This window comes from Notothenia rossii (genome assembly GCF_949606895.1).
Source record: "Notothenia rossii genome assembly, chromosome: 5".
NCBI lineage: Eukaryota > Metazoa > Chordata > Actinopteri > Perciformes > Nototheniidae > Notothenia > Notothenia rossii.
Window position 1 is genome coordinate 77,034,541 of NC_136903.1, and position 288,358 is coordinate 77,322,898.

Genomic DNA, 288,358 nt, shown 5'->3' on the forward strand with positions numbered 1-288,358 from the left:
TTGTGGTTTGAATAGGCCTGTTCAAGATAAAAATAACAAGTGTACAAGAAAATGCTTGTGACAGGCACATTAGACAGCAGTTCATGTATAATGCGGAAAGAAAAAAGTATTTAGTCAGCCACCAATTGTGCAAGTTCTCCCACTTAAAAAGATGAGAGGCCTGTAATTTTCATCCTAGGTATACCTCAACTATGAGAGACAAAATGAGAAAAAAAAAATCCAGAAAATCACATTGTCTGATTTTTAAAGACTTTATTTGCAAATGATGGTGGAAAATAAGTATTTGGTCAATAACAAAAGTTCATCTCAATACTTTGTTATATACCCTTTGTTGGCAATGACAGAGGTCAAACGTTTTCTGTAAGTCTTCACAAGGTTTTCACACACTGTTGCTGGTAACGGTGTGTTTGGGATCATTGTCATGCTGAAAGACCCAGCCACGTTTCATCTTCAATGCCCTTGCTGATGGAAGGAGGTTGTCACTCAAAATCTCACGATATATGGCCCCATTCATTCTTTCCTTTACACGGATCAGTCGTCCTGGTCCCTTTGCAGAAAAACAGCCCCAAAGCATGATGCTTCCATCTCCATGTTTCACAGTAGGTATGGTGTTCTTTGGATGCAACTCAGCATTCTTTCTCCTCCAAACACGTCTAGTTGAGTTTTTACCAAAAAGTTCTATTTTGGTTTCATCTGACCATATGACATTCTCCCAATCCTCTTCTGGATCATCTAAATGCTCTCTAGCAAACTTCAGACGGGCCTGGACATGTACTGGCTTAAACAGGGGGACACGTCTGGCACTGCAGGATTTGAGTCCCTGGCGGCGTAGTGTGTTACTGATGGTAGCCTTTGTTACTTTGGTCCCAGCTCTCTGCAGGTCATTGACTAGGTCCCCCCGTGTGGTTCTGCGATTTTTGCTCACCGTTCTTGTGATCATTTTGACCCCACGGGGTGAGATCTTGCGTGGAGCTCCAGATTGAGGGAGATTATCAGTGGTCTCGTATGTCTTCCATTTTCTAATAATTGCTCCCACAGTTGATTTCTTCACACCAAGCTGCTTACCTATTGCAGATTCAGTCTTCCCAGCCTGGTGCAGGTCTACAATTTAGTTTCTGGTGTCCTTTGACAGCTCTTTGGTCTTGGCCATAGTGGAGTTTGGAGTGTGACTGTTTGAGGTTGTGGACAGGTGTCTTTTATACTGATGACGAGTTCAAACAGGTGCCATTAATACAGTTAACAAGTGGAGGACAGAGGAGGCTCTTAAAGAAGAAGTTACAGGTCTGAGAGCCAGAAATCTTGTTTTTTTGTAGGTGACCAAATACTTATTTTACACCATAATTTGCAAATAAATTCTTTAAAAATCAGACAATGTGATTTTCTGGATTTATTTTTCTCATTTTGTCTCTCATAGTTGAGGTATACCTAGGATGAAAATTACAGGCCTCTCATCTTTTTAAGTGGGAGAACTTGCACAATTGGTGGCTGACTAAATACTTTTTTGCCTCACTGTATGGTGTTAATGTTTGTTTGCCTTTCTGCCAAAGGTTTAAGAAAAGATAACATACATGTAGAGTTGTCTGCAAGCTTTTTTGTACAATAAGGTATACATAATAAGTTAGAGCATAACGGGTGGTTCCTTAATTTGACTTTAACTGAGATATGTCACAAAGCAGTTGGAAACAGTAAAAACATAATTGACTGCATAATCCCCAAATGATTGTTAAACATTGAATTACTTCTGTAAGAGTCATTTTCTACTTTACAAATGGTTTCGATTTTACGCAATTCAGTCTAAGGGTGGGGAATTTTCTACTATGCCAAAAGGGGAACTAAATACCATAAAGCAGGCCAATAAACATATCAGGAAACCCACCCTCTTTTCTTGTCTTAGACATTAATTACGTTCATTATTGATTTACTGACGTTCACTAATGATTCATGTGTGCACATTCAAATATATACAGGCCAAAGAAAAGAACACAGACAAAAGAAGTAGAAATAATTGAACAGTTTATGATTCAGGTTCGAAGTAAACAAAACAACCTAAATGTCCGTAATGCTTTTGAAAGTGCTAAGACAGAGAATGATGGAAAAAAGCTGTTACTTCTCCGAAACCAAAACAAAATATTGAAATACTTTATTGAAGTCAAATAAACAGAACATTCACAAACTGTCTGTTGTAGCATTCCATTCATTAACATCATCCATAGCTATTTAATTTGATCCAGAATCAGTTTGAATATGAATTTTTCAAAGCTGCCATCAAAACAACTATAAATACAACATTTTCTGAGCAGCCCACCCAAAAAGTAAGGAAACAAATAGATCAGTTCTCTCTTTTCAGTCCCAAGCTTTAAATCTCACACTTCGGCCTCTTTCCCTCCCTCCGGCAGACCATCCTCTGTTCCTGCTGCTGTCAATTCGGTTTGGGCTCTTTGGCGCTCGGCGTCTGTTATGGTCATCGGGTGCAGAGGGAAAAATCCTGCCAACCCTGCGGAGAGAAAAGAAGACGATAATTTTTCCAACAATCTCTTGCAGAGACATTGCCAAAATCATAATAGTACTAGACAGTAGTCATTCCTTAAGGTAGAAGATACTACACTTAACAAGAATTCATAAAAAAAAGGGTCAACACAAAGACATATATTTTTAGATGAGTACTGCCTTAAAGGTGTAGGCACTCATAAAAGTTATGTATGGACTTTTCTGATCAAACAAATTAGTATGAGCAGCACGGTTCTTCTAAGACAGACATACTATTGTGGAGTGTTGATCCACCTTTAAAGAGAATGCTTACTTAGTTAATACACACCTAGAAGTTTGGCAACTGGCTTTGTAGTGTGGGCTCCACAGCCGATCCAGTACTTGATGCGGTCGAAGTTGAGGCTGACAAGTTTCTCGTTGCAGATGTTTGGGAGAGGGTCGTAGGAACCAAGCTGCTCCAAATATTTACCATCTCTTGCCCTTTTGTTGTAAGCTGCCACAATGCGGTAAAAGGGTCTGTTAGCTTGTTTGTGGCCTGCAAGAGCAAATCGGAGGACAACGTAACCCCCATGATACTTCTTCAGCAGGATCGATGCTGCAGAAGGAAATAAGCACAGTCAAGCATTGTCAAATACCAGTATTGATGTAAATAGGGTGGACTAAATGTAAGACAAATATCTCTGGATACAGCAAGACTAATCAGAAGCACACAAAACTCTGCTTCATAAAACGACCATTGAGTTAAGGTACAGTATGTTTGATAAATCAATTAGTTTTAGTGTGGATATTCAACAGACATTCACTCCTGTTTTATTTTTCAGTTCACACACTGTCCGTAGTCAGAGGACAGTTAGCGCACATCCAAGGCCCTTGTTCGTTACCACAGTGATCATCAATAAATTACAGTTTGAATGCCACAAAACCACTGTTATTTTCAATACCTATGTGCTAACTTGTAAATATGATTAAAAATGATGCTAATTTTATTTTAAATAAATAACATCGTAAGTGGCACACATGTTTCATTACTGATAATTAATTGGTTTAACCAAAATATTTTAATGAAAGACCACTTTCAAGGTCATGCTACCTATCGAATCCAAAATCTATACTACTATACTATACTATACTATATACACAACACTGGACAAGTGAGACACACCTGTTTTAATACGATTTTAGGGCTTTTTCTATTTTGTGAATATGTTATGAACATCCAGCAGTTTCTTTATTAAGAAGGCAAATGTCCTTTAAATAGCTGCCAAATAACTACAAATCAATGCAGCATTACATTACTTCACTGGGTAAGTAGAGCACACCTCTTTTTATTGGATTTAAGCCACCCTTCTCATTTATGTAATTTGTTTTGCTTCATGTTACCTATTGACTCCAAATCTATACCATGCTATAACTACACTGGACAAATTACACAAAAACGTTTTTGATTTGATCTTTTTCTATTTTAGAAGAGTATTTCTATTAAGAAATTAAGCAATTCTACATTTTCAACTTTCCATGTCATATGACCATATTGCATTTTAGTATACCTTCAATTTTGTACTAACACATTTTTAAATCATGCCTAAAGTAAATCCCATATGACATTCTGACATTTAAGTGTGACAAATTACTTCAATTTCTAATAACACAATATTTGCAACTGGCACAACAAGTACCGTCTCGATAAATAAAGTCTTATCTTATCTCTGCTGATTCTCTTTCTATTTATGTGACTACACCTATCCCACATGTTATGATTGCTTGTGTTGCTGAAATCCAGCCCCAGGCCCTGCTGCCACAAGAAAAAAACATTAAAGACATCATGAAGAGCCTGTTCACACTGTATACTCACATAAATGAACCATGGTGCTTGCTGGAATATCCTGCAACAAACGAAAAGTTACCTTTAAACCAATGTGTATAAACTATGTTTCTAAACAATGCCAGCAATCAGTCTGATACTGTCATACATTAATTACATATCCGATTAGTCTGAAACATCATGTATTTCTACAGTAGGGCTAACGTTATGTAGGTGTTGCTAAAAGCTAACTTGTACAGCAAAGAGCATCTCCTGTTTCAACACTACGCAGTTTAAAAATAAGCAAAGAATGAACAACATACCTCAACGGATGTTGAACGAAGTAAAGCACAATGTTCCTAAATGTCGGTCCCTTTTTTTAAATCGCTAGATCAACGTTAACAACTCTATGTTTTCAGCAGCAGAAGAGCAGTGTGACATTTGTCAGGGGGCCGCCATGTTTAAACAGGAAGTGACGTAGTGGCCTCAACGTCATTGCATTGACACCAGATGGCGGTGTTGCACTTCTCTAAACTAAGGACGCTTGATGTGAACGCTTTTGCCTCAGAGTGAAATATGTCAATGAAACAATGAAAATACTTTTAAATAATTTATCTCAGCCTTGAAAATATCCCTCAAATTGGAAAAAGTATCCAATCTCACATTGACATTGGTTTCACCATATATCATCCAATCATTATATTGTTATAATGATTATAATCATTGTATAATCATTGTATAATCACCATCATGATAATGGTAATGCTGAAAACAACAAGCTTCTTTCATACAAATACTGGGCTATAATTATAGACCATCTGCTGTCATGGAAATATCATATAAGAGAAGATAAAATAAGATAGAACTTCATTGATCGCAATTTGGGAAATCTTAACATGACATTTCCATGCAATGTTTTTACTATAGTTATACTAGTGGTAAACTTGTTCTTCAATTTAAATACAACACTGCTTAACCAAAGATAATATGATAACATATTGTAGGTCGGCTCCATAGGGAACTCTATGAATCAACCCACCATCATAACATAAATCAGATCTGACAACAAAATTGTCTCCGACTAAAACCATATCCTAAACAGTGAATTCAAATTTTTACTATCAAAATGCAGGAATTCAACATTTTATACGGTTAGGTTGAAAACTTTTGTGCACCAGTCAATACTTAAATGAAATATAAAAACGTAATACCATGTGCAAAGTGCGTTACATTTCAAAAGTTAAGCCTTACACATTAACAGAATCCAAATGACTTAATTGATTCCCAGGGAAATTGGTTGATAGGTTTGACTCATATATAAAGCCAGTTATGATGTACAATTAGAAGAGACGTTCCTTTAGTTGATTAAAGACTTCTATTCAATTCAAGAAAAAAAAATTTGTCGTAAAAATATATATAGGCCTACTGTTTCCATTCATATTCCTAATTACATTAAAGTGTTGTATGCTTATATTATAATCATATGTTTGCTACTACAGGATGCTTTTGTATTATTATTATCATTATTAATATTGGCACTTTTAACTCTTTGCGGTGGAGCTACAGTAACTTAAACCTGTATTTACATGATATTACCCTACATTTAGTGTATAATGTAGTGCACAACGGGAATGCTAAAGAAAAGTTAAATCAAATAACCTAATTACAGTACATTCAATTTACCAAATGCGTTTTAAAAAGTAATGATTTATTTGCTTTTGATGATAAGCAAAACACACATTTTAAGTTCTAAAGCTTTTTAAAAGTGTATTCTATTGCATTCAATATAAGTCTCAGTGGTGGGATAAAGCTTTCCTTCATACCGCTTTCAGACAATGCAATCAGCACTGCATCTAGTAGACTGCACATACCAAGACCCACAATTCTCTTATTCATCCATGCTAAATGTTAATATTATACTAAATCTGATTTGCAATAACTGAAATCTAAGGTTCATTCGATGTAAAGGATTGTCAAATTGTATTGGATCTTATCTTATCCTGTATGTGTATAATATAACTGATATGTATCTAAATGAAATTATTCAAATACATGAATATCACAGTATCAACATTTAGTAAATGTATTTGAGCCAGTACAAATATAATATCATAATTATGATGAACATCACATTTAAAAATATGACTTTGTAAACATTATGATCTGTTGCTACGCTCTCTGGTTACAACTGTCAGACAGGCCATGATTCACCTTCTCTGGTTACATCGGCAACACATTGAGTTTTAAATTAGTTTCCACTGTCGACCACAGCAGAGATGAAACACTGATTTCCTAAGAGCATTCGTGAATTCAGGGGTCATTGCGTTGCCTGATGTCGTCCGAGTGCACAGAGATTTCTGCCCACTGAGAGCCCGACTCCCCCCCCTCCACACACACACACACACACACACACACACACACACACACACACACACACACACACACACACACACACACACACACACACACACACACACACACACACACACACACACACACACACAGTCATGGAACATGATGATTTCACACTTCTGTTGTGTAAAGCTTGTTTTTCTGTGTGTGTGTGACAAACACATGGTTTTCTGTGAGGAGAGGTCACTGAAGACACAATAGAGATGGGCCCTTGTTTGTCATTTTGAAACTATCCCACTGTCCCTGCGTGACTCCTCATATATAAAGCTAGTTATGACTTATAGATTGAATAAAATATGCATTACATAAGAATATTTATGAAATGAATACTTATTTTCAATTAACTTATCAAGCTCTCATTTGACCCAAATTATGCTTTTAGTGAAGAATTCATACAAGGTTGCCCCTTTACACATTACAATGTATTCCCTAACTAACGTATCTTGTTATCCATCTTCAATTATGACATATTTATACACAGCTCTGTAGCTGTGATGTTTCTGCACGTTATATTACAATTTTCAAGGGAAACATGACACATAACAAGACAAAATGCTTTAATTAACAACATCAGAAGCACTTCATACTACACGTTATTTAAAGCTAATCCACTTGAGTTATTTTATCACACTATCCAAACACTCACACACATACAAGCGTGTTAGTTTAGAGAGAGTTGAAAATGTTGTCAGTTTGGTCTGTCACAGAAATCATTCCAGTAAACCAAATGACCAACATTACACAACATGTTTGGTTCTCAAAAACCAGGGCTGATATTTCAAGAGGAAAGGATCATCATTGAGTTGACCACGTTTTTCGGCGGAGAAATCAGAAAATGAATGGGCGCTTTACACAGCTAGGAAGCAAACAAAATTCATCTTACATGGTGAATCGGCAATGCGTGATTATCTGAACGGTGACATTGATTCTAGTTGTGGCTCACTCTCTCGTGAGGACCCCATGCTCTTTGGGATACCAAGACGAGTTGTTCCTCCTCTAATCATCTGTGACAGCTCAGTTAGAGACGCTCAGATGACCAGATATTTTACTAGGAAAAACCAAGAGAAGTCTGCTTTAAACGTAGAAAGCTGCTCCAGACATTGTAGTCAAAGATGTCTGAGTATAATTTGATTATGTGGAAGAAAAAGAAAATGCCACTTTCATCTTATAAACATAGAGCCTGATCTAACATTGTGCACTTATAAAACAGAAGCTCTCACTACCTCTTTAGCTGAATCAAAATCAAAACCATATTCAAAATCATTGTAAAGCCATGGGTTTGTTAAATAGTCACAAAAAGATATTGTCGCGAAAGTTAGAAATAGTTTTAACAAATGACAACTGCTATCTCTAAATATGAGATATGGGATCCAATAGTTAGAAAGAAGTGTAAATGTTGATTGTTTGAGAACTTTTGGCAATATAGTACGTCAGATACTATGAGTGAATGGTGCAAATTAAAGGGGTTAAAGGATTGAAGGCCTTCAACTTTAGGTGGACAGTTGGATGAGAAGGTGTATACCCTTCTCATATCAAAAGTTCAATATTATGTTACAGCCAGCATTCATTTGTTTACTATCAATATCAAATATCATCTATACTGAAGCTATTGGAGTACCTCAAGGAAACCCCCATGAACACTGCAAACATTAAATGGCCAAGATACCAAATGATTCAGATAACAATACAGGAGGCTATAGGAAATGTCTCGGACCTGATCAAAAATTAAAAGACACAAAGTTAAATTTTCATTTCTTATCTGTGGAACATTGAAATACCACATAAAAACCAACAGGGATCAAACATTAGTCCTGTGTTAACCACTCAGTCACCCCAAACTCTTGAACGCATTAATGATTAAACTATTTCATGCTACTTACTTCTGACGGCCATCTCTACACCAAGTAATACATTGTCTAAGGTAGATTATCACTGAAATAGCCGATCAAACTGCAAATTTACACCAAATGAGGTTTTAAGTTTGTTGTTTTAAGTTTATTTCTTTAAAAGGAACAGCATATGCGTAAGATTCTCAAGCTTGATTAGTCAGAATAATAGATCTTTTCAATCACAGGCGCCGTGTGACTTCTAGTCTGTGAGCTCTTTGTGATGCCCCGTGCTTTTTTAAGCATCTGTGTCCATCTTGAGCAGAGATAGACGTTATGGTTGCAGAGAGCACCTAATGGAAAGACAGGATTCAGTCACAGATGGGGGGTCAAGTGATCTCCCTTCTCTGCAAGGACCTTTCAGATGGTTGTGGGGAAACTAATTGCAATAGCATGCTAAATGGAGGCATTACTTTTATCTTCATTAACAAAGAGACTTTTTATTTTTTCTTACATTTTTTTCCTGCAGGATTTTTCTTGCAGCCCCTGATTAAAGCAAAAATGATCTGTGTACATTGAAAGGCATGTGGTTGCTTGAATTGGTCAACAAATCAGTACATTTTGTGGGTGATACACAACCTATTTTATCAGACAGTATTGCAAAAATACTTATTTGAAATAGCTAATTCTGTTTGACCACTAATTATGTAGTAACAGTGGTAATTTACCAAAGCAAACTGTATTCAAAATGGTACTCTCGTTCCATTTCGAAACCTTTGCAGAGTATAAGGTCTATGCTGCATTTCAACCTGGACCATCACACACTCAAATGTTTTTGTTTAATCATTTTAATCTTGTACAACAAAACGTTTTAGCTGTGAAACTCAAACTCTTGCAGGGCTCAAACACATCTTATTAAAATGGGGTTGCGAACTACTATTTCTAGGGTTTAACTACTTTACATTTTCTTTAGCACTGAAAAGACAACATTTAGCAAACAAATTCCATCACCATGTTTCAACAATGCTAGAAAGGGAACTCATTTTAGACAATTACATTTCCAAGGCCCAAAACAATTACTCATTATTCAGTTTTTATAACTTGTGACCTGAACTATTACAATGCAGGATTGTTAAGGATGGGAAACGCAACTTTATGGATATTGTTTGAGAAAACACCCCCCATTGCGTTCAATCAAACCAAAAAACAACTATTCAACATCCACTGGAACTACATATGTATAAACTGAAAGAGACAAATATTGCAGTTCCTCTAATGGCCACTTTATGCTGGAGCCAATCTTCAGAGACCTTATAGAAATATCAAACTTTACAGCAGAAATAAACATATTTAACCCGGCATGGTTCATATAACGGTGTTGGTTTCTATGGCTGCATTTTCACGATGGAAATGACAATTCGAGTGTTGATTGGCTCCTGATTTTCAACTCTCGAATTGTCATTTCCATCGTCGGTACAGAGACAAGCAACCTGTGGGAATGTACCTGTCACTCAAAGTGGCCACGCCTTGAATTAAGCATAGTCTATTTTTAAATCGGTGATTTAGCTGTTTAGCTGCGATAAGCCTAATTGAAAATGCAGCCATAGAAACCAACACCGTTATATAAACCATGCCGGGTTAAATATGTTTATTTCTGCTGTAAAGTTTGACATTTCTATAGGGTCTCTGAAGATTGACTCCACCATAAAGTGGCCATTAGAGGAACTGCAATATTTGTCTCTTTCAGTTTATACATAGTTCCAGTATCCGTTCCGTATATTTGTTCAGGTGCTCCCCGGAAGGTAAACATATTTTGACGACACACATCGATCTTGCTGTAATAGCCAACCTTATTTATGAATGTAATTGTTTGTAAGTTTGAATGGAAACTGTTGGAGTTTGAATGATTTGAACGGGAAGCTTTTGTATAGGACTTTAATTCACAATCGTCAGGAAACAGTGCGCGGCCCTTCAATGGCTTAAAGCGTTGGTTTAGTCTCTGTTTTTCAAGCTGCCCCTCGTTGCAGTTTCTTATCGATGGATTATTAATGCAACAATTGTGGAGCCTGACGGGCACTGGGTGTTGGAGGGGTTTGGCAAGCTACATATAACCTGCTCACCTGCATCACAGGAGGCCGAGAGGAGCACCGCTGAGAATTACGATTGTGAAGCTGCAAGCTGCGTGTCACACGAACACGTTTACTTTAAGGAGGTATGTACTGTATAGCGCTGTTTGCGGTTTAGATGGCCGTCTATTAAGTTACATATGCACTGGCTGTGACACATGTGAGTATGTGGTTGAATGAAGTGGATGAACATTAAACTCTGTCGTAAATTATTTGTTGCAATCTGTTGAATGAGACTATTTAATATGGTGTGCGTTTCGGACAGTGGCGTGTATAGCCACTACTGTGGCCAGCTTCACTGAAATGCAAGTGACCCATGTGGAAGGCGGCAAATAGTAGATAGCTTGATAAAGTTAGTAATGTAAAACAAATCTTCCACGTTGTATTGCAATTCAGTAAACCTGGTGTAAAATGATCTTGATGGTTACATTCAAATGTGTGACGAAATAAGTAGTAGGCCTATGCCTGTTAAGCCTAATGGATATATTGCCAAATGAGTAAAGGAGAGACATGAAACGTTCTTCAAGGCAAAAATTATGTTCAATTATTAATGTATTGCCAATACAAAGCAGTGGGTGTCTCAAAAATAAAGGTATTTGTGAATTCGATATTGATGGTGGTAATTGGGATGATATGAGTTCATAAGTTACAACAGGAAAGCTGCACAGAAGGCCGCACGTGTTGCTTGTATGGCAGCTTTAAATGAGATGCATGTACTTGAGAAACAGATGCAACAAATTAGGAGGGATGAACAGATTGACTTGGAAACTGAGCTAGCTGCATATAATGCCATGTTGGCCTTTTTCTTTTAGGTTTCAGATCATAGACTTTATGGTTCAGATGTACAAGGTTTTTATCATGCACCAATACATAGCCTAGTCTCTGGTTTATTATTATATAACACCAATTACCCCATGGCAAAAGGCTATAAGCTAAATGGAGAACAACACAGGAAAATGATTGATCATTGCCACACAGCAAGCAGCCAGCAAGGGTCACAAGACCAAAGCATATGCTTTATTCCTGCGTGGACGTGGTAATGTAATGGAAGAGCTTCATTACATGCAGGAGTTGGATATGCCCAGCAATTTTGAAATGGTTGTTTCTAAATTGCCATATAAACTCAGAGAATGAAAGCCATGGAAGCCTCAAATAACCCGTCTCATTTCATTGACATTGTTGCATTCCTTGAGAAGCATGTGTCCTCAGTGACCCAATCATAGAGACATTAAAGATGTATCACAGTTTGCGCCAAAGCTTCCAAGTTCCAGATACAAGGTAACACTTATTGATTCTATTGGAAATTAAACAACAAATGGCTCAAAGCCACAGTAGAGCTTGGTCAGATTTTGACCACACACAGGTCACACACGCCGAGGCAGCATCTTGCTTCAGTTAAGTTGATGTATGTTGTTTTTTGTAAATCAGTTTGAAAAGCTGTTGAAGTTATAATTCTACCAGAAAACAAAGCCTGAGTGATGTTTTAAGTTGTTTCCAATTGGGAAAAAGCTTTTATATTGGACTTTTTATGCACAACTGCCTCATAAGATAATCAGTGCTTCAATTACCTCAACAGTACAGCGTATGTTAAGCCTCTTCTATATACTAAGAAATCTGACAGGATCCAGCCTGCAAAATCTGTTATCTTTTTTTCATCCCTTTTATCTATGTTTTGGGGAAACAGATTTTTTTTTAAAACAGTATTATTACTACTAGATCTAAACACTGAATTCCACCTTTTTGTGTAAAGCAAGTACAAAAGTAATCCATATACCCACAACTATCTGATTACAACTTAAACTGTATGACACTTCACTTGGCAAACTATTTAGTTTTTAAAGCCCTACTAGTTTTGTAAACAATCAATAGCCAGTGAAAGCCAACATGGTACAGCTAGTTAAAGGCATTCTTTTTTTTGTAATGAAATTCAGTCAACACATCACATTTTGATTTCTGATATGAGGGGTTGTGACCTGCTTCCTGTGCTGCTGCTCTTCACAGACCTCTGCTTACAGAGCTGAAGCGGCAGAGCCACACTGGTAGGTTGTGTGAGAGGACAAGTGGATTTGGCATGCACATCAGAGCGTGATACCCTAGCATTTTGGTCCTATCACATGCCACACACACTCTCACACAAGTACAACAAGCACACAGAGCATTCTTGGTCGTGTAAAATGGATTGTAACACTGGCCACTGTAATGAAATGATGCCAGCAACCCACAGAATTCCTTTACGGACAAACTCTCTAAAGGTTTCATTGAACGCTCAGTGGCCAGTGTTGTTAAAGGATTAAAAGGAGGGTTTACAACTGTATTTCTTTAAACATTGGAAAATAATCTGTGTTTCCTGTTTTTACTGTAAAAACAGGGAATGGTAAGAGAGCCATACTTCATTTTCCTAATGTTACATTTGGGGGACAAAGTATAAACGGGTTTACTTTTTACAAACTTCCAATTAGATTTATGCTTCATTTGATCAATGAAAAAAATGTTTCAATTAATAGAAACAGCCTTCTGGTTGTTTTCCATAAACCTTTGAAGGGATTTTGAGCAAAGAGACACATTTCATCGGAGACATATTCTTCCAAAAATGCTAGTTACCTGATTTAGTTTCAGTCATGTTTATGCCTGCTTCAGGGAAATCTGTTCATCTGTGATCCTTCACATTTAGGTGCAAGTGTAACCTGTTTATTGAACACCCAGTAGCAATGCATAGATTACCTCTTGTGTAACTGTAATGATGCCCCGCTCTTACGGAACTGACACTAAAACCAAAAGCCGTCTTATCTTGGGGACATTGTAGGCGGCCATGACAAGTTCTACATCATTTAAAGTGTTGCATTATCTCAATGCGTTTGTTCCGGTCGGAGGCGAAACATCAAAGACACGAGATCAGCGGTTGGCTATGACATGGTACCTTGTTTATGCACAACTCAGAGTAGCAGGCGCCGCGTTAAACTCTCACGACCAACGCCATACTCGTATAAACCAACGTTACTAAAACTGGTGTCGCAGCTAGAGTAGGATTTTGTGCAACAGTCAACCAGAGAAAGGTGCTTTTTATTGGTTTTCTGTTGTGTTAAACAGAAGAAGACAGGTGAGCTCTGCTGTGGTGTGATAAGAGCCTCAGGACAACAGGTTTCTTAACACATTGTTAAAGGTGGATAAAGGAGCGCTGTTGCACCTCCTGAGACGCTGAGGAGACAGCAGCCATCATCATCGCTTTGTCATGTTGCCTTGTCTTTTGTATTTTATTTTTCCCTGTTCCTGGCTTCAAAGTGTGAGATCGCTCTGATTTAAATACTTCAGATTGTCTGTATTTGCGCAGTGGATTGTCCATCTTCTCTATTGTTTTCTACCTGTCTCTTAATGATCAAACTATTCTTGACTATCTATCTCCATAGTTTGTTGCCTTGGTGCCAAGTGAAGGTGCTATTGAGGGTACACAGAAGTCACACTATAATGAACAGTGACAGGATGTCATCCCCTCAGCCTGGAGCTGCCACCCCTACACCCACCTGCACCCGTCCAGCTGAGCCTGCCGTGTCTGTGACGTCACAGCCAATTGATGGTGTTGCAACATGCAGGCAACATTACCCCCTTCCCAGCATTTGCATGATATGAGGGATTTGTCTTCTCTTTTCTACCATAGTTGGACCATCGTTTGGTATTTTCCACATCCAGTTTCTCATCACTCTGAAACCTCTGATCTCTTTGGAAATCCAGAGAGGGCTGCCCTCTCTAAGTGGCCTTTGGCTGTGTTTGATCACTGGTTGAGTTATAGATGTCTCCATGAGCCATAACTCAGAAGCCAGACTCAGATGTCAACATAACATATGTTGATTTTCCGCCGTCCTACCACACGTTCTGTGTGAATAGAATACACGGAGATGTAGGAAAATAGTAAGATTGTTGTGGGATGCCTGATGCTCTCTCACAGAAGTTCCCAATTGTTTTTTACTAAAGATATCCAAAACAATAACCAAAGGTCAACAAAAACAGTTTTTTCTCTCCTCTGAATTTGTTTTAAAGGATTATTTAGGTCTGAAGAGATTAAAGTTTTCAGTATTTTACAAAAACTGAAATATTTACCAAAGAATAATTTCAAATGTGTTAAAACTGAATGTTTCACTTATTTGTCCTAGACTCAGGGTTGGTTCTTCAATCTTTATGTTGGTGAGAAATGGGATTCTCTGTTCTTCTTTTTATTACATTTCCAAGCTGGCTCACCTTTACAGACTTTATTTTATTACGCCTGTACTGTAGAGCCAGCTAGGAGGAGAATGAACAGTGGGAGTTCAAGCTAGGTTCACATATAGGCTAACCTTTTCCAAATGAGTGCGAGGAATGCTCCTTATTAACCAAACATCACCTTGTCAGACCCTGTTCAGAGCGCCTCCCTGTGCCACACATGAGATGAATATCTCAAATCTGCTTTCTTTAGTTAAAGACACAAAGTAAGCTTTTTGCCAGACTCCTGCGCATCTAATATGCTCTCTTGCTATCGTGATAAAATAATTTCCATAAGGAAGTGATTACACATTTTAATAATTCTGAGCAGATGTGAAAATGTCTCAACAAGTTAACAAGGCTGTGGTGGAAGTGCAGATCTTGCCACTGTTGAGGCAGTGTGCCACGGCATCATGAAACCCACGAGCCTGGCAGGGAAGGTGAACAGACGGAGGATGATGGAAAATTGTTGACACATTTTTTGCACACAAAAAACGTCCACCTTCAAATCTCTTGGTGACGGTTTATCACAGTGACCCCTGTTATATTGCACACAGGCAGACTTCTCACGCTATACTTTATTATTCAATAGCCATCATGGGAATGTGAGTGCAGATGTTAGATTATTTTAAAAAGAAAATGAACTTGCCTTCAGCAAGAATATGCCCACAAAATGGGAAAGAGCTTCAGGAAACTATTGAAATAGATTTCCTTACATTTTTATAGATCAGGCTAGCAGAGACCATAAGATTGCGGCAGACAGACTATTTGTCTACTTGTTTAGTGTGTTTTGGTAAATTGTGTCTTACACTTGCTTTAACATTGTTTTTTTTATCTCTACTGTTGTGTATGTTTCATGGTCTATCCTCTTCACTTTGAACAGGATCAGAATTCCAGAAAATAGTGTTATTCATTTTATTATAGTATACAAACATAGCAGAACAAAGGTCTATCAGCTTGGTGAGACACCTTTCAGAAAGTGATTGTTACATCTGCTGAATAAAGGAACATAATAATCTTATATACTGCACACCATGCTCTAAAGACAAAAAGTGTTGTTTGCATTTAACTCTCCCCTTCACGTACTGGCAGATAAAAGCACAATTTTTAAATACAGTAAAAAAATCATCTTTATATAAACGTAATGCCTGTGCTTCTCGCCTTTGTTCAGCTCAGACGAAGATAAAGCCTAAATTGGCGAAGCATCTCATCAAAGGTGTTTTCTCTTTGTGCTCCTCAATGTGAATAGCTTAATGTTGTGTATAGAAAAAATACATGTAGATGGGAGAGGGGGGGAAGTGTTCACCTACAAGCAAAAAAGAAACTTTGGTAATTGCCATAACACAAATAATGAGAGGCTATGTAGGAAAGTGTTTGAAGAGCGGTCCTGATCAAGATAAGATTGGAGACAGTATCATGAGAGAGGAAGTGTTTTTCTGTCTGCTGCAGCTGAAAGGAAACTTAAGTGACAGAGTTACTTATGAGCCAGACGCTGAGCAAACCCTGCAGAAATAACCAGGCTAAATGGAGTTTAGGGTGTGACCAGAGAGTTGAATTCAGTTGCCTCTTGTGGTCATATAATTCAGAAACATAATGCATTGCACAAATATTTTGACTACAGATCTGTTTTGTTTTTTTAAATGTATTAAAGAGTAAATCAATAGTCGCCCACTAGTGGACAAGGTGCGACAACCATATTCATTAATAAATTAATACTCCAAAAATTTGTTTTGGGTTTTATAGACTAAACATGTTCTGGCTGCTTATAAAACTGTGATGTTACATAAAGAACCATTTATCAACAAAATAAAGAGAACCCTACACATAAGTGTGTTTCTCTGCAATAAAGTCTTGTTTTGTTGAGCTTTCATTTCTTTTTCGGTTACTGTTTTAATTAGAGCTCTAAAGTTGTTTGTTTTAGTCTTTATGTCGGTTGTTGAGGTGTTTGTGTTGTGCACCTCCTGCGTAACTGTGTGAAAAAGTGCAAATGTAATCCTGGAAACATTAACTTTTTCTTCTTCTTACCTTTTAGAATAAATATTGCAACAGCATACACTGTAAATCAAAAATGATTGAAATACCTAATATCCAGCAAAAGAAAAGAGTGTACAGGATGGTTTACATAATGACCTGTCTGAAAATATTACAAACTGAACATCATCACATTACATTTCCTTATGTCAATGATGCACCTTTTCTCTGCAAAGTGCAAACTCCACTTTTTGGATGTGTGTAATAATCTACAGCTGCATCAAATGAATAACGGCTTATATAGTTTGGATAACAGAGGCCAGACCTAAAGGTGGTGAACCAATGTTTTTTTTCCCAGGGTGTATAAGCTTTATTTATGTGTGCAGACAAAAAAACATAACTGTTAGCTTTAGGGGAAAAGAGGGAACATATTTGAAAAATAACTTGCTTTCCATAAGAGAAATGTGCTATTGTTTGGATCTCACATGATTGATGCTTGACTTAATCCAGTGCTCTTTGCGCCATCCCAGGAGGGTGAGCGGTCTCTTTGTGCCTCTCTGTCCCATGTGAAGCAAACCAAAGCGGGAGAGTGAGGGTCATAGCTATTCGGCAGGGTACCAGATCCTTCCCACCGGCACATCTGCATGTGAAATCGCCATTTCACCCCTCCACACTCCCTAATTGTTGCTAAAATTATTTGTGAAATTGCCTTCCACCAGGAGTGTTTTCCACGGCAATTGTCACACAATTTTATATGCACGGTGGGCCCACATAGTTGACACATGCACCTCTTCTTTTCTGCCATATGTGCTCTTTTTATTCAAGTTTAATAGCGCGTTATTATTATTTTTTCAAAACAATTACCTTTAAGCAATTACTCTTGTGCTTACGCAAGGGCAAGTCAACCTGTTGTCGTCAATAGCGGGTCGATCCTAATGTTGTCATTACCACAAAAGCTATAGGAGCGATTTAGATGTTCATGCTGCGCACATTTACTTAATTGAAAGGTTAACAAGCCAAACGCATCTTATAGCCTTCGCCGGGCAGGGCTGCTATTGCGCGCTAGTCTATTGTCAATTTAGAAATCACACCACCAACTCCTGACTCAATTATTTAGGGCCGTTTCTTTTTTTTCTTTTTTTTCACACCAAGCTTTAATTATGTTCCGGCGCATGTATAGAAGAATGCATGAAGGCGTTACACTCGAATAGTTTCATCTTAAGATGTTGGTCATTTATTTCAGTTTTTTTAATATGGTATATGGGAATTTAATTCAGTATATCCATAGTATATGAACAATAAACTATTTTTTTTTTAAAACATTTACGAATTTTTTTCAGCTTTTTATTTTTATTTCTAGAAGCAGTTTTTAGGGTATAATATATTTTTTGTTCTCAATTTCATGAGTTTCTTGTCAAAGAATGAGAAAGAAAGAAAGAAAAAAGAGAAAGAAAGAAAATGGAAATAGCATTTAAAAAGCATTAATATTCCACAGGTTTAAACAGCTGAATGTCAGGGAAGCTGGCTCATTTTGAAAAGATGGGCTTTAGAATAACATTTAGACATAATAACATTTTGAACTGCTTTTTGGTGTATGGAGTCTGATGAGGGAGGCAGCAGTGAATTAAAAGTGGAAAGTGTTGCTGTGATTGGTCGGCCGGCTCCTGGCTAAACCCACTCTCTTTCATCCATAAAAGAAAGGCCAGTGAGCCTATGGGAGCGCTCGGTTGTCTCCTCCTACGACATGCACGAAAGTTGGCCACTTAAACTACTTCCAACCAGCCAGCAGACATTATACTGAACCCAAACTACAACCAGGAAACGAATAACACAGCATTTCTGTCCAACTCAGACACACAACTCCAATTACTCTACTTTGCAGACTTCCCTTTTTGAAGGGATTTTATTTTATTTATAGCAATTGTTATCATTTGTGTTATATTTTGGCACGTCCATCGCAACAGAGGACAGCATCACTTATTTTTCCCCGGTGGAAGAAGGTCCAGTTTCTCCGCCTGGGATTGGGATTTCACAGCACACTGAGCATCATTTTGAGTATTTTGAACACATTCCGTTTTTGAGTTGGACTGGAGTCCGTTTGTTGTTCGTCCGGGTGGCAATGATGGCTACACTACCAGGAACGATGCCTCGGATGATGCGCCCTGCGCCGGGCCAGAACTACCCCCGAACCGGCTTCCCCCTGGAAGGTAAGAGACATGAAAACGTGTGTGTGATGTTTGAACTTGTGCTGTGACAAAACGCATCAGTCAGCGTGATAGTCAAACAGCCCTAGTTCGTTACCGGCGACACGCTGTGAAAATAAAAAGGTGGATGAACAGATACGACCTCCAGTCAGTGATGATTCAAGTGTACAACCTGAAACCAAAGTGAATAATAAATAGCAACTCGTTCTTTAAGAAATCAACCCACAACATCTTATTTTCGTGTGTTTTGATTAAGCCTGATTGTATTCTATTGATGTGTGTCTGCTTTTATTTATAACTCGTTTAATTTGACAGTAAGTAATTGCTTGTTGTACAGCTTCTACCTGAAATATTTGTAATATTTACTCTTATTTTTGTTTTATTTTTTGAAGCTTTCATTTTTAAATTATTCGGAAATGTTACTTATAATAAATATAGGCCTATACAATGTTGCATGTTAAAATCATTTGTTATATTCAAATTTAAAGCCACCCAGACACTTATTTATTTTATACAATAATATTTTAGATAACAGAATAAACAGATGGTCCCTTTTTTGTATTTGTTCATTTTAACACTTTAACAATTTGATTACTCTAGCTTCGATTGTTACACACACACAAAAAGCAATCTAATTGGTAATTTATTAAGTTGATGCACACACTCAAGCAGTCTGAACATATGGGCGGAAAAAAGACCACTTTGTATTTGAACGCATTTATGGAAACAGTTTTCCCATTACACCCAGTTCGTGCTCAAGTGCTCTGGTCTGAAATGTACAAAAAACACGTAGCTCGCAAGTTACTCGAGCTGCGGGATTTGTTCAAGTGTCCTGCTGCTGGAAATGGCAATAATACACACAGCTAAGATATGACTCAAAGGATCACATCAATATTTGTACAGCATGACTAGGAATAATCAAGGTGGGAAGTGTCACCCTCTTTAGTGTCTCTTGAATGTGAAATTGGATCCTGAAGTGGCCTCGGATACATGCTGTGAGCCAGACTGACGCTGGATGAATTTGGCACGACGCTCTCTTGAAAATGTATAATATGATAATGTGCGTTAACTACGTCCCATTTAAAAGTCAGCAGCACAGAAAACACGTCACTATTTGCCTCTAATATACGCTGAATTAGCTTCATCTAGCTTGCATTGAAGTGCACATTGTTAAAGAGACTTTTTATTGTTTATTGTGGTGCAGTATCCACCCCCCTGGGCCAGGGTAGGGTGAACCAGCTTGGCGGTGTGTTCATCAACGGGAGGCCCCTGCCAAATCACATCCGACACAAGATAGTGGAGATGGCCCACCACGGCATCCGACCCTGCGTGATCTCGCGACAACTGCGAGTTTCTCACGGTTGTGTCTCCAAGATCCTCTGCCGATACCAAGAGACCGGCTCCATCCGCCCGGGAGCCATAGGAGGCAGCAAGCCCAGGGTGAGTGGTCCATGGACGGGTCTGGGGGTCACTGCAGCGACACCTGAGTAAAACGGCATGATGTTATTACAGTTGTTTGATACAGTTGTATCAGTTGTTTTACTTCCTCTGTTTTATTAATATCAATAGTATTATTAATAATTATAAAATATTAATAATGTGCCTTATTTAACCAGGGACATGTGTCAAGTAAATTGCAAACTACATTTACATTAGAGCCCACCTGTAGGCTAACATCCTTTATACAGTCTTTAAAGTTCAACTGAAGCTGATATTTTCTTCTTCCAAAATTATTGAAATGTTCTTTAAACAATAAGCTTAGTCAGAAACATATATAATATAGTATAAATGTGATATGTGTTTAACAATCTGCCTTCATACATTATTTGTATTAAATGCAGTACAACAAAATGGGCACATGTGTTCCATTAAAGGGTTTTTATTATGACAAATGTTTTTTCTATAATGACAAATGTTTTTTTCTACTGGTTTAGATGTTTTAGATTAAGCCATTAAGACATATTAAAGGTTGAAATGTGTTATTGTCCCAGGCATATTATAGGCTACTCACATTTTAAAAAACAATATACATCATTGTTTCTTATTTTTGCAATTTGTGCTTCAATATTGAGGATCATCATTTTCTTCATCTTTAAAATGTCTCTAAATTTAAACGGAATTTTCTTTTTTCCTTCCCTTTATTGCCCTCCATTTAAACATTTACAACCTAAAGCAGGTGGCAACTCCTGACGTGGAGAAGCGGATCGAAGAGTACAAGAGAGAGAACCCCGGCATGTTCAGCTGGGAGATCCGGGATAAGCTGCTGAAGGACGGGGTGTGCGACAGAAGCACAGTTCCTTCAGGTGAGGCTTCATCTGGTAAGCTGCACTTTTTTTTTCTTATTACTAGCGAACACTGCAGCATCACTTCTGAACATCACTTTGAATCCATCATGTTTTTAGCCCCAGTTACTGGTAATAACACTTTTCAGTGTAGCAGGAAGCACACTTACAACTGTGTGACCCAGAAAAAAATCCCCCTGTTGGGAAAATGTGCCTTTAGTGCTCAATTGATAATTTTCATTATTGCATAACGTGTAATTTTTCCATTAGTACACACTTTTATTTATTTTTCGAACGCAGCTGCTTCATGTGAAACTTTTTTTACTGTGCTTTTTTTTATGGTATCCTAAAAAATGTATTATAGGATTACTTTGGTTCCTTTATGGGTTTTAGAGCTAATCACCCATTTACTTTTTTGTTGCCATTAGTGAGCTCCATCAGCCGCGTTTTGAGGGCCCGATTTGGCAAAAAAGATGGAGAGGAAGACTGTGATAAGAAGGATGAAGATGGAGAAAAGAAAACAAAGCATAGCATCGATGGCATCCTCGGTGATAAATGTAAGTTAACAGCAGAAAGTTTATGGCCCTTTTGCACATGTCTGAAATATCGAATTATTATTATTATGTAGGGAATATTCCAGCCTTGTAAGCAGGAAACAAATGTTTTAAATGGACTTCCTACTTTACGTCCTCTTGGGAAATTGCTAATAGCAGAGAATTTATTCCTGCTTTTAACTACGAGCCAGCAGTTGTTCATTCACTCAATTATTTATGAGAGCCTTGGCAGAAGGTATTTAACTACAGAAAATTAATTTGTGTAGCGAATTCCTCCTCATTCATTCACTCATTTAACGACCTCTAAACGACAGCTGACAGCTGACCCATTTCACAATCGATGTCAGTTCACTGACATTTCACCACTTGTCAGTTAAAGTGGAAATCAATGTTCATATTATTATTTGCTCTATTAGTAATGCTGCGTGGAGGGGACAATAAAGCTTTTACGCAGGTACTGACTGTCAGTGTTTGTCAATAGTATTTACAAGCTTATAATAACCTTAAATGTATTAATATCTCCCGTGGTGAATGAAATATTTGCAGTATATTTTACATGTAAAAAATATATAAATAAATCGCAAAAATGGGGACGTTAAAAAAAAACAGAATTTGAAGAAGTAGCGAGGGTTTTATTTAAGTTATTAAATACGAGTAGACTTTTTTGACATTTTACAAGAAAAACCTCTGCATTTATTGTCAAATGTTATGTCACATTATGTTTAGTGCTTCGTTTTTTTTTCTTGCTATGAAGTGAAAAATTCTTCCATCCAAACGATATAAAGGTTGCCTCTTTTGATGATCAAACATGAGTGAATGGGGTCTAGATAAATGTTTACAAAAGCCTCAATTTTTACCCTTAAAGACACTGCCAAACATTTTTCAAACTTGAAGATGAACTTCACGAGCAAACCTCCCCTCCATTGATGCTTTTCTAAAGTGAGGAGTCCGAGGCACAAAAAAGCAAATCCTGGAAAGCAGGGCAGCGAAAAGGAGAGTATGGACCCGTCCATTCTCATTCAAAAATCGGGTAAAAGGGAGAAGACTTTGGACAAAGGGCAAGGAGAGACATAAAAGGAGATGAATTATTCAGTACGCCCCGCTGGTAGATAGTTTTGTAATTTTGTATAATGGCCCGTTGGAGAAGAATCAGTTGATAGCGTGAAAACGGTCTCTTTTTTTGTGACACCACGCGTTAATGTTATGAGAAAAATGTCAACGTTTTGTTTCAAATACCTCAACTGTATACGTAGATGGTTTGTAACTCCTGCATGCTGGCTATAAGTGACGAACATTTTTGGGAGAGTCTGCTGTTACGCACAGCTCACACGCGTAAAACTGAGGACATGTTTTCTGAGTAACGTGATAGTTTGACTTGTAAAGTGTTAACTTAATTATTATTGACTGTTTGTTGTTAGTGCCAAATATCAACCTAATGTTCATGCTTCTATTCTGTCTTAGCTCAGCTTGTGTTTTAAATTGGGACTCAATTACGTTGCTATAAAAAGAGACGCACCCTCTGCGTAAAGCAGTTTAGACTACCGGCATCCGGATGGCATTTAATAATGTTAATACTTATTAGAGTAAGCACTGGAAACGATGGTTGCTGAATAGGTGGCTGTGTTCGTGCCGGGTGTAATAGCTCGCAGGCATGGTAAGAAATGTATTTATCCCCAATCAGCCCCTCACTCTCCGAGTTTGAAGCACAGCCCTTATGTGGAGAGGGGTTTTAAAGCAGATTAAATAGAGCCTTTTATTTCTTTTCACTTTCATCTCAGAGCGGAGCTCACAGTGGCTCGCCCAGGGCACAAAATTCATGAGATTTTTTTTGGTTTACTTATCCAGATTTTAAGACTTTATTTATTTATCTATTTGTTTATTAGCCCTGTGTATTGGATTTTCTCAGAGGTTACATCACGGATTTATCCCAGCTCTAATCTAGCTTTATTAAACATGTATTCAAACTGCTAAACACATTACAATATTGTAAATGTTGTTTTGTGGCTTAGTCAACTGTTATTTATCAGAAGGATGTAGAAGAAGCTGAACCAACCGAACAGTCACTAAAAATAGTTTTCACGCTGCTTTATTGGCCCTTTTTATTCTGAAAGTCGTTAATCTTATGTTGATCATCGAGTGAAGATCTTGGTCCACAAATGTTCTGTTGTGCAAAAATAAATTGGTGCGCACTTAAATGGTCATGTACGGCTGTTAAAAATATGTGTGTTTAATTACGCGCAAGAAAATTGAGCAAGGTTGCATTGCATGTGCAAACTTGGACATTCTTTTGTTTAATGCCACACCGCTCTGAAAGAAAAGGTGTAGCAGCTGTCCGGCGTCCATCTGCCTCTCTGACGCAACCAACCTGACCGTCAGCCGAGGTGGAGACAGGCGATGGACACTTCAGCAAATCGCAGGATTACCTGAGGTCCTCAATCTAATTAAACAGATGTCAACTGGGATTATTTCCGAGCATCAGGGAGGGAAAGTGACAGAGCAGCGGAGAGGTGTGAGGAAGTGTGACAGACCAAAGATGTTAGGACTGCTAAAAAGAGGCTTTTATATTCAGAGAAACAGTATTTGTTTTTGGAATGGGTGTTATGCGTATTTCCTCCCACAGCTTAACAAATATATATTATTGAGAATATAATTATCTAGACTTCTTTTCTTTCCGTTTGAGCATGTGCTGTCATTTATCAGTATGTTTGTACAATTACGTCAAAAAATTCCCTTAAAACGGTGTATATTTTTTTATTCCGGTTTATCCTCCACTCACAGGTCAATTTATGGTTTCTTTTAAAACAAAAAAAATGTTATACATTTCTGCTGTTATTATCAACTCGGCCTATAGTGATGTGTGAAAAGCTGCCCCTTCCCCACGTCACAAACACGCACGCACTAACACACACTTTCGCACACGCACACCCAGTCTCTAAGTGTATGGTAATATAATGTAGCTATATTTCGGGTCTAAAGCCGTGCTGAATGAGAAGGACAGGGGAATGAAGCGAGAGACCACTTCAAACAAATCCATCTGGAACAGTGTGTGAGAGAGATTCAGTGAAAGTATGGGGAAGTTATTTAGCTATTAATAACGTTTTTTCCTCAGGCATTGAGAGTGACTCCATCTGCACTTTCTCGCAGCTATTTGGCTGGGTGGAAATTGAGGGAGACCCAAATGTTGGGCAGAGATAACATACCCATCATAGCCCAGACCCTGCGCTGTGCTTCACTGCATTAAACTCGGATTAACCTCCCCTGTCCCCGCAGCCACTCAAGCCACATTTCACTGGAATTTACATCGGTCGGCCTACATTTATTCTTATAGAGGGGGCAGGAGCTGAAAGACGCAACATCATCATCATCCATAATAAAAATAATAATAACAATAATAACATTAATAATCTTAGGGCTATTTGTATTTACAGTAAATCAATACAATTAATAAGGGCAGAAAAATATAGTACCTATTATTAAATATTGAGTAAAACATTAACATTTTAGAAATGTAACGGCATTCATCTGGTTTGCTTTAACAACACTTGCGTTAGTGTATATATAATAACTAAAATGTTCACATTGCATAAAGATATTTATATAGATTTGCTCACTTTCGTTATAAAGACTGCTGCATCTTTGGTTGAACATCTCTGAATCTCAAGGATATTTTTCTGTTTTGTTTTCATCGTTCAGATCGTGTAGCATGAATTATTACTTGTCATCTATATGTGTATGATTGTAACAAACCAGCAGAAATGGCTGCTCAATATCACCCTCAATATTAGCAAAACATTACGATTATTGAGCGAATTTTAAATTGCACCAGAACGAAATTGTGTCATTTTTATTTTGCATGTCGTTTTTTTAAATGCAAAACGGTGGTGTAATTTGTCGCTAATGACATATTGCGATGTTCTTATGGTGAAGAGTTACTACTAGTGTAACAAATTAGCCTATTGGTTCCAGCAAGGTAACATGGGCAAACCGTGCAACATAATAACATGAAACCCATTGCTTATGAGTAATGAGTAATGCATCAATTTAAAGAAGTGCAGTTTAAGCTTGTAGGCCTACCATATACTGTGTAGAGACGTTTCAGTGTCTGGAGCTTGAAGTGTCGGCAGCATTAAGCAAAAGAAAAAAAATGGAGTAGGCTTAAATTCATTCTGTGCTGGCATTTGACTTTGATCACATCAGAAATATTCATGGACGCACAAACAGTGGCTCTGCCACCATTATCCCGGCTGACAGTGATACCTCTCAAGGCTGTCTATTAATTAAAGTGGCGCTTACCATGTGGGACGACTCCCTATCTGGGCACAAAAATGATTTTTCCATCTCTTGTGGGGCTCTTGAAAAGGGGCAATCTTTCCTCTCCAGATTCTTGTGGGAAATGTGAAAGTGTACAGAGGAAGACATGGGGATTTCTAGCTCATTTATAAAGACGAGTTTATAATCCTTTCCTGCTTAATAACTTAAAAGGATTCAATTTCTCCCCTCATTTATGGGGTTATGATCACACATTGTTAAGCGCAGATAGTAGCATTTCAAGGTTAACATTTCCTGCTCGAAAATATCAGAATAAGCTGTAAACCCATAGGTGCCCTTTGTTTAGCCTGCTATTTCCCCCACAAATGCTGATAGGCCTTTTTTAGATGTTGTTACTATTAATGTGATAACAAGGATGAAGCCGATGTAGACCACGTTGATAAGATGCCTCTATGCCACCGAACATTTTTAAATGATACGACATTTAATTATAGCATATAATTTCACCATCGAGCATTAAACTCATAGGCTTACGCAGACTCTGAGGATTGAATGTCTGGTTGGGGGTCTCAAACCATATGAGACACATTTAAAGAGGAAGCGTTGCCCTCCAGGTATCCTGTCGCAGCAGTAGGGTGCTTCAGCGCGTCTCTCATTTCGGTCTGTGTTTTATTTCGCCAATTCTCACTATGGTGCTCCGGGATCCTGCCTGCAGGGCGGTAGTCCAAAAGAAATAGAGAATCCTCATCTTTTCTTTTCTTTTAAGTTTCTCTCTCTCTCCTCCTCTCTCTTTTTTTCTCTCTCTCTCTCTCTCTACATTCTCGCGCAAATGCACACAGCTTTTTCACGTGCATCACACATGTCAACAGGTGTGGAAATTAATAATAACATGTTGAGTAGGCCTAGCTGAAATATTTCTCAGTGAATACATTTTTTCACCACAAAATTCTTTCTTCAAGTAATTAATTTTGAAAAGATCTTAAATTGCTTATGTTTTTTAAATGAGCTATTTGAGTTGTCAGTTTGTTGATATATTATAATGTTTCTAGAAGTAAATTAAGTTTTTTATTTTGGGAAATGTTTTTTTTCTGGTTCTGGTAAATATTGTCCTCACAATTGTATACATTATACCGTATTTGGGTTGATATGATTAACAACCCCAACTTAAAGATCTCCCATTGTAAAATATAAATGCATATATTATATGTTAAATGTTTTAAAATTTAAGTTGAATTATTATTATTATTATTATTATGATTATGATAATTATTATTTCTATTGTTATTATTATTATTATTATTATTATTATTATTATTATTATTATTATTATCATTTTAACAGCCATACTGCGATCGCCCCAAACATTTACATTTCCACTTGAGGCGTTAAATGAATTCCACAAATTGCCACCGCTTTGTTAGCACTGAAGTTTAATTGGCTGGAAGAAGATGAATGAGGCTGACAGGAATCAGCTGTCCAGAGATTCCCCTGTGAGTCTGACTCGGAAATCATAACCTGCCCAGCTTTCCTCCCCTGGAACCAGCTCGTTGAACTTGTCACATCTAATTAGGGTGTTAAAACGCACAGAGTGCATCGCTGGGAAACAGTAGGTGGTTGGTCCGGGGCAGCCAATAAGGCCTTTTTGGGTCAGATGGTGGAGGTGGAGGGGGGTTTGCAGCGTGGTTGGATGGATGTTGTTGAATTGGACCGCTGCGGGGTTTTATTTTCTAAGCAGGCCCTTTTTTCCGCTATTACTTCAATTATGGCCATCCAGCAGGCTAAACAGGCCAGCCTTCATGGACTGTAGCCTTGCTTTAATTAGGTATGAAATTAATTAGAGCAGACGTCTATTAAATACTTTTAAGTTTGGCTAATTTTGTTTCTCCACAGAGTTTAAAGGTGTAACAGTGGATTAATGGCTTACAGCCAAAATTACATTTTATTGCATCCCATCATTTCTGCCTGTCTAGCAGGTGCCAGGCAGTCTTTGAAATTAAAGATATAGAAATTAAAACTAAAATCTTAAAATGTATTTGATAAATATAATAAAACAGGAATTTTTATTTGTATTAAAATATTTTTCTCTTAATTCTGAAAATTACATTTTTTTTATAAATATATATATTTTTTGATTCTCATTTTATTTTGGCAACACGTTTTTGAATCATTGTCAAGCTGAGTAACATTTGTGCTAAAGTGAAACTACAATGGTCTTGGACCACTTTTATTGAATCTTGTATTGGTACAAAAAAGCCCTGTGATGTCTGACAGCCTACTCTCACCATTGTTAGACGAACAGCCACTAGAAAAGGAGGAGAGAAAGAAGAGGGAGGAGAAAAGACCCTTCTGTTATTTTCTGTCTTGAGACTTGCTGCATAGACTATTCAGGCAAGTTGATGAACTCCTCCAAAAAGTTTATTAAGGGGCTGAAAACAATACGAACTAAAGCCTTTGGGTGCCTGGGCAGACAGTTTATAAACTAGCTGCTATTGTGCCTCAAAGGCAGATGCATGAATACTTTTGAATAGGGGCCTTCAAACTGACACGATCAGGCTGGACAGCAGCGGTTTTAAAGGGAGAGGGTGCTTCTGCAGCAGCCCAGATCTCTGCCTTTTCCTGCATTAATGTACATCTGCAAAGGAAAGGGGGAGGAGAAGGAGCTGGGCAGTGTCTGTCATGGACACGCCAAATTACCCTTTGGTTTTGCACAAAATGTGTTCTTAAAAAAATTAAAAGAAGATATATTTGTTTTGGACTTTCCTCCGAGGAAGTTGTAGTTTATAAAAACAGAGTAGGCCTATGTCTTCATGTTTATTTATTCCTGAAGAACAGAGATAGTTTTTTAACTTTTATTTGGTGAAATGTAAGCCAAAGAACGTCTGTCCTGTGAATCATAATAAAAGCAGATGGTTTAATACTTTGCTTTCTATTTTCTCCTCCTGCTAATGTTATACTTTGGGTGTGGAAATTGCACAAGCTGTTATTTGGAAACCAAGAGCAGAGTGTGACAATTGGTCTTCCCTGTTTGTGTTGAATTTCAAACGAAAAGCTTTCTAGTATTCCTGATCATCTATGCACCCAAAAGGAGACAGAAAGAAAGGCAGAAAACTGTATGCTTTGACAACGTGGATTCACTGTTGATATTTTTCTCTCTTATTTTGAATGGGGAACACTGGTTACGCGCACTCAAGAAGATATATTATTCCCCTCCTTTTCAGTAAACAATAGACTGTCACTCTTTATCCCTCTTCCCTCCTCTATCCCTCCCTCTCCAGCTTTCTCTTTTAGTCCTCTCAGTATCTGGCTCTGTGCCTCACAACATCAGAGGGAGTCCAGTGATTTGTGACCCCAGCAACCCACACTTAATCTCGCTAAAGAGGGGGAGCATCCAGTTTGCAGCTTGGCGGGCCCCAAATAGACCAAGCCTGCTCTGGCAGGTGTCAACATTAGCAAACAATTGGTCCCCAGTCCCATGCCCCGTACCCCAGTGCGACACTGAACCTAAACTATTTGAGGCGTGCTGAAAGGAGCCACATAATAGGGAATGTGGAGGGGGAGGAGAGGAGGGGGAGGACAAGGGAGAGATTACACTCTCAGACAGCTATTAGCAGGGATGAGGCTTTTCTAAACAAACAAAAAAAGAAGACGATCAATACTGTGTTAGTTTACCAAGTGGAGCCATCATTGTGGCTTTGGAGTATTTATTTTCTGCTCCATTGTTTTTCTCGACTTCGCAAACGTCTGTGGGCCGTATTGGCAATCCAATTTAGTTTGGAGGGGGCTCCCTGGGAGGTTTGTTTTCTTCTCCCGGGCAGTTGTGTGTTAGTTGGCGAATTCACTTGCAGTGGGCAGTTCATTCATGGATTTTGTGTTGTAATGAATCCTGATTGGTTGGTATTACCTTTTGATAGTGGACAGCGACGTGGCTGTCCGCAGGGGAAACAACACTCAGCGGTGACAGAGCTCTGCTTAACCCTGTGGGATTGCAGCCCCTCTCCTTCATTAGACAGGAGTGTCTTAGCAAAGAGAGTAGAGGAAATGGGACGAGAATGAGTTGACATGTGTACTGTTGCTGCTCTCGAGTGGATATGTGTCTTGACAAGAGGGCCAATGTTTTTTTAAAGGCCATTTATTTATCTCTCACTGCTGATGCTCAGCCCTGCCAGGAGGAGAGACAAGTGTTCTCATCGCGGGAGATTAGTTTCAAAGGTTTTAATGGAAAAAACCTATAGTTATTGGAAAGAAATCTCATTTAATTGCTTTGAGATGTCCTCTTGGCATATTTGCTCCGGGCCTGCAGAAAGAAACAAATACAACCAGTTCAATTCAGGTAACATCTGCTGAAACAAACCTCCTGGTGCAGTAGTCCTGCACACATTACTAGCTGACATCGTTTTGCTGCAATAAACAAGCGTAATTAACTGACCTCATGACCCCTGCAGACAATGGTGCCTGTTGTCAGAAAGCACCAATAACAATGTCAATGAGCAATAAAATGATTCTGAGCATTCAAGGCATTAAGGACATTACACAACAGAGAGAAGAAGCCCCAAACCCAGACTTAGGTAAAACATAACGTTCAGTTTTTTTGTTTGTGTCTCGACGAGGTGAATTGCCAATGGGGACAGACAGTTCACAGAGTAATTTTCGCTTCAAGCTACATTTAATTAACCATGTAATTCCATAAATCATCGTCACTTTAACTAATAAGTTATCTACCAAACAACATAAATGTTGTTGCCGGCTGTCAACAACGACAAAGGCCTAATATTTTGTGAAAGATCCTCCAGTAATTATTCTGTTTATTTATGTAGTCTGCATCAATCTTGAGTCAAGTAATGGCGTGCAATTTCCTCTTAGATTTTAAGAGGAAATATTATCTTGCCCAGTAGAGAAATCAGTACCATCTTGTATTTATGACTCTTTTGTGTAAAATGAACTACTGTCCTTTGTAAACCATGTTAAAGCTAGTTTTTCATAACTGCAACAAATATCCTACAACATTAAGGCCCACATTTAACATTTTGTTACATTTGCTTCACTTCGGTATTCAAGAGATATTCATTGTGATGAGTGATTGTAATTAAATCAGATATTTTTTTGTATTTAGTCTTGCAATCCTGTCATCATGTTGATCTGTTTTGGTTAAACGTAGCATGTTAAACCCCACTATTTAGCTTGAGAAATATATAAAGTGTAATTGAATTTTTCTGCCTGTCTGAGGTAATCTTAGTGAACATTTTAAGATGAACAGTGGGAATAATAAGCGGGACCTTTGGCAGGAACAGATTTTTGTCTTGGTGATTAAACCATTGTTAACCTGCCAAACAATAAAGCTGAAGGCTCACACAAATGAGTATACAGTAAATCAGGACATCTAAAGCTTTATTATGTCCATGTTAAATTGTGCAATGGATGAGCAGGTCAGAGCCACATCATTTATTGAAAGAAATGTAGTTTCCCCCAATTCGCCTTGCCACCTAAGGTTGTCAAACTCTGACAGCTGGCACAGATCGGCGACAGTGTGTTGCATTATGACCATCCACTGGTTACCATGGAGCTGCATTAGAAAAGACAAAAGGCATTTCTGGCTAATTTTATTACAATACAGGAATAGCCCACATAATGTGCAACAGTAATTACGTTTAGCACAGTGCGCCCATGCTCTCCCTCAGTGATGAATGAGAAACATTGACCATGGTCTGCTAGTTTAAAAATCGCCATTAGGCCATGCTACTCAGGGCCAGAACATTTCACATTTTATGCTCTTGATGTGCTTCACCACTGAAATATTCATTTGTTTTAATTGTGCATGTTTTTTCAAATCCACAAAGACAATAAACATGTTCCCTAAGTGTTGCAAATCGGAAATGTGTTTTTTCCACCAAGTTAAAATGTGTAAGCGGTTGTCCAAACAGTGGGGTGGAGCTCCTGTCCTTGCCGACTAAATAACAACTTCAAATGTTGTCCGCTATTTTCAACTAATGGGCTTATTTCTGCATCGTCAGTCATTCTCTCCTTGGGGAACATGTAGTCTCACTATGAAAAGCTTTGCTACTGTGCCACATTACATCCCCTTAATATGGAGGGATCGCAGAAATTAATGCCAAGCATTGTAATGCTTCACTGTGCCTAGTAAAAGGCTCTTTACAGGAAATCTTCATTAAATTGTTTTATAGAAAGAGACAGATTGTTTACTTTCAAATCCACTGTCGGTTTACTAACAAAGTGGGAAATGATAGTATTTTTGAATTGTGTTTAATTGTTTCAAATTGAATGATTACGGAGACGTTCTTCTGAAGTTTTAAAACCATCAATCCTGATTTCCATTTAATCCAATTATAGAGATATCTCAATGTCAGGGTTCACAGTAATAAGATAATATTCAGACTTAAATCAGTAGCCAAAAGGCCATTTGAGCTTTAAAACATTCAGGTAAATGCAGTGGGTTTTTTAAAAAGAGAAACCTGCCAATTATTCAAATGTATGTCGTTTTTGCGGGGTCGTTATTCACACAAGTCCTGAGTTTCTATTTAAGTTTCCAATAACTCTTCTATCCTTTTGAGTGTCCTCAATATCACACAAACTTTTTCACAATATTTGCTGCCCAACCATGTCCAGAAAATTAGGAAACTTCCCTCGGGCACATAAAAATGTCCGCTGTGCATTCCTATACTGTGCCAAGTAATCTCTCTTTGGCTTTGTTGAGAAAATGATTTGTTCCTCCAGGAGACCTCGGCTCATAGCCCTGAGACGTTACTGTTTGATTTCCTGCGTAGGTTTTTAGAGCTTTTTGCTGGGGGACCGAGGCTCTGGCTCCAGTGCCATTTGGCAAAGACCCCCATGGGCTTCTTTTTACTTTCTTGTGCTCTCTGTTAATTTCATTACTTTCTCTGTGACCTCAATTAGCAAAGACTCGAGCTCAGGCGGTGACATTCTGCTCGACAGAAGAGAGAATCTGGTGCGAAGCAAAGAGAGGGGGCAACAGTCCTAACGAGGTTTACATTTTGTATCCTTGCAAGTCTTCAAGGCTCTGTTAGATCTTCTTAGTATCCTTTTCCCCAAAAACTTCCACAGTAAAAGTATTAGTTGATAATTTTGCCAGTGAATTTACACATGTGGTATTTTGCTTTGTGTAAATGACGATGTCTAACTCTAAAGAATTAAAGAAAGACTATATTAAGTATATCTAAAAACAAATATTTATAATATAATCATATTGGTTAAAATCCTAGTTTTAGAGTATTAAAGGGAAAGAATCCCACCCTTCACGCTTTCACACTCAGGCAGCGCAGAGGCATGGGGAGTCAATATGTCAGCGTTTATGGATGCCCTGCGGAGCTGCACAGGGCTGTCAGGCCCCTATTCATGCTCTAATGGCCCCCCGAGGAGCTCGCCTCTCTGGGCTGAAAAGGCCGGGAGGCCCAGTGGACGCCCTGTTGTTGAAGGTGAGCGTGCGCTCTCATGGACGCGCCGCGCCTTCATCCATATGACAAGAGCCATAAAAGAGCATCGCTCTCGCTGCTTCTCCCTCTCAGTCTCCTCTGCTTTCTCTTGCGTCTCCCCCATCCTCCCTCCTCTCTCCCACTTTCTCCCCACCTCAAACAGAGAAAAGGGGGCTAATTGTTTGTTGTGAGAGCCAAAGATTATAGAGCCTCCCATCATTCTTCGTCCCTTGCCTTTTTCGCCTCTTTTTCAAGCCCCCTACTCTTTCTCTAAAGAATGTGATTCTGTCCGAGAGACAAGAGAAGAAAAGTATTGGAATTTTCCTGGAATGTGTAAAATAGCCTCAAACTCAAACACTGTTAGTGAGAGGTGCGGTGTTTGGTCTTATTTCATCAGATAGTTGTTTATTCTGTTGGACGTTTTATTCACTTTTACGTACACAAATAAATAAGGAACTTGAAGTTGTACACAAACTGTAGAGCTTTACTTCACTTCTGCTTTCCTTTCCTGCTTGACTTTTCTAACCACTTGAAATAGGTTGTTGGCCAAGTGCGCCTGGTCCTTGGCCCTCGGCCACCAGCTATAAACTGGTAATTGACATGATAGGCATGAGATAAATCTGAATCAAGTGACATCTGTTCATAAAGGTGAGCTTAGCATGATGTAATTTCTGATAGACGTTAGAGTTTTAATATCCTTATGTAAAGTTACAAATCTCATCCAGATTCAATTTCAGCTAAATGTCATATTAAGGCCCAGAGAAGGTCACTGACAACCAGAGGAAATTGATGATGCATTTCGGCATGTTACCAAACCAAGTAAACAGTTGACTTGATTTTTCCACATATAAAGTCTTTTAACAAATTGTTAGTTTGTTTGTATCTAAATATTTCAATCTAATATATACTGTATGAGGAATATCCAATTATGCAAAAGCTATGCTCGCTTATAAAGTTTTTGTTTTTGTTTTTCACTTGCATGCAGATAACTACAGGAAGAGATTATTCATAGAGAATGTGTCTTTAAACCATTCTGGTTATCGCTGTCGTCTATCTTGTATTCACATAAGGTTCCTATCTCAGATACATCCTTCGGTAAATGCCTTGAATCACATGCCTCCTTTGACTTGGCAACCCCTTTGGGATGAACAGGCAAGTGCATTAAGCAGAGACGCGCACCATTCTCAGAGAAATGCAAATTGGGAAGTTGTTAGTTATTTGATGTTGCAGCACGATCCCCCCCGCCCCCGAAACATCCCTCCACTCCAGTGTTGGTGGTTGAATCGCATGCAGTCCTGGGGACAGGCAGGGCTGTTTATATGCAGGCCTGGAGCAGCAAAGACAGCACAGAGACAGATGCATGTCAGAGATAGCAGATCCCATCTCAGGCAGATGCCTCTTATCACAGGCCTGTTTGCATAATTAGTCCTTTTGATATTCACCCCCTCTGACTGACAAAAAGTATAATTGCAGTATCAACTACGACAAAAGGTAGGCACAAAATAAACAAGTCAACATAAACAGGGAGAAAAGACGCGATGTTATTTTTGTCTTGTGGGAAAAAAAGAGGGAGGAAAAAACAGCATTTTAAACTAAATCTGCTGTCAGTCACAGTCAACTGGTGTGACTCGGTGCTCAGAGGCTGGTCCTGTGAATGCCTTCAAAACACAGAGCGTGAGGCCTGATTGTAATTATGCTGGAACTAATATGCTTTTCAAAATGAGCCATTATGAGCTAATGCTGCACTGCCAAAGCCCTGTCTGTTTTTGTCCCTCTGTCTTGGATAGTTTGCAAAGGTATGGCTGATATTGAGGCCATGGGTTATGATGTCAGAGACAGTCTGGCTAGGATGAGCGCTGATTTACTTTAAGCTAATACTGCTCACAGGTGAGTCAGAGATGAAGGATAAAACACCTGACAACTGCACCGGGCTGTTATTTTTAAACAAGTAACTTGCAACTTCTAATTATTGTTACATTTTATTTATTTTTTTCATCTTTTAGGCTTGCAAAATAACATTTAAGTTTTGTCAGTGTCTATTTTTTTTTATTATTCTATTTTTTTCATGATAGATTTCTTCTCAGTACTGATACACCTCTTAAAAGTATGGATATCTACCCATTCAACTTTTTTCTTTGTGACATTCATATTCAATATATTCAATTTTCACTGAGAACAAGGTTCAGATGCACGTATTTAGCCACATTTTTCAACAACCTGGTAGCGATGAAGTTTATTGCCGTTGTTCTGAATCGTAAATCTGTAACCTTACAGATCACTTGGCTAATTGTCGGCATTGAGCAGACAGCTGTCTGTTTAATCAGCATTACCTCAGCGTCTCGGGGGTAAAGGTGGAGGACTGCAGGAGTCCGAGGGTTTGGAGGGAGAAGAAGGGAAGAAGAGGAGGTTGGGAGGGGGTCGATAAGAAAAGGGGAGGGGCTTTTAGGAACCGGGCTGATGATGAGGATCCCATCTGTAGTCTGAGGGGTCTGTCTGTGGGGTCAGCAGAGGAGTATCAGGGGGAGAGCAGGCTTTAAACCTCATAGTAACCTTAAGACCATTTACTAGCAACACAAGTCCTTCAAGAGTAAGGACTCAGTTTTATCTAAAAGGTCTGGTCAGAATTAAAAGACCATTACAGATGAGTAACACCAGGGTGAATACATTGTGTGGTTCTCCACATCATTAGTGATAGTTTATACTATGACATTAACGTTATCAACTGTTAATCACTGTAAATGTTATTGTTCATCAACTGTGCAACCAAAATGTGTTTTTCGGGTTTGTAACGCCCAAGTCTTTTGTCAATTATATGCAGAACCATTAACAATAAGTCAGTAATTATTCATTTCCAATAAGACCTTTTTTAAACCATCTCCTGTATTGAAAACATCTCTTTCACAAGTTATGACATTCATTTCAATTTAGTTTAAGATAGCTATTATTTAAACAATTCCCAGGTGTTATTTCTAATCTTAATCGAGAACCTAGACAAAGCAATGTGTAAACCTGATTAACTCCTATTCATAATAGGTGCGCTTTTAAATCAATATTGAGGAAAAACCTCAGAGGGCCCCTGCAGGATAGTACACGGCAGTAATCATGCCCACTGGATGGGACATAATTAGATTCTAATTGGATGATAAGTAATGAAACAAGGCATGAGTGGGTTATCAATATCCAATGAACCTGTGAATGGTATTAGCGCCGTCGTATTATAGGAAGGTGTAATCAAAATGTACCTTTTTGTGCCGAGAGACCATTAAGGAAATGACTTCGACAGCCCTGCAGGGATTTTGTGCGATAAGTCTTATTTTGTATTTGATTGTTAACATTGGCCCAAGTGTGAGGGGAAAAAGAGACTTACAATTAAGATTTTAATGTCCCTTTTGTCGGGAAAACGGACAGAAAAAAAAAACCATTTATCCAATCCAGTTTGTGAATAATCGTTCTTCAACAGACTATTGTAACACGCTGGAAGTTAAAAAGGAACCTGTGTCAGACTCATTTCTTTTTACAATAACATGGAGCTCAGCCATGTATTTTAATGTATTTTCTTTCCTCTATTCGCCAAATGTAGTCGGCATATAGATGAGGTTTACGTCCAAAACCAATTCCCAGTTGGCCCGGTGCTGCGTGTGCCATTTTCCATTTTCCCTCGCTCATTACAGGCACGGCTGTTGACCTTGTGCTTCTGGTTCTTGTACAAGAGCAGATGTGTTGTCTCTGTCGGCTTAATGGAGAGCAGCAGTACAAGCTATTGTCTGCGTAGGTTTATCAGTCATTAGCCTGATAGCATGCTAAATGTGACACTGATTGCCACAGCAGTCTACTTGCAATGTAAAGTCTGTGAAAGCACCTCAAACAAAGGAGGGGAAAATAAAATAATTTGAGGAGGAGAAGCCTTACTCAGAGCCCCTTGAGTATGTGTCTACTCCGGCCCCCTCGTCTCCCTGTAGGACACAGAGGTGACTTTGGAAAGTGATCTGCAGACTGCTGGGCTGGTCTCAAGTGTCGTCATGGCGAGTTACTGGGCAAATGGATATACGCATCCTCATGAAAACCAACAAAGGGATATGTGGTGTATGTACATATTCAACTTTGTATGTTCAAGGGTGTTCTGCAGCAGAGTGAGCCCGTGCTTCAAGAATCAATCTTTATTAAAAAGGATAAGACTGAAGAATTGATTTAATGAATGCGGCCTCATGTCCTGCGGCCACATGTAATCCGCAGAGAATCATTGAGCATGAGCTCAGGGGGACAAAAATGTTCGTAGAAGACTCATAGAGTGGCCTGTAATGATAGTCTCCATATAATCCCATAATTCCTTGTTTAATTAAACTCTGGAGCTGGCCTTGAGACTCCGCCAGCTCTGTTGCTCTTTTGTTCTCACAGTTGTTATTTGGAGGCTAGGTTTGAGTATTCTTTTGTCCACTTATGTTCAAAGGTTTGACTGAAGTGAGCTAAAAACAGAGATTGAAGCTGTTAAACAATGAATTAGACGGTAGGCACTCACCCGGGTGAGACATTCAGGTGAGCATTATAGTTTTTATTGGAGCTGAATAGCGAAGGGCCTCTGTCAGAAGCAGAAATCTCTTCTTACACCCTCTCCTTCAATATCTCCCTTTTTTTCCCCTCTCCCACACTTTCTGGACTGTGCATGATGCAATCCAACTAGGCCTAGAGCAACACTGGCACATCACACCGCCTTGTCAATGTCTCAATGAGGAAATTATGAAAATATGAATTTTATGACATGAAATGAAAAGGGCCATGTAGTTTGAATAGACATGCAGAGGAGGTGAAAATGATGCAATTTTCTAAATTCAGTTATAATGGTAATGTGCAATGGTAATGCGTATTTGCTGTCAAACATTTCCCTGTCGGCCTGGATTGTACAGCTTTGTGCAGTATCTATATTCCTCGAGCAAAAATTCAGCTTAGTTGAATGCCTAAAAAGTAATGTAAAATATGTTCTAATTCATTTAATGACAGCAGATGGAAACACATGGGACTGAATGGTTTTGGTGTGATATTGTGTTCTATTTTACACACTTTGGCTGAGCTGTGTATGAGCAGTGTGCCCTGGGCCAATGAGAGAGAAAAGCAGGGTGAGGAGCAGCAAGGTGGCCTGTGCAGATTAACCCCTCTACCCACCGACACCCCCGCACCCCTTCAGCCCTCTGCCTGCACTGCCTCTGGGGCCCCTCGCAGAGGCCGGATTGTGTATCTCTATATTAAATAAATATCCACAGATTAAGATAATATTCTCCCAGTTGTATATTCAGAGAGAGTAGCTGTCATTGCAATCCTCTGTGTTGCCGGTCCGGCTCTCTGGAGCAACAAAAGAGGCTCCAAAATGCAGATAATGCTGTTAAAGCTCCTTCTTGATCAGTTGCAGCTCACATTTGATGCTATTTTCGACAAACACCCCTCAGTTAAATTACACAAAACACTCTTTGACTTGATTTCATTCCATGATCACACAGATGCCCTCTGTCTCTTTTTCTTCACCTCAGCTAACCGCACAGACGAAGGTTCAGATGTAGATTCGGAGCCCGACCTGCCCCTAAAGAGGAAGCAGAGACGCAGTCGCACCACCTTCACCGCTGAGCAGCTGGATGAGCTGGAGAAGGCCTTCGAAAGGACACATTACCCAGACATCTACACCAGAGAGGAGCTGGCTCAGAGGACAAAACTCACAGAGGCCAGAGTACAGGTGAGACACCTAGAACAAGAGAGAATTGTGATGTAGCATGCCTGCATGTCAGTTCACCCACATTATTAAAACATATACTTATATATTATGGAATATAGCATTGCAGAAAGTTTGACTTGCATTTCCCCAAGTTTTGAAGCATCTGGGCCCTGAGATTTCTGCCTCCATCCAAACACGTATAAAGGAATTACCATGCATATAATAATAATAATAATGAATGTCCGTATAATATATATTTTCTATAAGAACTTGTTATCTGGTTTATGGTTGAATCGTTGTTTTAAACACAATTGGACTCAAGCTAACTGTAAACACTCTTGCTGAAGAAGAGGCTCACAATGTTTTACCTTGTTTAGGCTTGAACAGCAAAAAAAAAAAGTAAAACACGGCAAAAAGCACTATGTTTGATACTCTGAGAAAGTACACTTCGATTTGTGAGAAGGCTACCTCTCTTTTAACTGTATCTTTCTGTGCATATAAAGTCGTTTGCTTATCATTGGCCCTAATGTTCGAAATGTTTAGGAGAAACGCTCCCTGTCTTCACACCTCAGACTCAGTAACCTGTCTGTGGGACAGCCTGGGTGCCCTGCTGCAGTTGCATGTTAGATTGAAGGAAGATATGTACAGTAGAGTTATAGCAGCAGCTGTTCTTCCCCAGACGGGGAGAAGGAGAAAAAAAAAACGAGGAGAGAAAGGGAATGCATTCCTGATGGATTTCTCATTTCGGCCTTTGGCCAGGATCTCATCCCATCACTTTCAAGCTCGCCGCTGCTTGTAAAACCCTCCACATATCACACAGGGCTCCTCATCCTCTCCAGGGACCCTATGCCCCGACAACAACATTAATCAATCAGCTGCTAGTGAAAAAAAAAAAAAGAGAGAAAAGGTCTGGGGCACCCCTCTCCTCTTACCACAGTGGTTCACACTCCCTCTGAACCCCCCAAACTCCTCACCGCATGCTAACTGTTCATCACACTACAAACATGCAGTCGGGGTAACTAATTCCACACATGTCTTTGTCCATCTTGAAACCCCCCAACACGCAAAGGATGTCTTATATGTCTGAGTGTTTAATGCCTCACTCAAGGGAGGAGAAATTTCTCGCATGGCTGTTATAAGGCAATATATTATTTTATCTTAAGAGGTAAATTTGAGCATGACATAGAAAAACTGAAAGCATGAATCATTTCTCTTGAAAATCTTGTCTATTACATTCTGATAAGAAATATATAGAAACTAAATTTGATTTAGCATTTTGTAGATTTAGTTCCAACAATCCTAATATGATTGAATAAATACACATCATTGTAAAAACCAAATATATTGCTTAACTTGAAAAGCTTATAATTAAAGCCATGCACAAATGGATCAATCTTGTGCAATTTAAAGTAATCATGAAGGACAGTAATACATTTTTAAACAAAATCCATTCTTGTCAAAGCATCTGTATATTTTTGGAGCCTGACAAAAATATCTAAACATGAAAGCTTGTGAAAGAAAGGAGACGGAGTGACTGCTGTGTGTTTACTGTTAGATAATAGACTTAAATGATGTCATGTGAAAACCTGAGGAATTTGAGTCATGGCTATAATTTGATAATGCTGTTTGCCTCGTAATCTAATTCTTAAAGGCTTTGAAAGTCTCAAAAGGTCAACTTAGATTTAATTCTGAGAAGGTTACGAAGAAAGGGGCTCTGGTAGCCAAAATAAATAAATATGCGCCGAAGTTTGGTAAAGAGGGATGGGTGTCTTTAACTCTCACTTAAGTCTGATTGTTTGGTAGCAAAACATCTTTAGGTTATCACTGCTTTTAAGTTAAACGAGTGGAAATTTCATACAAACATAAACTTCGCACCCTTTAATGAATAGATAAATAATCAAGATAAATTCAATCTTGAAGAGATGTGTTTAATTTGAAATTGATGGTTTGCAACACATCGTTCTGGAAATGTCCACCAGCTGGGCTTTCACAAAGGTGCCCATCACCAGGCAGGAGAGAGGAGACCCTTTGGCCCGAGAGCAAAGCTTCTGCAGCACATCTGCAATGACGCATCTTCCAGATGTCGGTCGCAAACCCATTGGTGTTTGGGGCGAGAGAAAGTATAAGCAGGGGGGTGTCGATGACTCATATTTGAACTCAAATTTGTGTCTGAGGTCATGGTCCACTGCTTCCCATTTGTCATTAAACATAGTGTTAATGTGTGCAGTTTTCCAGGTTCAGAGTTAAACTGAACTTATGAGGTGCAAACACTGCTGCACCCGGCATTCAAACGCATGAGCCCGAAGCCGTGTTATAAATTAAACCGCTAGTTTCTTATGGAAGTGATGAGTGTTTGGCTTAGCGCTGACTCACAACCTAAACTCATAAACAGAGCTTACTCCCTTGTGTTTGCCCTCGCCTGCCATTTTAAGACCCTTTCACCATCCATCTTTATCAGCCCCGCTGCCCCTTTCAGCAGAGCTACCAGCGCTCCTTCACCACCATGAGCCCTGCGATGGTTTTATCACCCCAACTGACAAATTGTGGGATATGATCCGTATCTCTCTGCAATTAGTTCCAGGCCGTCTCAGTGGGAAGGGATTCCTGCCAAGTCTACCTTCAGTATGTGCTCCGCTGATGCAGTGTGTGCTGCCACTTTCCATCTGATAACCCCTCAGTTCTAACGGGAGCAGGCAGCAGAGCCATTCAGTGAGCTATTAGAGAAAGGGCATCACTTGTGTCCCTCAGCAAAGTGGACCTGGTGGGGGTAGCTGAGGGGAGGGGGTGCAGGCAATAGGCTGTGGGCCGCTGTAAATCAGCGTTCACAGATGAAGCAAATTACAATCTCCTCTATTTAGACTGAAGTTTTCTAAAAGAGTGACTCCTGAGTCGCAGCTGAGGCTCCTCATCTCAGCATGCTGCCTCCGGCTTGCTTTACTGAATCTGTCACATAGATCCTCTTTCATTGCCAATAAACATTCTGCATGTAGCTATTATACTTAGTGGAATCTAATAAGGTATAAGCATTGCTTTTTACGAAGCGTGCAAATCAATTTGGTAAAAGTTTCTCTCTTTAACTGTGGCTTGTGCTGGCCTGTTGATGCAATGGAATGAGCACTGAGAGAGGAGCTATATGGAGACTTTGTGCTGGTCTTCATAGCTTTATGTGACGGACCAGTACAGGCAAATTCATGCTGATGCTTTCAAACCAGTTTTCAACACAGCTAGTGGAAATATAATCCCATTGGGAGGTATCAGGAGGTACTACACAGTTTCCTGATTGTTATAATATCAGTCAAGTACCAGCGGCAAGAGAGAACATCACAATGGAGCTGAGTGGTGACAACCAAACCCAACAGGCAACTGTATTCCCGCCAGTATGGGTTTATGTTTCATAAAGGAATAAATAGGATTTGTGTAGATTGTAGGGTAGAAATTGTTGCAATGCATCAGTGTGAATGTTCTAACAGTTTCTTATTATTAGAATTTAAATGACTTTGGTACAGTGCTTCTGTACTCCTGATACTTATCAAGCTAATCCCACTCTCCTCTCAAATTCACACTCCTAGCTACTTTAATTAGCATAGTGCCAGTCTGGAAGGCAAGCAGGGAGGGAATCAGAGAGAGAGAGGGGGAAGAAGAGGGGAAGGAGGGAGGACGGGGGGTGTATTGCGTGGTATGAGACAGAAGAGGATTTGTATGTTGAGGCTGGTTGCATCACCCCTCGGTGTTGTTGTGGATATGAAGTCAGCAGCACATTTTGTTTTGTCATTATCTCGGCTCTTGGTATTCATCTACCGAATGTTGCAAATTGGCTCCTGAAAGGCGTCACACATTCAGTGACAAAATAATTCATGGAGGATTGTCTGAACGGGGAATTCTGAAATATGAGTGATCCTATTTAAGAGAAACAACAGAGAGAGATTTTTACTGCAGTGCAGGGTAGTGTCACACATCCACAATGTTTGCGAGTGCGTATTATCACAGATAAGCGATAAGAAAATACAAAATTCCACTTGATCGGCTAAAGATTAAATGCAATGAAGCGATGCAAGCCACCGAAATGAAGACTAAAACTGTGAATGGGTGTTATCCGATTGCAGGTTTCAGGTTTGCAAATAGACCCTCTTCCAGAACTAAAACAACCTTCACCCTCCTCCAAATACGTCTTTCTCAAAGTCTTCTTCTATTGTTTCCCAAGCAGGGCTAAGACTGACTTCTGTAAGATGGGTTACTGCTCTTCCATCCTCTCTTCCTCCCAAAACCTTCCCCAAAAGAGATGCAGTGCCGACTCATCCAAGTGCACTGCATGCAGAGAAACCTTTTAGTCCGTGAAAAGAAAACAGAAGTGAGCCACACTTGTAGGTAGATATGGGAGACATAGAGGAGCGCTGCAGCTCTCTGTACTGCAGAGAATTAAACCGGATTGGGGAGAGCAGAGGAGAATCTGTGGTCCAAGGTGACTTTGTGATCAGGTTCCAGAGCGCAGGCTCAAATCCTCAGCTTCAGGCTGTGTGTTAGTCTATGTGAGAGCCGATGTGTGTATGTTATGTATGCATGTGTGTGATAGCGTATGGGCAATTGTGTGCGTGTGCATCACCACTTGTGCACATGTTTATCCCAGTCTGTGCCGGGAGACAGCCAATTGTCCACTCAGTCAGCAGCCTATGCCCATATATTAAAGTGGAGGCACACACTCTGCTTTTGTGCTAACTAACTCAACCAAGCCGCAGACTGTTTGGTCATTTAGGTAGTTAACGTTGAACTGAGGCTCTTAAAAGACTGACTAATAATTGTTTAAAGTCTACTAATTTGCAAAGTAAATTACATTTGAAATGAAAGGATATATCTAGCATTGAGGTGATGCATCTGCAAATTAATCCACATAAGAACTGGAAACATTAGGAGTAAACTGAAATGCATCAGTGAGGAAAGGAAAGTGTTAAAAGAAGAGGACTTCAACGTTTAAGTGTTTTGTGTCATGCCATGATGGAACACCTCCTTCCTAAGCTTGGATGACAACGGGGGAAGGAAGTTAAAGTGAACATAAAAGAGGGGTGGGGTGAGTGGATGAGGTCGGAGGTGAAGTGGCACTGCGGGGTGGGGTGAAGGGGAGTGTGTGGAAGAAAGGGGTGTACCCGTGCCCCCCTCCCCCAGGCAGGCAGCTGTTTGTCTGGCGCAGTAGGAGCTTAGTTCAGACCTTGGATCACGCTCCACTACATCCCAATAGCAGAAATTTCACTGGAGCCACTCTCCACATTTGTTTTGGAATCGCTGATTGAAGGATTCAAACGGGGTCTTTAGAAGTAATCAGGCTTGCGATAAAGATTTCCTGTTGGTTTTCCAGTTGCGTTGTTTGAGGTTTGCCCCAGAGAGTCATCGCCTGTTGCATCCCATTTCTTTTCTTGGTCAAGACTAAACCAATCTTTAGCACAAAAAAAACACCTGGTCTTTGCAGAGGTTTCGACAGTGTGGGAAAAGAACCACATTCAAATTAAGATCTCCATTGGGCTGAGATCCCTTGTAGGCCTATAAGAGTTTATATGTATGTTTGTGTGTACAAAAAGAGGCAGTCCCCGAGAAGCAGTGAGTATGTCGCTGTGTAAGTCCCCTTGAAAGTGTCCCTCTTTAAGACCTGTTTAAAAGGGACGCCCCCTCTTTGTGTCCACTGTTCTCCGTGGCGTATGGAGGGGCTTTTGTCCCCCTCTTTCATGTGCTCTCACAATAGCTTGGGCCGTTTGAAACACAACAGTAGATGAACTGCGCTGACAGTGTATTAAACTCTGATGAATTGCCTGTGCGAGGCATAGATCAATGTCCTTCAACCCTTAGCACACAGTGAAGCCCGGGCCTTGTCTTGGTTAAATGGAACAGGTTGCTGGCTCTTTTCAAAAGGGCCTGATTATATTCATGTTTTGTTGAAGCAGAAGCCTTTTTAAAATGTGTAAATCTTTGTGGTTCAAAAGCGTCCTATTTTGTTCCCCTTTTCATTCAGGGGATTGACATTGTGTGTGTCTGCGCTTTGGTCCTGCTCATTTTTTGAACATTTAGCTATTTGCAGCCTTGGAACTCTCTGTCTTGACTCTAAAGTTAAATACATTTTCTTACTCTTTAAACTGACTTTAGAGCTTTAAAAACAACCACACTGAAACAGCACGGCAGCGGATGGGCTGTTTTTCTGTGTCTCTGGAGAAGTGATGACCTCTCTTCAAGCATCCAATAGCTTCACAAACATGCTTGAGGTGTGTGATATGGAGGGTAGTGGCCTACCTCTGACCTTTAAATGACTTCTCCCCTCTGAAGTGAGCTTAGGGCAGCCTGTTTACACAGATCACAGCTTCAGCCACTTAAGAACAACAGGGACGGACCACTGAGCCTCTATGGACGCTCCCACAGGGACTCGCTCCACCACCACCAGCAACGGCACTCATACTAACTGGAAGATTAATCACAGGTGTCAGGAGCTAGCAGACGCTACTGAGGGTCTACTGCAGTCAAATTCTCACAGCACAAACACAAATACAGTATAAGTGAATGAAGAATAAAACTAAAACAACTACAAACCTGCACAAGCTCAACTGTCAAAGCTAAAGTAGTTGAAAAAAAGGTTTGAAGTGTGCTTTGACTTTAAGTTGTGTGTGTGTTTCTCTTCTCAGGTTTGGTTTAGCAACAGACGAGCTCGGTGGCGCAAACAGGCCGGGGCCAACCAGCTAGCGGCTTTCAACCACCTGCTTCCTGGAGGATTCCCCCCTACAGGGATGCCAAATTTACCCACATACCAGCTACAAGAGTCCGGCTACCCCGGGACCACGCTATCACAGGGTAAGACTAACGGATAATATTTCCATCCGAAAACATACTGTACTTTTGAGTTAAATCTAATTTAAGTAAAGATTACATTAGTCCTATTTATTTGTGGTATGCCATCTTTATTTCACGTTCATGTTAATACAATTATAGATTATATATGAAACATGTGCAGCATATAAGAACCATGCAGCATGTAGTTATGTTTACAATTCCATCTTTGTCCCAGTGGAACGGAAACTAACCATCACTTATTTTACTGTCCATAAAAAGGTCAGGTCACTTCTGTCATTTGCCATATTTTTGTATGCAAAGAGACAGAAGACATGTGCCACTAACATCTTTTCTATTATTATTAATTTGCAAAAAGCAAAGTTAATGTATGACTTATGACTTTGAGGCTGCCGTTTTAGGATTCAACTCAGAATTTGAAGTGTGTGTTTCCCTCGATTCTCTCTTACATGTTTATGTTTCTCTTGGTGTCAGACGGTACTTTGCACAGACCCCAGCCCCTGCCTCCATCTTCCATGCACCAGGGAGGCCTGGGTGCCGACAGCAGCTCTGCTTATGGTCTCTCGTCCAATCGCCACAGCTTCTCCAGCTACTCCGATACTTTCATGAGCCCTTCAGCCTCCAGCAACCACATGAACTCTGTGGGCAACGGGCTCTCCCCACAGGTCAGTCCAACAAGTTTTACCTCCATATATAAGAAGTAACCTCATGTTCACCATTATCAGCCCATAACTCCCTCACTCCTCCTCTCACTCTTCAGAATATGTAATTGTATTTGACTGAAATTAAAATTCAGAAACAGCATGTTCAGGAAAATAACTGCCAGTGTGGGCTTTCATGTTCGCCTTCCAAAGCCCTGGATTTATTTCAGCTACTCTAAATTGCTACATTTGTAAAACAATTGGATTAACATCAACAAATTAAAATTCATCTTGATAGTACCGCAAGTACTCAAGCTGCTCCAAACAGCGGTTTTGACTTTCCTGGGACGTCTAAATCCTCGCGCAGCGCACTGAGAACACATGCAGATGAAATAATTAGCTAAAGCTTATAAATGTAGACCCATAATCTTCTTCACGTAATTGTCTGCAGCTGGAAGACTCTCTGCTATGTAGAGATTTTCTCCATCACTTTAATGCATGATTTCCAGGCAGCTCTATGCGCAGATTGACAGAGGCTTCCTCTACGTGTGAGGTTTCCTAGTAGGTTTATCCTGCTGGCCACTTCACGTGCTCCTGTGCACTCCTGTCATGATAAAAGAGAGCATTACCCAGGCTACTTAGGTTTCTAGGTTTCCTAATTGCAGTTTAAATCCCTCAAATATGTACACTACCCATTCTCCTCTGTGCCATCTTAATGTGTGTGCGTGCACATTTGTCTGCCGGCTCTTGTGAAAAGCGCAGGATTTCACATGTTAACCTCTTTGGACACCTCCATTAATGAGCGTTTAAATGCGACTATGGTAAGGGTTGAGCTTTAAGTAGCTCAGAATGAGAAATGATTTGTATTGATGCAAATCGTGTGTACGGAGTGAATTATACACAATTACCCATCAATACCGGCCAGTCTTGCCCACCCTCACCAACACGATGTGGTTAACAGGCAGAAAATAAGATTGAAATGGTGTGTAAAGAGTTGAAAATGAATTTCAATGCTGCATTTGTCCACAATTACCCCGTCGTTCACACATGTTTTATTGCGAGTTTTTTTTTTTTCTTCAAATATTTCTCAAAGCAGATTGGAAACATTCTTGGTATTACCCTCTTTCTTCAGAGAAGAAAGAATTAAGGATTTTGTGACAAAAAAGAGATTTTCTCTCCTGCTGGAGCGACGGAGGATAACATGGAGGCTCACAGCGTGTTTGATTGTTAATCGTGGCACAGGGGCTTTAACTGCTAATGCTCTCACTGCAAACCTGCAGAAAAACACCAGGAACATGGAGCCGATTTTTTTTTTTCATTAATGGCTCTCTCTAATACTGGCATGGGGCACACTGTCGCTTTCTCTCCCTCTCTTCACAGGCACTCAAGAATGTGTTGGGATATTAAACATTTCCTGTCCTAGTGAGGATTAGGACAGGAGCCTTTGGGCAACTGTACAGCATGGATTTTCACTTTTCAATTATTCTATCAAGAGGGTTCAATTAAAATAAAAATAAACATGAAACATTTGTTTTTTAATTAAGTAATTTTTTCAGAACAGAAATTGTGGATTTCTTCTATATTTTTTCTCAGAGGGGAATGACATGTAGTGTAGATGTTTTTGGTGTGTCACCCCATGTTCTCACTGCACAGAATTTAAATGTATTGAATGCATGCAGAATGCCGTGTGGCATTCCTATCAGTCTCTCAGCATGGAGATGAATGTTCCCACTGACAGCAGAATCAGAGTTCACTCTGTGGGGCAGCGTCCTGCTGGGCTGGGCAGCTCCCACCTCTCTCTCTCTTTCTTTCTCTCTCTCTCTCTCTGTCTCTCTCTCTCTTCACAAACATACAGATATACATAGAAAACCTGCAACACAAACTCACACAATAAATACTCACTATACCTTTTCCATGTCAGAACTTATTCAAATATTTTCCAATGAACACATTTCAATCAAATAGCAAATCTGTTTCACCATTGGAAAACCTAAAGTTTATTTTCCCATGATTTACAGCAAGTCTTTCCAGTTTTTCCCTTCCCTGTAATGGAAAAAGAGCAACACAAAGAGACTCTCTATCGAGATGGAAATGAGAATTTGATATTGTAAGTTACAGAGAGCATCTGTTTGCAGGAGATATGCTTGTGCATCGGTATGTGCAAGCTATTTCTTCAAGTGTCTGGCATCGATGGCCTAGCAGTTGCTGTAAAGATTGACAAAAATTCTCTGATTCCCAGTAAATGGGCTGCAGCGGCGAGGTGCCAAGTCTGTAATGGAATCCTGCAGCGTTCAGCAGTCCCGACAGGGGCTCGCGTCCATCCCAATCCCATAACCTATCCCGACAGCACACATTTTCCCATTACAGGCGGTGGAAAAGCCATCCGCACTCAAACTGGTTGCTGTCATTGTGGGATGTACAACGTGTTTTGCTGGTTGAAGAAGGCAGTGTATTAGGGGTGATGAGAGTGAAGCTGTGCATGGCTGGGCAAAAGGTATGAAAACACCAGAAGTGTGTTTTGTTGTTGGTCTTGTTTCATTTAACGGCACAGCAGGTGTGGAAAGAAGGAAAGGCAAGGGCACAGAGGACAGCCATTCCAGTTTTTCTTTTATCCATCTTTACCTGAAGATTCAAGCTCATGCATGCTTTTTCATTGGGATATTTTTCCTGTTAAAGCATTTGCAAAAGCCCTTTGTCTTGGCCTTATAAATGGCTCTCATGATGCTATATATTTGAATTTTGCATACACAAGTAAAGCATCCCTTCTATAACTGAAGAGGGCACGCTTTGACAGCCAACACAAAGTCGTAAGAATATTGAATATTTTTTTACAAACCCTGGTAATATCATACTCTAAAGAGCCTTTAGATACTTTTCAAATGATTATTTGAAGTAGTTTTCATGGGCATTGCATTTGTGGGGAGACATTTTGGCTGAATTCCTCATTATTGCATGACAGGGACACCTGCTGGGAGAGGAAAGAAAACAACTGCACTGACTGGAGACCCTGCAAAAGGATCTCAGTGGCAGAGCTTGGGTTTCACTCCTCGGAGAAATTTCCAGAAATCACGACATCAGCGGATAATAAAAACAAAAAGCATTTATATTGCAGAGTTGGAGATGCACTGTTGATGATGTTCACGAGTTATTCAAAATGATAGGGAGACTTGATATAGAGTGGGAAGTCAAAGGTGTGACTGATAGAGATTTTATTTCTGTTTTGATGAAGGAAGTTTGCAAAGTTTTGTGACAAACTTTTTTTCTGTTTTGCAGTTTTATGAAAGTGTTGTGTGTTTTGGAATGACAAGGATGTGTATGTGTGTATCTGAGGAGGGCCTTTGGGCTGTGTGAGTGGGCCGGGCCTTAACATACACACACACACACACACATACACACACGTACACGGGATCAGAGGCAGAGCGGCTCTCACCCCTGCCTCCCTTTGATCTGTGTCCCCAGGCCTGCCTGCCCGCGCGGCGCTGCACCGTACCACGCACGCTGACACCATGCTCACCAGCGACTCCCCACAACTGTCTGAGAGAGATAAGCCAGGGGAGACTCCAAACTGTGCTGCTGCTCTTCCATTAGCTAGCGCAGACGCTTCTTTTAAAAACGGGATGAATTATTTTTAAGAAGCAAGCTCTGTCGTTGCCAAAAAAAAAAAATGGAGAGGGGAAAATATACGGAACAATCTGGAGCTCTGGCTTCCTTCCTCCTCCCTCTCTGACTTCTAACAAGACATTCTGCACCTGAATACCAATGAGAGGGGGAGATTCATGTAGTCCCCCACATTATTAAAACTTGGGCATTAAGCCTCTCACCGGGCACTGTGTCAGCTGGCAGGCTCCTCTGACAACAAATCAAAGGGGATGAGCACATAGCCTGCATTCATAGCTCAGCCACTCGCAGAGCAAGAGGGGGAATACATACTGGTTAATTAGAACTCCCATTAAAACAAATACTGTTTCAATTTGGCAAGTATAAAAAAAGATGTAAGAGGCTTTCAGAAAAAGAGACCTGCTGTTGGCAGCTGCCAAGAAAATCCAGGGACTGTAAATCATATCCACTGGCTATACTGTTTCTGCACAGATTATTAGTGTTTGCTGTTGTTTTGCAACACTTTTGAACTCTGAGGAAATATTCAGTATCTGTGACACTAGAAATGTGCCTCTGCACAAACTGTGCTCGTCGTCATGTTGCGTTGGAACATCGTCATCTGTGTCTTAATGGGTCTTGGTTTGTTTCCGCAGCTTGCAAAGACACATATCTGCATGGACTGTAGCTTTATGAAGTATGACATAACTGCTACTATTCTTTCTCATTATAAACTCAGAGCTTTATGGCACTTTCTCTTGAAGGCATCATGGTTCTAGCTGCAGCTTTACATGTAGGCCTCGTTTGGTAGCACTCTGTATACCTGAGCCATGTGTTGCTCATTCCATCTCTCCCGAGCACCCATAAGTGAAGCCATCTTCTTTTCCATTCCAAAATATTTTTGGTTGGAGCTTTATGCATTCATAATCTATTTTCACCTACCAACCTTCCTTCCCTCCATTTGGCTTTTTGTCATCCCATGATGCCTTGCCAATAGTGCTTTTTTCTCGCTCCCTCTCTCTCCCCACCTTCCTCTCTTGCTCCAACTCTCTCCCCTCGAGAGGCAGCTCTTCTCCCTACGCCCAGATGAAAGGCTATGGCGGACAATAAAAATGCTATTTAAATGCAAGGGTGTTTGTATGCGGCTGAGAGATATTTCCTGCTGAAAGTGAGCTGCTGCATCCTGATAAATAACAAATATAAGGGAATGTGATTTACATTTATCTTGCAGAGGCAGCCAATATGAATTTCAGTAAATCCTAGAAGATGGGGATTTAAGGAGGAAAATGACTGAGACTGATTCACATGCTGTGTGTCCCACGCAGTTGAAATGCCTATAAGGTGGTGAGTGGTACTGCCTTTATTAAAGTATAGGCGCAGACATCGATCCTATCTAAAATACCTATTACGCACAGACATGCACTGTGTCACATGCTTATCGGTGAAGATGTCCAGCCTCATACATATGCAATTTGAAGGTGACATGTATCGTATTACAATAATAATGAAAAAATAATATTAATAATAAAATGCAGTCACTGGACAGGTGAAGCGTGTGTGCGGGGTGAACGCTAGGTGACCTATCTCCGGGGTCAAGGCTCAGGGTGCAGGGGGTTATGGGATGGCTGGGGAAGGAGGAGGAGGTTCGCTGTGAACCTGTCCTGCTAGCCGGAGGTCTCGGGTTGTTGTCCAGCTGCATGTGGTTCCTCTTAGTTCCAGATGCCACTCTGACAGGTGCATAGCTGTGATTAATACTCTCTCAGACTTTCTCTCTCTCACACGTTTTCTCATCTTGTCTTTCCTTCCCTCTGTCTTTCTTCTTGTCCCTCATTGGCTTCTTAGTCCCTGACTTCACTGAGGACTTTGTTGTTATTGTGACCCCTTTGCACAGTTGATCACAGTTGGCTTAGTCTTTAAAATAAAAGTAAAAGCATGCTCAAAATGTGAGTATCTATTGCCAGCATGCTTCATTGCACATGTCTTTTTATCTCCCCTCTTTTCTTTCTCCTGACAATACGCTGAGAATATGGGAGGCGTTTGGGTCCTCAGCTGGCTGTCTCATGCAGCAGCTCGCCCCTCTCAGTCTCCAGCTGAGAGCTATTTCACTATTTATTTACATGTAATTATGGCTATGAGGTGCAGATATTAACACTGTCAAGAACAATTTGACCTGACATTTTTCACTAGACCTGGCCCCTGCTGTTTTTAGCAAACAACCCCTCCCGCTTCCCTCCTTCCTCCCCCCTTTTTCTCCTACACTCCCTCGATCTGCCTCGCTTTCCTTTTGGATCTGCTCCCTCACACAAGCTTGCACACACACACAATGCACACACACACACACAGGCCCTGCCTCGCTGAAACCACTCTCCTGGAATCAGAAAATCTGCCGTTTAATTTAGAAGAAGCGATGGTGCAAGGTGCGGAGATTTGAAGTCTGTATGTGTGTGTGTGAGCGTGTGTGTGTCTGTGTGTGCATATGTGTGTGTGTGTGTGTGCGTATGTGTGTGTGTGTGCAGGCCTTGAAGGGGCCTCTCTTGTTCCCAGTGGCTGAATCCATCCCATAGTTGCTCAAGCATATCACTAGCAGAGAATAGAGGATTGCTCCCCACACGTTCTCCAATTGCAGTCCAATAGACGGCATATTAACCTCTGGTTAGCACGGGGCCAAGTTTATAGCTTATACTGTGGGATGTTTAGGAGGGAAGGGGGGGGGGGGCAAGCCTTCCTACGGCTTGAACAGCTGTGCTTTCTTGAACACTTAAACTAGCATGAACTTAAGTGGGCTGCAGAGGATTTTGCCTAATGGATATTTGCAAAGACAGAAAGAGGAGTTATGGACTCAAATAAATATTCATTTTTCCACTTGTTTTAGCTTTTTTTGTATGCATGAACAGCTTCACAGGGAGAAGAGACGCAGCCAGGCGCAGAAAGGCTAACATGTTGTGAGGATTGACAGCTTGTTCCAGTGCCCACTAATCGTCCTCATCTGTGCCTGACTTGTCAGTGCCCAGATTCTGTCAGTGCCAATCAGCCAATTAATTGAACACAATTAGCACCCCACCCCAAACCCCCCCCTCCCCCCCACATACACACCATATTCTTCAAAGGCCCATTTCTCTTCCTTCGCACCAACCCCCTCCCTATTCTACCTCTCATTCTGCTTCTGTCTCTTCATCCTATGGAGCTGGTGGAAGACACTTTTCAGTTTTTATTAATGTGCCGCAGCCAATTAACGCAGTGGCACGCAGGCCAGAGCCCGTCATCTGCTGCCTGCCACCATCCCGGCTGTCTGCTGCGGCCCACGCCACCCCTTGCGCCACCTCCACCGTGACCAAAACGCTTTAATTCAATTTATGCAATCACTGTTATTTTTAAATAGTCATTTTGTCTGCTCAGATGAGGGGCCTTACTGCCCGCTGGGCCAGCCCTCTCATGTGAGGGATGGGGGAAGGGTGGGACGTTGTGGTAGCAGGAGTCGGCTGACTTGGGGTGGAGGGCTCCCTGATATTTTTATTTGTTATTTACTCCTTCAGTTTGGGTCCGTTTAAGGTTATCAGATGTATGATTCATATTTTTTTTTAATCAGGATTTGACAGCAATTAAAATGTCATTTAGCTGTCAAAGAAAAATATCTATTGATATATGTTTATATTTCTTATAAATTATATTTATATACATTTTGTCTTTTTATTATTATTTGTATTATTACTTTTATTATTATTTTTGATTTGTATTAGTTTATACTTTATAAATATATCTTCTTTTTTTTTTGTTCCTGTATAATATTTTGGCTGTTCTCAATGTCAGAGACTGGATCAGTGTGACTCCTGGGTCACAGAATAAACATTATATTCCCTTCCTGTAATCACACCCTCAGGACTGGCCTTCAAATATTGATCTGAAATTCAGTGTCATCACTGTGGATCTTTAATCACTCTCTGCTGAAGCGAGTATCAGCCCGGCAGATCTGCTAAGGTGCAAGATGCTATTCTGCACCGCTCAGATAACTTACAGACATGTGGAGTGCTCATTTTTCCCTGTCTGCCCCGGTGACCTCTGCCTAACTTAAAGGTACATCTTGGGGGCATTTGATTTGGGCAGAACAGGGTGCTATCGGTGACAGAGGAACTAATCCAGTCTTGTGCAGATTAAGAGTATTTGTGGAGTGGGGTGTGTTGGCGCTGGCGCTGGGAATGGAACAGAGGGGCTCCTATCAGCTCTCCAGGCAGGCTAGCCCTCAGGCCAGCGCAGTCCTACAGGAGTCTTTGTACTTCCCAAAGCCTCCACTCTCCTCTCACTCACTCTGTATCACTTCTCTTCCCTCCTTGCCCCCTCGCCCTCTTTCTATAGGCTGTCATATATTCCCTGCTCCGTTTCTGCTCTTTACATTTACGAATATGTGTTGTTTTGCTCCATTGTGAGAGTCGTTTTAGCGGCGTTAATGATAAAAAATCTGTTGTAAAATCATTTTTCCTAGTCACAGAACTTGAGGCAAATTACGTTTGCTCTTCTAAATATAAAATCATAAATGCCATACTTTTAAATATTGCAACTTAATTGTCTAAAGTGAAAAAAAACAAATAACTTACATACTGTAAGAGTGTTGCTAACTTTTACCCCTTTGCTTTGTTTATATATGTTTGGTATCGCTCTTAGCTCTGTCTCTGTCACATTGTTTTATTCCGGAGAGAAATCCAACAAAGAACATCTCGTCGAACATTCACACAGACAAAAAAAATGTAATTTGGCTGTTGAAGAAATTAGGGAGGTATGAAAGGGCCTCTTTTTGTGTTTCAAGTGCACTATTTATTTATCTGAAAGGATGCACATTGTATCAATTTCCACTCCCCCATTCACTTCGCCACAGGCTGGAGGGCTCAGAAGTTGAGAGAATTAATTACTTTTTTATTATTATTTATAAAGTAATCTATCTGTTGAGAGGGAGCAGAAAAAAGGAGAAGGAGAAGGCGAGAGGAGGGGGTGAGAGAGGCAGGGAACGCCCTGGAGCATTGTCCTTTAAACTAGGTCCTGGCTCACATTATCTCCCAAACCAGCACTCACACAACGTCAAACAACAAACGAACTCTGGGCTGCTGAGGACGCTGTCTGCAAGGAAAGAGAGGGAGGTGGGGGGAGAGGAGAGGAAAGGGGAGGGAGGGAGGGAAGGAGGGATAGAGAGAATCAGGGAGTAAGTCTTCTCAGCTAAAGTGTAAAGAGTAGGAAATATAATCTGGCAGTTTTTTTTTCTCTTTAAAACTTATTTATACTCCAGTCTTGTTTAATGCACATGTGTGCGTCTGATCGGTATAATTTACACTTGAGTGACATCTTGGTGCAGCAGATCCAATTCAGTGAAACTTAAACTTCAAATATTGCATCGATAATAACGTTGTCAATCCAAAAACTACATTACATGAATGCCTATAAAGCTGTGTTCATGTTGAAATCTGAATGAAATCATTTGTATTCTTATGAGAGTAAATTCCCTGGCTAAGAGTTTGCCAGCAGCTTCACTTTTTTTCTTTTTATAGAGACTATAATATCCATAAAGTTTTGTTTTACAAAGCAACAGAAACATATGAAGGTATCCGGTGGCAGAGCTCATGTGACTAAGTATCATTCAACCCCTGAATGTAAATTGAGATAACTTTATAAGGACATCAAAGCAAAGCCACGCAATTAAACTGGACGCTGGCATAAAAGATGTGGGTGGAAAAAGACAACTATGCTAAAGGGCTGAAGTAACTCCTTTTTAATAATGCAGTGAAAACAAAACCTATACCTGATGTGACGCTATTGAGAAACTGACCTCTAATTACGAGCTTATATCCTCCCCTTTAGCAAAACACAAATCATTAAGACTGTACGGGAACGAGGTCCTAACAGATGACAACACTTAGACTTTAGATTGCCCGACCCATCCTTATTCTCTAAAATAGCAAAACTGCCACAATGTCAATGATAAGAAGTAATTTTCTTTTGAAGAACTTTTATGAGCATGAATAATATTCAAGGCATTTGTTGGCTATTCTATTTAATAAGGAAGCGATGTAATCAAGCTTTAATTAACCAATGACTAAAATGGACTCATGCCCTGCAGCTGTCTCTCAGGACACTTAATAAGCCCCCCCCCCCCCTCCCCCCCATCACAAACCATCAGGACACATACTCCTCTCATCCTCAGAGTGTGCAGCTCTGCTCCATATGGGAGGAAGCATCACATGTGTCCAGCACGAAGAGGGCCATGAATCTCCCTCTTATGGATACATGTCACATGCTTTGTCTGCAGATGTGGAGGAGATGGGGGGGTGGGGGTTTCCATACTGATAGAATTAACATGTGGAAATGACTAACCAGCCTTTATGTTTCTGATGTGCTTCGAGTGCTTCATATTTCCTGGGAGGCTTTTTCTGAAGATATGATTAATTTTCAGAATATGGTTAATTTTCCCTCTGTGGGATATTCCTGGCTTAGTGCATCATTTGTGGACTGTTTGGGTTGCACAGCCTCCATGTTTGCAGCCTATGTGTGTGCACGCATGGGTCCGATCATGTGTGCATTCATGCGAACATATGTCTGCGAGTGTATCACCCCTGTGTAACCACCTCCATGATGGGCTAATTGGTTTAGCAGCAGAGGGGCCAAAGGCCAGTGCAGCATAGCAAAACTCAACATGAACCTGATGTTGAAGGGAAGGCTTCCCTGCTATAGGAGGGAAGCATGTGTGGGACAATTCTCTTTTTACCACCCGCTCTCACACACACACTCTACTTTCCTTTTTCACTTAAAGAAACTCGCAGCATAAGAAAACAAAATTCTCCACAGTGTTCTGGGCCGCTGTGCTTCAGACTAGGGTAGCACTCGAGGTAATCTCTTCCATTTTAAAAATGTTTGAGACCTTCTTCTGACGAATGTCACATGCTATTACATTAATCTAGAATATTGAATTGGAAGCTCTTTTACACTATGAATAATACACACACTGTGATGTTCAGCAAGCCTCAACCTGCAGTTTCAACGGGCCCCTCAGTAAGGTTTGTGCAGCCTACTTTGTGTGGGGATCTGAGGGGATCATTTACCAGTTCCAACTCCATTACTATTCATGAGATGGGTAGGCTAGGGGCGAGGGATTAGGGACTCCCTTGGTGCTTGTTGTGCTGTAGGCTCGGGCTCAGGCCTCAGGCTCCAGGACAGGGGCCGTCTGGCACGGATGGTGGGTCTATTATCACCCTGGGACCCTTCTGTCCCACAGCAGAACACTAACTGGCAGCGCCAGCTAATGGGAACAGTCTCTCTTGTTCCCTTTCTCCTTTTTTAACCTCATCACCCTCCTTGTATCCTTCCCCCTGCTCTTTAAAAAAAAAAAAAAAGATGGCGAAGTTTTCCCTCTCCCTATTTCAAAGTTGAAAATGGGATATTTCTATTGCCATCTTTACCGTGAAGTACTAGGATGGCACTACATTTGCAGGAAAAAAAGTACTTTCCCTCAACTCTGTCAATGCTTTGATCCTCAATTTTCCAAATGTCTAACATCCTCCGTTTCCCCTTCCCCCCCTCCAGGTGATGAGTATCCTGAGTAACCCCAGCGCTGTATCCTCCCAGTCCCAGCACGACTTTTCCATTTCCCCCCTGCACGGCAGCCTGGAAAGCTCCAACCCCATCTCTGGCAGCTGCAGCCAGCGCTCCGACAGCATCAAGGACAGCCTGGCCTCCTCCCAGTCATACTGCCCCCCCACCTACAGCGCCACCAGCTACAGTGTGGACCCCGTCACTGCAGGCTACCAGTACAGCCAGTACGGCCAGAGTAAGTACACCCCTCTTCAACATTTATATACTCTGTGTTTGGGTTTTAGCTTTAGTGGACTGTTTGTCCAAATGAGTCATTCCTCTATATCATCCTCTATGAAGAGAAGCCCAACTCCCAGGCCAGGGAGCCTACTGACCTTTGCACCCTTGTTGGTGGAGGCAGACACGTGCTCTTGATAAAGACCACCCCCCCCCCCCAACCCCTCCTCCACCACCACCATCCTCCTAGAGAGTTGCCTTAGTCACACCCCACTCCACTTGGATGGGAAAGAGGAAAGGGCCACTTCAAAGAACGGCACACCCTCAGGGGCCACAGTGTCCTCTTGCCCACCTCTCTCCCTCTCTTCTCCATCACATACACACACACACACACCCTCAGGGCAGGAAAGAGTTTGCTTTATTAGATTAGCATAATTGACTGATGCTGTCACAGCCATTCATAAGAGCTAAAATGAAGCACACTTCCCCAACAAGCCAGCCGGCGATCCGACTTTTGTTTGTATGTATATGCAGCTTCTAGTAGTGAAGTGCTGCATTGTTCATCTTTGTTGATGTTGTTTGTGTTGCGGTGCATGAATGCATGTGAGTGTGTGCCAGTCCGTCACGTTTTGTGTGTGTGCGCCCCAGTGTTTTGTCAGCCAGCAGAAACTGATGGCAGTGCGGATGTGAGCTGATGTGAGGTTAATTAAGATGGTGATTGAGCACAGTAGATGGGTAATGAATGGAGGAGAGAGGAGAGAGCTGCTGTCTGAGGATGAAAATGAGCGGCCATGTGGAGTGTGGAGGGCATGAAATCAGAGATGCCAAGAGTAATGAAGACTGGCACACAGAACACACACGGGGACCCGTCTGAGTGACAGCATGGAGACTCTACCAGGATGCACATGCTCTGTGCCAGCAGCGTGCCAACCTCAGACAAGGGACATGGGAGGGGTTTTTATCTTTCACTCTCTCTCTGTGAATTGTTTTTCGTTTGGCTCACTCCCTTCTGCCACAACTTATTTCAGCCTTAATCAGAGGAATGAAATGAGAGTGAAAAGACTTTATGTCAGGATTCTACCACCTGTCTGACGTGTGATTTTCCTTTCTTTTTGTTTCTGTGCAGCTGCTGTGGACTACCTGGCCAAGAACGTGAGCTTGTCCACCCAGAGGAGGATGAAACTTGGAGACCACTCGGCCGTGCTCGGACTGCTGCAGGTGGAGACAGGACAGGCCTACTAAACCCTCCCTGGGAGGCAACCTGTGCCACTCTCCTCCGCCCTCTGCCACCCTTCTCCATGCTCCATCCAGTCTGGACTCCAGCTCGCCTCTTTGCTGCTCGCTCCGCAGCCTGGCCATGATATCAGAGCACAGACAAATTGACGCTTGCGGGTGTGACAATGCTCTCCGGGGAATGGAAGTAAACTTTTCACACCATTGTCAACCACCAGGCGGCTCTGAACCCTCTCTTCTACATTTTTGGGCATCTCTGCCTGCTCCTTGTACACCTCCCCCAGCCCCATACTCTGTTTTGATTTGGTCCCATACAGGACCCCTGAACACCCGAGGATGGTCGGGTTCCTGTTTGTCAGGGCTGCAGTCCAGCACACATTTAGAGCCATCAACAACATGTACTTTGCCCTTGCTGTTCATAGTAGTTAACAAAGCCAATATCATTTGAACGACTCTTATTCTTGTTCCTTTTTGATATTGTTAAGATTATTGTTGCTGTTATATGATTATGGTTAATGTGATTTATGTTGTTCTTTGATTCCATTCCTATCTCTTTTCTCTGTTAGGTGTTGGTGTGTAAAACACAGTGTGGATGACTGAGATGATTTGGGAGTAAGTGTCTGTGGCGTGTGCATGTTTTGTGTGCCGGCACAGTCACACAAAGAGAGGATGATTGTTTTCCAAGCTGCAGTTCCTCTGCCTGCTCCCTGAGCTCTAATGTTCATGAGCGATTTGACCTTCCCTCTTTCATATTCATCTTGACATTCCTAAAGAACTTGGCCACTCTGTGGGAAGTCTGGCTGGATGGATTCTGCAGGGAATTAAAGCAGCGTTTTGGCGGCCAATAGCTTTCCCCTTCTAACCTCCATCCCATCCTTAGCTGCAGTCCATGGGGAGGGGGGGCATTGTTTGCAAAAACAGGATTGGGGAAATTAATGTATTTTGTTTAGAAATATGGACCTTGCCAAGGAGGGCTAACTCAATTCCCCCCCCCCCCCCCCTTCTATCCTCCTTCCAAATCCCATCTGCCAGGGAACCCTGTGTGACTTTAACAGTGTAAAGCAGATTAAATCACACAGAAATAATGTCAAAGCTAATTCACAGTGACCCTCCAAATGACTAGCCAGTATTTCTGTGTTTACAGCGTAATTAGCTAATTTTGTAAATGCACCTTCGGCTGGTTTCCGCTCTCAAACTAAACAAGCATTCCTTCTCAACATTCCACCGGAACATTCCACGAACAAACTGCCGACATTCCAACGCTTTCTGTTGTGAGATTAAAAAGTTCACACGCTGTGCCATTCACATGCACTCTGGAAAAATCATCTAATTAAGTCAGTAACGAAAGGGCACAGGTAACCGCAATGTTCGGCCCTCCTCTCTGGTTTGGACCAGAGCCCCCCTCTAATCTTACTCATTGAAATGTAAAAAAGAAAACAATTACAGAATAGTGGATATGAGACATTTGTGTAGCACTCATAGTTGACTTTTGACACTATCCAAGACCAGCTGTTCCCTTTTGAGGTGTGTGTGGTATTTTCTCTGGCATCAGTGTGATGATGGTGTGTTGTCCACCTTATCTCAAGACAGGATTTGGTCCTCAGTCGCCTTTAAAAACTGAAAACTGTACAGTAGCTCGAGCAGATTGTGTATCGTTTGTTTATAAAGAGTATGTTTTATACTAAAACACAACTATGTTGAGTGGTAGGTAAGCAAGGGATCTGTGGAAGTAAATGTTTGATTTGAGTTTCCTTAACTGGCTTGTTTTCCGTTGTTGTTTTTTTAACTGTATTTAATCGGTTTACCAGTTTTTACCAAAAGCTTTGTTCTTGTTTTTGGGCCCAGGTACGAATGAATTTGTATAAATTAGTCAAATATCAATTCCATTCAATTGTTCCAATTAAAATTGTACAAAGAGGATCAAACTGAGCTCAATGGAAAGTGAAAGTTGACACAGGAAGATCCCTAGACCACGGAGGACTGTTGTATATTTGAAAGATGGCCGGATGAACCATCTTCATGTGTCAAAGCATTTTGAGGATCTCACAGACTGATTATTAGTGCAGATCAACCTCGACTGGACAGTGGATCCGACACTCCTGAACCCCGAGACTCGGTCCACGATGGTGATGATGAAGCTGGTGAACACAGCTTCTCTGCTCTGGGAAACTCTTTTGAGTCTCATTGGATCTGTGGACCAATAAGACTTCAGGAGAAGAAGTCAAAGACTCAGCACTGAATGGCTGCAGCCCAAACTGCTCCGCTTAGACGCCTCACTTGTGTATATTTTAAAAAGGAAGAATTTTAGAATCGTCTTTAGTGTATCAAACCCATTTCTAACACTTGCGTCAATAAACATTTGGATATTTAAAGCATACGAGTCCTTATCCCCCCTCCAGTCTGTTCGACCCCTAACCTGTTTAGTTGCTTTCTGACATCTGTGCTTTGCTTTACTCCTTTTTCTGTTCCGCATGTGTGTATATTATCATGGTATAATTTATTCTGCTGTATGAAGTATTAGAGTAGTGGGAAACTTGTACTGGTATTTACTACCTTCAGCCTGTTGGTGTGTTTACTGTAACACTGGCGTAACTGTTATCAATTAAAGATCCAAAAATGATATTGCAGTGTGTCTCTTTTGTCATTGTATGTGTCTTATTGTTTTCCATCTCAACAAAATGAAAATACTTTCTCTCTCTCTGTCTCGCTTTTTTGAAGATTTTCTGGTTGCAAAATAAAACAAACGAGCAAAAACAAGAAAGCAAAATAAAAGATGCTAGTTGGGCAGGTAAGATTCAAAACAACTTTTAAAAAGCGCATATAGTGTTCCTCAACCAATAGCTTTACTTTAATGTTCTCAAACAACCATTCATCATTTAAATTCACACTTGGCTGAGGAACAAAGGAAGTTCAGCATCGTATTTGAATGTATTGGATGAGTGGTTATCGAGAACTGCAATACCAGAGGCCAAGAAATCGGACAAACCGGCACTAGTCTTTATAACATAAAATTTGTATGAAAGATATTTTTCTATGTGGAGGGTTTAAAGCGATTTATAAACTAAGGCATAACAAAGAATTAATCTAAAAAAAGAAAAAACATTTATAATTGATAGATCTTTTAGGCCATTTTCTAAGCAAAAAAAGATGGAAATCCTCTGCTTTCAACTCATCAAATGTAAGAATGTGTTGTCGTAAATCATTGGGATTAAATATCTTTAAGTACATGCAGTGGGAAGGCATCACCTTATGCTCCTTAATTATTCTTTTCATTTATTAGAGTAAAAATGTAACTGTAATAATGCAAATAGCTGCTGGTTGCAGCCCTAGTGTCAAATAAATGAATACACCTGCTCACATATGCATATACAAATATATCTGTGTGTCTGTGTGTGTCCTCTGTGTGTGTTCAAGTACATTTGCGGAGCCGGCAGGCCACCACTGCACTGTTCCAGCGCTGGTGATGTGATTAGGGAGTGATGAGAGCTTAGACGTCCCACACTCAGAGACACAGACAGAGAGCGTGTCTAGCTGCAGCTGCAGGAAGTCATTCATTGTGCCCACTGACCAGCAGCGCTCTGCACTCTGCCGCTGACCGGGGAATGTTGTCTGCAAATTTCTGTGGTATGGTGTGAATGCAGGGGAACTAACCGGTGTGTTGTAGAGGCATCTGCTGTGTTTCTTATTACAGTGGAGCTCATTCAGTTTTTACCATCAGCACTTCTGGAGGTATGTGAAACACGCCTTAGGTATGTTCATTCAATCCTGACTGATTTCAAACACACTTCAAACATGTAAGATATGTCTGCTGTCACCGCAGCTATAATATGTCTTTGCATAATCCAGTGTGAATTATATCAGACAGCAAATAATGCCATGTTGCACTGTATTATCCACTGAGAGGTATTTACATTTGATATAGTAAATAATTATACTTAACTGTCCATTTGCAATTTAATGAAACAAATGAAATGCAGTACTAATCACAAGTCATCATTAACAACAATTTGTATTAGGAGAAACATTTGTTGCTAAATAAACTAAGGACTCATCTAACAAGATTTATTTGGCCTATATTATTATGAGGTAAATATCATTCATATTTCAAACGTTATTAAATGTCAGAACATTTTGAAAAGCTCATTGAGTATAAATAGACGCAGTTTAATTAGTTTTAGATTTACAGATTCAAACTAGCTTCAAACTGCAGCGCACCGCATTATATCATCAGGGCTCAGATCAATTTGATTCCAGAGGGAAATTCTCTTCAGTGTCTAATCACACAACACACATTTAAAACACCTGAAAAAAGACGCGGCTCTGGAGGACAATGTCAATAAGGCAGGAATATGGTGGGTAACTAACATTACATTTTTTTGTGGGATAGGATTCCAATGGATCCTCGAGACTTCTTTTTAATGCATAGCTCAATATTCTCTCTGACTGTTGTGTGCGATCCCTCATATATGCCTCTAAAAGTTTGTGTTCTGGTTGTCCAGATTAGACCTTGGCATGAGCTATGGTTGTCCCCTTTGCTCCAGCTTGTCTCCTGAGGTGCCGGCCTGAGAGTTTTGTCTCCCTCCTCGGTCTGCTGTCACTCAGACTGGACGAAGTGGCAGCTCAGGCAGTGGTGTGTGGGAGAGCTTTGTGACACTTCCCTCATCTCCTCCTTTGATCCCCTAATTGATTGACTACAGGAGCAGAGGATAAACAGAGCCCACAAGAGCCGATTCCACTCGCCCCTCTGGAGTGGTTTAGATAAAGTGCAGAGGCCCGAGCTCTCCGTTCCTCCTCTCCCCTCTCTATATGGACATACGGCCATTGAAGGTGGCTCTGCGCCACGGTAGCTTAGCCGTGGGCTGTGTCCTCAGGCCCGGGGCTTGCGTACTGCCCCTGTGCATAAATGGCTGGCAGTAATGGGTTTGTTTAGATCACAGGGATGGAAATGAAACTCCTGAGCCTCGCCGTACAGTCCAGGAGGCCCTATCGCTCAGGAGGCAGCGATAGAGAAGTCACAGCCTCAGCCTGGTCATACTCACTTTGGAATTGAGCCATGGAATAGAGGCTCTGATTCAGATCTAATTTAGAACCAGGCTCCTGAACCTGGCCATGCTGTGATAAATAAACCTGCTGCTGAAGATTCAGAAAAGCCATGAAGAAGAAGACGGTAGAACAGAAACATGAGGGACTCCAGTAAAGAAAAACAGGCCAAAAAAAGACTCAATTTTAAAGGAAAGAAATGTGTTTGAAAACATGACTTTAGAATGATTTAAAACAGATATGATAATTATATTCTAATTTTACAAATCTGTCTTCAGAAAGAGAGTTCAGAGCCGTGTGCAGGTATGCTAAGAAATGATTAAGAGATGCTCTGGGGGTCTTGGTTTTATTCTTTGAGATTATGTGTCACGGGGAGTAAAAAGCTCCCAGCTGTCGCCATGAAAGCACTTACAGTATAATAATCCCCCAAATCCTGTAATTATGCCAGCATACGCTGTGTACCTGAGCCTCAGCTTTGTGCTCGTCACCTCAAGGATCCCACTGACACAGACACAGACGCACAGCTTGGTGTGCATATATCTCCTACTCAACTGTGTGTTTTGCATAGGGGGAGAATCTTATTTTCAGAACATTTTAGTGTTTGAAATGTCATGGTTATCCATCTCAGGTATTACAGATAGACAATCTGTCATGTATAAGTAAAATGCAGGAGCTCAAATAGGGTATTGTCATAGCTTAAAGTCACCTTATTTACCAGAAACTTCAAATGAAATATTGCACCCATATGGCATTTTTTGAGTTTATATTTTAAATATGAGTTATAGCGATAGAAATATTGCAAATACAAGTATGATGCATTCCTGCACAAATACACACACACACAAACACACACACACACACACACACACACACACACACACACACACACACACACATACACACACACACACACACACACACACACACACACACACCCCTTAATGTGGTGTTTTTACACAAAAGGAGAAAAAAACAGTCCAAGTAAAGTTGTAAATCTAAGATATCTGAGCTAGATAAAAATCACTGTGAAGCCGAGCTTGATTTGCATTTAAAATCCGAGCTGTGCTCTCAAACTAATTAATATTAATAACAAAATGGAAATGAGAGCAGTGGCGGCCCTAAGTGAAGAACAAGCTGGGTGCATTCAGTCAGGAGATTCATATATAAGCCCTTTCTCAGTAGAGGTGGGCTCTAAACAGGCGTGACGGCAGGGCATAGACCGCCATACACAGTGACAATTTTTCTAGATAATAGCCTATCATGCAGGATACAATTTAAATTAAAAAATGCAATTTTCACCTTGAAATGAACAAATGATTACAGTTTCTACACAAATTAAGGCATCCAGGCTGTGCCTCAGTACTGTGCCAAGGCCATGAAACCTGACATAATTACCATGAAATACATTTTCAAATATTTGTATTTTGTCCATCGCTTTAAAACATGCCACTCTGCCTTCTGTGGGTTTGTGATCTCACCTTCTGGGGGAAATACATAAAAAAGAGAGAAAATCATCAGAGATGAAAAGCTCTTCAACAGGAGAGATAAAAATGTGGAAAAAAACAACCTCCCATACACACAGTAAATCAGTGCAGCTCCGCACAGCGGCCCCTGGAGCTATCTCTAAAAGCCAAATTACCGCTCCTTATCTAAGGAATCATATCTACTGGTTATCTGCTCCTGAGATAGGCTCCTCTCTCTCTTGTGCCTTGTGCTCATCGCTAGAAATGCTATTTATTTGTGATTACAGACACCCTTTGAATAAAAGATGTTTGTGTTTGAGATCCAAAGTTTCGGCAGATTCTGAACTCTTCAGATTCTTCAGAGAGTAGAGCATTGAAGGCAGAACACCTTATTTGGGCAGGCTTGCTAGGGGTGGTCTGCTGCAGAGAGGGATGAAAGTGTAGCCGATGGGAAATATGAGACAAGACCTCAAACTTCTCTGACGCTTCATATCATATATGCTTTTGGAGGGGATTCATACTGAGATGAGGTGTCGAATTGACTTTAAATGTAGAACCTTATATGTTTGAAACACATGGAGACAGGAAGTTTTGGCATGTATTTTGTAGATAGCTGCCAAAAGCTGCAAAGTTTGAAGTTTATGCAGTTTCTCTACTCAGAGATATTAATGCCCTTAACTTTGAGGGCAAATGTAAAAGTAAGACATAATGTCTTGAGCAAAATCAATCGGGATGTAATCATTTTTCTTCTACACACTGAGTGGGAGTTGTTTAATATAAAAACAAATATTAAATGTGGCCTTGAATGAATGGACACAATTTTTCATTTTCACATCTTTTTTTGCTTCCCCACTTTGGTCTGATCACATTGTGATGTTTCTGCAGAGGTTTCAAGATGGTCACCTACAAACATAAACTCTTAATGGCAAATACTGTAATTGTTGTTGTTCTTACAAATAAGAATTACTACAAAAAATAAAGAATGTATTTGAAAAAGCTGTGATTCAGAAACCAGGAACTACCTTTCACCCCATTGACAGATTATCAAATCTACATTATTTTGAGCAAAGTATTTTTTAAGAAAGATTGCAATGATGGACGGCTTGTTGCGATTACTTTTTTAAAGTGCCTCCCATTTCTTACCTTTCCTCTTTTTCCCTCCATCTGTTGAAGTCCCTCAGCCAGGGAGCCGCACATCAGATTTCAATAGTTGACCTCTTAATGCTGAGGTCAGCACTGCACCGGCAGCGATTTCACACTCAAGATGAAAGGGAAATGAACACTGAGGATGCTGGGGGTGACATGGAGCCCTGACCACGCTCGCCACTGCCACTCTAACCACTTCACTGCACCAGGCGGGGATCTGAGTGGAGCCGAGGAGGAGGTGCTAAGATTGTGGTTTGCCACCTGTATAACAACAGTTAAAGTCACTGACCTTCGACAGACACGCAGTGATTGGTTTTCAGCAATGTTAAAACTCTGACAAAGCCACCTAGTGCTATTGATTTCTGATCAAACTAACAGAAGCGGACACACGTCAAGCGGCTCTACTAGCACCGGCAGGTCTAGCTCTCAGTGGTTTTACAAGCTACTGAACCCTGACAGGTTTTTCCTTTTCCACCAATGAGCCAGGGCCATCTTAAAAGACTCCTGATGCTAAGCGTCAGACTCCCGGGCTTGCCTGCCCATCTACAACTGCTAGTTACTGCTGCATTTCTCCAAGGCCATTATTGAATGAACACTGAGACAAGGCCAGCAGTGAAAGGACAGTTTGGTTACACCGCCGTGAGGCTTGAGCTCCTCAGAGTAATGTACCGCTTAAGTACCTGTCAGCTTTATAAAGGAGGGAGTAGACTGTGTAAATGTGTGTGTAAATAGAGTGTCAGATCAAGACCCCAGGGAGTGGAGGTGGGAGTGTGTGTGTGTGTGTGTGTGTGTGTGTGTGTGTGTGTGTGTGTGTGTGTGTGTGTGTGTGTGTGTGTGTGTGTGTGTGTGTGTGTGTGTGTGTGTGTGTGTGTGTGTGTGTGTGTGTGTGTGTGTGTGTGTGTGTGTGTGTGCTCTTTTGTTCACTAATGCATATGTGAGCATATGTGTGTGTTTGTGTGTGCATGTGAGTGTCACAATAATGATCATTTAACCCTGCTCAGCATTCCCCTGGGCTCCATGTTCCCCTTTCGACTTCATGGTGCTCCCGGCTCTCTCTCTCTCTCCCTCTCCCCCTCTTTCCCTCGCTCTCTCTACCTCCTCTGTCTGCTCCTCACGGCTGGGCACAGTTGGGGTGCAGCTCCTTATTCATTCATGAGAGAGGCACCGTATAAATAAAAAGGTTCATTACTGTGCTAAAGTGTTACTAATGACATGTACCTGCCACTGAGCACCTCCGAAAATCTAATGTGACACACTAGAATGGAAAATCTATTCTGCCGTACCGAGGCCTCCAATGGAGCCAGCACATACTCTATGGAAATTTCTCTCCGCTTGCCCTCCAATTGTGTCTCTCTAAAACCAATATTTACAATCCCATAGCCATTATGTCCTACTACGCCCTCTGCGCCTGCTGTTGCGACCTCCATATTAGCTGAAAATTGGACTTTGCGAACTTAGCAGGGGGGAAAGAGACTCTTCTCGTAGATGAGAGGGGGAAGCACCAGGAGACTCAGCATGAGGTGGCTGTGCCTCTCAACTGCCTGCTGCTCAAACCTTTACCTGACAACACCCATCAAATGGCAAACAAAAATACAGATGAATGCACCGTGCTGCATTCCATCATTTAGTCTCTTCAATACATTCAAAGTGTAATTAAATGCGGATTGAACTTTAACTTACTGTTAGAAAGACAATTTTTGTCTGAATTGTAATCATGAAAACACTAAAAAATCTACTTTGTGTTGTTTCTCTTGAGCTCTCTTTTACCGCAAGAAAAGCGTCACTTGATCACGTACTCTCACCCACTGGCTTATAGGCTATGCAAATTAGCACTTAAGCAGCTAGAGTGCGGTTGCAATTGTCTGATTAATAAAGCCAAATTATAGGATTGATAGGAGAGAGGCTAGATGAAGAAGCTTCTAAAGCACCCACAGTGACAGCTCTTAATGTCTTTGATGGCACACTTCAATAGTACTGCTTGTTTAAAGCAATGCCAACTATGTTTCTTTCAGATGGATTTCTATTTAAATCAGGTGCGTATACCGTTTGGTTGTCAATTATAGTGAAATATAAGGGTTGTTTTCTTATTTCATCACAATTTTATTTCGTAGACTTTTGTACATGATTTGTATACATGAGAAGCTCAGATTCTGACATTATTCTTTTAAATAACATGTTAATATTATCAGCCATGTTATTTTCATTTAATGTCATTAAGAGATAGCCTGTCCTTTATATTTCCATGCATGTTTAATGCCGGTTCTTGCATGATGTAATGCAAATCAGTACAAATAATGTACTTAATTATGTGAAATGCAAAATGTACTCATCTATCATAAAGTTAAAACAGTTGACCTAGTCGGTTTTTCTCCTTGGGATCTCTAAATGGGAAACACACTATTTCCAACCATTTAATTTGCATAAAAAAATGATTTAAATACACAGATTTTTATGCAGCCTTTTTTCTACTCATCTATCCAGTGATGTTTCCGGTCTAGGTTTACAGAAGTGTGAATGTCTTGTGGTTGTTGTCCTCCCCTCCTGAAAGACTGCATCTTTGAGAGCGCAGTATCTAATTGAATCATGGGTATCATCAGTGTCTCAGCAGAGTCTTAAATGACTGTTTGCTCAACATGTCTGCCCATTTCCACTGATTAATTCATTCGAAGCCAAACAAAATGTTCTGCCTTGTTTGTCATGTTACATCCGAGCCCTGCAGTCATTTCCCAACCGGAGCAGAAACACTGAAGAATAAAGCAGACAATTCATATATAAAGCTTAATAATAATCTAGGTAGATTTTAATAGTGATACATTTTTAATTAGTACATTATTAAATATGCAAGTCTAATACCTTTATAAAACAACTTAATAGTTTCTATATCTAGACGTAAATATCAAATCCCTACAGAATGACAGATTTGCTTGCAGGTTTACACAAGAAGCAGAAACGGTCTCAAAGTGGTGTAGGTTCATATTTTCACACAAATCTCATTGTAGATTATATTCTAAATAAATGAATTTTAAAAAGTGTAATGATTCTCCTCTGGAGTATTTATTATCCTCTTGAGCCACAAGGCACAGAGGCCACTCGTTCACGCTATTAGATATGATGCAGAAAAAGGGAACAATAATCAAGAACAGGAACAATTTTCCGTTCTTCCAAAGCAGAACAGATTTAGCATCATTGCACAAATCTGCCCGTGTTGTAGTACAGTAATTAAATGAATTATTCAGATTATTTAACATTAGTGATGCATGGACATTTGGTCAAGCTAAGTGTCCAGAGTGGTCAGACATGACCTAACAGCAGATGGAAATGAAAACAGCAAATCGGTCCATTTTGATCGGATATTTTCCAAATTAAGTCTTCTATGTTTAAACCGTTTTAACATAACCAAAATGAACTCACATCGACTGGAGGTGCTCAGTCTGATCCCAGTGGGGTCTGTAATCAGACGTGAACCATGTATTATATTGGCCCTTGATTGGACTGGATTCAGTTTGTCTCTAGGAGAAAAGGCATCTACTGACATTGTTAAATGACAATTTGACAATTCGCAGAACATTATCCACAGACTACTTGAACAGTAAAGACAAATATTTGATCCCTAAAAAAAAAACACAGGTGTCTGCCAGCAAGTAGCAAATGTTTTGAGCCAAAGCCAAATGTGAAAGGCACTATTTTGTTTAAGGTATAAGGAGTGCCTTTTCCGGCCACCCCAAGACGGTTCAGACACCTTGCTTTTTATTTAAATAGTCATTTATATTTGAACAACTTATATGTAAAAAAGAACACATTTTCTTTTGAAGAGATGAAAAGTTTCCTGACTTCTTATTTGTACTATTTGTAGTATAAAGATAAAAAAAGAACAAAATTAGTACTCATATGCTGTATATTTCAAAGAAAATGTGAGGAGTAGTCAAAAAGTTTTCACTTTGAGATTTAAAGTGAAAAGGAAGTGCTGAGGAAGAGCATGGCATTAGGTATACTGTAGGCTAGGCATAGTTGCTTTCTAACTTTCTAAAAAAGGCCCTGTCCTAACTGACCCTGTTCTCCCCTTATGTAGCAAAAAAGAGTTTCAGATGCTTTCACAGCTTGCAGGTTTCATGTACAGGCAGTTACAGTTGATCATAGAGGCAATAGACTGTAGCCTTCAGGTGGTGTCCTGGAGAAAGTTCTCTCCCGTTTTAGATAATACTGATGTATGTAGTGGTTTTACAGAGGATGTAGTGTTATTGTACGTAATTCATTAGTCTGATAATAAATTACGTCGTACGGGTTGAATACACTGAGGTGTTGTTAAATCACAGCCTTTGCCACAATCACTATAATTACCCCTGACACCTTCCAATGCTTCCTAAGGGTCCTATAAAGCACATTAGCCACTCTAGCCATGCAGATCACTTAGACTTAGTGAGGCCTCCTCCTTTGAACATCACTGCACCAACCGAAGAGCTTCATCCAGGGTTTGATACATTGGGACATATTTCAAATGTGATGATTTCATTATAATGTGCCCTTCCTGCATGAAACATTAGTGTATTTGAAGAAGTGTTTCTTTAACATTTATTTTTCAATCCACTTTAAACTCAAGGGACATTTTTCATTATTTATGTCTTTATAATACAATTAAAAATATACTTTAGGGTTTGATTGAGCGAACATTTGCTGCACTGTGTCTCTTTGAAAGGCCAGCTCAGTTCCTTATTCAGCAACCTGTTCAGTCAGTGATTGACTTTTCCCTCAGAGCCCTCCAGCAGATGAAGGAACAGAGCTTAAACCTGTTACTGTCAGCTTCTCACCTGGATCATAAGAACTCCTGCTCGGAGCATGCAAACCAATATCCTCCTATTCTTCGCCCAGCCGCCCAGGATTCACAGCAATAGCTTTTCACAAAGACCAGGGCAGAGCGCGGTCCGTGTTATCTTATTGAGTTACCTGTAGCTAAGCTCTGAGCGAGCACACACAATGGCAGCCAGTTAATGACAGCGCAGGGCCTAACCCCTTGTCCCCGGCCTTTCCCTGAGCCTCATTTCCGCGCGGCGGCTGCCATTTCACAGCTGTTAGCCACAGACTCTCTTTGTCATGATTAGGGACAAATTAATAGATGCCTCCTGGTAATCAGCTTTCATTAGGGCTGTCAAACCATCAGTGGCGTTCGCTCAGTGCACTGGACACGGGATGATCACCTCCCAGTTGAGAGATACTACAGCTGGCTGTGTGCGGCTGTAGTGCTGCCTCTCAATGCTGTATTTGTGTGCTTGGTGTGGCTAACGTGTGGGTAACCAGTGCATTAGTACGCTCCTTCGTGGCACAAGTGCTTGTAGTTGGTGCATTAACAGTGCTCCGTGTGGAGCTGCAAGATGGAGGTCATCGTGGGAATGACATAAAGAGTAGTCTTTCTGCCGGGTGTAATTGGCCCCAGCATGCTGAAAATGGACTGTGAAATGTAAGGGGGGGGGGTCAAATAATTGATTTTCCCCCGAATGCAGAATCCAGGGCAGGGCTGTTTAGTGAGTAATTTACAAGAGCAGTTCAGCCCGGGCTGACTGGCATAGCTGTTGAAAGTTCCCAGGGGCACAGCAAGAGATAACACACACCTGAGACCCTGGAGCAGATGGACAGCAGTCACTGTGCTACTCAGAGGGCAGAGAGGATTCACATCAAACTTACTTCCTCACATCAATGTATGCAGACGGGATATAAGGGCACACACACATGCACATACTCAGAGGATGATGGACACAGGCTATTGTAGAAGTCTCTCCTCTCACTCTGTCCATCTCTCTTTCTCTGTCCGTCCATCTCTCTCCGTCCCTACTGCCCTTTACCGCCTGCCCCCCTCTCTCTGCAGCGTTTCTGGAATTGATGAAATAAACTCATCAGACTTCCAGCAAGTTTGGCATTGTGCAAGAGAGCTGAAGTCATTTCAGTATGTAGATTTCAGACTTAAACCCATAACCGTGTTGCGTGGTGCATGACCACCCCCACCTGCTGGAGAGAGAAGGCTGGGGTGTGCATGATGGGATAGGGATGTCTGTAAGACAGGATATAGCCTGGCCCTCTGTATGTTCAGTGATTTTGCTCCACCACAGCCTAAGGGACTTAAGACAATAGCCTTATGTCAGTTAGCATAATCTAGTGTCAAAATGGCATTTCATTTGCTGTGCCAACATTGGGCTCAGATACATGTGTAAGCTAATTGAGAGGAAGCAGCTTTTAGACATCTGCAATGGGTAAAATTGGAAAATTCTTTTTAAGTACAAAGATGAGTGACGATTGTCAAGATCCATGATCGCTGGTAATTTGAATTTATGGAAAACACAATGATTAGCTATTGTTGTATTGTACCAGAAAGTCATTGCTGTCAGAAATGTAGATGAGCCACCTAGAGCTTGTGTATTGTGCTCATCACAACAAGGTATTTGTATGCCGCACAGTCAGTGCTGTTCAATTTTCTTAAGCATCTTGGTAAATTGCACCAAACAATTTTCAAGATCAATTTCAGCGTCAAAAACAATGCACACAAATCCCAATCTTCAACCCATATTGTGTTGGAGAGGGCCCCTGTGTTTGCATGAAGGTAATTACAGTGGGATTTGATGTTGTGGTGTGCCCAGAATTCTCCAGCTTTAGATCAGGCTCAGGGTGCTCCACCCCATTAATACTCCATATGGGGAACCCAGCTGTGATCAGAATTGGAAGAGCGGGAGGGGAAATCGATTTCATTTGCAGGATTATTGATGTTACCGAGATGCCGTTTGTATGAAACATAAAGTCTCATTTCAGAGGTTATGGATGAAACTGGATTGAAGGGCTGGCTGTTTGTTTTATTCAATGAAACATTACAGAAACAGAGAAGTCAATATACACACTGCTGTACAAAGCTCACCCGCATTGCACCACATACAGCTTTGAGCGAGTTTCTCCTACTTGTCTCCCTATAATGACAGAAACTACTGCATACAAAATACAGAGCATGGGATAAAATGTGGAACATCTATGCATTAAAGGTGGTGTACAAAATAATTGTACTTTAATAGATGTGTAAATAAAGTAAAGTAAAAGACATTTACTGTGCTGCAGGAGTTTTAAAAAGGGGTTTCAATGCAACACACAATGTAGGCAATGAGTAGTGACTTGGCTTTCAGCCTTTCACACCCTGTGCCAAACTTCCCCGTCCACCTGTTCCCTACATTTTTAAGGAGGCTTAATAAGTCAGACTGATGTGCTGGCGAGGTGTTCACCCATACATTAAAAACAGTATCAGACTTTCCCAGGGTTTGGTTGGCCTAACAGCTGGATCTTTCAAGTGAATCCATTCCTCTCTTCTACTATTCCTTCTTCTTTTCTTCCTCCTCTGTGCCCACTGTGAGACACTGTAATTCCCACACGTATAACAGCAGCAGTTGGAGTGATGGCGAGCCAGATGGGAACGTTTTTTTCCGGGTTCACAGCATTCCTCTGATGACAACAGCGGGGTCAAGACAAGGTAAAGTGTTCAATAAAATATTTCATCATACCTTTGATTACACTTTATAGACAGAGGGAGAAATTCTGTGTCACAAAGTGATACATATAAAACCACTGAAACACTAGCTGTGTGTAAAATATATAAAGTTCATATGAAATTCCTCCATCAAAGAGATTTTTAACAACTGGTGATCAAATGAAGGGGTGTGGGCGTTTGTGGGCAGACTTTTCCCGACTCACTGTCCTTGTTCGGACCAGATGTTCAGAGTGTTCTGGTGTCAGTGATGTGCAGTGTAAAAGCAGGCTTACACATGTCACCATATCTTTACAACAAGAAGAGGAAGTTATGTCATCGGACCAGCTGGCTCTAATATGTGCTTCAGCATTGTGTGAAATATAGTTCAAAAACTGAAAGGTGGAGCCAAAACTCAAATAAAGCTATGGTTGTCCACAGCTTTCTTTAGCTTCTTAGCTTTGGATTTGTAGAGCCTTCACACAATAAAATCTTTAGCAGATTTTCACAAGTTCTCATGAGTTAGTCATTAATTTTACACAGTGTACACACACAAGGACACACACGGTCACCGTGTCAACCCTCCCTGAGCAGTTTTGTTTTCAGTGACAATAATTACGGGTTTAACATTCGAGAAATGGGCTTGTTGCTGATGATAAAGGAAATTGCAGAATTCCATCATAGAGCATTTGTATTTTGACAGGGAGAAAGCTGAGCCAAGTGAAAAAAGAGAACATGCCATTTTTGAGCGGCGTGTCTGTGAGTGGCTGGTGTTTTGATATGTGCCTGTGTGGAGCGAGAAGGGAAAGTGGGCCCCTGTCTGGGAGAAAGAGCTGAAGCTCTGTTATGGAGCTTAGGTCTCAATCTATCCTAATAAAAAACACTTAAGCCAAACAGCCCCCTCTTGCTCTCCCTGTGTCTGATCCTGGGAGCTACCTGCAGGCCCTCCACAGAGCACATTTAATAATGGTCTCCACCTCGAGCGATGGGCAGTCCATACGACTCTAGGCTTGAGGCGGCAGCGTAGTATTCTGGGAAGAATGAAGATTGTTGTACTGGTGTGAAGGGTGTGGTTAGAGTCCCTGCAGTGTCTGTTTCACAGGCCTAAGAGGGCGGTATTGTTTTCAATCTTATTATGTTTACCATTTTTCCAAACTACTTGAAATCAGCCACACTTAAACTGACATGTTTGTGTTTATTTTCCCCTTTTCATTCAGTGTTACCCAGGCTTTTCACGACGCCATTCTTTGATGCTGTTTTTGGAGGTGGTTTGATGTGGTTTTCCTTTGGCACCACAATCCCTGTTTCTGTTCCACACAGACCCTGAAGTGAATGAGCGGGAGCGTAATGAAAGACTTGTACATTCGAAGGTGTTAAACCAGAATAAAAAGTGGCATTTTTTATTTGTTTTGCCTCATGTTTGATTCTTGGTAATGCAGACAATCAACAGGGTAGAGGAGTTAAGTGCATTATAAATTACTGAGAGGGAGCCACCTCGCTCTTGAAGCTCATCCTGATGCTGCTGCTGCCACTTTGGGTTATGTGAGGAGTAAAGTCCTTTAGCAGAGACCGTGGAGCTGCACCACAGCACTCCTTTGCATATCAAATAAACAGCAGAGCATGATGGCGCTGCCAACTCAGACAGCTATGTTATATGTATGCGGTGGTGCACATGCATTCGTCTGTAAAGGTGCCATTGACGTCTATTGAATATCTTCTATGATACAGATCACTGTGACATACGTAGAGTCTGGGGTTGAAGTGGTTTGTGTGTGGAGTGTATAGATTGCTGAGGTTTAAGATGGCGAGCATTACCTTTAGGATGTGACACGTTTGATTTGAAGCATTGCAGGTGAATATGGTAATTAAAACAAACCCATTCACTGAGAATATAATTACAACAGAGAATCATTTCAACCCTAAGACTGCTCCCGATCATTCGTACTGCTTTCATGTTTTTGAATTTCATTGTGCTGATAAATAGATGTATTTTAATAGTCTAGGCTTTTATTTACAGTAAAGAAATATATATATAAAAGATCAGGATTTTCCTGCTGAGGTGCAATGTTTATGGTGCCCTTTTCTGTGTCCTGAATCCGTAAAGGAAAGATCCATGACTCTTATTTTCATAACAAAGCGTCCCAGAGTCCAGCAAACAAACTGTTGTATGGATGTACTATTGATTTCACATTCACACGTCCGGATTTAAAGGGACTATGGGATTGCCCATGAATCCCAAATCTGTGTGCTACTCACAGTCTGTCAAGTTGACATCCACTCTCCTCTGTAAACTGGCAAGATTATTCACTCAACAGGATCTCTCTCCCTTTCATCCTGCGAACTACAGGCCAATCCGGCCGCTGACAGCCAAGTGATAGCATACAGATGGAAATGAAGGAGAGCGGGGGAATGGTGCTGTTTGTCAAACACTGGGGGAAGCTTCTGGGTTCAGGGACTAGACTGCTGCACCAAACTGGGTCCTCACAACTCTGACTTGACTTACTGTGAGGTTTGAGCACCCGAAATCTCATACCTCACAGAGTTATAAAACATGTTGTATGCTGGCTGAACTTAAATATGTGATCTGATTACCACAAGATACATATGTTGTAGAACTATCAAAGTGACAGAAGAAATGTTACTTTTTACCACAAGCTTGTTGAAAGACAGCATGACCCCCTCACTTCCATTTCCATTAAACACACACAGATGTGTGGCACTATGAGCAATGATGAAGTATAGTGTTACAGTGCCAGTGTTTTTTGGCCTAAAGGGCTTGCTGATATGCACCAGAATTTATTTTCTCCCTCGGACGCCCTCCATTCGCTCTGTTGTGAACAACATATTATGAGCCGAAGAACAAAACAAGTACGGAAATAACTCACACTCTGCTAAAAGGAAGTCATTCATGTATGTTATTTGTGGAAGTAAATTATACAAGCCACCACATTGATAACAATCATATAACAACTGTACTGGTCTCAAAAACTGATAGGAGCAATATGTGCTGTGAAATGTATTTCCTTCTCCTTGGGCAACAGATAATATGCATGCTTCCCTCTAGTCGGACAAGCTATACAAAGAATGTATGTTTCCCCTTCAATCATAATATTGGCTTCTGCTAGGAGATTGTCATTGTGCTCAATTCACAGTCACTAGGATGAAACCAATTTGAACTCCTTTCAAGATAATGCAAATAAATATCGGCGCCGATTTACCTGTTTTCTTTTTCTCACAACCTTCCTCTCTTCCCTCCCTTATCAGCACACAGAGCATTTCTCTCTTTCTTAAGGGTCGAATGAAAGGTCTCTCTTTTCTTGAGAATCAAGGCAGAGGAGAAGCCTGGTCCAGGACTGATTCATGTCGCACACACTGGCGGGATGTTATGCATGGATAATTGATTGTCGAAGCAGCATGGCCACTGTTGGATCTTGATGGTGCTGCCGAAATGTCACCTTACTGATGTTACAGCGGCGCCGATATTAAAAAGGCTGGTCTCAAAGGCTTCCATCCAAGCACACTCCTCTCCCACTGCGCCGGGAGAGACAGCACTGTTTGTCAGGCTTCTATTTCAGAGAGACAGATCTTGCATTTGCAACCTTATCTGCACAGGACAGTGCACCCACTTCCAGAAGTGCATTGAACATTTCCAATCATAGGGATATATCACTCTGCTTTTAAAGTGGATATCAAAAGTGTGGGAATAGTGAAGGGGAAAAAACGGCATAATTGAGATTGCACTGGATTTCTTGATAGGCTGTTTGTCTCCTTCAAAACCCTGAAAAATTACACTACAAGCTGCAAATACCGCCTTCGACAACAATAAAGAAGCCATCATCTTCTTGGGAATGTTTTCATATCAATTTAAAGTAGTTTTAAAGGAAAATTGTTTGGAACTGTCTCAGACATTAAGTCAGATAATGCAGAATGCATTTATATAAAAAGTAGGAGATTAAGTGAGTAGAATCCGGTTAATTTCAGAGTTGGAATTGTGTTCGAAAAGCTGAGCAGGGACTTGTAAACTGTGTTAATCTATAAAGGCTTATGCAGGTAAAAATAGACTACACCTGCATGCCTTTTTACTTTTATAACACTTTGCAGAGGGAGACTGTTGAGCCTCCATTTCCATTACCAAGGAATGGAAAAAGGATATTTTACCATCGGTTTTTGGAGTGGCTCCGGTACGTTGTTCAAAGAATGAAACATACTGGTGCCATCAATTCAGAGGCCTGGGCAAGAAAAATCCTGAACAGAATCTGAATTTATTGCTAAATTAGTTTCACCATGAATTATGCTGAGTTGCAAACAAATAATACCCCATAGGAATAAACTACTATAATCAAAATATGATACAGTAAACAGTATTTGAGAGAAGTTTTTTTCTTAAAGATAAATGTTCTTTCCATTCTGTCATTTTTTTAAACAATGGTAATTTTTTTTTTTCTTTCAATCTTTACATTTTTTTTTTTTTTTTACAATATTTGTAATCAGTATTGTACTTTCATTGTGGGTATATCGACTATTAAAGGGACAACTATTTTTTTTATTGTGCCTCTCTGACATACTGAAACCATTCAGAACCCAGGGCTTCTCCTATATAATGAAGTGTGAATGAACATGTAAACTTAGCCAAGTATTAACAGAACTTGGCCTGTCTTCTGCACGCAGCAGTTTGCTGCTGTGTGAATCCTGGTTGGCGTGACAGAGGTAAAAGGCAAACAGCTTGAAGAGTGAAGAGGACCCAAAACAGACAGGCGAGAACAGACCATACTGTTTTGCAGAGGGTTGCAGTTTAAAAGGGAGAAATTAACATTAATAGCCACCATATGTCTGCATATTCTGGGGTCTCCAGTGTAAATTTCATTACCCAAAGCACAAAGTGGACCATCTAAAAGACGTGTGTAACGTGGCCTGAGACAGCTACCGTGTGAAAAGAAGGCCGTAATGTGTGAGAGCCATGGCCTAATCTGTCACGCTGGGGTTTTTAAGGAAAAACGGGGGTAGCAGCTGTTTGCTTCACCTGTCCTGTCCTGTACACGGTTTTCATCAAACCAGAGGCTACTGTCCTCCCAGGCCTGCACCCACAGACATGTTCCTCCACAGTAATCTCAGATGTAACACTCCTATCTAATGTGACGACATTTACAAGACCCCAGCCCCTCTGTTTATCAGACTTGTACAATTATATGGTGTTCCTTTTATACAAGCACAGTGGTTATAGTGGGAAAGATATCCATAAACTAACTATACAGCCTTTAACCTGCCTGCTTTGTATCAAACGATGTTTTCCACTGGATGGTGAGTGGGATAAATCAACACAAAGAGACGCATGTTGCTGTGTAGGCTAAACTACATCATCATAGGTTTATAAGGGTAATTTTAAAACGCCTACTGGTCAAAGAGTTGGAACTTTTTTGTCTGAGTTCACTGTGGCAAATTATTTAGCAAAAGATGTGCACAGCACGAGTATGTGATTGCATTAAATGTAACTGTTTGCACATATGTTCCCTTGTTTAAGGGGGAAAGTTACTACAGCAATGCTAAGCTGTGGATTATCTGTCTGCGTCCTCTGCCTCTTTAGCATCAACATGAATTCACCCACTCAGAGTCTATCACACATCCACAGAGCTCCCTGAGAGAGAGCAGACCTTAGGGAAGCCTGAGCAGGGGGGGACCTCGACAGAGCCGAGTGGAGCTGAGCAGGGTTGCGTTTGAGCCCATGGGCATGGCCCTCTCACTCTCTGGCAACCACTTTGTTAGGCACACAACACTAATCCTCCTTGTGTCTTTATTGCCCTCTATGTAGAGGAGCAGGCCGGGGCTGGGGCTGGGGGGGGAAGCACCGCTGCAGGGCCAGTATCATCAGCATTCCTGTTTGAAGATAGGCCACGCTGTACGGCATTAAAAGGTCTAATAGAGGCAAGCTGAGAGCAAAACAGCCTGATACTCATTGAGACAGAGAGGGAGAATAAAGAAAAAGGAGACTCACTTTTGCCCCCCGAAAAATAACATGGGTGGGGGCATAAATCGTGGATAGGCAGATTATTGCATCCAGAAATGACTGCGAGGCAATTCTCGTTTCTGATGTTAAACATTCTCAATAATCTAAACAACACATTAATGTGCTGCTTTAATTTGTAATACTGCCTCTGTAGCTGTAAACCATTTGTCATGCGTTGCATTTATATGAATCTCATCTTAATAACTCTAAAGCATTTAGCACAAATTGTTGAATAGATGTTTAGACATTCACACACATTTTTTTTATCAGTTTATCTGATAATTAAGCACATTTGAATTATTGATGATTTGACAAAGAGGCCTTTGTTTTAGCCTGACAAAGTCAACTTTTGTTTTGTATTATTTTCGTTTTACCTTTTGAGGAGATTATTGTTGAAAACATTCTTACACACTTGGCCTTGCTTTTGAACTATCTCAACTGCATGGCGCCATCTTGTGTTTGTATGCAGCTGCTGACTTCCGAGTCGACACAGGTGCACACAATTCAATGTCACCTTATTCTCCCAGATCTCTTCACTGTCCCCCAGCTGTCACCTGAGCGCTTGGCAGCATAAAGTAATGGCATCAAGATGCAATCAAGATTATATGCTTGTCACTCACTTCGTGCACTCAGTGGCTTACAATGTGTGAAACAGACACAAGATAAAGCCTGTGCACAGATGGGGAGATAAAATGCTTCTAAATATTCATCAGTTTTCAGTCTGCAGAAATGTAAGCCCTGAATGCTGCTATTAGATCACTGGGAAAGAGTTACTGGGTTGGACCAAAATGAGTTGAAATGTAACAATGCAAAGAATAACTTAAGAAAAGCATCTGTAAAATGTAATCTCACACTGTAGAAGCACATTTTCTGTAACCACTTTTGAATGTTATGGTACTCTTCCTTACTGGGGATCTGAAACAGGGTTTGCAGCTGTATATCTCAACCGAACAGGGCTTCTGCTTGTAAGCTATATCCATATTAGCAGTTTATTTCCATGTTTACACCGTTTCATATTCTTTGCAATAGTAACAGGATTACTTTGTGACAAACAGTAACTTGTGGAATTCCCTCATTTCAGTTTGAGGATTTTCTTTTTTCCCTCTGTCCCCGTCTTGTAAAACATGAAGAAATGTTTCTGTATTCTCGTCTCCTTGGAGGTTTGATTCTGGAAACCCTTCAGGTTTTAGAGCAGACCTCTGCGAAGGGCCAGATAAAGTAGAGCAAGGCCTGGTGGCACATCATGAGGGGGCACGAGAGAAATAATAATACGCAAAGGAATCCGCTGATTTGCACCCTTTTACTCAAAAGGCCAATCTCAAGTATCCCAAGAAGAACATACGAGCTATTGTATATTGTATCACATCTACAATATACACTAGATTATCTTTTTCTTCTATTTCTGCTTCTGCAGTTAACCATTTTACAAAGCAGGATGCCATTTTTCATCCTATAAACGATATGTTTGGCACTCATTCTTTTTTTGTCTATTGTAAATGACTATGAAACTAAGAAAACATACTGTAAGTGCTAGCTGGTTTCCGGATAAACTCCCCATCTTCCTCCTTATATCTAAGCCCAGTTTATCGAGTTGAAAAACCTTTTTCAACCAATATGTGTAGTTTAATTTAAAGAAAGACATTTACAAAAGTAATATCCTTTACTGTAAGGGTGTGGCACTGTGTATTTTGGTGAATGTTACATATACAGTGCATTTGTTTGGTACTATGTTCAACCGTGGATTCATATGGGCCATAATGAGTGTGTGTATGTGCTCATGTTTATTGTAAATAATAAATCGAGTGCAACAATGTGGCTCATGTGTTTTATTTGGACAACAATGGTCATCTATCACACAAAGGAATAATTTGTATCAGGCTACACAGATAACTTATTTTTCAATTATAAATGGTAATTGTTATATATTAAAGTGCCCGTCCTATTCATATTCTTCAATTTCCAGGCATAGTTTAAAAAAAAAATTGTTTATTAACATCTTGGAATTAAAGTTAGTTAAAGCCCTGTGAAATAGCTATATTTCTAATTTGTCAGATGTTTTGTTTTCAGTGTCTTAAACGTGTCATCCTTACTGCTGCAACTTTAACATATATTTCCACAGTGTGATCCTGCACTTTATGATTAAATGCTGAAAGGAATTAGTAAATGTACATAAGTGAATTAATGTATGGAAATTAGCTTGAGTGCCACCGCGGGTCTGGTTCAGTTGATCCCCAGCTGCATATGTTGGTAATCACCGCTGCCTCTTGATTCACTCACAGGCACGCAACAAACAACCTGCTGCCAGAACCCCCTACGCTTTTGTCTAATCTGCCGTTTCACTGGGCTCTAGTTTGTCGCACAAATATGAAAGTGAATCTTGCAGCAGAATGCACAGAGGCACACTAACTAGGATGGGTGCCTACACACTAAAGCCCCAGTCATTAAGGATTTACACTGGAATATGATTCCCCAACTGTCTTAAGAGTTTGGTGCAGAAGTTCTCAGACAAATCTTGAAGAACTTGGTGAACTCAATGACCTGCAGCCTGGTGTTGTTATAAAAACCAGATTATAGCTCTTTGGATTGCACTTTGCAGCTGATGATAAGCCTGTGATTAACTGGCATTAACTGGTACATGGATCTCCTAAAAAATAAGAAATACATATTTTGTGGTTTTGTCAACATGTTGTAGAAGTAACATTGTTGTTCTGGATTAAAGACAGTGGTGAATATGACTGCTCTATGTAAACCTCTTTTTCAAGTTCCTTTGACATCCCCTCTACAATAGTTGGTCAATACCTCCACCTGCTGGAAAAAACCATGTAGTGTTTGGTATTAAAGGCCATTACAAGCACCTTGCTTTGATGCTTGATTGTAGCTGAACTCTCACTGGCAAGACAACCTTTTGTGTACATTTGTTGTCAAAATAATCATATTTGTGTATCTTATTTTATCTTATCTCAGTGGAATTAATGCTAGCAACAGCTGCTCCATATCACAGTTAGTACAATCTCTCTCCTGGCACTTTATGTGTGCATGACCCTTAATAATACTGAAGGTAAATAGTTTTGTGTCTCTTGCTTACGTTTTAAGGCACATTTTTACACAAAATAAGACCATTCTTCTACTTGATTGTGTCCAAATAAGCATCCCCTGAGAGTGTCTACTCAATTAGTTTACACATTTAGTTGGTGTTGTTTATCAGTGTGAGTCCAGTATTTGAGATGCAAAGGTGAGGATGACAACTTTCATGAAAAAAAACTTTCAAAGAAGAAGTGTATGGCGTACAGGACAGGTTTATTTTAAATATCGCGTTGTACATGGAGCACCGTCTGTGAAAGAGGGATAGAGGGCGCAGTCTGGCAACCCTGCTCCTGTCAAAACCTCTGCTGAGCATGCTAGTTGCTGCTGGAAGTTTCAGCTGAACTAAGTTAGCGTCTCTGCTCCTGAAAGTAGCATTACTGCGAGCTAACCATGGCAGGAAAGAAGGCGTTAGTGATCCTGTCTAAAGGTGCAGAGGAGATGGAGACTGTCATTCCTGTGGACATCATGCGTAGAGCTGGGGTTTGTTGACTTGTTGTATGCTAGCAGTTAGCTTGCTAGCTAGGTAGCTTATAATAATAATACTAATAATGCTACAGGCAAGATACCTTGCTTGGTTAATAGTAATGCAACCCCTTCAGTCAGTGCACTACACTATCACGATTTTATTAGGCTATTTTATTTTGCAGAAGTGCCATGTTAAGTCCTACTGCTATTACTTTATCAATTATCAGAAAACACATTGTTGAGCATTTATCTAATGTGTAGGTTAAATTGTGTTGTTAACAGTTTTGACAGCCTTTACAATTAGTGCAGAGTTAGACCATGGACAGGGCCAGAGCTTTATATATACTGTCGATGGTGCAGACTGAGGGCAAGTTAAATGTCAAACTCTTTGCACTCCTCGGCCATTTGATAGCCTTCAAAATAAAGGTCTCCATCAACCATAAACAGACAGGATGCCAAGTTGGGCCTTTTAGTTTTAAATGAAGTACTCAGACCTTTAAAAGGTTGAGTTACCTCAAAATTGTACTTAAGTACACGATTTGGGTGAAAGCATTAAGTAACATCTCTCTCACACATAGTGATTTTATGCTAATTATATCGTTTTTACCAAACGTGCAGATTGCAGTGACTGTTGCGGGCCTGACGGGCAAAGAGCCAGTACAGTGCAGCAGAAACGTCGTCATCTGTCCTGATGCCAGTCTGGAGGAGGCCATCGCACAGGTTGGGCTCAGCTTCTATCTACTAACACTACATTACATGCTTCACTTTATTATATTTTGTATATTTTTATGGATATATTTTCAGTTTGATCAGCTCCATTAATCAAAACATCATCAAAATATCCTTTTGAACTAACAGTATTAAGCATTATCATAAAAAAAGATCTTCATTTTTAAATCTAATGTATGTATTTTCCTTTTCTTTTGTACTGTCAATTTGTTTAATTAATGTTTGTATGCCATGATATTTTCCATTATCTGTACTATGTCTATTGTTATGCGCCAAACAGCAAGGCAAGTCAATTGTAGGGGAAAACATACACAAATCCTTTTTTGCATTCTTAATGGTGTTTGACAATATCAAGCCATTACAGTTCATCTATATCATTGATGGTTTGTCTCTCAGGGTCCGTACGATGTGGTGCTTCTTCCAGGGGGAATGCCAGGAGCTCAGAATCTGGCTGAGGTGAGAAACACTCAGACTGCATTTTAGATCCAACAGTCTCTACATGTTTTGATCTGCTAAGGTAACAATCACATTTAGGGTTATTCCATGGCCCGGTTCAGCCCATTGGTAGCCCAATGGTTGTCCCTTTTTTGTCATAAGATAAAGTTGAGTTGAATAAAGAGTTCAAGAACAATTGCCCTGAACTTTCACATATAAACTAACATTTAAAATATTCAACACATTCACTCACCTGCCTCTATGAAGGTCTGTGTGGTTGTGCTTTGATCAGATTTGATTGACAACAACATACGGAAAACAACACCAAATATTGTCAGATTCTGATTCCGATTTAGATAAATTCCAATCGGTACATGGAAGAATGGGACAACACCATGTGGGACCCCATTCGTTAATATAATAAGATGATTAGTTGTTTTGAAGGTCTTACTAACATAAAATAACATAATTTACATTTAAGTATAGAGTTACTGCTTCATGGACTGTTTTTGATGTCAATGGTTGTACATTCAGCTTTAGAATCTTTAACATATTGATAATATACTAACTCTAATAACTTATAATAATAATAATAATTTTCAGAAACTAAAACCTATAAAAGTCTGCAATTTCATCAAATGATTTGGATAGATTTTAATGTTTAATAAATCTGTGGTTGTATTTAAAACAGATTTTTTAAACAATAAAAAAGTCTATTTTTGCACCCTATGTGTTATGTTATCATTGCCCGTTTGTTTGAATGATTGTATAATAGTCAGCAAATAAACTGCAATCATATGGCATGCAAATAACTTCATGTGCATCTGTTTTCCATGCTGTCCTGCAGTCTCCTGCTGTGAAGGAGGTGCTAAAGGAACAAGATGGCAGAAAGGGTCTGATTGCTGCCATCTGTGCAGGTACAGTTTGTGAAAACAAATCCTAATTATTACACAGCACAAAGCTCAAGTACTGATGCCTTTTATGGGTTCAAGTTTAAATTCAACATGATCCCCAATGCAAAACTCATGTTGCTGGCAAATAGAATTACTTTCTTAGACAAACATTGCTTCAGTTTTTATGTCAGATGTGCCCTTGAAATAGTTTATCACTGTATTACATGTACAGTTAACGGACGACATGTTTCATTAATTGATGGCCTTTTTGAACGGAAGGTTGAGAGTTTGATTAATAACTGTCTCTGACTGAACCCAAAAGCCCTGACATTGTATTTGACAGTCTCGGTATGCAGAGAAAGGACACTGGAAGGACATATTGAATAAGGACGGGGACCACTGCGGCAAAGTGGATTGAAGGGTGTCCTAGAAAATGAGTGAAATCCTCACAGGAATATACAGTTTAATGAACCTGCCAGCAAGAGGGACAGTTGCAAGACTTATTATTCTGAATTTATATTTGTTACATGCATGTTCACAAAACATAATCATATTATAATTTATTTTATATAGTTTCATCAGATAATAGAAATATGGCTATTATCTTAAATCTCTCTACGTCTGCCTCGCTGTCTGACTCTGGTTCTCAGAAGGTCTCTCTCTCACCCAGACTGGCGTCCTCTGGGTGGGGACTTTTTTGTAACAGGAGTAAGCTAGGCTTTACCTGGCATCCTGCTGTTCAGCCAGGGGAAAATGTAATGTTTAGACTGCATGGGAAGGCAGCCAAGGAGCACAATCAATAACTTTCTATTTATTAACAGTTTTTGGATGAGCTCACTGCAGTGGTAGGACGTTGCCAAAGTTAATGCAGCAGTAGTCAATGTCTTCAGCCTCTCCTCTTTTCTCTCATTTCAATATGCTGCAGAATCTTTGGCGAGGCTGAAACTGTAGGTTTAATTAGTTTATTCTTAGAAACAATGGCACAGTTGAGGACACTTTTTTAGGACATAATGTTCTGACTGCAAAGCCTTATGTTAAGTGCTGCATTTTCTGTATTTGGATTTTTTGTTTAGCTTGAGGGAAGTGATTCGATGATTCAGTGTATTTATTTTTAACTGCATAACATAGTAGTAAGCAAAAGAAGTGTCAACGTATCACAGGAAGCAGTTGAAATAAGCTAAAACATATTTGCCCTTTTGTAGGTCCCACTGCTCTTCTGGCACATGGCATTGGATACGGCAGCACAGTCACCACGCATCCTGCCATGAAGGAGAAGATGATGGCTGGAGGTAAAAATCAAACACTTCATGCAAACAAACATGTGTAAAAATGTGTTTAATGTACAGCTAGTGGCTCAAACATTTGCAGTTCTAACTCATTAAAGGAGGAATTGTAATTATTTGTAAAGGGCAGAAGATGGTGCTGTATCAGTTATTTTTCAACTATAGAACATCCTGTCACTATGCAGAGAAGAGCACACCACACAGGTGAAGGCAGATTCATGAATTTGACAGAACATACTAGAATTGGGTCAGTTCAAATTGTGATAGATTATCTCTATCTCTAGGTCTGCTTATACTACAGTGGGATGTCTGAAGGGTGGCTATCAGTCTGTAGATGAAAGCTCTTATGTTGTGATTATTCTTATGGTATTGCTCTTTGTCTTTTTTTAGACCACTATAAATATTCAGAGGCTCGAGTACAGAAGGATGGACATTACATCACCAGCCGTGGGCCAGGAACCAGTTTCGAGTTTGCCCTGACGATTGTAGAGGAACTTCTGGGGGCTGAGGTTGCAGCTCAAGTCAAGGCTCCTCTTGTTATGAAAGACTGACTGTAGCCATGTACACTTACATCCTGCAAGCAAGCAGCACTGCCCACTACAGAAGTCTTTCACTACTGAGACAGCTAATCCAATGTAGCTGGCACAAAGTCAAAGTCACTAGTGACAAATCATGCTCCCTTGGGGACAAAAGGATGTTTCTGTTCTGACAGGTTATCGTCTTTCTCTGTCTTTCATGGTTGGCAATGAAAGGCATCCATTTGTTATTTAACAAATAAATAGCCTACTCAGCTGGAATCGCAGCTTAAGACATATATTACATTTGCCCTCTAATTGATCATTATTTTGACTACTTGTATTCTTTCCCTTTACATTAAAAACATAAGTGTGACAAACATGGGTCTGTCTTATTTGCGGTAGGCTATATTAATACTGGAGGTCACTCCGTCCCTTGTTTTCACATGTCTGCAGTTGTTGACACCTAAATATAGGCTGCATCATAATGTATTGTGAGAGCAGCACTGCTCAAAACGCGGGAAGCAGAATCCAAATAGATTGGCAGGTGGTCTGGCCAATGACAAGCCAGGGACCTTCTGCTGTTGTATTCTAACTGAGCAATGGCCTCGCGCCCGCAGCCAACAGGGCGGGGCTACGTTGCAGCGCGTGGTAGTCAGCCAGAGCAACACAATCCACAGAGGTACTCCAGTCAAAAAGGAAGAGACTGATTTCGGCAAAGGTAAGAACATTTGCTGCTGCTGTATGGATTATGTATACTTTGACAACATTAACGTTCTTACGAAATAGGTTTACTGGCACTTAATAGCACTTATGTCTGCTAATGTATGTTTGCAAAGCGGTTTTACGCAACGTTAATCACGGTAACTAGCTACTAAGGGTGTAAAAATGAACATTGTAACGTTGTCGGCAGTTAATAACACAACAGCAACCCGGGCACACGTTACCATTAAAGGAGCAGGTGTTTGTGATTAGGAGTCATTTTGTATTATACGTGATTAGCGAGCGTACTAAGTGTTCTGAATGGTGAGCTTCAAGTTCGCTGCAATCCATGGCAAAATGTATTGACAGTGTCTCAATTCTCCCGGGTGGAATACCGTTTGCCTGAGGTAACGTTCACTAATCACACATTATTAGAATTCAAATACGTTCAGGTTAAGCACTGCTAAGGAAAGTCCGAGTAACGCGGCGTTCCGCAGATGTGACCCGACAGGGAGACGTCAGGTCCAGAAGCTCTCCATCCTCAGCTGAAGTCAGGCTGTGCTGCACACTGAAGCTAACACAGTGCGGCAGAGCCAGGTTAATTCCTCCATCAGTCCGTTGTCAAACAAAACGAACTAAATAATACAACAAGAAATTATTTGCCTGCATACATTGTGTTAAAAAGAGCCCCATTACAATCTCATAATGTTGAATTGACAAAAGCTGTCATTATTTTTGATGACCTCTCATAATAGAGAGGGACAGATCATTGGGACACCTTCATTAACAAGCGACCCGTCAAGGTTATGCGATAATGTGCAATTCAGCACTTAAAACAGGAAGTACCAGAGGTGTTACCGTCACCTCTTCCACTTTACAGAAAGGAAACGCATTACGCATAACAAGTTCATTTCTGGTTTTGACTGCGTTTTCAATTGCTGGGAAACCGCCTCTTAGTCATCCTTAGCAAAACATGCAGTACCACAGCAAGGCAGGGGTCATCTAAATAAAAAGGCCACTTAAATTGCTTTTTCACCCACCATTGTACAACCAAGTAAGCCAAAAAAGACGGCCAGGCTCTGTTTCCATTACTGTGCACCAAGAGAGCATTGTTTACTGTCCAAATCGCATTACATCAAAACCCACATTTTCTAAATCACGATTTTGTGCCTGTATATGACTGTTATCCCTGGGCACTCTTTGAAAAATATTTAGGCTAGTTGTTAGCCCTCTTGAAATGTTAGACGGGGCTATGCTTGTCATGTTGTGGCAACATCACTACATTGTTTGCCTGAGCTTATGTTTAATTTCTGTAAAACGAATTGTTTCCATTCCCTGAAAGACACACATCAATGTGTAAATAGTGTCCTGATGACATGTTTAATAGCACAGGCTCATTAATGCTATGTTTTTCAGTCAGATATTTCTGGAACGCTAACATTTTGCGCTGTTGCACATAACATGTTAGAATGATTCTGCTTGAGCAGCTGTACAGTAAAGGGCTTGAGGCTTGACTCCCTATTTCTGGATGGGGCAGAGGAGGTGGGGGGGAGGGGGAGGCTGAAGTCACTGTGACTGAGTCATTGGTTTAGCTAATGATGCAATTAGAGAGCTGCACTTTGCATCTCCTGATTACATCCCCTACTTGCATCGGCCTGCAGACAATAAAGCCTGAATTTGCTGCCCGAGTTGGTTTAGCAGATCACAGAAGGTACAGACAGTTAGTTAGCAATTGGGATTTCATCAAATATCAAAACAAATTGTGTCATCAGTAACATATGGATAGATGTGTCGATATCTGGAATCTGAATTATAGCTCTTGGTGGTGGTAACATTTAGGGTTCACTATAAGTCACTGATTCTTATACAGGAATAACATTTACATTTTGCAAAGTTGGGCTGTAAAGTTTCCCTGATTATTTTTTTAACACATTTACATCTACCAAAGTCTTCATTGGCTTAATTAAATCAAACCATCAAGTCACAATAAAACAACTACACACATTGTGAATTATTCTGTTCTATTTTTGTTTTGCTGACTATTTTATTTAAGTAGACTACTTTTAAAAATGATCAGCAAGAGTGTGTTCTGTTTTGAGCAATCCTTTTACCCCAACTACTTACTCTAAAGTCTTTGTTGCCATGAACATGGTTTGTGAAACAGCTCCTATGGCATCTATGTTAAGTGCATCTACCCTTTGTTTGTTCATTGCAATTGCATAGATGCTCTAAGACTTGTATCGAGAACATTTACAAATGCAAAGGTTAATTAGAATTACTAAGCGCTGCTGTCTGAAGTTAAGGTTATCACACTCTTTTTAGGTTGTATGCTGAGTGCAGCCCTTGTAATTAGTGTTTGTAAAAACAAAAGGAATTTCCTGGCTCCATATGGGAAGTCACTTTAAATCGTATTAAATGTATAACTATAAATGTAATTTTATATATTTGTGATACTTAACCAGATCTATATTTTAGAGTGACCAATTACATCACATTGCTAGTCACTACTTCCTGCATTTCATGTCCTCAAGTCGGGTACGATTAGCAGATGTTAGTCTGATCTGAGGTATAAAAGAGGATCCTAAGCAAAAGTAGGAAGATCATTACCTTCCTCAGCTTGTTTGTTGTACTGTTCTGTATTTTATTGTCTGCTGTATGTTAAGGTGAGCAAATACACAGAAGTGCAGATGCTGTGCAGTCCCATGATGATCTGCTTTTCTGCAGCATCAACTGTTTGCTGTAGTTCCTCCATTCCTGTAAGAACCGGTAATCATTCATACCCTTTATGTCAAGAAGAATAGATACACTTGGGATCCACACATTTCTTTTATGCCTCTATGCCTTGTGTTTTTGAGTTGTCCCTCAGTACACTACGCACCCAGCTGTCCATACATCAGGTTGTTTGTCCCTTCTTGTGAACATGATATCTTGGGAAGGCGCTTGGGGACATCAACATTAGGAAATGAGCATAAACGTCCTTCTGGACTCAAGGTTAAACAGATAAGAATTTGGTGAATAAAAGTCAAGGTCCAAGTGACCTTGCAAAACAACATTTCTGTCCCCTTCTCATATTAATGAATATGCAAATATGGTCTTTTCATAAAGAAAAGACATGGATGTAAACTTTAACTTGACTGGTTGGTTGAGGCATACAACTATGAGGTAGTAATTCTTCTTTTAAAGCTGAAAACAGTATTTGCGGCGTTCCTATTCAGAATCAGAATACCTTTATTAGTCCCACAGAGGGGACATTTGCAGCGTTACAGCAGGAAAGAGCCACAGACAGCTTAATGTTGCATATCTTACATGCGTTAAAAAAGTACTAAGTTATAATATAATAAACAATATGCTAAAAAAAAAGATAAAAAAGTTACATCATTTTCAAAAATACAGATCAAAAACAAATCAAATCTACAAATCAAATCCTGTAGCAGTTCTTAGGATTTAGCAGCCCGTTATATATTACAGTTATTAAAGATGGCATATGTATATAAAATATATATTGCACATAAAGCACATATTGCACATAGTTTGACGGTATTTAAAAGCAGCAAGTTACACAATTTACAAAATACAAGATACATACCTTGTAACAGTAACAAGGGTTTAGCAGCCAGGTATATTTTACATATTCTTCAAACATAGTACAGATTTTTGGGTAGAATGGATTACAATACAATTATTTTAACAATTTTTGAAGTGTATCTTGTTTATATTTCTATGGCGCAACCACTATCGTATATAATCTCTAGTCTTTAGAAATGGCACAAGCTCAGGCCTTTCTGTTACATGTCTTTAGATTATCTGACTGTATTGAGATAAATGTCTTAAAATAGCCGTAGCATGGCCTCATCACGTTCTTTTGTGCTCAGTCACATCTGTGAATCCTGCTTCTTGAAACTCGACTTGGTCAGACAGGAGCTGCTTCAGGATTGTGTGGATTTTTGTGTTTCACAAGACGTTACAGACTAATTCCTAAGAGCCTGTAATTTGGTTGACTTAATGCCTGTCGCTTGCTCTCATCTTTCTGGTTGTCCCGGGGAGAAGTAGTACTTAAAGCCTAAAGGCCTTTGCCTCAGCAATCCCCAAAGGACCCTGAGTCAGCTCTGTGAACAGTTAGCTAGTTCTGTTCTCTCTTTTATGCTATGTCTTTATTATTAAACAAAAAGATTATAAATAACACAATATAAGCAAGAATTGCAAAAAACAAATCAAATTAATTGTGTTATTGAAATGATACCAACTGTATCACTCAGATTTGTTTCATTACAAGTGAATGAGTGTGTGTGTTTTCATGTCTTCTAAATCAATTACAATGACAAGAACATAACTAACTTTTTGCAAATATAAGAGAAGTTATGGTTATTAAGGGGGTTGACTTCCTATTTCAAAAAAGTATTTAACCTTGAGGTAGAAGTGACACTGCACAAAGATGTTTTTGAGGATTTACCTGCTGTAGAAAAAAAAAAATGTATTATTAGAATTAAGAAATATTTGAGTAGAAGGACACTCATCTCCTGGAGTGATTTCAGACTCTTGGCAAAGTAGTGATTAACAATAAATCATGATAAAGTAGTGCTTTTAGACGCCTGCATCATTCAGCACCAACGATTACAGAAAACACGTTCCATGGTCTAAGCCCTGGACTTTAGGTCTAAACACACGGAGGTGCAATTATAGGTGCAAAATATATCTAACTGTGTTTGTTATGATATGAGTGATTGTAAAGGCTAATGTTAGGCAATTTGCATATGACAGTGTCCACAGTGAAACATCGCAATGGACAACTGCTACTTTTATAAAGGTATTGCTATCTTTACTGATCAAAATGTCATGACATGTATTACATTTAAAATTGATTTGAATTAAATTCAAATGAAATCAGAATTTTTGGCTCAATGCCCAAAACTGTCAACCATCTCAATCAATCAATCAATGTTTATTTATATAGCCCAATATGACAAATATTATATTTGTCTCAGTGGACTTCACAGTTTGTACAGAATATCAGTATGACAATACGACACCCTCTGTCCTTAGACCCTCACATCGTACAAGAAAAAACTTCCGGAGAAAACCCACAGTTTAAAGGGAAAAATGGGAGAAACCTCAGGGAGAGCAACAGAGGAGGGATCCCTCTCCCAGGACGGACAGACGTGCAATAGATGCCGTGTGTAAAGCGAAAAGATAATACATTTTACAGCATAGGTAGACCAAATGTTTGGAAATGCATGTGTCTATAATAAGAAGATGAATCCACGAGGATGTCAGTAATCTTGTGGGAGCCATCAGGGAAGTAGTATGATGAGAGTCAGGCAGGACCGCAGAGACAGGTTCAGCCACGACTCGAAGTCCAGGACTCAGATTCAGAACCCTGCAATGAAATATGTCCTCGTTCATTGGCCCAGCACTAGTACGGTTCCATCGATAACATTTCCTATAATATGCACCAGTTCCATTCAAACCAACTGAATGCTGATAGCAATGCAAAGCTGTTAAACTTGAAAGAACCGAAGATTCACATTTCTGTAAGACATTGCAAGGCAATCACAACACAACTCCTTCCTTACCTGATTTATCAGTTGAAATGGCAGACTATGCAGTATAGTGAAAACCTATACAACTAACGTAGTACTTAAACTAGTAGGCCAAATCTACTTTGATGAAATATTACTCAAAATAGAGTAGAGGGCAAGCAACAGTTAAATAATTGTTATCAAAAGCTTGGATAGCGTTAATTTCTGTGGCACTTTGATTCTTGCTGTCAGTAGATCTCTTTAATTGAAATGCAGGTATGCTACATTTAACAAAGTATCTGAAATGGCTCAGGCTTTTTATAGCTCTGATACCTTAATCTGCCCCGGGATGCTGCAGGTTGGCCAGCACCATTTCAGATAGTGTTTATTATCCTTCTGAACACACCATGACCTTGATCAGAGATTGACACACATTGTTGTGAAATTACATGTTGGTATGTTTTTGGGGCCTCATACGATATTTGTCCATAGCAACAGGAAGCTATGGGTTAACTTCAGTGGCGAGCCGTGAATTTTATACCTCTTCTGACCTTTGTACTGTCATTTAGGGCTGCACGATATTGAAAAAAACTGACATTGCGATATTTTTTTCCCCTGCGATATATATTGCGTTTTTTTTAAACTATATTTAACCGGATGAAGGATTTTAGTCACGGACATCTGGATCTTAACTGGTTGACTCATCATACCTTAAGTCATGATCTAACATGTCATGATAATGCATGTTGCTTACCCTCAAATAAGGGGGTTCATCTGTGAATGAAGAAGAGAAGAGCCTTTTTGTATCCAAAATAGTTCCAGATGGCAGATGTTGCTTTTCTTTTTGGAAGTAAATCTTCATTCTCGCCGGTATTGTCCTCCGGTTCCTCGCTCATTTTTTACCGGTGTTTTGATGGTTTGCATGAGAGCCGCGCAAGTTTTCCTTTTGTAGCAAGCAGCAAAATAATTGTAACATGACGTGTTCGAGTTAATGTACCTACTTAATATTGCACATCCAAAAAAAAAAGTTGCACGTCCCTGCGATGTGAATATCGCGCATGCACATATCGCGGTTATCGCCATGACACGATATATCGTTCAGCTCTACTGTCATTTGACATTACTCTCTCATTGAGTTACTGTAGCGGGCCCTCTGTGAATTTACAGCAGGACCACCAATCAGCTCCTATCTTCACCTCGCAGAGACAAGCTTCTTTCATTTAACCTTTCACCCAGTGTTCAACGCCAACTTTTAAAAGTGGTTGCCAGGCTGGCAACCAGGCATCAGCTTTTGGTTGCCAAAACTGAAAATACGGTTGCCATTTTTAGACATCTTATATTTTAAATAATTAAGATACTATACAGTTATACATCAACCTAATAATGAACATGTGACACAAAAGAATGTTCAAATGCTTTACAATAAGTAATTAATGCAATTATTTGAAACTTAAGTGCTACTAAACTTGTCCACCCTCAATTGCTGGTATACTAAATACCAGTGGTGCAGCTGTTTTCATGTTCTTCACAGATCCCTCACAAATGAATTGAGCAAGTCACTAGTTTCTTGGTCGTCCGTTGTCTCCCTTTCAAATGTGGGTTTTCTTGACCTTTGTGCTGATCCCCACCATAGATCCATTGGCCCTTCAGCATTGAAGTCTTGGATTGGCCAGACTAATACCTTTCTAATGTTAAATAAATGAAAACCATTCACAGTTAAGAATTAGATATTAATTGTGGATGCTGTAAATTACCTTTAATATGTGTAACTATATTTAAAATGTGTTACCTTTTTATAGACGTGATTATATTTGTATGCCAATATTTTCCTATGGTAAAGTTTCGTTTTGCACTTTTATTTTGGTAGTAATAAGATCGGGACTCTTATTTTGAATTATTATTATTATTATTATTATTATTATTATTATTATTATTATTATTTTACCGGAAGTGATTGCAAAACGGAGCAGAATCATGAGCAGAATGTACATATATGTTTCGCTTCCCAAGACTTTACACATTTCCTCTTTGCTTTTCGTTCGGGTTCACTTTGCGCTTTATCAGTTGAATCACTTTGAACATTCGTTTGAGATGTTGACGGGTTGGCCAAACTTTTTACCCCACAGCCAAACAACTTAATTTGCTTCGCTGTTTTTTTAAAACAAACACACGGCGCACCGTGCACGCGAGTAGGCCTGTCACGATAATTAATTGTGTTGGACGATAAATTTTTCTGGAAATTATTGCGATAAACGATAACCGTTTTAAGACCATTTTAGACATAATGATAATATATAATAATAATTCTAGTACATCCTTTCAAACATAACTTTTTATTGAACATTCAACATTGCAAATGAAATGTGAAATAATATTAAAATATATAAATTCATAAATAAAACAAATTAATTAAATTATAAAAAAATAATTAAATCACACACAACCAAAACAATAAATTAAATAGAGTCAGGCTGGAAAATAGAGCTCTCTCTCTCATATATATATATATATATATATATATATATATATATATATATATATATATATATATATATATATATATATATATATATATGAGAGAGAGAGCTTTATAAATAAATACAAAAATAAATAAATAAATAAATATGAGCACACATTATCTCAAGCAAAAAAAAACTCCTTAAAACAACAGTCAAGTGTACAGTCCACTGTCAAAGACCCAGATGCCTCTACACAGGCCATATCCAAATCTGTTTTTCTAAGTTTTCGAGCAAGGAACACCAACATGTTTGCATTGTCGGGCGGGGCTCTCCATCTCCAGCTGCCGTGTTTGCTCCCAGCTGGGAAAACGGAATGGGGTGGTTTGTGTTTTAGGTGGTTTAAAATGCGTGGTATTGCCTGCTTTTGTCGCTACCTTTTTTAAACCAATGCGACACACCGCCCGGCTCATTCAAGTCCGTAGGTTCGCCTCGTTGATTTGGTTTGAATCCAAAATACTGCCACACCGGAGAATCGAGATGTGTAGTAAGGTTTTGTAACCAATTCCATTTCACTTTAAATTCCCCGCGAGTAAGTCACACGTTGTCTCCCGCTTGTCGCTATATTATTAATTTGGCTGCTACGCTGCTGCACGTGCACGCGGAGTGTCCTGACCTGGCTGTGTGTCAGCCCCGCCCCTCACAGCGCGCCTGGCAGCCACAGCGCTCCAGGCTAAAATGCAGGTCACATCTTTATGTAAACGGCAATTTATCGAGCTCAGAAAAGTTATCGAGTCCATTTTTATTTATCGTACGATAAGTCAATTGATCAATTATCGCGACAGGCCTACACGCGAGTAAACGTGCATCGCTTTCTGGCTCCGTAATCACAACAATGCACGTGAAACTTAAAGGTGGGGTAGGTAAGTTTGAGAAACCGGCTCGAGATACACTTTTTGTTATATTCCATGGAATGCTCTTATCATCCAGAGCAATGAATATCTTAAGTGCTTTGACAACAAATCCATTAAAAAATGTCATCTGTGGAAGCCGTAGTACTATAAAAAGCATGACCAATCATTTTAGCCGGCCCGGCTAAAGTAACTGGATGGCCTACCTGCCTGTCAGCCTTCCATCTGTGCACAAACTTATCTCGTGCCCTCATTGGTCATGTGCGCGTTCGTGTGTGTTGGAGGAGGGGCTCTGTAAGGAAGTGGCAGATTTTTTCCGGCTGTGTATTTTCAAATTCTAGCGATCTCGAGCTGGTTTCTCCAAAATTACCTACCCCGCCTTTAAGTCTCATGTTCCGACTGGTCACAACAATAATTAAATATCACTCTTAATACAACAAATAATGAACATTTATCTATTTTGGGATGCACATTTTGCTGTTTGCTGTCCTTATTTCTTTATGTTAAAAACTGGTTGCCATTGATGGCAACCAAAGGCCAAGAAGTGGTTGACATTTTTTCTGAATGGTTGCCAATGGCAACCTGGCAACCGTTACTGTCGAGCCCTGTTCACATTCAAACAGAAACTGAACAGGCAGATTCGAAGGATTTATTTATTTGGAAATGTTATTTTAAATACAATTAAATCAAGTTATTTTGGTAAAACTAATGAAAAATATATATATTTTTAATGTTTTTAAATATTATTTTGTAGAATATCTTAGGCCCTCAGAGAGGGCCTTGAGGGTCCTGACGGCTCGCCACTGGTTAACTTAAATGGCTTGGATGTTTCTGAATTTTGCCAGATGGTGTTGAAGAGGGCAAACACTGATGCACCTGGCATGATCGCAGGAGGAACACTGTTCCCTTATGCAGCTGTCTGGCAAAGTTCCAAAGTTTCACACACAATATACAATCCTTGCATTAGGCTTACGTACCAGAGAGCTAACCCTCCCACCATCCAGCATAAACATGGAGTCATGTGTAGGGCATATTGGAAGGCTATATTTGGGAGTGGGTTTAGGGTTGTGTTTGGAATTACGGAAACAGTTGTTGGTATAGTTATGTGCATTTTTTTAATACATGTTGGACCCTTTTTACAGATGGGGAAAAATAAGTCACCTAATTAATTACAAAATAACATATTTGATAACAGATCTTTAGTTATGGATATAATGGCTAAAAGAGTCTGGTTAGTTCAGAATATTGCATAGCTTTTTGGGTTATGCAGCCTTTTAAACCAGAGAATGACACTTAATTTATATTATGATATGCAAAATGTCAGACAAAATCTAGTCGATATAATATTGCTATATTGCCCAGTCCTACAACCAGCTTAATTTGAACCATTTTATACAAGGCAATTCTTTAGATGTAGCTTTTTTTCGGGGGGAGAACTGAACAGACGTTTGCCTTCAACTTTCAGAAACTCACAGATAGCTGTAGATATTGTGGTTGTGGGAAAGAGCTCTTGCCATGGCCCCATCAGACTGACTGACAGACGCACTGCCATGTTTGGTGTCATGATTGGAGAGGAACGAGCTGTGGAGCTGTAGTCTGGCAGAAGCAGAAGTTGGAGATGCCGTGTCTGAGCTTGAGCTCACAGAGAAAGGCCAGGGACAGTGGTGCGCAACAGTGAAGCTGTAGCTGTCCCCCTGGGCTTTGGACAAAATACACACACACAAACACACGCTCAAAGGGTGAGGCAAATCCATCCATACAGATCTGAAGGAAACTGATCCAAACACCACCACACTGATAACAAACCAAAGAGAGAGAGATAAGCTCTAAGAATATAATTTATTGGAAGTAGAAATTCTTTGAAATCACTTGCCACAAACTAGGCATAGACTGCACAATGTTTCATCTTTCATTACCACATGTAATTCAATTCAAAATCAAACAACTTTGATACAAATGTTGGCAAAAAGCCCAATTTTATTTCCAGTACTGCATGATTTGTGATAAACTATCGTGTTCTTGGCTGACAGTCTAAACATGTAAGTTCAACCTGTCTGTGCTACACCTGTTTATTCTCTTGCCAAATCATTACCCTAAGCCAACTCATTGCTGATACTGCTACTGCAGAATATATATGTCCATATAGTCACAGACACAAGATGCAACTTGGGCTGTATTCCTCGAAAGCGAAGCAATACAAATACCCAATTTGAATGAATCTGAACCTTCCTGCACTTATCGTCAACCTTTTCAATAGCAGTAAGTGCAGGTGACATAAATCTATCCTAGTGGTTTCATAGCCAAATGATTTGTGGTATCAATACATTTAACTGTTATAAGCTAATTCGGGTCAGTTTTACGGACGTAGAACTTTTAAGTTGAAGATGGGAATTGATGATGGCAATACGATTACCATCTTAAATTTCCCCTTTTTAAAAATTAAACCTATGGGCTATATCAAGAAAATTAAAATAGGGCAGAATATGCGTTAATGCATCTACAGTAGTATGTATTATGTAACAAGTTATTGATTTTGGTATGGATGTAATCCTCTCGCTTGACCCCCTTCATGTGAAGGTGAGAGTGCACTGCAGTAAGCAGACCTGGTAGGGATTATATGCCATGCTCAAAGACACATGGTGAGACTAAGAACCAAATCTTGACAGATGTCTTTGGGTGCATAGAGATGACATATTGTGCAGTGTAGTTTTACCTTTTGCCATAATGGGGAATATGATTTATGAGTGTTTGCATAGAGCTTTGGGACGTGTCCACTTGCTATGCAGCCAATCAACTTTTAGCCAATTTCAATGGAAACCACAAATCCAACAGTGCAAGAAAGGAGTGTCTTGTCATTGAATTTAAAATGAACACATACATCTGGTCCACTCTACGTTTCACATAGTTAACAGCTTATTCTGATTAATTGAATACATGCTTACTCAAATGCTGACAGTGCAAAGGGGGGGGGGGGGGTGTGTGTGTTTATGTGACGGAAAGAGGGAGGGGCATTTCCTTTAATGCATCTGCTCTGCTCAGTGACTCTCCAAGCTCACACATTTATTCTGTCTCTTCTCTCCCATCTCTTTCTTTCTTTCTGCTCGTTTCCCGTCCCTGTTCTGGATGTCTCTTGTCACTTTTTCTTCTTTCTTTCTTGCATTTCTGTCTTTCTCATGTCTGACATAGATGCTCCTCTCACTCAGACGCACACTCGTAGTCACACAGGACCTAACATTCACCAGTCTTGTATCATTCTTCCTCTCTCTGCTCACTCTTGGATGACTGCTGGTCCTCCATCATAGCTACTACTGTATTCTGCATTTACTCCCCAGTTGTGCTCACTGCGTCAGGAATCAGCAGCAGACTGAGGTGGGTGTGTGTTTATCTCAGGGTCTGAAGCGCTACGTGTCTTTGGTATCTCCCTCTCTCTCACCCCTTTCTTCTCCTGCCTCTGCTTACTTCGCGGTGCTACTGCGAGTCATGGTTTCTATTCCTCCAGGGGAGCAAATGCCATACTGTATGCAGTAGAATTTAAAATTGTCACTCACTATGCTAGCGTGGTAGCATTTCTACCACTCCAGATCTCTCAGAGCTGTCAGTGCGGTTGCTGCATTGAAAACAGTCTTTGCATACCTTATTACACTGGCATGTATTTTGCTCTCTCTCTTCTGCCTCTCCTCTGTCTGAATGTCTGTCATGTTTTATGCATGCTCTATCCTTTTGAATTCTTGCCAAAGACTTGGCCAGGCTGTAGGATTTATAAAGAACCACCTTAAAATAGTCGGGGTAAAAGACTTGTGCAGAAATACACATGCGCATTCACACAGGATGTTCGATTCATTTTCACCTTACCTGCCCCACTGCTGCTGCTCCAATCGTTGCAGTTAACACAGCCACAATGTGTTACTGTGTCATTTTAAACGAGTGTTTGTGTGTGGGTGTTCATGCTGAGGCTGGTTCTTGTGGGTCAGTATCTCTGCATGTGTGTTTGTGTGTGTGTTTGTGTGTGCGCTTGCCTGCCTGCTGTGGGCTCTGGTCCAAGAGGAGAGCACAGGAGAGGCAGGCTGCAGGGGCTGAGTTTGGTGCAGTAAGCTGTTGAATGCTCTGTAACAAGCAGAAAAAAGGCAGATTCATGGGCTGGTGTGTCCTTTCACTGCGCTGGGACAGTGATATTGCAGAATGCACAGCTTTTCTGAAATGTCTGCAAGTGATCTGTCCTTGAGAAGTTGCAAAGTTAGATTGCTGCTGTTAAATCTAACACATAACTTTCAACAACTAGGCTTATGTTTGTTGGGTTTAGTGTGATAATAGTAAACCAGTATAAGGTTTTTCATTTTCTATTAGTCCACTTGTAGACACGGATGGGGCCCAACGAACAATACTTCAAACCAAATGTCTTCAAAGACATGCTATGCGACATCTAATAAAACACGAAAGGCAGATTCCTTTGGGATTCACTGAAGCGCTTTGGTTATGTGTCTTGTTCGATACCTGTTATTCTAGAAACAGAAAAGAGACTACTTTGTGATGATGTTCCTTTTATCCTGTGTGAACCACTGACACAGCTTTTGAGCGGTAATTACACTGCATGGTTTCTTTTTGATCCTGCATGGGAAATGGACATCAGTAGCACACAAACCAGTTTAAATTATAACGGACGAGGACAGCTCATCATTCTTACAGTATTTCATTCATCTTTCTAGGTGATATATTGGTGAGATTATGTGAAATTAGACATTTTGCCTTTTATTATATTGTGCTTTATGGCCCAGTTGTCTTGGGTTAGAAAACTGCTTTTTTAACATGATTTATTGTAATAATGCACAGCAGCAGAGGAAGCAGACATGTTTCAGCTCTAGGCTTTGAGAGTGTGTAACCAGTGAATTCTTGACATTTAAAATTGTTTTTTTATATAAATAAATTCCCTGTCGAATAAGTACTTGATTGGCTGTTTACTTAAACCATAAAAAGTAACTTTCGGTACCGGTCTGGTAAATTGACATGTATCTGTTTTTGCATGTGACGCTTTCCCCTCAGCCTTTTTCTTGTAGGCCCTGACCCTCTGTGGTTTATACAGTTTGGTCTGCTGATGCACCAGTGGGGTGTTTCCTAAACTAGGCTCGGTAATCATTCTGCAGTTGAGATTTAGCGGCCTGCCTAGCTTCATTAGCCCTGTTTTGGAGCTCCCAAGGGGCATCTTCACACTCACACAAAAATACACACACACACTTTGAGATCTGAGTGCATTTATCACACATTTGTTAAGCAGTAGTATGGTATACTCCTCGCTTCTTAATACAACACATTTCTTTCTGATGTATATTCAATACTGTACATTAGGGCTGTACCCGAATATCCGAATATTCGTTCGTTGGAGTACTATTCGGGTTTCAATTTCGTTATTCGGATATTCGTTTTGTTTGTTTTTTCGTTTTTTCCCCGTTTTTTTTTCAAATTGAATTTATTGAAATCTCCAATATCAGCGTAAGAGCTTGTTCGGGGGGTGCTAACACTTAACCCTAAACGTTATCGTTTACTTTCTCCATATTTATATGTAGATATTACTTTTCTCCGTTAATCTCCATCACGTTGTTTCCAAAGCAACAACAACTTCCTGTCAACAGCGCCACCTCTCCTTCAAAATAAAAGCATGTCCATAAATAGGAAGCCAAGCAAAATTACACTTAAGACATATACAACTGCAACGAAAGTAACAAACACAATGCAATATCCTTTTCAATTTCAAAGAACACAAATTGGGTTAATGACAACAGTACTGTAGAATAACCAAATTAATGCCGTGAATACACCAAAATACACGTGTTGAAGCGGTTCGCTGCTCCCCCGAATATTCGCTTCTGATTACCAACGAATATCCGGAGCAAAAATGGTATTCGGGACAGCCCTCCATTGATTAAACAATATCACAGAAGTGTTTACAAGTGCGAGTTATAATAGTTTTCCTTTTCCACCCTGATAAAGGCAAGGTCACCAGAAATGTGAATTTAGCTTAAAATAAAAGAGGTGTGTGACTTTTAGCAAATGAGATAGTAAATTGATATTCTAAAAGTTATATATATTAGATTGATGTTAAGTATGTTGAAATAACTCAAACGTATTGTAATCTTTTGAACTGTCACTGTGCTATCTAAAGTGGCTTTTTAAGGTTGCTTGATTGTTCCAAATAATTTTCTGGTTTGAGTACCAACATTGCAACAGATCACTTTTATTAACAAATCAAATGCAATATAATTGTTTTCATGCATTTGGTCTATTGTGATCAATGAAGCCATTAGATGATAGTGACAGCTCTCCTTGGATGTACACACTTTGTAAAACAGGGCCTCTGCTCTCCCTCTGAAGTTTTATTATATAAAGGTGTATTGGCCTCTTCTGATTTGCTATGAAGCAAGATAATCTTTCACATACAAGTAGACAGCATGAGCACCTGCATGTAGCCTTCTTCTCAACACTGACCACAAACATATAGGCTGAATGTTGGTCATAGCGCAGTGCACACATTTCACACAGACAGGAACTATTAGATCTTTCTGGTTAGCACTTCCGAGCTTGAGGGCAGCCCCCCCCCCCCCTGATGACCCCTTTTCTCACAGATTCAGTGCGTCCATCATTCATTTCTTCATGGTTCCTGTTAAAGTAACCTGTGTATGCCAGTAGTGATTTCTGAGTGTAAAGGCGATTCACAAAGACCAAACCACAATGATCACGATACACTGCAACACCGCACAGACATTCTGTGTGAATTACAGCAACAATATCAGAGGTGTGAATAATGATTTAGCACTGATTGTGGTTGGCGTGTGTGTCTGGGTCCGTGATGACTGAGTCATTTCTTTATTTGCTTCAAACTGGACATCGATTGGAGAGCCTTATTCTGAAATGTGTGCAGTGTGTTTTTATTTTATTTATTCTTGACTGTTACAAGTTCAAGCACTGTATTGCCTGTCAAGAATGCTTATCACTGAATTGCTCTTAAATGTGCTAACTGTTTATCAGAAACAGGTTTATTACCAGGTAGGTTGACACATACGAGGAATTTGACTTGGTGTCGTGGTGCATACATAAAAGTAAAACAAAAATTAAAAAACGCAGATAGCGAACTATTTTAAGAACACTATTATTATCTGATGTACATTTGGCCAACTCACTTTGGTTTAGTTCCATGTAAAGTGTGTTTTGTGTGTGCTCTGTGTCCCTGTCTTTGGGACATTAGGGGAAGTGTTAGGATAACACATGCCATGATGGTTTCACTGCCCACTCATTTTCCGTATTTACATCCCTCAGGTCCAGGCTGTGTCTGTTTGGCTCCAGGGTCCTCCAGTTAGCCCCAGCACATGTAGGCTGGACCAGCTCCTGACTAAAAAAAGGCTATGGCTTCTCTTATTTATGTAACCTCCAAAGAGGCAGAGTTAGTGGTTCAGGAAAATGGGTTGACAGGATTTTAAGCCTGTTTTTAAATCTCTTCACACATGACAAGGATGACATGAGTGGGCACAAATCGTAAGTATTTAGATCATCTCGAAAACAAATACATGACATCACAGCTTCCTACCGTGTGTGTATCTGTGCTGCAGTGAGAACAGAGGGATAGCTGACCTGGCACATAACTCGGACAAAGACATGGGAGACGGTGCAAATAGATTGATGGAAAGTGAAATGCAGAGCACCAGTACAGGAGCAAAACCTACCAAAGGCCATGTTGACTATTTTCTGAGTACTTTGGAAATTGTACCACTACTGCTGTGACAACATTACACTTTTTGAAGGTCACATGACTATTAGTGTGAAAAAGTAAGTTTGAGAAAGAAGTGTAAGTGAGTTTCTTGCAGAGTGATTTTGAAGCTGGCTTGTATCCATCTCAAGCTGACAATAACCACTGGCTTTATACACACAGGGGCCTGCTTGCCTTTCTGAATGACTGGTGGTGTGGACAGCTGGTTTAACTTCTGCACCCCGTCACCCCTAAGATGGCCTGGTTTTGAAACAGATGCTTGTGATCCAAAAACTGTCTCCTGTAACCCTGCCTCTGTCTACCCCCTCTGACCTTGTGCTGATTGTAGGAAACAACATAATATGGAAATAAGACTATTTGTGCATTAAAAGGCTGAGCAGGGTGTTTATTTTAGGGCTATGGGTTATCATAACGAATCAAGTGTTGTACTCAGTACGTTTAATATAAATCAATAACTTCAGTATAAAAAAATAGAATCACAGGCATGAAACTCTTTCAATAATACATACTACTTCCATTGGCTGAACTGATTTCAACTGTGGCAGACCTTTTATAGGCAGCTTGCAATCATGTAGGTCACCTTTGTGATAAATAAGCGAGGCTCAGGTGCATGGCCACTTTCAAACTGAAATATTCCCAAAACTATTATGATCAGCTCTGTGACCCAGTGATTTAAGTCTGAACATGCGCTAGTTAGTTTCACAACGACACAAAGATTTTTTAGGAAGAGGATTTCAATCAAGGTTGTACCCTTTTCCTTCTTTTCAGCCTTAACATAATTACGGTAGTTTATCTTCTTTTTGGTACACCTTGCTTGCACTACAGAAAAGATCCACTTTGGCCTCTGTATTTACTTTTTGAAACATGTATTCATTAGGACACTATTTAGTCCCTGTCTGACTTGCATAATGTCTCCGTTACAGCCTTTGTAGCTTTGACCTCTACAAAGAGTTATGATATAGGGATAATTATCGCTTTGTTTAGGAAACGTTGCCCAGTTGAAAACAGCCAAGAAAGGGAAATAATGTGTATTTAAGCTGCGGTGATCAGGCAGGGTTTAGTTGATACTATGGGGCCTAATGCTTGCCAAGAATGTATTCCCACCCCCATAACAACCTGGGCTAATGACACCAGGCAGAATGGAGACATGCGGTTGGTGCCAAATTGTGTCCCTGTCATGAATACGTCACACCACGACCTGGAAACTGTTGGGCAGGTTGAGGTTTTTCCACTCTTTGGTCTTTCAGGCTTTAGTAACAATTTGTATTTCAAACTGTCTTCTTGTAAGTAAACAAGTGGTCCTCTGCCACTGAAGCCCGCCCTCTGATATCTGTTCTATTTAGCAGGGTGGCTTGTATAGTCATGAATACATCGTGATACCCTCTTACTTAGCATCACATTTCTCATTGAGCATCCATTGTGTGGTTGTATGTCTTTCCAAGCAATGTGCAAACAGCAATGTTGTGGCGTGTCTCTCAGATGTAGGCTGTGAAATAAGTTGTTCAATATTGTCTGATTGAAAGACTGTTTGTCGTGGAGACTGACATGTTTTTATAGTTTTACAGTTACAGACAGTACTATTTCTACAAGTACTCTTTATCTTGCAAGTTGTATTGTTGACGCTTTGTTTTCATTAATTAAAATGTGGATGTGTTAAAATTAGAAATGCTACAAGAAATGTAAATATTCACTGGTGTAGGGATATACAGTTATAATGTACAGGTTTTGAGATGAATTGTACAACTATACCAAGTTATATTATTGAGTGACATGCAGAAATAGTGATCCAGCATGTACAGGGAAGGGCTGCAGTACTCAAACAGGTTGAGAGACAGATGGACAACAGGAGTAGGAGGTAGCCATACAGAAAGTGAGATGCACATAACGACAAGGATAGAAAGGGTCCACACATTAGACAGGACTCCCCCTCATCCCCTTTTTGAGGATTATTTACAAACAGAAATAAATAAATAAATCTACGGTGTGAGTCTTACTCTCAGCTATTTTACAAGCATCAGCAGTCTTTTACCAAAAAAGCCTCAAAAGAAACAAACCAGGCATGCATCAGTAATTATTTCTTTAATTCTTTATCGTCCCTTTTTAATACTTTGTAAACTAACAATTCAATTGATTAGTCTACAAATAGTCAATAATTAATTACCTAATACCTAGGGGTGTAACTAATTCAATAAACATTGATTTTGTTTTATCAATGCAAAGTGAAAACATTGATACATACCAATTTTAAAATACACCTTTACTTTGAATTGACCATGGCATGTTAGTTGAGGGATTTCATTACGTCCAACACAAATGTCAACTTGGACTCAGAGAGGAACTGATTCAAATGTGCAGGTCAAAGGTCAATGTCACTTTGACCAAAAAAAAAAGGCTTTTGACCAGGACTGATATGCCAGTTATGACAAAATCTCTCAAAGGTTCTAATACTATATAATTGTAGACATGGATTTTAAATGCAACTTGACTACTTGGGGGAGGCTAATTGAAAAATATTTCTTGATAAACTACTGTCATCCCTTAATTTTCTGGTAATTGATTAGCTACTAACTGACACATTCTATTGCAGGGTGTCCGCGGGGTCTTAAAAAGTATTAAAAGTTGATAAATAAATTTAGCGAAAATTAAGGCTATTCAAAAGTATTAAACGGCATTTTCCAAGGTATTACATTTTGTAGCTTGTTTTCAAAAAGTATATAAATGGTCCAAAGAGGTTGTATTCTACAGTCTGCCTGAATGTAATCATTGCGTAGGTGTGTAGTGTGATTCTGTGTAGTTTATTTATGGCATCCCGTTGGATTTGACGTCATCTGAACAGGACATTGCGCGCTCCGTTTACGCCGGTTGTTAAACAACATCGTTATGGGGAAATGCAAGTTTGTGTCCAAATGGTTGGAAGATAAGGAGGAAGGACAATCAATACTGTATATAGTAAATGTGAGATAAAGTGTGTCGCCAATGTAACCGGTTAAAACTCCAAGTGGCGATTAAGTCTTAAAATGTATGGAAAGGGTCTTAACAAAGGTCTTAAAAGGTATTGCATTTGACTTCAGGATTCCTGCATATACCCTGTATTACCATTAAAACAAATTCAGGCTAAGTCAGTATGTTTGGTGTAAGAACACAGCCTCTCATACACAGAGAAGATGAATATAGACTACATGGCTGAGAAGATATAGACCTAACAGTAATGGAGTAACAACAACAGCAACTGACCCTAGGCAAATGCACACGTTGAATGTTACAGCAGTGCTGCCTGCAGTATTTCACAGTTCCACATGTTGCCCGCTGTTAGCTTCACGGTTTACCAAGGTTATTTTAACGGTACAGATGGTACCTGGACACATTGCACTGACACACAGGATCCAAACAAGTGCTATCACCTTAACACACATGGAAAGCCCTCTCTTCTTATAGCGTAGCTGCTGTTGCTTCAGGGTACAGAAATCAGTTGGTTAACAAGCACTTGAACTTCTACGATGATTGTCTATGACACAGACTATGGGCCACATGAATAAACCATGAGTAAACAGCGTGGCTTTAACCCTTTATGCCTCAGGAAACCTAGCGCTATTCTCATGCTCGACCGCGGAAGCACTATGTGTTTGTGTAGGTATTCTGATATAATGTGAGTGTGTTTGTGTTGTGCAGAAAAAGATAGAGAGAGATGGACCAAAGATGTCCATCAACCCTGTATTCCTATAGAAACGTAAATAAGTACTATGTTAAAGCACGCTTAGATGGATCCATACACTAGTCACTGTGTGGGCACTTTCATGTAGCCATTAAGTTTGTCCTACTTTCTACAGAAAACTGTATTTGATATGCTTGCTGCACTGCAGCTCTCATGTTTGTACCCATATTCTGTTTGAAGGCAAATGTATTGCCTCGTTGATGTTTAAAAACAAGCCAGTACCCAGCTGCTTAGATCCAGGAGTTTTGTGTTTACAATAAATAAACTCAGTCATGCTACATGTAGAGTCACTTTTATTAAACAGTTAGGTGCAGTGCCCTTAGGAGTTCAAATGTCAGTCACCAAGATAATGATGTGAATGATGTTTCCACTCTGGAGACACTATAAGGAGCCGTGCTTTGATATAAAAGAGCAGCTGCATGAAGCAAGTGTCCTTAGGTGGTATGTGTGTTTGATAAGTAACCCTGACAAGTCATCCATGAGAGATCTGCACACATGTACAGTATGTGCACTTAATGCAAATATACTGTAGTCTGCATGTAATCTGGGGGTTACAATGATTGCTAAAGCAGGAAATAACACTGCAGACCATCACTGTCTCCCAGCTGATAACCACATTAAAGACCACAACCCCCCTAAGCTGGCATTTAAAGCCAGCGTGAATCACACATACTATGTCAGGCAGGCAGATTGTCTTTGCTCCACAAATCTTCAGGGTTTTGCTGCCATTTCAAAGGCACAGTGTGGGCGCCCAGCTGGACTTCTGGTAATAATAGGCTTGTTTTCTGTGTCTGCAAATACTTTTTTTCATGTTTATATCATTCTGTTTGATATTTTGCGACACTAACCTCATTCTTTGAAGCCCCAAAGACCCCCTCGGCGGGTTCTTTGTTTCTTTTTTTCACGACACTGTGTCTCAGCCAGGGCTTCTTAATATTTAAGAACCTATTAATGTGTTATACCAGATTAACGGGAATAATCTCAGCTAATTGACGATACAAACCATTTTTATCCAAACAAAACACAAGTCTCATAAGAAGCATCTAAATGACCCCTGAGCGAAAAATGCTAACGCACTTTGGCACAGAACAGATAAAAATGCCCTTATTACTTATCGTAGCTGCACACAAGATATCCGATTAAAGCTGAGGTTCCACAGATTATTTAGGTATATATATCATCACTGAGTGATCCGAACTCGCGACAGAGGAAGCAAACACAGACATCACAACACATGTCTTTATGGAGCTTTTAAGGGAGATCGTCTCACCGTAGCTGTCAATCTGATCAAAAGACGTGTTCAATGGCATTAAAATGAGAAAAAACGCGGCTGAATTGGTTGATCCATAGGTTAATAATGTGTCTGTTGCTTCGAAAAAAATATTTATAATCCATAATTCCATTTTTATCTAAACATCGGAGAGTAAAAGTTAGCTGCTTATGGTAGCCACCAGAGTTATCGCAGCTTCTGGTTTTGGCTATGCGTCACTCTCACTCCTTATTTGGTCATGTGTGTGTGTATGTGGGAGTTCCCCTCGATTCCATTGGCTCTGACGGTTAGAAAGAGATGTCAATCATCAAAAGCGACCAAGGGGGGCCAGAGATATGGAAAATCCACCCAAATGACCCCAGAAGTGTTTTTTGTGTGCTAAATCTCTCTAAAAAGGTCACATTTCACTTTTTTGCATCAATCTTGATACAGGGTACTTATTATATGTTGTAGTTTGGATTCCTAAAGCTTTTAGTCTACCATCCCATCATTCAAGGGTGGTTTTCACTATAAGTGATCTTTTTTTCTTTGGACAGACACAATAATTTACATCGTTTTACTTTGTTCAATCTGAATTTACTTTAAAATAAAAACATCTATATTGATTCTGACACCTCTACATCCAACTCACAGGTGTAACCTTGCTTTGAGAAGAAAGATTATTAATGTAACCCTTTTAGAAGGGAAGATATGGTCATTTGTTCTGGGAATGTCATTTTCGATCCTGAGACCTGAAAAACAGGCTCAGGGCTAAACAGGTTAAGTCCCTCTGATACAGGGACTGTGATGGTATCTCAAAGATGTTTTTATCTTTATGAGTATTTGTTTTGGGGGCATAATACAGAAGGGGTGAGGCAGCGGGCAACTTTGTCATTCTTGGTACCTTTATCAGAGAGCTCTAAAGTAAGGAAATTAAAATGTAAAACTTTTTCAAAAAGCATTCTGACGACAGCACCTAAACCTTCATATCTTCATGTAGCATGTGCTAATTTGATGATGATCTCATGATGAAACATTTTCAATCTGAAGTAATATAAAATTAGGGCTGTACGCGAATATTCTGTCGTTGGCCTACTATTCGGTTTTCAATTTCGTTATTCGGATATTCGTTTTAAAAAACAAAACGTTATAGACTTAGGTCTCATTCACACCAGCCTTGTAGAGTCCGGTTGAATCGAACCCTGGTGCGTTTAGCCGCTTGGTGCGGTTCGCTTGGGTCGGTTTGAACGCAGTCCGAGACCTCTGAAGTGAACTAAACAACCGGACTCTGGTCTGCTTAAAAGAGGTGGTCTCGGACCGCTTGCAAGTGAACTCTGGAGAAGTTCATCGCTGGTGTGAACGCAGTCCGCACCAAAACATAGGAAGCGTAGTATTTACGTGTCACTAGAACGTGGATGTCTTCAAAATCTTTAGCGAAAGAGTGAAGCAGAATTAATTGTTGAACAGTGTCGTAAAGTAAAAACGCTCCGTCAACTATACATAAAAGTCAGAGCCGCCTGTCGTCGGTGAAACCACCTCCTGACTGCAGAACGTCTCTCATTATATGTGTTATAATGTTTTTTACCTCATGTTTTCTGATTGTAGAATCATATGTGCTGTCCACTAGTCTGTTGATATGCTGTCCAGATTAACAGCAGCATGAAAATAACCAGCCGATGCTCAATGGCGGAGTCTACGGTAGAAATTGCCGGGATTTGCACCCCCCCTTAATGTCTGAACAATTGTTGAACAGCATTTCCGTGCACATGACTTGTCTTTAAAGTTTATAGTCCGTTTGAATTTTGCCTGTTTGCAAACCAAACCTTCTGAAAAATGAAACAATGTAAACATCTGTCATCTGGGCCCAGGAGTTCAAAACTTTGAATCCCTATCTGATCAGATCGGATTTGGATTTTGGGGAGTTCAAAACCAAAAAACAGGATTAGGATCACTTTGATATCCGATCAGATCAGGAAATCCAATCCAAGCTTTAATCTGGATCAAATCTTCAAAATGGGTAGTTCAAACCGACAACACAGGATTGGGATCAGTTTGATCCCAAAAAACTGGATTATCCTGATCCCACCAAAGGGGTGGATTTCCAGTGGATTACCAGAGCAAAATGTACTGTACAATTTATTTTAAAATATGTTTCAATTTAAATAAGATGGCAAAGTTTGTTAACTGAAATAATACACCATTTTTAGCCTTCATGGGAAATACATTTTATTTTTTCCATTTTTGCTCACGTTTGTGGTGGCCTATTTTGTTTTCAACCAAATGTTGATGACATAAATGTTTCACAGCAAAGATTGTCAATCACAAATGTAATTTAGATTAAAGTAAAAATATCTTCAACAAAAAAAAAGTCCATCATCTGTCATCACCTTTCAAATAAAAAAATATAATTAAACATTATAGATGTCTCTGCAATGTGGTCTCTTGTCTTCCTTGTATTATTTTTCATGTCCACTAGATGGCGATCGGTAGGATTAAAGCACTGATATTCAGGATCTAGTCATCTTGAAAAATCGTAATCTGGATCAGGCTAATCCTATCCTGAATTGCTTTGAACTCCAGGGACAAAATCTGGCCGACTTGTCTGATCCTGGATCACAAAAAATGGGATTTCAAAAACGGATTGGATCTGATTGAGATTAAAAGTTTTGAACTCCTGGGCCCTGGTGCCCACCAGAGAAGCGGAAAATGTTTTTTATGAACAAATGACAATAAAACAACAATACTGCAGAATAACGAAATGAATGCCTTGAATAAATCAAAATACACGCGTTGAAGCGCGTGAATATTCGCTGCTCCTTACTACCGAACATCCGGAGCCCGAAAAATGGTATTCGGGGACAGCCCTATATTAAATATAACCTATTATTGTAAATAAAAAGAGTGTTGCGCCTTCTTAGTTTGCTTCCTCTTAGTCTGTATGTACACAATCTTAAAAACAGGTACTATGTTGTGCTGGTATTTCATTTGCAATAAATAAATGGAATATAGAACCTGCATGACAGACATCATTCCTAGTGTTCTTCGGTGGCTCTTAATTTACCTGCACACAAATATGATTAATTTACAAGAAACCTTGTTTTTAATTATAACTTTGTCTTTGACTTTGAGTGCGTTGTTCATCCTCGTCAACATTGTCACGTTGAGTGGGCAAAGTAGCATGGACTGTGTGGGTGAGGACTGGGTGAGTGGGTGGTTATACTATGTGTAATATTACAGTTTGACACAATGCCTCAGTGATGCTGTAGTACAGTGGACAAAGGAGGTTAGAGATTTTTGGATTAGAATTTCATTTTTGAGTATCTATATTGATGCCAGATTCAAATGTTAACAACAAAATCATATTTTAGTTTAATTCCACATATTTTACTTGAGTTATTGACAAGGGATCTTGCCATTATTTGCATCAAACACATTATTGCCATGACCAATTTTTCTTAGCTTTTGTTAAATAACTTAAGGTAGGGAGAGACGGAAAGAAAGAATACATGTCGGAAGAGTTGGGGGGTTACATGCAATAAAGCTCAGGTTAAACCCCCATTTTGACAAAAAAAGAACCTAAAGCCGTATGGTGTTAATGCCCTGCACACTGTAGCTGAACAGTTGTTAAGATGAGGCGGTGGTTTCCTTCCTGTGCAATCCTCAACCATACTAACACCAAAGCACAGATGTGAGAGAGCACATGTTCAGCAGTTTGGAAAGCAAAGTAAGCATAAAGTAGTAGCCTAGCATGGAATCATCCCCTCCCTTTTACATTTTCTCTGTTCTTCAGTGACCTTGCACCGGTTAGAATGACACACAGGAAAAGGAAAAGCATGCCCTGTTCCAGAGAAGTGGCAGCAGGAGGCTGTTCTCAGACCATCCCATTACTTAAAGGTCACAGGGCTGATCTTTGCAACACTCATGTACTGGCCGAGTTACAGCAAGACAAACAAATGACACCTGTTTCTTAACTCAATGTCAGTTCCTTTCGTAACATCTGAGATCAAAGGTTAACATTATTTTAAGAAAATCTGTTGAGGAAAGCATTGTCTCTACTGGTTCTTGTAGTGTCCCATGGCAACACAAGCAACCATTAAAAAGACTTCAGAAAGAACCATATTTAATATTTAATATTTAGAGTGGTCTAACAGTTTACACACTGAACAAAACTGCAAGCTAAGCTGGTCTTTCATTAGTGCATCTAGACATAAGGTTGCATGACAATACACAGTGATAAATAATACAAAAATAGATATTGCTGAAATTGCACATTGCATACACATGTATTAACTTCTCCCAAGAATAGCTTGCTACTCTGTATGATCATTACTTTGAAATACAAAATATGTGAACAGTGCAGACAAGTACCATGCATTACCATAAGACATGAGGGGAGGGGGAAAAGGTCTGAGAGAGACCCCAGTGGGAGGAGTGATGCATACTGTAGCACTGCTGTTCTGCAGCGCGGTGCCTCCCCGGACACCAGCCTGCTCTCTAGTGCCTATTCAGCCCCCCCCCCACACGCAGGCGTCTGCTCAGTTGCAGTTTCCTCTTCATATTTTCCCCCCTTTCCTCTCCTACTCCTCACAAGGAGTGTGTTGGTTGTTACTCCCCGCAGGCTGTTTCTCCTGGGGCCACTCAGAGTCTGTCCAAAGAGCCGTCGGCCTCTTACTGCATCTGCGCCAGATTTCATTAGAAACTCTGGACCATACTCTGTTTCCCCCGTCCGTTTGAAACAGCTTCCGTTAAAGCAGGGGTGCCCACACTTTTTCAGCTTGGGAGCCACTTTTAAAATGACCAAGCCCAAAAGATCTACCTACAGGGCCGCCCCTGCCCAATCTGTGTCGCGAGTGCGAGGGGGGGTGGGGGTCCTAGTGGAGTAAACGGCGGATAAACTGTGTGTGCACTTACACTAATTGCGCCGCATAAGCGCATAATAGTGCGCCACATCTGCTCTTCAGATGAGGAGGTGGGGCCCCCTCATAACGGCATGAACCTGTATGGCACAATACAACTCAGACTGGCTTACCTGTACGTAAGTGGCAAATGCCATAGTAAGGGTGGATGATAAGCTAATTTATACATTTTTTTTTTTTTAAATGTGAAAAAATATCTTGTTTCAATGCCATGCGATCTACCCACACTACCTTTGGGATCGACCGGTCGATCGCGATCGACGTAATGGGCATCCCTGCGTTAGAGTGACGGTAGCCCTGAGGGAGAAGATTGAATCCTGGATGGCTGGAAAATAGAATACCAGAGGTATCAAGGGCTTGTATATCTGAAGACATTTGGGAGATGCATAAAACACTTTGTGAATTATTGAACAATCTATTAAAATGATCTGTGTAATTGTATAAATAGAGAGCTAGCAGCAAAAGATCAGTATTGAATGACTTATGTGCTGCAATATCTCTGCTCCAACTAGACTCCAAGGAATCCTTAGCTAGCTATGTGTAGAATAAATCTAGTAGATTAATTACCACCACTTCCTATAATGTCAGTGTTAATGATTTGTATTGCAATCCAGCAACAAGTCAACAGGCGCATTGTAGTGTTTTTTGTATTTGTTTTAAACCTGCGATGGGTGCGGTCGCACGCCATATGATAATGCAGGGCTTGGAAGCTTTTTCTTCATTAACTGTGTTACTGAAAAATGTATTGGATAGTTTTAACTACCAGATCAATGTTTGACTGATTTATTTGAATGTGGAATGTAAATAGTTCGCTATAGAGCATCGCATGCTTCTGTTATACAATGAGGTATTTTATTTTAATAATCTTTAGACGATTGTACTCATTTTTACAAAGTTCTGTTGGTTTTAGCTATTAAAGAGCTGCATAGTCCCGCATATAGAAAAACGTTTAAACCCGAAACTTGTAATGTGGTTTGATTTGCTACCTTTTTTTCTTGATCCTTCCCGATAAGTCTGGATTTAGGTGTGTTAAAACATTCAAATCCCCTGTGCAGTGCTGATAGAACTGATATGTAGTACCGTACTTGAAAAATGATTGGAAAACAGGGTTTTCTATGTTTGGTTAAAGAAATCTACAAAGCATAGAGAAGACAGTGTAGTGAAACCATCAGGCCAAAAACACATTAAAGTATTGCTCGTCCTTTATTGAAAGGTTATTCTTTGAACACACAGTTCATTTGAGCGTAGAGGTGCTTTATAGACAGTGGGGAGTCAGTGGTATGAAAGCACTACCTATCTAAATGAGGAGTTGTGAGCAAACGGAAGATGGTCAGTTTGATCAATGATCCAACCTTAAGGGGGGGAAAGACAGCAGGAGACAGAAACCCTGCCTTAAATCCCACTTTGTTTCCTGCCCTTTTTGTCTTTGGTGTGTAGAGGGAGAGCTGTGATGGATTCAGGACAAGAGAAAGATGGTTTCATATTTCTGCTGCAGTGTGCTCCTCGTTCACTGCAGCATCGTCTCTCTCTGCAGTGCTAGCAAAGGCTTCACCTCGGCCTCAAAGGCCCAAGTGTGGCTGGCTGTACAGTCGCTTGCCAAATTGGGTCTAATATTTTATTCATATTTCCAAAAGATGTCCGTGACTTGAGTTTGTAATGTTTCTTCAGGAGCTTCTGTAGAACGTTCTTTTAATGTTAGGGTTTGACTGTTAGTCAGCACAAAAGAGGAACAAAGGTCATGTTGAGCAAGGACATAATACAGTGCTGATTTATTTTCATGCTGTCAGTGATGCAGGCAACATGGGACCCTACGTATCGTACCGTATAATGGCCTGTTTTAGGAATGTCAAAGGAATTGGTTGTGTTTATGTTTTTTAAGCCAGAAAAACTGTTAGGCGTAGCTCACTCATTTGAGAATGACTCTGCTCGGATTGCACATCACGTTTCTCAAACTTTTTCATACCAAGGACCACTTAACCAATAATCAAACACTCGCGGTCCACCCAACTCCACAAATATCCAAAAACACATAGTTTTTCTAGAACACATTACAAATCGCCTGAAAATGGTACAAACAAGTGGCAACATGTGTGACGAAGGTGTTGCGCGGGGCTATATCATCATGAAACTTAAGCTCGCTCCATTGCGGAGATATTCCCGCGAGAGTGCGGAAAACTTAAATGTATTTATTTATTGATCATATTTAGTTTTTCTTTATGCTATGGTAGCCCTAAAATGAACTGCAAAGTCATGACTCCTAACCCTGGTATCATGACGTATCCTATGACCAGACGTTTCACAATACACATTCTTACACCTGAGCCCTGAGTGGTAATTGCTGAAAGTACACATATACCACAAATAACATTAGAAAAGGGTTTGATGTAATTAAAGTCTTGAGGATTACTTCAATGTCCACATAAGACCTTTGCAGCTGAACTCAAATCCACGTAGGCCCAGTCACAGTAGCATTTGATGGGCATGGCTTCAAGTTTGACCATAATATGTGATAAATCTCTGTGTGTGAAACAGCTGCAGCTGTCCTAGAATTAAATGATTCCTGACAGCAGAGCTCTCAGTTACGCTTTTAACTTCTCTTAAACTGGGGGGCGGAGGATTTGTATCAGAAGTTTGCTGTATAAATAGGCTGTTTATGCAAATTGCTGCTTGCTTTTTTCTCTGTTGGCAGCCAGTGACCTACACTGTTTCTCTAATCAAGGGCCCTCCACAGCTTAACAGAGAGGAGACCATCTATGAAACCACAAACTGTCTGATGATGAGAGCAGGGATGATGCGCCGACATGGATCCTTACATGGTTGTGACTTTCATCTTTTGATAAATGTCACTGAAGAAGAAAAAGGAGATCCCGTCTGAATCCTCTTTGTAGGCCGGCGGAGGGAGGCTGGGTTAGCTTCTCTCTGCCTGACTGTTCTCCCATGTAGGATATCCCCGGCAGTTTTTGTCTTGTGAGCCCGTCTCCCTCTTCCACAGCCATCTGCTCAGATCCGTGTGTTCTCTGCAGCTGCCAACACACTACAAAACACCGTGCTGTGCTTTCCAAGCCAGCACTGCCTGCCTGCTTTCCTTGCTCACGTAAGCCCTGTCTCAAGAGGGAATTCACTCAGGCTGGGTGTAGGTGGATTTGTGGATGGATAGCTTGAAGAGCAGCCTTTTGTGATTCAATTTTGCATTTTGTTTGGAAGAAATTGAGGTGCATTAGACAAGCTTAACAAGGGATATGAAGCTGCATGTCTTTCATGGCTTCAGCTTGTCAGGTACGATATGGCACCATCCCCAAATCCATCCAGTGCTTGTTCTTTGACTTCCACCTCAGGCTGTATGTCATAAGAATCCCTAAAACCATAATATACTATATAGTTTTAAATATATCATAAACAGGAAATGTGATATTAGCTAATATTTTCCAATAGATTTGTGATTATTTGCCAATAAACTGCAGTAAATTAACATGGCAGTAAAACCATTTGGAAATAATGCAAGTACACTTTAAAGAGCATGTAACTGTTGATGCTCGAGGTTGTGTTCAGATCAACAATAACACTGCTTTAAAAATGCAAGCGGCTGCTTTGGTGTGGGCGTGTTGCTACGTGCTACAGGGCACCTGTAAGAAGATACAATACAGGAAGTCCATTTGGATGGCTCATCAGATGCTAGGACACTAAACGATTCCTCTGTATGAGATTACCTGACAGAGAGCCTATTTGGGATTGAACATTGTACTTTTCCATCAAGAATAAATGTTGAATGGCAAACTGCAGTAACACTTAGTTAATGTTGAATAGCAGTATCACCAAACAGGAGACAAGGCAGTTGTAGTCAAATAACAATTCCTTTTTCTCTTCACTTTTCTTTCTGCTTTCTCTCTCGCTGCAGTTTTAATCTGCAAAGTGCACGTTGGACCGTTAGTGCAGTAAATCTGAACCCTCTAACTGGAGCCGGGCCGAGCCTGTAGTGTACCGCAGTGCTGCAGTCAGCAGCAGCATCCTCTCTGACTGCAGCTCACTGCAGGCGTCTCTGTGAGGGACTGCTGCATTGCTCTTCAATGTAGTGATCAGGTGTAAACACAACATGTTTTGTAGAATCCAAATCCTAAAACAGCTCATAACGTAAGTCATTAAACTGCAGAGAGGGCTAAAGTAGGCAATCGAGTTTAGAGACCCCCTGTGGTTGTTTATCCTAATTTATGCAAACATGCACTAATTGAACGGGTCAGGATTGACTCAACTGTTCACTTCAAAATAACTCAAATATAGGACTTTTGTTTTGTTAGGTAATGGGGCTTGTCATTATGTAAAAGTGTTGATGTTGACAAATGACTGTTGTTCCCCTGTTATGATGTAGTTTGGGTGATTATTTTGTATTTATAATAACTCAAAACTGCAGTACAAATTGGCTCAAATACAACTTTAGCTGCACCACAAGTATGCATTAATTGTTTGTTCTTATTTTGTCTAGCTTGTAAAAATATAGTCTTATATTCAGATCAGTTTCATATCCCTGTTGTGTAAACCTTGATTGCATCAAGGGTTTTTTCTGTAATTTCCCTGCATGGTTTGCTTTTGATATCGTAAATGTAGCTGGTGTGTGTACTTTCTTGCGTGCGTGCAATTAACTTAATAGTGCTCTTCCTTTCTCTATTACTCATCTAGAGTTATTCTGGAAATCAGTGCACAGTTAATTAAGAATGACCTTCAGTCAAGGACAAACCAGATATCTTTGCATTTGACTATTTCCTTCTTGTTTAACTGTAGCTAATGCAATATTATGTAGCTTGGCTTAGAACGGCAACAAAAGCAAAACTAGGCACACTGACTTTATGACTGGTTTGATCTATATAATGTCACTAATGTAAAATATCTATACATTCTTGCATATTTCTGTAAAACCTATATCCACATTAAAGATTATTTTCCATCATCAATCTAATTGTGTTAATATTTGTATTGTTAACCCTACAATATTCTCACAATATCAATATAAGGGTATATGATTAATAATATTGTACTATTTGTTCTCCTTATCTCCCACCTACAAGAAAGTATGCTTTCAGAGCCCCCCCCTCTCAACCCACTGTGTTCTCTGATCCGCATCAAAGACGGATAATCCAGGAGGACTTTGCCACTCTGTGTGGCAGATTTACCACCTCTCCTTTTATTGGGGTCAGGCCATCATCATCACCTGGTCTCAGTCTGACTGGTGTCCCATTGTGTTATGATGGAAACCAACGGCTAGTGAACGTTGAATAGGTCCTTGGGAACATGGGACACCTCTCAGCCGGGGGAGATTGATGTGAGGAGAAAGTCACCTTCATGTTATCATTACGATGTCGTTACAAGCATGACTCACGTGAGTGCAGCCACTGGCGAAATAGGGTAGCATGGGCTGCTCCGCTCACAGCTCTGCCAGGGTGACAGAGTCCACTCCTCATTTGATTTGATCCGCTACAACTAAACCAGGCTAAAACCTCAGCAGTGCCACTCCCCTACCTCTCCTGCACCATTATTGAATTCAAATGTCCTGATAAGGCAGCTCAGATGTGTGTTCATGGTATCTGACCACCTATCTTACTCTCATTGATGCCCAGCTCTGTTGCTATAGTCCTCTCTACAGCAGTGGCCTGCACCACGGGCAGACACTTTGAATTATTCGTAGATTCAAGTCGCTCTTAGCGGTGGATCTGCTACGGTTTGAACGCATGATTAACCAGGTTGATGAATTATGATCAAGATCTTCATAATCTGTGAGGGTTTTTCTGTGTTGTGATTATCCTTCTCTTTGTCTGGTTAGTTATTCTGAGTATTCCAGACTGGTGTACTAAAGCCTTTACAGTGAGTGTATATCTTACAAACTGTAACTCAGCTGTGGGAAACTACAGCAATGATGTATTCATTGTGCTTGTGTCTGCAGTGTGAGGACATGACTCCATCTAGTGGTGGAGGCATGAAGCAATCCTTTGAAAATGATGACACAATGTCAAATACCTTCACTTACCCCTCTCTTTTTGACTATACATCGAATGTTTCTTTTATATTAAAGGTTATTTTCTAAATTCCATGAAACAAACAACCAAATAAAAGTGACATGGTCTCAAGAGGCACATTTATTGGATTGCGGTTTGGTCATCTATAACTCTGCAGCAATTGTTGAAGAACATCTGAATGTAGTTATCTTTGAGGTTAGCTAATGGACTCTGTGGTCTTTGCAGAAATGCACATCCTGGACTACACTTAGGTTTCCGTCTATGTGAAGGATGCCTGAGATCCATTTTGCTTTAGACAGTAGACCAGTTGTGTGATTCCAGGCAGGGTCAATGTCGAGCACTTTCTCCTTGTTTTCTTTAATGACCCTCTCCTCACCCATCTAGGATCAGGAACGTCTGTTCATGTTCGAACATGACCAGGTAGAAATTGTGATCCGTAATAATGTGATGGGTCTCCTGACATAATTTGTTATGGCCTTCATTTGTTCCTGTGTCTTCTATGCTCTCTGCACTGTTATTGCTATAATCTCTAACTACAAATAATGAATGGGGGGCAATGACGATGCATTTCAGTACCATTTTCTGACTCGTAAAACCTGATGTTCTGAATTCCCACCTCCATCAAAAGGGCCACAAGTTCTTCATTGATATCCCAAACAATAGATTTTTAAACCCAGTTCTAAACTGAGCTACTGAACAGCATGGCATGAACATGTGAATATTTCCTCTGAGAAACAATGAGAACGGGTTGGATGGGAGTGTTTGTTCTTCTGAGCATTGTTATCCCCAGCTGAAACACGGCTACAGAGTCGTCTGTGGACAGTTGCAAAGTATGAAATATTAGTGATATATGGATTATTTTGGTATTTTTGTTGATAACCAAATAAATGGATAATAGTAAGATGAATAATACAGTACTATATAAATATAAGCTTTATGGACACAGATTTGATCCTGTTTGGTAAATAAAACTTCCATCATAGACTGACATTCGTGTCTCTCTCTCCTGTCCAGAGGCCCTGATTGGTGATAAAGTGTAGCCTGTGGTCCCGGTGAAAGAACACCACCCCCGGCAGGCTGGCCACGCCCCCTCCCTCCTGCCTCCATGTATCCTGAATCTACCACCGACTCCCCCGCTCGCCTCTCCCTCCGACAGACTGGCTCCCCGGGCATGATCTACAGGTGAGTAAATGGGCGGGTTTTATTTACAAAGACACAACATGTTTTATAAAATTGCATGTATGTCCATTGGCCAGTTACTAAGGATGTATCAATTAACAAACTATTTTAATCGACATTTTAATTTAAAATGTGACCAATTATTGTTTTAAAGTAGTTCATTTAATAATTAAATCTGTTACTTTACAATACACCTTCCCAAGGGGCTTGCTTGGTAAATGCAAACAGTAGTAAGCATTCTCCATACTGTGAGAAACTGAAAATGTATGTGTGTTCAGTGTCTTGTCTCCATCAACTAAATCCTTGCTGTGATCATAGATATTTATATTACATTTCTATAAGGCCCGCAAAATAATAATAATTTTGCAACCACCAATGATTACACAAACTATCTTTGTAAATAACTGATACCCAGGCACAATTGTTTGGATCCATATTTAGGAAATTGTGATTCTTTTTTGAACATGTTAATTTGTGGAGGTTTACCTATATTCCCCTAACATCAACACTACCCTAATAAAGACAGAAACCATCTTGTTGTGTATATACATTAAGGTCAACAAAAGTACTTGAAACAGGTCCCAGAAATGAAAACGTAGGACAAACCACACAGAGCATCTGCAGACATATTGCAGCTTATTTCATTTTCATTTGTCTCAATAGCGTTATATTTAACCTGCAGAAACAGCACGTCCATGCCTTATGTAGAGACTATCCTGCACTCTAAGGTTTCACCAGCATGTGGTGCCAATGACCCATCATCTCAAAAAGCATCTGTTCCACTCTTCTTCTTTAAGCAGCTTTATGGCAGTGTTTCACATTACCTCCACTCCAGCCAGATGGGCTGCAGGGACATCTATCGGTTTGGTGATACTTTACTGAAGTGATTTGACAGCTATTGGTCTCATAACAATAAAACATCTTGGCATAACATCTGATTTGCTTTCACTTGATGAGATGTGAGACATAAAGAGAAAGTATTTTCCAGCTTACACCAACTACTTTGACCTGGTTTTAAAGTTTTCTTAGCTCTTTTTGAAGGTAACAAACATCAAAAGGTGTTAAGTGTAGCTGGCTTTGTGACGGTGAACTTGTATTTGTTGTAGAGCCGCCCCAAACAGCCTGGCTAACACAAAGAGCATAGAAATCCTGTCAAATATTGATAGTGATAGTTATTAAATCATATTTGTTGTAAGTATTACGTCGGATATATAGCATTTTTTCTGTTTTGATGGTTGGTTCAAAATTTGGGATTGTTGTATTTGTGTGTGTTTATTTCATTAAAACCTAAATGTCATAATGCACATGTCTCTACAAAAATATTTTGAGGTACAGTAAGCACTCTATATGAAAGACAACAGGAATGGGTTATCAATGATGATTGATTGTCAAAACACAATAGCTTTCTTTCAAGGACAAGGAAATGTTCAGTGTGTTTGAAAAGAAACCTCTTGTACTGAAGGAACTCAAAGATAATAACTTGTGTTTTTGGCACACATTGATGTATCCAGGTGAATGTAGAAATAGAGTGGTGGTGCAGTGATGACATATTTTTGTAAGCCGACCAAGAAGCTTAAATCGCAAGGGCTTCCTTAGAGAAAAATACATTAAACATTAGGGTATTTACTGACGTGTTTTATGTCAAATCTTGACAATTTCTTAAGTTTGTGTAAACAATAGACCATTAATAAGAGATCAATCAAACAACACGTTAAAACTAGGGATGTCCCGATCACCTTTTTTTGCTCCCAATCCGATTCCGATCATTTGATTTTGACAATTTGCCGATACCGATTTTTCCCGATCCGATCTTTATGCAATGCATTAAGAGAAAAAAAAGAAAAAAAGCATTCAAGTTGTCCGTTAAGGTTATTTTTTTATTTAAATTGGATATTCTATCCAACATGGATATAGCTTCTTTCTTTCACAGCAGCATTGGATCAGTTCAGTTGTGCAGCATTGGATCAAAACAAAATAAAGCTTTCAGTACTCGTTAGCTTACTGCTACAATTAGACACTGCGCCCTGCCCACTCTGTTGCCAGATTTGAGAGGAATAAGCAACCAGGTCTATGAAAACAAGCCCCAAAGAAGCAACACATACATGATGTTGTGTAATTTGAAACCAAAACTAAGGCCTCAGGATGACTTTAAGACTTGAACATGGTCATTTTTGTTTTGTAACATTGAATACAACATTTAAAAAAAAGTATTTATAATCTTTTTTTTTTTAAAGTCCCGATCCCCGTTTTTTTTCCTCCCGATTCCAATCTTTAGAAAATCACGTGATCGGCTCCGATCCCCGATCACGTGATCGGATCGGGACATCTCTAGTTAAAACAATCTTTTTGAGATGAGCGAAGTGCTAACTAACTTCTGGGTTATAGGATTCATTCCTGCACCACTTCTGTCTTCAATGCACCAATAACAGCCCTTTTCAAGTAGTAGTATCATAACCATTTTTATTAGCACTATGATGATTTATGGGCATTTGCTCTGACATTTCCTGCAGGTTTTGTGATTACTATATTTATATCAATGTGTCTGTGATTTCTAATGCAGAATTTTCTGTTTCTTTGCTTTACTCTCTCACATTTTTTAGCGTCTTTGGCAGTCAACACCTTCCTGTCTGTATCCAATTTTCCCAACTACTAAATTCTTTCTTTTCCTGCTTATATTAATCAAAGCTTTCCTTTTTCCTCCTTTCCCCTAATGTCTTCAGCGCTCGTTATGGCAGCCCCAAACGACAGCTGCAGTTCTACAGGTACCTGTCTGTCTCACTGTTTGTTGTTGCAAAGCGGGGGTTTTCAAGAGAAGGCTTTCGCTTTTTTTGGTTTTGTGTGTGTGCGTGTGCGTGACAAGTGTTTTTTTCTTCCTTATGTGTATGTATTTATAACACTTTGTGTTTTGTGTTTTATTTCACTATAATAACCTTGCTGTGGACACTGTGGTTCTGTCATTTAAAAAACTATACATCCATCAATAACCCTCTGCAGCATAGATAACACTCATCATCTTCTATTTAGCTGGCAATGTATTATCCAGCTTAAACCTGATAGGGGTGATGATGGATTGTGTTGCAAGGTTGCTCGCAGAAACCTCTGAATCAACAATAACTGTCTCATTTTAATGTTATGTCTTGTGTTTTTTCACCATTTTTTTGTTGCAATGAAACTTGAGACACTTCGTGTTCCTGTCAAACTGCAACTTGTGACCAAGAAACTCCTTACAGAACTGATTTCTAGACACTTTTTCTTCTACCTCGGCATGATTGGGCAGATAGTAATTTCCTTTAATAATCATTTCTATATGAAACTATAAACCTTTTGGACCTCAAGGGAGTTGAACCGGATCCGTCAGTGTGCGAGATGAGACGATGTTAGAGTACGGCTGCTGTACTCACTCCTCCTGTAGTGTGGCTTTTAGATGGTCAGTCTTTCTGCTGCTTAAAGTAGGATCATGTTTTATGCTCTGATATCAGGCCTTATACTGCTGATCCAGTTATAAAAACCACTGACTGTGTGGATGTGCCTGTAATGAGCTCACTATCGGATTTTTCTCTTGGCGCCTTGCACATTTCTGTCCTTTTAGAGTGCAAACCGTCCCACTGGCTGCTCCCCTGGCCTACTGTGTATGAGGGGGATCGATTAAGACCCCTTTCTCCACCCATCTCATCAACCTGACTGGCTGATGCTGGGAACAGAACCTTTTTATCCTTTTCAGTCATCTCAACAATGTATCACACAATTTGTATAATGGCTACTACACTTGGTGCTACTCACCAGGATGCAAAGGAAGTCTGAAAGTAGCCTAGTTAAAGTCTACAATCTTCGACCCCACCTCATTTTAGCGATAATTCATATTTATTTTCATCTGTTTTTCTGAATGATCAAGCATGAGATGTAGATCTGTACTGTTATACGTGATCTATTAAGAGCCAGTTTGGGTTTGTTTTTATTATTCTGTATTAAGAATGGTTTTAGTATTTCCGTCACTGGCTATCGTAAAACCATTTGATAGTTTTCAGTGGACTGAGTGCTTTGCAATGGTGAAGGTAGTTGACTTCTAACCTCTCCATGACCCATGTGTATGGATTAGGGAAAAATACTTAATATACTGAAAAAAAATGAAAAAAACATACTTTAACGCATCCCAAGTGTCATAGGATTATGTGTAATTTAGAGATGTTACGGCTCGTAATTCAACATTTTAAACTATCTGATTTTGGTTTTAAAAAACATTTTAAGGGTGGTAGGGTCTCAACTATGAAAGCTACATTTTCACTTGTAGAACTGATAAATTGATTTCAAGAAAAACATGGTTTTACTAAATGGAGGATAACCAACATTTAGGAAGTTTGAATATTGTTTTCTCAGTAGCATCACTCGTCATATATCAAAATAGCTCACCAGACGGTAGAGTCTTGAAAAGTCTAAAAAAGCAAGAAATATAGTTTTCTGTAAAAACAAATAAGGCATTCATAGGTATCAAAGGAAGATATATGCCATACTAGTTTATTTTGTCATTATGAAAGTGAAACAGGATTTAAATGGCATTCTATGTTGCCTAAGTACCTTTTTATATGTACAGTCTTCGGTGATTACACAGCACCACAAGTATGCAGCTGAAGGCAGATGATGTGCTTTTAGTGTATTTGTTGAGATATTGATATGGAGTACTTATTACTGACAAATGTGTCTGAAGTCAGTGGCTATTATTGTACTATAATTGTATACACTTATATAAATTATACAGATACACATTAGTGTCCATTAGTGTAAATTGTCAGAGATGACGTTCATGTCAGTACATTGGAATGCATTTCTCTGTGTAACTAATGAGGCCAGTAGAAAGCTTGGTGCCTGAAATGTCTCCGTTGAGACATTATTACAAGAAAACCTCAGATTCTGACCTTGACTTGAACACAATATTGTGATGTGGAGATGCAGCGAGGCACACTTAACCCGTGGCCATTTCATGATTACTTGTTTAGAGAGAACTTGAACATTATCGGTGTTTATTTGTTCTTGATGTCTGTGTGTATGTACTGTAGAAGTATGTGTGTGTGTGTTTCATGTGCGCACAACACTCAGTGTGGCAGGCCCTCATTATTGTCTAGCTCTTAGTATTCTTTCCTGTGGAACAACAATCAGAGGCTTTTAGTGCAAAAGCTCTGGTGAATAATTCAAGGCTGATATTATTTGCTGCGGTTGGCAGAAACAAGACGGGCCACTAAACGACATAAATGGATTTCTTCCACGAGATCTCACAGGGAGGGGAGGTGGAGAGGTGTTGGTTGTGGCGCTAGAGTATGGTCCAAGTGGTCAGGGGAGGGAAAGAGATGCACTCTCTGAATCACTAATTGCTTTAGACGTTTCCTAGTAAGACACTCCCAGTTTGGGTGGACCCGCTCCATCTCTGTCTGCAGTGTGTGTTTATAAGAGCAGTCTGCCACCCGTAACCTCGCTCATGAGCCGACCCGCAAGAAATCGGGTGAGTTTGAGGAGAGATTGGCTTTCATGACCACACAAGAAGAGCGTTTGCGTGAGTTTTGTGTGTCAGGGGTTGGCAGAGTGATGTGGATGCATGCTGCCTAGCTTGAAGTCTCCTCCTTTATTTGGATCTTCTGTCTCTGAGCGAGGAAACCAGCTGTTCGGGAAATAAATTGAGAATTTGTTGGAGAGATTGAAGTCATGTCGTGTTGGTGTCAAAGGTTTGACAATCTTTTCTTCTTCCATGTTGGAATTCCAAACTGATGTTTTTGGAGGGTCTCTGCAGTCTGTATTCTGGAGTAGATGCGTTAGATTTATTATTGGTTGATTCTCACCGAAAGACATAGCTTTATGTTAGTTTTGTGGTAAGAGTGTACCGTTTTGTACAGAGGCAAAGAAAGTGATGATTAAGATTTGTTGACTTTTAAACAATTAGTCAAGCTAAGAGTTGATGGTATGCTTCAAACCTGCAGTGAAATATAACATCCTCATTCTCCGGTTGTTATAAAGGTAGTTACTCTGTATTTACAGTGAACCAAACTGATCAACAAATATTGTTGATGGCAGAGATTATAAAATACATTCCATTTCAAATGTAATGTTTATTTGAATTGGCATGTTGAAAATCCTTGTCTTTTGTTAATGTTTACCGAATAATTTGGCTATAATCACTAAATCATGACTAGGATGCTTAATACTGTATATCTAAGAAAGAGATGTTCCTGGAATTTAGACTAAGCATTTGTTTGAAAAGTGTTTTTGTTGCTGGTCAAATGTTTTCAAGCTCCTACTACAATTCTTTATACATTAATACAATTGTGTCTACAACTATATTTTAATAGACGTCGTATTAAGAGTATATGGTTTCTAAATTACAAACCATCTGGAGTTTAAAGTATTATAATATTAACAATGTATTAATATACAATTGCAGTCTCAGCGTTATAGAGTACATTGCCTTCACTGAGAAAGCAGCTATGTTGCAAGTGCTCAGTAATGCATTCAGCATTAAGTAGCTTCTTGTATTGACGGTGAACCTGTCTCAGTGCTGCCCTCTGTTGATTAAATCAAACACAGCACTCTGTAAATTAGAATCTTAAAGGTATCAAATAACCTGAGCAAAAGTAGATTTGTTTTTTAACAGAAGAATGACTAATAAATGGTCAAAAGGAATACTTTTTGAAATGGAAAACGCAGTCGCTTTAGGCTCAACTCATGAAGCCCAACTGTAGATTAAAGATCGATGACATCAAAGTGCATATCATGCCGTTGTTTTGGGATTGTTTTAAAGCTTGAAACCAATCTGTTTCTTCCGGTGCAGATAAGCTTGTGTGCCTTTTGTGGGAGGCACTCAAATTGAATTGTGGACTACCACTCTCTGGCCCTTGGCTCTTCCTCTAACTCCAGTCAGAATCAGAAGTGAGACCAGGTTGTCCCCTCGTGCTTGGTGCATGTTTGAATGCCTCTTCTTTGCAGATAGCATGTGTCCTCTTAAGTCCTGCTCTTTAATCACCAGCAAGTCACCTGAATGCTCCCTATCACTGTTACCCTGCCATTGTGTACCTGTGAGGGGAGGGTGGAGCGGGGCTCTGTTGTGCGACTCTGATTACAGGATGCATGCCGTCCCAAGCAGGAAAGCTGTTTTCTTTAGGAGCAGGTGCTATTTAAGGAGGTGGCTGTCCTCTGCGGACTCCTCACTCCATCTACTTTAATCTTAAGTGCACGGATTGCCTCAGCATCACAAGTTGAAGGAGGTGGGGGGGGGGAAGCATGTTTGCAGGAGGGTATGCGGGTGCCTCTGGGGGGATTCCGGGCCGGAGCAAGTCCAGTTACTGTCCTCCTGAAAACCTGCAGATCCCCAAACCTCCAGTGCCAAGCGGGGTTCGAAAGAGCAGCAGCAGCAACAGTGGCAAGATGCTGGCCATGACATACAGCGACAGCATCCGGAGCGGGATCAACCGCTACCACTCGGACCAGGGGCTGAATCAGCCCCCCGCCAAGCCCCCTGACCCAGTTGAGCTGCAAAGAGTCCGGGAACAGAGAGTCGCCGCTCAGATAAAGAACATGGAAGACTTCCTGAAGATGAATGGCCTGGCCATGGAGGAGTGTGTGTCCTATCAGACAGGCATGAAATACAGGTAAGAGAGGGGCAGAGCTGGACAGGGACTCGGATACAGCAGAGACCTCATCAGAGGTGGGGTCCGAGAACCAGCAGCTTTCTTAGTAGATACTTCTACTGAACAGGTGTTTTTGTTGAGTTGGCCTCAAATATTACTATTTTGTTCCTCTGCTGTTTTTTTAATACATGATGCTGTCAGAAGATCAGGCTCATCCGTCTCGTTGTTTATTTCATTACAGTCTTGCTCTGTCCTCTGGTCAGACTGCTCTCTTGCAAAGGTACTGCGGCTGAGGTTTTATTTTAATCATCTAGGTCGGTGGCATCTTTGCCCAACTACATGGGAAGGACAGAGGGCTCCTTAAGGAGTTACCTGGCCCCTTAAAATCTCACTCAGACTGTCTTTCCTGTTTTCCCTTAATCATGAGGTTACTCTTCCTGATTTTCTGGTTTCTAAATTCAATGTAGGATTTTAAATATTCTTTTATGGGTTGAAAAGATTCAGCCATTTCTTAAGATAAATAGAAAATTACAAATCCATTCCCACAATTCCACTTCTAATGCTTCAAAGTGTATTAAAGACAAAGCTATTGTTCTTGGCTCATTTCATATAATTGTGTTGGAGATAAATAGCTTTCATAGACATACGTATATTATATGTATGACTTATCCATCTCTATTTATTAAACTTGTCAGTATGCCAAGCTTTTGTTCATAAGTCAAAGACTATATCTGAAAAGATTACTTATAGATGCACTAATAATAAGTATGGAATGAATGCACCATCAAGGCACAATGCTTATTGTTACAGATAGGAGATGCAATTAGATACCTATGCTCAATTTGTCTGTGTCATCAACACAATGACAGCAAACCAAACATCTTAATTTACGGACTTTTGCTTTTCCAAGGATGAGGTCGCGCGGCAGGCTGAGCGGCTGTTGTATTGTCATTGTTGTGGACATGGATAGCCTTCGTCACACACAGGCATGGCTGCTGTTGTTTTTCACTCAGACCATTGGCCAGAACGCAGGTATAGCTGGCTGCTGTTACCAAGTCTGGGGTGTCTTGAGTTTTGCAGTCGTCTACAGGCAGTGTTGTGTGTCACCCCCATGCAAGCATGTTTACTCGACCGTAGTTGCCTTGTCATGCTCAATCACTTGCCCGTGACGGGCTTGGGTGCAGGTTTGCGAACACGCATTTAGAAGGCTTAATGTTTCAAAGAACAAACCTGTTTTATAACTTAAACCTCAAAAAGAGCCTCCTATAGTAACCATTAACACTGGTTGCTTCAATAATACTAGAGCTAAGTATCAGCATCGTTTTGTTTTCCTATTTTATCTAGTGGATGAGTTAAACAATATTAGTGTGATTTCTCTCTTTTCTTTGCATTGTATTTAACCATTCATATTTGTTTAACATCAGAATAGTAGCTCATCCAACAAAGTGAGTCCTCCCAGGATCTGCTGTTTTGTCGTACCGTAACCGCCAGCAATTCTGTGATTAGTGCTGCAATGGAAGTACATGCGACCTCTGACACAAACTCATCATTATTTCAGGAGTGAGGCAGGCCAGCTTTGCTCCTAAACTAATTGCCATCTCTTTTTCCAACAAACAAAAGCAAAATGGTTATTTTGAATGAATTTCCCTTAAATATTAAACCCCATTTCTTATTCAGCGTTATTTATTATAGTTTATTCATAAGTGGCCTGACACAAAAGTTTATTGTCTGTTTTTTGGAAAGACACTGATAAGGTGTGGTGCTAGCCATAGCCACTCATTCGCAGACCCCATGCTCATAGAGACACACACTGAGTTTCTGAATGGGAGTCTCCCTTCCTTGAAAATAATGATATACTATACAGAGAACCATGTAAAAAAACAACCCCTATTTGAGCAAGTGGTCATTTTTGTATCTTTAGGTTATTTAGGATGGCACTAGAGTGCTTGCACATGCATTGCTTTAATCTAGTCTCCTTACCAAGCGTAAATAAATGGTTCTGCTTTAGTCATTGTCTTGAGTCATTTCCTTTCATCACAAGTTAACCTTCTCACAGATATCTATCAGAGTTGAATTATTGTCTTCCTCTCTTCTTTTTAACACTCTGCCTTACTCACCACTCTGCGCAATTACACATGGCACTCTTTTCTGGCAGACCTTTAGTGAGATAACAGTTTTCACCACTAGAAAAGCTCTAAATGGGTATAATAGACACCACTTTCACAAGACATGATTCATATTATCTCATCTAATACTCATATACTAGTGCGTCTGAGTAATGATATTACTGATCATGTAAGGTGGTAATTATTATTTAATTCAAATTAAGTAAAAGGATTGCCCTACTTCCATCATGTCTTTTGAAACTAAACACTCCCAATCTTCAAGTCCATTTAGACACCAGAAAACTTTCCGTAGTGTCCATGACGTGCGGCTGAAAGAGCCAGGCAGCGGGTAAAAGAGCCAGCTTCAGTTCAGCTAGGCGAGACAGGAAGCCTTGTGTCTCCTAGAGGAACTTTATGGAGGTTGACTGGAGAAGTATACATTTCTGGAGTGACTTAACACTTATGGACATGGTAATGACCTCCACTAAGATGTTCATATTTGCGATCCCGCTCTCCACCAAAACTGTTCTTAATGTACATTATGCCTCTTCAATTATGACAAGCCTTGGGGTTCACAGATGGACATATTCTCTCCCAAAAATAGTTTTATGTAATGAAATATACCTTAAAGATTGAGAAATGTTTTTGATGCCGTTGATTGACACTTAGTCTTGTTCTTTGCAGTAAAGCATGATTTAGTCGTGGTAAGGCCACTAGGGGGCAGAAACACATTTAAAAAAGCAGACCGGCCGAGCAGTCATTTATGTATGCAGCGAGCTCGAGCATTATTTTGGGGGAAGTGTATTGTGGCTTAATTAATTTAAGGCTACAATATGCTCAGAATTTGTTCTAACTTTCCTTCATTTTCATTAGGGTTTGACTTGCTGATCATCAAGCCTAAGAATCATTTTTGGCAAAGGGGAATGTCTCTTTAGAAAGTTATTTTTAACTTTGATTTCGGACAGCTACTCTCCGAAATCGAGTAGTTTTAATGACTTAGAAGTAGGAGAAGAAGCCAATGCTCACATTTGGTAAAACGCAACTAAAGAATGACCGACAGTTTTTCTTTAAGGCTGAAAGGATTGTCTAACTAAATTGATGTATATTATTCATTTGGTGCTCAAGATTTAATCACAATTCAAGCAAACACTGCCAGTAATTCTAACAACAAATAAATCTGCTTTTGTCTTTCAGATTTCCTTTACCATACCAACCAAATGCATTGCAGCAAACACATAGTTAAACTTTGAACATCTCTGTTAAGCAACCTGAAGCTGATATATTCTCAACTAGCAAAATGCACGTTACCATGTCATATTCCTTAATAACAGCTGATCTCCACTAGATGGTGCCAATGTTCCACTTTAACAACTCGTACACTTTCCAAATGCCTCCCACTGCACTCGGTGCCATAACGTTTTCACTGAGCACAGCGAGTGCAGCACTCTTTGCACTCCTACACTGCTGGCATCACTAATATGAATCATTTTCTATTGAGCTTAGCCTGATATTATAGCTAGTCCAAAAGATGACTAAAAGCATGTGAAATAGCAGCCCTGTCACTGGGTGGCAGCAAGAAGGATTGTCTGTCCTTTCGTATCTAAGTTGCCTCTGCTTCAAGGTGTCACACATACTTTCTTTCTTAACATCCTACAAAAGACATTAATCGGCACGGAGACACTGTAAAATATATCTTTCTTAATCTCGGCAGCCTCTGCAGCATGTGTCAGCCCATGCAACTGTGACATTTTTCTTCAGGCGATCCCCTACTCCAGAGCTAAATTTAGCAGTGGACTGAGTATCCCCAGCTGCATACAGCTGAATGAGCTGCAGCCTAACCTGCTCATCCATTTTAAACCACTGCCACTGCCTCGCAGTTATGCTGCATCTACTGTATGTGAGCTGCAGACGTGTCTGTGCTTCACCTTTGCAGGAGAGGGAGATGATGTTTAGGTATTTGAAGTGATGTTGGATATTAGGTTTCTAGTGTTGACCTCTCCGGTTGCTTTTTGAGCAATGTCTGGCTGGTGAAGTCTGACAGCTTGTCCAACTGTTTCTGGTCAGAAATGGGGGGAACGCTAGGATTTGTTTTTGTTTTTTAAATATTATGTAAGGCATCTCAGAAAGATGTCCTCATAATGCCAGTTGAATGTTTAGTACTTAGTTGTTTGATTCCTGAATTGACCATGCGTGTAGTTTTATCTGAAATGATGCCACAGAGGACTGCACTTGAGTTGGTGTTATGGTCATCATTGGTTACTACTGATTCATAAAGTTGCAACTTTTTGATATGTAAGGTTTCTTTACTTTGATGTCTAGATGTGAGAATCACAGGAATAAACGTTACACAAATTGTAGCCTTGTCATACAAGTAGTTACAGTTTCTTTTATTTGACAAGATGCAGGTACATTCTTGATAATTAGTTTATCTTTGTAGTGCTGCTCCTTCCAGTGATGTATATAGTTATACTGGACAACACGTGTCTTGTTCTTCCCATTTCCTTCCTTTAAGTATTAAGAGCATCTTTATAGATGCACTCTCCTTTATTACACTGCTGAACTTCAGCAGGAAGCAATGTTCTATAATTATTTACACTTATGTTAGCATTGCTCTCCCTCACATGCACTTCTATGCCTTTCTGCAATTACCATGTTCCTTTTTTTTGTCTGGAAGAGTGTGTGTCTGCGTGTTAGTGTGTGTCACTGGGCTGCAGGGGGATTGCTCTGTACTTTATGAATACCCAGCAGTGACAGGAGGTAGGAGGCCCGCTCCGCTCTTCTCACACTCAGGCTTTAGAGTTGTGCTGTTGTCGCTTTGGATCCCATGATAGTTTTTACCTAACAACATTCAAAAAAGGCACATATCTCCTTCACTGTCCAAAACCCTCTCTGAATAAAATGGGACATTTTGTTGACATAAAAGTTCTGCTAGGGCCAATTATTTTTCTTTCCTTCTATGAATCAGAATGTTCTGCCTCAGTTTTGAGTTTTTGGGGACTATCTTTCAATAGCTTTCATGGTAAATGCGGTGAGTGTGTACTTGGCCAGTGTCTGAAGCTATTCCCATGAAGAAGAAAAGTTCACCAAAGCTTTTAGTGCATTTCTGTGGATTTATGCTCACTGTTGCATATTTAATGCAGAGGGGAAGTTTTCTATTTCATGCTTGACCACACTTTTAGAAATGCAGCAAAAAGCAGATCCAGAATTAGTTTGATTCAGGTTTATTTTCCTGTAAACATAGATTATGTTTAAATATGTAAAGTTACCTAATCTTTACCTGTTTTCACATTTACTTACCAGTTTTGCATTTATACTAAACTATCTTCTTGCTCATGGTACCTTCAGCTATTTATTTTCTTTATAGTAAACCTCATCACTGATTGAATCCAGTTCTTAAAAACTACAATATCATTTCTTACTGTATTGATATTTACTTCAGATCGTGTCTTTGTAGTGTTGTTGGAGAATTCAGAAGGTTTGAAGTAATTTGACCTCTTAGCATGTTTTGGTCAGCGATTTACCAACAGCAGTCCTCATTATAGTTTGTTTTTATATTTGTACAGCTTGAGGCCATGCATGCCAACATAATCAATAGCTGAGAAACAAATAGGAATCATCTGTTTCATGAGCAGACCTTGTGTTGATGAAATGCCATTTGATTGGCATGTATCATTATACTGTAAGCCGGAAGGTGGATAAACCTGTAACCTATGTTTAAAATCAAAATAACTTCATATACAGAGCTACACTTTGTTTTATGATCAGACCTGATACAGCACGGATTGATCCTAGTGATATACCACATATGATTTCAGATGATAACGAAAACCCACATTTTGATCCTGAATTACTGTTGGGAAAATTGGAGACAATCCAAAGCAGAAATACCAGCCGTTTATCTTAATCTGTCCAAATGTTGATTTGATCTATTTGATTTGATCTATTATTATCACACGTATATATATATATATATACAGTATATATATTTTAACATCTTCGAAGAATGACCTTAGTGTGTATAAATGTAAATACATTTTTTTACTATTTTTTTGGAATTACCATTGCAGTTCCAAGAGCTAGCAACCACATCTTCTCACTGAAAGAACCTGCAATACAAAGCATTTCTGCCCAGCAACGCTCCTCTGTGTGAACCTCAGGTAGGATAAATGCACACTGTCAGGCAGGAGGATCTTCAGTTCCACAGAACATACTATTCTGCTTCCTCCCTTTCTTTAGATTAAGGCGCTCCACAGTTGTTACATCACTGCTGTTTTGTAATGGTCTAATATTTTACCTAAACTCACATTGTGTGTTCATTTCATTGTGTTTCAGAGTCATGTTTTCATTCTTAATCATTTATCTGGCTGTAGTGAACCATGAAATATAAAGTTAACATAACAAATATGTTGTTTTTATTGACAATTTGAACTATATATAAAATAACATATAAGGCAAAGTAACAACTATATTACATAATACCAGGGTTTCCCCGTGTGCTATTTTTGATTACCTCAGCTCTCCCGCTCTGTTAGATGCGTCACTGGGAACAGCTGAAACTCCTCCTGAGCCCTGCTGTCTGCGGGGAATCTGTCATGTTCACTGGAGAATTATGATTACCGCACTCGCTGTTCACAGATGTGACCTGCATCTCTTTTCGCTCGTCTGTTTCCTCGAGAATGACCAGAGAAATGAGGCAGGATTTACTACAGATAAACCTAATTTTCAGCGTTATTATTACATCTCCTCTTATTTTTTTCGTCTTTTAAACAATTTACCTCTCTTACCTTTATTAAGTTGGTACTTAATGCAGGAAAAACTAAATCTTTAATAATTGGGTCAAATCATCAGTTAAAATGTGAACCTAAATTGCAGTTACATTTAAACCATATTGACATTAAACAAGTCAAGGAAACTAAGTTGTTAGGGATAACTCTAGATCAAACACTGTCTTGGTCTAAACAAATTGATAATGTTGTGTGTAAAATGGGAAGGGGTGTGTCACTCGTTAAAAGAATTGTAAAACATTTGCCAATAGATGTCAGGAGACAAGTCTTGGATGCTTTGGTGCTATCACAGCTTGATTACTGTTTTGTTGTTTGGTCTAGTGCTTCAGAAAACGATTTAAATAAACTACAAGTAGCACAGAATAAGGCAGCACGATGTGTTCTGCAGTGCTCCTACAGAACCAGAGTGACTGAAATGCTGGAGACACTGAAATGGATGAGTGTTAGACAGAGGTCCATTTATTCTCTGTTACATTTTGTAAAGAATATTACAGTGACACACTTACCACATATATTGTCACAAAAGTTCATAGCACAGTACTCTACACATAACTATCAAACCAGACATGCAATAGAAAAAAGGTTCATTTTACCCAAATCAAGATCAAATATCAGACAGAAAACAGTACTATACAGAGCAATGGTCAGCTGGAATTCGTTACCGGTCCATATCATTCAAGACAACTCAAACATACATTTCAAACATTTGCTAAAACAATATCTGAGAACTACAAATTAAATTTGAACTGTATTTGTGGGTCAATTAGTAATTAGTAATTAGTAATTAGTATTATCATGTAAATTATATTCTTGGTAAAATTTTGTTTAGGTTTTGACTTGATGATGGCTAAAATGTGATGACTATTTTTTTCTGTTTTGTTTTTGCTTTCACTTCCTTACCATGCACTTTTCATGAAATGATGAGTTGTTCCGTTCTGGTTTGTATTATGTATGTTTTGTGTTGGTGAGGACCCCAGGAAGAATAGCCAATGCTCATGCTAGTGCTAATGGGGATCCTAATAAAAACTAAACTAAACCTCCTTCCTATCAGCAAGAGGATGAGTATTTATTTGACTTGTATAACCATTAAGATAACCTACAACAATTGTTTCTGTTTCATTTAGATACATCCTCGATACAGTGATGAAAGAGTCAGCGGTTAGAAATGTTTAGACCAGGCCTCAGGATGCATTAAGCTCCTAGAAAAGCATTACCACATCTGTCGATCAACACTGTCAATCTGTCTGACCTCGCATCACTTTCCATTAACTCTCCTAAGCCTTTTCACCCTCTCACTTGCACACACACACACACACACACACACACACACACACACACACACACACACACACACACACACACACACACACACACACACACACACACACGCAGTTCAATTAAACCCTCAGTAAGTGGAAGTTAAAGCTCCATTGGACAGCTGGCCAACAGTTACACATGACACAACTGTGGTCATCCTCTAAAGCGGCACTAACAATCACTGCCTGTAACAGTCAACCTTGGCCTGATGCCTTTGGACTCACTTTCTTATGTAAATGGTAAGAGATGTCCACTTAAGAAGGCTGAGCTAAAGTCAGATGAAGCCGTTGAGTATATGTTATTCTATTTACCGGGCTTAAAGGACTCTTTACTTTACGATATTATCCCTGTTTACTTGCAGATTTCAAGGATTCCATATCAGAGGGTCCCTGCAGTACTCTCTACAGAGGGCAGTAAGCCAGAACTTGTTCTATTTGCTTGGACAGATCGGGCCTAGTACCCCGCAGCAACTCTGGATGTCAGTTTATTGGCCAATCCCAATCAAATTTGGAAGCCCCTTCCTCTTTTCAGTACCTAAGGGCGTCTTTGTATTTTCTCTATGCTCACTGTAGGATTGACTCAAAGAGCCAGTGACTATTTTTAGAGCCTGCCGCTGTGGTGCAGGATCATCGTTCATGACAGTGCCCCACAGTACCTCTGTGGTCACAGTTGTTTTGACGCTTGTGTCGATGAAAGTTCAGTAGTTGTCTTTTCCCTCTCGCCACTGAGCTGCTAGCTGCAGTATGTGGGCTGTAAGCTGGAAGAGGTCAGCTGTCCAAGCAGAATCTCTCGTCCTGGGGATTCATGATGATACAGCACCATTGATCGCCAACACTCCCTCGCGCTGCAAGCATAACAGGGGAAAAAACGCCAATGATTTTAAGTGTGTGTTTTTGCAGCTTTTTCTCTAGTATCGGTAAGGAATTGAGTATTGTCAAAAAATACGATACATTTGCTCTTCTCATTTCAGCTGTATGCTTTGCTGAATGGTGACTTTTTACCTGAATATCTGTCTCCTGTTTTTCACACACACGCACACTCCCCACAAATAGTACTGTCCGTGAATTTGACTCCGCTGTAGTCGTGATCACTGAAACATGCATGTTCTGCTGTAGGTCTCCAGCTCTTCTCTCCTCCTCCTCCACCCGCACGCTAAATGAAATGAAGGGCCCTATCAGTGCTCTGCATTCACTCACACTGATTGAGTGCCTGAGATGGGTTTTAGCAGCTCAGTAGATGTTCAGATAACCGCAAATCAGGCGCTTAACCAAAGCAAGCAGACGAAGGCCGTGACTCAGGAGGACATTGTGATAGTACGTGGAGTGGGAGGAGATTTATTTTCTTTACATTGAGATTTGTTCAGCAGTGCTATCTAACAACCAGCTGCTGGGTCCAGCACTAACAATGGGTTCCGATTTGGTTTATTTGGTTTCCTGCTGTTAAACTGTTTCCTTTGCATTGATATATAAACTACTTTTTATCCAAAAAGAACAGTCGTGCATTGGGTTGAGTCACCCTAATGTGCGCACCCCAAACACAATGTCGCTAATTAGCAATTTAACAGCAGACCTCTGAGGCATTATGTAAAGACCAGAGTTTCCTATTTTTAATCCAGCATCCTTTATGACTGATTTATCTTGTGACTAACAATTCATTTCTAATTTGCTCCAGTAGACTCTGATGAATGAACACAAAGCACCTCATAGTTCAGGCCAGTATTCCCTCAATAATAGCCATTGAGAGTGTGCATGAAATACTGAATGAAATGACACATGTGTAAGCATTTGTTCAGATTCACTTTGACTCTGCGATCACCCGCAGGTTTGAAAGCCATGTGTTGTCTGCAGTGCAATTTGATGTGTCACGCAAGTGAAAACTTCTGTGATGAATTAAACACGGAGGTGATTTATGAAATATGCTTGTCATACAGATAAAAGACCTCCCCTTCAGGAATGTCAAGACTGCGCCGCATGAGTGTTGTTAAGAGGGCAAATGTTAAACAAGGTCGCAGGTTTCTTACATAGACTGATCATGAGTGGACACAGTCAGCATGACGTCACCAACTGCTTTAAAGCCTCAGGTTTGGCATTTTGGTTCATCACCATCATGTTTTCTTTAAAACCAAAAGTCACACTAGAGGGTCTAGTACTACAAGAACAAGACCTTTTTTTTGGCCAGCTAAATGTTACAGTTCATTTTGAATAACTGTAAGCACATTGTGAAAACGTTGACGTTCTGGGACGAAAGTGCTAAACGCACCAAAAAGGGGCAACACTGTGGTCGTGACCTGTCAATCATAGGGTAGCCATGCCCCAAATAATACGCTGTATTAAAAAAACATTGTGCTGAATCGAAGAACACTTGAAATGTGCAATTCAGACAATAAACTCATTAGGTACATCTAGAAGTTGTCATTTTTTCATAGACTTCTATTCTAACAGACTTTTTTTGCAACCAGTGGAGCCCCCTGCTGGCAGTTAGAAAGAATGCAAGTTTAAAGCATCATGCAGTGGTAAACTGTCAGTCATCTTTAATCATCACCTCTTCTGTTCATCTTTCCCCCCCCGAGCTATAGTCAAGTGAAAATGAAATGCGTGCTGTCAATCTAACGAAAGTTGGCAGATGTGCCTGCTATGATTTTTGTAAATCGTAGTATCTGTGACGGACATGGTTTATTGGATTTAGCAGGTTTTTTATTTGCTCATTTTTCTATGCAGTTCATAGCTCCTGATTTATTGGTGCATGTGGTGTTATACCATTTTTTATTTGATATATTTTAGAGGATTGTTGAAGTGAAGATTATGAATACAGTCTGTTGCAATGTGGTTTGCATCTAGTGATGAGAGTCAGTCAGCTGAGGAAAATGCCAGAAAGAGCGATAAGTGAAAAATGGTTGTTCTATTGATTGATTTTGGTGATGGATCACTAGTCTGTCGGATGATGCGTGCTTGTATTGATTACTGTACCTTGCGTTGCATAACAATCGATAGATGTGTAGATTTTCAGGTGCAGATAAATCAAGGGTCAACAAAGGATTCATATGGTTTAGTAATGACAAGAAATCAGTCGTCTAGTTGAGTAGCAGTGGAAAGCTGTGGCGTTTTAGTTGAAGCGTTAACAATAAACTTTAACATGAAGGTTGTATGTAAATAAATATAATTTATTAAATCCCATTGCTTGAATATTTTAAGGCGTGCCAAAGCTGGAGATTTAGCTTGGGCTGTTTCTCAGGGTTATTATCTGGACTTAGCTTGGAGCATAAGCCTGATACTGTGTGTCTGCCTCCTGAGCTGCTGTCCCTGGCCCCGCCCACTTCTAAGTAACTTCCCTATGTCACGACTCCTGGGGGCCCTGGGACAGAGCTCAGTGGATCGCTGCATCACGTTTCCACTGCGCTGGCACTAAGTGCATGGACCCTGTAGGGTAAAAGTCTGCCAGGTCAGACTGCTCTCATGCTCAACTGCTTTGTTGGAATTAGCAGAGAGCAAATGGCATCAGCCCCAAAATGTGTTCCTTATCACCCTGACCCAAAGTGCAGGACATAACCCTGAAAAGGTGAGGAGACCCCATCCATCTCGCCCATATGTTGCTTTGGCTGCCGCTGTTGAGACTGATACGCAGCCGCATTCCCTCCAGCGCTGGTTCAGAGCATTCAAAATGAAGTGTGGAGCTTGGCTTCTCTGCTCCCTGCACACAATAAGGAATTGCAATCAGATTTCCATTGGATTAAAACACCTTTCCTCTCAGGGTTGTATTTAAGTCCAGGAGACCAAAGGTCATAGCTCCAAGAATAGAGCTGTCTGTTAGCAACAGCTTTCTCACTTGATTCCTATGATGGAGGTGTCTTTTTCTTTTCTTCTTTACTATACATGTCTGCTTCTGATGGCATCTCCTTTAATGACCTCCTGGGCACACACTCTGGTCCACACAGATAAGCGTCAGTATTATATTACTGGGAGCGGGTGTCTAATCTACTGTCTCTTCAATCTGCAGCCACTGTTGCATTAAGTCCAATTACTGTACTGTGGTGTTTACTTTCAACCCTTCAACCATTATATTTGTACCACACGGCTCTCGTAATAATGCTGCTGATGACAAACAAAATCATGTATCCTACAACCTTTTATTTATGTCTTTGGTCAGTTGAAGAATATGCAAGAACGAGTCATTCCTTTGAATCACTTCCAAGTAATGAAGCAGTGTAGACAAACCCAGCGTCTCAGACAGCCCTGCCTTGGACATTTCATTGTCACAGATAAAGTTACATAATGAATATTTTATGGGCAGTTGAACATACCCACGTGAGAGCCCACTGTCATGGGCCATAGGCTATTGCAAAGTCCTGACCAGTGAGCATTTAGCTTCCTCCTTTTTCCTTTGACAGAATAAACTAGAAAGCACCCTGCAGGGCAACAGACAGACAAAGATGAGCTCCAAAATGAGTGCTGCTGTAAACACAAGAGATTTCAATGCCTTGCTCTCTCACGCTGCTGTAGCTCGCTTCATATCCCTCCCACCACATTCCCTCCCTCTTTCTCTCTCTCTCTCTCCCTCTCCCGTCTCTTGCCACTGTGCGGCTTTGCGCTGAGCACAAGGCATACAGATGTAAGTTTTACCCAGTCTCCAGTCAGAGCTGGCAAGTGAATATGAGGTTGCCCTTTTGCTAACAGGCAGTAGTAGAGGTTAAATATTCAGCAGCCATGCAACTGTCAAGGCGGACTCAGAAGGGGAGATGAAAAGCTCCTGGAACTGTGTGTTTGTGTTTTATTTTCTCAATCTCTTTGTGTGGATCCAATCGTTTCCACTCTTAAAGCTTGGCAGCAAGAGGTGTTATCTCCAGCACTGAGCTCAGCTTTAAAAGGAAATTGCAAGACTCTAATTCTGCCTGTCAGCTCCTGATGAGACTCTGATTAAAGATAAAGCGAGAGGAGGACACCCGGATGAATCAAGGAAAAACTTGCAGAGGGATATTCACACAAACACTGCTTTTCCTGGACTCTATTTTTTGAAGATTTTGATTTTATTTATAGCTTTGTACTGAACCTGCATTTGATGCATCTGCTGTGATTGCACACATGTTCCTCACACCAGCTGAGAGAGAAATGCTGTAATGTTGTGCTTGATTTGGACTTTCTTTGAGAGGATTTAGGTTTCACCTGATCAGCGTTCCTTTACTGTTTGAATACATTCTGATCTTACCTCCTACCTTTCTGCCGCTCTTTTTTTCTCCTGAACATTGTGCGCTGGTTAGTCACATTAGCGACTGGGCAGACATTTCTAACGGAGGCACAGTGTGTGAGGCTGGACTCTGAATCGTTAGGGGATCCTCAGACTTTGCGCCTCTGGGAGTTTGTCTTACCTGATTCAACCAGAGGAGAGTGTCATTAGAGTTTCCACAATTGGGACGGCCGGCCAAAAGCCAGGATGCAGGTGTCATTAGTGTGCACGGAGCACCGCGGGGGAGTCAGCCGCACCACAGAGGAGCGGCTAAACCGCCAGAATGCCAACAGCCCCAACACAGGCACCCGCAGCAAGTTCAGAGCCGTGGCCATGGTGGCCCGCAGCCTGGGACAGCTCTCTGTTCAGAGTGTGCCTACCTCCAGCGAGCAAAGCATCAAGACTGGCATGAAGTATAGGTAGGGCATGTCTGATCTGAGACCTTACAACTTATTTAAAGTATTTTAATTAAAAAATAAACTGCAGGATTTTTCTCCCCACTGATAAAGTAAAGTAAGAATAATCAATTATTCTTGGCTCAGGATACAATACAGAGAAGACTATCCCAATTGCAATTACACAGCAGTTTGTTCTCTCTTACTTCCAAACCGTACCAATTTATAATAAATGACACTAAGTCGTTAATTACCCTCCCCAAAATCCCCTCAAAAACAACACCTCAAGAGGAGAGATTTGTAGTTTTGTCTGATTTGCACTTAAGTGTTGAGACTTTTATGTGTATGTGATTAAAATGATGTTAGTAGCTATTCATAGCTTATCTATTCAATGCAGGAGTAACAAACACGCACTGTAAACAAAGTACAATAAGCTGAATGTGGTCAGCTTTAAAGGGGAAACTCATTCGTATTTTACTAGGTAAGTGCAAGAATAGTGTCATCATCATAGCACGCCTATTGTGTTTGTTTACCTTATGCTGATAACCCCTTCATTTGTAATCTTTTATAATTGGGTTTAGATTTAATCACTGCAACTCCTTATAGCTGAAATATTAAAATCAGATATATTTCCAAGCAGTGACTCAAAAGCGTAGTTATAACTATAATCCTTGTCATATACGCGATTGTCCCCGTCACGCTGTGAACCAAATCTTATACTATCCTGTTAGTATAGTAACATGAAGCTGCATTGAATATTTATCACACGCCTTCAATCAGTGCAGATTACTGTTCTATTGTATTATTTACACTTCTTTTGCTTTCATTACATGGTGCATAAAAGGGTTGATATTTTAGTTATGGTGGACTTTTCATGTGTAGGAACCCCAAGGGATAGGAAGACTAATGACCTTTTTTTTAATCTACTATATCTGCCATATTCAACATTTAGGCTAAGGTTTTTGCACGATAGCTTTTATAACACAATCTCTTCTATTTCTGTGTTGCTTTAATCTGATTATATCAGCTTTTACACAGACGAATAAGGAGCATATTATTAAGTGAAATATCTTTAAATGCATAGTGAGGCACTGAGGATAGAGGAGTGAATGGCACAGTAGCAGGGGACACAGTCTGTAGGCAGCATTGGTGAGAATAGGATTTGACATTATTTCTCACCCTGGTGTGCTACGGTGCTTTATGATATCCAGAGAGCTGTTCAATTGTGCAATGTTTCTGTCAGGAATGATTTCTCTCCTTATTGTCCCATCTGTCACTTAACTGCTCAGACAATAGTTTGGAAAGAAATATTACAAACTCTAACTTAAATACTGATCTACATACTGTAGCACCATTGCAACCATTGTAGCACACACATTTGTTGTACATTTTATTTATACTCTTTTCAGTCTATTTTTTAAATAGTGGCTTGATTCTGTTTAAAACACAGAGTAGTAGAGTGTTACAGTGGCAGGCTGCCCTTATTATAACATTTTGCCATTTACATTTTTTTTTTTACAGTATTGCCTGTTGATATTGAAATACACCTTTTATACTTGAATAATAGTTTTCAAGCAGCAAAATAAGAAAAAATGCCAATAAAAGTCAAATTGTTTTTGGGGGGGTTAAGAAATAGACGGACGCTGACTGAGAAATTAGGAAGAGGCGTTGATTTGAGCGAAGCCATTACCCATCCTCAGTACTGTTGTCTAAGGAAACAGCCAAATCCTTTGCATCTGATTTGCTAGAGGCAGCTTGGCATGCTGGCGCACTGTCATTATTGAGGCTAATGATATTGAATGAGTAAAATCATCTTCAGCTCGGGGGGCCGGCGGCTGTTTGTGTTCTTCGCTTCCGCAGTGTAGTCCGAAGTACATAACAGGCTCTCTGTTTGTGAACCCAGCTTGCATCTGATGTAAACTGAAAGTAATGCATGTCTAAATGCAGAGATGCATGCACCGAGGCTACAACATTATGTTTTGTTGTTTTTAAAGAGAAGTGGATGAAAGGGACCGAAGGAGAGATGTAAAGGAAAAAAGAAAGGAACGGAAAGTGCTAAAGTTAATGCTGTGGTAGGCACTCAGCCCAGGAGGAAGTGCAGTAGGCTGGAGTGATCTGTGCTCATGTCACTGCGTATCTTTCAAACTACATCTCGGAGTTAAGCTTGCAAACCTTTTACCACGGCCATGCATTTATCTTTCATCCTTGAGCACAAGGATTCTTTTTCTCCATCAAATTCAGATTTCAGTTCCTCATTTTCCATTTTGACAGCTGAAGAGGTTAGCGGTTTTATAACTGTTCCCCATAAGAATACTGTTAAAGCTTATCCACCCAGCAACTTTCCACGATTATCCACTAATGGCGGTGGGAAACTCAGATCAGCTTCATTTGCATACATTTCTCTCAGTTTCCTTGAATGGCATGAGCTTAAATCCAGTTTTTCAGTCAACATCTCTAAACAAGGGTACAGGTTAGCTTGGAAGTGACCTCGCTGTCAAGGACGATGACACCATCAAAGTAAACATATTTTCAAGGTAAACGACAGGGCTGCTTCACCGGGCTGCCTCACCGCAGACTGAGCCGTTCTGCAATGTGACACCGGGCCTGCATGACATGAGTGGTTAAAATCATCAAGCTTGAATCTAAGAGCCTGCACCTCCTCCAAGGAGTGATTAAATTGTTCATTCAGGACTGAATTAATGATGCACACCAAATGGCTTATGATTATGTAAAGCAGTCTTGCTCAGGGAATGGAAAAATATCTGGGATTGGGAACGCAGTTCAGGTAGGGTGCCAATCCCATAAAGCCTTTGCTTTTCAAAGTCCGGTTATCAGCTCTTCTCTCAAGCAGCCAAACCCCGGCAGGGTCTTGACTAAATGAGTCACTTTTTACTTTTAGAGCCACTTCAGGCGTCGCAAACAAAATCCTGCAAAGTAATGCTGAGGTGAATACGTTTTGATACGCATCACTTTTTGGTTGCACTGCCATTTTTATGCAATGTGCAGACTAAACCTATGAGCTTATAATAAACTGCTGTGGAAAACACTTTGATTTCGTTTTTTTTGTCAACGTATTGCTCTCTTTCTCACTTTCAACCCTTCAACCCTTCTGCTGTGTTGCACTCAGTATTGTTTACTGCAGTGGTCATGTAAATCAGAGCTGACTCACCTCCTCTCCTTGTGTAAATCCACAAGTAACTCGCCTTAGCCCAGACTGTCAGGAGGATTCCTAACATCTCTGGAGGTCCATTTCTAGTGTAAAGTTGACAGTGAATCACAGCCACAGTAAATAGCTACTGGCAGTGTTGTGTAAGTGGATGGCATTTAAATCCCTCCACTGTTTTGTGTGAAGCCGCAACGTATCAATATAAATCACAGAGATATGACACTACTTATAAGACTGTCTTAACAGTTCGGTTTTATTTAGCACCTTAAAGTGACTTGATGTAACAGATGGCAGAATTTATTAAGACTGAAATAGGTGGAGCAATTTTACACGTTAATGTGAAATCTTTAGCTTTTGCACATTATTTACCATGTGCCCTTATTGTGTTATTAGTAGTATTATTGTATTATAATTGCAGAAGGGAAATGTAACTGTCCGTAGTTAACTATGGGCTTATCGCTGTCCTTGCACAGGCATTTTTAAGGAAGATAAAGCGGAGCATCCTTTTTCCCCCAATATTTTACAACAAGAATGCAAAAGCATGCACGGCTCAGTATTTTGGTGACAAAAGCCGTGGGTGTGAGATTTAGGGCGTCATAAGTGTGGGTGCATGCTGGGACGTTTTGCTGCATTCTGAGGGCTCTTCATCGGGGAGCCAGATTTCCACAGCCTGCACTCCCCCTTGAAATATGAATCATAAATAGGCCGTGATAGTTGAACAGAACACGCATGCAGGAGTACACTTTGGCCACTCTGATGTAAATACTAAGACTCATCCACTGCACAGATTTCAGGCCCACAGTAGCCACTTAGTATCTTAAATGGGCATACAAAACAAAAAATGACCATCTGTTTGCTCTGGGCGTTTGGAGAGAAATTGCCAAACGGTGGGATGGTTGATTTGCTGATGCAGGCTTGCGTTTCACCGTATGTGCTGAGGTTTTGTCTGTGTTGGTGTATAAGAAAGTGAGTGTGGTAGGGGGGTGTCGTGGGATATTTTGGTGCTTATAAGCGTGTCTGTATGTGAGAGACACACTTGGGTTATGGTTGAAGGAGAACATTAAGACAGCTGTTGTTTCTTTACCTCACTGATGTAGTTTAATTGGAGCCAGCGTGTGTGTCTGTCTTACCACTCATTTCTCTCTGCTTGTTATTTTCTCCAAAGCTTTAGGAATAGCCTAGATTTATTAATGCTGCTGTGCACTGCCAAGAGGCAAGTCTTCTCTCACTAATGTCAGTTTATACTGTATGTAAGAATGTAACTTAACTTAGTCCAAAGATCACAAAATATTTCCCAGATAATGTGTTTAAAAGCAGTGTGTGAAGGTATTATATATTAAGCTGACATAATTGACTTGTATCAACAGACTTGTTTGCACAATGGAATTTGTATTTAGCTTTTCTTTCTGCATGAGAAGCATTTGAACTGCATGTTATGTAATGTTGGATTGAGGAAAAGCACACAGTGAGGCTGTGCTGCAGCAGGAGGCCAGAGCTTTAGCTTACTTCAGAAAATAATAGAGTGCAGGGCAGCAGGAGAAAATCCTATTCACCCTGCAGCTTCATGCTCAGTCATGTGTATTATGAATATTTAACCTCAACATTTTTTTAATTAGGCAGATGGCACCAGGCAGTTTGCTCTAAATCAATACAGTCTCTTACATGCCAGTTAGAGCTAATTAGTACAGTTGAGATTTTTATGATGATTACATCTAATTAGCTTATCTGTGGTTAGGGCTGCAACAAACTGTATCTTCAAGAGTCTTGATTTATTCACCCAGCAGTCCAAAAGCCTAAGACATTCGGTGTACAATTATAGAAGACAAAATTATTCAAATGTAACACGCTGGAAGAGTATTTTTCCATTTTAAAATCAAAAACTGCCAAAAAAAACAATGAATGGATTATCAAATATGTGCTGATTCATTCGCCAAACAATAAATCAAGACATTGTTGCCGCTCCTTTGTTCTGCCTTCTTTTGAACTGTATTTGTTTAATTGAAAAAAAGCCACCAATTTAGATTTTATAATGCATTTTATCTGTACATATTTTTCGGTGAATATACTCTATCACTATGCTTTGGCTACAATAGTCCATTTGAAATCATGTCAGGATGTTCGGGCACAGCCCAGTGTGACATTAAAGAGACGTTATAAGAACCATTGCTGAGACTCCCTGAATCCTCTCCAGCAAAGAGCAGAAGATGTTTCCATCCCTGTGGGCACGGTCAGATTTATCCACAGCAACAGCCCCTGAAAACATCTTGAGTTAGAAGAAAAACAAACTGAGCCTCAGGAAAACCCTCTGAGACGACAATCTGTTCATTCAGTTAAACAAATAAACAGCCATTGACAACTGTCTTGAAGTGCTTCAATACTTACAAATTAAATAACCTTTGCCTGCTGTCATCTATAGTGATGCGAGCAAATACCATTATACACGCTATCACTCAGACTAAGAAGTTATCATCTTTAAAACAGGAAATAAACACTTAAACTAGTGTAGAGGTGGAACTTGGATCAGAAATCTAGTTAATATATGTTTGAGTGATAAATCAGGGTCAGAGGCTGGTTTGGACTTTTTTGGTGCCTTTACATTTGACTGTAAAAAATCCAACTCTTAAGTTGTCACTTAGCGTTTCCATGCAACCAGCGTAGACATTACATGACATGTCACTTGTTAGACGCTTTTATCCAAAGCAACTTACATACTCAATACTGTGGGCAATCCCCACAGGAGCAATTTGGGGTGAAGTGTCTCAGGGACACAACGACATGCTGACTGCAGTGGGGTTTGAACCTGTGACCCCCTGATCCAAACACCAACGCACAACCCACTGCACCACACGAAATCAGGGTATAACGTATGTGTTAGTTCTCTTTAGAGGCGCTTGAGGACCGATTTTCTGAATCTATTTGAAACAGTTCCCTCCTGTTTTCAGTCTTTATCCTGAGCTAAACGAAATGTCTCTTTCTCCATCAATGTTAAGTCCTTGCAAGAAAAGTGATTAGCACAGGTCCGACAATTCAAGCCAACTGGCTAACTTAAAAACAGTCTTTATCCGTTAACCTCCATTCAAAACCCATCTTGGGCTTAATCTAAAACAAGTCAAATCTTGTGTTACTAAAAAAAACATATCATATTCTATTTACAGGTATATAGGCGTTTATACTACTTTTTATTTTGTATTTTTGTATTTATTATATATGTTGAATTGTTGGAGCAGCTCAGGTCATAAGATTTCCATTGCCATTTCTACACCGTAGCTTTGTGCATATGACAATAAAACATTGAATCTTGAAAAGAAAAGGTCCTCGAGCTGCCAACAAGTGTGCAGAGCCTCATGGCAGAAGGTTATTTTAGATTTAGAAATATTTAATCCTGTTTCATAACAATTGGGTGTAATGAAGATAGTTGGCATGAATTATTTTTGATTTAGAAAAACTCTTCCTTACAGTCCATGTGCACGAGCAGCTTTTGTTACATAAACCTGAATGGAGGAAACCTGCAGCCAACAGGAGCGTGTGACATTCTGTCTGAGTGTTTTTCTGAATTTGAAGCCGCGTGTTCGGTAGTATTAATAGTTGCCCGGTAAACATATCCCTCAACACGTTCCTCTTTACAGCACTGTGACCTTGTTTCCTCATTTATCACCCTGTCCTGTCCCGTCTCTCCTGTCCACTGACTTCACATTGAATTCAAACCCTCTATCCCACCCACTCTTCCGACTCCATACCTGCAGTCCTGCCTAAAACTTTTCTCACACTTCTTTTAAATTGGAAAGAAATGGTGTATATCTGCTCCTATGTGAATATCTATACCTTAATCAACCATCCTTTTAAAACATTATAGGCGTGATGACGGGTATACAATGTATTTGGTGTGGCCTTCCAGGTGGCCATATCTTTTTGTAAAGTTAGAGTTCGATGTTGTGTCACAATAGTTTGAAGCTGCTCTGACCTTCATCTCTGTTTATATGTCAGAGTGTTTACATTAACACAATTCAATACACTGTTTGTCAGTAGTATTTGTGAAACATTGGCATCAAATAGTTCTTGCTAATTCATTGTCCTTGAATGGATATTCCTTTCATCCCAAGGTTAGGGAAGTTTGGGTGCTAAATGGACATGGTACATTTATTTAGTAACTCTTGGCAAGACTACAGACAAATACATATATATATCTTTTTTTTTTCTTCAAAGACAATAATAATAATAATAATAATAATCTACTATCCAGTAATCAATTATCTATGACTGGAAGTACCTAACCTCTGATATGTCCTGCCTCATGTTGACCTTAATGAAAAAAAACACTCTACTATTTCCACATGTCAGCTGCCATCAATGGCGGCCAAAGTCAGAGCAGAGTGGAATGATTAACTTAGACCAGCAGGATTCATTGTGTCAAGCTGAAGTGAAATGTGGCCTGTGTGCAAACAAGCCCTAAATAGATCCAGACAAAGCCACCACTAATCAATACACTAACATGAGGTTATCTAGTATTCCAAAGTAAACAACTGGACTAGACATGTGCTACGGTCATTTAATGTCTCATCAGGCTTTGTCCCTGCGGCTGCATTGGTGTTGCTGTCCTGCGTTGTGACCGTCTCCTTCATTATCATTGGGGGTGTGAGAGGGATGACTTCACTGTTATGATCCATGTCTGCTGAGGCTAAGCGGGAACCTGGCCCCTGCCTGCTTCTGCCTGGCAGAGGGTCATTTCAGCAATGCACAATGCACTATTCAAGGCCAGTCTAATAAAATATCGATCGCAACAATGTGCTGACAAAAGGGACATTCTTCAATGAGAACAATGGCAAGGGCAGAGCTCTGTATTCTGATATCCTGCTTACCTATATTTAGGTGTAGTGCTTTAATGCAATGGTACTGTGTGTGCAGTGTGCACCAGAAGCATGTGTGTATAGTTGGGATTAGTTTATCTAATTAGACAGGTTTAATATGCATCACTTTTTGTGAACATGCTAGTGCATCATGTATTAACATTAAGAAACACTCATTTACTCAATCACATCAGATGTGTAAATCTGAAGCAGTGTAAGGCTTGGAAGAGACTCAGACTCACTCCACCCCAGCATCCACCTGTATGCTCGCGGGTGGAAGCTATTAAATCATCACTCCTTAATATTCTCTGTAAATATATCTGTGAGGGGGCTAAAGCCCATACGCCAAACTCTAACTATATGACTCTATATGCTGCTGTTAATAAACATTTCAAATGTGAGTTGTCTGACTGAACTGTTTGTGACATTAAGCGACACTGCCCCCCCCCAGGGCTTATTTCACTCATGCAATTAAGAGGCAGTTGATTGTAGATCTGCTCCAGTTGTTAGCCAGAGGGACTTGTGTTAACCTTGTCACCGCAGTGAGTGCACGTGCTCCCACTGGATTCTCTTATCCTCCTCTCATCTCCCTTTTGCTTTGCTTATAAGTGAGCAGGGTCCTTTACAAGACGTCATCGTGCCCTCGGATTCAAACTGTAACACGATTACAGACCTCACTGACCAGATCGCATCCTTTTAGTGTTATGTTTTGTTGGGAGTAGGTTTGACCCAAATACGTTACTTTCAAAATAAACAAACCTGATAGGATTTCAGTATTTCTTCAGTATCACGCTATCTCTGATTTGAAAATTGAGTCAGGAAAAAAAACTAGCATCCATGGTGGTTCAGTGAAGTAAGAGTGGAACTGATGATGCTGATGATGAGGTGAACATTTAACTGGATTAGCTCTAAATAAAAAAGAAGGTATACATCAAAAAGAATCTTAAAGCATTGCAAGATCCCTTTTTGGTTACACTACAACAAGAATGTAGTCCACTTAGTCTACTAACAGATGGAGATTTGCATATCTATTTTTTGAAAATGGTTTAGTCCGATTTGTTGGACTCGGTGTTCGGATCACGTTGAATGAAATGTTTTGTAAATCACAGCAGCAATTCAGCAATCTTACCATTCCTTCACAAAACACCCACACACACTTACACACTCACAAGCACAGTCATATAACACACATGTATGTTCACACACACTTCACCAGCCATTTTGTATTTCAACTTTACTTCTATACAGGCGGTCTTATAAAAAAGTATTAGAAATCATCCCACACGCTCACTTTACCTCCTTCACATGTTACATCATCTCTCATGCCACATTTCTTTTATCTCTTTACGCTTCCAGCTAATCTATTAAAGAAGGATGACCAGAAGTAGTTCACTTCCTTTATACGTTTAATCATTTCTTAGATCTGTGATATCTGATGCAACGCAACACTTAAGGTCTGAATATCAATCCAAGAGTTAAACAAAAAAGAAAACGGATCAGTTTTTTAGAGTTGCCGTTCGACTAGGATTCATATACAACTTAGGGAAAGTTTCAAAGCTCGCACAAAAGAATCAAAGCCCCAACCAAAGCTGTGATTGTCAGCAGAAGGGTCTGTCTGCACGGTGATAGGCTCAGAGACGCCAGCTTAAGGAGCAAGTTGTTGTGAGCAGTCAAGCTTCCTCTTTGCTGCGGGGGATTCTAGTCAGATGGCGGCTGAGGGATCCTGGTGTGCTGTGAGAAATTTCACTGAATGTCATGGTGGTCCCGTTTAATACTCACTTCCTCTCTCCCGCTTCCCTCTGACATTTCACTGCACACATACACGCATATTATCATTGTCAGAAGACCACCTTACACATCCAACATACAGTACATGTGGCAGAAGATGCAGGCTGCCTTCAAATCCATACCACCCCTGTTTTTCTTTACAAGCTTGCAGTAAAAAGTGTTCCTCACATAACAGAAGAGTGATATTTATTTGTATTCATATATGTATCTATCAATATCTCAGTTTTAAAATGAGGCCTAAAGTCCTACTCTCATGGTCATAGCCACTGCTGGAGTGCAAAATATCACAAATCACTGCCACCTCCTTGCTGCATAATGTGAATTGAATTCTCTCTGTTTTGACAGAAACCTTGGGAAGTCGGGCCTGCGGGTGTCCTGCCTTGGATTAGGTAAGAGTCTTTTTCGGATGTTGACACACACTGAGAAGCTTGCTGCATAACCAAATACTTCAACGGATTCAACAAACATGTGTCTTTGCAGAAATGGCTTGTTTGTTCTACACTATTTCCAGAGAATATAGTATTACTGTTCACTTGCTCTTCTGTGTGTACATGTGATTATGTACTTACACTCTGACCCCACCTCCCTGTCGACCTCTGTAGGAACATGGGTGACATTCGGCGGACAGATAACAGATGAGGTGAGAGCAGATGGATTTTGTCATCCTCAATCAGTCAAAGCTGGAATGGAAACCCTCCACAAATGTCTGGCATATGCTTCGTTGCTCGAGAAGCCTATTTTTACTTATAGTTGAAACATACTGCCATGGCGAGTCAATAGCCAGAGGATAAACACATGCTATAGGAAGGCAAAGCTTTTCAGCCTTCTTTTAGTCTTTAAAGGGAATGTAATAATTCAAATCTTCTTACACCTCATATTGGTGGTATCTCACCCCATCCTTTCCTTCTCCCCTGATCTCTCAACAGATGGCAGAGCAGCTACTGACTCTGGCCTATGAAAATGGCATCAATCTGTTTGACACAGCGGAGGTATACGCTGCTGGGAAGTAAGTATATCCTGTCCCACAGTTCACATAGCAACAACATGTACTGGACTGCCCACACCAAACATACTAATGAGAACTGCAAATATACTGATGTGAGCATCCATACAAATGACTCTCTGTAAACATTAGCATGAGCTGAAGGCAAAAGACCGAAAATCGTCGTTGAGGACCTGGTACTACTGTAGGTTGTGCAGAGAGAAAAAAAAGCAAGATCAGAAAATGAATAATTGATTTTCGACCTAGTATTAAAGTTTATTTTCATCAACACTACAGTATGTCGTCGTTGCCTTCATGACGGTTCAGGCATTCATAGTCGCTGTCTCTATTTACAGGACAGCCACTGTTGATATGTTTAACCTCGGAAAGCCGCCTTGCACTGCCTTATTGCTATATGTAGTGATGGCTTATATTCCAACATGGATTAATCTGGCTTTGTAGTAATTTGGGTGCTTTGAATAATCTAAGGGATTATCCTTTGCGAACAGTATCTCTGATTAACAGCAGCAAGTCATATTTGAATCCTTCCAAGAATAGCCTAGTGTTGCTGTTATGTTTGGGTAGACGCATCAGAGTGTCTCACAAAAGTAAATTAAAAGAAAACAAAAAGACAATCATGCAGTAAGTCTTAGCGATTTTCTCATCAAATGCAGCTGCTGTCTGCTAAATGTCACCAGTACATGCTTTATTGTTCGAGGGGGGGGGGGGGGGGGGTGCTTTCAACAACATGTTTGCCTTGGTGTTTTAGGAGGTGGGTCAGAAAAACTTTGACACAGAAGGTTTACCGCCTGTGACTTTGATCATCGCGCGTCAATAACACAAACCACAGTTTGACAGAAAGGACAAATCCGTTAGACACGTGCAAATGTTTGTGATACCATGTCAAACGGCTCCATATGTGTTGCACAGGTGTTAATCCTGACAGCTTCCACTGCGCTGAGGAGCTTATATTACACACAAACCCAGGAGTAAAACAAATCACACAATTTACACTTCAGAATGAAAAAAAAAGCTTTCATGTGAAGTCCTTGGTGCGACTGTGGTTCCTTTTATCAGTAAGACTTAGAGAACGTGAAGTGGTGCTGGTGGCTGTGCAGTCAGCAGCTGTAATGTCGGTTATGTGTTGCGAGCGTGGACAGATAAACAAGGTCTGTAAGCTGTGCTCACACTTCTCGTTTGGCTGATGCCATGTTTGTTCTGGCTTGGCCCAACAAAACAGAGAAACTGTCACAAAATAAACATTCAGCACATACACATGTTTATATATTGATTGGTATTCTAAACCAGCGTATCAGTCCCAATATGCAGTATGTTGTGTTTCTCGGAAATATAAATAAAAGTAGTAATTGCATAAACAAACATGTTTTGCGTGTCCCGCTGAGATGCTGTTATCAGCAAAGACATATGGCGTGAAAGCATTTAAAGTATGCGACTAATTGGCAGAACAGAATTTCCTTCTTCATTTCTTTTAAGGCTTAGACATTTCGACTAGATGCACATTAATTGCATGATATTGTGTGAAACCACTGACAATAAAGTATATTGTAAACGCATGAATAATGCAGCATTGTGTCATTGGCTTCTGCCTTCAGTCATAATATCAACTCGGTGCTGGAATCAATAGCTAATTAATAGATGGGTGTGTGGGTGTTTGCCAGCGAAACACACACACACGTGCACACTCACACACACAATATTGCTCTCAGGTGAACACTTGAGTGCTTGTTGGTTAAAAATTGTTTTGGGCCCAGCTGCCAGGGTCTGAAGCAGCTGGTAATTGTTCAGCACCTACTGTTCTACCTTTCAAGTACCGGTACTCCTATTTGATTAAATAAATAAAAAACACACATGCAACGTTTTACTACTATAGCACATATATTAACAATTTTATAATTTTCCCTTCAAACTTTTTTTGCCCTCATTATAACATTTCAGAAAATGTGAAAGCTTTCTAAATAAACGTCAACTTCAAATGAACTATTAGAGTCTTTGTATCTATCTCCAGGGCAACTTGCCCGCTAACCAGACCAGGGTTGCAACTTACAATGAATGAATGTATATTGTTTAGTAAACTATTGTGAAATGCTCATCACTGTTTCTGGGCAAGGCAGAGGGGTCTGCTTAAAAAATATTACCTATTTATTCAAATAGGTGGCAGGATTTTCCTTTAAAATTGAGTTATCTACTGTAGCAATCCAGTCCAAGTACCATTTGTGCACGTGATCTTATTTCACAAATACTTTGTATTTTGGTATTTAACTGACCCTATAAATGAGGATCTGATTACTAGAACCACCACATATACTGTCTCTGCACAGACACACTCCCACTGGCAGGAGCACTAACAGATCATAGGTGAAATACATTGTAGTCTTTCCAAACTTCTAACAACAAAAACATTTATTTGAAAACTGCAGCTGGCTTTTTTAATCAGTGAATCCAAATTGACCCCTCCTAAGGAGAACCTAAATAAATGTTATGAGACAGTGCTTAAGGGGGTGTCTTGTTATTGGTCGTAGTTAGAGGACTTAGTTAGAGCACCCTGTGGCTGCTAATGAGTGACATACAGTACTGGTGGCCCCACAGACACACACGCACCCACAGACACACACACACCCACAGCCTTTATGCATTATACAGTATGTTTTGCAAAGTCGGAATGCTGTCTTTGATTTAAAATCATCCCTCATGCCGTCAGGATTAAACGCTCTTATCATTTGAAAGCTATCTTTATTCAATCTTCTCTCTGTCTGCTTCACAGGGCAGAGGTGGTGCTCGGAAACATCATAAAAAAGAAAGGATGGAGGTATGAGACACACTCATATTGAGTCTTTTTTTCATTTCCGTTCCAGCCAGCCTCCCTAATCTCATACCATCCACTTCCTTGCACATATTGGGAGGCTGTGTTTTGCAAATTGAAACTGTAAGGTAAGAAGATGAAAGATTAATGCGGGCAGCTTTGCCATGCCCACTCTCCTGTGTCCCCCCCTCAAAGCTGAATAATGGATGAACTGTTAGTGCCTTGTCCTCTACCTTTTCAGTCCTGGATTGACATTTGTATAGAGCTCTGTGAAGTTATATACCTACCAACACTCATTAGTTGCCAAGTTCTGGCACAATCGCATTTATTGTGGGAGGTGTGTGACACTGATAGAATAGAAAGAAATGCATGATCGCCTAAAGGAGGAGCTTTTCATCTTAGCTGTTTAATACATGTAATATAAGGTGGGCTGCATTGTCCTGTTTGGCTAAATAACAAAGCTAATGTTAGCTAAGCAAGCTAGGTTCGATTAAGTAACATAATGATGCTTACCCGCTCTATTCAGTAAAAGACACATTTTCAATATTATCATGATGTGTAATATTATTAAATGTATTTGTTGCTAATACATTTATAAATACAGTTGGTTCAATGAGATGTTTTCACAGTAAAATTAAATACACTGAACAAAAATATAAACGCAACACTTTTGTATTTGCTCCCATTTTTCATGAGATGAACTCAAAGATCTAAAACATTTTTTATATACACAAAATAACCATTTCTCTCAAATATTGTTCACAAATCTGAAAAAGTCTGTGATAGTGAGCACTTCTCCTTTGCTGAGATAATCCATCCCACCTCACAGGTGTGGCATATCAAGATGCTGATTAGACAGCATGATTATTGCACAGGTGTGCCTTAGGCTGGCCACAATAAAAGGCCACTCTGAAACGTGCAGTTTTGCTTTATTGGGGGGGTCTGGGGGGGTCCGAAAACCCTAGGGTTAAACCCTAACCCTAACATGTCACCCATTGAGCATGTTTGGGATGCTCTGGATCGGCGTATACGACAGCGTGTTCCAGTTCCTGCCAATATCCAGCAACTTCGCACAGCCTCAGGGTCTGGGGGGGTCCGAAAACCCTAGGGTTAAACCCTAACCCTAACATGTCACCCATTGAGCATGTTTGGGATGCTCTGGATCGGCGTATACGACAGCGTGTTCCAGTTCCTGCCAATATCCAGCAACTTCGCACAGCCTCAGGGTCTGGGGGGGTCCGAAAACCAGTCAGTATTTGGTGTGACCACCATTTGCCTCCCGCAGTGCAACACATCTCCTTTGCACAGAGTTGATCAGGTTGTTGATTGTGGCCTGTGGAATGTTGGTCCACTCCTCTTCAATGGCTGTGCGAAGTTGCTAGATATTGGCAGGAACTGGAACACGCTGTCGTATACGCCGATCCAGAGCATCCCAAACATGCTCAATGGGTGACATGTTAGGGTTAGGGTTTAACCCTAGGGTTTTCGGACCCCCCCAGACCCCCCCAATAAAGCAAAACTGCACGTTTCAGAGTGGCCTTTTATTGTGGCCAGCCTAAGGCACACCTGTGCAATAATCATGCTGTCTAATCAGCATCTTGATATGCCACACCTGTGAGGTGGGATGGATTATCTCGCCAAAGGAGAAGTGCTCACTATCACAGACTTTTTCAGATTTGTGAACAATATTTGAGAGAAATGGTTATTTTGTGTATATAGAAAATGTTTTAGATCTTTGAATTCATCTCATGAAAAATGGGAGCAGAAAAACAAGTGTTGCGTTTATATTTTTGTTCAGTGTATATATTACAGGGGGAATCAACCAGTTTGACCTGTTATTAAAAACAAATATGCAAATGTTAATAAGAGAGTGTATGTTGCAGTACATGTATAGTTTGTTTGGTTTATGATTTTTACTGTGTTATCTAATTGGGAGGAATTACGTTGGATTGGATAAGGCGTATGCTATAATTCTCCGTGTGTGCCAGTTGTTGTAACAGATGTGCTCTCTTTTTTGCTTTTTCAGACGTTCAACTTTTGTGATAACAACAAAAATCTTCTGGGGTGGAAAGTAAGTTTCTTCTGGCTGCGGCTTTGACTCAAATGTGAAACGATCCTCCTGTATTCTTTTTTTTCTGGTTGATGCTCCTGGTAACGGGATCGTGTTTCATCCAAACTAATCGGTTTTCCGGTTCTTTTGCTAATATTATGTCATCGCAGAGGGGGCAAGGTCCAGTCATATTGAAAGTAATTGTTTGTATTTCTTTTTTTCTTTAGAGCGGAGACTGAAAGAGGTTTATCTCGAAAACACATTATAGAAGGTGAGTAGCAGCGCCACAGGTTGTTGTGTTAAATGCTGACACTGCAACAACAAAAACGTCTTAATTCGATACTTTTGGCTTAACCCTCCTATTAACACAAAAACCATTAATCATCACCAAATTTCATTGAACACCCTTTCAAACTGTAAATATTGTATCAGACTACACGAACAACTGCAGTAAATATACAAAGAATAGACACTGAACATGTATTGTGTGTGCCAGGTGGGATTCACATGGGGGGATTGGGCACATAAGAGGGGAGGGGGGTCACATCTAGAGTATGTGTGGGTGTTTGTGTGTGTGTTTATCTGATCCGGATGGTTTCTAATTCCTTTTCTTTATGACCGGGAACACCATGGGTGTTACAAAGTTAACTAAATCATCCAAAATGCAATGAAAGTGGTGATCAGCAATTTCATATGTTCAAATGTCTACTGTGAAGGATATCATAAAGCCTTAATCCAATCGAATGTAAAACAAAAAAGTTATGATTGATGAAAGTAGTCAATCGGTCAGATTTGACCCGAAGACAACAGGAGGGTTAAGGGGACAAAGGCTACATTTTTAACAATTTACACAATCTGGGGGTCCCAACAAAACCTTTTCATTCCACTAATGATTAAAGAAACACCTCCTTTATTTGTTTTTCAGTATATTGGTTTAATTTTGTATGAAGAACATAATAATGTGGCACAGCACAGGTTCAATACTACTTTACTAACAATGTTGCTTATTTCCAGGTTTAAAAGCCTCTCTAGAAAGACTGCAGCTAGAATATGTGGATGTGGTTTTTGCAAACAGACCGGACCCTAACACACCTATGGAAGGTAATGTTTCTATTGTCTCTACTTTATCCTTAATGGTTTTGAATCATCACATGTTTTGTTTCCATTCCCGCAAACATGTTTCCTTAATTTTGTAAATATGCACATTCAAATAAATCCCCTCTTTTCTGTCTCTATGACTACTGCAATGCAAAAACTCACAAACCTCTTGTTACTGAAATATCTATTTTGAAATGCTGCATGTTGTCCTGGTGCATCCTCCTCCACACTGTCAGAATGAGTGTAGATACTGATGCTGCAGACCTTTAAATGGCAGAGTGCTAACTGTGCGTGGGCTCAGCTGGTCACACAGGATGCATTTGCTCCTGAGTCAGAGTTCCCCCTTCGGGTTACAGAGATCGGTCAGAGGTCGTCTTCCTGCCTCCACTTTGATGCTTCACTGGCCTCGACTCTTTCGCCATACTTCAGTGTCTGATTAGTCAGAAGTAGTTGGTGTTGTTTGATTTAAAAGTCAAGGCAATTATTTTGCTCATCTACTGTACCCTTTAAAGATTGCCCACAATTTGCATTGACAGCTTTGCATCCATTTCTTTAAAACCACAGTTGTTGGACCATCTGGTGAGTTTTATTCTGACAGAAGCTAAAGGGTAGTGTGTGCGGGGTGAAGAAGTGGTGACCTGCTGTTCTGTCAGTTTACAGAGAAACCCTCTGAAGCCAAGCGCCCACTAGATGAAAGCAGGGCCGATCGGGTTGTCAGAGAGACTTTTAGAAACACTGCATCAGCAAGGTGAACAGATGGATGGGCGGAGGGTTATTTAGGGACTTCATTATTACATTCTGGTGCTCCTGGGAATCTCTTCTTGTTATCATACATGCTTCGTGTTTTTTCGTGACACTCTAACCGATAAGAAGACGGAAATTAAAGTCAGGTTATGTGATGTTTCATTTGCTGTCTCACAAGCTCAGATTTGGCTGTAAAATGAAATTCCTATCTGATGTCCTCAAATAAAATATAGTGTGAGTGAAAGGGAAAACATCAGAATATTTGAAACATTCATTCAGCACAAAACTTCACACACATCATGAACACGCCCTGTCAATGAACCATCTCACCATCATCGTCCTCATTATTTCACCGGGCTCCTCTTCTGTAGCTCTGTAGCGTGATGCAGATAACAAATATCTTTCTACAATAATGCCATTCAAGTGTGCCGTGTTATGAATAGCTGTCATCCTCATCTGAATAAATTGCTCACCATTCTGATTAACATAATCGGTCTCCTATTTCTCTCCTGAATGGCCGAGCCAATTTGGATTGCAAATGATCTCAAATACACACATAATAATATTACAGAACAAGTGGCTCAGATAGACATGCAGCAGGCTCTCAGGACATTGTCTGATTCGTATGTTTGAGAAGAAGAGCAGGGGAAATGCATTTCTACAAACACAACAGTGCGACTGATGGTGCATTGACGGTGTTGTTTACATGTTTGTATGTTTTTACTAACAGAAACGGTTCGAGCAATGACCCATGTGATAAACCAGGGCATGTCCATGTACTGGGGAACCTCCCGCTGGAGCCCGATGGAGATAATGGTGAGACGTGGTGTGGACAAAGATCCAATATAATCAGGGATACTCGGGGCAGATTATAATTCCAAACATACCCTGACCTCGCTCTGTCCTACCTGTTCCTGATGTTCAATTTTTAAAGTATATGAGCTTAATTGTTCCTTTTTCCTTTAGGAAGCGTATTCTGTGGCGAGACAATTCAACCAGATTCCTCCCATCTGTGAGCAGGCTGAGTACCATATGTTCCAGAGGGAGAAGGTGGAGGTGCAGCTACCTGAGCTCTTCCATAAGATAGGTGAGCAGGAGTAGACTTTGGCTGAGAGCTTCCAGATGTCAGGTGACACAAATTGTCCAAAAAGAATACAGAGTCTTAAATGCCAATTTGCACTGGAGAAAGTCCTAGTGTCTTGACGATCACATGTCTGTCTTCTCAGGGGTGGGGGCCATGACGTGGTCGCCCCTGGCCTGTGGGATCATCTCAGGGAAATATGACGGCAGGGTGCCTCCCTACTCACGGGCCTCTCTGAAGGTAGACAAATTGTCGCTGGGTGTTTTTTTTTGTGTTTCCCGCTCGGATCGTCTGCACTGCTGTCACTGTTCTGCCTCTCCCACTGTTCTGTTTGCTTATTGTGTGTGTTGTGTCTTTCAGGTTCTGTAACTCTGTGCACTCTCTCATGTCTCTGTGTTTTCAGTGCCATGGTTGACGCCATGCACTCTGCATCTCTCCCGAGCAGTGCTGTTCATCACCGCTTGCACGCACAATACATGAGATAAACACACAACATGTAGTATGACAAAACAGGTCCATAATGTTTTAAAGGACACGTGTCATGCCTTTCCGGTTATTACCCGTCCCCTTGTGTGTCATGAAGGTTTTTATGCATGTAAACGGTCTGCAGAGTCAAAACCCTCAAAGTACACCCTGTAGCGAGTCAGCGAGTTTGTTTTCAATCTGAGACTATGTATGCAAGCATTTGTTTTGTATCTAGAATTGAATAATTGAATAGGTAGATGAATCATGAAGCAATTTCTGTTATTCCAAGCAACTCCAATTTTCTTTGTTTTTTTAGACCTTTCAAGCACAAAGGCACCTTACAATGAGAAGAGAACCGGTTCTAATGATTTCATTCAGTTTACACAAACCGAGCAGAACATTTGACTTCATAGTGACACATTTTGCTTTAGAAATGCAAAAATACAAACACGACATTTTGAGATCCAGAATTTAAAAAGTAGTAGATTCATTCTTGAGTCAGAGACAACTTCTCCTCCAACAAACTGACTCAATGCAACGATGTGTGTGTGTGTGCTGGATGTTGTGTATCTGTAGCTTGTGTGTCGGTGACTGTCGAGTAGAGGTAGTAGTTCTCCCTGTTGGTGTTGTGTAGTACTTTTGGTGACTTGTGTGGAATGTGCATTCTCCTGTCTGGTTCAGTGTTGTGGTTTGTGGTATTTTGGCTCTTTGATAATTCTAAGTGGTTAATCATATTCTAATAATGGTATCATTTCTGATCCTTGTTTCTCTTTTTGAATATCATACTGTTTTGACTCATTGGATTGATTTTTTAGTAAATAACAGTATTAGTCCGTTACATTTTTTACTCTAATACTTTGTAATTGTAAGTAATCATAGCTCTAGGTGTGTTTCCCTGACTGAGGCTCAGATAGCGTGAGACAGAGTCACATGTTTAAAAACAGGCCCTGGTGACACAGCGGTGTGTGAGCAGGGCTGTGTTTTTGAGCAGGTGTACTGTGTTTTCAACAGGGTTACCAGTGGTTGAAGGACAAGATCTTGAGCGAGGAGGGCCGGCGTCAGCAGGCGAAGTTGAAAGAGCTGCAGGCAATCGCGGAGCGGCTGGGCTGCACTCTGCCCCAACTCGCCATCGGTACGCAGATACACTCTGCTGCTCTCTCTCTTTCTGTCTGTCTGTCCGTCCCTCTGCCTCGGGCGGGCCGAGGTCAACGCCTCTCTGGCAGATGTCTGGTTTGTTTGTTTGTTGCTGTGTTGTCACGTATGTGTGTGTGTGTGTGTGACGAAACAGCTTTAAAAGCATTTTTTTTAAAACAGGCGTAAATGATAAAAAGTGAATATGAAGGAAATTAAGAACGAGCACATTAAAAGGTAACTCAACTTAAATTCATCTTTAAATGTCTGTGTCTGCCAGCGACACATTTCCACAATTCATTCAGTATCTCTTACTAAACAAGAATCCCTCTCCCTTGAATGCATAAGACAGTAATGTAAATGTCAACATAAGGAATGCCAACATGTTTACAGTATACATTTGCAGATCTGTGGTGTTAACAAGTGTTTAACAGTCTACAGTGTCAGCATTAAAATAAAAACCCAGACATAAATCCAGCCAGTGGCCGATATGGATTCACTGCCCGGCAGGAAAATGAGAATGTGCCATCCTTCCAAGACGTTGACTCCTTGGAGGGCTGTTAAAGCGCCAGGCGTCAGCGTCTCAGGAAAGTCAATCTGGGACTTCCTCTCCTATCTCTGCACAGATCACGGCACATTTTTCACCCTCGCAGTAATGCAGTGTCATAGATTAGGTTACACAGGCCATTAGCAGTCACCCTCATCTCCCCAGCCAGCATAAATCCTTCCAGCGCTCCTGAAGGAGATTTATGTCCATCATGTCTTCCTCTAGATCAGGGGTTCCCAAACTTTTCAGCCCGTGACCCCGCGGGGGTGGTGTTAGTGAAATAATTTCAGAAAGAAAAAAGAAAAAGTTTGAGAAACACTTCGCTAGTGGATTGTCAAAGAAAATTTTTTCTATGCAAACGTTATTATTAATAATAATTAAAAAAATATATATTAATTTATTACAAAAAAATAAAAATAAAGATTTTTTTAAAATTTTCCATTTTTATTTTGTAATCATCTCGTGACCCCCACTTTGGGAACCCCTGCTCTAGATCACTGTGGCACTCCAGTATTGAATAAAACTATGTAACAATGATGGACTCCTTCCTGCCTCGGCTTCATACTGAGGCCTGGTGCTGCTGGATCAGGAGAATCAGGTGGTAATTAGTTACCATTAGTACTAGATATTGTGAGATGTTATCTGAGACCTGAGGGAAGTTCAGTGTCATCTTTGGCCAGATTTTCACTCTGGTTGAGGATTTGCGTAGAATTATAATTCCACTATTTTGACAGCTAAATTCTTCATCCCTTTTTCCTGTAATCTTCTTACAAGCCTATTTTTCGGAGCTGTCGTTTTGCTTAATACAGATCCCAATAATAATCACACCAAACACCGAGGAGGTTTTTGTGTCAGTTCTTCCTGAGAGATCACAATATGGCGTGTATACTATGCCAAATATAAACAGTATATATAATAGGAAGTTAGCTTCCTTTCAACCATCTGAAACAATAAAATGCTGCCATCACATGTTAATCCATAATAATCAAATATTATATTATACATCAGAACATTTGGTTGATAGCACGTTTGCCTTTAAGAGTAGGGGAGATTTTCTTGTAGTGGAGGGGTGTGTTTTTCTACTGTGATATGTAAAGGCTGTGTATGCTGTGTGATGTGAGTGCAGAGTTTGCTGACAGTTTTATACGATATTTAATTTGCCAACAGGAAGCCTTTTATGTTCCTTTAAACTGGTGTATGTTGTGTAAATATGATTGTGTGACGCTGTGGGAGAGTGTGTTTCGTACAAAGTGGTGGTTTTGGATGTCATTGCTGTTTACTGGTCCCCTGCAGCGTGGTGCCTACGGAATGAGGGGGTGAGCTGCGTCCTTTTAGGGGCGTCCAGCACCGAACAGCTGATGGAGAACATAGGAGCGATACAGGTGAGGCTACACACGCAAGTGACATGGTAAACATGTTTGTTTTCTGAAAATCAGCTGCTGAGTTTGTGGGGAAACGTGACCTGACCCGTTTCATAAGGCCCTATTCGTGGCGTACAGTCTGCAGCAGCAGCAGCTTCCTCTCCCGGGTACGGCTCGGCCTCCTGGGCTGTGTGCTGCTGCACGCTTGGGTGCTCTACTGTACCGAGTTAATAAGGTCAGCCGAGTATCATTTTCCAGGGAGATTGGAGGCGAGCTTACGGCCACTTCTTCCTCTCCTGATCAAATGCACTCTTTTAATGGGTTTTTCAGACCGCTGGAGCTTCACATCTTGTCCTCACATTATGTCTGGCCTGCAGCCAAAAGCATTCTTACTCTTTTATATTCTGTGTGTGTGTGTGTGTGTGTGTGTGTGTGTGTGTGTGTGTGTGTGTGTGTGTGTGTGTGTGTGTGTGTGTGTGTGTGTGTGTGTGTGTGTGTGTGTGTGTGTGTGTGTGTGTGTGTGTGTGTGTGTGTGTGTGTGTGTGTGTGTGTGTGTGTGTGTGTGTGTGTGTGTGTGTGTGTGTGTGTGTGTTCGCACTATAGGTTGTCTCTCCATCAGCACATTTGATATTTTGCTTTTGAAATGCTATGCTCACATTTCCCCAGGGCTCTGCAGGTTCCTTTTAACAGGGTATTTTTCCTCAAACACGCTGACATTGCAACACAGTCCATGTTTAATCAAATGCAAATAAAATGCCTTTATTGAAACGTATTTTATTATTGCACTATAGCTAGAAAACAAAGTATTTTCAACAAAGGATTTGTTTTCATCTAGTAGATCAATGGGAAATTAAACTATTTAAAATGTATTTATGTAAATTAACTTACGCTAAAATATTCTAGAGCATACTGCTGTGTAATGAGTACTTTTACTGCGATAATTGTGGTACATTCTGCTGAGGTTCCTTAAACTCCAAATTTGAAAAGGGGGCTTTTCTGCAGATCAGCATAACAAATGTTTAATCCTTTTCCTAGTTTTTTGTTTTCTTTATTGGAAGTTACGATCTGGAAGTTGCAGTGGACTGGACAGCCCAATTTAGGCGGCAACTACAAGAAATGAAAGTCATCATTCAGTGCTATCTAGAGGCTGTGACACGCAACTGCAGACGATTTCAGATGATTTTCTCTATGAAATAATGTCCACCACCTCTGACAGTTCATTTTGCAAAATACATATATAACATTTGTGTCTATCCCCCGTTGCAGGTTCTTCCGAAGTTGTCATCGTCCATCACACACGAGGTGGACAGCATCCTGGGGAACAAGCCGTACAGTAAAAAGGACTACCGCTCCTAACGCGCAGTGCCCTCCCCCTCTCCCCCCCCCCGGCAGGGCTGCACGGGATGCAGCTACAGAGCCGCACCTTTGCCTGATCCTCTGTTTGCTTGAGCTTTTACTGAGTGACACCCTGGCGCATGAGGCTGGCCACACCAAGGCCACCCAGGGCGCCTCTAGAGAGTTACAAGGATAAGATAAGAAAGGGGGGGGGAGAATACTGTCACATCCACAGGAAAGGAAGAAAGACAAAGTGGAGGTTAGGGGTATGCGCTCATACTTAAATCAGTTATACATTCAATTCAGCTGAACGTATTTTAAAACCTTAAAGAAAAAAACCTATTAAAAAAAAAAGCACACGCTTGCTTGGCAGCCAGATTTCTTTTTCTTTTTTGCTCTAAAACTGAATGCAACTAAAAGGAAGATAAAGTTAATAGGAATATACCAGAACTACTCTGTTGCACATGTACCATAGCCATGCATTTGTTCCTTGGACGTTCTGTTTACAAAACACCCGTGTACTGTACAGTTGGTCAAGGTTACTCTGAAAAATCTTTTGTGTGTGTTGTCGACGTTGTCAGTGTACGAGCCTTCCCATGGGCTTTAACTATCAGCACTTTAGTATTGTCAGTATAGGTGTTGGAGGTGGACGGATGTTCTCAGGAGGGGAGAGGATGCGTATAACAATAGTCTTATCTCAGAGCCATTGCACTATAGATTCATCTCCTCCTGATAATCCGCTCTCCTCCTCATCCTCCCTTTGTGTCTTTACTGTCGGTACGTCGGTCCAGCCCGATGCTCCGACTCTCCTGCTGTCTGAGTGTGTCGGCGGCGGCCTAGATGAGGAGGGGGAATGAGGCCCCTCCTCCGACTTTACCTGTGAAACGTCTGTGACGACGAGTCGGAGCACCTTGTCTGCCACTAAAGAAGAGATTAGCTTTTCGTTCATCCCTATCAGTAGAAACTGCTGTCGCGTTAAATCGAATGCAGCGTCGTGCTTCACTGTGTCCTCTGGAATCTGTTCTCTGTTTTCAGCCTGAGGATTTACTGTGTAGGAAGTGGTCATATATCAGTGCTGGCTCCACATCTCATGGAAACTTCTCCTTGACCACATTTTGCTCAAGTGTTTTTGCCTTATTTACAGTTATATCCAGACTCTGCTCTGGGCTCTGGCGTGCAAACAGCTGCCCTTTCATGTCCCCAGTAAATACTGTACGCTGACTGGTGGTGGTGGCATTAGTTGGAGGCGGCGGTGGGAGTGTCCGGTGAATCAGTGCGAGGCAGCGGCTCAGGGAACAGAGCAGGCGGTTTTAGACGTGTGTTGGCATGCACATGGTCAGGAGGTTGTATTTACTCGTCCGTCTTTCTTTCTCGTTCAGACACTAGGCAGGACCGGTGAACATTTTGCGTGGCTTGATCCAAAGATCGTCCTCTTCTTCTTCTTCTTCATCTCTCTTTGATGACACCCGAGGGTTTCACACTCACTTCCTGCAAGATTATAGAAGTCATCTTGGCGCATGTGCTGTCCAGCTTGTTATCTATCAACGGTATGGACTTGACTCCATATAAATATATATCTTTACTTGATCACACTGTTATACTACAGTAGTTAACACATATGTCCTTCATATACAGAATGCATAAGTACAGCTAACTGCTTTAGGATTGGTAAGGTTTGTTTCAGACAACCTGAGATGTGTCAGACATATTATTGCAGATTTTGACACGGCCCTATATCATTGTTTCTCCTTTGGGTGCTCTCTTACTGTGATTAAAGCACAAGTGGATAGCATGCTAACATCCTCAAAGCATGACCCCTGTTCACCCAGCCTACAGCACCTACGGGACAAGTGAGGTGATGCTACTCCGCTTACTAAAGACGTTTAGGTAACACATCTTAACTAACTGCTGATTAATATTGATTCTTAGCAGAAAAAATAAACACGTGAAGAAAACGGTCATTTAAATGCAAACGATGACTTGAATGAAGTGGAAGTTATTGTGCAGGATTTGTGCGGACGAGGTCTGCTCCTCGAGTCCTCCTAGGTGATTTTCAACAGCAACAATGTGATGTCTCTGCTGTTGATCCTGTTTGTTTGTACGGGGGGAGGAGGGGGGGGGGGAGCAACTAAACGTATCCCTTGCTTTAGCCTGTTGTATTAGTTGATCCTCGTATACGTTTGATTTGCTGTGTCTGAGTGTTTCTTTCAAAAGAGGGAAAAAAAGAACTTTTAGTTCATTTAGTCTGTGGAGTTCCTGTGTCTTAGTAGCCTACCTTTAACTGCAGGGAGCTGGGAGGACGTCCTGAGACTTCAAGTTCGGCATTATGAGAAATACGCTTATTTATGCTCTTACGTTCAAAGAAAAAAATGTTGACACCATATTTATATCTGTCTGCTGAATATCCTTACAGCTAGCAGCAGACTATATAGCTTAGCATTAAGTCTGAAAACACAAACAGCTAGTCCGACCACCTCATCTACCTACCAGCTACTCTAAAGCTCAATAATCAACGTAACATATCTAATTTTAAAGGTATGGGAAACCGACCTCAAAAACACCGCAATAAAATAACAAAATGATATATTTTACAGATTTAGCACGACATATCTTAACTACAACACTTGAGAGGAGCTGGTAGGCAGACTGTATACAGGCTATGCTAGCTGTATTTCCTGTTCCCAGTTTTTTATGCTAAGCTAAGTTTGCTGGCTGTAGCATCATATCTACTGTACAGATGTGTGATATCAGTTGACTCCAACTAACATAGAAAACCAATTAGTGCATTTCCTAAAATGTCAAACTTTCCCTTTAAATGGTATCGCTGTGCATTTAGTTTGACCATCAGTGTTATTTCACATCGTGCTGACCTGCCCAACAAAGATCTCTTGGTGTAAAAGGTTTCTGCACATTGTAGAAATAACTCTTTAATGTTTAAGGCTAAAGTGTTGTTAGCTGGTGCCCTCGCCTGTGTAGGAGAAATTCATGCTTTAAGAGGTCCTAGTTTCTGCATATTTGCTGTTCTAACATGTTAATGACTACCGTAGATCAGAAATGAAACCAGCCCCCCAGACGAACAGAGCTTATTTTACAGAAGGTTTTAGGTTATACAGAGAATATATTTTTTATTTTGTAGCCTTTAATGCAGTAGAGAGCATCGGAAAACAATTTTTATTTTTTTTCATGATGCTGCATTTTTCCTATCAGTATTGCATTGGTTTAAGACTGACAAAAAGAAGCAATTTCTTTGTGTTGTGTATGAGGAATGCTCTGAAGTGAATGCATTGTTGGACTGAATTCACTCTGAAAATGACGTAGTGAGAGCCTGGTATCTCCTGTACATAGTTTGACCTTTGTATATATTTCTGGTTGTGATCACCTCTGCCTTTTTTTTTTTCTTTTGCAGGCGTTGCTATCTGCACTGTGCTTGAATTTGAATTTAGACAGGATGTACAGCTTCGATCTTCAATGAAAATGAAATAATGATAAAATAAGAATGGTAAACAAACATCTCTGTGTCTTTATTGGTGTCAAATATTCTGGGTGTGAATTTGGTAAAGCTGCAAAGTCACTTTTATCCATTGGAAACCAAACAATGCATTTTTGACTTGCGGTATATTTAATTGTATACAACTGTGAGAAATATAAATATGAAGCAATTTATACTCAACGCCAAAATAAGGTGCATATAAACGTGTAATCCTTAGTGACTCTGTAAAATTCCAGCTGTGTCAAGGCATATTTAGGAATGTGCTCCCTTTTGATATTAAACGGTAAAGGTCTGAATATCAATATAGTCTTTGTTGCACTGTAGCAACATAGCACCATTGGACTGAGGTGATACTTCATATTGTATAGATTAAAACACAGCATCATAGTGGTGGTATGTCATGACATCTTAAACTGCCTCAGGTTGCATCATATCCAGCAATCTCCTTAAAAAATAATATTTTATACACAGTACCTGCAAAAGGTATTTCAAGGACAAAATATAAACACAAAATACCAAAATTGCAGTAAACGCAACCATAATCTCCTGTCACGGCAACCCTACGGATAAAGTCATTGAGGATTTTAATCCTGAAGATTAAAAGTGTGTTCGTTCCACTTTGACCTCAAGAGAATTCACACAGTACCTTCTTTGGCAGGTCAGGCTGACAGCTCAAAGGACACTTTGGCACCCAAAAATAAAAATCATCCAGCTCGGGTCCAAACAGGAAACTGCAGTTCTCATCAGAGAGTCTATTTCCCTGTAGGTCTTCCAGCTGCCTGCCACAAGTCTCCACTCACTCGAGTCACTTCAGTAAAACATGGTCGATCTGTCCTCGATGTAGGCTTGCAGTCAGGTGCTATAACGAGTTTTCGTGCTGCGTGTCTCCTCTGCTGCTGTTTCCGTAGTTGAGACTTGGAGGTCCACCTGAGGAAACGCACACATTCATATTTGATCAGAACAAACACGACACAAAGTGCAGCGCTGCAGGAACGTATCGCTGTCAGCACTTTAGTTATTTACTCTTATTTCACCAAGTCAGCTAAATGTCACTTCTGTCCTGACTCATGGGTCGGCAAAGCACCTGCCGTCAATGTGGATGCAATGGAGAGTACAATAACAGATAAGACAGCAGGAGTGTGTGTCAGTCCGGATGGTTAGTCATTATCCTACCTTCTCTACAGGACAGCCCAATCCAGCCGTGCAGGCAGGAGCAGCGGCCGCTACGCCGGTCGCACTGCGAGCTGTTGTGACACTCACAGGTCTCTGCACAGTCAGGCCCGTAGTGGTTCGCTCTGCAGTCTGACACAAGACGTAAACACAAAGCTTAATACAAATACACAAAAAGGTAGATGTCATAATGTTTGATTTTTTGGGAAATAATCATTTTCCCTCTCCGGAAGAAGGATGAGAATATTGACAACGCTGTCAAACTACTGTTATGGTAAATGGAGTGTACTTATATAGTGTTTCCGACCCCTCAAAGCGTTTACATACTACGAGTCATTCACCCATTCACACCTCATTAACACAGAGCAGTATCACTTGCTCTAGGGAAGATAACATTCATACATATTCACACACAGTTGCTTATGCCATCGGGAGCATCTAAGTATCTTGCCCAAGGATACATTAACATGTTGACTGCACGGGCTGAAATAAAACCCACAACCTTCTGGATCAAAGACGGCCGCACTCCCTCGCAGCCACAGTTTTATCCTTTCAAATGGTTGGCCAAACACCAATATGCTAAAGAACAGATGATTAAATGCATTGCTTTTCTCCAATAAAACATGCCCACCTCAACCCACCTCTTTCAAACTCATTAATGGATAACTGACAAATTTCAAAGTCAATCTAAGGTTAGCCTTAACAAAAATGTATTTTAACCAAATGTTATCCTTTTACACAAAATGAATCCTATGTCTTTGATACCAGAGAAACACACCTAAAAGGTATAATTCCTGGGTTAACATCCTCCAAGATTGAACTATAAAATTAAACAAAAATAAGATACTTTGTTCTTCACAACCAATTATAAATCTCCCCTGGTCTAAATTAATCAAGGTATTTGGTTTTGGTTCACTTGCACTGCTATATAGTATAAATTGAGATTTTCCTACATGACATCCTTTTTAGTTAGATTCTGTATTTCACTATCATTTGATTAAACGATAATTACGTCTAAAAAAAAACAGAACATTGCTAGAACATTACCGATGTCACATCTGAGTCCGGTCCTCCCGGAGGAGCAGAGGCATCTTCCTGTCACGTGATCACAGGGAGCATCATCTTCACAGTCGCACAGCTTGGCACAGCCAGGACCGTACGTCCCCTGCTCACACACTGAGGAACAAACAGAGGACATTAGGCTGAGAATTCCCCTCGATGCTGGTATTATTCTGTGGTGATCAGCTGTGATGTGACTTACCTCTGTGACAGCGAGCTCCGCGGGATCCTGCAGGACAGACGCAGTGTCCCGACGCTGGGTGACAGGAGGCTCCGTTCACACAGTCACACTGCAGCTGACACAGAGGGCCGTGGAGACCGGGAGGACAGGCTGAGGGCGAGGGATTAGCAGGATATGATTTCAGGACGACCTTTATGGTTTTAATTGTTCTTATTGGATTAATAATTTAGTCTAAAATAGGGTTCCCACACCTTCATAAACATACCATTTAAGGACTTACCATGCCAATGTAAGGACCCAACATAGTATAGTTTAGGACACTGATCAAGGTTAATCACTGTTATAAGACTGAGACAATTTATATTTTGAACTAACTGAATTTACACAAGTGCACAGTCAACAATTAAAAAGAAAGAGATTGAAAATGTTTAAATTAAATTAAAAAGACAAAGTGTGAATTTGTTGTTTGACAGAGACAGACAGACAACTCTTACAATTTACAAATATTGGTCAGTTAACAGTTTTGTTCTTTATAAAACATTAGCGATGCTTGTGTTTCTCTTTGTGTGTGTTTTTCCCTTCAGTTCTCACCGTGTTCACACAGAGGTCCATAGAAGCCCGGACCACATTGACACATCCCCGTCACTTTGTCACAAGTAGCTTTATTTTGACAGTCACATTTCAGCTGGCAGTTGGCACCAAATCTGCCCGCAGGACATTCTGGGAAGCAAAAACACAAGGACACATAAGAAAAAGAAACAAAATGACTTTACATTAGTGGCTTATTTTGGATTGAGCATGCTAGAGCAAATCATAAATGACATTCATGAGATCCAGACACAAGAAATATAGTAATGTGTGTGTCACCTTTATCACAGTTAGAGCCAGTCCAGCCAAGGCCGCAGGTACAGTTTCCGGTCACAGAGTCACACACCCCACCGTTGCTACAGTTACAGCGTCGGACACATTCCAATCCAAACCAGCCTGGAGGGCAGCCTGAAGGAGGAAACACACCGTCAAACTAAACCGCAGAAAACATCGGGCTTTCTTATCAAAACAGACAAACTCAAAACAGGTTCAGAATAGTTGTTTTCCCTCATTAAAAACACTTCCTGTTGTTGTCAGTCACTTTAACTGTACCAGCACATGCCAGAAGATTGTTTTCTTCAGAAGGAGCCATTTTCTGCTATTCATTTTTGTACAGTAAGAAAAACGACTTGTACAGGCATGAAAATTGCCCGACCATCACAGTGAACATAGAGAGTCGGTGACACTAATGGAAACCTACACAGGGGAGTCTAGACTTTTAAATGATCAGAAGGCTTATCATCTTAGAGACCTGAGGTCGTTTAGAGGTCAACAGGACAGAGATAAACCAGAGGTGACAAAGATATGACTGATGATGTTTGAAGCCAATTCTAAAGTTCCTAAATTATACAATTAGTCAGCTTTGTTTCCTCTCTATAGTTCAAATATTTATTTATCTTTTCTTATATTTGTATAAGATTATTGTCCTCCAACTTGAAAATAAGCAGGAAAAACTGGTAAGAAAAGACGAATCAAACCGTTAATCCGCTCCGAAGTTTTAAGTAGTTAACCTGTTTTCTACAAAATGTGTAATTGATCCTGCTTCAGAAAAGCTTACTTTCTACATGGCTAACTGTAAAGACAACACAAAATAAATCAAAATGTAAATATTGAGTGCTCACCTTGTCCACAGTCGTCTCCTCTGCGCCCGGGGGTGCACTCACAGCGTCCGGTGAGCGGGTCACTCTGAGCTCCGACTCCACACAGCGCCACCCGAGCGCAGTCCACTCCGTAACGCCCCGCTGGACACGCTGTCAGCACCAAGACAACACAGACACTGGTCATCCCATACTATCATTATTAGATTACCTTTAATACTCTTTAATGATCGGTCAATGACAGAATTGTACAGTCTGTTCTTTTTTTGATATTCTATAGATAAATAATAACAATACATTTATAACAATAATTGGATGCATATTTGGTATTTAAGTTACAGATGGACTCACTGATGTTGCAGCATGCGCCTATAAACCCTGCTGGACATTCACAGGCTCCAGTGGAAGGAATGCATCTCCCTGCGTTTTCACACTGGCACTCGCTCCCACAGTTTGGACCATAACGACCCTCTCCACAAACTGAAAATGACATTAAAACAGCAGAAAATGTATAGTTTTAAAAGGCTTTTACTCCAGTATAATATGATATATGTTTAAGAGGTATAAATATGCTGTTTTACGTACTTTGGTCACATTTGGGGCCATGGAAACCTGGAGCGCAGTAACACAGGCCGGACACCGGGTGGCAGAGCTGGTTCGTCTCCGAGCACTGACAGACCTGGTTACAGTTCTGTCCAAATGTTCCTGGAAGACAAGCTGAGGGAGGAATGTAGAGGTTAGTTATGGATGTTCTAGCTTTCTCATGCATCAACAATGTGTCATTTAAACATAACGCAAGACTGAGTTAATAAAAGCATCTTTATTTTGTCCTGGAGGCAGACGTCGGTCCTGCGGCACTCACTCTGCTCACAGCCGTTCCCTGTGAATCCAGGAGGACAGCCGCAGTCTCCAGAGACGTGATGGCAGGATGTGCCCTGAGCACAGGAGCAGTGCTGCATGCAACCCTTTCCATACGCCCCCGGCAAACACGCTGAGAGGAAACAAAGTGGAAACAATATGAAATAATTGCAGCTGTAACTGGGAGAAGTTTTGCACATGTTCCTTTGCAAAGGATGCTGCTTGTAGATATCAACCACTCTATTTGTCATATATGTCAACTGAAAATGATTTATAAGCTTGTATACATTTTTACTCATAGGAAGTGTATAGATCCCTGACAAACACAAGCCAGGTAAAATGTCATAAAGGAAAAACTGTTTTATTTATATAGCCCAATTATAAACCTGCTTCAGACCGCTTTAAAACCTGAGCAATATGTTGACAGACTTTATGCTTAGACTATGAAATATGTGGGCAACTGAGACAGGATCACTCTTCCCAGACAGAAATGAAATAGTGTCAGTAAACAGGAAGTAGCAATAGCTGAAGTACAACTTGGACAAAAAATATCAAAATCAAGTAAACTCTAACACCTCCACCCAGCAGTGGCTGTGAGTGCCCCACAGTGTCATAAGGTCAGGTCTGTACCTTTGTCACAGAGCCTTCCTCTCCACCCTGGTGGACACAGACACTCTCCAGAGACGTGATGACATGACGCTCCGTGCACACACTGACATCTCTCCTCACATCCAGCACCAAACAACCCTGCTTCACATGCTGAGCAGAAAAGGTGCAAAGTAGACGTTATAATTAACAAAAATACAAAATATTGCCAGTTCAACAGTTTCCACTGTGCAGTAGTTCCAATGGGGTCAAAGTTTCTGTTGGTTCATTAGTTCGGCTTGATTCAGGCAAGTTAGTTTAAGGTTGGATATCCAACACACATTCACTCGATGACTGACTGATGTGTAGTGAATTTTACTGACATTTTTGATAGAAGACCTTTTTGTTTATTATTACATGTCATTTGTTAGACGCTTTTATCCAAAGCGACTTACATACATTCAGTACTGTGGGCAATCCCCACAGGAGCAACTTGAAGTGAAGTGTCTTGCCCAGGGACACAACGACATGCTGACTGCAGTGGGACTCAAACTTGCTACGCCCTGATTCGAAGTCCAGCACACTATCCACTGAGCCACAGCCTCCCTGTTTAAAATCCAAGAGTTTTCAATTATGAGCTATAAAAAAAACAGAAATGATCTGTTATTGTAATAATTTTGTAAGATCAAGTCAAAACACATCATTATTTAAAAAAACCTGTGCGACATAGGACACATTTTTTATTTTATCCTAAAAGTAATTTATTGATGTGGTTAAGAGCGAGGGCTCTGATACTATCCCCTGACTACTTTCAGTGAAACTGAGGAAGATCACCAAACTCAATGTCCGTCAAATATCCAACCTAGGACTAACTTCACCACGGTGTTTTGCTCTGGTTGTGCAGCACACTCACCTTTCTCACAGCGCTCTCCGACCCAGCCGGCGCTGCAGCTGCACTCTCCGCTCTGTCTGTCACACTGGCCGCTATTCTCACACTCACACTGCTGCTGGCAGTCCGCCCCGAACCGGCCTGACACACACTCTGTGCAAACACACAGCAGGGTGCAAGAGCAGAAAACAAAAGTGAGACAAGAGAAAGAAAATAAACAGATGATGTTTACACGCCCCTGATGCAAATAAAAACAAAAATCTCCACAGGAAAACACAACTGATTTAGTTTTGTCTTGTTTTTTTTAGAGCATGAAAAGACAGCTGCATTTCATTATGCAACCCTATCTTGCAGAATGACAATAAACGGTCCTTAAATCCCTGAATTATATGCGACAGGGTCATGCTGCGCAGTCATATTTCTGCTGAGCGCTGCAACATGTTCAGTTTTTTCCGATAATTTACAGTTAAACAAAGTATGGAGTTGGCAATCATAGGTAGTAGCCGCAGAGTTTGAGGTAAGGCATTCCAGCTACAGGATTAGAGGTTTCCTGAGCATGAAGGGGGGGGCTGGGCCTGGCACGGCCCGACAGGGAAAGGTTGTAACAGGCACAGAGGGAGGATAGTGTGTGATGAGGAGCTCGGAGGGAGAAGGAGCTGGAATGTCATCACTGCGCCGACTGAGACTTTTACAGAGCAGACTCCTCTGTGGTGCAGAAACTAACTCTGCCAGCAAATAGCCAGACTGTAGGCACAAACAAATGAACTAAGACAGCGGATTGAATTTCCTGAGCACAGTAGAACAACCACAGGCCAGTGTTTTAAATATTTACTTCAGGGCTCAGGTCATTTTTCAGCATTTCTGTCCAGATTAACCAACATCATTATTGCTTTGCAAGACAAGGCTGAATTCAGAAAGTTTGTAGAGCTCGGCCAAAAAACGTTCACTATAGAAAAGCCTCAGATGAACATTGATCAATGTTTATACATAATGGTGTATTCGTTTCCTCATTTTGGATCAGCTTTGAAACGTTTGTCGTGTTTAATAGAGTGGCGAAGTCACGCCCATCTACTGGGACCTTATTTCGGAAAGATTATGTATTGAAGTCAATGGAGAGAGAACACTTATCTTTCGATCCCGTTTGAATTGTGCCATGAATTACAAATATGATGTTTGTCAATCTTAAAAAAAAAATTCCATGTCAAAAAAGTCAGTTTGTCGTAAAACTGTTGAAATATAAGACTATGAAAATTACGCAACTAGAAAGACTACAAATCCCAGAGTCGCGTAAGTGATGTCACAATTGTTTTTCTCCACTAAGAGATAGATTATATCTATATGGCGTCGATCTTAGCTATCTATATGGCGCTGGATAAGATAAGATCACTTTAACAAGATGTGTTACTTCACAGTTTTACGACACTTCTTTTTTTTTTGACTTGCAAAATTATCTTTTAAATTGACAAACATCATATGTGTAATTTGTGGCACAATTCAAACGGGATCGAGAGATAATCTTTCTCTCTCCATTGACTTCAATACTTATTTTTTTCGAAATAAGGTCCCATGGAGGTCCACCGGAAGGGGAGGGACTTTGCCACTCTATTACAGTGTGATGAGTTAAAGATGTTGGTCTGTTTGCTGATTGGTTGGTTGAACTTCTGCTCAGATTTCATTGGCAGTTGGATGAAGCCATTTACATTTGTTTAAAAACCGTGATGTGACATGGTTTGGACTTACATTTGTAAATTGTCTAATAACATATAACATACCACACTAAATCTAAAAATAAATTGAATGGCATACTATACCATGACTTTATTTAATTTATACTACTCTTTGACATACTATAAACACCTATGGCTAACTACACTATAAGAGTTTTTTTAAATGACTTTTTATTCTGCCTGAAACGCTCCCAAATCACTAAATCCACCAATGAAATCCAATTATTTCGCAAGCATGTTATTATTGTTATAACTTTTTATGTAAAGCTTGCTGCAGTGGTAAAGTAGAACCTGACAAGGCAAGACACACAAGCCTGTATTTAACACATTTCCAGGTTATATAGAAGTGAAAACTAAGGCAATTTAAACATCAGTTGAATCAGCTTTGACTTTCAGTTGCGCACAGTTTTCCAGTGTGTCTAGGTGTTCACTTTTGGTTATAACTCCAAATAAAAACCTTGAGAAAGTAAAGATGTTGGCATGCATACAACCTGCTTCTCGCCAAGGCTTTGCCATAGCACTGTTAGCCTGAGTACATTACTATAAATGATGGCCAAATGTACATAAATAAAACCAGAGTTGTAAAAAAAGAGAATTTTCCGAACAATGATCCATCTGAAGGTGGTTTTGTGGTCACACATAAGGAAACTCTTACTCACAGCTTCTCTGAGTCTTACCAAGTTCACAGGCTGTGCCCGTCCATCCGCGGGAACACGTGCATTTTCCGTTGGTTTTGTCGCAGGCCGCTCCGTTCTGACAAAAGCAGCGTTGCCGACAATCTGCCCCGTAAAACCCTGCAGGGCATTCTGGGAGAAAAACGCACAGAGAAGACCATCTTGAATGTATTCACCTGTCATAAAGATGGTTACTTTGCCCTGTGTTGTGTTCACTCACCTTCAGTGCAGTTGGCCCCGGTCCAACCGGCCATGCACACACACTGCCCGCTGGCCGGGTGGCAGATGCCATGGTTACGGCAGCTGCAGGTTTGGTTACATCCTTCCCCATAGAAACTGGTGGGGCACGCTGCCAGGAGAGGGGCAAACAATATGATTACCTCCTGATGAACTTTGCTGATCAAAAGTGGAATTTCCAGTGTCTGGTAATTGATACAGGCCATAGCATGGGGAACATCGAGGCGGTGCTTTCTCATGTGTGACTGGGCTGGGCTTTCCCAAATAACTCTGAAACCAAGCGTGTTTTTGTTCCACTGTGAGTCAGCGTTACAAAGATGTTCTTGGTGCCTTGATGCCGCTACACGAATGTCCACCAACACATCAACGTTTAACTTTCTTTGGGCAGCTGTAACTTACTCAGGTTGCAGAAAGAACCGATCCAGCCAGCGGGACAGGAACAAACTCCGCTGACGTGGTCACAGCTTCCTCCGTTAAGACACAAACATTTCTCCTGGCAGTCCAGTCCGTAGAAACCCTGAGGACATGCTGAAACACACACAGATGGGAACGCTGTTACTGACATGTATACATATTAAGTAGGTGAATTTGTGATTTTGTGCAAAGTATCTTGTCCTACCCTTTTCACAGAAGCTTCCAGTCCATCCCACCTGGCAGGTACACGCTCCACTCACATGGTCGCACAACGCCTTGTTGTCACACTGACACCGATGGCGACAACCAAGACCAAACATACTGGATGGGCACTCTGAGGGGATAACATACGACTTAGAGTCACAGACTAGAGATCTGTAGCTTCAAATAACTTTGGAAAAAAGTTAAGGTCTTAGATTTAAAAAAGGAGTGGATGTAGTCATTGAAGCGTCCCCCATGGTCTATAAATCCATAAAGTATTCTGATTGATGATTCTGAACTACGTTTTTGAATCCTTGAGTTTGAAAAGAGGGCCACCAGTTAATAAACCTTGAAAAGCAGCCGAAACGTCCAGTGGGTTTTGTACTGCGAGTCTGATACTGCTTCCCAGGCCCAAGCTCCACATGTGGCCAAGAATAATAACTTTTGAGGTGAAGGTTACAAGACAAACTTTTGGGGATTTCGGCCACTACAGTGGTCGTTTAAATGCATTAACACATAGCTACATACTCTGGTGGCAGTGTGCTCCTGTGTATCCGGCCTCACAGTTGCACTGGCCCGTCGCAGCGTCACAGCTGCCGTCTCCGTTCCTGCAGTCACATGTTTCTGCACAGTCTGCGCCCCAGTGCCCTGCATCACACGCTGCCACAGAAACACCACATACGAGTGAGAGGGACATCTTTTACTGTTGAATACAAAAGTGTGTGCAGAACTTGAAAAAGTTACCTTTCCTGCAGTTGTGTCCGGTCCAGCCAGGAGCGCAGGTACACCGCCCGCTCACCGGATCACAGCGAGCATTGTTCTCACACACACACTTCATCTGGCATCCTTGACCAAAACGTACACTAGGGCACGCTGAACATGGAAAAACAAAATCGAAAGATTAGTCTTGATGGTTTACATTGAGATTAATCTACCAGAACTTCACAGAAATGCACGAAGGCACAGCAAGTTCCCGTGACTGGCTTGGTCCTGAGGTTCAGCCGTCAAATGAGGCTTTAAGAGCCAGTTGGTTGTTTGAAATGGAAAAGCATTCGTTCTTCCCAGTGAATTATGTCTTAGGTTTTTCAGGCTGAAGGATTTCAACTAACAACCTCAAAGAAAAACTATTCCTCTGCCTTCTGACATGTTGCTCTATCTCTTGTCCAAACTGCACCACAGAATGATTTCCATACTCCAAAGCTCTGCCATCCTGCTCTGCTGGTTTAATGCATGTTGCTGCGGAAAACAAAAAAGGCCCACTGCGGATACTCACAGTTCTGGCAGAATTTGCCAATGAACCCCGGGGCACAGTTACAGGACCCGTTGTGTTTGTCACACACGCCTCCATTCTCGCAAAGTGGGCAAGTTTCCATGCAGCCTGGACCCCAGAAACCCTCCGCACACACTGTGAAAAAGAATAAATTATTAGAAATGATGTTACATGAGATTGGTGTGTTAATTAAACTCAGCTGTTAGAAAAAATCCCTTTGCACTCACAGTTCTCACAGTGTTTTCCTAACGTCCCCGCAGGACACTTGCATTGTCCCGTCACTTTGTCACATGCGGCGCCAGTGCAGGTACAGGGATGCACGCAGCCTGTCCCAAACGTCCCCTCTGGACAGTCTGACACAGGACACACAGGAGAGACTTGTCAGAACACGGGAGGACAAAACAAACATGAAACAAATGTACCTTAAAGTGTGTGAAGAGTTTGTCCACATACCCTGATCACAGTTCTCTCCATGACGACCAGGAGGGCATTTTCGTTGGCACTCTCCAGTCACATGATCACATGACACTTCTGGCGGACAGACGCATTCCTTTTCACAGCCGGCTCCGTAAGCACCTGGGTTGCATTCTGAAGAAAGAAGAGGGTGCTTACTTATCATGTTGAGACAACAGAAATACAAGAAAAATGGAAATCATCCTACTCTCCTTTAAGTGTATTCATCTTTCTGTTCTCTTTAACGGGCTTGAAGCAGCTGCTGGAGTCCTATTGTTCTTTATGTCATAATTTATCCTTTCCGTTTTTTTATTTTCTCATATTTATTTATACGTGCCGCTAAAAAATGCTAAACTAGAAATGGCAGGTGTGCTGCAAATTCCACCTGCTACTCAGACACATAACATTACACTCATTGACCCCAAGTGGGCACTGTAAGTATAAAGTATAGGTGTTTACGCAGCGTCCACACGGCAGCGTGCGTTGAAGCTTGCCGGCGGGCGTGTCTGAAAATCGACCAACAACCAATCACATGAATCTCCCGCCCCGGACACACAAGCACACGGTTTTATTGGCTAGAGCTTGTACTGGCATATGATTTGATTGGCTGACGCTTCCGTCGAAGCTTGAAAAGTTGAACTTTTCTCAACTTTTGAAGCGAGCAACAGAGGCAAAGCGAAGCGACGGAACCACAATGCAGTTCGGCAAAGCGTGACGTTACCCCATTCAAAGTGAATGGGAAGCAACGCACGCCGCCGTGTGGACGGGCCGTTACTATCACCTTGGAAATGGCTTTGACTAGAGAAAAAGTTGATACATTTCTCAAAAGAGTTGGTTCTCCTCAACGGACTCATACTGTACAATTGTTATGATTTTGAGTCTCTTTATGGGTTAAATCAAAAAGCCAATGGACTTGGCTGCACCTCACTCCTCGTTGATTGATGTGCCCCCTCTTTAACATCAAGTAAGTGGGTTTTGTCCTTTTGTTTGCTTCCTTGTGTTGTTTGTACAAACTTTTGCACAGACTAATTCAAAGAAGTTCTAATAAAATCTGTCATCTGTAAAAAAAAAACACGTACATAAACCTCAGAGCAGATTAAACCTGCAGTAAATGTCGATCTGTTGATGACTGTTGTCACAGTGTGCTTACCTTCCTTACAGGTATTTCCCTGGTAACCAGGTTTACAGGCACAGGTGCCATGGCGACGGTGACACTCCAGAGTGTTTTTCACGACGCAGTGACACTCCTCCGAGCAGCCGGCACCGAAAGTCCACTTAGGACAAGCTGGAGGAGAAAAGACACAGAAGATAACACAGGGATGACATCTGAATGCTCTTAACAAATCCCTGCTACCCTCCATCGGCTCCCTGTTCAAATTGATTTAAAGAGTTTATTGTTCAAGTTTAAATAATGTATGGGAGTCGCCCAAAGCTATATAGCAGTATTGTTGACCGTATTAGATCCAGTTTGCAGCCTCATGTCCGGCTTCATTCTAAAAGGTCACGGATTTTGCAAGTGGCTTTGCACCTTAGGCTACCAAAATCAATGACTCAATGACATTTTTAGGGATTGCTGTAGGATAGGGTCTTATTTTGTCATGTTTTATTTCTTTTACTGTTTTATTTTACAGCCACAATACACATACAGTATATTGTGGTATCATTCGGTTTTAATTCATGTTTACACGCTTGTTTTATGATAAAATTCACAACGAGCGTGTCAATTAATGCTTTTATACTCTGGTGTTCCTGACATGAGAGTTCAGAGGTGAGGTAATGTTAGGACAGAGGGACTTACGGAGGTGGCAGAAGCGTCCGTAGAGTCCAGGATCACACAGACAGGCGCCGTAGGTCCGGTGGCAGCGCCCGTTATTGGCACAATTACACTTTTTATTACACTGCTTCCCATAGAGGCCCTTAGGACAGCCTGCACACAGGAAACAACACATAGAAGACTTCAAAGAAGATTGTTGTGGTAAAGGAAATATTTCACTGAAGATTTTGAAACTTTTGCCTGGAACAACGGGGGGGGGGACTCACCATCCTGGCACACGTCTCCACTGACCCCGGGCGGACAGCGGCAGCTGCCACCGACTGGATCACAGCTGGCACCATTCTTACACTTACAGGGGAAGGAGCAATTCTTACCAAAATATCCCTCTGGACAGGCTGTGAGAATAATAAAAAGGGTCAATTACTGCTAATCTGTCAAGCCTGACTTCATCATTTGATACAGTAGTGTGAGTGTACACATGTGTTTCAGGAGTCTCTGTTTATGTTGAGCCAATCCTCACTCTGGTTGCAGACGATGCCTGTCCATCCATCAGGGCAGTCGCAGCCATTTTTCCATGGATTACATTTCCCTCCACTAGAACAGTCATCACATGTCAAACTGCAGTCATTGCCGAATGTGTCATCCAAACAAACTGAAAACAAAAGAACACTGGATGAATTCACACTGATTCTAACCATGAACATGAAATTACAGTGAAGTATTTATCTTATTATTTTAATAATATTTAGACTTTAATCATGGCTTTTAATGATCACTCACTAGTTTAGAAAGTGTCTACGACCTATTTGGGCAGAAAATGTTCTCATTGGATGTCTGACGTTATGAATATGTCAAGGTTGGCAGAGATTCGTATCTAAAGTTACAGTGAAGTTAGGGGGAGCATTGCTTACCATACACAGATTGGATAGGATAAAGGTTAATGGTTACTTACTTGCATTAACAATAAAAAGTAACACCCACAAACTGACGTCAGACCACACATTTATTTGAATGGACAACCTTTTGATCACAGTCAAATATTTGTCAGGTGAAATGATCTAACCCTAAATTAGTTTTGCAGGCATCTGCAACTTTTAGTCACATAAAATGTTCTGCTCCTGTCAAAAGAGTTCAATTTTGGGCGACAGAAAACAGAGCCTATGACTTCCTGTCACAGGCTGCCAGGCCTCAGCCTCAGCCCTGCCAAAGACGCTGCGGTGTTACAGTAAGAGGCAACAGTCTGAGAGCACATTAATGGAGCCGCACCATGTGGTCTGTTCCCACCTGGAGTAATGAGCCTGTCAGACAGCTTCACCTCCCAGGAGTCTCGCTCAGGAAATCAGACACAGGTTCCTCTTTATTGCACACTGTGGGAGTTGAACTCACAACCTCATGCTTTCTGAGGGCTTCTTTATCACACTGAGCTAATCCATCCTCTTTATTGCCATGATTGGTTAGTGGCTCTCGAGGGATACTCACCAAACTTCTCTGCCAGGTTACTCTCAGCCCTCAGCTCGCCCTCATCGTCTTCATAGTCGTCGAACCGCTCCAGGGGCTGGTTGTAGTCCTGCTTCAAGAGCAAGGGTCGAATCAAAGGGAACTCCATGGCACCTCCGCTGGACAAAGCTTCGATTGCATCTTCTAGTGCTGCAGGAGATAAACAGAAAGAGAGCCAATTACACACACTATAAAACCATTTTAAAATAAAAAGTGTACAGAAATTCACCACTTTGATGAGAGACCTTTAAATTGTCTTGCAACAAGTTTAATAGTATGCAAAGTAAATATTTTATTTCTAAGCTTGACTTGATAATGACCCTAATGCAACCTTGATGCAAGGATTTAAAGTGCTCATAACTGAATGTTTAGCACCTTGTTTGTATGTTTTCTTTTAGTTTTCAGAAAAATATAGATTTAACGACATAACATTTATTTTTTTATTACAAGATATTCATATCTATGACACATATTAGAGACCTTTTCTCCAAAAAACGTAGTTTAACTTCACGTAAATCTCCCAGCTCTTTTCAAATAGCTCTAACCAAACAGACTGAACGAAAAGCACAATTGTACACAGGAAGTTTTTTTGCAGTGTGACAGTGTGCCAGGTTTCCTATGTCTGTGGTGTGGTTCCCAATTGGCCACTCTCTCTATAATGTTGATACTCACGGATGCAGGACAGTCGGTCCTCGTCCAGACGGAAACCCCGGCGGCAGAAACACTGGAAGGAGCCGGCGCTGTTCTGGCACGTGTGATCACAACCGCCATTAACAGCCAGACACTCGTCTACATCTAAACAACACAGACACAACACAGACTCAAACACTTTTGCTTCACGAGAGGTTCAGAGTGGCCTAGGCAACTTTAACAGAGCAGCCCTCGCTTTACATGTTAAACTTCAACAAAGACAACACTGAGCTTTTTGTTTTGACGTCTTAAGAGTTAAACGGAAACTTTCACACACTCAACAGAGTCTCAGATATATATAAAATAGGTATCTGAGGTGTTTGGCTCGAAATACCAAAAAGATCATGCCTTGTAGCATCACATAATCCCCTCTGTTTCAGCCCTGTTTCAAAAGTGCTGATTCTCTGTCTGTTAGTTTAGATCAGGGGTGGGGAACCTCCGGCCCCCGGGCCGTATACGGCCCGCGAGACCATTTGGTACGGCCCTCGAGGTAATTTATAAACACACGCAAAAAAGAAAAAAATTTAAGAAATCTAGACCGCAAACAAATTAAACAAAGCGAGTGCCTGTTTTTCCTGGCCAATGTCAGGGTCCTTGAACACAACACGAGCCTAACCTGTCATCACGTGGTACATGTCTCGTCTGACGGAGAGAACCAGAACGTCGCTCCAGCACTTCCAAGCAGTACCCATAAGGAGCCGTACAAATGCCGCAGTTTTTGCGTGGCTGTGTCTTTAGTTGTAATCCCAGTGGCGATCTGTTCATCTGTCATACTGATCATACAGTCAATAACTTTGTTGTTATTAGCATCTGGTTAGCTAGCTATGCTAACGAATATAAGAAGCTTTTTCTTCAACCAGTGAGGTAAAGGCACATCTTTATATGATCATTATAAAAAAAATAAGAGAATAAAGTAAACGGGTATAAAATACTATATGACGGTAAAAAAAGGTTGTTATTAATAAACAAGAATACAGTTTGAAAGGGGAATTATTTGTAAAATATCCATAAAGAAAAAGTAAATATGCTTACAGGTCTGTTTGATATGGGTGTTGAGAGATGTATCCATAGATCTCCTAATGTTGCTCCCAAAGTGCACCTGATTGATGCTTTTAACGTCAACATTTAAAAAAGAAAATCTTCCCAGGGGAGCATGCCCCCCGGACCCCCCTAGAGGAGGTTAGGTCCCCCCCCCACACACACTTAAATCATGTCCACATGGATAGGAAACTAAATACATTTGCACACATCTTGTGTCCAATATCTTTCTGTTTTGGTGGTCATACCACAACCGTGCACGTGAATGCATGCGTGAGTCATGGTAATATATCTGGATTAAGAGGTTGCTTTTTCTTTGCACAGCATGAAAGAAAGGCGAAATGAATGGGCTGTGATCATAGTACTTTTAAGCAGAGGTCAATAATTTGTACGGCCCTCGGAGGATGTTGAAAAAATGTAAATGGCCCTTGAGAGGAAAAAGGTTCCCCACCCCTGCTTTAGATGAAAATAAGGAGCCCCTCCCCACGCCCCTCTGAGAGATATTTGGTTAAAAAGAACACAATGGTGCTCTCGGAGGAGATTCAGGTGATAACGATGATGTCATCGTTATGACATCATAGAGTGGCCAAAATCTGATCAGTTTATTTTCAGACAGGTTTTTATATGAATGGATCAGGACAAAAAGGTGAGTGAATCTTTTTTCCTGAAACGTTCAGAATCTCTTTACACAGAGGGGACACGTGTTTATGTATAAAATATGTGAAAAAGTGGATTTTGCACAATAAGTGACCTTTTAAGTGTCAGTGCCATCCACACTTTCTGACTAGGAGTTAAACATACCATCACAGCTACATCCGTCTGAGTTGAGTCTGTACCCCGCTGAGCAGTAACACTCGTAACCCCCGGGGTAGTTGGTGCAGTCCTGCTCACAGCAGGAGCTCTGCTCTCCACACTCGTCCACGTCTGCCAAACACAACAATCACAGAGAATCAAATCATGGATCAAATGTTGGGATGAGATTCTCTGCTCACTGAGAGACACTTGTTATGAGTTAATGTAAACTGCTCAGGTTTAACAGTCAATTAAGGTCAAAGTAAAGCATTGAAGCTAAAGTTTCTATACAGTTACTGTGAGTAGTGATTTCATCTTTTAATATGCCCATAATTAGTTTAAATTGCAGCTTCTTACCGAGACAGGTTTTGAAGTCGTCATTTAGTCTGTAACCTTGGTTACAGGAGCAAACAGGCCCGTTGGTTGAATGCTGGCAGTGGTGCGAACAGCCGCCGTTATTTTGCTCGCAGCTGTTTACGATCTCCATCTCAATTTCTTTTCAGTCACAAAAGAGATATATTGTCGTTAAATTATAAAAAATATCTTGTAGCAACTAAATGTAAAGTTTTTATGCATGAGATAAAAGGTGGAAGGGGTTAAAACTGACTGTAACACTGTTTTCCATCAGATCCCAGCTCGTAGGCAGAGTTACACACACAGGCGTAAGAGCCCAGTGTGTTGTGGCAGCCGTGAGCACAGTAGGCCTCTGCTTTCTCACACTCATCAATATCTGCAACAAAAATAGGTCAAATCAAACAAAATTGACATCTAATCTGTGCATGTTCAATTCTATGTTTGCACTTCAAAATAATCTGAGTGTTGATAGAAACCGATGTTCGAAACATTATCTGTCAAATACTTCTTAAAATTACTTCTCAACATGTCAAACCCGTTTAGTAGATTTATGAAACTTTCAATTTGATCACACAATATTTGTCAACAGAGAGGAGCTTTCTAAAATTCAATGGAAATGTAGATTTTATTTCCATTTCTCTTGTGTTTCCAATCAACATGGATCGTTTCATTTATGAATCACCCTATATTTGTATAAGTTGCCACTACTTTGCAACATAAATCATCTTTATACTGTAACTGTTATCGTGTTACAGGTGATTTTACCTTCACATGTTTTCCCGTCCTCAGCCAGGATGTAACCAGCTTTACAGTCACAGTGAGCTTTCCCTCCATCAGCCTGACACTGGTGCAGACAGCCTCCATTCTGTTCTGCACAGGGATTCTGCACTGCAACATGAAAAGCAAAAAGCAAAAACATAAATCCACCGGTGTCAGTCAGGGGGGGAAACTTTTGGGGCATTGTCATAAAAAAACTCTAAAAACTGACATCTTAATGCGGAGCAGGTGGAGAGATTTAAATTCACACTGCCATCCTGCACCTCCACCTCATCTCTTTACTGTTCTCTCTGCATAGTTAGTGTGAATTTGACTTGTGTAAGCCCGGCAAACATCTGGAAGAATCTTCAGCTCTGCAAAAATGAGAGGAATCCACTCTCAGCCAACAATTACAAAATCAAAGCATCTGAGAGAAAATCATTTAAAAGACATATAATGTCATACACCTTAAACACCTGAGCTACGAACATCCATAACATTCACCTGTTTGCAACTTACGCATTATGTATCACTTGTATATAGACTCTTATGGCACTACTTATATTCTATTGTATTGTATTTACTTGCACTATTTTATCTGTTTTATTGTGTTAGTGGAGCCTGGGACCTAAGATTTTCATCGACATAACTACTGTAGCTATGAACGAATGACAATAAAAGCCTTGAAACCTTGAAACCTTGAGGGCAGTGCAGTTCAACGATCATGGAGATCTAGCAAGAACATCTAAATACTCATTTCAGAAAAAAACAATGAGGTAGACTGCTGTGATTCACTCCCATGAAATGTCTCATCGCATGTGAGTGAATCCTGCTCCAGCACAGACATCCTGTCAGATAATTACAACTGGCAGCAGATGCAGAAAATGTCTTTTTAATGCTTTAATCAAATCTTGAGAATCACACCTTCATAATCTTCCAAAAATATTCAGTTTCCTTGGCTCTCTTTCCTTCTCCTTTTATTATTCCTCTTTTCTGTCTTGTGTCATGTGTTGATGTGTGTTTAGTGTTGCTTTCCACCAGAGTTCGGGCACTCACGTTTACAATGCTTGCCGTCCTCGGCCAGCCCGTAATTTGGCTTGCAGCGACAGCGGAAATGAGCTACAGACTGCTGCACACAGTAGTGCTCACATCCTCCGTTGCTGATGGCACACGAATGAATGGCTGAAAAGGTTAAAAAAATAAAGGAAACATTTTGAGACAGGATGAAGGCCAGAGAAAGTTAAATTAAGAGACAGAAAGAAAGGCAGTTATAGCTTTATGAGAAAAATCCACCATCTCCGAAGGAAAACATCAATGCCCAAAAAAGCCAAACTGCAGTTTTATGTTAGTCTTACAATTGAATTGATTTTACTTTTGATTTGCTGTCACATCCACAGGAATGTTTTTCCGAGAGGTCATGAATGCTGTGCTGACATTACTACAATCAGCGAATACCTCTGAGAATTGCTATGCTCTGAGCCACAAGAAATCCATCACCACAAAAGGGCCAACAATCACAGAGAGATTTGAATGGCAGGACCTCTGCGATGGACAAAGCTCGTCCCCTGATGAGATTGAGGGCAGAGCCAACTCAATCATCTTCCCCATCCAGGTTTCTCTTCTTCATGGGAATTGACTTAACCTCAGTCAAAGACCCAGACTCAATGCCTTCAAGGAAAAAAAAAAGGTAGATGCCGAACAGCCGGGTGCTATCAAAGACGATGTTTTTCTTGCTTCAAGGCAGGAGTCAAGATCCATCCATCACAAGTACACGTCAAACCACAGAGAGCTTTCCAGCTCAAATATTATTCAGCCTCACACTAAGTGTGTGGGATCTCACCTCTGCTGGCAGATCAAGAGCTGGATAAGACAAACAGAGCTTGAATTAAATGTGAGGACATCTGCTCTTCTTGTTCTCCCTCACACTCTGTGCTGACATTTATCCGGTGTGAACAGTATGGTCATACTGTACATAGTGAAAAATACTGTTATTCACTCATGAAGAAAGTAATAATTAGTTCTTGATCTATTGGTGAACATGCACACATTTTGCAGCTTGCCTCTGCACGATATGAACACTGCAGCCTCACAGATAAGCTCCACCTGGAAGTCTATCCAGATGTGGGCTGCGATTATTAAAGTAATCAGTCATTTCTTCACGCAACAGCTGTCACACGAGGGCCTCGCGGGGACAGTCAGGTCCCAGCTACAGTGTCTGTTAATAAGACAATGAAACCACTTTGCTTTATGAAGCCAAGAAACACATAATGAGTTCCACTCTAAATGTCAGGACACTCTGTATACATTCCTGACTGCAGACACTGATGCCATGTTTATACTCTTTTCCCGGTCAGCTATTTCTGAAAAACCAAATTCTAATGTATTTGGCATGACAGAAACAACATACAGCTACAGCGGAGGTCAAGAGTGACAGGATAACACGCAGATCTGTGTAGATCTTGTGTGAGTTTATAATAAAGGGAGCATTTAATGAAAGTAAATCAATCCTTATTTTTTTACAATCTCTCATAATACTTGTGATACTTTGTCTGATTTGAACCAAGTATATCATGTGGTGAATCTTCCATTGTATATTTAAAAATAAATAAAAGATTAAGCAGTGAAGGGGATTAAGTCATGGAAGAAGTTCAAACAAGGGTCAGTTTCTAAACCCAGAGAACAGGGGCCACAGTAAAGTCCATAACTTAATGCAATCTAAAACTGTTAATACATTGAAACAATAAAGACATGTCAATAAGTAAGTAAAGATGATGTAGTGTATTTAAGTATGTTTTTTCAGAGCTAAAACAATCGGTCAGTTCATCAATTAATATGGAAACACCTTGTGCCTTGTTTTAAGATTAGGGAGAAAATAAGATGCCAGGAAACCAGGACAGAGAGATGGGGGGCGACCTGATGAAAAACGTTTTTTAGGATCAATTATTGAGACCTCATTGGACTTGGAAAAGAAGACCATTTTAAGCGATTTTCCCACATTCTATGGGCCAATTAATAAATCAAAAGCCATCCACTGTTTAACCAATAACGACATTACCATTACGTTTGAGCCTTAGTAGATTGATGCTTGAGGAAATATCAGATGGAGTAACTCCCTCCCAAGAAAAGTATATTTTTACAAGTTATCCACTAAAGGGAATTTAAAATCCACAGACTGTATCTCAGTTTGATATTATTACCAGCAAATATTGTTTTAATCATCTCAAAATGGGGCTTTGTATCAAAAATCAAAGGGGTCTACTGCAACCTCAAATATAATAATAATAATAATAATAATAATAATAATAATACATTACATTTATAAAGCACTTTTCCTGGTGCTCAAAGCACTTAAATATGTGGTTTACATGTTTAAAATGCCCATGTAACAAATCGTATGTGGTTAAACATTAATGAGACGATGACGGAATAATATTACACGCGGTAAATACTTACAGAGGAGTTTGTTCGAAACAATGTTCCAGTGTTTATGTGAGTTTTAAACAACTGGAGCCTAATCACAAAGGGGAAACTTTGCACGTCTCAATACTCTGTATCTAATTTAATCAAAGAAACCTCAAATCAAGCTGCGATGGTAATGTTAGTCACAGTATGCAAACGAAGCCGTAGCAGGGCCAAATGTCCTGTTAGGAGTTGCATGCCCTTGTTCAGACTGCTGACCTTTTTCCCAGCTTGTAAAGTGTTAGCACTTAGCGCTAATGTTCCTTACCGATGCAGGTGCGGCCGTCCACATGCATGCGAGAGCCCGGGTCGCATTTACAATGGTACGAGCCCCTGGTGTTAACACATCTGTGCTGGCAGCCTCCATTATGAACCTGGCACTCATCAATATCTGTAGAGAGGGAGGGAGAGCAGAAGTGGACAGAAGCAGGCAGAAGGAGAGAGAGCAGGGACAAATTAGTGCAATTTGACTACATCCTGTCTTATTATGAGAAAAAATTGGTCACAAGAATGAAGCCCAGATGAGCTGCCAAGCTGAGACAGGACTTTAACGCAGGTCTTCGAAGAAAGATGCACTCCAAGTGGAAAGGAGATGATAGATGAGAAGGGAAAGTATTCTATAAGTGCATTGCAACTCAAACAAACAAATCCCCCATGTGGTAACAACTACTGAACATTTAAACCCAAATTTAAATTCCTTAGCTTCTTTTCAAAGTCCCTTGGGTGCTGCAAACATATGGAAACTCAAACCAGAGGATGCAAAACATACACATTCCTCTTTGCCGATCGTTGAGATTATAAAAAAATGAGTTTCTTCGCCGGGGAAAGTGGTGGTGAGGCACTGTCATTTGACCCGACTTCAAATGAAAGAAGGTGTTTTCCTAAACAACTTATTTTCGGGGTCAGAGACTGATCATTCGTTTTCTGAGTTACCCAGCAGACCCCCTGTGAGATCAAAGCTGATAAATAAAGCTCTGCTCTGTTTGGACTTCTGCTACCTAGGCTACCTTCATCATTAGGAACATTAGGACATGAAGTCTGACCCGCCTCTCCTCCAGTCACCTGTTTGCTTCAACATTAGTCAAATGATCCTGGTGGAGGTGCTGAAAATAACCCTGACTGAAAATAAATGGTGTGACACATTAAAGAGGTGAGTGTGAATGTCTTTTGGCTGCTGCATGATGTCGGTAAAAATAATATGCACATGAGAAAAAGGTTATTCTCAGACAGTCAGAAGACATGCCATGTTAAACTGCCTATAGATGTCATTGTGACTGTGATTGCTGCATGTGTATATGTGTCTGTGCTAGAGAGACAGCAACTGTGCAAAGAAGAACTGGGTGTAGAAAATGCATAGATAACACTTTTGGTGCTAATTAATCTAAAATTAAAATAATTTAACATATTAAAACATACTTATACTAAACACACGCAGCAGATACGGAGCCACATTAGCACACATTTGGCATTGTGCTTCTGGACACCTGTCTACTGAATGCCCAACTCTCCTTTTAGCTCCTATTTTGGTCTCCACCAACTGAACTCAAGGCAATATCTTTCTCATTGGCTGCTAAACTGTGTCTGTCTGCTGATTAGTTCTGAGCAGTGATTTTGAAAGACCTTTCTCTGATAACTACTGACTGTCACTGCTGTAAGTCAAGGTGGAGGAAATAAACTGAACCAATACAATAAAGTTACAAACAACTTTAAATATAGACAAGATTTGAACGATGCTGCCTCTCTTTGCAAAACTTTTGCACTGATTCGTTATAGGTTCACCACTACAAGCGATCGTTTTCACACATTATACACACTCATTTCATCCATTGTCAATATAAAACTTGTGTGTGGTCACTCAGTGGTAAAACAAAGATAAGTTCATCCTTAATTTTACTCGACCAATGGGACAAACCTCATGTGAGCATCATCGAAAATTCTATTATAAATCAAACTGTACTTATAAAAACGTAGTGCTTAATGTGCTTCACAACAGACCCTAGCTAAACTACCCTAGGATTAGTATAAGAACCAAACTGCAGTGAATGAACATAAAGAGACTTTCATTTACTTGCCTAATGGTTCCAGTAAAACCCTTTCCAGACATCTTAATTCAAGAATATCCTACGGCTCAGCCCATCTACTTCCAATTACATCCAACAACATTTTCAGATATAATGTTGTGGCAGAAATGAGCTTTTAAACTTTCCCCCTCTTTGTTTCTCAGCTGCCAAACTCCGGCTCCACTTTGTCCAGGAAAGCTGGCAGAAACCTTCCCTTCATTTTTCCATCCCTGCCGCATGCCGTCCTCTGGTTTGGTTATTCATGAAGCGATGCAGCGCTGTGGAGCTGCTGATCTTCTGTAGACTGCAGCGCACAGCGAAGCCCCTCCAGGCTGATTTCCACTTCCAGAATATGATCCCCCAAAACAGCTCAGAGCCAAAGCCTCCGCAGACGTTGGCTTATTCAGAAACACATCAATTCACTGCCCGCAACCACCTACAGCACAGTGCATTCATCATGGAAAACTATTCTGGTCCATTTCCGAAAGGTGATTTGTTGGTACACATAATACATTATTTTAAATAGCCATGATTTATCTTCAAAAATGACATCTACCAGCAGATCCGAGGGAGGATTGTGAGCAATACGGTTATAATAAATTTAAAACATGCTTCATCTCGTACATTTATCCCCAAGCACTCTTGCCAAACATGAAAAGAGTCATACAAATATTTGCATCATCTGGTGAAAGCTAACTGGTATCTAGCCTTGGTTGGGTTTGCGATATTACACACTTTTCCTGATTCATAGCTCATGTTTCATGGGCTCTAATATTTGTAAAAGCAGTCCTCCCCTTCTCTGATCAGAGACAAAGTGCCAGACAGCAGACTGAGGCACGGATAAACTCTGACTACTGTGCGTTACTCCCTGCATTAAATCTTACTGTATATAAACGTGTTCTATGACCAAAAATGTATTTATAGCATTGTAGTACTGCTGCGACAGCTTTATCTGCATTTTGACAGTGAAATGATCACCTTACCTGCTGCCGGGGGGGAATGTCTGTAGCCATTGTATCCATGGTAACAGTGTGGCCTATAGCAAATCCTCCTGTAGTAATTCTGTGGATAGTTTGCTGCAGATGCCAGGTATGCCATCGCTTCAATTAACACCAAAAAGAAAATCCACTGTCCTGATGACAAAGCCATGGTTGCAAATTGAATGCTTCACGGAAAGGTTTTACAAAAATATGATAATATTTACTGAAAAAATGCAAGGCAATTCAATCGTACTTTTTCTCAAGCAAATTTGCAATGACAAATGAAATGAATGACCCGCTCTGCAGGTGCTGAATCCTGGTCTGATGTAGGGTAATACTTCTTATTGACTCTGCCTCCTGACTTTTCTCTGCCTTCCTCCATCCCCCTCTCCCTCTCCCTTTCCCCCTCCTATCTAACCAAACTAAATCTCCATCACAATAAAGATCCTCCTCTCTCTCCCCTCTCCCCACACTAAAGGTATATCCAGTGGTCTATGAATTACACATAAATACCTCTGCATATTTCACAGCCAACAGTGATTGATGTCTGTCCCTGAAAGATGTACACAACTTTACAGGGCCACTGCATTTTTTCAAAGACTAGTACGCGATAAAGGGGCAAGATTTATGAGTGCACATCACTCTGGTGTTGGAGCATAAAGAATGTGAACAGAAGAGTATGTGCCGTCTATATTTTTCCTTTGATATATATTTTTTAAATGCCACTAAAGGAAAGCCAAATGTAATAAGTGCCAGACATTCAATCCAGTGTTTAATATCTAAACATCTGAGAAAGGAATGAGCCTTGCAGTGAAATCATCTATTCAGGAGCTAAATACTGTGCACTCTCATGATCTGCCAACACATGCACACAAACACAGCAGCAGCACTGTGACGGCACGTTACAGAGCTTATGAAGAGCAAAGTGTGGTCATGGTCAGCATCATTTCCCCGATTTGAACAGAAATGGCCCTTAAGAGACCTCTGCGGGATACAATGACTAAGCTTCACTTTTTATGACCTTTCTTTTTAATAATGCAAACTTAAAGTTCCTGAAACATACACCTGTAATATCATTACATCAGGACACAAGCATCTGAGAAGTACTCAACCAGCAGAAAGTGATACACTGTGTTTTTGTCTCAGTGCATGCCAACTTCTTCAAAAGTCTGCACATAAAATTCATATTAATGCACACTTTAGAATCATGTGGACACTGATGCCAGCCAGGTGAGGAGGAAAGCAGCTCGCTCAGGCATGGACGACAGATGATAAGCCTGGAGCCATAACTTTTTGAAATACTTTGCCAGGGTGATAAAAAAACAGAACGTACTAACATTGAGTTTTTTTTTTACTTTTTAAGAAAGTCTTTCCGGGAACTGTCCTGCTCTGAGAGGTAACAAGAGCATCCAATAGCTGCTGATTTTGGACCTACAGTAACCCACACACCCCTAGAGCTCACTCTCAGGACAGGTGCCAAGCATGGGCACACCATTACTCCCACCTTCACGCTCGTATTGGTCTGAGCATAAAGTTCATTAAGCATGATGGCTAAAATGTCGACACTGCTGCACTGTACTGAGCTGGACTGCAGTCACTGTTGGCCTCTTCCACTTTGATCATTGCCATTTGTATCAACAATGCTTATTCAACGGGGGAAAAAAGTATATATGACTAAAATATTGCCTAAATAAAACACATTTTGAGGAGCTAAAATCTAGGGAACTCTCTAAATGGGATTCAATTGTTAATTCAGTATTTTCTTTCGTTTTTCTCGGCACTGAACAAAAGATGCGTTTGTTTGTTTCTTGTCAGTGCCAGCAGTCGCATATTAACATCCCAGAACAGATGTTTTTCATCAAAGAAATTGCACGTTGCCAAGGACAGTATTCCCCCAAAATAGTAATGTGGTTGTGTGCAATCAACTGCCGAGAACCTTTTTACTCCTAACAGCTCAATGAATGGATCTTGTCTCTCATCCAGACTTGGACTTTGTGCGTGAAGCTCCCCCAGCTTCAGTGTGTCAGACCGAAGGAAAGCTGATCACTTTCTGCAAACTCAGCACGCCACACATGCAGCGCTAACTTAAACATCCACCACATCCATCCTGCTTCTTTTACTTCTGTTAATACTACTACCAATTACAGACAATTAGGACATTAATTCTGCGGTTAGCTGCGTTCTTCCAACAAACACCAGTGGCGGAGGGCAGAGAGCTATGAAAGCCAGCTGTGACAACGTTCCTATCAACCGCTCGTAATAACCGTGACCTGGATCCCTCTGGTTCATCCAGCAGACAGCCATACTGCAGAGCACTCTGTCCTCTAGGCTTGGCTACTGCACAGAGGAATCATTATTCTGATTAAAACACTATTGTGGAGATATTTCCTAATCAGAAACGTCAAACCGTGATGGATCAAAACGGGAATGTCATGGGAAAAGGCTTGGGAAGATGCTCAGTTAAGATGAGCAGTGGTTCGGGGATGCTGGGCCTCTTGAAAGTAGCTGTGCTTTCATCCACTGACAGTCGTGAAACAGCAGAAGTCTACATAGTTTTAACATCTACAGTGTAGATAAACAAAGAAAGAAAGGAAGAGGGCTTAGATAAGCACTACACAAAAAACTACAGATGAAGCTGATGGCGAAAACATACAGTTTGAAGGTGCACAATGTTGTGATGTTTTGATGGAAAATTGAAGGACAACCAAGCAACCCATTCAATGGTTGCTGCGATATTTCACACAAAATCACATTCAATGGTGTCTTCAGAATGGTGAAGATTAATCTTCAATGAAGCATGAATGTCTGAGTAGGTTTCAACCACCCACAGTTATGATATGTAGGACTAGGAGCCACAACGCCAGCATGGCTTATTAATGTAATAGTATAATGGATGTTAAGTGGAGTATATGAACACCATTTTTTCAGCGCTGGGGTTCAAATTACATGCAGTCATCTCAGGCTGAGCAATACTACGACTTGTTTTAGAGGTGATTTGTACTTGAAGGAATATTTTGAGTGTAGTGATGTGAATTTCAGGTTTCATGTGCTCAAAAAAGCTAGATCTGAAAGCCTGAAGACATCATAGGTGTAAAATATGATAACCTGAACCACACAAATTGGTATCATTTTATAGAGGACTCACCTTGACATGTTTTGCCCTCTTCATTCAGTTTCTGTCCTGGAGGACACCTGCAGTAGAAACTTCCGATGGTGTTACAGCAGAGAGCCTCACAGCCGCCATTGGTCTCCTCGCATTCATTAACATCTGATGGGAAGAAACAAGGGAAAAGTTAAATCTGCATTTATTTGAACAACAGCCAAAGCAGAAATGGAAGAACAGAGAACAGGAAAACCACTAATGTTTTGGTAAAAACAACTTGGAGATTCTAGCAGTAAGGGTAAGGAACAAAATGTGTCTTCCTTTTAATGTCAGTCTGATTAAGTTTGAAATGTTTTCCAAATTTGAATCTGGATCTGGTTTGTGAAAATGTGGAAAGTGCCTGGAAATTCACGAAAATGACTGTGGTAAATTGTGTGCGCCGTTTCCAACTTTAAACCTGTCTCCTTATTATCAAATTAAAGAGAAAGAAAATATTGAAAGAAAGCACAATGTATCCAAAGAAGTATCAACATATAGAAAGTAATACATTGAGTTGAGATAAAAGGAAATATGTAATATTTATGCATTGTCCGTTTACTTGCTGACTTTTGCACAAACCAGAAATGGCTTTTATCAATCATGCAGAACCTCCAAAACACTTCCACCGGGAGTCAAAGCTTTTCTATCTCATTTCCATCAGCTAATTATCCTGCCGAGGCTGTCATTACCCAGGCAAGATAACATCTTTCCTTCCACGTCCCAAACTACACATAATGACTTGGGTCAGACACAGGTGCTGACAGCTCACCATATACTATCATTTGAGCTGCAGAGCGTCTGCATAATGCGGAGATATGGGAATTGAGAATGAAAAGGAGTAATGAGTTCACTGCTACACAGGAGTCTCGAGACACAGCTCTACATTGACTGCATTAATACATTATGTCCACATGGGGGTCAGTCAGCATAGATTATGCTCACAGTGTAGTTTTAAACTTGATGAAACTTGGCGGTTTAACTTCTCATGCCAGCAGAAGGAATCATGGACTGAAAACCAAAAGCCATGGAGAAAATTAGGAGGGAACACTCAGTTGGCATGCCAACTTTCTCCATGTCCACAAAAGACGAGAGTCACAGAACGGAAGAAGAGAACGAACGCAGAGAAAATTGCTTGGAGAACATTTTCCCCCCGCAATTAAATGTTGGTGCTTTGCAATGCCAGGGTTTACCAGCCAATTAAACTATTTCCCTCTCAGTTTACAACATCTGGAAATGTTCACACCAACACTGATCTCTTTCAATTGCCAAACATTTAAAAAGTAAACAGCATACAATAAGCAATACAGTATAAAACAAAAGGTTGACATTTGATAAACATTTCATTTGACTATGAAACACAAACCGATGTAATACTCTGATCCTTTTTAACCAGACTAGATAAACTACAGCTGAAACTCCATTCGGATTTTGATTTGGGGACTATGTCACAAGAGCTTTATTTAACCAGTCTGTAGCTTTAGGGTGAGAGAGAGTGCCTGCCTTTTAGTACAAATCATTAGCATGCTAAAAAATATATAGTAATGGCAGCAAGTTTGAGGGAAAAGAAACAACAAAACTCAAGAAGACAAGGTAAGTGACCTTGGGTCAAGGGCAGGATAAAAGCCCCGGGGGTGATATCTGCAGTACGAGTGTGTTTGTGTTGTGTTCAGTGTGTGTTAGGACATCCTTCCCCCCTCTTCCCCCCCCGAGGCCAGACACCTGTGTGGCAGTTTGAGCAGGGGTCTGCACAGGGTCAGTGTCACGCTCATCCTTCTCCCAAACGTTCTGCCCAATAAGCAGTCAGGAATGTTGAACTGCCACAGGTCAGAAAACTAAAAGGCAACACTGGAAACTGAACGTCTACAGCGGATCAATAAAGTACCATGTTTTTATTAAGAACAGGATGTGTTTCTTCTCCTCCAATCAGGTATTGAGTTCAGCCAAAGTCGTGTTTAGAGGGCAGAAGAAACTCATTAGAGGATAACCATGCACAGGCTTTATGTTTTTAATATTAAAACAAACCTTTGTTATGTGCTTTTAGGAGGTTTTAACTGTATTAGTTTATTCTCTTCTTTTGTCTTTTCATGTGGAAAAAACACAAAAAGTTCTAAAACTCTGCCAAAACCAAAAAAAGAGAGATGCACCAGTTTATTGTGAATACAGTATGTGGTTGCAACATGGAAAGCTAAGCGACTGCTTTATGTCTTTGCTACACAACATTAACACTATGAACCATAAAAGCATTTCCTCCCAATGTTAAACTCAGTGACCTGAGTCTGGGGGTTGGAGCCGAGGCTGCACCTTCACCTGACTCCAGGGGGCTTTTCATTATGTCTGCCTCCCTCATCCATCAATCCGTCACCAAGCTGAACCTCCAGCAGAGTGATCAGACACATCTAAAGAGCGAAACAAGAGCTGTAGCCTCCTTCACAGAAGAAGAATGATGTTTTCAGATCAACCCCCTCCCCTGAACACCACATCACCAAGGTTTCTTCTGCCTGACCTGAGCCTCTGGGGGGTCGCCACGCACGTTTTTCCAAAAAGAGATCAGATGCCTCAACCTAAATAGTGTGTATGCAGCCCAGTCTATGCCCCAGGTCAGGGTTTAAAGTTCAAAGGTCAGTGTCAAACCCATGTAGAGAGAATCGCACGGGACTGTTTCACCAGGTGTTGAAGGATGGCTAACATGAGGATTCCTTTATAAAATCTTAATTTAATAATACCTTGAACATAGAGAGAAAACTTTTCTAATTTTAAGTTTAAATAATATTGATTCCTATAATTGTTCTTGCTGTCTGTACCAGTCCCAAACTCAAGTGGGTGAAAGCAATATCCACAGCAGTTTTAAAGTTGAGCTCAAGCTACAGCAGAGGGATAATGACACAAATCCTAAATCTCCTAAAAACAAGGTAACTTTGAATTTGAACAATGTCCAATAACCCGTTTAATGTACAATATTAAGTAGTACAAAAGAAACGTACTCCATCCTCCGGCAGTGGCTCAGTCAGTAGGGTCTTGGACTGTGAGCCGTAGGGTCTCCGGTTCAAGTCCCCGAACAGACCTAAATATGGAGTGTGGACTGCTACTTGGAGAGGTCCCAGTTCACCTCCTGGGCCCTGCCGTGGAGCCCTTGAGCAAGGCACCGAGCAAGGCACCGGACAACCCCCCCCCTCCCCCTCCCCCCGGGCGCTGTGCAATAGCTGCCCACTGCTCCTAGTACTAGACTCCTGTTACTAGGATGAGTTAAATGCAGAGGTCAAATTTCACTGTGTGCTCTGCATGTGTGACCATTAAAGAGGGGTTTCATCCCTCCCATTCTATTCTATTCTACTCAGCAAAAATAATATTGTCAGTATTAAAAGCCTACAATATAAAGTCTTTGTTAAAAATAGAAAGTATTTATTCTACTTTATATTTATTTGGAAGCTTGAGTTTGTGGTTTTGTATTTCATTGCAGTGCATAAAAGGGGTCCAAAACAGTGGGGGGGGGCCTTGCATGAAATCAATACTGCTCAAATCTTTCCCACAGCAAATGCCAAATATTTACTGGGTTTCACTTCTACTCACTGCACTGATCATAATGTGATCGACTTACCACCTTTCCAAAACTATTTCATAAAAGAAACCCTGGAAGTGTTTCTAATATGATATTCTAACATGAGTTTCTGTACATTCTTCTGAAAGGATAACAAACCTAGTACCCAATTGCTCAGAGCTGTTATGTCTTCATGTTTGTGAAAAATAATCACACACGTACAATATGTATTCCCCTGTAATGGACAGTCAGTTCCAAAGCAATAGGGTGGAGGATTAAAAAGAAAACTCTTCAATTCTGCAAGTTCAGCTGCAGCCATGCTCTGGGTTTACATTCCTCCGCTGGATTGTCTGACTTCCTGCGATAAGGGTGACAGCCGCTGCTCCTAGGACGGCAGACGCCAACGTCTCGCTAGACCACTGAGAGCCAACAAAAACCACCAGCTCTCTGATATCATCTTGGGGGGGGGGGGTCAAGGTCCGGAAAATTGCAGTATGCATTGAGGGATGAGGAGGGGGGCGCCGAGGATAGCACAACCTGTTTCCTTTTTTGCGCCCTGATCCAAAAGCCTGCTGGTTTGCGTTGCTAGTGTTCATTCCCTGCTGCCTCACAGCTGCTTTCATTCACCAGGTTCTAAAGAGATGGGGATTGGCTGGAGGTTTCATTCAGACGACTAACCTGCACATGTGAAAGCGGGACGGTCCATCTCACCGACCAACAAACCAACTACGTATGAACTGGAACTGACAATTTACTCTTTCACAGGAAACTCATCCTCACCTTTGACCTCCAGCATTGCCGACCATAAAATGGTTGTTTACGGATCTTTAAAAGTCAAAATTGCATTGGTTAAGACCCATTTACTTATCTCTTGCAGTAAATAAAAATGTTCAATGTTTTATTAGTATTTGGACAATTTTGACATTCTATTTTGTTTTTTAAATCCTCTTAAAGTGATTATTTTTATATTGCCTTGTTTGCCATTTATATCTTGTCTTACTGCCTTTATGTCATATGTACAGCACTATAGGTTGCCTCCTTGTTCAAAGTTGCTAAACAAATAAAATGCCTTTGAAGAGGACACGTTTCTTTAATTCAACACACAAGGCTGCCTGGCAGAAGCTCAAACAAAACAGATGAACTGGTGCTCACAAACGATATTATACATGTTATTTTATGGACCCTATAACTTATGGTTTCTTCATGGATATTCTTTCTAGAGGTAGATATCCAAATAATCGAAAAGGTATATTTTGCGATTTGGTTCAATTTGTCTATAGTAAGTAATTTAGCTCTAGGTTTAGGTATCCTTGTAAATGACTGAAAACATTGGTTGGTCAGATCCTCAGACAAGAAAGTAAACACATATCAAACTACAGGAGACAATCATTTGACAGGCTGTCAATTTATGAAGAATTTACTGACAAGAGGATGCATTTCTTTCCTTCCTTCTCATTACGGCCTCAGCTCAAGTTCAACATTGCCCCCTGCTGTTAGCTCCTGCTACGTCAACAAAAGCCCAGATGTGCAGCTGGATTAATATCAAATTGACACTATGTGATTCAGCTCTGTTCTCATTCATCATTTAACTAAAACACAGCTATAACAATATCATAATTCAAAATCAAAGAGGACCACACTTTAGCTGTAAACGTGCCTGCTCTGGTTAAACATTTTTATATCGGTTCACCGCACAGTTAACAGCAGAAAACTATGTATGCTGTATTAAGCATCCAATAATTTCCAGCCCTTAATCCAATGTGATGTCATCTCAGTGCTGGTGTTGGGTACGAGCTCCTTCCTAAAGCCCTGTAATTGTGGTCAGTGTGGCAGCTGAGTTGTTTTTAAGTGGCACTATCATTCGGACGTGGTGTGGCTTTCACGAAACCGAGTTAAAATGTGTCCCCTTAATGACAAAGCACCAAACACACACGGACCTCTGTGATGTTTATCCACTGATCTTTAAGACATTCGTACCTCCTTTCACAAACCTCTGATGTTTCCATGAAGTAATTAACAATCTGTTCTAACTTTGGAGAGAAAAGGGAGACCACCATTAGGTAAAAGGGGTATTACAGTACACACAGTTTATAGTTTGTTTTCTTTTTTTAAATACTTTTTACTAAGGCATTAAAACCAGGAGGCTTCCACACATCTCAGTGGTGAAGCGTTCTGAGCTGCTTAATCTCTAATTACTCTAAATATACTAAAATAGTACTATAGTAACACCCTCCAGCTTGTTTCTGAAGTATATCAATTAATCAAAAGAGGAAATCATGTAGAGCTGCAACGCTTAGTCAATGAAAAGATTAGTAGTTTAACAGGAATGTATTGTTTATTTTAAAGCCAAAATTATATATTTATGATGGTCCAGGTTCTCAAATGTGCAAATTAATAGCTTTTCTTGATCTTAAATTTGTGGTAAATTGAACGCAATAAACTTTTGGTTAAACAAAAAAGACATACGATGATACATCTCATTATACTAGGATACTGTAATGGGATTTATTTTTACTGCTTTGTGATTTTTATAGAACAATTTAGTTACCAATTAACAGAGAAAGTAATCTGCAGATTAATTGTTGTTGCTACGTTAAGTAAATGCTTTGCTGTTCATCATGTTTTTGCTCTTTTGACAAGTGTGTCAGCCCACTCAAGTCAGCTGTGGCGGACACTTTGCTTCAATTGAACGTTTCTCATGTGAAAATGCAGATTAGCGATATCTAAATTCTCTGCTTATCTTTTTTTTATCAACAGATGCTTTTTGTTTTTATTCACAAGGCATGTGTTGACAAGAAACTCCAGACAGGCGGCAGACTGTTGATCTGAGAGAGCACAGGGATGCTGCTGGATTATACGGCAAAAATATAAATCAAGTGATTCGTAGTCTCCGTACAGGCTATTACCCGCCCCACTGAGCCTTTGATTTTATTATTTGTTAAAGTTTTATTCATGTGAGTTATGTGCGACATCAAAGGCACAAAACTCCAGTGTTGGGTTTGTTTAGTGAACATTCTGCTCCACTGAGTCCTAAACTCCTCTAATCCCTGTTGTGATGATCCAATTCACTGCACAGCAAGGCGAGTGTGTTTCATACACACACACTTGAGTGTAGGTACTCGTGTGTGTTTATGTGTTAAAGGAAACCCCATCCTTAAGAGCCAGCTGCTTCTTACAACTGTAAGCTTTAATATCTGCACATGTCTTCACTACAGCTCCTTCATTCCCAGACACAGGCAGATCAAATCACCTCGGTAAGAGTCACAGCTCACAAGGCTTTGTCACCAGCCGTCATAAAATGGAGATCTGAGTGATGTGTACTAGTAGAGACAATCGTAAAGAGCCTGTTTTGACTGTAATCATTACATGAGAGAGAGAGCAATAAATCTCGAGAGAACTTTAAACCCTATGGAAAGTAAAAGCTTTCTGACGTCTGTCACTCATTTTTACTGTCAGTAGAAGTTACAGACATCACAAAAAAAGAAGGCCAGCTGTATGAACCAGTGCATGTCTCCAAAGTAACATTTTATGATCTACACAGCAGGAAAAAATACCTCATGGTCCTCAAGGGATTGCCCTGTGACCCTTTGCGTGTGCTCTATCTGCTCTACCTGCTCGGACCTGTCTTTCCCAACTCTGACCCCGGAGTATTGAGCGCCCGCGACAACACATGGAAGCCAGCAGGAATCCAAAAATGACTTGTTGTGGTTTCCAGCCTGTCTCCCTCTCGGTTGAATGTGAGATATGCTGCTGTGGTATGTGTGCAGCGGATGGAAATAGCTCAGAACCTTTTACCTGCGGGGCAGAAGGTGCCAGATACATCACACACTGTCACGCTCAAAGTGTACAGGGGGGAAAAAACATTGTGTTCCTGTTCATTGCTTTTCTTGTTCAAGTGTGACACTGGTTTTACAGTTGTTCAAGGTTGAAAGGAACAGCAGTCAAATAAACATCCCTCGGCTAAATCTAATTATAAGGCTCTGTTTACGGCACCTGCTCAAGCAGCAATGTGATGAGGTGGTTTATTCCTGACCTTGAATGAATTTTATTGTAGTGTTTTTATACGCAGCATGGCACAAATGTAGTGGAAAAACTCAATTGAAGCATCACACAGATGAGGCAACATACAGCAAGATATTCAAATAGTTTTCAGCACATCGAAACATAAGATGTGTACACAGTTTGGGAATCACAGATCAACAAACAATAACAATCGAGAATGTTAGTGCAGGTAAATTGAAGTCGCACTTCCATTTGAATGTTTGGAATACTTCATTTATGATTTTCCATCTGCGGATTCGGCCTTTAATGTGTGGACATATTCATTAAAGCTGCCTCGAGATGATCTTAAGGATCAATAAGGGGGGGCGATGGGCAGACATTAATGGATCGGTACTACAATAATCCTGATCAAATGCTAACCCTTTCTTTGATAAACTTTACTCTGTCTTGGCCACCTTTATGACCTCATACTACAAACTCTGATTTGGTTTTACCTTGTAGCTTTAATGTTCACATCTGTGTTTTATTAACACATTATGATTAGTTTTCCACAAATATAAAATGGTGTGGCTAAAGCAAAAAGGCAAGTTAAACCAGTCTCCACCGAGATAAGAGGCAGTAATGGGATTGAAAATATAGTCTGTTTTTTTTTTAAAAGCCTTGACATGTGAAAGGCGACTGACCCTGTCTCATTACATTTCTTTCAGATAATCATTTGCTTTTTACACCTCACGAAACATAATTTAAACGCTGTGCATTGAAGGAGAGCGCACTGTTGAGTGAACGTTCCCCAAGGCTAAGTTGCTTCCATATGGAGATAATACCCAACAGAGGAGATAATGTCGTAGGTGGAGGAGAAACAGAGATTAGAAGTTAAATGTTTTGCTCAGTTGTATACACAAGGAGCTGATAAGGAAGGAAAAAGGCAGATTTGGAAACGATAAGGATGTTTCAGTTGAGTTAAAAGGTGCAGGAGAAGAGGAGAATTGGACACCACTGGCAGATGAAGGGATCAGTCCACGCTGATTATTCCTCTAATTGTATTTTGCAAAATCTTGTCACTGCCAATTTACACAAACTAGATGCCCTCGCCCCCAGCCAGACCAGGAGCGACCTTTCATCAGGAATGCTGTAAAGAGCCTAATGAGACGGGTGGGAGCCCAGTCTCGGCACAATTACAGGAGATTAGGGTGCTCTGCAGGATGCAATGGCAGGTAGATGGGCATGGATGTACCCCACCCTTGGACTGCAACCCACTCCCTCTCATTAGAGGTGGCTTTCCTGACTTCAGAGGCCGTTCTCTCTTTTTCCCATAGTTAAACCTAAATATCTCATACTGTTTCAGGATGGGACGGCAGCCACTGTAAAGAGGAATGACGGACTTTAAGGATCTGTGCTTTTGTCTACTATAGGGAAGGCAAACATACGGAAAAGCTAACTCTTCTCTAACTTCTTCATTGTCAAAGTCACCGCTAGTTTTGTGTCAAACAAGAAAATGTGGACCAATTCATACAAAAAATGCTCCATATCACCACCGGCGGTCAAAACCTTCCCGACTGCCTTTAAATACATTTTTAAGTAAAAATAGAAAACATAAGCTGCTTTAAGACTCCTAAATGTGGTGGTTAGCTACTTGTATCTCTCTGATGGTCAACCTAATATCTCTGATTTTGGGACTGTTTGGGTAAAGCCACAAAAAAAAGAGCAATTGGCATAGTGTACTACTTTCTGCCAATTGTATAGACTAAGGGTTTAAACAATTATTGAAAAATATACAGACAAATTATTCAATAGTCATAGAATAGTTAGTTATGGTCCTATCAAATTAATTTTCACAATGAGACAGTCATAAATCTCTACTGTTTATTTCTGTGCAGCCCTCTAACTTCCCTTTACTTATCCTAGGCTTCACTCTCTTTCAGAACAGAGGTAATAAAATAAAGTATCAGAGGAGTTTAGGACAAAGAGGGGAGAATGTGTGAGAAAACCGTTGCTGGGAGCTCCTTGTTCCTCCGTCACTGCCTACATCTCTATGGCCTCCTTCCTTTCCAGCTGCTCTGGAAGTCACGCTTTGCTGCCTGCTAACAGTACTCAGAGAACAGGATTAAACCTTCAAATGGCAAAAACGAAAACATGTCAGTGGCTCCAGTCACTGAATGGTCCATTAAGAGTCCAATTTATGGATGATGGGAGGGATTGTGTTGTAAAATAAAATCTAAGAATTACCCAAACAATAGGTCAAGAATAGAAGATTGTGTCACCACCTATCTATGTTTACTGCTCTTAAAAGTGCCCTCATAACAACATTTTTCACATTCTATGTTTTTGAGGTTAGAGGCTAAGATGTCGTAAGTCTCTCAAAGAAAAGTAAAAAGGCAGACTTCAACCTGTTCACAGTCACTTCAGCTGCAGCCTGTTAAACCCATCAGAGAGAAAAAGGGAAACCCAGAGAATAATGTAGACTGCCTGTGATCCTTGTAGACATTTACTATCCCATTATTAGTCATTTGACTTTTACAAGTTTTCCTCTCCAACTTAAAAAAATGCTCTAAATGCTCTATGAGCAGATAAAACAAATGTGTTGATCGTTACACAACAGTTATATAACTTAATGCCCTGATGCCCAAAACCTTACGACCTCTCAGTGGAGGATGGACACACCAATCATGAGTGACAAACGGCTGTAGCTGGGCATCGCACAGCTTTACAAGCTCATGGATTAACACACTAATGTTTAGTTCTGGGTAGCTGACCACAGAAACAGACAATCATGTGAATTATGGTGTAAAAGTCTTTCATCTCAGCCAGCAGTTCACAGATTTTATGGACAAAAGTTTGAGAAAACAGGGAAAATGTAAGGTGTGATATTCCTGGAATCCTCTCTGTGATGAAGCTGCCAACAGTGAAAGTGGATTTAAACTCAGTCACAGCTTCTTCGTAATCGAATTGTGTTTAAGAAAATCACAACGCTATACCTGTCAATCCATACGTTTTACACTGTAGGAATTTAATAAAACATAATATGAAGCAAATAAAAATGTTATGGCTTCGCTTCCAAAGTTCTCCTCTGGCTTTGGGGTCGCGTTACTGGAATTATGTTCTGGCACGGCTTGGTACATGATACTAAAAGTAAGTTCCTGCTTTCAGGGGTTGCTGGCAGATATGCTGATCATTATTGTAAAAGCAGATGTGTTGTCGCATCAAAAGAAAAGCTACAACTAACAAAAACGTAGCCCCTATTTAACCTAAGTCTTAACATCAATCAGGAGAACAAAAAGAGGAACAACAGAGAATGCATGTTGGACAAACAAAGGTGTCCAGGCCCTCATTAGTGTTTAGAGGAGGGTGGGGGAGGGCCATTTTACAACGAGTAGTTGGAGAAGTTGGAAACAAAAAGGTGGTACAGAATCAGGGATACATCACAAAGCCAGACAATGCAGAGTAAACATTCAAATGAGCCAAGAAGCCAAATAAACGTGAGCATCAGAGCAAACTTAAAAACTACAAGTTGCTGGACGTCATTTGGGACCACCAATAACATTTCACTTGACTCTCTCAGCGAACATTTTCACGTTCGTTTTTTGTCTAGTTAACAACCACTAACTTGACCAGCATATTACACATTAACGGTATATACATAAAATATCAGAGGTTTGTAAAATACAGTGGAAAGTCAAAGAGAAGTTAGTACCTCACAAGGTACCTAAAGGTTCAGGTTGAAAGAAGCCTCAGATTACAGGTTGTTAAATGCCTGCAATGGAAATGGTCTTCACAGCTAGTTTCACATTCTTTGAGGCTGACATGGACATATTCATGTTTGGATCTCTCCCACCTGGAAACGAAACTCAGAACGACGACACAAACTTATATTGTCTTAGTGAACAAAGGATTTGATATAATATCAGCCAGACTGGCAAATTGCCACAATGGGCGTCCAATATTTACTGTGCTAAGGAAACTGTCCGGCTGTAAGGACCAGGGCATGCATGTGTGTTTCATTTTGAAGCACTTACTCGCTAAACTGCTCAGCATGGAGGTTCCATAAATGTGAAAACCCTTCAATGGGATTTATTTTTACAATGGCGAAGGTCCCAAGGCCGACATACTGAAAGCTCCTCTCTCATCACATTCCTCACCCCTAAACATGAAGGCAGCAGATACACTATATATATATACGGTTTCCTTGCTAATCAAATGACAGTCAAACTTTTACCCTTGCCAGAGTGAGTAAGCATGTGTGAAATGGTTTAACCATACGGTAAACGGATGTTCTCTTTTACAACATGGCCCAATGCAGACCTCCAGCTTTTAAAATGACAGATACCATCTGTGTCACTGCTGCTGCCTCCTGTCACTGTCAGTCTCTAAATGGCTTGACGAGAAGCCATGATGATAGAAGTTAACCTGGATTTTAAAATAGGGTTAGATGTCGCATAGCCTTCCCGCTGTTCATTACTGCTGAGTGCAGCCATGGAGGGTCGAGTCAGCTCTGAAATGGCACAGACTGGGTCCACATGCTGCCCTGACCTCTGACCTCTCTGCCCCCTGCCGTCTTTAGCGCAAGGGGAGGAACCACTGTCACGTAAATCAGTTTAGCCAAGCAATGAGTTATACTAAGGATACTTTAATCACTTCCGATCTTTGAAAAACTAGAAAAGATGAGCATGATAGTATATAAAAAAGACGTCAGTAAAGACAGAAAAGTCCAGAAGTACTTCTGATAGATGTGCTACAAATGTTTTACTTGGATTTGACATCTGGGAGGAATGAACCACCCACATTTAGTCACATTTGGCCTCAATGTGATTTAGTGGTAACCATGACTAAGATGGACTGATCCATGCACGCATTCATGACAGACGTGTAAAAGGAAAAAGAACACATGTTTTCGAGCAGGGAACATTATGCACATTCATAAAAATTCAACAGATTTTGAGCAGTAAGAGAACTCACCTCAAGGCCTGCTTTAAGGGAATGTACTTGTCTACATGTGTGATATGTGAGATGAGGGTGACAAAAGGCAGGCTACAGCAGGCCACTGAACTGTTAGTCTGAGGAAAGACAACTATTTAACTTAAAGTTATTGCAGAGCAGGGTAGCTATTAGAGAAGGAACTGCAAAGAGCAGCATCTGAAATCACCCTAGTTGACTGCAAATACACTCATCCCTGTATTAAGACAATCTGAAGCACTTACTTTCCAGACAGATGCAACTTGTTGGAAAGCTCTTAAACTCAACAAAGACAGACAGTGAAAGACAGACAGAAGCACTAAGAAAGAAAGCAAGATATCAGATGTGAGTGTTCGGAGGAGACCCGTGTACCTTTAAAATATTTCCACCGCTATCTTTATCTCACACTGAGTTCTTGACCTGGTTCAAGTCTGTGCACTTCAAACATTTTGTTCAAGTCAATTGTCTTTTAACGAGGCAATTCATTCCAAAAATAGCTCCAGGGCTGCTGTCCTGACCTTTCAACCACACTAACAAGCACACAACTTCCCAATGCAGCTAGGATAGAACCAGAAACTCCAGGATACTTAGAATGTGTGCTGAAAAAGTGTAACTTAAGTATAGCACTTGAGTTAATGTACTTATTTACTTTCCAGCTATGTTATTATGTCATTTTAACCCAGGTGATCAGACATCATAAAACATCTTAATCAAAGGTTTATAAACGTTATGAGAAATCCCCTCAGACATTATCGTTATCATTCCTACATCTTCTTCAGAGTGTGTTCCTCCTGTGCCATTTCTCAGCCCCTTGGCCACCAGACTGTTGAAGAGTGGCGTTATGCACTGATTGGCTCAAAAATAAATAACTGAGCTCATTAACAAGGGCTTTGGTCAACTGTTTATAAACTAAAGAAATACTTTTTATTCATTACTTGGGGAGCCCATTTGCATACAGAACATTTTCCATAGCTGCCATTAAGGGGCTGTAAGAACATGTTATAAAATAGGATCTGCTTAAATATTCATGGGCTGTGATTTGTCATTTTAAGAAGAACGCAAAACACACGTTTGAAAATGTCCAGCAAAACATCAATAGCCCTTGTTTTACGAGATATAAGCTATACAAATGGAAGCGTTACTTAGAAGCTGAATGAGACCATAATCTTGGTGAATAAATGCAAGTAACTTTCTAGATGGATGATATACCAGAAATCTTCAAACACAACATGGCTGTGGCTTAGCTTCAGAGCTCGCTTTGAAGCAAACATTACAGAATGAAGATAATGAAGATAGCCATCAGCGAGGGTCTGTCCTGAGTGATGTCTAGAACAAGCGGGTCCTGCTGGCATTGCGGTGACCCCAAACCCAGCCAAGATATGAGCTTACGGTTCAGAAATGATTTGCAAAGAACGAATAAATGAGGCCATTACCGTAACAGAGAAAGGGCTCCTTTTATGGTACGGGATCAACAATACCAAAGGCCTAAGAAACACATGTGGGGAAAGGAACAAGAGCATTTTCTCATATCTAGTTACACCATTTTGGACACATTTTTCCCTCTGCTATCAGGATTTAACTTTGATATCAAATTTCCATATTCCTCCTTTGTGTATCCATTTAAACAAACTCTTAGAAAGTTATTACACAATCCATCAGTTTTATGTTTTTGAGATAACTTTCTTTTTACCTTTCACCCCAGACTCGAGACATGAGGTAGCTTTAAAATATTTTAAGATTCTTTAGCTAAGGCGGTAAAGTTTGATGTTACGATAAGTGCCAGCTTTTTTCTGTTCGTTTGTCTGTCTGTTTGTCTGTGGCTGAGCCCAGATGTCAGCTGGTATGGAGACATCTGCCCTGCCAGAGGTCTAAAAGCCTTGGAAGCTCTTGATCCCAGAGGATACCAATTGTCTGCTGATGACAGGCTGGATACTGAGTGCATCAGGCACCGAGTGACAACATCCCACTGGATATATTCAAGACAAAGAGTTTTAAAAGAGCATGAACAATAGGAAAACCTAATTTGCACATGGACCTTGCAACACGAACATGTAAGATACAGGAGTATTTCTCTGCTTTATGTAAAATTATCAACTAATAAGAAAAAATGTAAAATAAAGTTCAGGAATAAATATCCCAAAAAGATGTGATTGGAAAGATAGCGACTTAGCAACAACCCACTAACCATCATTATCATTTGATTTGAATGTTGCTACTTTCCTAATTGGTTCAATGGAGTACATGACACCTCCTTTTTCTAACTAATCACAGCCAACTTCAAACAGGCTTCAAACAGATTGAGCATTTTGGTTTTGTAACCAACTAAATATTTTGTAGAAATTAGATATATACAACCTTGAAATTATCAAGGTATTAGGCGGAGGTAGGTGAGCCTTCGACATTAATGTGAAATGGTGTCTTTGAAATGACTACAAAAGCCTTTGAGCACCGATCATTGCTTAACCAAAGCACAAAAACAGTAATTATGTCTTTCACATGACTGAACCTCAATTCTACTAAAAAGTAAAACAGATGAGAGCTTCAGATAACTTCTGAGAGCAAGGAACTAATAGTCCCCTTTGGAAGACATAAACACACAATTAGCTGTACACAAATAGGGGGTAACCACATCAAAAGCGCTCAAAGGGAATATTAAACCTAACGTCTGCAGAGGAATGCTAACACTGCCTTCTAAAGTGATTAAATGATGAGTGAATCTTTGCTCCACGCAGTCATCCTCAGCCACATCCTCCACTGCGGTTTCAGCTTTTACGTAAACAAGAGAACAAGCAGTGACTGACAGTTGTGAGCGGCATGTGGACCGCAGCAGAATTAAAGCAGCAGCCTGTGTGAGCCGCTAGCTCTCATCTACACCACAAGGTTATTTATCTGGGTCTCAACAAAGTGGTCTTTATCTGACCACCCCAGAGTGTTCTTTGTAATAGCCGCACTATATATCAGAGCCGTCACTCAGTTAAAAGAGTAATTCATTAGAGTTGTTGTTATTGCTGTTTCTCCAATGAGCCACTTTGTACTAAGCCTGTAGCTTACTCCCTTTGCCCTCAGGACTCTTGACACTGAAGTGACCTGCATTTGGCACATGCAGGACCTCTAGAAAGGGACAGCTGTGAGTCTGTTCCTGCCTGTGTCTGACTCCTTTAGTCCCGAGTGTTATCCCGGTCAGGCGGAGTCACTAACAGCCCCACACCCTTAATCCAGGAGCCCTTTCTGTGCCCATCACAGGCAATATATCTGCCAGATAGTTTACGGACTGATAGCCTCCAATAGAGGGAGGATCAGGGTGTGGGGGTCTACTGCGCTCTTTCTATCCACATTGGCCCCTAGGTGCCCATTGATGACAGCTATCATTCACAATGCAGAACAATGCTGGCAGATCTCAATGTGTGGAAAAGGAGGTGGGGGCAGTGGATGACGGCACTGATATCAAACTGTGAAGCTCAGCGGCTGCCTGGAAGCACAACTGAAGGGGACCAGAACTTATAGCATTGGAAGATATTTGAGTGTAGGGCTGCAACTAACATTGTTTTTTACTGACACCCAACTCAAAGATTTTCTGTTACTGTGCAGCAAAGACACCATAACATAGTCACAATTAAGAAACGGAAATCAATGTACTTTTTTTTTAAACGCTGAAACTTATCAATCTATTTGACTGATACATATTCATCTGCTGATAGTTCAGAGTTTTAAAGACTCATTATTACCATAATAAAATAATCTATTTCAACAATTGATACAAAATAATGACTTTTTTCTTGTCAAGAAACATCAGAAAGATGTACAGAGTCTCAAGGCGACTTTGTTTACATGTTGAATTTCCTGTAAATCTATACTCCGAATTTAGCATGAATGCTCCGCAACATCAGATTCCACAGGTGGCTTCAATCTGTTCAAAGAGGTCTAAAAGGCCCTTCAGCTTAAAATCGACAGTTTAAAGCAGCGCCTCAATGGGCATGTGTGTTCATGAATCCACTGTCCTTATGATTAACTATTTTTATTCAAGCATGAAGTAATCAGAAGTAAGCCAGGTCAGTCCACAGAGAGCTCTGATCATATAGATGGGCTGTCAGTGCTGCAAATCCTGAGGCTTGATTATAACTCCTATAATAACCAAAGAGGCGCTGAAGGTATAGCTAAACGGTGTCATGAAGCTCCATCTGTTGAGAACTCTTACTGAGAAAATCACGTGCGTATGAATAAGTAAGTGATAAACTTGGAGCTCCTAGCCAAAGAGCGTAAAGCTACACAGACCATCGTAAAAAAAGCAGACGATGATTTTCATTTGTCAAAGCAGCTTGAACTTGTGCAACATGTCTCTAGAGGGCCTGTTTCAAAAAGGGGAAGAGATGGACAATTCTGGTAAAAAAACAAAAGTTGACGCTAAGAGGAATTTCCTGTCGTGTGGTTTTATCAGAAAAACAACGGAGTCCTCCACTGTTTTACTTCAACAGCTCAAATTCAACAATGGAGTTGCTGATAAAATACTTGGCTTGTGGTGAAGGAGCCAACTGCTGATGTGTGGAGATTCTCATTCACTCACACATAGAGAAAGGCGACCACTCAAACAGAGTTCAGTGGGGAGCTGACTGAAACGGATAAGAGTTGTAGGCTCCAGCCAAGAGGCTAAAAGGTGTTTTATTCAAATGACAGGCTGCTATCAGTTTCAGTCTGTAGAGGGTTTTTATGACTTTTAATTTCACTGTAACTGCATCCACTGACAATGATGAAATATGGACAAAAAGTAGCTAAACAATGTTGCGGTGTGTGAAAGTTTCTAAATCAATGGCTCGAGAATTTCCGACAAAGGGGCAAAGAAGAGGAACAACAAAGAAATGGAGCACAAACAAATATGAGAAGAAATAAAGAAAATGTGATACTTAAAGGTGGGGTAGGTAATTTTGGAGAAACCAGCTCGAGTGCGCTAGAATTTGAAAATACACAGCCGGAGCAAATCTGCCACTTCCTTACAGAGCCCCTCCTCCAATACACACGAACGCGCACACATGACCAATGAGGGCACGTGATAAGTTTGTGCACAGAGAAGGCTGACAGGCAGGGCAGCTAGAATGATTGGTTGTGCTTTTTACAGTACTACGGCTTCCACAGATGACATTTTTTAATAGATTTTTTGTCAAAGCACTTCAGATATTCATTGCTATCGGGATGTTAAGAGCATTCCATGGAATATAACAAAAAGTGTATCTCGAGCCGGTTTCTCAAACTTACCTACCCCACCTTTAAAGTAAAACATCTAGTAAGGATGTTTCTACTCACCATACTGGCAGCTGGGCCCGTTGAACCCTGCGAGACAGTCACAAAGCTGCGTGGACCCCTTCCGACAGTGGCCCCCGTTGAAGCACACACCGTAGCTACACACCGCTGCAGAGAAAGACAAAAAGAAAACAGTGTGTGAAGCAGAGACACCTGGCTGACGAGATGTCAACATCTTCAGATTCAAATGCTGACCTCTTTCTATCAAAACCTTATCATCGGCCTGTTCGCTCCTGACTAAACAGGAACCTTGATTCTCTTCCATTCACACTAACCAATGTGAGAGGAATCCACCACTTGGCTCTCTTTGAGCAGAAGCGCAGGCTTTTGGCCAAGTCAAAGACATTTCTAAACTCCTTTTTACAGAATGTAAAAGTGTTTGACACAAGCAGAGGGCTTCTGCTTGTATAACTTTAAATAAGGAAAGCAACCTTTCCCTGCATGTTACCCGAGAATGACCTCGATTGAATAACTATGATCATAGTCGCAAACAGTGATCATACAGATGTTCATGGGATCAAATCAGCGAGTCACAGGGTGAGTGTTGCTCATCGGTCTCCTGAAGCCCGAGGCCCTTTGTCCATAAATCCTTCTAAGTCAAACTACTCGCCCTCGTTAAGAAATTCAAAGAATCTAGGAAATATAGGTACCTCAAATTCCCAAAACCAGGACAACATTAACATGAATCATGACAATACTTCACTACAAGTATGGGTACATGCTGAAGTCTCCCAGCCTGTGTGTATCTCATGTGCGTTGAGGCTAATATCCCTGTGAAGTAAGACACAGCTGTTTGAGCCAGGCCTGTTGTTTGCACTCTCCTGAGCAGAGTACAGTGCTTAGTGATGACAGGTAGAGAGGATTGATGTCCATCATTGCTTTCCCCTACTAGCAACATGTTGACACTTTGGGAGTGAAAAACACGGTCCAGCTAATCATAAGAGGAATTTAAATGCCAACCCTTCCCTCAGAGGATTGTGAAGAAACCCTCTGAATGCCAGTTGAACTGTGGGGCTCCTGCCAGATATGCATTTTTCTTCCCATCTAATCCAACCAGAGGCGGCATGACCAATCATCACACCAGGCACTGGCGGCTCTGTTGCCATTGATCATCCATTTATGGTCATAGTGATGGTATCAATGTGCAGCTCAAACAGAAACAAAGTAGATTTAGTCTAATCCCTGTTCTTAGTGTTGCTGCGTTTCTTGCTGTTACAGTAGCACTTGAAACGTGTGTCTGAGTTGTCTGTATAGCGGCAGCCCGTTTAATGTTTTTATCCTTTGTATTCATGGGAAATGATGAAGGCCATTTTTCAGGGATTTCCGACATTGGATGGACTTGATTAACTTATTTGTATTAAGTATGAGTGGTGGCCCTAATGATATACAAATATGTATACTTTAGATATTTTACCAGAGGTTCACCTAAAAGTTCAGATGAGGAAATGAAAAGATTTATTGACTATGAAAATAAAAGTTGTGTAAAGTCCAGCTTTAGCCGTATCATAATAACCCCAGATGAGTTATAGTAATTTCATCCAGTAGATTTACAGGGCTCCTTTGAGACCAGCACTCAGTCTAAACATCCGCCTGCCATCTGGCTCCATCCTCAGACACCTGCTCAACAGTTGGACCATCCAGGGAGACTACAACAAATAACTCCCCCACAAACGCTATATTGTAAACACACACACAACTTAAAAGAGACACACTTAGAGACTATCTCTCTCTTTTCACTGAAAAAAAAGACCCAAAAAAACCATCAGATTCAATAAAGTGCTACAAATGACAGTCAAATACATCCATGTGCTTGACCCTTATTAGACCAAAGTCTCACCCTATTAGTGAAGCCGCTGAAATCCTACCCCAACAGGAAGCCGACTGCTAATCTGCCCATGATGACTTCCAGCTCTTCAAGACTGTGTGGCTACAGGAGCAATGATACTGTATAGTATACTGTAGAGTCAACATACAGCTACATAACTATCCCCGCTTCTGTGATTAGCTAATGTGAGGGAATTTCGGTGTGGTGACAGCTACAGATGACAGACAAGCAGAAAAAAGCATCCTCGTGGTCAGGTTTGATTGCAAAAAGATCCAGATTCTTCAGGACAATTATATTACCACCAGCTGTGAGGGATTAAGTTAATGAGACGTGTCCAAATTGTGGTAAAAAAGCTTTAAATGAACTTAATTACTAGAAACAAAGGAAAAGGTCAGTTGTCTCTAAGAGTCACTACAGGGGCATGGCTAAGCGACAACAAGAGGAATGTACATTCTCCCTCCTAAGATGTGAGACACTGGATTTTTGGCAGCCAACCAGTGCATTTTTGGGCCGCCCCCATCCTAAGCCCCTGCTTAATCTTCCCTGAAATAATTTCTTAATGTGGCATGCAGCGTGGCATAAAACTCACTCTCATCGGTGGCTGTGAATGCCTCCACTCCATTACAAAGACACCTTCTCTCAGAGGATTAGAAGCCCCCACCAAAAGAAGAGACAGAAAGAGCAGGGGTCAGCGACTCGTGCCGAGAAACTGAAAACCAACGAGCAGGTGTCACCCTTACAGTTTCTAAAGGGGATGACCAAATCAGCACACAGTGTTTGTTTAGGCTTCATCAGTCTGTTTAACCCCCACCGTGCGACTTAGAGGGAGACCACATTTAGGGCACTTCACGGACACAAAGGCCTCAACTCGACTCCGCTGGTGCCATAATTGGTATGCTTGGTGCCGAGCACTGTATTTTGAGGCAACAAATCATTTTTTTGCTGCGCTGAGGAATGTGTCATTTCAAAGAGTTTTTGGGAAAACCAGGCCCAGCTATGTCAGATAATCTTTGATCTGGTTCTTGGAGAGACGTTAAATACCATTTGAACTAGACTTTAGGTCGGTTTGACAAAGCAGGCACAATAATGCTAAGGAAAAAATCATTTTGTAAGCAAGACAGTGCAATTAGAATAACTGGGGTATTTGCTGCACCCTACATCATACAGACTTTCTATATTATACGCACTCCTGTCAAAAGATGGTGTGAATGAGAATATTGACATTCAGTTACAACACAAAGAGTAGGCACGATCAAAAACACCTGTCACATGGTCAGCATTTGGCCCACCGCATTGTAATTTCATGCCCTTTTTCCAGTTCTAATGCAACAAAGATGCGGTTCAGACATGATTTTGCCATGTGTGTCACTCAGACCAAACAGGAAACACATTACACTAATTTGTCAAACAAGAATCTTGTTCATACTTCGTACAAACTGGCAAGCCTGATTATTTCTGCACAGCTTCAATTACCATCCTGCATTACACAATTACATATTCAACTGAGCAGCATCGTCATGTGATTTCTTTGAGTCTGTGTCTACTTCTTGTTTGAGGACTTTGACAAGTGTTTCTCACCAGATTCATACTAGAATAAGTCTTATTCCTCAATATGTTAACAAGTTATTCCAGCTTGAATCAGCAGACCTCGAGTTGTCAAACGTTTTTTTTTTCTCTGAGCTTAATATATAACAGCAGTTTCCCTCCAAAACGTATTCGTTTTTTCAGTATTCTGTTGACCTTACAACCTCTGCTGCAAGTTACTCATTAAATCAAAAGGAATATCTCATCATAACCAGGGGCAATTGTTGTGATGACATTTAAACTACACAACTGTTTTGCCTTGTAATGCAACATGTTGTGTCTAAGTTGTCTAAGTCTTTCTGAGCTCAGCTAAGTTTGAAGCAGTCCTCTCCACTGCTGACATAGTTGTCGCACGCACACACACGCACACAAACACACACAGACCACCCATGGATAAGACATAAGACCATTTCCTATTCCCTGGCTACTGGGCCTATTTCACTAGTAGCTACCTTTGCCAGCCGGCTCCCGCAACAAAAGGAGGCCAGTTCCTATTCAGTGGTTAACGAGGAAGACAAACCGGAGGAGCTATTGTCCCCGCTCCTCAGGCCCTGTCAAAAAGCTTATTGTTGCCGTCAATCAACATAATTGCTCGTTTCCAATCCCGCCTAACCCCGTCCATCCTCACCCGGCCCGTGGCTACTTGCTGAGGTAGAATGTTTAACACACTGATTGAGTGGTCCTCCAAACGTTTGAGAGGAGGAAGTCGCCATCACAGAGTCAAGAGATCTTCACCTTCAGGAGAACAAGATAGTCATCAAGCCAATTTGAGCCCTTACAAAACACACAAAAGTCGCCTTGGTTGCACTTGGGGGTTTTGAAATGGCTGACTTTTTGTAGACAATAAATCATTAAATGTGTCGTAAAAACTAAAAATAGATCTTAAATAGAACAGCAAATAATCTACAACTATTTGGATAATTGATAAAGCAAAGGATGTCAACCATTATCTGATTCCAGTGCATTATTTGGGTAATAAGCTGTAAACATCAAAACTTGGGAACAAATACTTCAGATTTGCAACTCGCTCAAAAACTCTATTGACGCTATTTTGTAAATGTAAAACTCATAAACCTAATGATAATAGCCTGAAACAAAAATAGGCTATAGGGAAAACAAGTGGGAGGGGGTCAAGATAGCGAAATCAATTGTGAAAATGACCAGACATGCTGTGCAGTGGAATATTATTTTTCCAAATATGTGGCTAATTATGCTAAGAAAAAACATACACAAAGATTGTGACAGGATGTCAACATCGGTTCAATGGGTGGATATTGAGGCAGAGAAGAAACACAGGTGAAATAAAGGAAGGGCAAACTACTCAACTTGCAGCCCCAGTGTGTGTTGTAAAAACATTATTAGAGCCTCCACTCTGCTCTACTCCCTCACAATACCCAGAAGTAATCCGGCTAATTACCTTACACTGACATTTTATTAGGGAACACACACAGAGAGAAAAAGAGGGTCAACACAACGCAGTGAGAGAGCTGAGGAGTGCCAGACACTAAATCACTATCTCAAACACAAAGCATTCCCATCTCGCGCAATCTTCTGCTCTTTTCAGGGTTTTCAGAGGATTTGCTAAAGCTGTACATTTTACAGAGCAGATTTTTCCTTTTGGATGTTGAAGGCGCTGTTGAAAACAGCTCCACAGATTGCATTGTGCTGACTGAGGTACAGTACCGATAGTGCATAGCAAAGTGCGCAGGAGTCAGAGAGCGAGGATTGTGGTGTGAGCTTCCTTTTATCCTGGTTCAATGGCTCAGAGAAAAGGGTGATTAGTTTGTCCCATCTCAAAGTGCTGCCACGTCTTTAGTTACAGAGATAAAAGCCCTGCCTCATGTCGAAGAGAGCCGCCATTGTCACGCAAAAAGAAACAAAACACCCCGTCTAATTTAGTGAGGGGAAACACTGGGCATCCCTTAAGAATGTATCTTGGAGACATTTCTCTATAAATGTTTTAAAACAAAGCCTCTGTAATTATTCTTTGTATCATTTAATACTACTATAACCTTTCTCCCTGCAAACAATGAGCTCTTTGAAGAGAGCACAGATGCCATAATAACACACCGATGACAGGCACATCCAGGAGATCTTCTCTCGCTCTACATCAGGTCAGAGGGCTATCCCAGACAGTAATGTGCCTGTACCGGGGGTTTCAGTGCTAGAAACTATGCGCACGGGTCAGTTTGAGGTACGGCCACAAGAGCAAGGAAGTGGGAACTTTCTTGTCTGTCAACCGGACAGGGGGACAAACTGTTTACAGGAAGGCTTTGCCAAGGGTCTGTCTATGGTATGCAGGCTATGTGCTCTGGATCACTGGCTGTAAAATCCCATCAAAGGAGGCTTCTTGGTCTCAGCGGTGTGAAGCTAAGCTTATCCGCAAGGAGATGAGCTTCTGGCAGCCCCTCTGTGGCCAACAGTTCTATCTTTCCATACATGGACCCGGGGACTTAGAGGGGAGATTCATACTTGTTTGACTTTGTTTTACCTTTTATGTTTGTGCATAGCAGGTGGTTTCTCCACCATAAGTTGATAGGTATTTTTTGGGGGCTCTTGACCTTAATCGGTAGGGTTAAATATTGGATGGGATTGTCTGTTTTTATGCCCATAATGCATTCCTCTGACCTACACCGCCATGTCACACCTCCGAATGAGTAAGGTGGCATGACTATATGGATGAGGGCCAAGATTTAAACATGGGACCACAGCTAGTACAGGAATGTTGCCATTTGGAGCTTAAATGTTTGCTTTAAAAAAATGCTTAAATGGTCAAGTATAAGCTTGACTGGCTATCTGTCGTAGAATTACCGGAGAACTACAGAGCAACAGCCCAAACCAGGACCGTAATGTTTTTTTTGGTAAGGGTAGAGAAGGTAATACTATGCAAGCCTCATTTGAGAGCGAATGTCAACACTGTCAACACTTGAGATTTTTTTCCCACCGTCCACAACCAAACCTTGTGGGATAAGTAGAGTGGACATGGCGCTGACTGATAACATCTGTTAAGGAGTCTGGATGGGCAAAGCATCTCTTAACCTTTTTGACCTTTTTCTGAAAACCTTTCATTCAGATCACTGTGCCAAAGGGTGAGGCACCACACCTCCTGCTGAGTCAGGAAAAGACAAATTGTCTTTAAGTATACAGTACATACTATCCTGCAAAAACCTGATAAATGGGATGGTTCTTTTTCACTTAGGGGAATAAAGTAACAATAATCTAGATACTTACGATACAGACAACCAGCTTCTCCATTAAGTTGAGACCATCCGGGGCAACACTTGTAGACAGTCTGATAATCCTGTCTGTACACTTGTCTGTAAGCAGTGTAGTACGCTGTCCTGTTGATGTGAAAAACATCAAGTTAAAAACAGCAAGTTATAAATTAAACAATAAAAACAGGCAGAGTTTTTGTATTACTTCAATGTGAAACTGTAGTGTGTGGGTGACATGCATAACATTACTTGGCACATATCATTTGTGATGTTTAGGTGGTTAAATACCTTGGGATAAGGATAAACAAAAATGTAATCTGATCAAAAGACTGCTTATGCTTAAAGTAACATGCAGTACAACATTCAGCAAACATTTTCCCAGACTTTTAAGGCGCCATTTTATTAAAGTGTAACTGGCAGACCCAATTTCAGAGAATGGTGCCAACCCTGTACTTTAGGACCCTTCTCATTGCACCACAGTCATTACGCATGGTGGAAACACTTTTTGTTTACAGCGAGTAATTGTGGCCTATGCTGCCTTCAAAGCAGCCTTCGACTCTTGTAACAAGGTAAAAAATACTGTGAAAGCGAGCGTGAGCAGCAAAGTGAGAAACTCTTGAAACAGAGAGAGGCTGAAATGTAAGCATTAGAACTCTCCTTCAAAGGAATGTTTTCCGCAAATATGCCTGTGTGTTAAAAAGCTGCTCAACCCAATGAAGTGGGGTTACACCTTGCACTTTCCTGTAAGAGAGGTTAAAAAGCTGTGATTACAGAACAAGAGTGAGAAAGATCTAGGAGGTCAGGGAGCTCCTCCTGTTTGATATTGTCTGGTGAAGGGGGGGTTAAATGAAGGACCATGCCCTGTCTGATGAATTATTTTGGTTGCATGACTCAGGAAGACATAATTAATGCTTTGCTCAAGCCAAAGCTTAATCAGCAAGGCACTCACTTCCCCTGCAGGTGAAGATGGGAGTGTTTGTTTGAGGTTTCGACTACGAAGAAAAAGGAGACGACAAATGAGGTGTATTACTCACCTTCTCTCATATCCCATACACCATGACTGTCCCACACAGCCTTGCTTCCACACTTTAACCATGCGTGTGAAGGCCTGCACACACGGCTGCCTCTGGGCGACCAGCGTCACCTCCCTCTCAAGACACACATTGGGCCTGAAACAAAAACAGTGGTATAAATACTTACTGTAAGGTGTTAAAAGGATTTTTACGGATGCATGGATGACAGGAGGGGAATATATGATTGCCATAAGAAATGTTGCAAAAAAATAGATGCACATAGTTTGCATAAGTATTTTTTCTAGGTGACGACGTAATGCCTGTGAGGGATTTAACTGTTCTGGGGTGTAAGGCTGCATATAATGTCTGGTTTTGGTATTTTTTTAAGACTTAAGGGGATTTCCTCAACCATTCCCTTTCAGGACGCTAACTACAAGATACTACCTGTAGTTCAACCCAAACCTCAGTACACAAAATGTGTTACATGAAAGTCTTTTAGAGGGTGGCATTAGCATCAAAGTGGAATGCATTAATTTTACATCTTCTACTTCAAATGGGAAAAGCAACAAAAACAAATCATACCCAGACAAGATCAAACCTTTTAAGATGTAAGCCAGATTTGCTCAAAAACCAAAGCATATGATGTACAATCCCTGTACCACTTCAACAGAAAATATTTTTGGGAAAAATGTAAATAAAAAAAAGCCATCATTTTGAAGACAATTAACTTAAGATATTAGTGTTTTTAGTGGACATATGGTAGATAGTGCATGTTTTCACTTGTATGTACGAGGCTGAATGTCAGCAGAAACGGCAGACAGTTAACAATTTCACCCCCAGGTAAAACACGATAAGCCTTCCAAGTGTGATGTTTTGTCCTTCCTACACAAAGTCTGTCTGGGTTCACGGGCAGACCTGCCACTGATGTCTTTCACACCATTTTGCTTTGGTGTGAAATACCTTTTCAACAAAACAAAAAAGTGCAACGTGATCTTTAAAACATTTACTCTTTTGGTAACTCTCCAAGGACCAACAGGTAGGTCTGAAATATGGATATCGTCAGGAATCTTAAGACAACATCGAGCTGCTAATCTCAAACGAAAGTAATCACTAGCACCTCCAGTTTTACATTATGCAGTAATTGCATATGAAAGACCGTATTGTTATTGGCAGCATGTAACCCACAAAATCCTGTCCCATATATTTCAGGCTCTTTCTTTATTTTGGGGTTTAAAATACCCGTTATAATTGTGTGTCTCTTTACTTTGAGGGGCTTCAAACTAACTCTGACAGAGTTAGGAATGCAGTTCAGGCAATTCAAATGGGGCTAATGTATAATAATTTAAATTAAAGTAAGATGGTGCATGGAAGCCAATGAAGACCATTATGAAAGTGCACAACAGTTAAATGAATCATTCAGCATCTACAAAATAGATCTGTCTTTCAGCTGCTGTTTGGTATAGCAAGAATCTAAACATGCCTCTGGTTGTGTTTGCATGTGCAGGTGAACTAGCAGTTTTATCACAGTCAAACTTCAAAGGGAATATGAGGCTGCAAAAATATCTCAGAAAAGATGAAAGGTAAATCCCTAAATAATATGTCCCCTAAAATAACAGTAAGGTCAATAGCCCATAAACAACAAAACAGAGAAACGCTTACTCACATATAGGACTGAAGGTTGTTGGCGATGCCATAACGCAATGCACGAGCCTCTAAAATAAATAATATGAATAAAGAAAAACAAACACTATCCATGTTTATTCTTCTTGGATTAGAGTTTAAAGGAATATGACGTACACGCAGACGTATTCATGAGTATAACTCAATTTAACCATATAAAAAAGTAACCTAATAAATAACTGAATAAAAAGAAGACTCAATAGGCGCGTAAAACTTCCTCCGCGTGGAAATAATCAGCGCTTTCCATAAATGACCGTTCCATCACATGGAGTGTGTGTTCTTCCTCTCCGCCGGTGTGTCACTGACTGCAACCGGCAGCTCACCTACGCTTCGTCACTGCAGATGTCAGACTGACGGTCAAAAAGTTGTGGAGGCTGAGCGCTTTCTGCCTCCCTCCATTCACTTTGTAATGATGTTTGGAGGGGGGGATGGAGTGGGTTTCATTTATTATGCAGAGCTTCTGAAACACACACAGACACAAGTGCACTCACAAACGGAGGGTTCAGGCTCGATTAAGAGACTTTAACTTCGCATCAAACTTTTCTCTTCGCTTTTTCTCGTGTTCACTTAAAGGTTGTTGCAATATTGTTTTAAAAAACGGCACAAAAACGCCTGAATATTTCCATTTAGACATGTGCTGGTCTGACAATATTTACGTTTTACTTAAGAATCTATTAATGCCAATATTCAATCCTTCCAGCAATATGGCGTTTTTCTAGTTTCACTTTCGCCTATTGACGTTGGCAAAGTTCGTGCAGCTTTAAAACGAGCGCTTGCAGAGTTATGTGCGCGCGTTTAGGGACCCATGACGCAGAGCAAAGAAGCAACTGCAGGAGGGGAAGTGAAACCACTCACGCTAGGTATGGACTTTGGGAAAACTGAGTGATATACTATCTCCCACGGAACAACAGAGGATGTTTGGGGTTGAGTCTGAAGCAGTCCCTCTTCAGGGCAAACAGCAGTGCGGTCACAGGGTCAACCGCCGGGACCGACTGCTGCTCTGCAAACAAAGCTTTCAATGCACACATGTGTGTTCATGACCCCAAAGAGTCCAGGGTCACTGCTGTCCGAGCAGCCTCCGAGGGTCGAGCTGCACAGCATGTCTGAATTAGATCAGTCATCAGACATATCAGAGCTCATCAAAGACATGTGGGGACAGACAACTGGAGTGTTTTTTAACTGAAACATCTAAATTAATTATTTTCTTTATTTCTGGTTACAAATACATAGACTACCCAGTTGATTCAATTCATAAAATTAACAAAACTGGCTGACAGAAATTGGCAGGTGACGACCTATAGCCTGGTTGGCAATCCATGCATTGAATCCATGACCCATTGGTGCCTCAACAATTATTTGAAGTAGTACTATCAAAAATATATGATTTTATTCCAAGATGTCAGAAAGCTTTCATTCAATCACAAAAACAACCTTTCTTAAAATGTAGCAAAAATGTTTAGGACAAACAGACAAACATGCTTTTCTAAAGAAGTGAACAATAAAACAACAGGATCTTTAGTTAGGACACACTTACCACGAAATAATATCAATGAACCTAATGCATCGGCCTATCATATCTGCAGTAAGTTTGGACAGCACATTGCTGGATGGATGCAGGGAAAACCCAGGGTCATAATAAGTGATTAAAAAGACACAGATGGTGATTTGCTGACACTTAGTGGTTAAGAAAGGAACTGCATATAGTAAGACAAGTCCTGTACATAAGATGCAACAAATACAATTGAACAAAACTTATCCCAAAAAACAGGAAATTGTTACAGAAAATGGAAAAATGTGCAAAGCCTCAACTGACCGAGTGAAAAAGGCAAATATATATTCAATAAATGTAATTAAATCTGTTAGGTAACTTAACAACAACCCCTAATCACCACTTCCTTTGAAAGATAAATTAACGTTGTAGGAAAAGTTGGATAAATGGGAATAGGTTACACTACACAGAATCCTCAGCTATTGTTTGGGACTACACCCATGCTTTGCTTGACAAACCCCGTGATTAGTCCTCAAGCTCTTAAGATAATAATAATTAATCTTAATTATTATTACGCTTCATAAACACGCCGGATAGTGAAAGTGCAGTCGGATTCTCTAAAGCACCGCAGTCTCTTCTCCTAAGTCCTTTTGAATTCTTCTATCCACTAGCCCTTAACCCCGTGACGTTTCACTCAGAGGTCAAGGAATAGACGATAGGGATAGACGTTAGGAGCTGATTTTTGGATTATCCGACCGCAGCCTTACTCTGGCATCTTGTGGCAACTCCCGTTCAGCAGCAGATGCATCGGCAAGTAGTGGCATTTGTGGCAGATGCCGGAAGTACTTGCCACAGATTCCACGGAGTAGTGGCCACTGTGGCAGATGCCGGAAGTGCTTTGCCACTGCCTGCAGATGCGACGAAATGCGCTTGCTGTCTCTCCAGCATTCACCCCCAGAGTTTTTGTGTCTCTCAACTGGCAGGTTGTTGAAGGTGATTCTGGGTCATGACTTGCCTGTTGCCGTGGTTTTTCCCCCCCGGTATCACTTTTTTACTGAGGCTCCTGGAAGCTTACAAAACCTGTTTCACAGTGCTGCAGGACGATTCTCTGAACAAACTGATAATGTTTCATACTCTCCAAAACCGAGACAAAAAAAGCTACTGGACGTGTTGACCCAGATTTTGTGAGAGAAATTGTGAGGGGCAGTGCAGGTTAAGCAGGACTGTCTGCTTCCCTCCAGGAATTTATGATCTCAGTGAACTATTAGCTCAATGCAGCAATTGATTGGAGTTTTGTTCAACTTATGTCACTTGAATTCCATAGATGCGACAACTACACATTTTCATATTTCCATTTTCTAAAGGGAAGAAATTGGTAATTGCTGCAGTTTTAAGATAGTTCCTCTACACCCTAGCTCTCAACATTCCATCCCATACACAACCATTATAACATGGTCTGAAAATGTTCTGAATACACATTTTTATGAATAAAAACTTTTCAAATACAGTATATCAAAAAGATGAATACAAGTATTGTCACCTATTAGCATCTTCAAAGTGGAGTAGATTGCCTTCATGGTATTAAATTATCTTAATATTTTATACAAAATATAAAAAGGTAGAAACAAGCAAATTGATTTTGATAATGAATGGTTTCTGAAGATAAAAGATTTGGAGTATAGCGTGGATGCTGCATAATCAGCCCGTATTTCCTGCTGATAATAGATGTGGATGCTGGAAACTATAAACACCTGTGGCTTAACTGAAAAATCACAAATGTGAAATTACTTGAATTAAAAAAGCCAAAATGCAGGATTCTGAAAAGCTTACGCAACAATGTATATTTAACCGGTGTGGTTAAGCGGTCTCTGCGTTGTGTTTTTAATGGACGAGACCCGAGCCAGCGTAAAGTTGAGACGATCTCTAATTACTGACAACAGATAAAACGATCAGTTTTACATCAATTTCCCTCACAATGAATCCTCTCACGTGGAACATTTTCAAAAACGGAAGAGGAAACGTGAGGGGCACAATACATAGGGGGGAAAGTCCTCACAACAATAAACTCCTGAGCACAGCGACCACACTTCAGAGGTTCCGCCCACTGATCTCCGACCTTGCCAGGTATTTAACATTCAATAAAATGAAGAACACAGAATAAAATAATATAAAACACAGAATTTGTGTGATTATACAAAATTAAATTAAATAAACCCCACTGCATATTTACATCGACATGACATGCTGTCTTAAATATGTATGAAAAGAAAGGGGTAAAGGAGTTAAAACCGTTGAGGTAAATGGGTTCATTTGGATTTAGGTTAATAAAAGGCTAAATAATCCCTACAATGTTTCATATTTGTATAAAACTCCTTACGTGTGAAAGATGTTTAAATGTTCGATTGGAGTATGACTAGATTAAAGTAAAAATAAAATGCATGAAAAAGCAACCTGAGCTGTATAGAAAGTTGGAAAGGGGCTAATGACAGACACACAAAAAGAGATAAGGCAAGGAAAAAAGTTGACATTGGACATGTAACTTGAGTATACTGTGAAAGATTATCATTATTTATCTTTGTTGGATTGCAAAAAAAAGAAAATCAGCTAAGGTCTAAGCCCTCCAAAGCTTTGAAATCAAATATGTTGAATCTAAAAAGAAAATGAGGTCTCCGTTGTGCACCATCTGATGCTGCAGGGATTTCATGATCTGAATGAGCTTTTATCTGGCTACAATAATATTATCTCTCACATGAAGTCACGATAAGAGCACACTGATTTCTGACTTTCCAGTTTAGCAGGTTCCTGATGGAGACGAGAAACCTGCTGGTAAACGCATGCGTGCCTAGACGCCGATCATGTATAAATGCTCCGATCCTACAGCACCACGCCCATTTTAATAACCATAGACTGTGTGCACTGGCCGCGGAACTCTTTTAAAGACGTGCATTTGCAGAGGTTTGTGGCTCGTAGCAACATGTCGTCGTCTCAAAGTAAGCGACCGGTTTCCACATTGGGAACTAACTCTTTCGGTAGTAAAGCCGACGCGGAGCAGAGCCTGGAGATGGTGAAGACTTTCCTGGACAGGGGGCACGTGCTGCTGGACACAGCTAACATGTACGCGGACGGGAAGGCAGAGATGTTTATAGGGAGCATGAATCTTCCTAAAACAGGTAGGCTACATGAGATGCGCCAATATAGAAGTGGTGGATAGTAACCGAGGGAATGTACTGTACTGTAAGTACACTTTTGTACTTACATTCTATTTTATACTTCTGTTTAACTACATCACAAAGGGAAATTGGATTTGGTTTTAACTCCACAACATTTATCTGATCATTGCTGCTGATTAGTATTATAAACAAGTATGTAATTATTATGTGGTTTATATAAGAAAAAACGTTATTTATCCATTGTGGAAAGTAAACAATGTAGATAAAGTATATAAAGTAGCAGTAGTAGCTCCTCTTTAAAGTGATGAACGCATTATGCATCATTAATCCAATAATATTATACACACTTTTCTGACCTGGCCGATCCTGCATGTTCAGCACTTTTACTTTTGGTGAGTATATTTGGAAGCACATTTTTGTTAATGATTTAACAAAAGAATTGGAATGCAGGACTTTTACTAGTGACATTGCATTGGGGCAACGAAAGGTTTATGTGAATCCTGAAACTCCTGCGAATAAATAAATGATCTGTGTACTTTTATGATTATCATGTTTGTGGTTTTGCGAGTAGTGCAGTACTGTAAGACAATATTAGAAGGATATTCAAGAATGATAAACTTATTGCAATAAAAGTACGAGTCATATGTTTGCATATAAAGACATGGGTAGTTCTATAGATGTATGGGGATCTGATGAACATAGATTTATGTTTGCTGTTTGCTGAGAACATGCTGTAAATGACAAGTGTTTCTGTGTGACAGTAAGCATAGCTACCAAGGCCAACCCCTGGAATGGGAAGACTCTGAAGCCAGAGAGTGTGCGCTCTCAGCTGGAAAGCTCCCTCCAGAGGCTGCAGACAGATTGTGTGGACCTTTTTTACCTCCATATCCCTGACCGTCAAAACCCCATCCAGGATACACTTAAGGCCTGCAATGAACTCCACAAAGAGGTAAATGAATGGGATGATTTATATGACTTGTGTGTTGCTGAAACCTTTCCTGTAACATGACCAGTTTTTACAACATATTGCCAACACTGTTTTTTTTTAATCATAAATGACACCTAAGTTACTGTTCCCTATTTTTTTAAGAATATTTGATTAAACTATGATTTCATGTTCAAATATCACACACAGGGAAAGTTCAAGGAGTTTGGCCTGTCAAACTATGCTTCCTGGGAAGTGGCGGAAATTGTCAGCCTCTGCAGACTCAACAACTGGATTGTTCCCACAGTGTATCAGGTATAGATGCTAAAACAATTGCGCGATTGCATAATCAAGAAATTAAAAAAACAGATTTGTTTATCATTAAGGAGAGACTTATACCCTACAACCTTTCACAGGGGATGTACAATGCCACTACAAGACAAGTTGAGACAGAGTTGCTGCCATGTCTGAGATACTACGGAATGAGGTTCTACGCATACAATCCTCTAGCAGGTGCAATCTATCTTCCTTCTATCGTACACTTTTTTTGTGTTTCTGTTAAAAGGATACTCACAATTGGTGATTAATGTGTCTCCTGCTGTGGAGAACAATACAGTTTGTCAGCCCAGCACTTGGGTCGAGACTAAAATACCTCAAAAAATATTGGCTAGATTGCCTGTGATCTTTACCTCTAGCACCACCATCAGGTCAAAGTTTCACTTATCTTGTGAAATGTATGTCAAGCAGATGGATTAATACAAAAATACTTGAAATTCTGACACCGCCCTTCTTCTGCAGGTGGCCTTCTGACAGGAAAGTACCATAACATAGACAAAGATGGTCCCCTGCCTGAAGGACGATTCTCTGGTGACATCTGGGCCGCAGCATACAGGGACAGGTGAAAGATCTGCATTTAAAAACGTATTTTTTTATGATGTTGCATGTTAGGTATTTATGTTTGTCTGCACTCAAGTACAATGCCAACTGAAATGCCCAAAGTAATTGTGTATGTCCTTTTTTGTGTCAGATACTGGAAGCAGAGTCAGTTTGAGGCAATCAATCTGGTTATTGAGGCCTTGGAGACAGTGTACGGCTTGGAGAAACCCACCATGACATCTGCTGCTATGCGCTGGATGTACCATCACTCCCAACTTAAGGTAACTATTGTGCATATATATTTAATGCATATGTATATCTGACATCAAAACTACAGTCTGAAGGCTGTATAAGGGCATACAGTAATTAGAAAATGTTATACAATATACTTTATGTGTATTTAATTATAATGCATCCTCCTAAAAACTTTTTATTTAAACATGTATGTCTGCTATTCCAGGGGGATCTTGGTGATGGAGTCATCATTGGTATGTCAAGTATAGATCAACTTCAGCAAAATTTGGCAGCTGCAGAGGAGGGTCCTCTGGATGAGAGAGTGGTCACCGCTTTTAATGACGCCTGGAACCTAGTAGCCCACGAGTGTCCAAACTACTTCCGCTAAAGACACACAAATCTGTCCACTAATCGAGCACCCTTCAAGGGTCGAGACACAGAGCATGTTGTCTGAATTACATCAAGCATCAGACATACCAATGTTAATATCAATACTGAAACAATGTTAATGGAAACACCCAAATAATTATTTGTATGTTTATTTCTGGAACCAAATACATGAATTACCCAGTTGATTTGGTTATTTTTCAGTGCAAATTCCAGAACAAAAAGGTCCAATTAATAAAATTACCAAAACAGACAAACACAAAGTGTCAGTTGATCACTTTGCCTTGTTGGCAATCCTGTATTGAATCCAAGAATCCTTTAGGTACAAAAGCTACAATTTGAAAAAGCACTACCAAACATAATGTAATAAGCTCCCAGATGTATATGTAGGCTTTCCTTTAACCACAAAGGCAACATTTGCCTTGTGAAAAAATACAAATTTCAACTACAGGAAACTCCAGACCCCCATGGACCCTTCAGTTTGCGTGGCAATTATAGCATTAATTCCAGTAAAACTCCTTTTTCACCTCAATAACAAGTTACCTTTCAAAAGGACATACAAATAAATGCCTCGACAAATAACAGGTTCAGCCACACTATATGTATGTATGTTTCTTATGTCTTTCTAAGAAGAACCTCAACATGTTTTTGTTTATGCTGCTTGCTTTGGTATCATCTCCTATGTATTCAGGTTATTTCTCTTAGTTTTTAAGTTTAATTGTAATTATTGGTCTGTTACTAGTTCATCCGTAATTTTGTTTGTGTATCTGTTTAGCTTTTCTTTATTAGCTTTATGTTGGTATTAGAGTATTTATATATCAGAACAGACAGCCACATGGTTCTATTGGGGATCGTTCAATAAACAATACATAATCAAATGAGTGGTTCTTTAGTCATAATGCACTGAAGAAACCATGTAATTACTGTCAGCCCAGTTTATCATATCTACAGTAAGTATGGACAGTACATATCTGGGTCGATATAGGAGAAACCCATGAGCATAATTTAATTTATAAAAAAAGAGATTGTGATTTGCTGACACTTAGTGGTTAAAACCAGAACTACATCTAATATGATCATTCCAGTAGCCTACATATGATGCAACGAGTACACTTCAGCAAATATTAACTCAAAAACAACAGGAAACGGACACAGAAAACGAATTTTGCACTGTCTCAACTACAGCTGAGCAAAGACGCCAAATATCTCTTCAATAAAAGTAATTGCGTTTTAAAGCCGTGAAGTAACTTTACGACGCTCCCTTATCACCGCTTTCAACGACCTTTGCACTTTGTCTCATTGCTAGCCGCTGTACTGTAGCATGCAGTGGGTAGTAATCACCAGAAAACTGTGCACACTTGGTAAGCGTCACACTACTAAAGACAGTGTGCTTAAACATTTGCCGAGGATTGTGGCTCGTCAAAACATGTCGTCGTCTCAAAGTAAGCGGCCGGTTACCTTACTGGGAACTATGGCTTTCGGAGGGCGAGCCGACGAGGAGCTGAGTCTGGAGATGGTGAAGACTTTCATGGACAGGGGACACGTGCTGGTGGACACAGCCTTCATGTATGTGGACGGGAAGTCTGAGACGGTCATAGGGGGCATGAATCTTCCTAAAACAGGTACATCAGGAGCACTCATATTCATAGCGACGCTGCATGCTAACGTTAACTGAGTAGTTGACCCCCACTGCAAGCCTGCTGACTGGGCTGGCACCAGCTTTGAATTATGGGTACCACAATTATTAAGGAACTGCTGTGCATTATATTGTGCATTGCTCCAATGTGCTTTTATTATTGAGAATATTGATGATGGTTTCACTTGCATGGAAGAATTGGATGTGTCCGGAGATTAAAACATTGTATACAATGTGTATACAATGTGCAATGTAATATTAGGTTAAGATAAAACTTTATTAACCTGTGGGAGGAAATAAACATGCTACCCATCAGATAAAGCATATCACATTTCTGAAAATAGCTCACCCATTTCCAGCTGCAACATTAAAGTGATGAACACAGCCGTTCTGAAGAGTCCTTTTACTTTTGGTGCCCTAAGTAGGCCTATAGTTACTGTACCATACTACTAATTAGAAAAAATAAAAACAATACATACTGTATATGCGCAAGGATAAGTTGCATATGATAACAATGACATGATTTGACAATAATATTAGTGGAAAATGAAATGGGAACATTCTGATTATATGATATAAGAATGATTAACCTATTGAAATAAAAGTATAATGGTGTATTTGTATATTTGTATTAGTATATGGGTAGTTATATAGATGCATGGTAATTTGATGGACAAAGATCACTGATTGCCATTTGCTGAACACATCTTATAGATGACATACTTTTAATTGGGTGTTTCTATCTGACAGTAAGCATAGCTACCAAGGCCAACCCCTGGGATGGGAAGACTCTGAAGCCGGAAAGTGTGCGCTCTCAGCTGGAAATATCTCTCCAGAGGCTGAGGACAAATAATGTGGACCTTTTCTACCTCCATGCCCCCGACCACCAAAACCCCATCCAGGATACACTTAAGGCCTGCAATGACCTCCACAAAGAGGTAAATTAACCAGATGCTCAATTTTCTATGACTTGTTGTGTGAGGCTGAAACCTTTCTTGTAACGTGACACATCAAAGATGAAAACATATTTGTCTACAATGTATACATTAAAAGTTACATTCATGATACTGCACCTATTTGTTAGAAACATTTGATTAAACTCTGATTTCATGTTCAAATATCACCCACAGGGAAAGTTCAAGGAGTTTGGCCTTTCAAACTATGCTTCCTGGGAAGTGGCTGAAATAGCAAGCATCTGCAGACACAACAACTGGATTGTTCCCACAGTATATCAGGTATTTACGGCCTTGTACTATCATCAATTGCATATTTTTACACGATTCAAGCTACTTATTATTGATCAATTGTGGATCCATCCATATGAAAAGCTGTGTATTCAAAATCACATTATTTTTACATAAACCTGATCATACAGTATAGGCTAGAACTCACTGTGTTTCCAAAGAGACCTGCTGAAACTTTTGTGCCAATACTAATTCAGAATTACAGTAGTGTTTGTTGCAGAGAGATCCACTGTTCGACATTTTGTTCAGCTTAACTTAGACTATTACAACTTTTCACAGGGGATGTACAATGCCACTACAAGACAAGTTGAGACCGAGTTGCTGCCATGTCTGAGATATTTCGGAATGAGATTCTACGCATACAATCCTTTAGCAGGTGCAATATATCTTCTTTCTGTTGGATAAATAGCCTCTGACTTTTCGTCTAGCACCAACTGCAGGTCAACACTTGTAAAATATCTTAGCATCTACCATTTTAATTGATACAAAAACAAACAGACATTTACTGCATAGTGCCTAAATGACCTCCTAATGTTTTTTGATTATCTCATTTTGACCGTAGCGCCACCATGAGGGTGTCATTGGTGATTTTGAGTGAAATGTCAGAGCAGCTATAGGTTCTATCTATCGTGCTAATTAGCACATTTTATTATACCAACACACTGCTCTAATGATAAATATGGTAATCACCTGCATGTTATCTTTTAATGTAACACAAAGCACTACTGTGACTGGCCAGCCTTACCATGGTTGTTTGTTTATCTTTACTGTAACAGTTTCTCAAAATGTAGCTTCAAACACTTTTGTTTGGTGTGAAGGACAACATTTAGAAGATTGAGATCATTATGTTTTGAACTCTGACTTTATACCCCCTCTGCAGGTGGCCTGCTGACAGGAAAGTACCATTACCAAGACAAAGAGGGTTCCCAGCCTGAAGGGCGGTTCTTTGGTAACAACTGGGCTGCAGCATATAGGGACAGGTAAATGACCCCTTGTTTACTTTTGAGGTTTTTCCAATAAGAAACTTGTTTTAAAGGTCCCATGTCATGCTTTTCTGGTTATTACCCATCCCCTTCTGTGTTATGAAGGTTCTATGCATGTAAACGGTCTGCAGAGTCACAAACCCTCAAAGTACACCCTGTAGCGAGTAAAACTCTAACACAGAAAATACCTCCCAAAATGCCTCGTTGGAGATACGTCACTGTCCATTTGATTCTTCCGGGTACGCATGATGTCAACCGTACCCGGAACGAAATGGACCAATCCGTGGAGCCGTTACGTTAAGCCCCCGCTGATTGATCCAAATTGACCAATCCACAGACTTCCTCACACACACACTCAGTGCAAGCAGCTCTGCTGGTCTCTCCTCCCTGGCTGCAGGCTGATAACACAGTTGGGATCCTGGCGAAATTCTCTCTGCAGACCCATTCTCACAGCGTTTATCAACCTTTTTCTTACTCAATATCAAGCCACACTTATTGTTTTTACTTCGGCTGTGACTTTGTGTGTGCTCAGGATGAGTTTGGCTGTGTTTCGCTAAACAAGGAAACAACACCTCCACGGAGCTTAGTGCATTCACAACGTCCCGACCAATCAGAGCACACTGTGCTCACAGGGAGGGTGGGGGCTGGAGCTACTGGAGCTACAACGAGCCGTTAAAGGCAGAGAGTGAAATTCAGTGAATACACGTAGTTTACAGAGATGCTGTATAAGAAACCAATGTGAGTTTGGAAAATTGCACAATATAAATCTATTCTAGTAGACCTCAACAATGGAATTATGATCAGTGGAAATGGCCATGACATGGGACCTTTAAGCAGTTTCATGTTTTCTTCATTTTTGCTCTCATGTACATTTACAATTGATCAAATAATTGTGTCTGTCCTCTTCTGTGTCAGATACTGGAAGCCGAGTCAGTTTGACGCAATAAAGGTTGTTATCGAGGCCTTGGAGACAGTTTACGGCTCAGAGAAACCCACCATGACATCTGCTGCTATGCGCTGGATGTACCATCACTCCCAACTTAAGGTACCTATATTGTGCACGTATTTATTAGGTAAAAATGTATACCCATCTCAACACTAGTCTGAAGGCTGTTTTTGTGCTCACAGGAGTTTGAGATTGTTATACCATAGAACACCTTTTTCAATTTAAAAATGTTCATGTAATTGTCTGCTGTTCCAGGGGGATCTTGGTGATGGAGTCATCATTGGTATGTCAAGTATGGAACAACTTCAGCAAAACTTGGCAGCTGCAGAGGAGGGTCCTCTGGATGAGAGAGTGGTCAATGCTTTTAATGACGCCTGGAATCTCGTAGCCCACGAGTGTCCAAACTACTTCCGCTAAAGACAAACTTTTTTGCCCTCAAATTTAAAGAGAAAAAACCCCCAGCTAAAGCTCCTTTCCACTAGTGAAGACCTTGCACTTGTTCTTGAAATGAGCCTTCTCTTAGAAATGAATCAAATGGAGACCAGAATGCATTATGTTTAGAGCAATTCATTGTTAATGTACAAATGTAAAAACAAAAATATTCTTTCAGGGAAAAAAAATAACATTTTCTGAAGTCTGCCTTAATTAAACTGTTACAATAAAATGAAAACAAATTTATTTTGTATTTTTCTACAGATAAAATACATCAAGTCGGTTGGGTTGGTTCAGCACATGAAATGACATGTGCTTATTGGATTTGGCAAAATACAAGAAACATCAACATGATAAACTATGGTAGATCATCAAGTCTTTAACTATGGTAATCTGTTTTTACTGAACAACAACTCAGTCCGAAGCTGAACTGGTGAATGTAGGACAGTAGTTTGTTTTGGGGTAAAAAAAAGACAAGACAGATCACAGACTTCAGGGGAGCACTAGCAGTCAGGCTGAATGTCCCTCTGCTGTTAAAGGCAAGTGTACACGCTTCTCTTGCCCTTGCAGATGATTTATTCTGCATCTTCATCATCTTCCTCTCCATTATCCATAGGCTCTTCCCCACCTGCAACATTTTCAAACTCGCCTGTTTCTGAGTTCCACATACATTTGATCTGCACCTTGAATTCTGCCATCTCAATGTTGAAGAGTTTCTATGGTCAGAAAAAGAGCCACAGTCAGTTAAACACAGGGCAGTTCATTGGCCAGAATCTGGTAATGGTACACGTTAGGACACGGACAATATTTTCTGTAGTCAAGAACTCACCAGAATACGAGCCTGCTCAGGAGTGAGCACATCTCCATCCTTACAGACTTCATGGTCCTTCAGGAGGGTCACCACGCCTTTAAAAACAGATAATAAATAATGTGACTATCATGACTCAACCGATTTGAAGAAATGAATAAGTTAAGAGGGGCAGAGGATCACTTGGTGCCCTCAAAAGATATCTGATCCCTTCTATAAAAGTAGTGACTGTGTTGCAAATGCCCGATAAAGCACATCCTTCTGTGCTCTGGATGTATTGTTTTCAATAAGCCAAACTAGTCATTCACTGACTTCAGTAAATCAAACATGTTTCGGGGAGATTTCCAGAGGTGAATTGTTTTGAACAGTTAAACTATTTAATTAGGCCTATAATTAAAATCTCTCCTCCTGTTTAAATGTGTTGCATTTATGCATCTGAGTTGTTAAGCACCTTTGGGCGGAGTGTTAAAGACAGGGTAGGAAGACAAATAGTCTTGAGAAAGTGACCATTACATTGTTGGTTTTGGTCTTTGAAAAATATTTTTTGTCAAAAGTAAATAACGCCAGATAATGACCTTTCTTGAGAGCAGTGGGAAGTCCTAATTGCCTCAACTGGGGCTCCATTGAGTGAGGAAACTGATCAAGGGGTCCCTCGTCCAGTGTCGTGTCCATCAGTGCACGGTTGCCTGCTCGTGCATAATCCATCTCTTTGAAATGATTGAAGTACCTGTTGATGTAGAATACCATTTTGTCAAGTAATGAGCAATATTTTGGAAAATCACTGCAACAACATTGCATTATGTAAAGCTGTACTTACTCTTGTACCTCTTCCTTTGTTTTGTTAGTGAATAGTACTCCTACTTCTCCTCGCAGATACTTGGTGACCTGCACATTGACAGATAATAAAAATGTCATCTCTATGCAGTATATTTTTACATTTTCTGGATTAACAGCACACCTTAAGAGATCTCTTACCTTGTGCAAATTATCTTTGTATTCATCTGTTTCTCCTTTACCCAAGGCAACCGACATGACTTTATTTTTGCCGAAGAAGAATCTGTAAAAGAGCGGAGAGTCAAACATCTTGCCTACAACACGAGCTTAATTCATATGGATAAAAAATTCGAAATAATCAGGCTTATTACCTGCTGTGTTTCCACGCTGTCCTGATGTCTTTCAGTTTGTTATTCCTCATATTAGCCACAGAGAATATGAACAAGTTTCTGTACGTGTCCACACATTTCCGTAACTAAAAAGGACAAACAGGTGGAGAATGAAGTGTTACTTCGTTTTATCCCTACAATTAACATCTTTTATAATACTGAGTATACATACGTGTTATATATAGACTATAATATCCGTTATGCAACAATTATTTTTAATATTGATTAATCTGCCGATGATTTTCTGCTTTAAATTACTATTCTGATTATCATGTCAGAAAATAAAGCCGAAAAAGATATTCAGTTTGATGTGACATAATACAAAGAAAATAAAGACATTTAATCAATACTTATTGTTGCTCCAATATCTTTTACTATCCCTACTATCAAACTGTTATGTTATTGACAAGATGAGGTCACAGAAACGTGTACCAATACTAACTTGATTATTGTACTAAAAGCCTTAATGTTTTTAATTAAAAGTAACTAGCATTGTTATTCACTTCATTTGTTGATGATGAATGCGTTAATTTATTTTAAAATCGTACTTTTGCTTTGAAACATATCAAATGCCATGCCAGTAAAGCCTAATGGAATTTAAACATGTCTGCAGCTTGTTAGCATAGCATGGTTGACGCAAAACTCACCTCCTCGATTAATTTCTGTTTCGTCTGTAGTCCTTTCTTGGCTGTTTTCGTTAACGAAACTGTGGGGAAGACGATGTTAATATCAGTCAGTTATCTATGAGTTTAAGTGTCAAAGCAGCATCCTAATGTACGTCAAACACTTATTCCCCCTTGTGGAGAAGCTAAAGTTAGCATTTTAGCTAACGTTAAAGTTACTTTTCTACCGTCGAGGACAGCTGCTAGATACAAACAACCAGTTTATATCGTTATCCTATGAAATTGTTATACATTTCACAATTTGAAAGGCTATTTACTCACTTTTCTTGTCCCTCTTTGACTTCGGCATGGTTCCTTCTCACGATGCAGAGTCGCAGACGCACACGTGAAATGAGAAAGGACCCCAAATGTTTCTGTTTGGCGGAGCAGCTGACCATATGCTGCCTGACTGAAAATAAAACTTGTATTTTTAAATATTTATAAATTCCAATTTTCCTGACTGGGAACAGCTTGATGTACATTGCGGAAACATGTGGTGGGTAATAATGTGTGGGATGAGATCATGTGGTTGTCTTTCAGAATGTTAATCTACAATAAATAAAAGAGTGACAATATAATCTCTAACAAGCTGCCATATTCAACCTTTAGTAAATTACACAAACATTAACTCGCAAAAATGTAAAACTCTTTTTACACAGCCTACAACTAAAAGGTCAACAGGTGGCAGCAAATGCTTTATTTATGATGTGTTTCTGTTGCACTATGTCCTTTTGCCTTAAATATGTTTTCTAAAGCACTTTGAATAACTAGAATTACATGCCTGGTAGGATATTTCGATGACTCTAAATTAGGAAGTGGTTCAGTCGCCTATATAATAATAAAATATAATGAATGCCGACATTTGCTAAAATAAGATGCATTGATCAATTCCTCGTCATGTTGCACACCCTATCTTATTTAAATATGACATTAAGATACACATTGTATGTAGAAACATATCACATGATGAATAATAACTTTTAAACACATTTAAAAGGCATTGTCATAGTCAATTAATCTCTAAAAATATGCCTTGAGCCAGTCTGGGATCCTCGCCCTAAACCAGACGCGAGAGAAAATAGGGAGGGAGGTGGGAGGGGCTGATGCTGCTGATAGTGCCTAGTTTAGCACTTTGCAACATGATCCGCTCACATCACGAAGAGGCCGGGCTCTGCGGTGCTACGTCCTGCCAGCCCACCGCAGCACATGGAGACTGGGTAAAGCCATAGTTAACGGGGAATGACAAAAGGAAGAAGGTGGACCATCTTCCGCTGGCTATATGAACCAGCTCAGCATCAGCAGCGACTGACAAAGCAAAGGGAAACAGAGATGAGGGTGACGGGAAGTGCTGCTGGTGTTTATTTCGATCTGCGTCAAACCTCCTACAGAAGATAATGCCCTCGGTGCCTCTGAAGGGACTTTCTATGTTTCTTATTTGCGCAGGGGTCCATGTCAGTATCTCGGGGTAAACACCCAGCAGGGACAGTGATGGCCACCCCGTCTCCAGCATCTGCATTGTAAGGTGAAACTCGTCCTGGGGTTGGGCTTGTGAAGGAATATGATATGCAGAGATAACAACTAACATTAATTGTGTCGTTGTTGTATACAAACCAGACAGAGCCATAACTGGATTACCGGGTGTAGTTGTTTGTCAACATGAACTCGCTGTATTTCTCCGACACTCCGCCCGGGTCGGCGTGCAACCGTCCGTCCGGGTCGGGCGCAGTGACCAGCGCCCTGCGAAATGACCTGGGCTCCAACATACATGTGTTGAAAACACTCAACCTACGTTTCCGCTGCTTCCTTGCCAAAGTCCACGAACTTGAGAGAAGAAACAAACTGCTTGAGAGCCAACTGCAGCAAGCTCTGTTTAAAACGCAGTACCGACACCTTTACTCCCGGGAAGTTGCAGTGCAGACGGACGGTCCCGAATCTCGGTTACCGGGCACCATCTGGAGTTTTACGCATGTCCGGAGGCAAGGGGAGCGCTATGAGACCGTGCGGGGGCCCGGGGTTTCGTGGTCGCACCCGGACGGAGTTGGGGTCCAAATAGACACCATTACACCAGAACTGAGGGCTTTGTATAACGTGTTGGCCAAAGTCAAGCGGGAGAGGGACGAGTATAGGAGAAAGTGAGTACCAAAACCAGACTGAGGTTCATTTTGTTGTATGTGCTGTGGATACTTTCTCTTTCAAATATTTAAAGTTTCAGACTTTAACATGCAATCATCATCGCCATAGTTGACAGGTTAGGGTAAGGGCTGGGGTTATATTAAATGCTGTCATAACATGATGTTTTAATTCCCCTAAACATGGACATGTCTTGTTTTATATCATATTAAACTGAATGTATTTGGTTTCTCATCTTTAAAAAAAAAGGCATTTAAGGACATCACCTTGGCATTTTGGAAATTGGGATGGGCCTTATTTCTTTCTACTATATTTGCATGGGAGTAGCAATAAATAAGGCCCTGAAAAATGTTGATTGTGGCCATCTTTTTTTTCTGGGCCTCTATCATTACTGCACAGAGCACACTCATTAGCTACACAGAAGTACAAATGAAGCTGATAATAGGTACACAAAGAAGACTATCACAGAAGCACTTAAAGTTATTGTAAGAGTATTACAGGAATATTGAAGTGATCTCATCTTATTCCTAAATGATGGCCCACACTGCAGTCATGAGAACTTGAAGGGTTGACTCAATGAATGTAGACGTAACGTTTCAAAGTGGAGAAGTTGTCCTAATGTTGTGCTACATTAAATCAAGACACCACATTATCAATATTACTCTCAAATATAGGATGTCTTAGTTTATGAAGTTGTCCAAATGAGAGCTGAATAATCTGATTGAATAAGTTGTTTTTTATAAACACAAACGTTCTTCAATGTGAAGATTCAGTGATTTTCTCCGTTTATCTTTGAATATCTGAGTATCTTTTGGTGTTGCATTGTTGGTTGGACAAATCATGAGGCTTGAAGACGTCACCATCGTCTGAGGAACACTGCGAGGAGCATTCTTTTCAGGTATTAATATTTTAAATGCTGTGTGAATTTTTTTATAAACGCAGTACCGACACCTTTACTCCCGGGAACTCACAGAAATTAAATCTGTGCTTGTTTTCATCTGAACATCACTGTGTGACCTCCCATTAATTTGCTTCCCTTGTGGGTAGGGTTAGTCAATGTCACCAGACGCTCATCTGACGGTATGATGAAGAGATGGCAGACATCGCAGTGATAGAGTTACATTTAAGGTAGTATATCACATGAAGGATGTCCGATCCAAGCTCAGCATTTCACAGATATATTTTGCCGGCATTGAACATCTGCTTCTCACAGTGGCTATTCCTTTACATTACTTAGTTCCCACTAATTGTTTTAATTTAGACACATTAATTGGGTTTCCTTGAGGAATCATTGCAGAAGCCCTGGCTGACCCACGTCACTGCTGGCCTGCTTGGCTGGGTACTACAGTGAGACATGCCAAGCAAACGCCTGCTTCTGTTTGCTGCCATGATTTAAGCCGAAAGGCATTTTAACAGGCCTCTGCCTGACCATGAGGTGGGCTATGACGAACGCTGACTTCCATGTGAGTGCACTGACTCAGTGACACAGAATGTGCGTGCTCTCCCACTCCTCGGGGAAACTGGATATCCTGCCCAGTCATTCCCTCGAACACCAGCATATCCTTTTTTGTGCACTTCTGCTCGAAAAGATGGACGGCAGTGACTGGGACATCAGCCAAATTAAAAACTGCTGCAGCTCAAGTCCAAAATTGTAGATCTCAAAATGGAAGCTTTTGACTTTATAAGTGATTGAAACATCAAAGTTGCTTTATAAAAAATACAAAAAGCTAATGCACTTTGCATCTTCACACATGAAACCTCTATCATACCTCCAATTGGCTGATGTTGATTTATTGTTAGACTGGTTTTCTATAGGTTTAATTAATTATTTGTAATCAAAAAAGGGGGTGGTGTTTGTTTACATTATTCTTTAATGACACTCCCAAGGCACAAGGTGTCCAACATGTTTTTAAATCTTTTCTATCGCTAGAGAAGTGTTGAACGAGACACATAGCCTCTTTTTATTGACCAAAAACCTGGCAATCAATCTGTTTCCGTGCCTCTCACGTTCCTTCTGCGCTCTGAGCTGAATAATTGCATCACTGCTGGGTTCACCTCCCAGTTGTTTTCTCTCTATCTCCCAGTCCTCACGTTTTACCATTCAAGCCCCATCCTGCCAATCCTTTTCTGTTCTGCACTCTTTCTTTGTGTTCAGCCATTCCTCCATCCTTCACTCCACCCTCTTTAGCCCCCTCCACCCCTCGGCTCCTGTTTATGTCATACAGACTGCTTTGTAAGGCATCCTCAATCCTGACGGAGCCCCCCTTGTGCTCCCACACTGCCCCACTGATTTATTAAAGCTTTACGAATGTGGACACACAAAAGGAGATGGATGGCAAGCTGTTCCGTTTCTGATTTGGTCACTTGGAATCATACATTGATGCAATCTGTTGTTTACTTGTTTGCCTCTTTCTCATCAAGAGACGATTATCTAAACTTTAAGCAAAACTGGGTGATTTGACATACGTTGTTGCTTGTAATGAATATATGAATGGGCTCAAATATGAAAGAAGAGATAGAACAGATATTATTTGGACCAAGGAATTTGAAAGGCTCTGGAGCCAGAATTGCAAAAGTGCTCCTAAGATGAAACTTATGACATTGCGTAATACATTTGAAAAGGTTTTTCACCTATTAAACTCAATTGTTTTAAATAAATCTCCTCTTTAGTAGCTTTAAACCAAAAACAAAACACAGACGCAAACAACTGCTTAAATCTGCTCGTAGACATAATACTAACTAACGTTTAGGAAAAATACTTAAAAGCCATTCTGTGTGCCAATCTTTCTCGACTTCCACCTGAAGACCTTAGTTACAAAAATACTTTTTCAGATGAGTTGGTTTTCTTTTCATGTTACAGTACTTTTTGTAATATCTCTTTAAAAGTGGAAAGAGCAGAGAAGATTGCTTCAGTTGGAATTCTACAGTCACATAGAAATAAGGTTCTGGCACAATATATATTTCTGTTTAGCTATGTCCTCAATCATCTACAGCTATTAGCCATACTCTGGAAGAGAAAAGTTAATTGCTACAAACAAATCAGCTATTCTACATAATTAAAAATCCTTTTGGTCGAGAATGGTCTTGTTCTTTCTACAGGATGTATTTGTGGATCTGTAAAGCTCTTTAACTGATTAAGTCCACATTCTTAAGTAATTTATATAATTGTTCTCCATTGAACACAAAAGTGTTCACGCACACAAACAAAGTTCCTCTCTCTGTTTCTCACACACAAACAGCACATAGAGCTGTCCAAGCACAGGCTACATAAATCAGACAGCCTGCTTACATGAGCGTCCACTCAGTGCCACAGTGTCTGGACTGTGGGGTTACACACGTCTCACACAGATAAATTACAGAGCAAGGGAAATGCGTAAGGTCAATGCCAGTGGCCTCATTTACAGTGTTTTCATCCCACTGCCTTGCATCACTGTGAAATGTATCACTTGGGCTTTACAAGTCTCTGTCAATTGCAATTTGCCACCAACATGAGAGAGAGCTAAAAATGCCAAACACTCACGAAACTATTTGTATCTCTGCAACAAACTGTATATTCACTGAGAATCGAAACCGCAGCTGGCTGTGACCGCTATCTTTTTGTGGCCAAGGAGGCTGTTTTGTTTAGTATTTACATACTGTTGCTGGAAATATTGCACACAGCTTTATCAGATTACTGCGCAGACTCAAAGCCAGTGTACCAGTGATAATATGTTAAGGAATTTTCATAGAGCTGTACCAATAAAGATAAGGCTAGTTATTTGCTTATTCCAAATAACCCCAAAGATGAGAGCCCAGTATACAATTGACTGTATTTACATGCATATCTGTGGAATACACGTGATGTTCTTAAGAGATGATTGCACAGAAAGAAAAAAAAGAGGAAGAGAGAAGGACAATTTACATTTTGTATACCATATTTTAAGGTGCAATGCAGTGTTCTAGACATACTGTAGTGCTAAAGGACACACGAGGCCTCTCCTAATTGGTTGTTTATTACATCACTGATCTGAGGCCAAACTTCTGTCCAGGAAGATGACATTGGGGGCGATGCTGAATGTATAGTGAACATTCTCTGGGCCTCCTGGGCATGTTCCTTCTGCATGAATAATTCATGTACAACTGAATTTAGCTGTGTGTGGATCAATGCAAAGAGAATTCACAAAGTTCCTCTTTGAGGCGTTGATCTTCTGTGATTAAGAGAGGTGAAAGTCAGAGATCGGCATCTCTTTGAAAGTATGATTCAAGATAACTACAGGGTGAGGTGGACTGTAAATCCAAATCTGAACGCAGCATTGTGTTTCAAATATCTTATTACCTCACAAAGATGGACGAACTGCGCTGACGATGATCTCTTCAGCCTGTCTCTGTCTGTCTGGTGCTGACCTGCCCTGCGTGTAATCCAGGCCGTCTATTCAGGAGAGGGATTTTCTCTAAGCCGTCACCTAGCACCAAGTCTCCAACTTTCAGCCGGCCCTGTCCCACATCCTGGCACGCAGCCGCCACCGTGAACTAGGGCCTCTTGAGTGGTCGACTCCCTGCTGCTGACACACACAGAGAGCTCAGTTCACTCAGACCACTGAACCCCAAATTACAGCCTATTTTGTTTCTCTCCTATTCCCATATGGGGTTCACTTTGTTTAAATTCTTGGGTATTTTTAAAGGACCTATTTTTAGCATTTTGTGGATCATTTTCAACATGCTGGATTGAGCTTAGTGGAAACATCTAACCAGATATCTTGTGCAGTACCTCCATTGTTGTTCAAGAACACTTCAAGGAGCCACACTACTGCACTTTTTCTTTATTATGATGAACACAGGCCTTCAGTTTATTTTAAGTGAATCCAACATACAGTATACGGTCCAGATCCTAGGGGTCAGGGCCTCTCAGTGGATTGCAAGATAAATCTCAGGGGTCCTGTGACGAAGATAACTTTGTCACTGTGGACTGACGGCTTCAGGCCTTGGATATTGTATTTTATTTTGAAAAGTTTTCCCCCTCCCGTTTTTTCTGTTGCTCCTGATTATGTTCACCTGGTGCCCTGGGTTGTCTCCTCCCCCCTCACCTGTGTTTTGTTGGGTTAATTAGTGTGGGTATTTAGGCTCTGTGTTGCCTGTTGGGTAGTGTGTGTGCGATCCTTGTGGTGACTGTGTTCACGTGGGCAGCAGATTGAGGCTGTGCTATATGTTTATGATGTAATAAATGCCCACACCGGGTTGTATTTTGAACGTTCTGCCTCTGCTTCCTTGCTTGGTCGGGCCGCTCAATTGTCAGCTTCACAGGTCCCTGAGATGACTGTTGTTAGAAAACAAAAAAAGAAGCTCATTACTGACACACAATTATTTTCTGGCTCCATCTTTGTCTGTTTTTTTGTGAAATAGAGCGTTTCACCAATTTAAGTAATTTACCAATTTGTAACGTCACTGTAAACTGCTTACAAATACCTGTTCAACTTGTGTTATCATAGGCGATGTTTGGGATCACTGCACTAGATCACCAAATGTGAATTAATCTGCTTACATTTCTTTACAATCTTCAGTAGGGCCCAGTGGGCTTCAGCCTAAGTACCACAGAAAGGGCAGAAAAGTAGGTGTAAAGTATTGAGAGATACATTAATTGTGTGCTGTGTTTTTAGGAGAATGTATCAATAGAAGAAAATATAAAACAATACCAAACTGTCCATTGAATCAGGTCATTATTAAGGCAAGAAAACAGAAATGTGTTTTTTCTTTAACTCTCTATTGATCTAATTGAAAGTAAAACTGTGTGATCTGCGTCATGTGACCATGATGGGAATGTGTGTCCACCTCTGCTCCGTTGTACCTTTTGTTCTCTCTGTGCTCTTGTCTGGAGCTGCTGTGCGGTGCAGCTGTGGTTGATTATTCATGGGTATCGATACATCTGAAAGCAGTGGCTCGTTGCCATATTTAAAAGTGCAGAAATGCACCTGTCTTCTGTAAGCAATGAATGCATAGAGAGTGCGCTGAAGGGCTGGCTGGTGGGTGTTTTCTTTTTTAAGAAAAGCACTGCTATGTCTTTTTTTGTGGCCTCAGGCAAAGCAGGAGATGACGTACGGTTATATAGGTCAAGTAAATCTAACTAAAGTCCATAATCATCAGAACTTATCCTATTCCTAACACATTATAATTGAACAAGTGTCTTAGCCTTTCTGTTGAGACCTGCTCCGTTTGAATAGCTGTTGCACCTAAAGGTCTAGATGTGCTGACACAGCATCCTGACTTAATAACAACTGTATTTCAAAAGCTTGTTATTCCAGGGGGAATGATGGGTTGCCAGGCACAACAAATACACATAACTGAGCAGTATATAATGTATATGTGCCAGATAGAAGGATCGTATGGGAGATTCTTGATAGGCTCTTAAATCTCCGGATTCTTGCATGCTTGACCTAGAGCAGCTGTGTCTCCTCGGAGCTTCTTGAAAGTCTTGATTTAGTGACAGATGAAGTGCTTTAACCTCCTGTGGCATTCATCCTGTGGTTTTCACTATAGTGCTTACAGAAGCAAAAACACATTTTAATGAACAATCTGTGTGTCATCAAAGTCGTTATGCCAACAGAGGATTGTAACACATAGCTGTTGCTCCCAACGTAATTGGCTTACTGGTTATTTATGTTTCCTGATATGGAGGGGGGAAGTCTGTTTGAAATGTTTGCATGTATCTGGATGTGAAATGGATGTGCATATATGGAGCTAAACATTTGCAGATTGAGCCTTTACAGTTCAATTATTGTTGATTTCCGGTCAACATTGGTTTCCCACAAACTGCTACTACAAAATCAAAATTCGTAGGTTCCGCTGGACAGGTTGGCTTTTTTTTTTTACTAATGCCTTCGCACCAGGGAAAGGCGTGGCCAAAGGCTTTCTGTTTTAGGGTTGTCTGTCCTTCCATCCCATTCTCGTGAACAGAAAACCTCAGGAACGACTTGATGACATGAATCTACACATTTGTAAACTTCTTTTTAGACAAATATGAAGAATTCACCTGCGAATTATGAGAATTTTACAAAAATGTAAATTCTAATAGGTTATTATGACATTTTGGACACACATTGATGTATACGAAAACTTTTCTTTACAATACATTTTAAGGTAGGGAACTTGTCATTCCCTCTCCTCTCAATTGTACCCCAGCATAATGCTCCAGTAAATTCATGAAATTATTTTCCTTAAGCCTCATCCTAACAGCTGACATTAAACTCAACATGAACAAAATAATCAACCGTCCACCTTAACCTTTATTTTGGGAAAACCAAAACCATTAAAAATGCACATTTGAGTGACTGGAATATGATAATCTTATGAGTCTGCTACAGTAGTTGATTAATAGACTGGTTCAAGAAGTAGAGTGGGTCAGATCTGCGAGGTTGGCTCCACCCCGTCCTTGAACACTGAACCCTGAAGGTCAGTGGCCTGCGTGGCAGCTCGCTGTGCTTTGTGGGTAAATGAGAGCCACATTGTAAGGCACATTGATAAAGGCACTATATGAATGTAGTCTATCTAACAACACTCAAAATGGAAAACAATTAAATCTCAACATGCGAGGGAACTGGATGTACTAAAGTAATTAAATAATAACTGTGGTTTAGAAACCACATTTCCTCACAGTACAGAGGCTACAGATTTAAAGTTACTCCCGGGGTTATTGCTTCAGGTGTGTTTACCCAGCGGTAAAAAGACAGGAGTGGTGATGTCTCACTGCTCTCGGATAATTTCACTGAACACACCCTGACCGGTGAGGACTTTTGCCAAAAGGGAACATCTTCGTCTTGTTTTCTTCTTCACTGTCACTCCCAGGGCAACTCCACCCGAACATGGCCTGGGCATGCAGACTGGTGGTTGTGCTCCGATTCTTGTGCACTTCCTATAGGAATCTCACAAATCTGTCATTTGTCAACCACAACATCTAACTCAAAGCCCCTCTGTGAAGTGCCTTTACAAGTTAAATGTCCTAACATTGTACTGTGTGTGTGTGTGAGTCAACAGCCAGGGATCAGAGCTGTTATGATCGACCTATAATTTGGATTGCAAAGACTGAAATAAATGGAAAATAACCGCAAGTTATCCGCACAAAAGGGTGCTTTGATGGATCAGGGGTGGGGTCATTTTGCGTTGAAGATTAATACCGAAGGAACAGCTGATTTTCCCCTCTGTATAATATAATAGTTGATCATTGATTATTGATTGATTTATATGATAATTGTTATTTTACTACAGTGTGAATGATTTGTATACGAGTCAAATATTATTTTTAAAATCTAACTTTCCCGTTGCTTGGCAGTCATTCTTAAGCTAGTAAGAGCGCTTGTTGTCATTCACTTTTTTTACTTTATGCCAGTTTTCCCAGCAGAGACATTAAGCTGTCAATCTTTATAAACATAATAAACCATTACGTTGTGGGCGGTTTCACCGTGGCAACACCTTTGCATGTTTCGACAAAGATCTTGTCACGATCTGTGTTGTGTTTTGTCTTGTCTTGGTCTGTCTTTGGTTTCCTGTTTTATTTTGAAAAGTGTTCACCCCCCGTCTTGCCTGTTGCTTTCTGTCTCTGTGTTCCCTCCGGCCTGATTACCCGATTGTGTTCACCTTGTGCCCCTGTGTTTTCTCCTCCCTCCTCACCTGTGTCTTGTTTGTGTGATTAGTCTTGTGTGCATTTAAGTTCCGGTTTTTCTGTCTGTCATTGTTAGATCCTTGTTGTTGTTGACTGTGTTCACGGGGGAGAGTTCTGTATGTTACGTTTAGCCTTAAAATAAAGGTATTATCTGTTAAACCTGAATTTGGGTCCTGCCTGCTTCGCTCAACCCTGACAGATCTACCATTAACAGTTTTGCCATTATCAACACTTACATAAGTTCATTTGAAGTCAATTACCCCAACATTCTTTCATTTAGCTTTTTGGTCACACCTTAAAGTAGCAATCTTACTGCAAAAATTACCACATAAACATCTTTCTTCTCTAAAGGTCTTGACATCCCTAAGACAGAAGGGAAGAAACAGACTTTAGGAGTATTGGGCTATATAACTAAACTTTGATTGATTTAGTAAAGCAATAAGATAAAGCATGTGCGCAGTGCAAACAAGTCAATCTCACACCCATATTGTTAGGGGGAAATCAGTTTGGCAATATTGTGGAGCTGGGTCACTAGGGAGGATTAGACAAGTTACAACAGGTGCTCAATTACCTGTCAGTCCGCTAAGAGAGGATCTGCCAATGTTGTACCAAACCCTTCAGAGAGATGCTTTGATCGGTTAACGTTAAACCGTTCATTATAATCACACCGTGTCCCAAATAACTGTCAGGAACATGATTTGTGTTCAGGTTATATATATATATATTTTGTTAATGTTGCTGTGTTGTGTTTTAGCTCGTCCATGTTGTTCAAGAGTTCATTCTGCCTGAACTTGCTTCTCAAAGTTCCTTCAATGTTGAAATGGTTCCATTGTGCCAGGATTTAGCGTAAATGTCATACATTAAGTCGTTTTAGTCTGCTAATGATGCATGCAGATCCCCTAAAACAAATGATGTTTGTAGAAGCTTCTTCCCTGTTTAAATGCAGTACAAACATATGGCTGTGGCAAGAACTTTAATTAAGGGGCCAATGTCTGGTTAAAGAACATTCATCAAACTAAAAGATGACATTTCCCAGGGTTTATAACCTGTCATCCTCAATGTTAATGTCTTTTTATCTAATCTGTTACAAAACATACATTACATCCCAGACTTTGACAGGGGCGTACCAAGTGATTTGTGCTGCTAGAAAAGGTGGCGGCTTGTCTAAATGTGATTCAATGCTGCACTTAGTAGGACTTGAAATAAAAAGTTGAGTAGAGAAAATAAAAAAGTACAAAACTACAAATTTGTATTGAAAAAAGAAAGCACACATTTTTATTTGCCAGCAAATCGGCATTCACAAGTTGAATGACCTGGAGGAATGTTCCCCTATTTCGCAAAGCCCAATTATTCATCTGTTTCCTGTTACCCTTCTGAAGGAACCATGCCATAAAGGGAAAATACTCAGTGAGAGATATCTCTACAACTTTGTAATCCTTTGGTTGAAGGCAAGCTGAGCAGACCGATAAAGAGAGATGGGATTGAATAATGATGAATTCAGGATGCTGTCTTCATATTTCATAGCAAAGCTGAACTGATTTGGTCATCATAGACATATTTCACAACACCAAGGTCTCAACCTGTCGTTTTTTTTGGGAGGATAGCCATCATCTGGTCAGGATTTGTGTTGGTTGAATTCTAACGACAATCCTATCAGCCTCAACTGTACTTTTATTTAATGCTAAATAGCAAATGATTGCTTGCTTACATACAAAACTAAAAAGGTAAATATTATACCAACTAACCAACAATATGTTGTTGTGATTTATGAAGCAGTTAGCATTTAGCTAGCATGACATAGTCTTGTTGCTGCCGTCAGACCTGCAGCATATGATTCTATTTAATCAAGTCGTCATTCAGAAGCAAGAGAGTTGGGAAGCAAAGAAGGTTTTTTACCTATAATATTTCATTGATCAATACCTACCTCTTTCAGGAGTAGAACGTGTTCTGTAAATATATTTAAAATGTTTTTGTACTCTATGAAGTTACCACACATATTTAAACTTCTCCTCTTGGAAACAGGATATAAACGAATTCAATACATTACAACAAAAATCTGTCTATTAGCTATTAGCATAATTTACTCCCTCCCTAAGCGGCACTGTTAATGGTAGCTTGGGAAAATGTCTGCGGTCACTTAGCAACATGACCATACCTCATCCCCGGCCTGCTGGTGTCTGTGTCGTGTCTGGGATGGGATGGCTATATTTAAGTCTCCCCATGCCTGTGAAACATAAAGCAGAGGAACCGTCCGTCAGTGAGGTCGAAATCTCTGTGCACAGTTTACATGATTAAGTAAGACAAAAACTCATCTGCATGCACTTCCGATCACACGGTTTCCATGGTCACAAGATGGCTTGAGAAGATGGGGAGATAGAGGATATATGTGTGTTATGGATATGGCTTGAGGTTATGGAAGGAGGTGGAGCAGGACAATGAAATGAGCTTTGACCTTGGTGGGTTGTCTCGTCAGCAGAGACCCTCAATGTGATCCATTTCACATCGCTGCATCATTAGCACGCCACACTGTGTCTCTATGGAGTCATTGGGGGGGGGGGAAATCGATGACCTACTACACACATATCTCCCCCTTTTATATCTCTGAGGAAAACCTTACATTGCTTACTCTTTCAGATCTCTGTGCCGCAGACGCTACTTCCCATCACGCTCCTCCTATCCGCCCAAAATTGTTGGAAGAATCTGCTCTGAGAGTAAATCATGGGTTGGCTTGTGCGGTGTATAATTGCACACAGGGTGGGGAATGCTGGAGTCATGGAGAAGGAATTTTATAGGCACCTATGGGATCCATGGGAGGAATTGAATCACTCTGGACTCTCACATATGATTTGTCAAAGCTGTCAGAGGCTTCATTTCATACGAGCAGCTGAATGGATGTTTGTCCTGCATGTAGCCAGATATATTGATCCTTCAATCTGTTATCATATAACACTTCCTGTTTTACTATTGCCTGCCCTCATGAGAATGAATTGTAATGGCCCTATTAAAATCTCATTAAAGTGTTTAGACGTTTTCTATTTTATGGGGCCTTGCTTTAGAAAATGCACATGACCGTTTGTGTCACAAAAAATAACAATTAATAAGGGCTCTACTGACAGAGCTTTGTAATTTGAATTATATTATTATTAGACTTTAACTGATCAGAATTTGTTTACAGTATTACATTAGTACACTAACCTCTGATGTTGGCCAAACATTACAATCCTATATCACCTAATAAACCCTAAGGCTTATACACAGTTTAATCTATAAATAACAAATACATTACCTGTTATTTAATTTTGAGGTATTTATGAGTGTATGTAGGAATTTATTTTTGATGTTTGTCAGGAATATGGCCAAGCAACAGTTTCATTTATGTACACAGCTGCCAGTTAAAAAGGTACACCTAGCATAAACTAATGCAGTAGAGATATGTTGATTGAAATACTGATTATTTTGGATGCTGTAGATGCTGTTGTAGGTGTATAGCCTATAGGTGCAGTTACTTGTTATCACATGATAACAATAAACATTTAGATAGCATAAAGTTGTTAAAATCAAATAGTTTGAGGAGGCAACATCTTGAGGGGGACATTTTATAAATTAGAAGTAGTGTATTAAGGTCTCTTAACATTTAAAGATGAATCGGCTCTAATGCATAGGATCAGTTTTGGAGCTTGTAATGTATGGTTACTGAGAAATTCAACACAGCAAGTAACACGCTTTAGTATCACAGAGTTTAAACAGGGTGTTGTCCTACTCACTTTTTTATTTGCAATGAGCAACAGAGGCTTTGTGGGTTGATATGCAACCACACCTCAACGTTTTCCCTGAGCTCCTTTGGAATTTACCGCCTATTGCATTCGAACATCAGATAAAAATGTGATCATCAAAAAAAGAAGCAATCATTAAAAAGCAACCTTGAGATATCATGTTTTACGATTTTATATCTGGAGGCTATAAATCAACCATTTATATTAAACAATTATGGAAGCCATGGAAATATCACTGTGAGCCCTGTAATTAAAAAGTATCAAGCACAGGAACATCAGTACAAAAGATTTGGATGCGTCCTCCGGCACAGCAATGGGAAACCATTGAGGCAGCCTGCGTGCAAACTCCCAGACATACCACACAAGGCAGGGAGTGTTCGTTGGCAGGTGCTGCAGGAATGCTATTGTCCAATAGACAAAAAACGTATGAGAAAATGTCAGTTTGGTGTAAGATACTGTATTTATCTGTTGCATTTCTTTAACCTCCTAATTCACCATGTTTCATTAATCAAATAATATGTCGTTTTTTTGCTTCCATCCATTATTTCTTCAATTCTGCTTAAGCGCTACTGCAGTTAATTATGCGTCTCTGAAGAAAACTATTCCCTTATTAGATTGAGTAGGAGGAAAAATTACCCAACCCACAACCCAAAGTTAAAATAGAGATGATTTGTTTTGTGCAGGACTTTTAATTATCCCAATGTTAATTAGATAGTATATTTATGTTGATTCAATTTTGGATCTGCTTACTATCTGTTTAAGGATATTTCTGCTTCCCCCAAAAGGAAAGGAAACCACTGACTTTTCCATTCAGTGTGCTTTGCAGAATGAATTAACACATCTATCTGTAAGACCGCACAGTTATTTTTTGATTTATAAGAGCAAGATTACAGAGGATGTGTCTGGCGGTAAACAGATGTCTATGAGTTGACACAGGCTCCAACCCTCCTGCTGTCTTTGTCCTTGTAAGGAGACGCCGCGTGTGATCGTTTGACTGAGTCACGCCAAAGGTACAGGAGAACCAGAACCACAGCTATGTCACAGGCCAGAATACTTTTGCCATCTTTGTTTGGATAAGCTATTTTAATATGGATGCTCGAGAACAGTCGGTTGTTTTCCATTAGACTTTTATGGTTTGCTGAATTGTAGCTGCTCTAATAGCAGTGGCTGCTTACTTCTGTCAATGACTCTATTACCTTTGATAGATTATATAAGTGGCTTTGACATATTGTTGACGAAGGGAGGCTTACCCTCTATCAGTAGGTCAATTTAATCATCTTGTCCAGTTATCACCCACGGCATTGAAGACAAGGGTGGTGGTTTCAGCAGGAAGTGACAACACAAGTGATGCAGATGCTTTCACAAATGGATTCCTGTCTGCAGAGGATGTGATGCAGTCATGAACTCCAATGACCTTAGCCAGAGTCCTGCGGCAGACAGGCAGAGTGTTGTGGACACAGTGAAGCAGCTCTGCCAGCATTTTTAGAACAAGGCTTCAATCCCAGTGCGAGCTGGCCCGCCCTGCCAAGGAATACTTCTCCCTAATTAGACAGTATATATTCAGTGTGTCCTGAAAGGAAACAAGGCTGCATTTTGTTGAGAAAGTGAATCTCTAGTGACGCATGTTGTTGTTTGTGTCGCTCCATGGTAAAGGCTATGTGATGTCCCAGAATGCAGTAGTGGTCATCAGATGTCACCTTTCCCTTTTACACTTATAGACACAAATCTTCCCACCGGTCTCACACACAGAAACCCCCTCTCATGTTATCCTCTGTCCTCATCATGTGTCCCACAGTGGCTCATCCTCACATGGGTGGTTGACACTGTGCGACTACTTCATTTTACTGAATGAATTCCTCCTCCATTCTGAATCTTAAACTCTCTTTTGGGAAGCGCCTGTGACTCAGCATGCCTGATGCCTCATATCCAAGGGAACAAGAAGACTATGTATTAGGAGCGTGCTGAACTTAACGATGCAGCGTTCCCTTGACTTGTGTACAGTACGTACTGAAAGGCAATTATAGACGCTCCTAATTCTGGTTTTACATAGCTGCCATGGTGCAGATGAGTGATATGGCCTGTCAGGAAAGGGAAAGAAAATGGTATGCTAATTATAGCTCGCAGCACATGGGTCGGGGGTTCTGGCACCTCATTTTTGCCGTGCTAGCAGTGTGGCTTTCACAGTTGGTCCGCCACTTTGATCCAGACTAAAATATCTCTGTTGGAATGACATGTTCCTGATGAAATGTAATCCTTTTTGTTACTCCTTGACATTCATGCCTAAGACGCTAAATTAAAGTGGACCTATCATGCTATATATTCCCCTTTAAGACGGCATACATAGTTAACATCGGCGTCATAGCATTGTCATTGTGGCATTAGCTTTTAGCTCAAAGTCTTGCTGTACAGCCTCGCAGAGTTGCTTGCACGACTAGACCAACTTGGGACTTTTTATATTTAAAATGAATGAATCCAATAATATGAGCTGCTCTTTTGAGGGTGATTTATCTGCCTAAATGGCAATTACAGTATAATGTAATGAGAGATTCACTCTACCTTATCGTCTAGTAAATATTGTAATTGGTAATGGTTTAGCTTTAGCACAATGGTAGGTAGTGTTAGCGCGTTAAGCTCTATTTGTGTAGGTTTTATCTTTGTCAATAGAATGACGAAAGATTTACATTTCCTTTCAATTGTCATCACTGAGATCTTGTAACTCACTCCTGAGACTTAAAAAGGAGAGAAACAGCTAGTCTGAAGGAATTCAGTCTGCAGCAGATATACAGATATACTCCACCCTGTTGGTTTTGCTAAAGCTCAAATGTCCTTCTGTAGTCACTCAAAGGTTAAAAAACAATGTCTGTGTTTGGAGAAGGAGGGATCTACTGTACACTCTATAGTTTTTGTTTGAGTCAGTGGGGTTTTTAAGATGACTGTACAAAAGAGGAAATAGACAAAAGATTGTAAATGGGGGGGAAGTGGGCGTGAACCCACACTGTCAAGGGCATTTTGTAATCAGAGCTGGAAGTATTATCCCCACAAAGGTACCATGAACCAGTGTGTTGGCCCTCAGGGGATCAGGCCCAGCAGTAACTGACCCACCCCTGTGCTCTGTGTTGCAGATGGGAGGAGGAGCTGTCCAGACGAGAGCAGCTGGAGTCCACCGTGGAAAACATGCAGCAGGTTGGGAAACACCACAATGAAATATGTTCCACTAACACGCACAAGCTATTTTAGGCCTTGTCAAGAACCATTTAACAAATGCCACAGGGAGCACCAATACAATCACAGGAACAAAGCATGTATAGACATACATTTTTCAAAAATGCTACTACAACCCATGCATTTACATTTATATATAGCTCAGTGCTGGTGTTTTGTTCTGTGTGGGATCATCCAAACTGGACTAGAAGCAGGAGCATGTGTTAATTTAGGAAAACCATATTATAAAACCCATCAGAAAGAGTCTGTTGGCCTCAAAATGCTTTTAAACATCAAATCTCACCAGCAGTCAACAATTATGTTTCTGTTTATAGCCGGCAGAGGAAATAGATGTAGAGGCTAAATCAATTTAAAGTGTCCCACCTTCAGGCTACATCACAAAACACACGCCATCCCATCTGCTGTGAGTACCTCATGTGGTCGGCATCCTTCCCGTTCTTATCTTTTTGAACTAATCGATCAGTGTCTGACAGCATGTGTGTTGTCTTGGATTCTGGGTCAGCAGAACCTCATATAGAGAGGTGGAGTGCAATTCCCCGGTGGCATTTACTTTTTAGAGCACACAGACGGATGCCACTGTGTAGGCAATAGCTGGAAATCTGTTCTGAGATAGTCAATTCAGTGCAAACAGCCATTTATTGTTCAGGGCTCAGAGCCAAAGGGCTGTTACCATGTGTTGGCATAATGCAGAGCAAGTGGCACTCCTAGGGACATAATACAGTCAATAGGGTTAGCCCTCCTTTTTGTTAACGGCTTTGAAACTAAATAGAATTTTAAGGATTGGTTTGTTTTTTCAGGCGTCCAGAGTCAGAGGTCTTGATAATGACTTCAATGGCAATATTTTAGGCCCTCCATAGTGAGGCTGGACCATAAAAGTGATATTTTTCAAACATCCTTAGTACCGTTTGAGTGTTAAGAGTTAAAGAAATTGTGAATGTAGTTTAGATGAGAATGGGTTAGATGTTTTGTAAAGCCACATTTTAAGTTGAACCTCAAATAAAAAGCTAGTTATCTTGGTTACCACGTTTTTCGCCCTCTTGCTAAGAGATATATGTGAAGACCGATTTCATTTGTCTGTACGATAAATATAAAGGTACATGTAGGCCTACATCTGGTTAGCTTAGCTTAGCTGCCATTGTTGCAGGCGAACTAAAATGGCTGCAACAGACAACATTTACCCTGTATTGGGAAGCAACTACCTGCATGTAAGTATTCCAGATGGTTTCTCTAGATAACTTCTGCACCAGTTTCAAAACAAATTGACTATCTGTTTATTATTTCAGTAGCAGCTTACATTTGCATCATCTCAGATATGTAAATGTGGAAAGGAAAGGAAAGGAAACTATGACCTCTAAGCAATGATCATAAAAAGATCAAACAGTAACCAATATGGAAATGTTTAACCTGATAAAAGCTGTATTTGATTAGAAGAGCATTACTATCTGAATGCAAGACTTTGAGCTACCCAAATATGTGTCACAGTATAAAGGGTTAGGGTTTGGGTTATTTTACAAGTTTAACGGGGTAAAGCCCACTCCACTAACCTTAATACTGTCTTTTTTAACTCTGACACTGTCACATCCTTCTAGAGTGCCCAGGAGTCCACCGAGGTGCAGGATGAGCTGAGTGAAAAGGTGGACAGACTGAAGGCTGAACTCGTGGTCTTCAAGAGTCTGATGACGGATGTAAGTATTAGTTCAGTGCTATGGAAACTATCTATTTGCCTTCACAGCATAGACACAGTGCTGTGTTAACCCCCATACTTTATATGCAATCATGTAAACCATTCAATCAGCAGTGTTTAAAGAACATCAAATTGTTTCCCAGCACATTCCTAAGCGTCATTCTGATAAAGGCTGCAATTCATACAGGTTCAAACAATAACACAAAACACACACCCTTCCTTCTTTCCTTCCTTCCTTATTTGGTAAGAATATATACTGCTAGCAAGCTTCCAAGACAAGCATTCATTGAAAACAGCTCAAATAGCAGCTGTAGATCAAGAGCACTTCCTGTTCTGTACGGCCGGGTATTGTTCTGTGGAAGGTCTGCTCGAGTGTGATATACAGTTATAATATACTGCGCTGGGTCCAGTCACAAACAGTGCTTGCTCAGGGATAAATAAAGTTAGATGTTGTTGTTTTTCTTCTTTGTAAAAAGTTTTGTTGATTATCTTGCTTCTGTACATTGTAGATCTTTCATATTATTTTCTGTCTTTAACTTCATCCCCTATGTGTGAATCCAGAGACGGGTAAGTGACTTAGAAGAGATCTCTTAGACATCTCATATCTTGTGCTCTAGATGTTGTAAACCTCTTGTCATTGCTCCTTTTGTTAAAACTTCCATTCTAGCATGAAGAACAGTATATGTGACAATTTGCATGATCCGAAATTGATAAAACTATTTGGATCGAGTCTTCAGTTTGAGTATTTTTTCAAGCAAATATGTAGTAAATTTACCATCTTCGCGTTAACGACAATATCATTTATTCTTTTGGATATCCTGATCGACTTTCTTTATCACTTCCTGACATTTTAAAGACCAAAAAAGAGTTTAATTGAGAAAATAGGACAAATCAATAGAGTAGTATGTGTGAGTTGCAGTCCTATTGCATATTGAATAATGCAAACCAGTGTAGTGTAAGTAAGTATCTTCTTCAACCTTAAGTTTTTTTTGTTCCTGGGCAAAATGAGTAGCAGTAACAGTCAAAACAGATAACACAAACTTCTCAAAACGAGAGTTAAACGAAAAGGCCATTATTATGTTATGAATAAAAAAGCTAATTTGAATTATATTACAAAGATGCATTGTAAACATAAACGCAAAATTAACTCTTAAAAAAGGGTTTAAAAAACGTAAACATGATATTAAAGGTAAACATTAAGATACTAAATACTGTATATGACATTAATTCATTGGCTTTCAAATACTTTTTTAAAACTGCAAAAAAAAAACTCAAATGGAGATTATTTTACAAACACTCAATTTGTTGGTGACCAGTACGATCAACTGAAGGCGGTCAATATGAGTAAATCAGTACGGCAGTAAATCCACTTTACGCCCTGTACGTGTGCATGTGGTGAGAAGGTGTCTGACACATGGCATTTAACACATCTGTCCTAACTCACGCAGCAAATGTCTGACCTGGACACCAAGATCCACGAGAAAGCCCGGCGAGTAGACATGGACATCTGCAGGAGGATCGACATCACGGCCAAACTGTGCGATGTGGCCCAGCAACGCAACTCAGAGGACATGTCGACGATGTTCAACGTCAGTCCGGCCCGGTCGCTGCCGGAGAGGGTGGGTATACATCTGCTGTTTCACTGTTTGACAGTTATCTCAGGAGAAATATGAATTATCTTGTGAAGACAACAGTCAGCACTCTGTTAATGAAACCAGAGCTGCCAGGGGCTGAATCTGTATAGTGTGTCGTTTTTTCCCCCCCGGCTGGTAATAAACTCAGTGACCCAAAAATCGCAAACACGCACACAAACATACACAATAGTTATATTAGTTACTGTTACATATATGCATGCACATACACACAGTGAAATGTGGATAATCTTTGCTGCACACAAGGTTATCTACGCGGACAGGGCTAGCTAGAGCCTGAGTATACTGTAAATTCACCGTGAATCAAGCTGGTGGGCTTCTCTTAATTTAAACGTTATACAGGTATATTCCTATTTTCAGTCAGGCTTCTCATATCTACAGAGTTTATTAAGGATTACACACAAGAAGTGTCTCATCTGTAGAATGCTTAATTAAAAAAAGGCAGAAAGTAGAACTCCTTCTTGCCCACCATTCAGAAATATACTTAATTGAGTGCTGATGAATTAGTGGTTAGATTCTTTATTAAATTAGAACTTAAGTCAATTAAAGAAAATCTTTACTCTGCTTTCTTATCACGCCGCCTTTAGGTGCACAACAGACTAAAGCAGATCCTGAAATGAGCTGAATCGAGAATCAATTCTGAATTGAATCATGACTCCAAGATTTTAAAATGGAAATTCCGAAAGACTCACACCTCTACCGATGATGATTAGGCATCAGTAGTTTACATCAGCAGGCACATTTTTTTGATAAAATATTTGTGTGTCTCAGGGTGCCGGGGCCAGCTGCAGGAAGAAGGAACTTAAAGCCACGTCTGACGAGGAGATGTCAGAGATGGATGCAGAGCCGAGCCCTTCAGAGGAGGACGGCCCCGGGTCGCTCAACATCACGGACGAAATGAAACGCATGCTCAACCAGCTGTGAGCAACACACTCAGACACACATACATGCAGCAACAATGCACACAGACCCAGAAACCCCATGCTCTCCGCTCTAAAGAACCTTAGCTGCATCAACACCACACCAGCAAAGATAATGTTTTGATGAAGCACTGTGAACTCCTTCATCTCCCTCTAGTGCATGTATAGAGTATCACAGAGTACACTATGCAGATATGGCTGAAACCAGCAGATACAAATATTATGAATATTCATTTGCTTTGTTAAAGTCATATTAGTTTTGTTTGGATGCTCCCTAATGGTTTACACTATGACAAACATTGGCCATTTTGACCTCTAAATATTTTCAAAAAGAAAGTGACTGCTCTGTGTTTCCGTAAACTCTTCCTTCCATGTCTTTGTCTTCTTAGTAAGCGCATCCTCCTCTTTGCTTGTGTCCTCTGCTGAATCTGTGGGCCGTTATACTTTGTCTTTCCTCTCTTCCTCCTGTTCTTTCCGTTCTCTGTCTTTGTCCCTATGCAGACATTCAGATAACTCCTTTGTTGCCAGGCGCGAGACGTTTGATATAGACGACGACTGCGACAGTCTGACGTGGGAGGAAAACGAGGAGACCCTGTTGCTGTGGGAGGACTTCACAAACTACAACGTGCCGAGCGCCTTTACTCCAACACCCGGCACAACCGCCAGCTGCTCCAATGGAAACGGTGAAGTGGCTGAGCCAGTAAGTCCTGTCTGCATTCATGGACCTTTTGCACAGTACATGTTTTTTTAAACTAATGCAGGGCGGTGTGTAGATCATTGCTATGGTGCTGTGTCAGACATTTACTCATGCATGATGTATGGACTTCTGTCTTTGCTCTCCAAGGACTCCCAGGATGGAAGTCTTGGCAGCCTGATCGATCAAACAGAGTCCCTCTTTAAGACCAGAGAGGAGCAGTACCAGGAGACCATCGGCGAAATTGAGGTAATGTGTGTGCGTGTGTTGAAAGAAAAAAAAGGCCTTGTGGGCACAAAGCCTGAATAAGACGTATTAAAAAAACGTAAACAATTAGTGATTGTTGGACATTATTTTCCCACATTGCCATGTAAAGAAACATGGAAAACATTTAAATGTTTTTTAAAGTTGACTTGGTAGTTAAAAAAAAGGTTGATTGACAACTGATGTGTTGCACATGTATATGTAATCTTCCTGTTAATAAACTGACTGCTAAACATTTATATATATATATATATATATGTATATGTATATATATTCATTATGTGGAATATAGATAAATATGTAGGGTTAAGGTCATTACATTCAGTTATGTCTATGTTCAAATTGTATGGCATGTGTATAGTGAGCATAGCCTTTTTTTCTATCTTTGGGGTGGTGTTTTTTTATTTTATAAATCCGTAAACAAATGCATTCCTTGAACGTCATTACGTACTCCCAACAACACTGTGTGGAAACCAGGGGTAAAGCCACGAAAGGCATTGATTCAGTCTATCCTCCTCCCAAACACCAGTATTTTCTACCCCCTCTTACATGCTAACTCTTTTTAAACCTTTCCCCTTACTTTAGTTTGAATTGGCCACAGCCAAGAATGACATGAACCGACATTTGCACGAGTACATGGACATGTGCAGCATGAAGAGAGGCCTGGATGTGCAGATGGAGAGCTGTCGGCGGATGATTAAAGGCGGCAGGAACTCTCCCTCCGTCAGCTCTGTGGCCAGCAGCGACTCAGGGAACACAGACGAGATCCAGGATGAGATCTTGGACAAGGACGCAGAGCCTGAAGTCCCCGTTAGTTGATGCACGGTAGGGCGTTGTCCCGTCTCTTCCTGAACGCCACTCATCGTCACAGGGGTCAAATGTGTATAGAGCTAAACCCTGCTAGAGGTGGAGCAGCCTACATCTGGGCCTGTTGGACCTTTTGAAGTTCTGATGGTGGTGCTTACTGACGCAGACTCAGAACTGGTGCTTTTATACTATATCTGTTGTTTAGGAAGTGGTGGGGGGGGGGGGGGGGAGGGGGTTGTCTTTGCTTCACATAAAGAAAGGGTGCAAATAAAGTCCGAGCTGTGCTCTCTTCCTCACTGCTGCCTCGCTGGATCCTTGTCCAGAGCTTCACTTCATTTAAGGGGAGAGAAAAACAATTCTCTAAGATTTTAAACTGGCTGAGAAGTATTTTGTACAAGTTCTTACCCTATTAATGTCCTTTTATTATAAAGGAAATGAAAATAGTACATATTGTGCTCCTCCACATAGCATTCACAAAAAAGAAATATCCATCTTTAGATTTATTTGTTATGTTTTATTTATATATTTTGCTTGCAATCCAGATTAAACTGTTTGGGGTTTAAGTGTCTTCTGCCAAGGAGACAGAGCAAGGAGTGGAGAGAATGGTGTGGGAGTGCTGTCGGTTTCTGAGGGAACTCTGCAGAGCTGCCAAAGTCGACAGAGGAAAGGAGCACAGTCCTTTGAAGCTTTAGAGCACTACTGAAGTTCTATGCAATTTAGCCGGCCTTATTTTTGGACTGGCTTGTACCGTTCCTCTCCACTACGATTCGCCTTTCAAAGCAAAGCAGGGGTTTTCTATGTATTACTTTGAGATTTATTTGTTTTTTTTGTGCGTGTGTTTGAGCGTGAAGTTACCTTAGTATGGGACTTTGTTTTTCATGGATATCAAAAGTTAAAACTGGAACAGTGCCCCCTCAACAAGGGACAATTCATCTTTTTGTTTTTTTTAAAGGACTGTAATTATCAACGTCTGCCAGATGTCCTTACTTCTGAAACGCGCAGGTCACTGTCTTGATTCTGATGTACTCTGATCAACGTGTATTGTGCATCACATAATGTTATTTTAAACGGCTAAAGTCCAATATATTTTATAAAGTAAATCTAATGTGAGTTATCAAAGCCAAACAATGCCCTCAAACGTCATAAGAAAAACCAAAGGATACATCATCTCCTAACATCTTCTTTTTTTTTTATTTAGATGAACCTGTTGTGTATGTGTGTTTTGATTATGAGCTGTCTTCTGCTGTCCTGCAGGGGACTCTGTTCCAGACGGGTTGTACATCCTGCTTTGGCTCTCCTGAATTGGGGCTAAAAGTGTCAAGACTGTACATAACAAGCTGCAGGCATGTGATCTTATACCCCAGAGGCCTTTTTATTCATCACAAACACTTTGCAACAGAGCGAGAAGTCTCACGATTTCTCTTCTCAATGCTCCCACAGGATAAGCGTAGCAAGCGATCGAAGCATGGGGACATAAGTGATCTTTTTATCACCTCTTTGTATTATAATGTACGGTTTGCTGGATCAAAGAATAAGTGCTACTTCTATACTGAAGTTTTACAGATCAGAATGTTAAAACGCAGGCCTTTTGTTGTTTCAGCATGTTTGTGTGGAGAAAGGGAGCTATGAGTCTTTTTTTTTTTTTAAACTTTCTTTTTTTAACGTAATAGCTGCAATGCAGACTTTGCGTCAAGCCTAATCAATAATAATTATATTTGTAACATATAATGTATTTGTCACTGTTTTTCCTAATTATTCTGTTAACCAAAAAGTGTGTTATTGTCACCATACTCTGCTTTTATTGATTTTGAAACATTATTAAACAGACGATTCTGTCAATTATTGACCATATCAGATCACCCATAATAAAAACTAACTACATAAGACAAGAGTGAGGAAGTGTCTCACTCATGGAGATCCTTCATATCCTCTTATGAGTTGATGTAAAACCAGCCTGATAAATAACAAAGAGCCATTCTGTTATCACTACTGTTCTTTTTATCAACATCAAAGGCATGTGTATTGATTCAATGTCTGTGTCTTCCATAAACAGCAACACAGTTCGCTCTTCCTCGTTCAAATTGGAGCTCACACCACCATCACACTAACCAGCCAACCAAAGCAAAGTGTACAGTGAAAGGACAGAGACATATATCAAGCTATAAATCCTACTAACTCTCAGTGTTTGTCCATGCATACCACCACACGTGTGTTTTCAAACTTCTTGCAACAAGTCTTGCATTAAGTGCGTCGTCTCCATTTACTTCTCTCAGATCAGGTCACATTCAAACGACATGCAGTCGGCATAATTGTAGCAACCCTCCTTAATGAATGTAGCTTGATTGGAGGCATCTTCTAAAGACCTCACATGTAAAAGCTGAGCAAAAACCATGTAGCTGTTTAAATCCAGGGATATATGGTGTGCTGTGATTTGGAGACCTCGGTATGGGTTGCTTTACTAAATGGGTTCTTACCCGACCGACTTACAGTGTGCGGCCTAGATGTATGTGACTTAGGTCAGAGTGAATGTTTCATATTAAAAATGTTTTTTAATGCAATTGGTTTTTATCAGCGTGCGCTCGGAATACACGGTTGTGTTAACGGTTGTTTCAACTAACAGTTGTATATGTTCATGGCATACCTGTTTGCTGTTATAAGTCATTTTTTTTCTGAGGTCTTTTATTTCATGAACAGGAGATTCAAGGTGCAGCAATACTTGTGGCCATATTAGGGTACATCTGTATGGATTCTGGTCTTTGTGTTTCATTTGCATTACAGGAAGCATCCTGTTTGGTCTGCTTTAATTTAATAGTTTTATTTCTCATTATTTTTGTTTAAACTATTCATTAAATGTTTTCATGTGGGTTTGGGGCAGATTGTTTCAAAATTATGAATGTACTCAATTGTTTTTTGGGGGGAAATGAAATAAAATTGTGGTTTGGAAAAGAAAAATCAAGGCTGTGTTTTTTTCTTCATTCTTTTCACTCATTCAAAAAAGATTAAAGAGGTTTCCATGCCATTATAATATACTTTAATGCTCTGTGAAAAAGTGCATATGAATGTAGAGACTGTGTGGTTTTATTGTTCATCAGTAGAAGATTCAAGGTTATAATACTTGAAAAGTGATATCCGTAATCTAATTACTACAATGTAGTTCAGCGAAGATAAACAAAAAGTCCTCTAACTTTAACCTGTGCTTTTCATTTTGCTGAAGTGTGTGAACTTGGCTGCAGTCATTCATGTAGTAAAGTCAGTTCAGCAACTCTTTACAGACATCTTATCTGCAGGTGTTACTGATAACACAATGGTTCTTTGCTGTTAGAGTTTTTTAGTGAGTGATGCATGCACAATATCAGGACCCTTACTAAATGAAATAATTCCAACATTCATTTTATTATCTTAACTTGTGCTTTTTGGAAAATGCTTATTTCAAACAGATTTTTGGATTTATCTGCCACCACAAGAGTTCCTTCCAGCACTGTCACCTCTCGACCTCGAGGAACGCGACTCTTTTGGCCACGCCCTCCTCGCTGTATTTCTCCTGCAGCTTCTGTCGGACCCCGGGATCACCTGAGAGCAAGAGACCGTCGTCACTGCGACACCACAGGGGTCCCAAAGCGGAGGAGGGGTTCAAAAGGTGCTCCAGAGCAGCAGAGAAGTCCCCGCTGGTCCTCAACAGGGCTTTGGTCACACTGATCAAGTCCTGGAATAAAAATAGTTGGGGTAGTTCAGAAATGCCCAAAATATATACAAAATAAATAAGTTGTCAAATTCACTGACAGCCAAATCCAGTTTTCTTTTCTTAAGCATTTTGAACATGCATCAGGTCTACCCTTATTGAGTAGCTTTGGATAAAAGCGCCACCTAAATTAAATTAAATGCAATGTACACGATCACATGACACAATGAACATATTGGTGCGATTCGTCACTTTTACTTATAATTAATGCTGTTAATCGATTTATAACATGTATTCAACAATGATATGCTTTGGGACATTCATCTAAATGAATTGCATATATCAATATTTGCTTCGAAAAGTTATATTATACAGTATATTAGAATCAGTTATATGAAAAAAAACTTTAAAGCATTACCACGACACAAGCGTTGGCATTAGAAATCAATAAATGCTTTTATTTTCAATCACTTGCGGACAGGGGGCTTTTGCTGCGTGTGCTGCTCCTTCCAACCACTGCAGTCAACATGTTGATGTATCCTTGGGCAAGAGACTTAAGACCAAATTGCCAATGTTGTGAGATGTGTGTGAATGTGTGCGAATGGGTGAATGGTGACTCGTATGTGTAAAGGCGCTTTGAAGGGTCGCAAAGCGCTACAACAAATGCAGTTCATTTCCCATTCCCATTGCATCGTCAGCCCTCACTAGGGTTGGGAACCGAAACTCTGTTCCAGATGAAAACCGATAAGAAAATGCCGGGTACCCGTACAAAATACACGATTTTGGTTCTGCTTAACGGTTCCTAAACGCGGTAGACCGTGTATTCCACCGGGTCCGTCTGCGCCGCGGCGAGCCGGTGGAATATAGGGTAAGGGCGGACTGGCCATCTGTGTGTTCTGGAAAATCACAGAATGGCCGGCCGGCTCGGTACGCTGACGACCGGCACCGCCCTTAATTTTTTTAAACGGCACCACGTAAGTTGCGCTGACAGGCGACAGAGGTCCACAGTTGCCCCGCAGCGAGGCTCCCCCCGCCCTCCCGTAGACAGTTCGCGAGCTAAGTCACTTCATAACACCAAAGATGGATCGGGGTAAACGTTCTAAAGTGAGGCTCCACTACACTAAAAAAGAAAAAGACAAGGCACAGTGTAATGCCTGTTAATAGCTTGTCACAGGCATAGCTCAGTTAAAATAAAGCATTGCTATTGTGTAATACATTTGTATTGTATGGATATTTTTTATTTGTAATTTTTTTAGTTAAAGCTTAAAAGAATAAAGATATTTTTGTTATCTAAACGTTTGACCTCTTTCTTTTACAATTTTGGAATCGAAACGGGGAATTGATAAGAACCGGAATCGATAAGCAGAACCAGAATCGATACATTTCAAACGATACCCATCCCTCGTCCTCACCTGGCCGGTCTGCTTCATCAGCTTTTTGATTCGCTGCTTGTCCTCCTCCAGCTGGACCTGAGTCAGGGAAAAGGCAGCATCTTTGTTCACCGCTGTCTCTGGTCGGGATGGAGCTTCTCTGCTGGGACTAATGACAGACTGAGAGTCTTCCTCCTCCTGAGTTTCACTGTTGAATATGAACATGTGGGCTTTGGAGGAGGAGCGGACCCCCTCAGCTGTCGCGGGGGGTTGTATCGTTGGTGTTTCGGATGGGTTTCGGAGGTCTGGAGTTAAATCCTTATCCGACTGAGAGACAGGAATACAACGGTTTAATTAAATAAATCATAACTCAGGATTCTTTCATGGGGAGTATGGCTTTTTTGGAGGTGATGAAGAAAAGGATAACATCAGCCGATACAATTCAAGGATTCCTTGATGGAAAAGCAACCTCGCTACAAGCCATTTTCATTCATTATGAATTGGTTTTGTCTTACCTCACTTTCATCTTCAAACTCCTTTATAGCCAACTCTAAAATCCCCAACTTTCTCTTTTCTTTTTTCTTCTCCACTTCCTGTGGCACTGAATTAGACTCTGCATCTGCAACATATCATTGGAGGTGGACAAATTAGAGAAGTGAAGATCCTCTATTACATAAAAGCTATAATGATTGGTCCCACACTGGGAGACGTATAACACACCTGTTGGTGCTGTTTCAGAAACAGGAGCTTGTGCGCTCTCCTCCTGCGGTTCCTCTGGCACACTGCTTCCTCTGGCTTTCTTTGAAGGCGGCTGCTCCACCATTTTGTCTTTCTTAGTTGAAGACTTAGTGGGAGATTCACTTTTCTTCAAGAGCTGCGGGGATGATCCACATCGTATTGAAGTAGCTGCTGATCTGAGTTTTTTACCATATGGTTCAGGCGACCCCTCCAGCATAAGATGCCAGCGTGTTGGTCGTCTCTGAGGTTGTTGGGGCTTTGGGGAGGCCTTCTGTTTCTCTTTAGGCTTTTTCTGAAGAGGGGTGCCTGGCTGGGACTCGGGCTGAGCTGGAGGAGAGTCCTCTGGCACCATTTCTTTCTCAGGAGAGATGATTGTTTCCGTGCTCTCAGCTTGGATGGGCTGAGCATCTGTTTGTGGGTCCAACCAAGGTCCCTCGGCTTCGGGGGGGTTAGAAGTTTCAGCTTCTACCATCTCTACTAGTGTGCTTTCAGCTGGTTGCTCATCAGATTGTGGATTCGCAAGTTGGACTTTTTTTTTGGGAGAGATGGATTTTGGAGATTCTGGTTGTGTGTCTTCAGCTGGCATGGGCTGGGCATCTATCTGTTGAGACACCAAATCTGTTGTGTTCAGTTCAAGTCATTTAAATTGCTTATCAAGGGGCCAGTGTGTAGTATTTAGGGGGTATGATTAGCAGAAATGGAATATAACATTAATGCTTTCATTCGTGTATAATCGCCTGAAACAAAGAACTGTTGTGTTTGTGTTAGCTTAGAGTGAGTCCTTCATATCCGCGCAGGGAGGGGGTCCTTTTCACAGGGTCTGAAATGTTTTTGCAGTAGCTCTGAACACACAAACCAAACTCTGGCTCTAGAGAAGATCTTTTCGGTTTTTACATGACCTTAATGTTCTCGTAATTCTTAGACACGCTTGTTAAACTGCTTCTAAAGTAGTGTTATTCTAGGGATGGTGTCTAAAGACATAAAGATTAGATAAGATAGGACTTTATTTATCCCGAAGGAAATTGTTGTGCCAGAGTGGCAAAAATAAACACAGCAGCGTAATAATAAAACTGTAAGCTAACAGTGAAGTAAAAAGATACCCAGGTGTTACCATGGCACTTCAATTGACAACTCTTTACCTTAGTGTGGTTAAAGGAGGGGTGTGTCGGGGTACAATTTGCAACTGCAAAAATAGATTACATTACATTACATTACATTACATTGCATTTAGCTGACGCTTTTATCCAAAGCGACTTACAATAAGTGCATTCGACCAGGAAGATACAACCTTTAAGAAAACAGAATCATATAAGTACATCAGGTTTCATAGAGCCAAACATTTCAAGTCCTACTCAACTGGCATTTAGAAAGCCAGCCCTTTATTAGTATATAAGTGCTTTGTTAGTAATTCTATCGCTCGAAGTGGAGTCTAAAGAGATGAGTTTTCAGTTTGCGTCGGAAGATGTGTAAGCTATCTGCTGTCCTGATTTCAATGGGGAGCTCATTCCACCATTTTGGAGCCAGGATAGCAAACCCACGTGTTTTTGCTGACGGGAACTTGGGTCCCCCTCGCAGTGCGGGTGCAGCGAGCTGTTTGGCTGATGCAGAGCGGAGTGCACGTGCTGGGGTGTACGGTTTAACCATGTCCTGGATGTAGGAAGGGCCAGATCCATTCGCAGCATGGTACGCAAGTACCAGTGTCTTGAAGTGGATTCTAGCAGTTACTGGAAGCCAGTGAAGGGAGCGGAGGAGCGGTGTGGTGTGGGAGAATTTGGGAAGGTTGAAGACCAGACGAGCCGCTGCATTCTGGATGAGCTGCAGAGGTCGGATGGCACATGCAGGTAGACCAGCCAGGAGGGAGTTGCAGTAGTCTAGGCGTGAGATGACGAGAGCCTGGAACAGAATCTGCGCTGATGTCTGGGTCAGCTGGGGACGTATCCTCCTGATGTTGTAAAGCGTGTATCTGCAGCAGCGGGTTGTAGCAGAGATGTTTGCAGTGAAGGACAGTTTGTTATCTAGGACCACACCCAGATTCCTTGCAGTCTGAGTCGGGGAAACAACAGAGGTGCCGATGTTGATTGTTAGGTCAAGAGTGGGACAATCTTTTCCCGGAAGGAAGAGCAGTTCAGTCTTGTCAAGGTTGAGCTTGAGGTGATGAGCAGACATCCACCGAGAGATGTCTGCTAGGCAAGTAGAGATGCGTGCGACGACCTGGGTCTCTGAGCGGGGAAAGGACAGAATTAGTTGGGTGTCGTCAGCGTAGCAGTGGTATGAAAAACCATGCGGGCTAATGACAGACCCGAGCGAGTTTGTGTACAGGGAGAAGAGGAGGGGACCAAGAACCGAGCCCTGAGGGACCCCTGTAGTTAATTGACAAGGGTCGGACTCGGACCCTCTCCAAGTAACCCTGTAGGTGCGGTCGTTGAGGTATGAGGTGAGGAGGGAAAGTGCAGTGCCTGAAACTCCAAGTTCTGACACCAGATGACACCAAATCCCATACACAGTCCCTACAAATCACATTCAACCCTACTAAATGTTTTAACTGTGGTGTTGGTTGCAGGCAGTGAGTTAAAAAAAAGAAGGTGGCATGATGTGGACGTGTTTTATGATTACTCTGTTACTTTGAAAATGTTAAAGTTTTTTGGGCACCACTGCTGATATTATGAACAAATATACTAGCACCTATCTGTGTTTTACAACACCAAGTCAAAGTCCTCGTACGTGTCAATCTAGCTGGTAATAAACCTGTTTCTGATTCTGATTCTGATGCTGACCTACAGCCTCCAAAATAATCAACCTGGGATTTGTTATTTTGCAGCAACTTTGGAGTTCATTTGACCATTTTGCATTAAACAATTGTTTTCAATACATTGTCACACTAAATGGTGGTGATATGATGTAACATGAACATTATTTTTTGTATCTTTGTAACTCTGCGGAGAAATGTTGAAATCATGACAGCCCTCATGTCCAATGAATGTTCAATAAAATGCTCACACCCTCCCTGTAATAACACCAGAATTGGCCCTGGTATGACTCATATATTGCTCAAATGAAATACCATACATGAAAGATACATTTACTCATCTACTCAATAAAATCATCTTTCAATATTCTGTAGAACAATAGACCACTAAAAGTAAAAAAGATAAACACCTCTATTGACAGCCTGCCAACCAAACCTGAACATTAAAAGGTTCAATAATGTTGGGTTTATTTCAGGACTGTTGCATTGAATATGTTTAGGCTGTTGGACAGTAGTACTGTATTTAAAACTGCCTCTTATGTACATTCTGAAAGAAATATAGTTATACAGAGAAATATATATCTAAATATCTTCAAAGTAAATTACCTTAAAATCACCCTCGACTGATTTTGTGGCTTCCTCTGCTTTCACCTCCAAAACCTCTGGTTGTTTATTTGCCAGGTGCACTTTATAGCGGCTTTTCATTGACTGCCAGGTGTGATTGGTCACAAGCTGGATCTCCATCTCTTGCCAAAGCCGGTTCCCCCCAACCTCTTTCTGGGACTTGCTGACATAACTCCAAATGGCTGCATCATCTTCAGCTGTGTAGGGAATCCTGCCTACTTTTTCTGAAAGAATGAGAAAGTATTTGTCAGTAAATGTAAAACTAATAAACAGTGTGACATGAATATTCATGTGATAATAAAGGCTAAAGCTAATACAAAACGACTGCACACTTTTTACATCTTGTTATGAGTAAACTATGCTCCTTAAGAAGGTCAGCTCATAACATCATACCTCCTGAGAGACGACGAGGGGTCTTGTTGAGTCTAGGAGACTGTCTCGGGGCAACTTCAGGGTTCAACCTGTAGTCCTCTAAATTCAGCTGTTCCTCCTTCTCAATACAGTCGTGAATGTACTGGGTGGACACGTAACTGAGGAATAAACAGACAGCACCTTCATTTCATGCTTTAAATATGTTTAAAGATAGTTACACAATAACAATGTTCTCAATATAAATTACATTCCTTATCACCTACGTAGTTATTTGGCTTACTTTGCTAAAACCTAAAAGTGCTCGGCCATTAGAAAGGATGAATACAAATGTATAAGCCATGAAAATAAAATGCTCTTGTTTTTTCCAATAAACAAAATGCTGTTTAATGATCCAATAGGGGTAGGCCTTATTTTCAATGAGCCTTAGAAGAGTGAACAGTTAAAGGTCAATAACAAAAATGTTCATATGCTTACGTCCATACAGGTCCGCTGCAACTCTGACTACTTTTAAATCTAGACTAAAGACTTTTCTTTTTGCCGCTGCTTTTAATTGAACTATTCACATCTTAAACTCCACTGTAACTTTTATCCATGTATTTTTTCTTTTAATGTTTCTTTTATTATCTTTTCTTTTTAATGACTTATTTTAAATGCCATTTTCTTAATGTCTTAAAAGCACTTTGAATTGCCTTGTGTTGAAAGGTGCTATATAAATAAACTTGCCTTGCCTTGCCTTACATTCATTATTGAAATAGTGTTTGGCGAGACAGACAGCAAAGGCATGTTTGGAACATTGTGAGTATTTCACTGAATGAATTAGACTTGGGCTGTGGTTATTGTGTGACAGTTTGTGAACTGATGTGTTGATATTGTTTTGCTGTTTTTAAACGCAGCCTCTACCTACTTTAATTTATCAACAATTTTCTCTGTCTTTGGATTCCTCAATTCAAGATTGAGGCATGCAAACAAAAATAAACATTCCTATAATAATTCATAGTTACAGATCTAGATGTGTGAATGTTGGGCAGAAATATTATTAAAATATGAATTATTAAATGGCTCAAAATAACCATCAAAGCCAAGAAATTGCCTTACATGGTATGGTCATGTCAACTGAAGAGGCTGAACAGTATTTCTCCTCACATAACACACTCTCTAATGGCATCCCAGCCCAGCACCTACCAGTGAGCAGTAGTTTCAGGAATAGAGCCGTTTTCTTTGGGGTCAATGAGCAGAAGGGCCCCTGGCCGCTGCACATTGCTCAGGATCCCTCCTCCAGCTGCAATGAGCGGCTGGAGCTTGCATTTAACAGGACCCGGTCTCAGGAAGAAGGACATGGGTTCACCGTCAACCGTCATGAACAGAACTGGGGAGATGTCAGATATGGCCGCATCCTGCTGTGTGGACGCCATGCTTTCAAAGGTCTCACCTAGTGGAGGAGGGTCAATTACAGAAAAGACAGCCCTTCAAACAAATGAAAAGTTACTGTAATACATACAGATTTTTATAAAGTGAAACATGTACTACATTGAAATAAATTGAGGAAATCTAGGGTAGGGTAATTTTAATAACAATATTTAAAATGATTATCCCCCAATAATTTGTTTAGAAGTCCTAAAATCCAATAATAAAAAAAGGTGCCTCTTATTTGTCTAGTTCCATAATAATATCTCATATGGATTGGGAAGCAATGGCTTACATAAACACTTAATTTATAAAAGTGTATTCAACTTGTCTACTACAGTAAAAAGCTGGACTCAAATCCAATAAAGAGAAGTGTTTTATATTACAGTGTAGTTAGTAACACTATGCTGCATTGAGTCACTGGCTCACATGACATGGAAGTTGATGATATTCTAATACAATCACTCAGTAATAATTATATATTTGTAGCAAGTGAAACCATTTGATTAAGAGGAAGGGCTCTGAACGTCCACTTTGAATCTGAAGAAGAGGACTGGAGTGAATGCCTGTCAAATATCAAGCCAAAAACCAACTTCAACGCAACCTTTAAAGAGCATAGACATATGTCGGCAAGGGGGCCAGACAGCACCAACCCCCGAGTGCTCAAGGCGTGTGCCGGTCAATTAGCAGGAGTTTTTCAGCACCTCTTCAGTCTCTCCTTGAAGCTGATGAAGGCGCCGGACATCTGGAAGACGTCTTGCATTGTCCCGGTGCCCAAAAAGACACGCCCCAGCTGGGGTAGGAGACTACAGGCCTGTTGCTCTGACTTCACACGTCATGAAGATCTTTGAGAGAATGATTCTGCAGCACCTCAAACCCCTCGTGTGTGACTCCATGGACCCTCTACAGTTTGCCTACCAGGAAAACATTGGTGTTGACAGAGGATGCTATCACCTGCTCCACAGAGCCTACACACAGCTGGAGGAGCCGCACAGCTCACTAGGAATTCTGTTCTTCGACTTCTCCAGCGCCTTCAACATGATCCAGCCACGCCTGCTAGCTGAGAAGCTGTCAGTGATGCAGGTGGATCACAGCATGGTGGCCTGGATCACAGACTACCTCACCAGCAGACCTCAGTATGTCAGACTGCAGGGCAGCGTGTCTGATGTGCTGCTGAGCAACACCGGAGCCCCCCAAGGAACTGTGCTGTCACCAAACCTGTTCACCCTCTACACCTCCGACTTCCGCTTCAACTCCGGCTCATGCCACCTACAGAAGTTCCCTGACTACTCCTCCATTGTTAGCTGCATCACAGATGACAATGAGGAGGAGTACAGGGCCCTGGTTGAGAACTTCGTAGGCTGGTGTGACAACAATCACCTCCAGCTCAACATCAGCAAGACTAAGGAGCTGGTGGTGGACTTCAGGCGGAGCAGGAAGAGGCCTCTGACCCCCATCACCATCAGGGGGAAGGATGTGGAGGTGGTGAACAGCTACAAGTTCCTGGGAGTGTACTTAAACAATAAACTGGACTGGACAGACAACACCGATGCTCTCTTCAGGAAGGGACAGAGTAAGCTGTTCTTCCTGAGGAGGCTCAGGTCATTCACCGTGTGCACGAGGCTGCTGCAGATGTTCTACCAGTCTGTGGTGGCCAGTGTGCTCTTCTTTGCCGTGGTGGAAACACAAAGACTAGGGACACTGGCAGGCTGAACAAGCTTGTGAGGAAGGCTAGCTCTGTAGTGGGAGTACAACTGGACAATCTGGAGGAGGTGGCAGAGGGGAGGACGAGGAGGAAGCTCGACAGCATCCTAGAGAACCCCTCCCACCCACTCCACGCACAGCTAGTGAAGATGAGGAGTACGTTCAGCCACAGACTCATCCCTCCACAACAACGCACCAAGCGCCTCGGACAGTCCTTTGTGCCTGTAGCCATCAGGCTGCACAATAAGGGGTTAATGATGAAAAAGAAATACAATTAAATCACTGGATATAAATATACACTATTTCCACAACCCATGTTAACATATTATTAGTAGTAGACCAAATAGGTAGATAGATATGTCACTATATGTACAGATGTCCATTTTCACTTGTCACTTTAACTTATTCCGTACTTTATAACTTAGATGACCAAATATGTACATATGCTGACAGTTATTTTACAGTTATTTTTACTCATCTCCTATTTCAGTCTTTTATTATTATTATTATTATTATTATTATTTTAATTTTTTTCTTGATTTTATTTATTTTTGATTTTATTAATCTGTGTGAATCTTTGCTTTCCTGTTTTTTCACGATTACCCTGTTGCTGCTTCGTACAACTGAATTTCCCCTCGGGGATTAATAAAGGTTCATCTTATCTTAGAAGAAGTTAAGTAAAAATTAAAAGCAAGCTGCGTTATCTCATCGATATCTTATCCAATCAAAAATGTGGCCTTTAGTTTATGTTAAAATATTGTTCATTTTTGGAGGAATTAGTTAGCGATGCTTCTATTCAATTCATGGAACTGATCAGGTGTTTGTAATATGTTGTCCAAACCAGTTTTATGAATGAGTGTTTGCACATGCATTAGATACATTTTAGTACTGATTTTTCCCGTTGCTTAGGTTACAGTAGCCCGTTTAACGGCAGAACATTAAGAGAGCTTTGCAGCCAGATTAGCTGATTTAATGACTAAACAAAATACATGAGACATTGAACTTAATTCTTACCATGTAATTTGTTTACTTCGTTCTTATGTTAGCTTTCCCGCCGCGACAAAACCAAGACAGATCAACCGGCTACTTCCGGGTCTTATTCTTCCTCGTCGGATTGATTCGAGGTAATGTTGCATAACTGCCCCCTCTGTTGGATGTTCGTCAGTATAACATATTGTATTTTTCTTAGAAAACTGTGAAAATGGTAGGTCAGCCTGCCCTGAGCCTATACAAATCTAAAGCTATTCATTTGAATGAATTGCTTATGCCCATAAAAGTTAATTATTAGAATAATAGTTGGGTTTCTTTCTGCAGTATAACACTTACTCTGTCTCTTTTGTTAGCTATTTTTATTCAACAAGAACACTCAACAAATGCAGTTCCTACTTTGGTAATACATTGTTATATATTCCAAATAGACATAAAACATGTCCCCTTCTGTTGTGTTCGGGTCTCCCGTGACCCGTTTCAAGTTTAAATTATACAATAACTACGCTCTAGTTTTTTTTTTATTTGAACAAGGCTTCATGATAGGCTATCCTCCACAACAGCTATATAAACTACTACTGATTTTGACAAAGTCTGAAAGTCTCTAAAAAAAAGTGTATAGCCTAATTTGGTGTTCGGGTCTGGGTAGACCCAGCAGCATTGCTGTGGGTGTCTCGAGGTCAAATTTGGCCCAATCAAGATTCATCTTTGACTTTAGACACCCCAGCCCCACCCCCTTCATTCACTGTAACAATAATTGTTCGCAACATGCACCTGGTCTCCCATCCTTCTGGCCCCCTTCCCCCTACAGGAACTCCACCTTTCTCAAAGAATATGTACACTAACACTTGAACCTGAACACACACATGCACGTGCAATATGTGGTGTAATGTGTTTTTGGGCCATACAATTAAATTACAACAGGATTGTACGGTTATGAATGCATAATAAGTTAGTTATGAGATGTAGTTAAAACAATATTGGATGATAGTCATTTTTTGGTGTGTTTTGGATTGAAATAAATCATGGGTAAAAATTGACCCGCCAACACCATGAATGGTAACAGCTTTCGAACACAACACAAGGGTTAAAATGTAACACTATGTTTTATTACATGGTTGTTAGCTACTTCACCATAATATACAATATATTTCTTCCCAGCTTCTCTGGTGCTTGTGTGCAAGTGTGAGCAATGTGGGAGAATAGTGTGCGCCATATTTAGCATGCTCACTGTCTTGTATTGTTTGAGGATTCTCCATTGTGTCACCTTTCCAGTGTAAAAACACACTATATACTCAAAACTTCCTTTATCAGTGAATTCTGGATGTGTAGGATCAGTTGTAGAAAGAATATAGTATATCAAAATGAGAAAGACTTAACCCTAAAATAGTTGGTGCACACACACCATGCTGTTATAAAACTGCAAAAGAAACTCAACAGCCCTCTGCCCCTTGTTTTCAAGTTTAGTAACTGCTGTATTTGCAGTCTAGTTGTTTTTTTAATTAAACATAAAGGCTTGCAACATTCAGTTTAAGTGGACGTTGTACCAACTCAAACAGGGGTGGATGGATGTTGCAAAGTAGTAATTGGTCAGTGATATCTTTATAAAAGCAACCTGAGAGAGATGAAGAGGAATCAGAGCCATGATGAAGACTCTGTGTGTTGCTGCTGTCGTGCTGAGTCTCTCCTCAGTGTGCCAGCCTGCAGCCTGTGAGAAGCTGCTGCAGCCAGTGGACAAAGATCCTGACGCATGCCTCTTTTCCCATTCATAACTCTCTTTGTACTTTTGTAACAATTTTATCAGACAAATCTAAATTGAAACTATACTGTACCGATTAGTGTTACATATCTTTTTCCCGGGGTAAAATCTTCACCGTAAAAGTCGCAAAAATAGATGTGTGATAAATTGAATATTTCTGATTTCAGTTGACTGGGAGTTGGCGACTCATAGGCATGTCCTCGGAGAGTTTTCTCTTCTCAATGTTTTTTAAATATGTTAGCTGGTCAAGTCTTGAAGTGGACTATACCCATAGGGACTCACCGAACGATTTGGATGCAACCGCTAAGATAAAAGTGTACGCAATCTTACTTACTGTAATGGTAGTTCATTTGTCGATGTGAATCTGATGCATCACACTTTGTATTTGTAACTTTGTAGGTTACTTGTGTATCTTACATCAACATGTCCTTTGCAGATGCTCTTTCAGTTTGATCTTTAATAGACTGCATGAACGAATCAACTACATTTGCTAACACTCTGTCCAATGGCAAACGTAAGAAGTTTCTTTATTGAACACTGGTCTTGAATTGTCTTCTTTAAACATAACTCTTTTGATATTTAAGAATGCTAACTCATTTTTACTATTTGCAATTTTTACACTGTGTTAATATCCACAATATATAATTTGACTTATAAATAAAATAAGAATACAAATAATAGTTATAAGAGTAAAGAATATTAAAAGAAAAGATGTAACATAAGAGATTCTAAACAATTCCCCAATAATGCTGATGCTTTGAATTAATGTAGGATATTACTTGTGGGATATTCTTCAATCTTTCTTTCTTTTAATGTAGCATTATTTCTATTTTCAACATCTTGAGGAGATGTTTTGTTAATGTGATTATAATATTATAGTATTTCATGTCATTACCATATATTGTCTTTTTTTAATGTTTCCAACAGATGGCAGCCTTGCTCCACCAGGTGTGCTGCTGCAGAGTGGCTGTCCTGACTGCCTCCTTATAAAGGAACATGGCCAATACAACTCCTTATTATTTCTCTTCAGTAAGTAGAACTCAAATCAAACTGAAATGAGAAATTATGTAATAATATATCCAACTGTGGTGATACACAGTAAAATATAACTTAGCATGACACTAATACTCAATACAGAACAACATTTATAATGATCACTAGGTGATGAAATAAAAGTCGTGCTGGTGCTCAGCAAGTAAGCATGCTAAAATTTGCTAATTAGCACTAAACACTTAAAGGTGGGGTAGGTAATTCACTTCAGGAACACTTTTTGTTATATTCCATGGAATGCTCTTAACATCCCGATAGCAATGAAAACATTAAATGTTTTGACAATAAATATATTAAAAAATGTCATCTTGGAAGCCGTGGGGCTGTAAAAAGAACGACCAATCATTTGAGCCGGCCCTGCTAAAATGACTGGATGGCCTACCTGCCTGCCAGCCTTCCATCTGTGCACAAACTTATCTCGTGCCCTCATTGGTCATGTGCGCGTTTGTGTGTGTTGAAGGAGGGGCTCTGTAAGGAAGTCTGAAGGAAGGGACAGATTTTTTTCGGCTGCGTACTTTCAAATTCTAGCGCACTCGAGCTGGTTTCTCCATTCTTACCTACCCTACCTTTAACTTACTGCAGAGACTCATGAGATTTGGATTAGTTTTGAAGGTATTTGGTCGTAAACCAAAAGAAAAGGACAAATGGGAATTTTAACCTTGTGATAATGATCATAAAGTGATACTGAGATATCACTGTATGTTCTCATAGACATAATGTCTTCTCAAGGCCTTTATTTCAAATATGTCACCTGGCAGGAGAAACACCATCAATGCTGCTGAGCTGAAGGAGTTTAGGACACAGGCAGAGTGCCTCGGCTTGTATGATCCGGTGATTCTAAACTCAGATCATGGTGAGACACCTATCAGATTTAACATAAGAGAAGGACTTGAATAATGATATAAATATATCTTAACAATAGGCATGTAGTCAGTATAAACAATTGACGTTGCCTGTACTTTCTTTAAAAAAATGAAGTTTGTATACGATGTTATGTATACTGAATTTTTCCTTTCTGCTCCCTGTACAGACTATGAAAACTGCAGATCGTTCAAGAACCCAGACTATGAGCAGATCATTCTCAAAATGTTTGCAAGACTTAGAGATATAACAGAAAACCTCTAAATTAATTTTTATCAATTAATTGGATTAAATCACTTTGAATAAAGACCTCCTAAGTCTCAGTAAATTATATGATAAAAGAGTTGTATCCTACTTGTGCAGCGTAGTATAATAGTGTTGCATTGATTTGGAGTCACTTGGTCATTTGACCTGGAAGCTGTTGAAAAAAAACAAGATATCTCAATTGAAAAATGATGACATTTGATAAAAATATTCATAAAAACAGGGGAGGCAGGTTTGGGAATGTTAAGACAAGGTGAGCTTTTATTAACAAAACTAGAACGAACAAGGAGGAATAGGAGGACGCATAAGGGCAGACAAGGGAAACAGGAACATCCATGGGAATGAAGTGAAACAGGAACCAAACATGAGGACAACGACGACGACCCAACAAGGAACACAAAGGAAAAGTGACTAAATACACGAGGCTTATCACAAGCCAACACACAGCTGGAGAGGGGAGGTGAAACACAATCAGACAATCAAGCACATGAGGGAAAACACAGGAAAGAAGACGAGTCAAGACACAAGGAGAACGGAATTTCAAAATAAAACAGGAAACACAAAACTGAAATCATGACAACATGGGAGCTATTAATAAAACATTATACCTTTCACTAAGAAATGATAAATAGCATATTCATATATAATAGAAGAAAACCCATCTGAAATCCATGTTCAAGATGTGTGTCTTGGTTTTTGTGACATTTGTGAAATATGTCAACATCCATTTACAGCATTGTGTTTGCCTTCTTAAGAGATGATATTCGATGACCTCACCTTTTGAAAAAGCATATGAAAGATTCATTGCTTAAATGTGTCTTAAAAATGGTCTCAACATATGAGTTCATGTTTTTACATACAGAATCCAATGTGTCATGCAAATTCAGAAAAAAGTGACCAGCTTTAGGGTCAGGACACACACGAAGACAAATCATATTTCTCGAATAAAAACATTGAACGTCTATTGGGAGATATTAAGTCTGTGTGTTAGTGTGTGTGTCTAATACTCCTGCACTGAGTTCAACACCAGGACATTATGAATACCATGACAGTCAAAGAAAAGTAAACCTGATGTGTTCCTCTATAAGCAGGAAACTAGCCACAAAATGTATAACATGCACACTGTGATGTTATGAGAGGGTGCATCAAAGATGGAAGACACACTCCCAGTGGATGCACTAAAGAGTAGAAATCTCCAGTGGACCAAGTGTCTGTGTGTACAAACATATTTTGAGATTGAGAATAAAGTCGACTTTGATTAAAGATCCTGACACATTTTTATGTATACAGTAGCAAGCAGAGTTTTACCCATATAAGTCTGTATTTCGCTGTATACAATAGTATACACATGATCGCATAAAAACCTGTCCCGTGACACGAGTGCCAGACAAGCTCCTAATCAGAATGGTAATTGTAATGTTAATCATTGACACCATGCATGTTTAATGTGGTTTTTCTTTACTCTCACAAGCAAGTAACGGTATTTAATGGTAATGGATACTTTTTGAGTGTTTCTTGTATTTACCAAATTCCCTCAAAAAGGCCAAAAACGAATCAGGATTTCCCAACCATTTTTTTGTGACTCCGGCGTCCAGCTTTAACTTTTTCTATGTCCAATTACTCCAGGAGACCATGTGAAGGAATTGGGCTGGCCTGTTAACTGTATCACCTCGGCAACCTTTCCTCCCTCACAGTCCTGACAACTACTTTATTGTTATTGGCTTTATTGTTCCTCTCTCTCTACAGCTCAACCAGCTGAAACAATAAAACAGCCATGGGGTGCTGCAACTCCTCCAAGTTGATGTATGTTTGTGAACAATCTGTAATAATTAGATTAGGCTCTGGCAGAAGAAAGATCCCTGCTGTGAGCTTCAGTAACTGTTTCCATCCTGCAGAGGGAGATATTAGACTACTTTCCACAACACCAGGCATGTCTATCAAACAATATATTACCCATCATTTAAAGGTGACCTATCATGCAAAATGCACTTTTGTACGTCTTTTATACATGAATATGTGTCCCCGGTGTTCCAGGGAACTCACCAAGTGTCAGAAAACACAACCCTCTCTATTTTCCTCCATACCCAAATCTCTAAAAAAAAGGGGCTGCAACGGATTTGATACAGACTGATCCAGATTTGAACACTTCTGTGACGTCACAGAAGTGGCGCTACGGCTATTGGGCCAACTCCACCAATCAGGAGGAGACAGCCACGGACATTGCCGTTCGAAAGCACTGGAGACGCTGTAGTACATATGCCAGGCCTGTAGATGGTGCTGTTCTCACAGAATCAGCCCATGCAAAGACAGTGTTAAATTGAGCGAAATGAGGAATGGCTAAAATGCATGATCTGTTCGATATTTTGAAAAATAAATAGTATAAATATGCCTTATATAGGTATGGTCCTACACTATATTATTCAAATATAGCATGATAGGTCCACTTTAAGTTCAGAAGTGAGGTTTGGTAAAATCTTATTGTACCCCCCCGAAAAAGAAGACCCTTTCTGCATTTGGAAACAATATTAGAAGAACACAGATTCATACATTTGTTATCATTCTTTTTCATCGATCAATAGAGGTCCCTAAAATAAATCTTACAGGATGAATCCTTAGCCCCCACCTCTCTTGGACTTCATGACTGTGGGTGAAAAATCAAGACTTTTTGCCTTCTCACTGGCACACTGCGATCCTCCCTGTGCATGTGCTGCCTGGGTTGAACTAGGCTAAAGGGACCCGGGTCACCACCACTGTAAGGCCTCACTTGAGCTACATACAGTAGATAAGTTAGTTGACGAGTTAGTTGGTTTAAATCAGGCAGTTACCAGTTTGGTTGCTTGAAAAAAAGGCATGACATTTTGAGAGATATTGAGAATGTGTTGCTGGCAGCATTATTTACCTTTTTTTTCAAAAAAAATTAGATAAGGAGATAACCTGTTAAGCCCCACGCCTGTTTTTCAAGTTTCAGGCTCGAAAATGACATTCCCAGAACAAATGACTATATCTTCACTTCTAAAAGGGGTAAATTAATAATATTTTTTCTCAAAGCAATGATAAACCTGTGAGTTGGATGTAGAATAGTCAGAATCAATATAGATTTTTTAAAATGTTTAAAGTAAATTCAGATTGAACATAGTAAAATAAATTAAATTATAGTGTCCGTCCAAAGAAAAAACATTCAGACATGAGAACAAAATCATCTGTTCCTCAAACTCTCAATAAAAATAAAACAATAAAGTCCTTTTCTTTCTTTTTTAAATGTTTTATTGGTGTTTCAGATTGAATCCCCTGATCTTCCCGCTAGCGCAAAGTTAATGCTTCTTTTTTATATATTTTAAAAAAGCCGCTTTTTGTCGAAATGCTCTCCTCAATCTCTCACAGTTATGTTGAAATGAAAAAAAGTTACACAGCAATTAGAGATTAAAAAGATAAATCCTTTCACTTAAACCAACTAATTAGGAATGATGTAAAACATGTTTTTCTTTGAGTCATACAGTGTGACAGAACAGATTACAGGTTACATCACGTTACATTCAACTTTTGACATTTAATGGCATTAAGGAGCATGTGAATGTGTGAATCATCTGGAAAACATCTACCTGACTAAGGTGTCGTGATGAGCTCTGCCAGTTACAGGTGAAGCAACACCATGTCAGAAAAATGTCAGTGGGTGGAAAAAACCGTCATGTCACAAGAGTGACAATGTTTTTTTTGATTAATACTTTCTCATCAAGGTACTGGTTGTTCATGTTTGATCAGAAAACTAAATCAACAATGTTTATTCCAATCCTTTTGTTATTTTCCTCAATAAAACAATTTAAAATCTATCAAACATATACCATACGTATACTTACATACTCAATACTGTGGACAATCCCCACAGGAGCAATTTGGGGTGAAGTGTCTTGCCCAGGGTCACAACGACATGCTGACTGCAGTGGGGTTTGAACCTGTGACCCCCTGTTCCAACACCAACGGACTAGTCCACTGCGCCACACGCCTATACTTTTTCAAATGGTAAAATTCATATTTCGAGGAGCATTCATATTTACAAAAGTTTACTATTGGCATTGAAGTAGGACAAGAGAAAAAGACAATCAACATTTAAAAATACCAATCATCAGTGAAATGCTGAACATATACAGTAGTGCATCGACACTTCTTTTCACACTATAGAATAGTTTTACATTGTAATAAATATCCCCTTGCAGGCTCAAGCCAGGGTATCACCATTAATTATTCTACTGAAACTAAACATACATTCCTAAAGAATAATATAAATTCCCAAATTGTTTTCTATACAAACACCAGATTAAACACAGCTATTTCTCCAGAGCTTTGTTTTTTTTTCAGTAGCAGGTGTATCGCTTCAGAAACAAGCCTTTTGCAAGGACACACATATCAGGTGTCACACCCTGATGGGAGTAAAATTCCTTTGTGATAGTTAAACAAAAGAGAATAAAAAATTGTAGCTGCTGTTTCTTAAGGAGCAACAATAAAAACAAAACTTCCTTGTGTAAATCAAAGTCGCTATTTTTGGACTCTGTGTGGACAGACAACTGCAGAAAAATACTTTATGAACATTTTGTTTGGCAGATTTACTGAGGAATCTTGGCAAGGTTTGGTCAGCAGAGGCCAGCTGTAACAAAGTGAGGATATGCTGACTTGACAAAAAGAACACATTTAATTACCATCATCGTCAACAACCATCCAACAGGACCATCCGGGTCAGAGCCAGAAATCCCCCCCCATCATCTGCCAACTCCAAGGCTTATTTTTAGGGGCAATACTGCTCCTTAATCTGCTACATTCTCACGGCCTAGCTTTCTCCTTCTCGTCTTTTTCTTCTTTTACAGCTCACACATATTCCCCCTCATTGTTAACCGCCATTTTTGTTTAGACTCATACAGTAGCTGACAGGGCCAAACACACTACAATGACCCACTACACTTTTATTAGAAGTTGGTAAATGTTTTTTAAATGCTGCACATGTGTTGTCAAGTTGGTGAAGAAGTTTTTTTCTTTGGCGCGTATGTGTTTTTATATTTGCATCTTTTTCAAAGTGGAGCTCATTTTTTCTAATGTAAGTATTTTGGGACGTTGTAGCGCATTTACAAGCAGTTATAATTTGAAAAAGGCCCAAAAATGTACTTAAAGAAAATAGTCCAATATCACCTTACCCTTTACTTCAGTAACATATTCCTGTTTCAAAAATATTTTGTTGTTTCATATGTAATATCAGACGACACGTTTCTGATTAGGATTCAGAAGAAGTTTCAGATAACATGTTTGAAAAAAGAAACCATATGTATGTTTTAATGTAACTTTCTGATTGTGTGTTGTTTTTCCAACCTAATAATTATTCTACAGATATCTGATCATTAAAATAATTGATAAATGTTTACAAACTCAATCTCAAAAAAAAGATTACACCTGTATACTGTATATTGTTTAAAGCCCATATGTGTTTCTTTAGGTTCAATATCTTCGACTAACTAAAATCTAATTCACAATGATCCTTACATTTGTAGGGGTTGATCCCGAAGGGTGGATTGTATTAGGCGTATATTCAGTTTATATCCCTCACGTGAAGAGAAGCATCTACTGTGGGTTTGACTTGTGACTTGGCCAAAAGCCAGATAAAAGACGGCTCTGTGTCAGTGAACCTGCGCTGTGTGTTGAGGTGACCTGATGTGTAAATCGTCCTGAGTTTAACTCCAAACAAGTCCCGCCTTTAGCCCATTTCTCTTCAGCTCTCTCTTTAAATTCATATTAATAAAAAATAGGGCATACAAGCTGGTGCTACCAAAACAAAAAACCCAGCACATCCGTAAAACAATGAACTGTGGAAAATAACGCCACCTCCAGCTTGCCGATCAAATGTGAATACACAGACTTTGGTTTCTGGCACGGTTCAGCAGGGTTCAGATGTTGCAATCTATCCAACAGGGTGTGTGAGTGTTTGGTAAGAGACACTGATGACAGCTGATATAATGACTGTGAAACACATTTCAAGAGTCTGGGTGACTGGAACGTTTTTAAGGACATCATTAGGAAATCATCTTGAGACAGACTTCGAATGAAAAGTTAGAAAATATTTTATTTACAACAAATTTATTTTTCCCCCGCCACTGGTATGAATACAATTCGTTTGGCAGCACCCCCCCCCCCCCAATAAAACAACATCAACAACAACAATATCTGATTGATCAGACACAGACATTTTGCATAGAAAAAAAATAATTTCATAGTAAAAATGATAACTCAACCACTTCTTAAGAATTACAAAAAAAACAAGGATGTGAAGCAGACAATTTCATCCATACAACAATAACACATACGAATAAACATACAATATACATTATACATGTTTAATATATCATTT

The 288,358-nt window shown here is 40.4% G+C and overlaps 11 protein-coding genes and 1 long non-coding RNA gene across 24 annotated transcripts in view; 7 read left to right on the forward strand and 5 right to left on the reverse strand.

Annotated features, from left to right (window-relative positions):
- Nucleotides 1-1,996: 1,996 nt before the first annotated feature.
- Nucleotides 1,997-4,770, reverse strand: mrps16 (mitochondrial ribosomal protein S16). Its single transcript, XM_079684524.1, has 4 exons — nucleotides 4,612-4,770; nucleotides 4,340-4,370; nucleotides 2,816-3,082; nucleotides 1,997-2,494 (listed from the first exon to the last, which is right to left on the reverse strand). The coding sequence occupies exons 2-4, from the start codon at nucleotides 4,350-4,352 to the stop codon at nucleotides 2,364-2,366; spliced, it is 411 nt and encodes a 136-aa protein (XP_079540650.1). The 5' UTR covers nucleotides 4,353-4,370; nucleotides 4,612-4,770; the 3' UTR covers nucleotides 1,997-2,363.
- A 5,401-nt stretch (nucleotides 4,771-10,171) lies between these two features.
- Nucleotides 10,172-16,752, forward strand: LOC307039338. The gene is made up of 3 exons (XR_013808204.1): nucleotides 10,172-10,328; nucleotides 10,658-10,738; nucleotides 14,057-16,752. It is a non-coding gene; the product is annotated as an uncharacterized lncRNA (long non-coding RNA).
- Nucleotides 16,753-18,593: 1,841 nt separating this feature from the next.
- On the forward strand, nucleotides 18,594-61,997 carry pax7a (paired box 7a). 4 transcript variants are annotated; one of them, XM_079681276.1, is made up of 9 exons: nucleotides 18,594-19,060; nucleotides 20,262-20,497; nucleotides 21,231-21,375; nucleotides 21,768-21,896; nucleotides 39,127-39,326; nucleotides 45,962-46,127; nucleotides 46,599-46,789; nucleotides 57,920-58,163; nucleotides 59,271-61,997. In XM_079681276.1, the coding sequence occupies exons 1-9, from the start codon at nucleotides 18,973-18,975 to the stop codon at nucleotides 59,384-59,386; spliced, it is 1,515 nt and encodes a 504-aa protein (XP_079537402.1). In that variant the 5' UTR covers nucleotides 18,594-18,972; the 3' UTR covers nucleotides 59,387-61,997. The 4 variants fall into 4 exon arrangements, with proteins under 4 accessions (XP_079537402.1, XP_079537403.1, XP_079537404.1 ...); XM_079681277.1 differs by having other exon boundaries at nucleotides 21,231-21,360; XM_079681278.1 differs by lacking the exon at nucleotides 21,768-21,896.
- Nucleotides 61,998-83,865: 21,868 nt separating this feature from the next.
- On the forward strand, nucleotides 83,866-88,300 carry park7 (parkinson protein 7). The gene is made up of 6 exons (XM_079683165.1): nucleotides 83,866-84,080; nucleotides 84,684-84,785; nucleotides 85,191-85,250; nucleotides 86,077-86,146; nucleotides 87,325-87,411; nucleotides 87,796-88,300. The coding sequence occupies exons 1-6, from the start codon at nucleotides 83,991-83,993 to the stop codon at nucleotides 87,954-87,956; spliced, it is 570 nt and encodes a 189-aa protein (XP_079539291.1). The 5' UTR covers nucleotides 83,866-83,990; the 3' UTR covers nucleotides 87,957-88,300.
- A 220-nt stretch (nucleotides 88,301-88,520) lies between these two features.
- kcnab2a (potassium voltage-gated channel subfamily A regulatory beta subunit 2a) lies at nucleotides 88,521-170,662 on the forward strand (the record flags this gene model as incomplete). Of its 6 annotated transcripts, none has more annotated exons than XM_079683160.1 (16): nucleotides 88,521-88,641; nucleotides 122,152-122,319; nucleotides 125,037-125,078; nucleotides 153,885-153,928; nucleotides 154,142-154,179; nucleotides 154,466-154,545; nucleotides 157,304-157,348; nucleotides 159,369-159,413; nucleotides 159,620-159,663; nucleotides 160,407-160,493; nucleotides 161,965-162,050; nucleotides 162,201-162,321; nucleotides 162,461-162,555; nucleotides 163,792-163,912; nucleotides 165,752-165,840; nucleotides 167,086-170,662. In XM_079683160.1, 15 exons carry the CDS (start codon nucleotides 122,243-122,245, stop codon nucleotides 167,173-167,175), a joined length of 1,104 nt encoding a protein of 367 aa, XP_079539286.1. In that variant the 3' UTR covers nucleotides 167,176-170,662. The 6 variants fall into 6 exon arrangements, with proteins under 6 accessions (XP_079539286.1, XP_079539288.1, XP_079539287.1 ...); XM_079683161.1 differs by lacking the exon at nucleotides 88,521-88,641 and adding an exon at nucleotides 100,557-100,874; XM_079683162.1 differs by lacking the exon at nucleotides 125,037-125,078.
- megf6b (multiple EGF-like-domains 6b) lies at nucleotides 169,267-225,789 on the reverse strand. 2 transcript variants are annotated; one of them, XM_079683156.1, is made up of 38 exons: nucleotides 225,669-225,789; nucleotides 224,027-224,161; nucleotides 223,009-223,118; nucleotides 216,372-216,476; nucleotides 198,593-198,715; nucleotides 192,676-192,798; nucleotides 190,005-190,130; nucleotides 188,958-189,080; nucleotides 188,446-188,568; nucleotides 188,196-188,333; nucleotides 187,848-187,970; nucleotides 185,991-186,113; nucleotides 185,301-185,468; nucleotides 184,342-184,473; nucleotides 184,088-184,216; nucleotides 183,846-183,974; nucleotides 183,198-183,332; nucleotides 182,048-182,182; nucleotides 181,822-181,947; nucleotides 181,598-181,729; nucleotides 181,069-181,197; nucleotides 180,853-180,984; nucleotides 180,329-180,457; nucleotides 180,109-180,237; nucleotides 179,693-179,821; nucleotides 179,476-179,604; nucleotides 177,096-177,224; nucleotides 176,228-176,356; nucleotides 175,602-175,730; nucleotides 175,325-175,456; nucleotides 175,091-175,219; nucleotides 174,764-174,892; nucleotides 173,922-174,050; nucleotides 173,646-173,774; nucleotides 173,076-173,204; nucleotides 172,862-172,990; nucleotides 171,818-171,946; nucleotides 169,267-171,571 (listed from the first exon to the last, which is right to left on the reverse strand). In XM_079683156.1, the coding sequence occupies exons 1-38, from the start codon at nucleotides 225,758-225,760 to the stop codon at nucleotides 171,504-171,506; spliced, it is 4,797 nt and encodes a 1,598-aa protein (XP_079539282.1). In that variant the 5' UTR covers nucleotides 225,761-225,789; the 3' UTR covers nucleotides 169,267-171,503. The 2 variants fall into 2 exon arrangements, with proteins under 2 accessions (XP_079539282.1, XP_079539283.1); XM_079683157.1 differs by lacking the exons at nucleotides 198,593-198,715; nucleotides 216,372-216,476; nucleotides 223,009-223,118; nucleotides 224,027-224,161; nucleotides 225,669-225,789 and adding an exon at nucleotides 193,177-194,539.
- A 4,281-nt stretch (nucleotides 225,790-230,070) lies between these two features.
- LOC307039843 (aflatoxin B1 aldehyde reductase member 2-like) lies at nucleotides 230,071-233,644 on the forward strand. The gene is made up of 7 exons (XM_079682271.1): nucleotides 230,071-230,344; nucleotides 231,106-231,293; nucleotides 231,480-231,584; nucleotides 231,686-231,782; nucleotides 232,068-232,167; nucleotides 232,297-232,426; nucleotides 232,606-233,644. The coding sequence occupies exons 1-7, from the start codon at nucleotides 230,149-230,151 to the stop codon at nucleotides 232,765-232,767; spliced, it is 978 nt and encodes a 325-aa protein (XP_079538397.1). The 5' UTR covers nucleotides 230,071-230,148; the 3' UTR covers nucleotides 232,768-233,644.
- Nucleotides 233,645-233,865: 221 nt separating this feature from the next.
- On the forward strand, nucleotides 233,866-256,904 carry akr7a3 (aldo-keto reductase family 7, member A3 (aflatoxin aldehyde reductase)). Of its 2 annotated transcripts, XM_079682270.1 has the most exons (8): nucleotides 233,866-234,388; nucleotides 235,153-235,340; nucleotides 235,533-235,637; nucleotides 235,926-236,022; nucleotides 236,527-236,626; nucleotides 237,545-237,674; nucleotides 237,831-237,992; nucleotides 256,889-256,904. In XM_079682270.1, exons 1-7 carry the CDS (start codon nucleotides 234,088-234,090, stop codon nucleotides 237,990-237,992), a joined length of 1,083 nt encoding a protein of 360 aa, XP_079538396.1. In that variant the 5' UTR covers nucleotides 233,866-234,087; the 3' UTR covers nucleotides 256,889-256,904. The 2 variants fall into 2 exon arrangements, with proteins under 2 accessions (XP_079538396.1, XP_079538395.1); XM_079682269.1 differs by lacking the exon at nucleotides 256,889-256,904 and having other exon boundaries at nucleotides 237,831-238,250.
- On the reverse strand, nucleotides 238,127-241,052 carry mrto4 (MRT4 homolog, ribosome maturation factor). Its single transcript, XM_079682272.1, has 8 exons — nucleotides 240,923-241,052; nucleotides 240,626-240,684; nucleotides 239,961-240,064; nucleotides 239,791-239,872; nucleotides 239,633-239,700; nucleotides 239,391-239,542; nucleotides 238,837-238,913; nucleotides 238,127-238,723 (listed from the first exon to the last, which is right to left on the reverse strand). The coding sequence occupies exons 1-8, from the start codon at nucleotides 240,948-240,950 to the stop codon at nucleotides 238,583-238,585; spliced, it is 711 nt and encodes a 236-aa protein (XP_079538398.1). The 5' UTR covers nucleotides 240,951-241,052; the 3' UTR covers nucleotides 238,127-238,582.
- iffo2b (intermediate filament family orphan 2b) lies at nucleotides 241,188-267,367 on the forward strand. 2 transcript variants are annotated; one of them, XM_079682267.1, is made up of 8 exons: nucleotides 241,188-242,772; nucleotides 258,295-258,355; nucleotides 259,984-260,079; nucleotides 261,527-261,697; nucleotides 262,502-262,650; nucleotides 263,152-263,350; nucleotides 263,495-263,593; nucleotides 264,194-267,367. In XM_079682267.1, the coding sequence occupies exons 1-8, from the start codon at nucleotides 242,297-242,299 to the stop codon at nucleotides 264,425-264,427; spliced, it is 1,485 nt and encodes a 494-aa protein (XP_079538393.1). In that variant the 5' UTR covers nucleotides 241,188-242,296; the 3' UTR covers nucleotides 264,428-267,367. The 2 variants fall into 2 exon arrangements, with proteins under 2 accessions (XP_079538393.1, XP_079538394.1); XM_079682268.1 differs by having other exon boundaries at nucleotides 263,179-263,350.
- Nucleotides 267,368-267,787: 420 nt separating this feature from the next.
- On the reverse strand, nucleotides 267,788-278,198 carry terf2ip (telomeric repeat binding factor 2, interacting protein). Of its 2 annotated transcripts, none has more exons than XM_079682265.1 (8): nucleotides 278,067-278,198; nucleotides 275,127-275,373; nucleotides 273,966-274,102; nucleotides 273,555-273,796; nucleotides 270,185-270,803; nucleotides 269,980-270,083; nucleotides 269,507-269,791; nucleotides 267,788-268,118 (listed from the first exon to the last, which is right to left on the reverse strand). In XM_079682265.1, the coding sequence occupies exons 2-8, from the start codon at nucleotides 275,354-275,356 to the stop codon at nucleotides 267,897-267,899; spliced, it is 1,839 nt and encodes a 612-aa protein (XP_079538391.1). In that variant the 5' UTR covers nucleotides 275,357-275,373; nucleotides 278,067-278,198; the 3' UTR covers nucleotides 267,788-267,896. The 2 variants fall into 2 exon arrangements, with proteins under 2 accessions (XP_079538391.1, XP_079538392.1); XM_079682266.1 differs by lacking the exon at nucleotides 278,067-278,198 and adding an exon at nucleotides 276,053-276,167.
- Nucleotides 278,199-288,145: 9,947 nt separating this feature from the next.
- pparg (peroxisome proliferator-activated receptor gamma) overlaps nucleotides 288,146-288,358 on the reverse strand; it is a 26,342-nt gene continuing 26,129 nt past the window's right edge. The window contains exon 9 of the mRNA XM_079680575.1: nucleotides 288,146-288,358. This exon is cut by the window's right edge and continues 1,029 nt beyond it. The gene's annotated coding sequence lies outside the window, so the exon portion shown is untranslated.

Excerpts from the sequence above, each read along its gene's own strand:
- mrps16 (XM_079684524.1), bottom strand. Across the intron at positions 2,495-2,815 it reads GCCAGTTGCCAAACTTCTAG|GGTTGGCAGGATTTTTCCCT; the intron begins GTGTGTATTAAC and ends TTCTCTCCGCAG.
- LOC307039843 (XM_079682271.1), top strand. The coding sequence starts at position 230,149 with ATGTCGTCGTCTCAAAGTAAGCGACCGGTTTCCACATTGGGAACTAAC. Across the intron at positions 231,294-231,479 it reads GCAATGAACTCCACAAAGAG|GGAAAGTTCAAGGAGTTTGG; the intron begins GTAAATGAATGG and ends TATCACACACAG. Across the intron at positions 232,168-232,296 it reads GCCGCAGCATACAGGGACAG|ATACTGGAAGCAGAGTCAGT; the intron begins GTGAAAGATCTG and ends TTTTTGTGTCAG.
- megf6b (XM_079683156.1), bottom strand. The coding sequence starts at position 225,760 with ATGGATAGTGTTTGTTTTTCTTTATTCATATTATTTATTTTAGAGGCT. Across the intron at positions 186,114-187,847 it reads AGACGGATGTAGCTGTGATG|ATGTAGACGAGTGTCTGGCT; the intron begins GTATGTTTAACT and ends TGTGTTGTTTAG. Across the intron at positions 183,975-184,087 it reads TGGAGACGTGTGCCAGGATG|GCTGTCCTAAGGGCCTCTAT; the intron begins GTGAGTCCCCCC and ends TCCTGTGTGCAG.
- pax7a (XM_079681276.1), top strand. The coding sequence starts at position 18,973 with ATGATGGCTACACTACCAGGAACGATGCCTCGGATGATGCGCCCTGCG. Across the intron at positions 46,128-46,598 it reads CGGGACCACGCTATCACAGG|ACGGTACTTTGCACAGACCC; the intron begins GTAAGACTAACG and ends TCTTGGTGTCAG. Across the intron at positions 58,164-59,270 it reads GTACAGCCAGTACGGCCAGA|CTGCTGTGGACTACCTGGCC; the intron begins GTAAGTACACCC and ends GTTTCTGTGCAG.
- park7 (XM_079683165.1), top strand. The coding sequence starts at position 83,991 with ATGGCAGGAAAGAAGGCGTTAGTGATCCTGTCTAAAGGTGCAGAGGAG. Across the intron at positions 84,081-84,683 it reads ACATCATGCGTAGAGCTGGG|ATTGCAGTGACTGTTGCGGG; the intron begins GTTTGTTGACTT and ends CCAAACGTGCAG. Across the intron at positions 87,412-87,795 it reads GGAGAAGATGATGGCTGGAG|ACCACTATAAATATTCAGAG; the intron begins GTAAAAATCAAA and ends GTCTTTTTTTAG.
- akr7a3 (XM_079682270.1), top strand. The coding sequence starts at position 234,088 with ATGCAGTGGGTAGTAATCACCAGAAAACTGTGCACACTTGGTAAGCGT. Across the intron at positions 236,023-236,526 it reads CGCATACAATCCTTTAGCAG|GTGGCCTGCTGACAGGAAAG; the intron begins GTGCAATATATC and ends CCCCCTCTGCAG. Across the intron at positions 236,627-237,544 it reads GCTGCAGCATATAGGGACAG|ATACTGGAAGCCGAGTCAGT; the intron begins GTAAATGACCCC and ends CTTCTGTGTCAG.
- mrto4 (XM_079682272.1), bottom strand. The coding sequence starts at position 240,950 with ATGCCGAAGTCAAAGAGGGACAAGAAAA. Across the intron at positions 240,685-240,922 it reads GTCAAAGAGGGACAAGAAAA|TTTCGTTAACGAAAACAGCC; the intron begins GTGAGTAAATAG and ends TCTTCCCCACAG. Across the intron at positions 238,724-238,836 it reads CTGAGCAGGCTCGTATTCTG|AAACTCTTCAACATTGAGAT; the intron begins GTGAGTTCTTGA and ends TTCTGACCATAG.
- iffo2b (XM_079682267.1), top strand. The coding sequence starts at position 242,297 with ATGAACTCGCTGTATTTCTCCGACACTCCGCCCGGGTCGGCGTGCAAC. Across the intron at positions 242,773-258,294 it reads AGGGACGAGTATAGGAGAAA|ATGGGAGGAGGAGCTGTCCA; the intron begins GTGAGTACCAAA and ends TCTGTGTTGCAG. Across the intron at positions 263,351-263,494 it reads ACGGTGAAGTGGCTGAGCCA|GACTCCCAGGATGGAAGTCT; the intron begins GTAAGTCCTGTC and ends TTGCTCTCCAAG.
- terf2ip (XM_079682265.1), bottom strand. The coding sequence starts at position 275,356 with ATGGCGTCCACACAGCAGGATGCGGCCATATCTGACATCTCCCCAGTT. Across the intron at positions 273,797-273,965 it reads CCCTCGTCGTCTCTCAGGAG|AAAAAGTAGGCAGGATTCCC; the intron begins GTATGATGTTAT and ends TCATTCTTTCAG. Across the intron at positions 270,804-273,554 it reads CAGTCGAGGGTGATTTTAAG|ATAGATGCCCAGCCCATGCC; the intron begins GTAATTTACTTT and ends GTGTCTCAACAG.